General features: G+C 38.9%; 2 protein-coding genes, 2 long non-coding RNA genes and 1 pseudogene across 10 annotated transcripts; 3 read left to right on the top strand and 2 right to left on the bottom strand.

Annotated features, from left to right (window-relative positions):
• The first annotated feature begins 65,377 nt into the window (after nucleotides 1-65,377).
• LOC129619445 (uncharacterized) lies at nucleotides 65,378-80,865 on the top strand. Of its 2 annotated transcripts, none has more exons than XR_008697876.1 (3): nucleotides 65,378-65,556; nucleotides 73,479-73,620; nucleotides 80,643-80,865. It is a non-coding gene; the product is annotated as an uncharacterized LOC129619445 (long non-coding RNA). The 2 variants fall into 2 exon arrangements; XR_008697877.1 differs by lacking the exon at nucleotides 80,643-80,865 and adding an exon at nucleotides 75,450-75,992.
• A 16,335-nt stretch (nucleotides 80,866-97,200) lies between these two features.
• LOC129620041 (uncharacterized) lies at nucleotides 97,201-112,218 on the bottom strand. The gene is made up of 3 exons (XR_008698350.1): nucleotides 112,148-112,218; nucleotides 102,379-102,434; nucleotides 97,201-97,577 (listed from the first exon to the last, which is right to left on the bottom strand). It is a non-coding gene; the product is annotated as an uncharacterized LOC129620041 (long non-coding RNA).
• A 2-nt stretch (nucleotides 112,219-112,220) lies between these two features.
• On the top strand, nucleotides 112,221-199,418 carry HBS1L (HBS1 like translational GTPase). Of its 6 annotated transcripts, none has more exons than XM_055535689.1 (18): nucleotides 112,228-112,406; nucleotides 117,956-118,021; nucleotides 128,110-128,238; nucleotides 131,034-131,228; nucleotides 168,265-168,361; nucleotides 174,977-175,239; nucleotides 175,697-175,862; nucleotides 178,892-179,009; nucleotides 179,922-180,068; nucleotides 181,914-181,988; nucleotides 182,679-182,796; nucleotides 183,185-183,253; nucleotides 186,393-186,497; nucleotides 189,483-189,573; nucleotides 189,987-190,095; nucleotides 194,039-194,139; nucleotides 196,688-196,832; nucleotides 198,750-199,418. In XM_055535689.1, exons 1-18 carry the CDS (start codon nucleotides 112,364-112,366, stop codon nucleotides 198,759-198,761), a joined length of 2,049 nt encoding a protein of 682 aa, XP_055391664.1. In that variant the 5' UTR covers nucleotides 112,228-112,363; the 3' UTR covers nucleotides 198,762-199,418. The 6 variants fall into 6 exon arrangements, 5 of the variants coding, with proteins under 5 accessions (XP_055391667.1, XP_055391664.1, XP_055391663.1 ...); XM_055535688.1 differs by having other exon boundaries at nucleotides 168,253-168,361; XR_008698349.1 differs by lacking the exon at nucleotides 194,039-194,139 and having other exon boundaries at nucleotides 168,253-168,361.
• An 8,318-nt stretch (nucleotides 199,419-207,736) lies between these two features.
• On the top strand, nucleotides 207,737-233,643 carry ALDH8A1 (aldehyde dehydrogenase 8 family member A1). The gene is made up of 7 exons (XM_055534686.1): nucleotides 207,737-208,589; nucleotides 213,737-213,884; nucleotides 216,749-216,904; nucleotides 218,535-218,684; nucleotides 223,598-223,854; nucleotides 225,891-226,052; nucleotides 232,392-233,643. The coding sequence occupies exons 1-7, from the start codon at nucleotides 208,452-208,454 to the stop codon at nucleotides 232,842-232,844; spliced, it is 1,464 nt and encodes a 487-aa protein (XP_055390661.1). The 5' UTR covers nucleotides 207,737-208,451; the 3' UTR covers nucleotides 232,845-233,643.
• Nucleotides 233,644-272,106: 38,463 nt separating this feature from the next.
• On the bottom strand, nucleotides 272,107-273,249 carry LOC129619443 (spindlin-1-like; annotated as a pseudogene).
• Between the last annotated feature and the right edge of the window lie 15,109 nt (nucleotides 273,250-288,358).

Genomic DNA, 288,358 nt, shown 5'->3' with positions numbered 1-288,358 from the left:
TTAGATACTTATTAATAAACTATCTTCAAGCCTTTCATGCTCACCCTCATCATTGTTTAAAGGATCAGATTTGCAGAATTCTGAATGCTGAAAATAAGGAAAAATTTCCCAGTAGGTTCCTTTTAGATTATCTATTATTAGAATTTTACCTAAATAATTAACATTTTACTTTATTAAATGAATGCACAGGCTGACTGGGTCAGTGATAGAAGACAGGGTAGCATGACAGCAGAAATACATATCTGATTTAGAATCAGAGACCCTGAGTTGTCCTAGCACTCCCAAATAGACTGTGTAACTTTGGGCAAAATGCCTAACACTTAAGCCTGGATCTTCATTTATCTGATAGAGATGGTACCCATTATACAGAATCTAGGTGAGGATCAAGTGGATAATATGTCAATGTGTTTTACAAATTGTGAATAATATAAGAATACAAATATAATTTACAACTGTTAAATTAACTGTTGCTTTTGAGTCACTAAGTTGTGTCTGACTCTTGTGAGACCCCATGGAGTGTAGCCCACCAGATTCCTCTATCCGCGGAATTCTCCAGGCAAGAATACTGGAGTGGGTTGCCATTCTCTTTTCCATGGGATCTTCCCAACCCAGAGATTGAACTCTCATCTCCTGCATTGGCAGGCAGATTCTTTACCACTGAGCCACGGGGGAAGCTCAAGGTGCATAAAGTCCTGTGGGAAAGAGCTGAGGTTATCCATAATCATCCATCAACCAGAGAAGATGGTGAGGACTTGGCCTGTATTACCTATTCTAATGTGCTCTCAGTAGACTGTCCTGTCCATAGATACTGTCACTTATCTACCTGACAGTTAGTCACCCTAGGGTAATATCAGATTCCTGTTTAAAGGATTCAGTTCAGTTCAGTTCAGTTCAGTTGCTCAGTCGTGTCCGACTCTTTGGGACCCCATGAACTGCAGCATTCCAGGCCTCCCTGTCCATCACCAACTCCCAGAGTTCACTCAAACTCACGTCCATCGAGTCGGTGATGCCATCCAGCCATCTCATCCTCTGTCGTCCCCTTCTCCTCCTCCCCCCAATCCCTCCCAGCATCAGAGTCTTTTCCAATGAGTCAACTCTTCGCATGAGGTGTCCAAAGTACTGGAGTTTCAGTTTTAGCATCATTCCTTCCAAAGAACACCCAGGACTGATCTCCTTCAGAATGGACTGGTTGGATCTCCTTGCAGTCCAAGGGACTCTCAAGAGTCTTCTCCAACACAGTTCAAAAGCATCAATTCTTTGGAACTCAGCTTTCTTCACAGTCCAACTCTCACATCCATACATGACTACTGGAAAAACCATAGCCTTGACTAGATGGATTGCCTTGAATTAAATGACCACATGGATCCATTTATAATTAATTATTACCTCTAAGGTGCATTCCTTTTTGAGGGGGGGTTTGGTTGAGAACAGGCCCAGAATAGATAGTGGAGTAAAAAACCTTATTCAGTAGTAGAAAAAGCCTAATGAGAGTACTCTATTTGGTGGACTTGAGAAGAAGCCTAGGATTAACCTGGTTTTTTCAGTTTGGTCTAGTTCTTCCTCTGCCTGTAATTAATATAGTACCCCAATGGGCACATTCTATTAGCATGTTGTAAAATGTAAAATGTGGCAGCAGTGGCCACAGGACTGGAAAAGGTCCGTTTTCATTCCAATCCCAAAGAAAGGCAATGCCAAAGAATGCTCAAACTACCACACAATTGCACTCATCTCACACGCTAGAAAAGGAATACTCAAAATTCTCCAAGCCAGGCTTCAACAATATGTGAACCATGAACTTCCAGATGTTTAAGCTGGTTTTAGAAAAGGCAGAGGAACCAGAGATCAAATTGCCAACATCTGCTGGATCATCGAAATAGCAAGAGAGTTTTAGAAAAACATCTATTTCTGCTTTATTGACTATGCCAAATCCTTTGACTGTGTGGGTCACCACAAACTATGGAAAATTCTGAAAGAGATGGGAATGCCAGACCACCTGACCTGCCTCTTGAGAAACCTGTATGCAGGTAGGAAGCAACAGTTAGAACTGGACATGGAACAACATACTGGTTCCAAATAGGAAAAGGAGTACATCAAGGCTGTATATTGTCACCCTGCTTATTTAACTTCTATGCAGAGTACATCATGAGAAACGCTGGACTGGAGGAAGCACAAGCTGGAATCAAGATTGCCAGGAGAAATATCAATAACCTCAGATATGCAGATGACACCACCCTTATGGCAGAAAGTGAAGAAAAACTGAAGAGCCTCTTGATGAAAGTGAAAGAGAAGAGTGAAAAAGTTGGCTTAAAACTAACATTCAGAAAACTAAGATCATGGCGTCTGGTTCCATCTCTTTATGGCAAATAGATGGGGAAACAGTGGAAACAGTGGCAGACTTCATTTTGGGGGGCTCCAAAATCACTGAAGATGGTGACTGCAGCCATGAAATGAAAAGACCGATATTCCTTAGAAGAAAAGTTATGACCAACATAGACAGCAAATTAAAAAGCAGAGACATTACTTTGCCAACAAAAGTCCATCAGTCAAGGCTATGGTTTTCCCAGTAGTCATGTATGGATGTCAGAGGTGAACTATAAAGAAAGCCAAGTGCCAAAAAAATTGATGCTTTGAACTGTGTTGGAGAAGACTCTAGGGAGCCCCTTGCACTGCAAGAAGATCCAACCAGTCCGTCCTAAAGGAAATCAGTCCTGAATGTTCATTGAAGGACTGATGTTGAAGCTGAAACTCTAATACTTTGGCCACCTGATTCGAAGAGCTGACTCATTTGAAAAGATCCTGATGCTGGGAAAGATTGAAGTTTGGAGGAGAAGGGGATGATAGAGGATGAGGTGGTTGGATGGTATCACCGACTCAATGGACATAAGTTTTGAGTAAACTCCAGGAGTTGGTGATGGACAGGGAGGCCTGGCATGCTGCAATCCATGGCGTTGCAAAGAGTCTGACATGACTGAGCAACTGAACTGAACTAAAAATGTTAAAAAAAAAACAAAAACACAACAGTTTCTTCCAAGACATGTGCTTTTTTGCATATCATTTAAGTCTTTAACATTGCATACTAGATTTTTATTTTCCCTAATGTAAACAGTCATGTTGAGGCCACTGTATGAGAACAACTACTTACCTGAGGTGAGGTAATTCACTGATGGTGTCAGGGACTCCATTTGTCGTTCAGTAGCCTGGGATAAACTTTGTGGCCAGGCATGTGATCTTCAAGTCTTATTTACTGTGGCTGATCAAGAGATTAGCTCCTGCAATTGCTTGCCAGGAGGCATAAAACTTCAGGACAGTATGAAAAATACAGTTTTCACACTGGTTTTTCATCTCGTTATAGATCTAAACCTTGTTTTGGAAAGTTGCATTGCACAGCTTAACTGAGGGCTTTTGAGTAAGATCACAGCTTGACTGTCACCAAGTGGAAGAGAAGCAGCAGACAGTTTGCAGGGGACTCAAATCCCTTCTCTGAGGCCAGAGCAGTATCTCATGTCCAGATGCTCTGTTTACTGAGTTGCAACTTTGGGGATGATGGTCCTAGGGAGTCAGAAAATGGGAAAGATCGCTTCTATTTTGTTTTCTCCTCACAGCCTGTGCCCCAAATTTTACTAGGGTTTATTTGGAAAGGAATCTGTCTTCAGAGCTATGCTTTGCCTTGAGGAGACCAGATTGCTCTGAAGGGAGGTGAATCCTGACATGAAGACAGGAGTTTACAATCTGGGGCCAGTGGAGAGATGCTGGGACTGCCTTACTTGGCAGCGGGTGCGGGGGCATGGGAGGTAGGGGATGGGGGCAGATATGACAACACTGTAGGGTCAGAGAGACCATGTTACCTCAGGAATATGCTGGAAAACATAAAATATTCTGAACTTTATGAAAATTCATTGAAAGAAGGAAGGATGAGGGAGTGTTATAAGCCATATATGTAGTATTTATGTACTAAAGTTGGTTTGATTTCCTGACCAGTGTTTGCATTAAAATATTGCCAGTATTTTGTATTATACATTATTATCAACCATGATTTTCTTTCATTTTGGTTGAAAAAGAGACTTTTGGTTAATTTTTCACTTTCGTTCAGAGGTTCTAGTAGAGAACACTCACAATTCAAAAAATATTAAAAGCTCAAAGTGTATTTTGGGGGTTCTCAACCTGGTCTGTGAGTAGACTTTAAGAAACACTTTGAATTGCATGTCAGTGATAATCAATATGCCAGCAAATTCGGAAAACTCAGCAGAGGCCACAGGATTGGAAAAGGTCCGTTTTCATTCCAATCCCAAAGAAAGGCAATGCCAAAGAATGCTCAAACTACCACACAATTGCACTCATCTCACATGCTAGTAAAGTAATGCTCAAAATTCTCCAAGCCAGGCTTCCGCAATACGTGAACTGTGAACTTCCAGATGTTCAAGCTGGTTTTAGAAAAGGCAGAGGAACCAGAGATCAAATTGCCAACATCTGCTGGATCATGGAAAAAGCAAGAGAGTTCCAGAAAAACATCTATTTCTGCTTTATTGACCATGCCAAAGCCTTTGACTGTGTGGATCACAGTAAACTGTGGAAAATTCTGAAAGAGATGGGAATAGCAGACCACCTGACCTGCCTCTTGAGAAACCTGTATGCATGTCGGGAAGCAACAGTTAGAACTGGACACGGAACAACATACTGATTCCAAATAGGAAAAGGAGTATGTCAAGGCTGTATATTATCACCCTGCTTATTTAACTTACATGCAGAGTACAGCATGAGAAACGCTGGACTGGAAGAAGCACAAACTGGAATCAAGATTGCCGGGAGAAATATCAATAACCTCAGATATGCAGATGACACCACCCTTATGGCAGAAAGTGAAGAAGAACTGAAGAGCCTCTTGATGAAAGTGAAAGAAGAGAGTGAAAAAGTTGGCTTCAAGTTCAACATTCAGAAAACTAAAATCATGGCAGCCAGTCCCATCACTTCATGGCAGATAGATGGGGGAAGAGTGGAAACAGTGGCTGACTTTATTTTTCTGGGCTCCAAAATCACTGTAGATGGTGATTGCAGCCATGAAATTAAAAGACGCTTACTCCCTGGAAGGAAAGTTATGACCAACATAGACAGCAAATTAAAAAGCAGAGACATTACTTTGTCAACAAAGGTCCGTCTTGTCAAGGCTATGGTTTTTCCAGTGGTCATGTATGGATGTGAGAATTGGACTATAAAGAAAGCTGAGTGCGGAAGAATTGATGCTTTTGAACTACGGTGTTGGAGAAGACTCTTGAGAGTCCCTTGGACTGCAAGGAGATCCAACACGTCCATCCTAAAGGAAATCAGTCCTGAATGTTCACTGAAGGACTGATGTTGAAGCTGAAACTCCAATACTTTGACCACCTGATGCTAACAGCTGACTCATTGGAAAAGACTCTGATGCTGGGAAAGATTGAGGGCAAGAGGAGAAGGGGACGACAGAGGATGAGATGGTTGGATGGCATCACCGACTCGACGGACATGGGATTTTGTGGACTCCAGGAGTTGGTGATGGACAGGGAGGCCTGGTGTGCTGTGGTTCATGGTGCTGCAAAGAGTCGGACACGACTGAACAATTGAACTGAACTGATAATGAATGTATTCATTTCATTTTTAGAAGGGAGAATTTTGTCGTAATCATTAGATACATTAAGTCATTGGTGGACCCAAAAAGTGAGATATGTTATTATGTGTCATTTTGTGGAATGAATTTAATTTTGCCTCAGGAAATGAAGTTGAAAGAAGGCAGAAATTGTAATAACTCAAATCTAGTTTTTAAATATCTGTTCAGTCTATAAATGTCAATTTGATGGAAACTTAGTCAAGGACATTATCTGTTACATACAAAGATTAGAGACAAATGAAAGAATTATATTTTATAAATATTAAAGATAAAATCATGTGTTTTCTTCCAAAACTTAGCACTTTCTACTTCAAAGAATTAGAACTTTTAGAATGTAGATGTTGATTTCCAGAAAAGATGAAAACTTATGTAAGATTTGGTATAAGAACAAAGTTAACCTTTTCCTCTCCCCAGAAATAAACTTTAAACTAAAGAGAATCAGAATTCTAGTCATAAGCTTTTATTTTTTGCACTTGAAGAACTGAAAGCTTTCTCTGTTTGTTATTTTCTGAGGGAGGGGGTTTCCTGTGTGTCTTTCTGAAGCCCTGGGGATCCCCTCATCATTTTAGTCCCAGTTACCTTTTCCTATACAGCAAGCATCCTTTGAACCAATAAGGGCTTTTGTGGCCTTCACCTGCCATCCCCAGGCAGAGCTGTCTGCATTTTTTTTGCTTGACTGAATCAGGATATGATTTCCTGGTATGAGGCTTGAAGTACCTCCAAATGCAGGCTCTAGGGCCTGCCTCAGGGAAGTCAGAAGCTGTCTAATTTGAAAGGATAAGACACTGGATTCTCAGGCTTTCCAATCATACTCACAATACCTGAAATTCTATCTTTAGAAATGTAGTACTTTAAGAAGGATTGCTAATGTTAATATCCTTTAAAAGGCAGTCTTTCTGAGGAATCCTACTAATACTAATCTAATATTTTGGTTAGGGCCATTGGGATAGCTACACATAAATGCTAAGAAAAGAGGTTAATGGTAAGGTACAAGAGAATCCTGGAGGGAACAGTGGGGTCCCATCTGGCAAGGGGGACTGGTCTGGCGTGGGAGGCAGACATGTCCTCCTGGACGGGCCTTGGCTATGCCTCTACCAGGGGAAAATCTCAGGGCTCAGGCCATGCCCACTCCCACTGCAATTCTAGGAATGACCATAGGGAATCAGGCCCACTTGTCAACTTGCATTCTACCCTAGTTGGTAATAAAGGAAGTCTAAAACCTGTATCAGTTTTTCAAGTCATTATGGGTATGAAAGATAGAATTTTCTTTTATGCCTTGGATCTTAAACTTTAAAAATCACAAGTGGTGTTTTAAATGGATCATTAGTGCAGAGCACTTTATTGTAATTCAATAAAGAATTGTATGTCTCCATTACACAGACTAATGACACCTCCAGACATATTTACAGTAATTTTCCCAGCTGATATAGTTTAATTAATGATATAAGGACATAATTACATGTTTCAGTGATCTCTCACATATTTACAGGAACTGCTGTAACTAGCTTAATTAGAGTAATTATGTAAATAGCTGATAATGCACAACAAATTACAGAAAAAAAAAGTCTCCTAGAGTCTTGTATGCTCAGTTTCTAAGCAAGTTTATGAAAGGAAAACATTTACATCTGAGGATTAAAGTTAAGACTCTATGGCCTCTAAGTTTTGTTGTTCCTAAACCAGGCAGAACATAACTGTTGGAGGTTTAACAGTTAACTTTCTTCCTTTTGTAGATCTGCTGCAGACCTCATGTCCGTTGTTGTTCTATGAAATTGCTCATTCTGCTTTGCCACTGGCTCGAGTTTCACGATGAGTTTTCTGTCATGTTTGGTAGTCTATTGCACTCACTGAGAATTGGAGAGGGTGCTTCGGGAAACAAACCTCACACCTCTCTTTCATTTCCTTTCTTATCCTTTCTTTAATTGATGTGTAGTATGTTTCCATCACAAGTAGAAAGATGTTTCTTTGGATCAGGCTCCAAGTCCTCTTTCTGGAGTTTAAATACATATTTGTAGAGTCTATAATTGAAGTTCTACTGTGAAATTCTGACTCTGGTTTGCCCACCGCTCAGTTTCTTTTGATGTTGCCTGTCCTATTGCAGTGATCAGCCTCTGAGTCCCTAGGAGGAAGCAAGAGCCTCCTTTTAAAGTGAAATAATGCCAGGGACTTCCCTGTTGGTCCAGTGATTAAGACTCTGCACTTCCAATGCAGGGGACATGGGTTCCATCCCTGGTTGAGGAGCAAAGATCCCACCTGCCACACAGAAAAAAAAAGTGAAATAATGCCCCTCCTTAATCAGCTGGTATGTTTTCAGTGATTGATGTCAGGCACGCCCACTCTCTTCCTTTACTTTCAAAGACTGCTGGATCCATGTCATCATGTATCTTATGTAAGAAGACCTCAGGAAACTCAACAAAGCCCAGAGAAATATCAACCTTTAGTAGACTAGATGGTCAGATTTAAACTATATTTTGCTCAAATGAATGACTCTTGTAGGCTTTCCATCTTCCTCCTCTGCTGAGCTTTTGAGTCTTTGCCCCGCCCTGCCTTACTTCCCATGGTCCCATGGTAGGAAGCTCGTCTCTTGACTATCCTGTGAACACATTCCTGAACCTTTGTGTTCGTTTCCTTTATAGTCTCCTTTTCTACTGGATTTTACCCATTTTGACTCCCTTCTCCAGTTTACCTCCTGCCCCAAGGCTATTATTACAATTTTTTTTTTTCTCTTCCAGGACAGTCTCCATCAAGTGCGTGCCTGCGTGCTAAGTTGCTTCAGTCGTGTCTGACTCTTTTGCAACCCAAAGACCATAGCCCGCCAGGCTCCTCTGTCCATGAACTCCATCAAGTAAATCAATGAATTCTGTGCTGTCATGGACTGTGCTCTTGGAGGAAAGGGAACTGTGTCTGATACTTCCTTATTCTCCTCCAGCACCTGTCATCGTGTTGGTTCCACAGCAGGCATTCAGCAAATTCTCACTGTGGATTCAAGTGTATTTAATCAAGATTTCTGCAGGTAGCTATACATGCTGTATATGTACACCTCTAGGGGGTGCTATCTAAGATCAACTTTGCAATGCTGTTCACTGTTACAAGATGTCAGCCCCTTTCTTCTCAGTGCTACTTGCTACAGTCACTTCTGTCTTTAGCTCCAAGCCCTTACCAATTAGTCTCATTCTGCTGAAATCTGAAATTAGTCAGTTCACCTCTATAAGAAGATCCAGTGTCCTCCCTTAAGAAATTCACAGGCTAACAGAGAACACAGACATAGAAATACATAATTGCTAAGTCTTTTGATATATGTAATGACAAAAATATGCAGGAATTATAGAAGTGGTATAGGGGAGGAAGTAATATTTAATTGTAGAATTAACAAGACTAACAGATGTTGAGTTGAGAAAGAGGTCAATACAAAAGTTCAGGGTCACTCTTAGGTTTCTGGCTCTGGAGACTTCATAAATGATACATTTAAGGAGGAGAGGAGTTGAAAGAGAAAATAATGGTTTGGGATCTGTGGTTTTTGAGATGCCTATGAGAGATGGGAGATGCCCAGTGAGGTATTGTTTTTATTGGAGAAGCACCAAGAAATGAAAAAATGAGGAGCATCAACTTCATCAGCATATAGATGGTGGTTATGTAGGGTATTTGAGCTCCCAGAGAGAGTTAGGATGAGAAAGGGAATGGGCCAAGAACAGACCTCCCAGGAGTTCCTGGTGGGGAGGAAAAGTTAACGAGGAGCAGAATCAGGCAGAAAAGCTTAGGAACTCAAGGTGTCATAGGCCAGTTAGGATTAACTGAGGATCCTGCTTTAATAAATCTGCAGGAATGATTTCTAACCAGCACATCTCAAAGTCAATATTTTACATAATATTTTCTTTGTACATGAAGCAAATGGATAGGCATTTCCTTTCTAAACATTTTTTACAGTATTTATTTGTACAGTAAGTTCTTTAGTAAGCTATTTTCTATTTAATGGAAATTTTAAGTTATAATTAAACAATGAAGCAGGTGTCCCTCGAATGAATATGGAGAGTAGGTTAAGGTGTAAGAGCTGATGGTAAGATGAGATCATCAAGGCCCATTAATGGGCAAGGAGGAGGCAGAATTGCTCATCTTTGTTCACAGCCCTGCACCCATGGCCAATTTCCTGTTACAATGAGCTGTGCTCCACACCCATGACCTTGAAGCCCCTTGCAACAAACCATTGTAATCCATCCCCTTCCGTTTATGTGTCCTTTTTCTCTGCTCATCTATGGGTTCTCATCTTTGGACCCTTCCAAGTCTTTCCACTTTTCCATTTATAAAACTTGGAGATTATCCATCAAGAAATTTCATTGGCTCTACCTTTAAAAAATATACAGAATATGACCACATCTCAACACCTCCATTGCTACTACCCTGTGGTAGCTGCCTTTTTTGCTTACCTAAAAATGATATTGTTGTAACTGCCTCCAGTCTGTTTGCAGTGCAGTACCCAGACCCTTTTAAAAGATGAATTAGGCCATGTTTCTCTTTTGCTTGAAACCTGATGGTTTCCTAATTTAGAGTAAAAACCCAAGTCCAGATGATGACATATGTGTGATTCACCACCTCTTTGACTCCAGCACTGACTTTGTATTGATACTTCGTATTGGAGAAGGAAATGGCAACCCACTCCAGTGTTCTTGCCTGGAGAATCCCAGGGACAGGGGAACCTGGTGGGTTGCCGCCTATGGGGTCGCACAGAGTCGGACATGACTGAAGTGACTTAGCAGCAGCAGCAGCAGCATTGTCCTATTGCCCTCGGTCACGCCACTCCAGTCATCATGACCTCTTAGCTGATCCTGGAATATGACTGGTATGCGCCCACTTCAGGGCCTGCTTTTCTTCTGCCTGGATGGTCTTCTTGTCCAGATGGCAAATCTGTCCGCGTGATTTGCTTCCTCTCTTCCTTTAGGTCTTCATTCAACTTTCCCTTTTCAGAGAGATCTTCTTAGGTACTCTGTCTACTCTTTCTGCTTCCCACCTCTAAATTTCCAGTGCCCCCTTCCTTGCTGAATTTTTCTCTCTAGCACTTAACCACTTTCTGATGAACAGTGTATTTGGACTCACTTCTATAATCGTCTCTTCCGCCACTGGAATATAGGCTCAAGAAGGAAAGAGACCTTGTTTCTTCAAAGCTGTATCTCCTTTGCCTAGAAAAGTGCCTGACACACTTTGGCACTCAGTAAATATTTAATGAATGAATGAGGGGATTTTTAAAGAGAAGGCATCATTACTTTGGCACAGCCTGTCAATGAACCCCACTCTCTTCCCTACATTTCCTGGACTGAGTGAAGAATTCCTGAATTCTATCCAGGATAAAGGCCTGGATAGGGAATAACCAAAGACCATACTCCTCTTTTTCCTATCATCTCCATCATGTCATCAGTTTTATTGTCATCATCATTTATTACTCATGCTTTTATGTTCCGAGCTTCCCTGTGGCTCAGCTGGTAAAGAATCCTCCTGCAATGTGGGAGACCTGGGTTCAAATCCCTGGGTGAGGAAGATCCCCTGGAGAAGGAAATGACAACCATTCCAGTATTCTTGCCTGCAGAATTCCATGGAGGGAGGAGCCTGGCAGGTTACAGTCCATAGGGTCGCAAAGAGTTGGACACAATTGAGCAACTTCACTTTCACTTTTATGTTCCAGGGACTAGATCAACTTATTCCATTTCATCTTTACAACTACACTATCATTTAGGTATTGTCCTCCTTTTTCAGATGAGGAGACTGAATTAAAATTTCCCAAGATCACACAACTAGTAAGTGGCAAAGTCAAAAGGTGTCAGACTGCCACCAACCCTAATTTCTCTAAATCTATATTTGTATATTATATGAAGTGAAGTGAAGTTGCTCAGTCGTGTCTGACTTTTTGTAACCCCCCATGGACTGTAGCCTACCATGCTCCTCCATGCTCCTCCGTCCATGGGATGGAAAATGTATATTTTTAATATACATTTAAAAATGGGGCTTTTGCAAATGGCTTGGACTACGTGGTAACAGGCAATGTAATGACCCAAACATAAAATAAAGCTACTACAACAAAACTAAGCACTTTTTTAAAAAGCATGTACTGGACTTCTGTGGTTGTCCAGTGGTTGAAAATTCGCCTGCCAATGCAGGAGACATGGATTCCAGCCTCATCAAGGAAGATCCCATATGCCACAGAGCAGTGAGCGCATGAGCCACAACTATTGAGCCTGTGCTCTAGAGCCCAGAAACCATAGCTACCAAGCCCACACGCTGCAACTACTGAAGCCCACATGCCCTCGAGTCTGTGCTGCACAATAAGAGAAACCCTGCAATGAAGAAAAGCTCTTGCTTGCCGCAACTAGAGAAAACCTGTGTGCAGCAACGAAGACCCAAAGCAGACAATAAATAAATACTTTTTTTTTTAAAGCATATGCTCAGTTAAGTAAGTTGAATTATGGTAAGCTCTGCTGTGTTGGGGAGGTCATTTATGTCAATGTAAAATGATAGATAAGAGCTCATGCTGAGTGATTTAAAAAGAGATAATGAATTTTTTATTCTTAAAAGTCAAAAGTTAATTTCTTCTATGGTAAAGAATAGAAATAGAAGAAAATAATACTATAACTAGTATTATTTTGTCTTAAATATCTTGGTGAAATTTTAGTCAGTTTCCCAAAGGAGGCAATTTTAGCTTCCTAAGATCAATAAAACAGATTTAAGGAGCCAGTTTATAAAATATATGTATAGGCTGTGAAACCTACACATTTTGCTGTTCATTCAAGTAAAATAAAACATTTAATTCTAAAAACTGGTGACCATGATAACAGATGTTTCAGAATGATAATGTGGAGATATACTTTCTTCCTCTCAGAATAAGACATTTCAGTTCTTCTTCTTAACCTTTTAATCTCTTATTTACTTATAGAGCAAAGGTTTAAGGGACACGGACTGAGAATGAATGTTCTGATGCCAGGGGCCTTCTAACGGCATAAACTGAAGTCAGAGGTATTTAACACAGTGCTTAGAAAGGCTGTTATTTCATCATGAGTTTTGTAACTTCATAGAAGATACTTGAGGAAATTAGTATCTTATACTTCGATGTGTATGCTTTATTTCTTCAACAGGATTTTGTAAGAGAGAGGACACTTTTTTAAGAAAAATTAAGAGCATATCACTAACTTGATGTTATACCAGAAAAATATCAAGGTTCCTTGAAGTCACTGAAAATAACACTCCCACATAAACTTGTCACCTTAAAAACACTACGCTTCCTTTCTTTGATTTAAAAACTTGGCAACTAGTCTTTCTAGGTCACTTACTACATGTGTCTTCTTTTTAAGCAGCTAATGGAAAAGAAGTAGGAGTAGATTAATAGTAGGTAATAAGAAGGATAAAGCACCCATTTGTCAGAGTACTTCAGTTAGAATCTTTAAAGGAAGTGCTCTAAAATTATACAAGAAAACATATGTGTCCCTTAGACTGATACAGAAGAATCCATTATATAAACCAGACTATTGTTATGTATTAGCACATAGTATTAGTTTTGTTGTTATGATGTGTGTAACCATTTTTGGTTTTCATATATCTCATTCATAAACAACTGTTCAACTGTTTCCCCATACTTTTACTGCTTACTGGAATTAATTTAAGATGTAAGCATAAAAGATCTAAAGACCATGCAATGGTAATTGTTGGAAATATACAGCTGAACTCTGTTCTACCTACGAGTCAAACCTTAAGATGTTAATGAATTTTGGGACTTCCCTGACGGTCCAGTGGTTAAGGCACTGTACTTCCAATGCAGAGGATGTGGGTTCAACCTCTGGTCAGGGAACAAAGGTCTCACGTGACACATGGCATGCCAAAAAAGTAAAAATTTAAAAATATACAAAAAGATGTTAATGAATTTAGTAATTTCCTCCACTTCGCCTTCATTTTTTTAGTGAAAGTTTCAGGAAAATGAGAGCTATTTTTTTCTTTCTGTTTTTTTCTTCCACAACACACATTTTGGATGTTGGAACCTCTTACCTCTATAATGTAAAAGAATAGGTTTATAAACAACTTCAGAATTTGATCTTCCTTAATTGAAAGAATAATACAGTTACATTGAAAATGTTCTTAGCTAGAGATTATAAATACAAATACTTTTGTATCCATATGTTTTCTTCACAGTTTTCCTTGAGTGTACTTATTATTTACCTACCTGTATTTCCAGGATACATACAATTATATGTCCTGTTTTCTGAATTTCTTAAGTGAGAATTCTGCCTATGTTCTTAACTTTCTTACTACCCTACTTTTCTGCCCCACTTTCAACCACTGTTAACACATCCAGTGCCTGACTCAGAAATAACCTGCTCTTCCTTCAGTGTTGTGGGAATTGATTTACTCTTTTCTATATTACATCATGACTCGCTTGGAAACTTATCCATTCATTAGCATCTGTGCTAAATACTGGCAGAGATGAAGTAAATAGATCCAGATTCTTGAATTCGAGAGAACAGGTACTCAGGGAGCTAATGCTTATAATGAAATCTAACATATTATGGTCAATCCTATGATAAAAATATATGTAAAGGATTATAAATGAAAGAGACAAATGAAGGATTTCACAGTGAAGATGTTGACTTGGAACTGGTAGACGTCTACCAGAAAGACTCAGAAGAGCATTTCCAAAAGAGGAACAAGTATGAAGGAATAATATGGAAGTGAAAAGTGTATGGCCCTCTAGGGGACAGGCAGATAAAGAAAATGAATGTCTAAGCTAGGAATGGTACAACGGAAAGGGCTGGTGATTGTGGAGAGTTAGAGACTGCGTGCCACATCTGAAGTAGAAAGCCATTACTTAGCTTCAGCTGGTCGCTGCCATATAGGAATGTAGGCCTCATGTTGACAAATCTATTTTTTCACAAGAAGGTAGAAGTCCTGTGAAATGGCTTGACAAAAATCTTTTTAAACACTGTAAGACCCAAATAAAACATGTCTATAGGATGATTGGGTCTGCAGGCCTCAAGCTGGCAATCTTGGCCAACAACACACTCCAAAAATGGTTAGTTCTGTGTCAAGAACAGGGAATGCACTCTGGGGGGTGGGACAGAGGGTAGAGAGTGGAAAAGGATAAAGATGGAGAGATGGGTTGGAAAAGGTCTATCAAAGACCTTCTATTTCTTACCCTGGCAGTTTGGACTTCATTCTAGAGGTAATAGAGAACAATAAATAATTTTATGTAGAAAAAGGCCATGGTAATTGGATTTATTGTAACTTTCCCAAAATGTTCAAAATAATTTACGTTTAAAAATTTAAAACAAATTCTGAATGTAGATTTACATGGTCTGTTCACAGAGGTAGTGTGCATAGTAGTAGATTCAGTACTAGTCTGTAGTTCCAACTGGGATTAATCAAGTACTCAGGAATTAAATGAATCATAGGACAACTCTGTTAGCACCATCGCCACATAGGTTTGCATATGCAATTGCGGATAATGGTTACTCGACTAGAATTTCTCACACTCTTAAAAAGGATTGTCAACACCCTCCCATTCTGAACATTAAGTAGGACTCTGCTTTACTAAAAAAACATGACATGCACAGGTAAAATAAACAGGTAGACATTTACCTATTTGTATGCAAAGCTGGGCCAAGGTTCAAGTGACCTCATGCCAGAAGGATGTGGTTAAGCTGTACCACTGTTTACCTGCTCCCTTGGCCATGGCTACTGGTATTCCTTTAGCCACAGCTATCTACCCTAGGCCATCCCGATGACTCCCCTCTCTTTGCTCACCGAGGCCTGGTAATGAATGGGCTTGAAAGAAAGACATTCATATTTTCTAGCAGAGTTTTAGGACAAGATCAGTGCATTGCTACCCCTGAACACACTGCCAGATTGTAGGTCTAAAGTAAAGCTCAATACTTTATAAGGCATACTGAAATGGGTCTCTGATGGTATACAGTCACACACAGGGAGAAATCTGACTGTTACTGTGGTTTAGTGTTTTTGGCATCTAGTCCTGGGTTGGGTTATAAGCACTGTGGGAAAGAAGTGTTCTCATCACCCACCACCCCGCTCCCTCGCCACCACAGTTTCAAGTAGGGTCTCTGGGTTTACATGGGTCTAGAGTGAGTGTTGGGTCAAAAGATGAAACCAATGACTAAAGTTGGGCTCTGAGCTCTTAGTCATGATGGACCGTAGAACTAGGACACAAGTATCCTTAACAGTGAAAATGCAACCTCCAACTTCTATCAAACCCAGAGGTAATGAAGTGAGAAAAGTCATTTGACAGTAGAATTCTGGATTGGGAGTAATGAGATTAGCCTCATTTGGAGATCTTCATCAAATCACCTTTCCTCCATTTCTCAGCTAGTCCAACTGTAAAATTAGAAATAACAATCTGTTCTTTCCTACTTGACGGAAATGAGTATCCCTTAGTATGTATTGAGATCTGCAAAAATTCTTGAAAGAATATATTATTTTTCAGTTAAAAATTACACTTGTATAAAAAAAGACAATTCCCTTATATTCTACTCAGTTATGACAAATACTTCATATTGTAAGACTTACCATACATTGATAAAAGTTAGTCTTTAGACTTTTACTTTCATTAATTTCTGACAAGTGGAATCATTACTTCACGTCTCTGAAGAATAATATAAACAGCAAAAGTGAAAGTGAAAACAACTTTTTAAGAATAGATGAAGCAAGAGAAAATTCTTGGCCTTTTGGGCCCTTCCATATGGTACATATCGACATTCGGGGGAAAGGCAGACCAAGTTTCCTCACAGATGTTATACATATAAAACCCAATTCTTCCATTTTTACTTTCACTGAAAAAGGGGAAAAAAGATATCCAAGATTAAGGGGAACTTTTGGACTCACATTAATGGTTTGTCAACTTCCTTGTTCAAACTTTCACTACTTTCATTATCGGTTTCAAAGACATATAGTTTGGAATCACTTTTTGCTCATTTTCATTCCTAGTCGTTATTTGGTGACTTCTAACCTAATCTTCAATTATTTTAGGGAAAGCTCTGAGTTCTCATTTTCCCCATCACCTTTTTATCTTCTTACCCACCCGCTGCTGCTGCTGCACCCGCTACCTCAAGCTAATTTACAAGGACCTCTTTGGTTCTACCATTCAGTACCCAGTGCCGGTTCTTTGATCTTTCTGAGAGAAGTGAGCCATCTACCGTTGCCTTTTGGTATGACTTTTGAAACCGGAAAATTCCAGGGGCAGGGCTTGCTGCTGCTGCTGCCGCTAAGTCGCTTCAGTCGTGTCCGACTCTGTGAGACCCCATAGACGGTAGCCCACCAGGCTCCCCTGTCCCTGGGATTCTCCAGGCAAGAACACTGGAGTGGGTTGCCATTTCCTTCTTCAATGCATGAAAGTGAAAAGTGAAAATGAAGTCACTCAGTCGTGTCTGACTCTTCGCGACCCCATGGACTGCAGCCCACCAGGCTCCTCTGTCCATGGAATTTTCCAGGCAAGAGTACTTAGATAAGTTTATAAAATGAACAACAATTATAAGTAGTCATAGAAATTTACAAATTAGGCCTATTATCAAAAAAATTTTTTAAGCATCAATATTTTTTACTGTTAACCTAGTTATACAATGAACAGTTTTTTTCACCTTCATGTCGGGTGGAAAAGGTAGAGAAGGCAGAGGAGGGGCTTAGGTAGTATTTCAAAATCAGCAAGGCCTAGCCTCCATCCCTAAGAAATTCTGATTTAATTGGTCTGGGAGGGCCCCGAGTATTAGTAATTTTTTCACAGCTGCCCAGATAATTTGAATATATCAGAGTTGAAAAATACTGCTATGATTTTGCTGCTTCTTATTTCTTGGAGCTGGGTTTTTTTCCCAGTGAGCAAAGTGGCTGTGTGACAAAACTTCAGGCTTCTTACAAAGCAGAAGCTTCCTCATGGAATATATTTCTAAAAAGTTTCCAGAAAGAAACACATATTGACAAGGCCAAATGATCAAACCCCATGAATGGCCTGTGAGAACTTTCAACTGAAATTTTCCTTTTTAACATTTTGTATTTGTGTGTGTGTGTGCATGTACAGTGAACGAAATAGAATTTTGTTGAAAACTCTGCTCCATCTTTTGCTGAATGTGTCGACTTGAGCTAGTTACTTCACTTTACTAACTCTAAGATGAGAATAGTAATAGCAGGTAGATCACAGGGGTTTGTAAGGATTAAATGAAATAATGCATGGCCTACCCTAGCATTGAGCCTAGTGCTTGGCACATAGGAAGTTGTCAGTGAAAGTTAGGATTATTGGTACAGGGAATTGTACTAAATAGCAACTTGTAGGGAGCAATGTATCATTTTCTCTAAAAGTGTCTTTTAATTTTTGCTTAAGTCTAGCTTTAGACCTTAAAAGATTCTTTACAGAAAGTAATATTTAACTGCGTATAGATAACTCTAGACTTTTGATGCATAGCTAAGCAGTTTAACTAAATTTAACTATGATTGTACTGCCAAAATATGTTCCTACTATTATGACTAGGCTAGGGCATAGCTCATATGATTATAGAAGAATAGACTGGAGTCTACTTTTCCTCTTAGAATCCTTAGCAAGATGCCAATGACACTGTGTAGGTATGCCCCACAGGTCAAAAGATGCAAGCAGGATTTTTAGCCCTTTAAGAAAATGCTTTATAACAGTCTTAAATGAAATTTTAAAAGTAAAAAAGTCTACCTCTTACTCCATTCTCTTACCCTAACATGGTTATTTAAATTTCTTCTTGCCTTCTTCCAATTCTATTTGAATGTCTGCGCTCGTATTATGTCTTCGTTGACTAAAGGGTCACTATATCACTTTTGCACTTGATCTTTTCCCCATAGGCCGCAGAGTTCAGTCATTAACAGTGTGGGCTCCAGTGTTAGCGTCCTTACCTTCCCAGTTTCCTCCTCTGGCTGTATGACCTTGAGCACTTGAAGGTCTCTGTGCCTCAGAGAATTGCTGTGAGGTCAGCTACTGTATACATTTCAACTGTTAACTTAATAGTGTTTTGGTAAACCCTTTCAACTTGCTACATGATTTAAGTATTTCCATTAATTCAGTGCCAGTGCCAATGCAGGAAACAAGAGATGCGTGTTTGATCCCTGGGTGGGTAATAGCCCTTGGAGGAGGAAATAGCAACTTGCTCCAGTATTCTTGCCTGGAAAATTCCATAGACAGAGGAGCCTGGTGGGCTACAGTCCATGGGGTCACGAAGAGTCGGACATGACTGAGCGACTAAGTGTGCACGCATACACGGAATGTCATTTTTTACCAGTGAAACATTAATATTTTGAGAACTGGAAATTACATCTATCCTTAAAACATTCCAGTTTCTCATATTATTTTTTCCAGATTAATTGGATATAGCCAAGTATATTGAGCAGGTATGTGTAGATAGAAGAGAACAACAAAAAAATGTATGGTTATTTGATAAAGATTCTATCAGACAACCTCATAAGACATTGTTATTTAGCTCTGCTGCTGCTGCTAAGTCGCTTCAGTCGTGTCCAACTCTATGCGACCCCATGGACGGCAGCCCACCAGGCTCCCTTGTCCCTGGGATTCTCCAGGCAAGCACACTGGGGTGGGTTGCCATTTCCTTCTCCAATGCATGAAAGTGAAAAGTGAAAGTGAAGACGCTCAGTCCTGTCTGACTCTTAGCAACCCCATGGACTGCAGCCTACCAGGCTCCTCTGTCCATGGCATTTTCCAGGCAAGAGTACTGGAGTGGGGTGCCATTGCCTTCTCCTAGATTACACAAAATGATTTCTAAACCTCTGCTGGTTTGGTGTGTGTCTCCTCAGAGATGAAGAATTTATTGTAAATTCTCACACTCAAGTGAGTCTGATTGAGGGAGGGCTTCTTGGTTGGAAGCAACTTCAGGTGGGGTGCTGATAAGAAGAGAGATGAACTCTTTGTGCTCTAAGCTTTCCACCTTCAAATGAAAAGTGACCAGCTGAGGAATTCCAAAGACTAGGGGATGATCTGTGATGCTCAGTCATTCAACATATGGTTGTCACACACCTGTTACTTGCCAGGCCATGCAGTGTCAACCAAAGCAGATGAGGCCTGACCTCCTGGAGCTTACTGTCAAGAAGGGGAGACAAATACTAATCAAATCATGAATTGAATAAGTGTAAAATTATATCTGTCACATATTCTAGGCCAGGAAAGTGCCTGGTGTGATGAGAGTCTAGACTTAAGGTACTTGACCTGGTGGGGAGGTCAGGGAAAGTATGCCCTAGGAAGTCACAGTTGTGCAGAGAACAGATGGATGAGCCAATATTGATTAGGTGAAAAGGAAGGAAAGTGCATCCTAGGCAGAAGGAACAGAAAGCACAGAAGTCCCGAGGCAGGGGGAAGCAGAGCAAGTAAAGGGAATTGAAAGAAGGGCAGGTGGCTGGTCCTGTGACAGAGGGGAATGAATTGCTGTCACATGGATGGAGCGCTGGGTGTGCTGGAGCTGGTTTACCCCAGAAAATGAGAGCCCATTGCAGCCACTTCTTCATGTTCAGTGACGTAAAGGTGGTAGCTTGAAATTGGCCAAGGTGGGTGCTGCTGTTTAGTCACTAAGTCCTGTCTGACTGTAACCTCATGGACTGCAGCACATCAGGCTTCCTTGTCCTTCACTCTCTCACAGAGTTTCCTCAAACTCGTGTCCATTGTGTCAGTGATGCCATCCAACCATCTCATCCTCTGTCGTCCCCCTTCTCCTCTTGCCCTTGATCTTTCCCAGCATCAGGGTCTTTTCTAATGAGTTGGCTTTTTACATCAGGTGGCCAAAGTATTGGAGCTTCAGCTTCAACATCAGTCCTTCCAATGAATATTCAGGGTTGATTTCTTTTAGGATTGACTGGTTTGATCTCCTTGCAGTCAAGGGACTCTCAAGAGTCTTCTCCAACACCGCAGTTCAAAAGCATCAATTCTTCAGTGCTAATGGCACCCCACTCCAGTACTCTTGCCTGGAAAACCCCATGGACGGAGGAGCCTGGCAGGCTGCAGTCCATGGCATCCCTAAGGATCTGACATGACTGAGCGACTTCACTTTCACTTTTCACTTTCACGCATTGGAGAAGGAAATGGCAACTCACTCCAGTGTTCTTGCCTGGAGAATCCCATGGACAGGGGAGCCTGGTGGGCTGCTGTCTATGGGGTCGCACAAGAGTCGGACACGACTGAAGTGACTTAGCAGCACCACAAACCTTCTTTATGGACCAACTTTCACATCCATACATGACTACGGGAAAACCCATAGCTTTAACTATATAGACCTCTGTTGGCAAAGTGACATCTCTGCTTTTTAACACACTATCCAGGCTAGTCATAGCTTTCCTTCCAAGGAGCAAGCATCTTCAATTTCATGGCAGCAGTTACTGTCCTCAGTGATTTTGGAGGCCAAGAAGACAAAATTCGTCACTGCTTCTACTTTTCCCCCATCTATTTGCCAAGAAGTGATGGGACTGGAAGCCATGATCTTAGTTTTTTTAATGTTGAGTTTTAACCCAAGTTTTTCCACTCTCCTGTTTTACCCTCATCAAGAGACTCTTTAGTTCCTCTTGGCTTTCTGCCATTAGGGTGGTATCATCTGCATATCTGAAGTTGCTAATATTTCTTCCAGCAATCTTGATTCCAGATTGTGATCCATCCAGTCCAGCATTTTACATGATGTACACTGCATATAAGTTAAATAAGCAGGGTGACAATATACAGCCTTCATGTACTCCTTGCCAAATTTGAACCAGTCCATTGTTTCATGTCTGGTTCTAACTATTGCTTCTTGACCTGCATACAAGTTTCTCAGGAGATAGGTAAGGTGGTCTGGTATTTCCATCTCTTCAAGAATTTTTCACAGTTTGCTGTGATCCACACAAAGTTCTCTGATAGTCAGCTTCTCTGATAGCTCAGTTGGTAAAGAATCCTCCTGCAATGCAGGAGACCCTAGTTCGATTCCTGGTTTGGGAAGATTCCCTGGAGAAGGGAAAGGCTACCCACTCCAGTATTCTTGGGTTTCCCTTGTGGCTTCAGCTGGTAAAGAATCCACCTGCAATGCAAGAGACCCTGGTTCGATCCCTGGGTTGGGAAGATCCCCTGAAGGAGGGAAAAGCTACCCATTCTGGTATTCTGGCCCGGAGATTTCTATGGACTGTATAGACGATGGGGTCACAAAGAGTCGGACATGACTGAGAAGCTTTCACTTTCACACAGTCAAAGGTTTTACCTAGTCGACAAAGCAGAAGTAAGTGTTTTTCTGGAATTCCCTTGCTTTCTCTATGATCCAGCAGATGTTGGCAATTTGATCTCTGGTTCTTTTGCCTTTTCTAAATCCCATTTGTACCTCTGGAAGTCTCACTTCACATTCAGTTGAGGCCTAGCTTGAAGGATTTTGAGCATTACCTTGCTAGACAGTATATTAAAAAGCAGAGACATTAATTTGTCAACAAAGGCCTGCTAGTCAAGGCTATGGTTTTTCCAGTAGTCATGTATGGATGTGAGAGGTGGAGTATAAAGAAAGCTGAGCGCAGAATTGATGCTTTTGAACTATGGTGTTGGAGAAGACTCTTAAGAGTCCCTTCGACTGCAAGGAGATCCAACCAGTCCATCCTAAAGGAGATCAGTCCTGGGTCTTCATTGGAAGGACTGGTGTTGAAGCTGAAACTCCAATACTTTGGCCACCTGATGCGAAGAGCTGACTCATTGGAAAAGACCCTGATGCTGGGAGGGATTGGGGGCAGGAGGACAAGGGACCAACAGTGGATGAGATGGTTGGATGGCATCACCAACTCAATGGACATGAGTTTGGGTAAACTCCGGGAGTTGGTGATGGACAGGGAGGCCTGCTGTGCTGAAGTTCATGGGGTTGCAAAGATTCTGACATGACTGAGCGACTGAACTGAACTGAACTTGCTAGCATGTAAAATGAGCTGAGATGGATGGGTCATGAAGGAGAGTTCAAAAAAAATGTGGTCCACTGGAGAAGAAAATGGCAAAACACTCCAACATTCTTGCCTTGAGAACCCTAAGAACAGTATGAAAAGGTGCGGGTATCTGTACTGTAAAAACCATCAACTCTCTCTATCCAGACAGCTGGGTTGTCAGCACATCACTGGGTTGAACTACATGAAGCTATGTCCAGATTCAGAATTCAGCTATTCCATATGGCTCTTAATCTGAGCACTGAAGCAGGCAAGAGACATGTCTTGGGAAAGAGAGATTGTGACACCTTTTGCAGCAAGAGTAGTCTAAATGGTATGAAAAATGTCCTCTAACATTCTGGTTTTACCCTTTCTTTTCTTTTCTCTTCTGTTCTTTCTGCTTTTACAAATAAAATGGCTCAAACATTCATGCCAAGTACTGAGGAAGGCCTACTACACTCCCTGAGGTTCTTAAGGGTCCCAGATGCCTTCTTCCTCCCACCCACCTGTCACCTGAGCTCCTGCTGAGTTCCCTGTAAACTCTCTTCATCCTGTGGCCTCTGTCTGCTAGTGGCTGTTAACACTGCTTTACCTTCACAAAGTCATCGCTCATCACAAGGCCATCAAACATCTTCCTTCATTGCCCAAAGTAGCATCAACACAAGACGCAAAAAAGAAATCACCTTAATCTTCAGGATTCGGTCTTCCTGCCCTCAAGTGTCAGCCTTGAGTGGTCTCCTTCCATGGCTCCCAAAGCCCTACTTTCTCTTTCACCCCTCACTTCACCACTCCCCCTGCTTCCTTCTTATATTATTATTTGGAAAATTGGTCATTCACCTAGATCCAGATCTCCTGGAGTGTGAAGTCAAGTGGGCCTTAGAAAGCATTACTATGAACAAAGCTAGTGGAGATGATGGAATTCCAGCTGAGCTATTTCAAATCCTAAAAGATGATACTGTTAAAGCACTGCATTCAATATGTTAACAAATGTGTCACAAGTGGACACAATACTGGAAAATGTCAGTTTTCATTCCAATCCCAAAGAAAGACAATGCCAAAGAATGTTCAAACTACTGTATGCTTACGCTCATTTCACATGCTAGTAAGGTTATGCTCGAAATCCTTCAAGCTAGGCTTCAGCAGTGTATGCCTGAACGAAGAACTTCCAGATGTAAAAGCTGGATTTAAAAAAGGCAGAGGAACCAGCGATCAAATTGCAACATCCATTGGATCATAGAAAAAGCAAGGGAATTCCAGAAAAACATCTAAAATGCTTCACTGATTACTTGAAAGCCTTTGACTGTGTGGATCACAGCAAAATGGAAAATTCTTAAAGAAATGAGAATACTAGACTACTTTACCTGTCTCCTGAGAAACCTGTATGCAGATCAAGAAGCAACAGTTAGAACCAGATATGAAACAATGGAGTTGGTTGGTTCTAAATTGGTAAGGAGTACGTCAAGGCTGTGTATTGTCATTCTGCTTATTCAACTTATATGCAGTGCATGTCATGTGAAATGCCAGGCTGTTTGAATCACAATCTGGAATCAAGATTGCTGGGAGAAATATCTACAACCTCAGATATGCAGATGATACCACTCTAATGGCAGAAAGCAGAAAGGAACTAAAGAGCCTCTTGATGAGGGTTAAAGAGAAGAGTAGAAAACTTGGGTTAAAACTCTACATTCAAAAAACTAAGATCGTGATATCTGGTTCCATCACTTTATGGCAAATAGAAGGGGAAAAAGTGGAAACAGTGACAGAGTTTATCTTCTTGGCCTCCAGAATCACTGTAGACAATGACTACAGCCATGAAATTAAAAGATGCTTGCTCCGTGGAAGGAAAGTTATGACAAACGAAAACATTGTATTAAAAAACAGAGATATCACTTTGCCAACAACGGTCCATCTAGTCAAAGCTATGTTTTTTCCAGTGATCATGTATGGATATGACAGTTGAATCATGAAGAAGGCTGAGCACTGAAGAATTGATGCTTTCAAACTGTGGTGCTGGAGAAGACTCTTGAGAGTCCCTCGACTGCAAGGACTGCAATCCAGTCAATCCTAAAGGAAATCAACCTTGAATATTCATTGGAAGGACTGATGCTGAAGCTGAAACTCTAATACTTTGGCCACCTGGTGGGAAAAGTGGACTCATTGGAAAAGACTTTAATCCTGGGAGAGACTGCAGGCAAAAGGAGAAGGGGGTGACAGAGGATGAGATGATCAGATAGCATCACCAACTCAATGGACATGAATTGAGCAAACTCTGGGAGATAGTGAAGGACTGGGAAGGTTGGCCTGCTGCCATCCATGGGGTTGCAAAGAGATGGACATGACTTAGCTACTGAACAACAACAAATTCCAGATTAGGCTCAATGTGTATCTTTGCGTATCCAGAAACCTCATCATATTGTTTGCTAAATCAAAGAGCAATCAACAAGAGTCACCCTCAGGAGTAGACAGTGCTAATAATATGTGTGAAAAAAATTTTTTTCTTTACTTTTAAGCACAGTTCACTTTTTCAAAAATCAAGGGTCTTTGGTTTTTATTCCTTATTTTAAGAAAACATTAGTTTTCCTTCACCTTCAAAAATTTGTTAGAGCTGAAGAACCAGAAATACCATCTCCTCTTTAAATCTTAGTAACCCCAATTCACTTTAGATTGCAACAAACACTCTTCTTGTGTTACTGAGATTTGATTTGCTCTCTTGGTTCAGATCCTTTTGCGTGGCACACATTCATATTCCTCTTTCCTCAATCTGGAACCTGGACGCAAACTGCTGCTGCAGGTCCTCATGGCCAGTGACCTCAGCCAGCTTGCCTGCTCTCAGCACTGTCCTCCTGAGCACAGAAGCAAGAATGAAGCTCAGGATCTGTCTCCTCCACCTCCTCATCTTTTTACTCTCTTAATGCAAAATTCCTCTGTAGATTTTAAAGAAAATACTCTGTGTGCCATTTCTGCCCCAGAAGAAAGAAGCCACCACAGGAGAATAGAAGGGAACCTGCATTACTATTGAGAAAAGACCTGACTAGGTACAACTGAGCAAAGTTTGTCCCATCTCCTCAAAATTCTTTTAAGTTTTCCTCTCCAGGCCCTTCCCCATGCCCATGTGCTAAGTGCTAAGTCACTTCAGTCGTGTCCGACTCTGTGTGACCCCACAGACGGCAGCCCACCAGGCTCCCCCGTCCCTGGGATTCTCCAGGCAAGAACACTGGAGTGGGTTGCCATTTCCTTCTCCAATGCATGAAAGTGAAAAGTGAAAGTGAAGTCACTCAGTCGTGTCTGACTCTTTGCGACCCCATGGACCACAGCCTACCAGGGTCCCCCATCCATGCCCATAGAATCTGTCCAATCCTTCTACACTAAGGTAAAGATGACTGATAAGACTTGATACATTATTGCTTTTAGGTCTATTTGCATTTCATCAAGAGAAAAACCACTACAAGAAAGAGAAAATCATTTTGCAAAAGGGTACCTTTGTAAAATCTTCAGTTATTTGTCCCAGCTTAAGTGTTTCTCTTTGAGATCGGCATGGGGAGAAATGGAAGGCTTGTGTTTTTTGGATGGCGAGGTCCTGTTACAATCAACTCAACACCTCTATGTAAGGTTAGTCCTCTATTTTTTGGAATTAGATTGAATGGGCTTCTCTTTTTTGAGGCAAAAAGTCTTGGAGAGGTTGAGAGAAGGGAGTTAGTGGCTTCTATTCAATTTCTCATAAATGTGTGTTGCCTTTCAGCGCTGGCCTCAGTGAACTATAGAACAGGTCTAGAAAGGAAAGAAAACATTTGAAGCTTTTGTCAGTCTTCCTCTGAGAGGTGATCAAACCATCAGTCCTAAAGAAAATCAATCCTGAATATTCACTGAAAGGACTGATGCTGAAGTTGAAGCTCCAGTACTTTGGCTACCCGATGTGAAGAACTAACTCATTAGAAAAGATCCTGATGCTGGGAAAGATTGAAGGCAAGAGAAGGGAATGACAGAGGATGAGATGGTTGGATGGCATCACCGACTCAATGGACACGAATTTGAGCAAGCTGCGGGAGACAGTGAAAGACAGGGAAGCCTGGCATGCTGCAGTCCATGGGGTCGCAAAGAGTCGAACACTACTGAGTGACTGAACAACAACTGTTCTTCTAACTTTTGCCTTTCAACAGATCTAATTTAAACAATAAATATTATAAAAATGGAAGCACCTTTTCAACACCTAGTCCTTGTTCTCACTGGTAATTTACATTTTAAGGCTTTGACAGCACATTTAAGCAAAGTCAAGCGAGCGTCACGAGGTCATGACTGGGTTGGATTTTGCAATTTGATCTACTAATTCCAGAATTGAGGACTAGAGATCTGTGCAGATGGAAATGAAGGTCAATTAGACATGATTAACATGTAGATTCAAAAATAAGATAGCACAGCATTTTACTCTGAGTCTTTGCCAGTAGAGTTTAATAAATTAAAATGAAATGCAGTCAAGTTGAGACATCAGAAAACGAAGTTAGGCAATATGTAAACATCTCAAGACCTGGGTAATGGATCCTGGCACTCTGGGAAGATGAATTCCTTCAAGCTGACCAGTGGGTTCCTTTGTGGTTTTCATGCCTTATTCACTTTCTGAAGGAAAGGACCTGAACAACAAAATAGGATAGAAGACAGTATCTTTGGTTTAGAAAAATATTTAAACTGAGGATTTATTTAAAGTTTCAGAGTTGCCAAAACTTTTTAAAGTTACTAATATTTAGGAGTGTTTGTTTCCCTTCATTTTTGCATAGGGTCCTCTACTATAAGGTCTACTTGTAAGGGTACTGCTTAGCTGCTAGGAAGGGAAAATGAAAGAGTTAAATAAAAATGATATTTTGTGGATACAGAGAGGAGTGAATTAGAAAACAGATGTAAAGATCCTAATTCCTGGATTATTTTTTTAAGCACTGCCTTTGCTCCTCCTGAGATTTTGTTTTCATAAAGCTTTAGGCTCTTATAGTGCAAATTGCACCTTGCTTAAGGGCAGCAAGATTTACTTAATGACTATCTGCAAATCATTGTAGAATCTTAGAGGAGGAATGTTATTAGAGTTGAGAGCAGTAAATGCTCTCTGTGCAGGGAAGAGCTTCCCCAGCTCCTGGCCGCAGGCTTTGATCTCATTAGCCCCCGTAATGAATTTCTCCCTTCAGTTTTACAGGGACTTTTTTCTGAAGAGAGCAAAGCTCAGTGCAGACATTATCTAATTCTTCCTTGTAACATTCATGTAAGCTTGGGTAAGGTAGGTGTTATTACTACCTAACCCATCCCGCAGATGGAGAAATACAATAGAAAGTTACAACTTTCCCAAGGTGAAAGAGAAGCTGAACAAGAGCCAGGAGGCTTCCATTTAGGATTTCCCAATTGTCAGCCCAGAGCTTTCACCTTCTGACTCCGGGGTCACCAAGTAGTTGTGGGGAAAGTGATAGGTCATGAGGGCTATGATTCGAGTGTGGTGGATACAGATTCTGAGCCAGAGGCCCTGAGTTTGACCCTTTCTGCACTGACTGAGAGATATTAAACAAATTATCAGTCCTCCTGGAATTAGGTTTTATTCTCTAAAACAGCCTTATATTAGAAATGTGTTCCCTACAAGTCTGCCAGGTTAGGTGAAATAATACATTTTCAAGTTACAGCATGTGATGAAATTGTTCGATCACATTAACATCCTAAAGGATAAAGTCTATAACCATGAGGTTGAAATTCATAAATGGACCTTCTAAGGTTGATAAATCAATCCATTTTATTATCTAGATTCATTTCAAAATATTCAATCAAAAGACTCCATCATTTTCTGTTACTTTACTTTTCTAAGCCTCATTTTCCTCATGTGAATAAAAGGGGTGAGCACTGTATCCCACTCATGGGGTCTGTCTTGAGAATTAAATGAAATGATCATGAATAAAAATGCTCAGCAGGCAGCAGGGCCATGTAAATGTTATTATCAGAGTGATATTAGCTGAAAGTTGTATTTCCCAAGAAGGAGGTAGATGCTGAAGGTTGGTGCCCTCATGATGTTAATCCTTTTCCCATCCCTCTAAATCCTATGGAAGAAGATGATAAGATTAACTCATAGGGATATGGGACAGAATAAGTACCATGTCAATGACTTTTTAAAAAAATTGAAGTATAGTTGATTTACAGTGTGTTTAATTTCTGCTATAGAGCAAAGTGATTCACTTATGCATATCCTTACATTCTTTTTTGTATTCTTTCCCATTATGGTTTATCACAGGATATTGAATATGGTTACCTGTTCTATACAGTAGGAGCTTATTGTTCATTTATTCTGTATGTATATTAGTTGCATCTGCTAATCCAGACTGCCACTCCATCCCTCCCCCTTGGCAACCACCTGTCTATTCTCTATGTCTATGTCATATTTTATTTTATTAAACATTTTTTAAAATTAATTTATTTTTAATTGAAGGATAATTGCTTTACACAACTTATTTACTATAGATTTTATATGATTTTAATGCAGCTAATTTGTGTCTTTGATTCTTCCATCCATTATTTCATGACCCTCACTCAGACATTTCACCTGTGCTCCTAGAAAAACACATCCTACTGGTGACCGTAGATCTGTCACTTTCTTTCCAAGGTCTTCTCCTCACCCCCCTGTGTCTCCCATAACTCCCCAAGGTGCCCACAATACACCGTTGCTGCTAGACCCGGTCAGTGTACACGGGGCCTGGCCACCCCTGCAGCTGGTGCTCTGGGTTCCTCCTGAAGCCTGAGGGGCACTGAGTTCTGTGGAATTTTCAAACTACCACAGCCAACCTGTTCCCTGAGCAGAAGTGGGAGTCTCTGTCTTGACGGAGTTATACCTTTCCCCATGGGTATCCCTCCTGTGTCCTGATGTCAACAGATTTTTAGGATAACGAATTCCAGAAGAACACAGTCTTCGGGGTTTGGATCAGGAGAGAAAACTGAAGGACACTTACTGTTCTGTACTTCGAATCCCTTCTCCTCTGACTACTAAAGCTATATTTTAAAAAACAGGATCATAACTACCAAGCTTGCCTGAATCTTTCACTTTTTAAGGAAGAGTTTTCCATCTGGAGGCACCTCACAATTTCATGTAAATAATTTGTGGCAGACAGATAATCTAGAATAATAAATATCTTTAAATGGTAGGTTGAGCACAGACTTGATTCCCTGTTTTCCCATAAAGATATAACTGTGACATAAATACATACAAAGTCAAACTTAGTAGACATAATTTTCAAGTTAGTTGTTTATTCAGTATTTTTTTTTTTATAAATCCTATGAACTCCTGGGCTTAATTGACTTTATTTAGTATATGAATGATCTTCAAATTTATAGTAGCTAATTCTTAACCTTCAAACAGATGAGAATGAAAATAAAAGGAAATATTCATTGACTCCACATACATAAAGTTTCAGAGATTATAACATTTTTTTAGGCCAAATAATGTCCCTATTCACAGCTGAGAAGTCTGTGTTCCAATGATTTATGCAGTCATCTTTCTCTGAGGGGTGAAATTATCCTAAATATTTTGTTCTCTTTCTTTCTTCATCCACTCTATTTGTTGTATATCTAGTCTCACATCTGGAGATAAAAAGTAAAATTTATAGATTTAAAAATGAGATTAACTGACAATTTGTTGTTCTTATTTTTAGAGCATGAAGAAAATTTCCCCTGGCATTGAGGAAAGACTAATGACAGTTATCAAAACTGAATTGGTAAATTTCTGCCAGAAAGACTAATGACAGTTTTCAAAACTGAATTGGTAAATTTATGCCAGCTATTTAATATCTAAAAATTGATATCACTTCTTCTTTTGACTTGAAATATCTAGAGGATTTCCTACTTACTATATAAATAATATTGCTTGGCGGGTTTTGTTAAATGGTATCTAAGACTGAACATAGCAAAGCTTTCATGGCACTTGAATGCATAGAAGGAACACACATCACTGCCCTCGCCCTGTAAGTGGAAGCTTGGCTCGAATATAAATTCCAGAAGAACCTCCATGTCCAAAGCAGAGGAATGATGAAGAATTACACTTTATTATATATCTAGACTAGGCTTTTAAACACATTCCCATTAGAGTATTAAGATTTATGATGCTGTTTGCTCTGCAAGGAGATCCAACCAGTCCATCCTAAAGGAGATCAGTCCTGAGTGTTCATTGGAAGGACTGATGCTGAAGCTGAAACTCCAATACTTTGGCCACCTCATGCGAAGAGTTGACTCATTGCTGATGCTGGGAGGGATTGGGGACAGGAGGAGAAAGGGAAAACAGAGGATGAGATGGCTAGATGGCATCAGCGACTCGATGGACATGTGTTTGAGTGAACTCCGGGAGTTGGAGATGGACAGGGAGGCCTGGCGTGCTGTGATTCATGGGGTCACAAAGAGTCAGACACGACTGAGCAACTGAATTGAACTGAACTTGCTCTGTGTGTGTGTGTGTGAGTGTAACATTCTGTTTCAGTACATTAAAAGTACTGGAACAAAAACATTGAAATGTTGTCCCCCAGGATTTTTCGAGGATTATATTGATATGATTGGAGCAGGGAAAAAAATCTAAAAGTTTACAACTAAATCAATGCTTGTGAAATTTCCAATTTGTTCTTGGATGAATAATGTTAGATTAATGTTAAGAAAAGTTCTGACCAACCTAGATAGCATATTCAAAAGCAGAGACATTACTTTGCCAACAAAGGTCCGTCTAGTCAAGACTATGGTTTTTCCAGTGGTCATGTATGGATGTGAGAGTTGGACTGTGAAGAAAGCTGAGTGCCGAAGAATTGATGCTTTTGAACTGTAGTGTTGGAGAAGACTCTTGAGAGTCCCTTGGACTGCAAGGAGATCCAACCAGTCCATTCTGAAGGAGATCAGCCCTGGGATTTCTTTGGAAGGAATGATGCTAAAGCTGAAACTCCAGTACTTTGGCCACCTCATGCGAAGAGCTGACTCATTGTAAAAGACTCTGATGCTGGGAGGGATTGGGGGAAGGAGGAGAAGGGGATGACAGAGGATAAAATGGCTGGATGGCATCACTGACTCGATGGACGTGAGTCTGAGTGAACTCCGGGAGTTGGTGATGGACAGGGAGGCCTGGCAAGCTTTGATTCATGGGGTCGCAAAGAATCGGACATGACTGAGCGACTGAACTGAACTTGAAATGTTAGAATATCACATTGAATTCGAATTTGGAGGTTTTCTTGAGCCTAAAAAGTGTGTGTGTGTATGTATAAAATTGCATCCTGGCGATAACCTAAGGACATTGTTACACTGACCAAACTCCTAATTGAAGACATCATAGTTAAAGAGACGAAAGGCCATTTATTTTATTATTTTTGTGCTAGGTTTTGACTAGCAAAGCTTTATAATATGCACACACAGGAGCCATAATAGAAATCTTCCTGCTTAACTCGTTGTGAATGATCATTAGGAAGTATTTCCTCCCCAATAGGTATTTAACAAGAGAGGAAAGTTTATCTCTTTGGTGCATTCAAGACTTCTGTCAGTTACATACAGTATAAATAAAAGGGTTAAGAAAAGCCAAAGAACTTCCAGAATGACTGTAGGCTACAGGAGTGAGAAGACAGTACCAACAATGTGGCATATTTATAAAAATTGGCAAATCACAGACTGAGGCTGGGGATGGAAAGGAGAGTCACCTTGTCTCCGTTTGTCCCAGTGCAAAAGCAGTTAAATCAAGTTAGAGCCTGACCTGCTGGGAAAGTACGGTTAGCAGGCTCACAATTATCACTGTTGTTCAGTTGTAAAAGAAAGAAGGGGTTTTTGTTGTTGTTGCTATATTTTGTTTTGATTTGAAGGAGTGTTTCAGCAAGTTTCGGAAGAGGAAGTTAAATCCATGCCAAAGTACCTCTAATTTTTGTGGGTATTCCCTTCTTTCTCCTCCAGAGCTGGGAATTTCCCTCCCTTTCTCCATGCAAGACCCCCTCCCCCACCCCGCTCATCAGTGGAGCAGCTTGCAAATAAGCTTTTCCCTAGATCTGCCCCTTTTTAGGGAATCCACGCCTAAACAGAAAGTTTTTGATCTATTTGACTACAGTACAACAATTCAGGTAGAATGTTATCCTTCAAAGAATCTGTTTTTCCCACCCCAGGAGACAATTCTTCATAGGCACACAAGAACATTTTCTCACCTGATTATCTTAAAGTTAGCATATATAAAGGCATATAATTTTGTAATTTTCAATTAGGAATTCATAGTTTTGGAAATTTAAATTAGTTTTGAATTTGAAAGTTTAAATGATTGCATAATAACTTATCATTCATCACAATACAATAGAATAAAAAGATAAAGCTAATATATTAGTGCTTATAACCTATTTCAGTTTCCCCATTCACAGCACACTAATGAATAGTTTTTGAACATTGACGTTTTCCATCACCTATAATCATATTTTTATGTAACTCTAATACTTTAAAAATCTCCAACAAGAAAATAGTAATTTTTTTCCATTTTCAAAGATAGGAATAATTAAAAATAATTCTAATTCTGAACAATATTGTTTAATGACCCTAGGCTAGCTGTAGGCGAGTGCAATGCTGGTAACAGATTGTAATTGTTCATGTTATTTCTTGTATAGCACAATCAAATATGTGTATTGTTAGGTCTGTACACTGAAGTTATTTTAAGAGTCTTGATTCTACTCTGGGGTTGACTGTGACCCTGAGGGCCAAAGAAATGAGCATATGTACCTTGAATAATTTATTCTTCTCTACAGAACTGGACTGGGGAAAGGATCAGTATTACTTATTACGTCTTTTGCCTTGGGCTCCAATATAGCTTGGTAGGGCCCTAGTACTGATCTTGTTTTCACTTAAATTTTTGATATTTTTTTCATCCTGACATTGTTTACTTTAAGATTTTTAAAAATTATTGCATTAAAACATGATTTCACTAGGTTACTGAGTTTTGGGGGCTTCCTTAAATTGTGTGCTCAAGGCAAATGCCTTACCCCCCTTATTCTGGTCTGGGACTAGCTTCTCTGTTTTGGCTCTGTTTTCCCCAGTCTCTGGAATGAGTATCAAGGTCATCTCTGATAACTTGGGATACTTAGGACCTGAAACAATGCTCGCACAGAATAGATATTTGATAAGTGGTTAATGATATTGCTGATAAAGACTAGCTAATCCACCAAGCCTAATCTTTTCCAATAAGAGTCCAGTGATGTGGGCCTGGAGCATCAGTTTCTGAGAATAGTTCAGGAACGTCTCTACATGAGTCTTTGCAAACCCATCTCAGATGCAGCCCCTGCCCCTTGATTATGACTGGCATCTACAAGACAAGAGAACACAAGGGTTGTGGAGCCAGATCCCCTGGTTTACAGCTCAGCTGGCCCACTCAACAGCTTCATGACTCTAGGCAAGTTACATAATTTTTGTAATCAGTTTTTTTTTTTTTAATCTGTATCATGGGGATATTGATAATACCTGCCTCATGAGCTTTCTGTGAGGATTAAATAAATTAATATATGTATCTTAGACCACATCTTCTAAGAAACTTCCTGAGGCAAAAGCTTTGGGGTTAACTCTATTAGGGAGTGAAACTCTAGGAAAGAGGTACGAGAGGAAAAGTAATTTAATAAATAGCAGGAAAGAACGGGGGCTTCCCTTGTGGCTCTGGCAGTAAAGAATCCACCTGCAATGCAGGAGACCCGAGTTTGATCCCTGGGTTGGGAAAATCCCCTGGGGAAGGGAAAGGCTACCCACTCCAGTATTCTTGCCTGGGAAATCCCATGGACAGAGGAGCCTGACGGGCTACCATCCATGGGATCACAAAGTCAGACACGACTGAGCAACCAACTCATTTTAAGGCAAGAACAGAGGGGAAATATGAGAGGGTATGCTAGTGGGTGGGCCACAGTTTATAGGTTCCATGGTCTCACGGGACCTCTCCAAGAGCTGTAGGAAAATATCTAAAAACAGGATCTCAGAAAGGCAGACAAGCAAGTGATTTATTTTCTGGCTCTTTCCTACGTTATGTTTTTCATTGGTCAAAGTACAACCCATGGGGTTGTAACCCTACCTCATGTCTGAATTATATTAACTGACCCTCCAGGCAGCTCTTAGGAAAGCAAGAATCGCCATGGGCCCCTTCCCACCAGTGTGCTGGCCCAGTGGTATCTCTGTGACAGTCAGAAGCTAACAGAGTGGCTCTTTCATCTTTAGCGACCATGGTGGCTATCCCTAGTGGTCAGTGTTAAAGAACCCACCTGCAATGTGAAGATGCAGAAGATGCGGGTTCAATCCCTGGGTCAGGAAGATCCCCTAGAGGTGGGAATGGCAACCCCACTTCAGTATTCTTGCCTGGACAATCCCATGGACAGAAGAGCCTGGCAGGCTACAGTCCATAGGTTTGCAAAGTGTTGGATGTAACTGAGCATGGAACACATGGCTGTGGCTTTATAACCACAGGGACAATAAGAGCCATATTATTGGCAGCTAGAGTCTTCCCAATATCCCCAAACCTGGAAACTGCAGCTCTCTTCCAGCAAAATAATTTTTTGTATGATTGAGGCAAGAGCACTTGTTTTTTGCACTGGCTGGTCCCTCTGCCTCATAAATGGTTCTTGTGGTCTTCAAATATCAGGATTCTTTTGGTCATTTTAGAGCTCAATTCAAGTAAAATTAATACCTCCACAGAAAGGCCTTCCAATTACTAGCACAGCTTTCTTCATTCTCAGATAAACAGCTACATGAATATCCTTCTTCTCTTAGACTTTTATTTCTATTTGTAAAAGGATGTACTTTTGCCCACAAATGAAGGGCATTTTATGTCATCAAAGGAAAGGGCGTGAATCTGGGCCCTCAGCTTGCTCTCACACCCTGCAGCTTGGCAGTTCACACAGCCAAACCACAAATGGAACTAATGGCTCATTATTCGCTTCCCATCACGTCTGACCTACTATGAATCAACCCCCTTTCCCTATCAATATCAAATTTGGCTTGTTCAGGATGTGAAAAGAAGTCATGTCTTTTCCTGTTTCTCCTTCATCCTCTTTGTTGGTTTAGCCGCTCAGTTGTGTCTGACTCTTTTGCAACCCCATGGACTATAGCCTGCCAGGTTCCTCTGTCCGTGGGATTTCCCAGGTGAGACTACTGGAGTGGGTTGCTATTTCTTTCTCCATTCATTCTCTTTAGAACAATTAATTTTGATTTTGAACTCTTGGCTTGTAGTAAATTTCACGCTGGAAACTAAAATTTGGAAAGAAAAATCAGTGAAACACAAATATAAAAGATCCCTTTTACCTTGTTTCCTTCCCCCTCGTCGCTTCCCCTCCCCCATGGAACATGAGTCTAGTAGACCCTGGTGCCACATCCTCTTTCTTTAATCTAGATACTTGTATCACTCATGGTTTCTTACTCTCTTTGGTCAACATAATGTTAAATAGTCCTCAAGTCTTGAGAATTCATCTTGTGGTAAAGATAATGCATGATTAAAAAATTAGAATAAAAAGTCCTAACATTTCCCCTAAAGCTATAGTTTAATTTAAGGTCCTTCAAGGAAAAAGAGTTAACTGATCAGTTAATTTCCCTGTTTCAAAATTACCAGGGGTCAATTCTAGCCTTTGCTTTCTTATTTGTCCCACTGCCAAGTAACTTCTATATGAAGGATAATGATCAGAACTGGCATTTTTATTTAGCAAATCCAGAGTTAAACACTCTCATCAGCGGTTGAATCTCTCGGCTTCCATACAGACAACCATCTGTTTGTTGAATACTCATTTCTGTGACACCTTGGCCTTGGTCACTCAGGATCTGGTTGGGAACCACCAGTGATGGGAATGTACAATCGTATGAGACAAGTCTTTTCATTTCAGAGAAGCTCTAATCCTTAGGAAGGTCTTTTTGTTTGGTATATTGATCTGCAGTCTTCTCCTTGTGGTATTGACCCACTGATCCTCATTTAGCCTAAAGTCGTGATTCAGTAAGTGTGCTCTGTAGACCACCTGCATCAGTCACTGTGGTTCTTGTGGAAATGTGGGTCCTTCTCTCTCCTCCACATGGGGCCATTTGAATGGCAGCTGGTGGCTAAGAGCTCTGGTCTTTGCTTTCATAAACTCCCCTTGCATGTGTGTGCTTGAAGATCAGTGCTCTGAAGCTGAAGAAAATAGCAAGGTCAGTGTCTCTTATCAGGCTTGTCCTTCAGATAGTTGGAAAGAGGTATCACTATCACTGTTTCTCCATGCCATCTGTTCTCCAGACCAAGCCTCTGAGTTTTTTCCATTTTCTGTCATATAAAATGGCTTTAAGTCTCATTTTCTTTGAAGTGTGTTTCATTTTAATGAAGTTTGTCCTAAAATGTGATGCTCAAAACTGAGTATAGTCCTCCAGGTATGCCCTGACAGGAGTGGGAGGTAGAACAGAACGAAGGGTTCTGTGTTCCTTAGCACAGAAACTGTATTCTTATAAGATAAGCTATTAGTGAAATTACATGCATTTTCCTGTCTGAAGAATCCCATGGACAGAGGAGCCTGGTGGACTACAGTCCATAGGGTTGCAAAGAGTCAGACACAACTGAAGTGACATAGCATGCATGCATGCATTTGGTTCAAGAAGATCAGTTAGCCATTGAAATTTAAAAAATTTTTTGACATATGCATACTACTATTTTATTTATTTAATTATCTTTGGCTGCTTAGGGTCTTCATTGCTACCCGTGGGCCTTCTCTAGTTGGGGAGAGCGGGAGATACTCACTAGCTGTGGTGAACGGGTTTCTCACTGTGGTGGCTTCTCTTGTTGCAGTGCACAGGCTCCAGGTGCGAGGGCTTCAGTAGCTGCAGCACTCAGGCTCAGAAGTTGTGATTCCCACACTTAGTTGCTCCAGGGCATGTGGAATATTCCCGGACCAGGGATCAAACCTGTGTCCCTGCACTGGCAGGTGGATTCTTATCCACTCCACCACCAGGGAAGTAGTAACAATTAAAATTTTGATCTAAAAAGAAATAGCTTAAATAAACTGGATTTTCAAAAAGAAGAATGTTCTATTGTTTCCTTGAGCATTATGTATGGTAAAATCTCATTACTCTGGATTGCCAATTTAGAATTTTTGGTAGTCGCCATGGGGTTAAGATAAAGATGTCTTCAGCCTATTTATGCTAAATGGATTCAGTAAGCAAAAAATAGTCTAAAAGACTGCAAGGATATAATTAACCTACCTGAGAGAACACATTTTCAAGCATGTAGTCTGATACCATCTATTTAAGTAATCTTAATTTATATATTAATAAAGTAATTTTTCTTAGTTATGAAAGCAAGTCTATAAAAGTATCTACTTGCCAGTGCTCTTTTTGGCCTAATTGAATCTCATTGTATAGCTATGAAAGAGTCAAATTGCATTTATTTAAAAAATAAAATTCTCGGTTTTCATTAGACTGTTGTCCTCCCCAGCTTTTCTAAGTTGAAAAAAAGTCGACTGCTTGGCAAACCAGCTAAGGGTTGATCATGTTCTTGATATAATTAAAAATGTTTACATCTTTGTCCTTCATATTATAAGCCGGTGGTTATTTCTAAATAACTTGATGGAGCAGGTGCTTCTAAAAATAGAATAAATGCAGGACAATTTGTTAATCTTGTCCACAAAGTCATTTAATAGTTAATGACAGTAGACCACGGTTTTTCTGTTCCCTTTCTTACAAAATTTTTAGTTTCCTGTCCAGGGCTCCTCTTCCTCCCTCCCCCTCTCTGGAGTTGAGCTTTAAAGCTTTCTCTCTTCTGGAGTGTTCATTCACCCTCATGGCTTTTTCTCCAATTACCCTCTGCCAGTCACTTCCTGATCCCTATCTCTAGCTCCATCCTTTGGGGCAGTTATTGCTATTTGATTTCATAACAATGTTGGGTTACTCCTGTTCAAATACAGGGAGACTGGGGCTTAGAAAGCTAATTCAACATTACATGAAACTATCATTTTCATGCATACAACAAATATTAAATTTCTGGTTGAGATTTTCTAGGTCAGATGTACAAGTATAAACCACTGAAATTCTATAAGAATGCTTGCTAAAATGTCTTAATGAAAGTAATTGTGTCTTATGTTTTGAATTGCTGCAACAGTTAACTGTTTATGTCCTGATCTCCAGGAGCAATCTTTCTTTAACAGAGAAAAGTTTTGTAACTTAGTCACCATAGCTTTTTACCACCTTGTTGAATTACTGTTATTTTTGCTATCAATTTTTGCTATTTGGTGACTTGAATTTAAATAATTAATTCACTAATGATCAGTCTAGGATCATCATTTCACCAAAAAAGGGAAAATAATAATAAGTAAACTCTAGGAGATAGTGAAGGAAGAGGAAGAATGGTATGCTGCTGTCCCAGGGGTCTCAAAGGGTTGGACACAACTTAGCACCTGAACAACAACAACTTACAGGTGTTCTCAGAATTGACTTATTAGTTTGTAAAATGGTTAGAATGACTCCTGGTCTGTAGCAATATTCAGTAAATGTAAACTGTTACTATTATCATTGTTATCATTGGCAAAGATGTTAATAGACTTTAACAATAATCTTCTCAGGACAGTATTGCCTTTTAGATAGTGGCAACAAGAAGAAGGTTATCTATGTAGCCAATTACCTCTAATTACTCTTTTGGAATCTATCAACCCTTTAGTTCATTTCAGTCGCTCAGTTGTGTCCGACTCTTTGCAACCCCATGAATAGCAGCACGCAAAGCCTCCCTGTCCATCAAAACTCCCAGAGTCCACACAAACCCATGTCCGTTGAGTCAGTGATGCCATCCAATTGTCTCATCCTCTGTGGTTCCCTTCTCCTCCTGCCCTCAATCTTTCCCAGCATCAGGGTCTTTGCAAATGAGTCAGCTCTTCGCATCAGGTGGCCAAAGTATTGGAGCTTCAGCTTCAAATCAGTCCTTCCAATGAACATCCAGGACTGATCTCCTTTAGGATGGACTGGTTGGATTTCCTTGCATTCCAGGGGACTCTTAAGAGTCTTCTCATACACCATAGTTCAAAAACATCAATTCTTTGGCCCTCAGCTTTCTTTATAGTCCAACTCTCAATCCATAATGGCCACTGGAAAAACCATAGCCTTGACTAGACAGACCTTGTTGACAAAGTAATGTCTCTGCTCTTTAATATATTGTCTAGGTTGGTCACAACTTTCCTTCCAAGGAGTAAGTGTCTTTTAATTTCATGGCTGCAGTAACCATCTGGAGTGATTTTGGAGCCCAGAAAAATAAAGTCAGCCACTGTTTCCACTGTTTCCCTATTTATTTGCCATGAAATGATGGGACCAGATGCCATGATCTTCGTTTTCTGAATGTTGAGCTTTAAGCCAACTTTTTCACTCTCCTCTTTCACTTTCATCAAGAAGTTCTTAAGTTCTTCTTCACTTTCTGCCATAAGGGTGGTGTCATCTGCATATCTGAAGTTATTGATATTTCTCCCGGCAATCTTGATTCCAGCTTGTGGTTCATCCAGCCCAGCATTTCTCATGATGTACTCTTCATATAAGTTAAATAAGCAGGGTGACAATATACAGCCTTGACGTACTCCTTTTCCTATTTGGAACCAGTCTGTTGTTCCATGTCCAGTTCTAACTGTTGCTTCCTGACCTGAATATAGGTTTCTCAAGAGGCAGGTCAGGTGGTCTGGTATTCCCATCTCTTTCAGAATTCTCCACAGTTTATTGTGATCCACACAGTCAAAGGTTTTAGCATAGTCAATAAAGCAGAAATAGATATTTTTCTGGAACTCTCTTGCTTTTTTGATGATCCAAATGGATGTTGGAAATTTGATCTCTGGTTCCTTTGCCTTTTCTAAAACCAGCTTGAACATCTGGAAGTTCACGGTTCATGTATTGCTGAAACCTGGCTTGGAGAATTTTGTGCATTACTTTACTAGCGTGTGAGATGAGTGCAATTGTGCAGTAGTTTGAGCATTCTTTGGCATTGCCTTTCTTTGGGATTGGAATGAAAACTGACCTTTTCCAGTCCTGTGGCCACTGCTGAGTTTTCCAAATTTGCTGACATATTGAGTGCAGCACTTTCACAGCATCATCTTTCAGGATTTGGAATAGCTCAACTGGAATTCCATCACCTCCACTAGCGATGTTCGTAGTGATACTTCCTAAGGCCCACTTGACTTCACACTCCAGGATGTCTGGCTCTAGGTGAGTGATCACAGCATCATGGTTATCTGGGTGGTGAAGATCTTTTTTGTACAGTTCTTCTGTGTATTTTTGTCACCTCTTCTTAATATCTTCTGCTTCTGTTAGGCCCATAAAATTTCTATCCTTTATTCAGCCCATCTTTGCATGAAATGTTCCCTTGGTATCTCTAATTTTCTTGAAGAGATCTTTAGTCTTTCCCATTCTATTGTTTTCCTCTATTTCTTTGCACTGATCACTGAGGAAGGCTTTTTTATCTCTCCTTGCTATTCTTTGGAGCTCTGCATTCAAATGGGTATATCTTTCCTTTTCTCCTTTGCTTTTCACTTCTCTTCTTTTCACAGCTATTTGTAAGGCCTCCTCAGACAGCCATTTTGCCTTTTTGCATTTCTTTTTCTTGGGGATAGTCTTGATCACTGTCTCCTGTACAATGTCACGAACCTCTGTCCATAGTTCATCAGGCACTCTATCTATCAGATCTAGGCCCTTAAATCTATTTCTCACTTCCACTGTATAATCATAAGGATTTGATTTAGGTCATACCTGAATGGTCTAGTGGTTTTCCCCACTTTCTTCAATTTAAGTCTGAATTTGACAATAAGGTGTTCATGATCTGAGCCACAGTCAGCTCCTGGTCTTGTTTTTGCTGACTGTATAGAGCTTCTCCCTCTTTGGCTGAAAAGAATATAATCAATCTGATTTTCTTATTGACCATCTGGTGATGTCCATGTGTAGAGTCTTCTCTTGTGTTGTTGGAAGAGGGTATTTGCTCTGACCAGTGCATTCTCTTGACAAAACTCTATTAGCCTTTGCCTTGCTTCATTCTGTACTCCAAGGCCAAATTTGCCTGTTACCCTAAGTGTTTCTTGACTTCCTACTTTTGCATTCCAGTCCCCTATAATGAAAAGGACATCTTTTTTGAGTGTTAGTTCTAAAGGTCTTGTAGGTCTTCATAGAACCGTTCAACTTCAGCTTCTTCAGCATTACTGGTCGGGGCATAGACTTGGATTACTGTGATATTGAATGGTTTGCCCTGGAAATGAACAGAGATCATTCTGTCGTTTTTGAGATTGCATCCAAGTACTGCATTTCGGACTCTTTTGTTAACTATGATGGATACTCCATTTCTTCTAAGAAATTCCTGCCCACAGTAGTAGATATAATGGTCACCTGAGTTAAGTTCACCCATTCCAGTTCATTTTAGTTCACTGATTCCTAGAATGTTGACGTTCACTCTTGCCATTTCCTGTTTGACCACTTCAATTTGCCTTGATTCATGGGCCTAACATTCCAGGTTCCTATGCAATAATGCTCTTTACAGCATCAGACCTTGCTTCTATCACCAGTGACATCCACAACTGGGTGTTGTTTTTGCTTTGGCTCCATCTCTTCGTTCTTTCTGGAGTTATTTCTCCACTGATGTCCAGTAGCATATTGGGCACCTACTGACCTGGGGAGTTCCTCTTTCAGTATCCTATCATTTTGCCTTTTCATACTGTTCATGGTGTTCTCAAGGCAAGAATACTAACGTGGTTTGCCATTCCCTTCTCCAGTGGACCACATTCTGTCAGACCTGTCTGTCATGACCTGCCCATCTTGGGTGTCCCTACACGGCATGGCTTAGTTTCATTGAGTTAGACAAGGCTGTGGTTCATGTGATCTCATCCCTTATTTTCTCTTAAATCTTTGCTGAACATATATATTATTACATACCCCTGAAAGAGTTGATAATGTCCCTGATTTTACTCTCTATCATATAAATGTATTTTTTCCTCAAATGTATGTTTTGGGTGACGTCTGGAACCTCAGCACCCTAAGTTCAAGTGTAGAGCAAGTAAGAATCTAGCCGTAGTCTAAAAAGCATTTTATTGCTCCTGACTACCACTTAACAATTAATTAATTAGAGAAGAGAAAAATTTTAGTTGCCTTTATCAAATGTACTCTGTAGGATTGATGCCTCTCTGTTCAACTTTATTTTGTGGTGATGACTGCAACTACTTTTCCATTTGTCATGTCACTTGACATTAATATTGTTTAACAAATCAAGAAATAAAATATTCAAAACAAAGAAATCCGCAAGAAAACGATTTTGACTCATGAAAGGGGTACCCCTAACTTTCCTTGCTGGGTAGAATGAATCATTACTGGGTAATGACCTCAGGACCAACTTTTTCAAACAAAATGTAATGTTTTCATTTTCCTTTTTCTTTGAATTTCACTCTTACGGATCTGTGGTTATAATGAAACATCCCTCATATTTATTTAAGAGGTGTCTTCTGAGACTAGAGGCATTTCTATGCCAAAGTTACAGACTTCAGAGATGCCTGGCTGGGTACACTGGGAAGTTGGTGTGAAAAACTGAGCCAGTGGACTGCGGTATTCTCTAGGACCAGTGGAGCAATTCTCAAGATTCCTGCCAGTCCTTGGGAATGTCTTCTTATCACTCCCTCCCTTGTCTCTATCCTTCATTTCTATCTCCCTTGTCTATTTCCTTTTCCTTTCATATTGTCAGTTTCTTTCCTCTCCTCTTCTCGTATTAACTCTCCATTCTTCCCTTCCCTTCACTCTTCCATTCTGACTTTCCTCCATTCTTTATTTCCATGTAGGCAATTGGCAGCTTGTAAATCCAAAACGCAAACTGCTACTTAAAAGACTGAGGGAATAAGGCTAACATATTTGTTCAGGTAATCTTTCTGTTCTTGCTCACTTGCCCTGTTGTCATAAGGACTCAGCTACGGTGTGGCTTTTAGCTATTGGTTCACTCTTGCATTTACAATCCTGCTCCTAGCCTTCCCCATTTGTACTCTGCATCTGTATGTGGTCTCACTCTTTTTTGCTATTAGACTGCTGAGTTCTGCTCTGTATCATCTGTGTCATACATCAACTATATTCTATGAAAAGCCCTTCCCTGGGCCTGCCCAACCTACTTCGAGCTGGGCACAGCCATCTCCCAAGCTCATTCTTTCCTTAATATTTGCTGAGAAAGTTTATTCATTCATTCAATAAGTATTGAGCCCTAAACATAATAATAAAGTTAAAAGCAACAGGTGTTTTCCCTTTTCACATATTGAAGTTTTTTTTAGTATCCCACTGTAAATTCTATTGAATCTAAGAAAACAAATATTGCTATACATTTCACCTGACCCCCTTTTAAAAACACTGAATAATTAATTTCTATACAAAATGGAAACCAATACATTTTCAACAAACCACATGGCACAAAACACTTATTTATTGACTCTAAATATGATATCCTTATAAAGTTAAACAAAATCCCTGAATAATTGACAGAGTTCTTCATTTCTGATTCAGATATTTTGGTTTTTCTTAGAGCCTAAGCCTTAGATAGATGCAATAAGAATTCACTAATATGTACATTTCCCCCAATTATTATTTGGTGGTTGTGTGTGTTTATCAACATGGGAAAAAACTACATGGGAGATATTGAGAGGTCCACAAAGAATTTGCTTTATCTTAAAGAGCACACATTCACAGAAAAATAAGTTTTCCAAAGTTGTGTGTGATGAAGTTCATGGAAGAGAAATCACCCTGGCTGTAGTAAAATGAGCATTTCAGAACATGCATCCCAAATGAAAAAAAAAAAACCCAAAAACTGGATACTTTTTTGAGCCTGTTATCATTTGTGCTTCAATGCAAAAACACCACATTGCTGAGGACATTGAATGAGAAAGTTATATGAAAAGAGCTGAAAATAATGTCTTCTACTCAGTCCTCTAATTTCCCACTAAGCCATCCCAGTTTATGCCTAAGATTAAGATGCAGTATATTCTCTTAAGGAAACTCTTGATGGTAAAGAATTATGAGGCATGTTATTTCATTTATTCCTTTATCATTTTCAGGCAGATATTAATGTTTCCACTGCAGAGGTGAGGGAACCAGAACTCCAAAGGGGAAGATTGGTTGTTCAAGGTCACAGCAGCAGAGATGCTATTCAAACTTAGCTCTATTTGATTCCCAAAACCATGCTGTTTTCTGCTACACATTACTTTTTTCCCCTCTTGTTTGTGTTTAAGTTGATGGCATAAAGTCACCCTGTCATTCATAGTTGCTGCAAAGTGATGTTCACTGAGGGGCCTGAGGACAGCCTTACAAACTCCCCTCTTGCTGTTATTATTCAGTCGCTCAGTTGTGTCCGACTTTTTGTGACCCCATGGACTCCAGCAGGCCAGGCTTCCCTGTCCTTTGCCATCTTAGTCCAAAGAGCAAAGGGGGCCAGATTAGGAATAAGAAGTTTCCTGCACACACAGGAATGGTGGAAGGGGATATCAGAGACCAATTTACAACACTGTCGCAAAACAGGTGGTGTGGAAAGCCTGTTGAAAAATCCCATCAGGAAGCTTAAGAAAAGAAGAACGGATGAAGAACCAACGTGGGTGGAAGGCGGTGGGTAGGCTAAAGAAGGAGAACATGGCTTGAAGGTGAATAAAGGAAATGGTTAGAGAAAGGAGAATGAATAAGGATTATCAGGAAGACACAAGTAGGGCTTTGTGGTGAGAGGAGAGGGTGGAGGGCAAGGCAGAGATGAGAAGGGGAAGAAACTTTGCCTAGAGAACAAAGAAAAGAATAAACACAGTTTATCTCCATTAGAAAAAGTGGAAGTTTGTCTTCTGTGACAGGTTGTCCCAACCCATTGTGTTGTGCTGAGATACTGAATTATCTCAACTGCTTGCCATTAGAAAAATGTAGATTCCCGGGGTCACTTTATAGACAATGCCTAATATCGTGCCTAAGCTTGTGGTATTTACTGTACGCAGTGAGGAGATGGAAACAGTATATAATGGTAGCCCCCTAATATCTCATCAATGAGCCAGAATCTTTCCTATTTTAAAGAGTATGCAGAGATGAAAAATAGTAATTTTACAAAGCAGAAATAAATCATCTCTTGGGATCAATTATATGTGATTCATAGATTTCTTAGAGGTGAATTATAGTTTAAAATATAACATGTAGATTCTTCACCAGGTTTTAACAGTCCTGTGTAAGTTGTTGGAAACTTTGGTAAACTTCCTTAGATACCCAAGGTCATACTAGGTTCACAGCCCATTTTATGGAGGTTTGCAAATCTTTCAGCAATGATGAATTGGTTTTCAGTTGAATTGCATGCAGACTTGGGCCAAGTTTTAAAGGAACACTATGTAGTTCTTTCAGGTAGAAGTCAGGTGAAACTCAAGGGGTCCAAAGTGGGTTTTGCTTTGAGTTTCTTTCAGGTTCTGCTTGAACTTGACACTCAAAGTGAAACTCAGGAGATCTGAATGTCTTGCAAACTCAGGGTCAAAGGGAGGTTTTTGGAAGCAAACTTGCATGTTGAAAATGCTGAGCTAACAGTGCTAATTGGTGCTTCAGTTTGTTTTGCCCAACCCTCTGAATAGAGTTTCATCTGGAAAGAAAAAAGGGTTCTCTTAATGGTTCTAGAGTTTAGTAAAGCTCTGCAGAAGGACTTTGGTCTTGCTGATGGGTTATATGCATATGCAACAAGTAGAATGCATAAATTGCCATAATGCTAGATTTATAAGAGCAATTGACTGGCTCAAGCAAGTCCTGATATCACATCCCTGAGTTGAGATTAAAGGCCTTTGGGGGTGATTCAGTTTATCTGGGCAATTCAAGTGAAAACTGAGTGTATTACAAGCATTACCTAGATAGTTGCTACACTATAGATTTGACCACAGTGACATGAAAATATTCTCTTACTTATGAGAATGAATAACTGGAAAGAAAATTTTGCAACCCCCCCCGACACTAAACATATTCACTAAGACCAATCTATGACAGTGCTTTAAACGCACAATAAGCCTGAGCACGCACATCAAGCCTGTAGGTGAGCCAATCGCCACGACCTTTTATAAAACATGCTTCTAATCTAATTAGGGGTTGGTGCTAGAGCAGAGGGGATTTAATTTAGCTTTGGCAAATAAATCTAAATATTAAAATAAATTTAGAAATTAAGGGGCTTTTTGAGGAAGGAAACAGGTTGGCAGGATTTTGGCATATCAACAAAAGGAAAGCACACAAAGAAAAGGATTAGTCAAAATAAAGATCAAATAAAAATCAAAAATAATTTGGCTTCCATCCAGGAAACTTTCGTTGCATTTTAGAAGCATGTCTTTCCTTCCCAAGTGTGACGAACAGAGGAACCACCTGATCGTCCCCTAAAGGTCATCAAGTACACCACATGCCACAGCAGAGTCGCTCCTGAGGCCTTGAGAAAATGCAGTAGAGGTGCCGTATTGAAATTCACACCTCATAGTCATAAATCTATAAACAACTTGGAGGCAATGAATGGTGGTAAGCAGACTCTAAGGAACTGATGGACTAGTATTTACACTTCAGAAATATTCACACAGTGAGTGCTTTAAGAAAATGAATAAACAATATTTATCTTATCTATCTCTCTCTCCATCCATCTGTTTATCCTCTTTCTATGGAGGAGACATTCTGAAAGATATTGTACTTTTTTGGACTTCAAAAGGTCCTGTTTGATGCATTATTAAAACCAATACCTCATAATCTGCGGGGCTCAGTTCAAAATCAAAATACAGAAAGCTTGTTCAGAAATCACACAGAAATGCTGTTAAAGATGCTACAAAGCACCTTCTTTTCTTTTGGAGTCTGTTTCCTCTTATGGGTTTTTCTAATTTCCTACTTATCATTTCAAGTGAAGAAAAATTAAAGTCGAATTTATTAGCACAAATCTTACTGCTCATCTTTATTTTGCTCACACAAGGTCTTCAACACAAATTTAAGAGCATTGATTGTGTGTGCCTAATTACTGAAATTGCACAGCTCATGTTTTGCAGTTCATCTGTATGCTTTTCATTCTTACCAGAACAGTGGAAATGTTTCACAGAATTAACTCCTGTTTTTATTTCATTTCTTGATATGCACACATTCTACCAACACTCTCAACCTTCAGTTTACTGATGAGTAAGGAAGGCCTTAAAAAAAAAAAGAAAAAACAACTAGAAGATTTACAGAAGGCTTACTGAAGAAGGTGACAACCAAAGATAGTAGGAGTAAGCTACAGATGAGAAAGCTTCAGGATAATACCATTCTGGTAAAGAGGCAGGATTACTGTATGAGATTAAATATTCTTTAGCACACCTGATAATTTCATTTTTGGCTTATATTTTCCTGTTCTTGAGTCTTTTGGATTCCCTGTAATCAATTGACACATTTTGTAAATGAAGAGCTCATATTCATTCTGAAAATTTGATCACCTCCAGCAAATTTCAGTGTCATTCAAAAATTTCCATTGTTTGGCTATAGATTATAAACCTAATCTTGACTAAGCTATTCAGATAAACATTAAAGATGTGTTGGCAGTTCTAATACTTTTTCTAGAACCACATCTAGAAAGAAATTCGACACAGATCACTAAATCCTAGATTCAACAAAGGAGTTAAAAGTAGAAGCATTCTGGAAACATTATTTCAATCTGATAGGAAACTTTCAGTGAAATCAATTCTGAGGTCTTTGCAATAATATAATCCTTATACTTGAGTAAGAAACTAATTGAGGCTATCATTTTGTTTTTGTTCAGTCACTAAGTTCTGTCCAACTCTTTGCGACCCCATGGATTGCAGCATGACAGGCTACCCTGTCCTTCACTATTTCCTAGAGTTTTCTCAAACTCGTGTCTATGGAATTGACATTGCCATCCAACCATCTCATTCTCTACCACTCCCTTCTCCTCCTGTTCTTAATTTTTCCCAGCATCAGGGTCTTTTCCAGTGAATCAGCTCTTCATATCAGGTGACTCTTTGCATCCTATCATTTTAGGAAACCATTAGCTTGGATATTTCTCATATTTATCAACTTTTTTAGTTTTTTTTTTAGATTTTTTAGATAAGGAAATACAAATAAAATTTTAATATACTCTTAAAAAGTATTATATAAAAATTTCTCAGTTTGAAATACATTTATTCTTCAAGTTGTTTCACTATATTACAAATAAACATACTCAGAACCTAAATTGCTTACACATACATATATTCATCTTACAGGTATATGCAAGTAAATAGATATATCTACTTAAAGAACTATTATACAAGGATGGATATGTTAGATGAATGCAAAAAGGAAGGGAAAAGCATTCTCAGGGCACATATTGCACTATCTCTAATTTTGTAGCCTCAGACAGCTGGGCTATGTAGGTAGCTGATAAACTGGCCCTGCACGAAGTCATGAAGCTTGGAGCCATCCGTTGGGGAAAAGTCTGCACAGAATCTGAAGAACTAATGGCCTGTACATTTTTTGAAGATGTAAGTCCAAGAGCCAGTGTAGAAAACACAGTGTTTATTAACCACACTATTAGAATTGAATAGGTCATCATCATGTATGAAACGAGTTGCCAGTCCAGGTTCGATGCACTATACTGGATGCTTGGGGCTGGTGCACTGGGACGACCCAGAGGGATGGAATGGGGAGGGAGGAGGGCGGAGGGTTCAGGATGGGGAACACATGTATACCTGTGGCGGATTCTTTTTGATATTTGGCAAAACTAATACAGTTATGTGAAGTTTAAAAATAAAATAAAATTAAAAAAAAAAATAAAGTGATTGAAATAGTCAAAAAAAAAAAAAAGAAAGAAAGAAAAGAGGAAAATGGAGGCTGGGAAGCCAGTTGTATGAGAGAGTGTTTATAATGAGGTTTATAACAAGGACATAGATCCAGTCAGCTCTATGCACTCCATGGCCACATACATTCCCCTAAATCATAACCTCAGAACTATGCTTCATTAGTCATATGGAGAATCACAGAAGAAAATGTGGGTTGGTTTGCGCAAATAAAATGCTACCCAGGAAAAAAGCAGCTCAAAGTGTGTGCCCTGGAGACCAAGGTTCAGAAACGTTTTACACAAGGGAGAAACATAAACAGCAAGTGCCTTATGCTTTTGAATTGTTTTAATAGTAGAGGTGGCTTTCCAAACTCATTCAATTTCCCATGTGACCAAGCAAATGATCTCCAGCTACATACAGCAATGACCACAAACCCTGTATTTAGTAGATCTATATTTGTTAAACAGGAATAAATTATCCATTAAAATTTTTATTTAATATGACCTAGAATTTACCTCAGTTTTCTTTTATTATTACAAGTCTGAAGAGGAAAGAAGAGTTTAATATTGACAGATAATTTTGGACTTGACTTCTGGGAATATTTTTGTGATCCTCTTTGTGTGTGTGTGTGTAAGTTTCTTTGTGGAAAAGGACAGCCTTAAAAAGCAACTGGTCTGTTTTGTGGGCTGTTTCTGTGGTCTTGCCAGACAGTGTCTATTTATTTCTTCACAACCTGACTGAAATGCCATCGATCATGGCACAGGAATATGTGACAGAGCAAGAAAAATGCCAGCCAGATCGATCTGAATCTCAGTAAGTCCAAGGCTGCTTTTATTCTGGACATTTTCACTAATGTGTTTTTATAAATTTTAGAAAGTGGCAAAAATTGAGCAAATAGATGTTTCGTATTATCATGATTTTCATGATAAAACCACAAGGTTTGACCTTGTGGACCCTCAGAGGAACTTTGGGGTCCTCAGATACTTTGTGAATCATTTCTGTGTCAGTGATGATCGTCTTGATGATTAATAGCATTATGGATAACATATTATATACTTCATCTTCACCTTACTTGTTTTTCACTTAATGAACCATGAACCATGTGAAGTCACTCAGTTGTGTCCGACTCTTTGCTACCCCATGAACTGTAACCTACCGGGCTCCTTTGTCCATGGGATTTTACAGGCAAGAGTACTGGAGTGGGTTGCCATTTCCTTCTCTAGGGGATCTTCCCAACCCAGGGATCAAATTCGTCTCTCCTGCATTGCAGGCAGACAGTTTACCGTCTGAGCCATGAGGGAAGCCATTATGTTCTAAAGATCTATCCACATCAATAAAAGGAAAGCTTCTTCACTTGCTCTTGTAACAGCCTACTGTTTCATTGTCTGGATTTACCATAAAGTATTTTAATTGTTCTCCTTTGATAGACACTCTTTGCCCTATTTAAATTTTTTCCTATCATGAGCAACAGTGAATTACCTTCTAAATGACAGTTTTACATACAAGCAGGTATAACTGCAGGGGGAAACTGTAGAAACAAAATTCAAATTGCAATTTGTCAAATCTGGTCAAATTATCCTTAATGGAGTTTGTTCCATTTTGCATGCCTACCTAAGTTACATGAATAGGCTTTCTTCCCCAACTAGCTATTGAGAGCTTTGCTAATCTGGTAGATGAGCAGTATTATCTTAGAGTAGTTTAAATATGCATTTTTCTTGTGCTGAGTAAGGTTGAACATCTCTTCATATGTAAGGATCCTTTATATTTCCTTTTCTGTGAACTGTAGATTTTCTTTTAGGTTGTTGCTCTTTTTCTTCTCATTATCTAGGGTTTTTTTTTTAAGGATTAGAGAAAGTATACAGGAGCCTTTAAAGTACTGCTTCTGCTGTGCATTTCAGATGCTTGATCTCGACGTGTCATTTGATTTTAGATTTGCTCCTGCTGTCTTTTGCCTTCTAGAACTTTTCCATTTTTATGTAGTCTGTTTTATAAATCTTTTTCTTATCCTTGGTTTTTGCATTTTGAGACTTGGTTTAGAAAGGCTTTTTTTACCCAGAGTTGTAAGGGAACACATTGAAATTTTCTTTCTGTACCTTTACCTTCTTATATAATGGTTTACATTTAATCATTGGCACATTTGTAATGTACCTTTGTGTATAGTATAAAAGATTAACCCAGTTTAATATTTTTCTATATCCTATCCACTTTTCATAACACCATATACTGACAAAGCCCATCTTTTCCACACTGAATTAAATAATCTTTATCATGTAATAAATTCTTGAATAGATTTGGTTCCAGTAGTATATGAAAAAAATAAAAATCTCACAAGGCAATAAAATGTGTTCTAGCAATGCAAGAATCACTTAATGTTAGATGATATAGTTATGTAACTTATTAGATTAAAAGATCTTTTACCCACTATGTTGATAAATGTCAATAGTAGGATCCAATGGACTGAGGAACCAGACCAAGACACCTCCTGATAAATCAAGAAAATTTTGTTATCTGGAACCTACAGAAGGAAATTATTGCAATCATGATATACAGCAAAGAGGCCAACAGCATTCTCCAATAACAGACAGAAGACACTGGCAGATGTACAACTGCAGATAGTAAGTCCAAAGAGTTAGAGCCCTGTGAGAACTCCTAGAAGTTCAACTGACACCCTCCATGCCCAGTCTTACATTCCTGCGCCTATGGCTTTTTCCTGTGGACCACAGTGGATATTTGTGAGGGACCATGTCATCAATGTTAGGTATACCATCAATCTTGGTGGAACCCAATGCATATTAGTCTCCCTGACACAGTATATGTGTGGTATATTTCATATATTTATCCCCTTTAGTCTCTTCAAGATACACATCCTATTTCAATTATTTTTCTAAACTTAGAGCTGTGGAAAAAGAAAAAGCATCAGTTATAAACTTCTTTGGTAGTAATGTGAACAACTGCTTAGCTGTAAGAACCCAACCTATAAGAAGAAAACACATATAATTTCTCAACAGATGTTAAAAACAATTTCCTGCTAAAGAAAGACCCAAAAAAATAGAAATAGTACTAAACTAGGACTTCACCAAGGACGTATAGCCAACATTCTAATAATGAGATATTGGAAGAATTCTTACGAAGACATGAATTTTTGCGAAACTATTACTATTTATTATGTAGTGAAGGCCCTGAAAAATATACTCAGGAAAAGAAATTTAAAATATAAATATTAAAAGAGAAAAGGCAAAATCAACACTTATAGGAAATATAATAGCCATACAGGAAAGTAAAAACAAATCAATAGATACACTATAAGATACAAAAATAGTATTCTATATAAAAGCAATAACTGATAACAATGTACAAGGAAAAAAGCCTATTCACAATAGCAACAATAATAAAAACTATTAGATAGTGATAATAATAATACTTGTGTGAGATCCATATGAAGAATACAATCAAACTTTTTTTTAAGGTTGTCCAAAGAGACTTGAATAAAATGGAAAAATCAGCCATGTTCTTAGATGGGAAAACAATATTATTTTAAAAAACCCTTTAATTCTAACCCAATTAATTTATAAGTTTAATGAAATCCTAAATGCAATATTACCAGAATTTTAAATTAAGTTTAATTTTAAAAATTCTCTGAAAGATAATCTTAAAATTTAAAGAGAAAATTATGCAAAAATGTCCATAAAAGAATAGGGGAAAATCATAGTCACTGGAGCTTGCATTACTATATATGACAACCTAAAGTTTTACTAATGAAAATTGTATAATGTTGATGGTAAAGTGGACACAAAGATCAATAGACCAGGACAATCCAGAAGTCAACCATATTTGTATACAGATATATGGTAATTTAAACCAAAGGGGAAAGTTAATGAACATTACTAGAAAATTTAGCAAATGATTTGGAAAAAGAAGAGTTGACTCATTGGAAAAGACTCTGATGCTGGGAGGGATTGGGGGCAGGAGGAGAAGGGGACATCAGAGGATGAGATGGCTGAATGGCGTCACTGACTCGATGGACGTGAGTCTGAGTGAACTCCGGGAGTTGGTGATGGACAGGGAGGCCTGGAATGCTGCGATTCATGGAGTCGCAAAGAGCCGGACACGACTGAGCGACTGAACTGAACTGAACTGAAGGCTAGATATCCTACTCAATTCATACAGGTAGACATAGTCAAATTTCAGGTGGATAAGGAGCTGCTGCTACTGCTGCTGAGTCACTTCAGTCGTTTCCGACTCTGTGCGACCCCATGGACGGAAGCCCACCAGGCTCCCCCATCTCTGGGATTCTCCAGGCAAGAACACTGGAGTGGGTTGCCATTTCCTTCTCCAATGCATGAAAGTGAAAAGTGAAAGTGAAGTCGCTCAGTCGTGTCCGACTCTTAGTGACCCCATGGTTTGCAGCTTTCCAGGCTCCTCCGTCCATGGGATTTTCCAGGCAAGAGTACTGGAGTGGGGTGCCATTGCCTTCTCCGGGATAAGGAGCTATTCATAAACAAAAGTGAACTGCAAAGTAGAGGTTAGATGATTTCCAACTTGCCTAATTAATGAATTGAAATGGGATGTGTTACAAACTGGATACATAATAGACCCTTAATAAATAAAGACTCTTCATTTTCTCCTTCTTGCAATGCCCAACATGAGGTCATATTGTCCATATAAATATATTCAGAGAAGGTGATAACCTCTTGCTCATCATTTAAGTCATCTTTTACTGTCTCTAGCCTTGCGTCTAACCTGGAGCATCTCCTTATGGTAGGTTCCAATATATTGCTTATACTGTAAAATAGAGTAATTGCCTAGAGTCACAGCACATCATGGATGAAGAATCGTCCTTTAGGATTGGATTCCTAGGATTTAATATGATTTTTTTTGTGCATTCTCACATAGTTAGAGTGCCCATGGCTAGCACACAAATTGTCTGGTCATTTTCCAAACAGCCTGAATGCTTTCTGAGAAACAGAGATGAGTAAATGTTTGTTATAGTTAAACTAATATTAAGTCCCAGACTGCTCTCCTACTGGGACATTAAAACATACAGAATGATCCTAAAGAGTGTGTCTTCTTCAGAGTAAAGATAAAATGGACTAACCACTGAGTGAAAATAGCTGCAGTAAAAGTAAAGCATTCATTTGACTAAATGTTGCAGACTCTTTCTCCATAGGCCCACATAATTTTAGCAGTTCTGTGTCATATTTCATGAGTACATTTGTTGATCATGAAGTTTCAATGAAAAGCACTTTCAGTGACCAAATCTTGGAAAATTTTCACAACAGTCCATTTATACCAACTTCCATAAACTAGTATATGTTCTATATTGGTGTGTGCTTATTTATTACATATTTGCTTATTGTTGCTTGCAAATCTAGTAGGCATTTACTGAGGACATAAGAGGGATTTTCCTTTCATTTTTTGGTCTCTCACTCCAAAGCAAGAAATGTTGCCTAAGGATGCTGAAGTTGTCAAAATCCAGCATGTTCTGTATGGAATATGCCATTTTCTTAAATAGCTAACAATGTAAATCAAATACAATGCATATTGATTATGAAGTGAAATTGGAAATCTTACAACAAAGCCAATGAAATCAATGATGGAAAACTTCCAATTTATAGACGAATCTATAGACAAATGAGGACCTGGGAGAACTAGATCAATTAATAACCAAAGAATAAATAATTGACAAGAAGCATAACATAATAGGCATTTCAAAGAGATTTATTTGCCTATCAGTGTACTAAGAGAGCACTTTGGAAAATCAAAGCTCTCGAATAATTTTCAGTGACTCATGCTATGATCATTTTGCAAATGTCAGACAGGTAGCAAATTGTATACCTTGCTAGCCTGCATCTTTGTCAGAAAACTTATCTTAGAAAGAATCAACTCTTGATTCCAGTAATTACTGCGCAATGGCAATTTTAACTTGTATACCATTAGATATGAGATGGAATAGTTTTATAAGTTTTGATTTTATTTTTCGAAATAAGATAAATCTTTTATTTACTCTGTACAATGTGATTTTATTTCCTCTTTTATGTAGGTTTACTTTAGGTGAGCTTTTTCCAAGACAAATTATCTTGTGGTAATGAAGACTTGCTCTTCAGTAAACAATTAACTCTACGCTAGAAGAAATGACAAAGTATAAATTGAATAAGACAGGGTCACTGTGCTAAAGAAGCATACAGGTGAGTCAATATATATCACATTTCCTAGTTTTCTAATCTCTTTCAGGTCTTGCACACTATTTTGAGAGGAGACTCGATATTTCCCCCTAATTCCTTTTCTTTATTCCCAATAAAACTAGTAGTTTCAAGACAGTGAAGACAATGAGCACAGTGATTGCGAACTTGAGGTGAATGTTCAGGCCTTTATTAAACAAATACTGCTTATGTTTTCTTGTTTGCATTGTATAAAAATCTTATTTATTATTCTTTCTGTTTGATGGAAGGAAATGGTTTATTACTACCTGAGATCCTTTACAAATAGTGATAGAAACTCTGAGGGAAGTTGGCTTTTCTAAGAAAGTTTTATTATGTTTGAATATGAAGAGTGCACAACTTCCCAGGTGGCTCAGTGGTAAAGAATTCCCTGCCAAGCAAGAGACCTGAGTTCAGTCCCTGGGTCAGGAAGATCCCCTGGGGAAGGAAATGGCAACCTACTCCAGTATTCTTGTCTGGGAAATCTCATGGGCAGAGGAGCCTTGTGGGCTACAGTCCATGGGGTCGCAAAGAGTCAGACACAACTTAGCAACTAAACAACAAAAATATCATGAAGAATTGATTTGAAGGTTTTCCCCTCTGTATTTCTTTGTTGAAATTTTTTAGTTCTAGAACTTGTTAGGTGAAAGAAACAGAGGCTTTTTTAAAAGCATTAAAATAATTCAGCTTTTCATTCATATAAAAGAAAAAAATGTTTGAACATTTGTGTTATAAATGAATCACTATCTATACACACCACTTAGCCAGGGCAGTTCCAGAAATGATATTCCTATCTTAAATGATGATGATCAATGTCTTTTAAAATGTATTGCTAGACAGGATTTTATTGTTACTAGTAGAAATTCTACTCTCTACAATTTGTATTCAAGGCAATATTTATTTTATTTCTCACTCCATTTCTACCTCAATCTTAATATCTATGAAAAGAGAGATAGATAGCTGTGTAGGTAAAGAATATTTATAATCTCTCTGTGTTATAACTGCAATGTCTAAATAAGGAATTAAGCTTGCAGTCTAGCTCAAAGAATGATCTTCAGTTTGACCTTCAATTAGGATCACAAATTGAAGACTAGACATGCAAAACTGTTTCTGTAGAGCAAAGTTTGCTAAAGTTAGTGAAACCAGATAGATTACAACTCAGTAAAAATACACCAAGTTTGCAGTTTCTGAATGAGACGAAGAAAAATAAATTTAAAGAACAGAGAAGATTCTATTGATCAAAACTTTTTCATGACAGGGCTGTGTCTTTACACCTTTTAGTTAGTGGTGAAAGAAGATTCTGGTGACTAGCTGGGTCCTGGTTCTCTTTCCTGGCTTTCAAAGCTTGATATTTACTTGAAATGTGGCTTCTTAGTTATTCTGAGCAGAGAGTAATTTTTTCTAAAGCCACATTTTGCAAACTACTTGGAAGAGTGGTGGTGGTGTTTAGTAGCTCAATCATGTCCAACTTTGTGACCCATGGACTGTAGCCCACCAGGCTCCTCTGTCCATGGGATTTCCTAGGCAAGAATACTGGAGTGGGTTGCCAATTCCTTCTCCAGGGGATCTTCCCGATCCAGGGGCCAAACTTGTGTTTCCTGCATTGTAGACAGATTCTTTACCATATGAGCCACCAGGAAACTCACTTGAGAGAGTGCTGTCTCCCAAATATCTCGTTTTACCATCCTAAACAATCAGCAAGCAAGGCCTCTGTCTCTCTCACCGCTGTTGCACTGGTTTCTCAAGTGGCCACATTGCTCCCTTCCACCTAAGTCCTGGCAGGGCCACCTGAGGTCCTCCAGTCCTATTTTCTGCCGCAGGCATGGCAGCTGCCCAACATCACAGACAGCTCCACCATGAAGCTCTCTGGGGCTTTTCCTTTCTCCTTTGTCAAAAGCGCAACCCTCAAGGCCCAGCTTTACTCTGGACAAAACTGCCCTTTGTTATTGCCACAGTGGATGCTTCTCTACAGTGATGTAGACAGGACTCCTCTGCTTTTCTGCCTTTACTAGAATGATAAAGAACAGGAAAAAAAAAAAAAAAAAAAAAGAAATCTGTCTCATAGGCAGACACTTAAAACTTATCTGTTGTCTTATCACAGATAGAACAAAGGACTGGAGTCAGTATTTCTGTCTCTTCCTGGAAATCTGACCTTGCCAGGATATGGATCTTATAGCCTAAGTGTTTCTTATTCCTTCTCATCTGCTGCTTGTTCAATGGGAAGGAGCAACATGAGGAGCCCCAATTCTCTCTCCTGGTTCCCCACCACCATTTTCAATAATTACAACAGTCTAATCTTGTAGCAAAGGAGAAATAACTTACTCACCATGATGATCCTGGCCTCTGGTCTTAGCCTCCAGGGCACAAGCAAATTCCTTGTGTTATGTTTTTTTGGGCCAACTAATGCTTATGGCATCTGGTCCCATCACTTCATGGCAAATAGATGGGGAAACAGTGGAAACAGTGGCTGATTTTATTTTTCTGGGCTTCAAAATCACTGCAGATGGTGATTGCAAGCATGAAATTAAAAGACACTTACTCCTTGGAAAGGAAGTTATGACCAACCTAGACAGCATATTAAAAAGCAGAGGCATTACTTTGCCAACAAAGGTCCGTCTAGTCAAGGCTATGGTTTTTCCAGTGGTCATGTATGGATGTGAGAGTTGGACTGTGAAGAAAGCTGAGCACAGAAGAATTGATGCTTTTGAACTGTAGTGTTGGAGAAGACTGTTGAGAGTCCCTTGGACTGCAAGGAGATCCAACGAGTCCATCCTAAAGGAGATCAGTCCTGGGTGTTCATTGGAGGGACTGATGTTGGAGCTGAAACTCCAATACTTTGGCCACCTGATGCAAAGAGCTGACTCATTTGCAAAGACCCTGATGCAGGGAAAGATTGAGGGCAGGGGAAAAGGGGATGACAGAGGACGAGATGGTTGGATGGCATCACCGACTCAATGGACATGGGTTTGGGTGGACTCTGGGAGTTGGTGATGGACAGGGAAGCCTGGTGTGCTGCGGTTCATGGGGCTGCAAAGAGTTGGACACGACTGAGTGACTGAACTGAACTGAATTGACTGCTTATGCTAATGTGCATTTGACGTAATTACTGCTTTTTTATCCCATATATTTTAAAATTATTTATTTATTTATTTATTTTAGGCTCTGCTGGGTCTTCATTGATGCACGCAAGCTTTCTCTAGTTGCAATGAGCTGGGGCTATTCTCTAGTTGTGGTGCAGGGGCTTTTCATTGCAGTGGCTTCTCTTGTTGCAGCTCCCAGGCTCTAGAGCACAGGCTCAGTAGTTGTGGCACATGGGCTTAGTTGCCCAGGGCATGTTGGATGTTCCCAGACCAGAGATCAAACAGATGTTCCCTGCATTCCCTAGCAGGTGGATTTGTAACCACTGAACCACCAGGGAAGTCCTTTTCCCTCATATTGATGTAGATTTTTGTGATTCATCAACATTAAGCGACTACTGTGTGTGTGTTAAGGACTGTGGTGTGTTATATTGGCATGCTTTATGGTAGATTATTCAAAGAAAAGGAAAAGGAAAGAAAAGAGAAAGAGAGAAAAAAAAGAAAGGCAGTGGAGATGAAGTTAGACAACACCTTTGTCTTTGACATTTTGCCTTATGCCCCTTCACACGTGCTCTCTTCCAGCTGCCGCAAACCCCACAGCAGCTTGTCCCAGATGGCACTGGGGCCTAGGGAGTAGGAACTACTCAAGTCTGAAAGGTTTTCTCAATGTATGGATGAATGGATGGGTGACCATGTGTTTACTTTACTATTTTTAGTGTTTTCTGAAGTTAGATTATAGGTAGCATAAAAAAGCTGGGCAGGCTTGGCCTCCAGAGTTTGTTGCTCATTACTATATAGTCTGGAAAACAACAACAAAAAATATGACCATCGATTTTTATTGGTGACACTGCAGATCAATTCACATCTCTGTGTGAAAGGCTCTACTTTCTTTCCATCTCAACACAACATGAAGAAATAACAGGTCCTTACTGTGGTCTCCAAAGCCCTACATGATCACCCCTACTGACTATTCTGACTCTTCTAGCTGCCATACTGTTTCTTTCTCTCAAGAATCTAGTCGACATTGACTTTCTTGCTCTTTTCTGAACATGCTGTTATATACTTATCTCAGAATCTTTCCACTTACTCTTCCCTTTGCCTGGATCTCCCTGCACCTAGGCTTTCTTACAAAGATTGCTGCTCAGACATCGCTTTAAAGAAAGGCTTTCCCCAACCATCCTTTCTAAACCAGTTCCCCTTTCATATTCCCATAACCAGTTTTATTCTATTTTTATAGCACTTACCATCTTTTGTTATATGTTTGTTTATGGTCTGTCTCCCAGATTGGAATACAAACGTCTGAACTGAGATTTTGTTCCTGGTCCCTATTCCTAGCACTTACAACAATACTCAGGACAAACCAAAGAGTCACCATCATCAGTGGCCCTCCCTGGGAATGTACCATTTAAGTGTGCTTTTGCCAAATTCTGGCTTCTAACTTATGCATCTCCAAGCTTGAGGATGCTTTCTAGAAACTGTAGGCTATCTTGTCCACCTGTGCATCTGACTTGAGGATTGGTATCTCTCCCCAAACATCAAAGTGCTACTTTCAGTTGATGATTCTCCACATTTGCTGTATAAATACCACAGCTCTGTAGCCCTTGAATTGAGGGAGAAGGAGTACTTCTGAGACTGAAGTAGCTGTTTTAACCACACACCGTTTATTGGCTAGCATCCCTTCCCAGTGGACTTTCCTGGTGGCTCAGTGGTAAAGAATCCTCCTGCCAATGTAGGAGATGTGGGTTCAGTCCCTGGGTCAGGAAGATCCCCTGGAGAAGGAAATGGCAACCCACTCCAGTATTCTTGCTTGGAGAATCCCATGGATAGAGGAGCCTGGTCGACTACAGTCCGTGGGTCACAAAAGAGTCCGACACAACTTAGCGACTAAACAACGACCATCTCCTCTCAGTATCAGTTCTCCAGTCTCCTGCCAACTTGCACCCCTCAAGTAAACATTTTGCCTCAAACTCTCATCTCAGGATCTGTTTGGGGCCACCCAAACCAATCTAATCAAGATTTTGTTATTGTTGAATGAACTACTCAGTTCAGTGGATTCTAGATACATGTTTAGAAAAAAGGCTGAAGAGGAGACGGTGCAGCGTAGTTTCACAGAAACTATGTAGAAGGTGAAAAGTTTGCTCAGCAGCCAAGGGATGAGGCTAGCGCAACCTAGGGAGGAGATAAGATGGTTAGAATATGAAAAAAATGAAGATGAACTCTTGGCAACATCTGGAAATCAGTTTCTGCAACGGAATCTTCAGAAATCTATAAAGCTGAGAAAAAAAAAAAAAGAAATCTATAAAGCTGAATACAGAAACATGGACACTCAACACTAACTTCTCATGTGAAACCTGGGGAGTTGCACAGGGCCACACATTCAGAATGACCCTTGTTGTCATTCAGTCACTAAGTTGTGTCTGACTCTGTGAATGACCCTGACTTAGCTTAATGCTCTGCTGTTGCTGTCTTGAAATTCGTAATAATATATATATATATATTTTTTTTTTTTTAATCAAGGAGCCTTACATTTTCATTTTGTACTGAGTCCCACAAATAATCTAGCCAACCTTAGGCATGTCATATTTTCTCATTGCAGTTGAGGAAGATGCATAGAATATAAAGAATTTGGAACAAAAGAAATAGATACTTTAGTACTAGATGGTAGGTCACTAAAAATCACTAAGATTCTTCCTATAGTCTACTTGAAGAGTGCTTTTTCTTATTTCAGGTAATTATAGCTGTCTTAGAAGCAGAAATAAGTGATCCATTTTTGGATGGATGTGATATGTATTCTTAGTTTACAGTTTGATTTATTCAGAGAAAAAAATGCAATTGATACAAACTACTACAAAAATGCAATTGAAAAAACTATGATGGAACAGTTACAAAAAAGCCATATTTCTCACCTTCATTGACCTGTTATATTCTGTTTTTGCGGAATGTGCCTTATTTGCTGTAGTGACTTTTTAATTGATCATTCATCTGACATTCCAGTTTTGCCAAGAATTTTTGGTATTTCCAATCTGACAACTGGCATATAAGATGTTATTTTTTAAGATACACTATTTTGTTTGTTTCCAGCTAAAACACTGAAGATTTTAAATGGTACACTGAAATACTAAAAAAGATGTCTGTTGATATGTAAAAGAGAAACATGCTCGAGAAAAAAACAATGATCCCTTATAGGAAATTTGGTTTGTGGATTTTCAAGCAGCGTGGCAAGAGAGTAAAGTATTGTAGCATTTTCCACTAACTAAAAACAGATGTCATGTGATGATGGGTGTTACATTTGCAGCTGACACCCACTTCAAAGAACAGGTGCCTCTAGATGTTTAAAAAAGAAAAAGCAGCTCTTGTACCAGTCTGTAGCAGCTTCAGGAAGTGATGAGTGGGAGCAATGGGAAAACTAGCTCAGCAGCAGCTCTGGGTCACTATGCCAGGAAGGTACATCAGGGCACTTAGGTTCTCATTGTACTTACTCCTGAGTGAGCCTTCAGAGTCAGAAGCTATATTGCTGGATGTTAGCATTTATTAAAAAGTAATGACTATACATGCAAAAGAATGATGTTGGAGTCTTACCTTACGTTGCATACAACAACTAGCTAAACATAGATGACAGGTCTAAACGTGAGAGATAAAACATAAAACTCCTAGAAGAAAATAAGGAAAAACTTCATGACGCTGCCTTGCCAATGATTTCTTAGATAAGACACCAAAAACATAGGCTACAAAGGAAAAAAAATAGATAAATTAGATATCAAAATTGCAAAGTTTTATCCATCGAAGGACACAACAGAGTGAAAAGGCAGCCCACAGGTTAGAGAAAACATTTGCAATCCATATAGAGATTAATATCCAGAATATATAGAGAATTCCTCCAACACAACAGCAATGAATAAACAAACTCAAATTAAAAATGGGCAAAGGACTTGAACAGATAGTTCTCCAAAGATGTGTAAATGGCCAACAAACACATGAAAAAACATTCAACATAATAGTCATTAGGGAAATGGAGATCAAATGAGATCTCCACAATGAGATCTTTTTACCCATTAGGATGGCTATTTAAAAAAAAAAGCAAGCTTTGTCAAGGAAGTGGACAATTTGGAATTGTTGTGTATTACTGGTGGGAATGCAAAATGGTATAGCCAACTGTGGAAAACATTATGGCAGTTCCTGAAAAAATTAAGCAAAATTATCATATAATCCAGCATTTCTACTTCTGAGTATATGCTCACAAAAATTGAAAACAGGCACTTTAACAAGTATTTGTGTGCCAAAGTTCACGGTTACATTATTCACAATTTCCAAAAGGTGAAAACTATCCAAATGTCCATGAACAGAAAAATGGATAAATGAAATGTAATACATATATTATATTATACATATATGTGTATATATATGCACGCACATGTATACAATGGAATATGATTTGACATTAAAAAGGAATGAAGTTGACATATGCTACAACATGGATGAACTTTGAAAACATTATGCTAAGTGAAATAAGCCTGATATAAAAGGACAAATACTATATGATTCCCCTTAAAAGAGGGACCTAGAATAGGCAAATTCATAGAGACAGAAAGGAAAATAGTGGTTACTATGGGCAGGAGGAGTGCAGAATAGGGAGTTAATTGTTTAATGTGCTCAAAGTTTCCATTTGGAATGATGAAAAATTCTGGGTATGGGTGATATTTATGGTTGCATAACATTGTGAATGTAATTAATACCACAAAGCTGTACACTTAGGCATGGTTGAAACAATGGATTTTGTTTTATGTATATTTTAACACAAACACAGAAAGAAAAAAAATCATTTAATCAGAAAAAGGTAGTGACTTTACTGCTGCTGATGCTAAGTCACTTCAGTCGTGTCCGACTCTGTGCGACCCCATAGATGGCTGCCCACCAGGCCCCTCCATCCATGGGACTCTCCAGGCAAGAACACTGGAGTGGATTGCCATTTCCTTCTCCAAAAGGAACTATAGAAAGAAAGAAAGTGAAGTCGCTCAGTTGTGTCCGACTCCTTGTGACCCCCATGGACTGAAAATATAATGCAAGAAAAAAATGAAAATGAACTGAAGAAATTACTGAAATTAAGAGAAATGTTTCATTTTATCTCAAGACGATTGGTTAAGAAAAGAGGATGGAATTTTATTTTTAAGCTACATGTTTCAATTTTAGACAATGTATGGATTGACTCCATGCAATGAAAGAAAGGTGATTAGTACTCCTACACTCTCACCTCTTTCACTCCAGTCTTGCAATTTTTGTTCCTTATACTATTTTCACTTTGTTAGAATTTATAGTATTTATATTCTATTCTGAAAATACAGTCTCCCAAATTTTTTAGTCTTAATTTATGTATTTAAACAGATTTAATGACCATCATCAGTCTTTTCCCCTACAGTCTCTTTTGCTGAAACTTTAGTTTTGAGTCCCGTCCAAGTTGGTTAGCTTTCATTGTTAAAAGTGTTTTTTTAAGAAGAGTTCTTTTCCCTGAATGCTTTCACACTGAAGAATGCATGCACCTGTGCACCTGAATGTCTACTTGGCAGGGAACAATATTCTTGAGTCATATTTTCTCTCCTTTCAGTTCAGTTCATTTCAGTCACTCAGTTGTGTCCGACTCTTTGTGACCCCATGAACCGCAGCACCCCAGGCCTCCCTGTCTATCACCAGCTCCTGGAGTTCACCCAAACCCATGTCCATTGAGTCAGTGATGCCATCCAACCATCTCATCCTCTGTCGTCCCCTTCTCCTACTGCCCTCAATCTTTCCCAGCATCAGGGTCTTTTCCAATGAGTCAGCTCTTCACATCAGGTGGGCAAAGTATTGGAGTTTCAGCTTCAACATCAGTCCCTCCAATAAATACCCAGGACTGATCTCCTTTAGGATGAACTGGTTGGATCTCCTTGGAGTCCAAGGGACTCTCAAGAGTCTTCTCCAACACCACAGTTCAAAAGCATCAATTCTTCGGCGCTCAGCTTTCTTCACAGTCCAACTCTCACATCCATACATGACCACTGGAAAAACCATAGCCTTGACTAGACAGACCTTTATTTGCAAAGTAATGTCTCTAGAGCATCGTAAGCATTGCTCTGCTGTCTTACAGCATTGAATATTGCTATGAAGACATTAGAAAAGACCCTGATGCTGGCAAAAAGTGAAGGCAGGAGGAGAAGGGGACAACAGAGGATGAGATGGTTGGATGGCATCACTGACTCAATGGACATGAGTTTGAGCAAGCTCCGGGAGATGGTAAAGGACAGGGAAGCCTGGCATGCTACAGTCTAAGGGGTTGCAAAGAGTCAGACGTGACTGAGCGGCTGAACAACAACAACAATGAGGCCTCACTGATACTTACCCACCCTCTCACCTGTAGATAACTTCACTTTTCTGTCTGCCTGGATTTCGAAGAATTCTCTCTTTGACGTTGAGACTCAATAACTTGACCATATATGCCCAATGTTGGCAATCAATATCAATCTTTCCTAGTAAACAATGTGTCCATTTGACCCGTTAAATCGGTTTTTCCTCATTTCAGAGAAAAATTTGCTGAATCATACCTTTATTTCTTTCTCTTCCTTCCTTCTTCTAGTGTATTTGTCTACTTGCTGTGACATTCCTTTTGTCCAGATTTACTTAGAAGGCTTAGTTCAAACACTCTGTCTTCTATAATGAAGTGTGGGTGTGTTCTCCCTAATTCTCTTCCCACTTATCTCTGGGGCCTAATTGTTCTTCCCCTCTGGGCTAATGTATCACAGCAGTTTTATTCTTTCAATTTGCTTTCTCTGTAATGTAACAGCAGAGATGAAAGAAGGGACAGAAAGTGAGCTTAACCTGGACTCCTGGCCTGGTACAGTCCATGCTGCAAAATCTTGTTCTGCAGAGTCTTCCTGGGGTGTTTCACGTCCTGTCTCATGGCCCACTCCAGTTAGCCAGAGGTATATCTCATCCATGGGCTTTGGCATACTACCCCAAGATAGCACAGCACCTGTAAGATGGTAAGTACTACTGGCCCTCTGCCTAAGACAAACTTCTGAGTTAATTTTAGATGCTTCTACTCTTGAAGAATTTCTCTTGACTTTTCCCATAGCTAACAAGAGGCTCCTTAAGCGTGCTCTGTAAAAATGTTTAGCTCATCTTTTTTCTCCTCACGGATTATATCTGGGGAAGAGTTGGAAGCTATAATTGTCATACTGCTGCTGCTGCTGCTAAGTCGCTTCAGTTGTGTCCGACTCTGTGCGACCCCAGAGACGGCAGCCCACCAGGCTCCCCTGTCCCTGGGACTCTCCAGGCAAAAACACTGGAGTGGGTTGCCATTTCCTTCTCCAATGCATGAAAGTGAATTGTCATACTATGCCCCGTCAAAAAATTTTCCCTCCTATTCACCCCTTTTCAAATTCTGTAGTCCAGGTTTATTCACTTTTCTTGAGGAGCTTGGAAGATTCTGTGATCCTGCTTTATTCTACAATATTTTCCTAGAACTCTTAAAAAAAACCCTGCAAAATGAAAATTCCTATGTGATGTACACCAACACAATGCTAATCAGTGCTGATTAATTCTGAAAGCCATGTTATTTTTAATCAAACAAGTGTTATAACTTTTAAGTACTAGTGCAAAATTGTAATAAAATTATGACTACTATTAAACAGATGGCATAATTTGGGGAAAAAAAAAAAAAAAACAACATGGAATCACAGGACTGAAAGTGACCCTAGACGAACGCATCTTGACTGTGCTCTGTCTCCGTGGCATGGAGCTGATAGCATATTTGCAATCTGCTGTGGAGAGGCTGGATCCATACAAGACACAAATGGAAACAAGAGTGTAGCATGTGAACAAAGTGGCATTTCAGATTAATAAGGAAAAGCAAAATTATTCAATAAATGATGTTGTAACAAATAGCTAATCATTTAAGGCAGAAAATACGAAATATATATTATACCTGTCCTTTGATGCAGGAGTCTCTATGTAAATGTGTATTTCTAACTTAAGTAATGTCCAAAAACAGATGCCAGAGATATTGTGTTCCTAAATGTTAAAATCAAAACCTTTCAATGCCAGAGAATAACTGCTAATATTCTTACAATCTCTGTATAGAGTGAAAATTTCCAAGTTTAATGCCAAAGGTAACAGATTAAATTACGTAAGAGTGAAAACTTTGAGGTTTTTTGGTAAAAACATCAAAGATTCAAAATCAAAAGAGACTGATGAACCTATTGCTGCATCAATAACAAAGGATTACTGCATAAAGAGTTCACAGAGATAAATAATAAAAATATCCAATACGAAAGTGACAAAGAACATGAACAGGCATTTCACAAAAGAAGAATATAAAAGACAGACAAATATACTTTAAAAATTGGATATTAGGAGTAACCAAAAAAATACAAGGGTTTAAAAACCCAGCAAACTTATCATTTAAAGAAAAACAACAACAGTCAGACAAAGATTGTTTTTAGTGATGTTTTTTGTTTGGGGAAAGGTTTATTCATTGATGGAAGTACTTTGGTGAGAATTCAAAGTATTTAAAACTTTGACCAGGTGACTCCACTTCCAGAATTTTATCCTAATAATGGAACTGTATCTGTGCACAGGAATTTTTATAGCAACAGTACATATAATAGTGAATAAATTGTAAGCAATCATATCTTCAGTTAAGTAAATTACTGTGTATCAATGGAATAGAATTCCACATAGCCTTTTAAGGTGATGTTGTACAAGACTATTTAATGACATGAAGAATATCTATCGTAGAAGTAACATGCAAATTATATAAATATTGCATGTACTCTGCCCCAATAGGCCTGTGCTTTTCTCAGTGATGACATTTCTGAAAATTTTTATTTTATTCTTTTTTTTTAATTTGTACTTTCTAAATTGTCTACCATTAACTCTTGTAAGGAGAAAAATGTTAAATTTTTTGATAGTAAATGTCAGAAGTTTTTGCCAGTAAGTGTCTTCTGAGGGAACCGCCCTGATAACATTTTGTGGTTTTGATATAGTAACATCTGCTTTCTAGGGTGAATTTAATCCTGATGTAGTGTCAGTCGAGCTCCTTAATCAGAAAGACCAAATTGCTTTGTTCTCCTGCAATGTCACAAAATTATTTTCCCCATCGGGCTTGAAAAAGAACTTAAAAATGGTGTACCCTGAAAACATGATGGTGGAGTTAGGTGAATGTGAAAATGAATTAATTTGTCCCTAATAACTACAAAGATGAAGAATAACAATGAGTGTCTGGGCAAGCTAGATTAAAAATCTGAAGATCCAGCTTCTAGTTCCATTTGGTTCTTCAGCTAGAATGTGCTTTGGAACTAATGAGAAAAATAACAATAATTATAGGCATTATTATTAACCTCTTTATAACTGTATATTAGTTTCCACAGCACTTTATTATCTAATTTTTACAACTTCTTTCTCAGGATATTAAGTATTCTTATTTTTACTGTTGAAGAGACTCAGGTTCAGAAAGCCAGCTATTAGCCAACTTCCTAGCTGCAGAAAAAGATGTGACATTATTTCCAGCTTGTTTCATTCACTAAAGCCCTGATTGCCCCAATAAAAACCTATTAAAGGCGTTAACTTTGGTTTACTTTAGAGGCGGTGACTTACAAAGAAAGACCCAATAAATTCCCCTGACCAAAACACTCTCACTACTGCCATAATTCTATTCAGCAAATACTTACTAAATACTTCTAAATACAATCTACTACATTCTTTAAGGCAGAAGCACATGATTGTTGAAAATGATCCTTCCTCTGTAGAAATTTAAAACCCAGAGTGCTGGGTTTAGATCCCAGGTCCTTCACTTGCTATCTGTGTGGACCCTGGACTTCACTGTGTCCCAGCTTTTTTTTAATCCATAAAATGAGAACCATGATAATACCTACCTGAAATTTATTTAGGAGGATTAAGAGAGTTATATGTAATGTGCTTAGAATAGTGTTTGGTACTTGCTAAAGTACTAATTTGTATTTTATTGTGGCTAATCATATAATGTTGTTAGTATTCACTAATAGAGCTACTGGTTTACTTCTTCGAATTTATAATTCCTTTAAGCCACATTCACAATTCTGAGCAATGGCCCTGTATGTATATATGCATACATTGAACTGAACTATGCTTTTCTACTACCTGCTCCTCTGCTTGAGTATCGTATCTGAAAAATAAGATCAGGAATAACACTAAATTCAGCAGTTTATTGGCTAGATTAAATACAAGAAATTTGAAAAAAAAATTATACTCAAAATGTGTACTTATTATTACTATGGATCAGTCAGTTGTCTTCTCAGTCGCTTTCTTTAAATACAGAGGTTTAAGAGAAGATAAAAATCTGACTAAAAATCATAATTAGGGTCAAATCTAGAAAGAACACTCACAACACCGTAGTTCCTAAGTGTTTGAGGTACTGCTTCTTTTAAATATGTTCCAGACATGCCAGACATTGGTTATAGATGTTTTTCTAAAATTTCACAGAATTCTGTGAGTAGGTATCAGGTGTAAGTCCTGTTTTAGTATTTCAATAGGCTTGAACACTAGCCTTTTAATGAGTTTGTGATTTCATACAAAATTCTGAATATGTATCCTTGCCTATTGGCAAGTATATATATAATATATATTATATATATATACATTGAATGTATTCAATATATAATTGAATATTCAAGAATATATTATTTATATATTATATATATTATTTATATATTATATTCAAGAATATAATATTCATACATTGATAAAGTCAGAAAAGATAGTCTAACTTCATAAATAATAGAAGAGTTATTTAAACAAACATGAAGAAACAGAGGAGTAAGTGACTTGGTTAATTTAAGCACGCAATGTAAATTAACATCAGTACTAATTAATTAAATAAACTCTTGGCAAGAACAGTTTTCTGCTAAGACAGCTGAGATTGTTAAACTGCATACGCAGAAATGCATACTTCCTTTCTTAGTTTGGTTTATTTTTCTATGACTTCATTGCAATTCAAAGAATAACAAAGAACAAGGACTGACCATATTTAGTAGATGAGCTGGTCTTTGGAAGATATGCTTTTGATATTCTTAGAGTATTTCAGGTTATTTCTTTATTCATAAATTATCAGACATTAAAAAGATAAACTCAATCACTTAATTGAGAGTTCAGTTGCATCCAGTCTACCTATCAGATGAATTCACTCATTAACGAACAAATGCAGTAGTGAGAATATATGAAGTGGTTAGTATCTTGGAAAATTCTCAGCCTCAGGCCAGGCTATTTTCACTTAAACTATAACCATAATCATGCACATGTCAAAACTCATTTACTATTAAGTGATATAGGTTTTGAAATAGGTTAATACTTGTCTAAGTATAGCCAGTGAAATATACCATAGACATTTCCCTACCTCTGTTTCTGTCTTCCTTTGCTTATCTTGAAATGCTCACTGTTTGAGTGAACATTTCACTATTTGAAATACATTAAAATAGCATTTTATATTATAGCTTTAAAGCTTCTACTTTATAGCTAACTTGCAATTAGAAAAAATCTTTTATTCTTTAAAAAAATGATCTAGAATAGAAACTCAGAATAATCCTATATTACAAAAGTATGACCAATTCTTATGTAGACTTAAAAGACTCAGAGTATTTAATCGTATTTACATTAAACAATGGGATAAAAATCCAACAAAGCCTCAAGGGTTTAAAAAATTGTTTTTGGAAATAAGAAAAGCTTAATTTAAGCAGTAAAGATAATTATCACCCTTAAAAAAAATAAGTAGCAGTGAATCACCAAGGACCATTTTACTATGAGTCATAATGATATGTGATCAGAGTCTTTAGTAGGTAGACTTTTTTTTTTTTAAGAATACCCTTTGGTGGTTTTCTCCTGCCTCCGGATTTTTCATAATTTGACATTGCTTTCTGGGGTTGAGACTTTTCATCTCTAGAAGATTCACTACACTATAAATACAGTTCTTGTGGTTCACATGGTACAACAGAGTTGATTATACAGATGAGTCCCCTTCAGTATCACCTACTCAGCTTCTTTCCTCACCCCATCCTGTCTCATGTGCAGATACGTAAAATGTTCAGTTGATAAACAGGATGGTTTAAGGTGAAAGGTGAGAAGGAAAAAAAAGATAATGTGAAGTTTTTTGAGGGTGGATATATTACTTCTTTGTGTCCTCTCCTTGTGATTATAGCAGTTATCCTGTCCATAATAGGACATCAGTAAATATTTGTTGACAAAGAGAATGAATGGATAAATGAGTAATCATTGAGGATGGTTTGGAGCCTCTTTAAATTAAAAAAAAGTTTTTTTAATTTTATTTAAGTATAGTTGATTTAATTTCCACTCTACAGCAAAGGGACTCAGTTATACATATATTTATATTCTTTTTCGTATTCTTTCCTATTATGATGTATCACAGGGCATTGAATATAGTTCCCTGTGCTCTACAATAGGACCTTGTTGTTTTTTCATCCTGTATATAATAGTTTGCATCTTGTAACTTCTTTTACTGGACTTGGGAAAGCAATTTGAATAAAAGAAAATTATCAATAAAGACATTGGAATAATAATGTATGTTAATAATACTTTATAGAACATGTAAAACAGTTTCACATATTTATCTCATTTGAACCTTGTAAAACTCTTGTAAAAAAGACAAGTGTTATTATAGGTGGAAAATATAAGGTTCAGGATCAAAAGATGACAGTGTTTTTCATCAATATCTCACTAACAAAGCCCCGACCTCTTGGAGTGTCTATCCTCTTGATAGCATATCATTAGTTGTGGTCATTGTGGTGAGCAACAAACCATCCCAAAGATTAGACTTACACCGGTTTAGGGATGAAATACTTAGTCTAATGAGTAGCTTTATGTATATGTGGACAGCATGGCGGGGAATGGAGTAGGATAGAAGCCTATAAACCAACATTATGCAAACAATAAACATTTAATGAGGACTTACTATGTGTCAGACACTTTGATAGGTCCCTTCTCATACATTTTCTCCAGTTTACAAATGAGGCTTTTAGAGACTGAATGACTTTTGCAAGGTCACACTGCAAATAAGAGGCAAGGATGGAATTTTAATATCCAAAAAGTGTGATAAAAGTTTCTGTCTTAAAGAGCATAAAATTTGGTTGGAAGAAAAACCATGAGTTACATGCATCAACTGGATAAGTAGAGACACAGCACAGAACAAACTCAGTTGTACAAATAGTGTGTATGGCATGAGCTAGAGCAGTAAAGTTCTTAGGAGAGGTGGAAATTTTGAGTTGGCCCTTAATACGTGGGCAGGATTTAGTTACCTGTAAGGGAAAGTTGTTTCAGACAAAGTGAAATACATCAGTAAATTGCCAATACAGGGGTAAACATAACAAAGTCAAGGGACAATAAAAACCTGGAGGATTTTCATGACCATTAACATCTGCCATCTTACATGATTTAGGGCATGGTGCTGGATATGTCAGAAAATTCAGAGGCATCTGACACATGATATGAAGGATCAGAGAGAGCAGTCAAGGCCCTGGGTTGGCTAATAAAATTTCACGACAGAGCTGTATCTTCAGCTCAATTCTCGTAAAATCTTAGAACCTAGATATACATAGAGGAGGAAAGAAGGGCCAGAAAAACACTCTCAATAGAGACATGGGTATATGATGTGTTTTGATGGAAAGCATTATTTCTATGCACCCTGGAGGTTGGGCTAAAGGGTTTGTGCTCATGGAAAGCTTGGAATTGCCTTCAAGAAAAACAGAGATAAAGACTTCGTTTTTGTAAAACTGACTAAAAAAAAAAGAAATAGCAGCTTGAGTTAGAACAATTAGGAGGCTATTAAAATAATTAAACATTAGCATGTGGAATGGTCAGTGAAAAAGGAAAAGATAGATGGAAAGATCTGAGGGCCTATTGGACACGAATTGAGAAGACAAAGGAAAAGAGGGTGTGAAGGGATCTGGCCTGGTGACAAGTAGACAGAACATCTTGGTCTTCTGCACGCTATTCCGTAATGTCCACAGCTCTCCACATTTATAATGTCATTTCACCCTTCACCCTTACGATGAACCTATGGAATGGATATCATTTTTCCTGTCTACAAAAGCGGAAATTGAGAGGTTAAGCCAGGGTCTCCAGGCCCCAGGCAAGTAGTGCCTGTGAGCCTAGGGAGTTGGTGGTGGGAGTAGTGGGGCTATGAAGACCTGGAAAGCATAATCCCTAGCTTCCACATTGTATAGATTCTGTTAGTCCTTATCAATGAGGTGGCAGTTGTAATGTAGTTATTCTTGCCTGAGCACGCATGAACTTGTCATAGCCGCTTATGCTATGGTCAATTCAGTTTAATTACATGCATGTTGATACTACTGTACTGAGTTTAATTGTCATAAAAGATGTCTTTTAAAAGAGTATACAATTATTTGCCATTGAAAGTGAAGGTAACTGTACAAAATAAGGCATGTAAACAAAGCAGTGGGGCATACCTTTGATATTTGCTATATTAATTTTCTGGGCTTTCCTGATAGCTCAGTTGGTAAAGAATCCACCTGCAATGCAAGAGACCCTGGTTTGATTCCTGGGTCAGGAAGATTCACTGGAGAAAGGATAGGCTACCTACTCCAGTATTCTTGGGCTTCCCTTGTGGCTCAGCTGGTAAAGAATCTGCCTGCAATGTGGGAGATCAGGGTTCAGTCCCTGGATTGGGAAGATCCTCTGGAGAAGGGAAAGGCTACTCACTCCAGAATGCTGGCCTAGAGAATTCCAAGGACTATATAGTCCATGTGGTCGCAAAGAGTTGGACACGGCTGAGTGACTTTCACTTCCACTTTTCACTTTTCATATTATCTTTCTATTACTTGTATAACAAATTTACATAAATTTTGTAGCTTAAAACAATAGATGTTTATTATCTTATGATTCTGTATGTCTGACACAGGTTTCACCAGGCTGAAATGAAGATGTTGGTTGGGCTGCATTCCTTTCTGGAAACTCTAAGCGAGAATCTGTTTCCAGGTCCCCTGGACTGCTTGCTTTCCTTGGCTCCTGGATCTCCTCCTCCATCTTCAACGCCAGCAACAGTAGGTTAACTCCTCAAATCACACCTCTCTAACACTTCTTCTATATTCACATCTCCCTCTGAGACTGACCTTAGCTGGGAAATCTCCGCTTTTAAAGACTCATGTGATTCAGTCAGAATTGCCTAGATGATCCAGGATAATCTCCCCATCTCAAGGTCCTTACCCTTAATCTTTACATTTTTACTTCTTAATCTTACATCTGTGAAGTCCCCTTTGTTCCCATGTAATCTAATATACTCACAGCTTCCAGGAATTAGGACTTGGATGTCCATGAGGGTCATTATTCTGCTTATCACATTGGGTAAAGCAATAATTTGTCTTTTGAGAAATGACCGATCTTCATATTTTCTCACAAAGCAACAACCAGTATTTTACAGGACCCCAAATAGGAAATTATCACAAGGAATATGCAGCCATATTACGCTTTATTATTGAGATATGTCCAGGAGATTTTATCACAAGTCAAGCAATGTAACTAGGTGAAAGGGAAATTGTCTAATCCATCAGAATGGATATAAAATAATGCAATGCCAGGAGATGGTCCTTGTAGAGATTTAGAATATCAGAAGAATAATGATTTTCTAGATTGTGTAAAGTCTAAGCCATGTAAATTCTCACTGTTTTAGGGTCTGAATTAGTTCAGCATTTCTTGCCCTGTTAAGTTCCAAATGTATATCAAACAGGCTTTGTTAGAACTGAAAGTTGTCCTCTCTTTGCTTCTTGCCTGCTTTCTATCTAAGAGTGAAAGAACAAGACAAGCTTTATCAGTCAGAATATGTGTTATTCCTGGGCAAGAGTACGTTAGTGACAATTTCCAGTGTGGGTGGATTTGAGCTTCTGAAGGATGAATATTTTCCAGTTTGACTTTCTATCAACATCAAAGACTCTATTGTCATATCGCCCCCTTTACTGCTTCAATGTTGTGCCTGTTATAAAATATATTCTCAACCTTAAGATCTTTTACAGAGGTCTTGTTTCATATATTTAGGTTTATAGTTAATTAAATGGAAGATTTAATTAACACAGTAATGGCATAGTACCTACCTGTGCCAAAACTGTGCTAGAGGCTTCAACATGTGTCAGCATATCACATCTAATCCTGAGTTTGTCCAGGAGGCATATATTCCCTTACTGCAAGCTAGGCTTTATTTGTTCCTAGCAGTCTGGACTTAGCTCTACATGATATTGACTACAGCAATCAATCCTCCTCCAGTCCTGCTAATGTGGAGGCTATTGAAAGCTCCAATGGCTCTGGTAGATTTTAGAAATATCATGATACATAGGCAAGGCAACTGCTTTTAAGAAAGCAATAGTTATATAGATAATTGGCTCCTGGACTTTTATTTAGCAAAAATCAACGTCAATTTTCAGTCATATTTGTGTGAGGGCTGCAAGTAACTAAAATAAACCATAATTTAGATCTAAATCCTTATAGATTTTCTCAATACATGTGATTGCTCAATAAATGTTAGCATAAATATGTGACTGAAAATTAAAATATTAGATGCTGCCAAAACCTAAGGAGAATTAGCTGGTTCAACTGTGCATAAATAAATAAGGAGTGTGAAAAAGAGAATCCATTTATGTAAATTTCCAATTTCTCTTTCAATACTTCTGCTCCCATTTATTGGGGCCCTAACAAAGCCTGTTTATAGAGGAAACATTACTTTGCTTGTATTAGATTAGTAACATTCTAAACAAAGAATCTGTGTTCCCAAGTCACCTTCTAAACAAAGAATCCGTGTTCCCAAGTCACCATGTCTACAGAGTTTAAATGTGAATCCATATCCATCACAAAGGATCCTAACTATAATTTTAATCCCATGCAGATTAAAAAATTAGCATTCTAATTACCCAGCCATTAAGAAGAATGAAATAGGACTTCATTGGGGACTCAGTGATAAAGAATCTGCCTGCCAATTCAGAAGACACAGGTTTGATCCCTGATCCAGGAAGATACCTCTTGCTGTGGAGCAACTAAATCCATGTGCTACAACTATTGAAACTGCTCTAGAGCCTGGGACCTGCACCTACTGAGCCCATGTGCCCTGGAGCCCATGCTCCGAAACAAAAGAAGCCACGACAATGAGAAGCCTGTGCACTGCAACTAGAGCGGCCCCTTCTTGCTGCAACTAGAGAAAAGCCCATAAAGCAACAAAGACCCAGCACAGCCAAAAATAAATACATAAAATTGTATAAAAAAGAGTGAAATAATGCCATTTGCAACAGCACTGAGTATGAATGTCATACTGAGTGAAGTCAGTCAGATAGGGAAGGAGAAATTGTGTATGACATCCCTTGTATGAGGAATCTAAAAAGAAATGATACAAATGAACTTACTTACAAAACAGAGACTCATAGACTTAGAAAATTAATTTATGGTTACTGGGGATGGGGGGAAGAGGTAGTTAGGAAGTTTGGGATAGTTATGTACACATTGCTATATTTAAAATGGATAAAGGACAAGGACCTATTGTATAGCTCATTGAACTCTGCTTGATGTTAATGTGGCAGCCTGGATGGGAGAGGGGTTTGGGGGAGAATGAATACAGGTGTATGTATGGCTGAGTCCCTCCACTGTTCACCTGAAACTATCACAACACTGTTAATTGGCTATACCCCAATACAAAATAAAAAGTTCAAAAGAAAAAAAATTAACATTTCGTTCCCAATGGTGTTGACTTTTCTTGGTGAATCATTTGCATGTGACTATTTCATAAGCTCTCTAATTGCATGCTACCAGAGGACAAAGGATTGTAGGTTGCTCTTTTGTCTATAGATGTAACAAACCAAAGCAACAGTGCAATATTTAAGAATATCAAGAACGTCCTTGTGTGTGAGGCAGAAGTAGACCGGGACCAGTTCAAACTGGCTCATGAGAACTGCTTGTGTTCTTTTCTTCCCTACTCAACTTCTATGACTTCATTTTGGTAACCTGAAACTGGATATGGTGGGATTCTTTATATTGTGGAAATTGGCAAACAATGCAAATCAGGTTTGTTTGTTTATTTACTAATTTGGAGTTGGCTCATCAGCTCACCACTGGTGTGGGTGATTTCTGTCTCCCAAAGGAAGAAACACAGAGTTTCTCAATTTTTACTTGCGTTATCCCAACTGACCCTACGCCGGGTCAACTGAGCTATTCCCTTAAGCGTGTGCAAGACTACAGGCAACAGAAAGATCTGCAATTGTTAACAAATTTATATTGAGTGCCTGTTACACACTGTGGAGGTGACTCAAGTAAGGGACAGTCCCTTGCTCTCATGGTTTTTACAACTGTTGGAAGAAATTGATGTTAACCCAAGAGAATGTAAATGTAAAATTCAGCTGTGGTAAGAGCTGTGAAGGTGAGATAAATAGTATTTCCAGCATGTATCAAAGGAGGATTTGACCTCTTCATGGAAAGAAGAAAAGTCCTTACTAAATGATGATTCACTAAGATTGAAAGAAACAGTGGGATTTAAATAAACAAACATGGAAAGGTGCACAGTTCACAGGAGGAGCTCAATAAAGGTAAATGGTGGATAAATTGCCTGTTTGCGTACTGGAATTTCTGTTCAAACTTGATACCAATTTCCTGGGAAACCTGGATTTCTTTTGATTTTAAAAGTGTGTCACTCTGGGACAACAGCTGGAGGTCTTTCTGTCCCTTCTTTGGTCTCTTTTAAAAACTGGCTTTCAGGGACCGTTGGCACCTGTTTGCTGGAAGCACCCCAGCTCTGTGTGAGATCATATGATAGGAGAGGCATGGCCTTTAGGTACACACCAACCACACAAGTAGCTGTGGTTTGCCTAGTTAAAAAAAAAAATTTATTCTACTTTAGAAGTCCAAAAACTGCCAGCTTCTTGAGTTGTTGTGACGCCGTCTGTCTTCATGTCTGGCTGCTTGTTTCCATGAGCACGGTGACTCATGTTCTGTCTTGTCCCTTTGCAACATGGCTTATGGAGGTAAAATTCCCTTAAGGAAAAACAGTCACACACACACACACACACACACACACACACAGCCACATAATCATTATTATATTAAAGCAGTGGAACTTAAGTGTGGAATGCAATTGTATGTGGAATGTCAGAACTTTTTGCTGAAAGAAATAAAATATAATTATAATATATAATGTATTATATATCTATATTATATATAGATATACTTACCTAGGGTTTCATGTCTATGTGTGGCTGTAAAGCCTACGCTCTTTCTACTATGTTCAAACTATTTTTATTTCTTTTTTTCCCCCTACTCTAGTCTTTATGCATGAGAATTTTGAATAAATTATGTAGTGCTGTCTCCAAATATCAGACTAATTTTTTTCTAGTCTTAGCACTGAAGTAACCATAATATTCAAGTGATAGGATTCATATTAAACTTCCTATCTTCTTTCAAATGCTGCTGAAATTAAGTAAAAATAGATGACATTAAAAAAAAGACATCTTTTAAATATAAAGATCTTTAAGGATTTCTGAGAGTCTAGGATGTTCAAGTGAAAGTTACCTGTTCTGAGTGCCTGCTGATGAAATATTTTAAACAGAGCCACTGATATTGACTTACTGTAATTATCTTTGAGACATTCAAGTCCAGAGCGTACAACCACAACAGTAGCAACAGACACAAGGTTTGTAATATAGAAACACAAAGTTCAGAAACTTTACCAAAATCAAAATATATTTAGAACCCAGCCAACCCAGAGGAAATTGTTGCATAACAAAAAGAGAAAATGCCTTAAGAGAACCACCTCTGCGGAAGTAAAGTGAAAGCAGCTGAAGTTGTCTTCCTACCATATGATTGCAGACACAGGACACATTAAGGCATCAGCCTGAATTAGGTGACTTTGATCAGGCCGTCCTTAGAGTCAGTGCGCAGCAGCACTTCGGTCTGTCTGTCTGTAGTTATGGGTAATTTTGGCAAGAGGTGAGCCAGGGATGTCAAATCACCCCAGACACCCTCCTCTGGGTATGTGCTAAACTCCCCTGAAGGTCCCAAGGAAGGATAAATCAGATCTACTGAAATTAAGCCCCAGGCCTAAGCCAAGAGCTTAACTGGAAGTAATTTTAAAGCCTGGCTTAATCTGTTTGTGAAAAATATATACCAATGTCACAGTTTTAAAAAATGGATTGTAAACATCATGCTCCACCTCTTATTTATCCTGGACAATTTTTGCTTTGACAACCCAAAGTCTATCACATAGATTCTTATTCTTTTGTAGAGTTTTCTTGGCAAAATATTTCCTTCATAGAGATTTTATCACTGTTCACCTGAAACTATCACAACATTGTTAATTGGCTGTACCACACTACAAAATAAAAGGGTCACAAAAAAGGCATTAGATAGCTTACTGTCTCGTGTTTTGTTTATATGTGGCTCATTATATTTTGAGTTATAATAAGTGAAAGTGAAAGTTGCTCAGTTGTGTCTGACTCTTTGCGACCACATGGACTGTACAGTCCATGGAATTCTCCAGGCCAGAATAATGGAGTGGGTAGCCTTTCCCTTCTCCAGGGGATCTTCCCAACCCAGGGATCAAACCCAGGTCTCCAGCATTGAAGACAAATTCTTTACCAGCTGAGCCACAGGGAGCCCAGAGTTATAAGGCAAAAGATTAAAAAATAAATACATTTTAGTAAAAGGCATATTTGAGTTAGGGGCTTCCCTGATACCTTAGTTGGTAAAGAATCTGCCTGCAATGCAGAAGATTCCGGTTTGATTCCTGGGTTGGGAAGATCCTCTGGAAAAGGGATAGGCTATCCACTCCAGTATTCTTGGGTTTCCCTTGTGGCTCAGCTGCCAAAGAATCCGTCTGCAACACAGGAGACTTGGGTTCGATCTCTGGGTTGGGAAGATCTCCTGGAAAAAGGAAAGGCTACCCACTCCAGTATTCTGGACTAGAGAACTCCATGGACTGTATAGTCCATGTAGCCACAAAGTCAGACATGACTGAGTGACTTTTGTTTCACTTGAGTTAAGGTGATTTTACTTCTACTTATTTTGATGATTGCATTATCTCCACTAAGTTTGCAAGAGTTTCATTAATTTTGGTCTTGTTTTTGGAGACCATGCTTTAAATTTACAACAAGCACTCTACTCTCAGAAGGCTGGTTAGAGTGAAGACTGAATTTTAGACACTGCTGTCTATCTATTCATCCACTTATTCATTCACTTATTTTTACCACTCTTCATCAAACTGTAGTTTCCTAATTTGACTAATACTGTAAATACTTCTTCTAATTAGGATGTTTTCATGGTTGTTACATTATAGATAAAATGTATTGATTTTCAGTAAATATTTATTTAGGGTCCTCCCTCTGAATAAATGAAAGGTTGAACAGCTATAAATAAAATCTGCAAAATATTAAAGGAAATATTCATTCTTAGCCATTATATTTATTGAAATTAGTTGGCTATACTAATCTAAAGATAGAAAGCACTCGATAAAACTATTACTGTATATGTCCTTCATAGCAGGAACCAAGCTGATATTTTTGGCTTAGGCTGCGTTTCCTTGACTATTAGCCACACAGATAGTTCTAACAATTTTGAGCTCTTATAAGAGTATGTTGGAGTCTGGAATTTCTAACCACATTATTTATCTCTAAAAAATGTACTTAGCATTAATTTTCAGTTTATTCTTATATGAATTCTTTAGTTTGTGGCAAAAGATGAGGACGTATAATATTTCTGAGAGCTGAGTTTAACTGGAGAAATTCAGGATACTATAGTAGAATAAGGACATTTCAGGCAATGGGATATTAGGTAAAGAAAAAAGCAAAAGGGATTTTATTAAAATTATAGATCTTTAAAACACAAAAAAAGAAATAGTCAGCCTGTTTTCCCCAATCCATTCTGTGTGACCCTATCTCAGCCCCTCTTTGAAACATTTGCCACTGATTCTGGCTTCCTCCCTTCATTGGATGTTTCAAATAATTTCTTCCTAAGAGCACACACCATATTCTCTGCAGTTAATGACTTTGCAAAAATGGCTTATTTTTGAGTTTCTTCATGTCTTTTATTTTATTTTCTCTGCTAGGTTGTCCAGATAGTAGTTGTTCCAAGAACCTGCTGTAAATCAGTCGCTCATATGTCAAGCCTTGGAAGATAACCATGTTCTGCTGTTGATGACCTTGCAGAAGACCTGACCATAACACCTCTTAACTTCACTTCTTTTACTTTTATTTGAAAAGTATTTGTTTATTTCTTCAAAAGGCAATAAAGTCTACGGAGCAATAAAAACTGGCATTTAATATGATACACAGTGATATGATGAATGAATTCAGATTGCATGGGAACACTAAAAGTGTGCATAAAAGAATGCGGTACAAGGAGGTATGTGGAAATCATGGTCATATGATCTAACAGAATCAAATTTTCTTTGCTTTGTTTCCTTTTTAAGTAATTAATGATGGAGGAGTGATCAATACAAGTTTTTTTTTTTTTTTAAGTTAACAACAGGTCAAAACATATTCCTGTATTTGAGTAAGTTCTACTGAATAAGTTTATGGGAATATTCACTGGCAATTGAATAAAAAAATTACATGTCCATTATGCTAACTCAAAAGAAATAAATACCTGTGAATATATCTTCTCACAGCAAGGCAAGATTTCAGAAAGAATAAAAAAGATTTCACTGAATAGTAACAGATCTTTAAAAATTTTCAGTAAATACATAACTGGATGTGGAAATGAAATAATACTGGAGTATTTTGCAGTCCTTTGATGAAATAGGTTTTCCCCATTCGTCTGAGAAACTCATTTAAGCTAGCTTAAAATTTTTAAGAAAGGGGTGGATATACCACCACTTAACCACTCACCTATTGGTTATATCTACTTAATTTCTTATCACTATAAATGAGAGCTGCAATCAACATCTTTTTTACGTATCTTTGTATATCTTTGAGATTGCTGAGCTAAAAATATGTGTATATTTTATTTTAAATTTTAATAGATGCTATCAAAATGCTTTCCAAAAAGACGTCTATAATTTGCTTCTTCAAATACCATTTTTCTACTGGATACATCCTATCAGTAGCAAGCATTAATATTTTAAAATTTTAGCCTAGTATGACAGGGTAAAATGAATCTATTAAAAACTACCAGAACAAGTAAGTGAATTTATCATGGTTGTAGAATAAAAAGGTCAATATACAAAAATCAATTCTATACCTTTATATTAGCAGTAAACAAGTTAAAAACAGCAGATTACAATAGCAGTCTTACTTAGGGGTGAGTTTAGCTGTATCTATTGCAAGACCTATATAATGAAAACTTAGAAAAGTATTTTCTCAAACTGATCTATAACCAGTACAACCCAAAGCAAAATAATTATTTGGTGGTAGTAGCCATATTTAAATCACTAAAAGTAATTTATCATAACCAGATGTCTAGAATGTTAAAATAGAGTCAATTTGCCTTATAAGTTAGTAATCAAACATGAATATCAAATGATGTTTGATACAGGACAATTAAACTGATTGCTTAAAATGCATAAGCATTTCTCTTAAAAGTAGAAAGGGTGATCTTACTTACTAGTTAGCCAGAGACAGTTCCTATTTGTGCCTTTTGTCCTTAGATAATTATTAAAAATATCCTCTGTCACTCTTAAAGCTATTTTGATTTCAATGATGAACTTTATGGTCATCTTGATAAATAAGAACTCAGTGGTTTAATTTTTCCACATTAAACAAAAATGTTGAATGGAATTTAATAATAATCATCTGCTTTTATGTTAAATTGGTAGAGATTTATGTAAGATTTTAGTTTTCTATTGTGAGTGTACACATATATACTATATATAGTATAAAAAGTGAAGTGGAAGTGTTATGTTCTCAGTTTTGTCTGACTCTTTGCGACCCCATGATCTATAGCCCATCAGGCTCCTCTGTCCATGGAATTCTCTGGTCAAGAATACTGGTGTGGGTAGCCATTCCCTTCTCTAGGGGATCTTCTCAACCCAGGGATTGAACCTGGGTCTCCTATATGCATATATAATATTTGTATTTTCTTAGTGGTTTTCTTGGGATTATTATTAGCATGTAAGTTTTAAAACCATCTATTTGTATTAAGAGTAACAATTTCAATAGTATGCAAAAATTTTGCTCCAATATTGCTCTGTTTCCTCCCTCTCCGTTGTGTTACTATTGTCATACAAATTACATCTTTAGAGATTATAAGCTCATCAATACATTTATATGATTGCTGTTTATACAGTTACTTTTAAAATCAAATAGGAGAAAAAAAGAATCACAAAAAAATGCATGTATATAATCTTCTTTATTGAACCATGTATTTTTCATTACTGGTACTTTTACTTCCTCATGTGGATTCAATTATTGTCTCAGTTCAGTTCAGTTCAGTCGCTCAATCTTGTCCGACTCTTTGTGACCCCATGAATCGCAGCACGCCAGGCCTCCCTGTCCATCACCAACTCCCGGAGTTCACTCAGACTCACGTCCATCGAGTCGGTGATGCCATCCAGCCATCTCATCCTCTGTCGTCCCCTTCTCGTCCTGCCCCCAATCCCTCCCAGCATCAGAGTCTTTTCCAATGAGTCAACTCTTCACATGAGGTGGCCAAAGTACTGGAGTTTCAGCTTTAGCATCATTCCTTCCAAAGAAATCCCAGGGCTGATTTCCCTCAGAATGGACTGGTTGGATCTCCTTGCAGTCCAAGAGACTCTCAAGAGTCTTCTCCAACACCACAGTTCAAAAGCATCAATTCTTTGGCGCTCAGCCTTCTTCACAGTCCAACTCTCACATCCATACATGACCACAGGAAAAACCATAGCCTTGACTAGCCAGACCTTTGTTGGCGAAGTAATGTCTCTGCTTTTGAATATGCTATCTAGGTTGGATATAACTTTCCTTCCAAGGAGTAAACGTCTTTTAATTTCATGGCTTCAGTCACCATCTTGCAGTGATGTGGGAGCCCCAAAAAATAAAGTCTGACACTGTTTCCACTGTTTGCCCATCTATTTCCCATGAAGTGATGGGACCAGATGCCATGATCTTTGTTTTCTGAATGTTGAGCTTTAAGCCAACTTTTTCACTCTCCACTTTCACTTTCATCAAGAGGCTTTTTAGTTCCTCTTCATTTTCTGCCGTAAGGGTGGTGTCATCTGCATATCTGAGGTTATTGATATTTCTCCCGGCAATCTTGATTCCAGCTTGTGATTCTTCCAGTCCAGTGTTTGCCTAGTGTTCTTTAATTTCAGCTTGAAGGTCTACCTTTAATATTTTTTGGACTTTGTGTATTTTGTAATGTCTTCATTTTCTCTTCATTTTAGAAGTATAGTTTAACTGGATGTAAAATTCTTGGTTGAATGTCTTTTTCTTACAACACTTTGAAAATATTCTCATACTGCCTTTTGGACTTATTAGCTTCCAATTAGTGGTCAGAATGTAATAGTTATTGAGTATGTTTTGTAAATGTTGAGTCACATTTCTCTTGTTTTTCTTTTTTCAAAATTCTTTATTTTTGTTTTTCTACAGTTTGACAATGATTTGTCTAGACTTTGATATCTTTGAGTTTATCATATTTGGGATTTACTGAGTTTTTTGAATGTGCAGATTGTTTTACATCAAATTTGGAAAGTTTTTAACAATCATTTGCTCAAATATTCCTCCTGCTTCTTTCTCTGTCTCCTTTCCTTCTGGGGCTGCCATTGTATTTATCTTGGTAAAATTGATGTCGTCATACAGGTCTCTGAGGTTCTGTTTATTTTTATTTTTTTCATTTTCTCATCCTTTCTGTTCTTTAGGCTGGATAATCTCAATCTATTTATCTTCAAGTCCATTGATTCTTCTCTGATTCTTTTTCTTTTTCTTCTGTCAGTTCAAATTTGACATTGAGCCTTTCTGGTGGAATTTTCATTAGTTATTGTATTTTCAATTCCAGAATAAGCCTTTGGTTTATTTTTTATAATTTCTACTTCTTTATTAATATTATCTATTTGAGAAAACATCTTTCTCATACTTTTCTGTAATCCCTTAGTATTAGTCCTTTAGTTCTTTAAAGATACACACAATAGCTGATTTAAGTCTTTGTCTAGGCAATTCCATGCCTGTGTTTCCTCAGTGACAGTTTTTATTTACCACTTTTTTCCTGTGTATGAGCCATACTTTCCTGTTTCTTTGTGTGTATTATAATCTTGATGTTGAAAATGGACATTTAAGATAATATAATAAGGCAACTGTGGAAATCTAGAAATCCAAGGATTTATTGTTGTTGCTACTGCTGTCTGTTTGTTGAATGACTTTCCAAACTAATTCTACAAGGTTTATATATTTTACTGTATGTAGCTACCAAAGTCTCTGGGTAGCTTAGTGATAAGTTGGAAATTAGTCAGTGATTTCCTTTACTGACTTCAACTAGTTAATATTCTACCCTTTACTGAGGGTCTGTGTGTGTGTGTGTGTGTGTGTGTATACACATGTGTGTATGCATGTGGGTTGAGGTATACTTTCAACCTTAGTCAGGGAGTTTTTATTATGTAAAAAAATGAATTACTTTTTATGCCGTATACCTTCTGTGTCTTAAGTTGAAAGCAGTGTACAAATTCTTAAGATGTTTTTAAACAGCAAAAATAAACACTGCTTCTTTTTAGTCTATACATGATCTTTGTGTTCTAATTCTTTAAAAATGCCTGTCTTACTATACTTAGACGTCTCAAGGACCATGTGGCAATGCTTACAAACACCTTCTTTCTGTAGCAAAATACTTGCTGTTCACAGCAAGTAAATGTGTCATGTTTACATTAGACTCAGAGAGTAAGCAATTGGGTCAGCAGAAGTCTTGAACAGATTGTCTGCTTATATATCATTGTTAGTATAAAAAGTGCTATAGTGAAACACGCCCCCAACAATTCATTGTAATTCTGTAATTTGCCTTTCAGCATATGGAGTGGTGATGTTTCATAATGTTTTAAAATGTTCCATTGCATTTGATGTCTTTTTGTGTATACCCCAAAGCATAATTTAATGTTTAATATTCTTCAAATTAACAAAAATTCTGAAGAGACTATGAAAAGCATCTATAAAGGCTTACTTCATCTAATCTAAGATTAAAGGGTTCTAAAGGAAACTCATTATTAGAATTTGTGGCACAGCTTTCATGTTTTTTTCAAACATTTTAGCATCCTACTTTTCATAGCAAAACACATATTTAATGCATGGAAGCTACTGACTCTTGGGGTTCTTTATATGAGACTCTAAGAGAGAGACTGCCCTCCTCAAAATAAAACATACAAGCATGGTACTAAATTAGCATTAATATTTGTGATTTGTGTCTCTAATTTGCATAATTAGTAATGTCTAATTTAATTGGCACACTTGAACTGAAATCAAAATTTCACACCAGCTATATATATTATCAATAGGATTCTACAAAGGTTTCTGAACCTCATACAAGAGTTTGTGCTTTAAGCTGAAAAAGCCAATAGCCATCTAAAGAATGTCTCTCTGAGAAATAAAAATGTTACTTCAAAATCTCTTTGTATTGTAGAGAATAATGAGGGAAGAATCTAACATTTGTGGAAGAACTTCCCTTCTGAGCTGTCTTTAACTTTGACCCCTGCATTTTCTGATTTTCTGCATTGCAGTGACACCACTGTGTGCTGATCTTCACCATATGCAATTTAGCTCTTATCACACCACTGTGGCTCTGTGCTTTTGCCAGAAATTGGGGGGCAAAGAACTCCTTGCCTGCAGTTTGTGATACACTCTGCCATGGGGAAATCTAAGAGGTATCCCTAGTGCCTTGCATTTTACAAGGACTTCATGAATATGATCTCTTAATCCTGTTTACAGTTTCTCTCTCTCTCTTTACAGGATTCCATATTTGTCAAAGAGACCAAGCTGAGAATTGAATGCATACATATTCTTTATTTTTCAGTCTTTCTCACTGGCCACTTGATCATTAGAACCTATTTCCTCTTCCTTGAGCCAAAACAAAGAAATAGACAAAAAAAAAAAAAAAGGCAAACAAATAAATATATCAACTGAAATAATTTCTCTTAGGCCAATCTCAAAAGCTCAGTAAAGATGCCTAGACACTTTTGAATCACAATAGTGGACACAGTCTAGGCTCAAACTGAGGTATTTTTCTCTATATATTCTGCCAACCAGATAGCCCAACTTTCACGGCCAACTCCCAGTTCCATGAACCCCTTCCTCTGAACCCCTTCCTCTGGATTTCAGCTCCAACCAGGCAAGACTCTCCGCAGAGGCTCTGCAGGGTCCTTCCTCTACGCATTTAGGTTCTGATAACTACCAGTTCTTTCTTTTAGCCTTTGGGTGGCAACTACTTCCTGGGAGTGCTTATCTGTTTTATCTCAGTGTCTCCTTTCTGCTTTTTCAATCTTCTAGGTTGGATGGCATCACCAATTCAATGGACATAGTTTTGGCAAACTCTGAGAGATAGTGAGGGACAGGGAGGCCTGGTGTGCTGCAGTCCATGGGGTTGCAGAGTCAGACATCACTTAGTGACTGAAAAACAACAAGTATATATTCAATCTTTCATTTCATTAATTTGGTGTTATTTCTGTTTTCCTGACTGGCCCCTGGCTGTACCAATGTGGGGACACCTTGAGGCTGACGAGACATGAATCATTGCCTCTGCCAATATGAGAGACTTCTTATGAGACAAGACCAATGAAACAGGAAGCAAACAGGACGGAGCAAGCCCTTTTTTCAGCCTCAACCTTGCTGCCTTCCTCTAACGTCTATTGGCTGAGCCCAGCAGGGAGCCAGATGGCCAGGGAGAAATGTGCTTTGCAGAGTCTCGGCCCAGTATCACAAAACAGAGCAGAAAGGGTGGATTTAGAGCTGAAAGATAATTGCTTTATAATTGGTACACATAGTTTTGACAATTGCTTTTAAATATTAGTGACCTCACCTGGATTTCTGACAGTATTAGGAAATCAATGTACTATGTTACTCACTAGGACAAGAGGCATTCCACGGTATAAAAAATAAAAAACTATTTTTTTTTATCTTGAGTAAATATACAGAAATGTACATTATTATTTCATTACTAACTTTCATTTAGCAAAAATTATATGTGAACATATACTTTTCAAGATAATTTGACAGTTCTATAATCTAAAACTAAGAATTAGAAAGTAGTAAAAATGGAGTTGTAGAACTTAGCTGTAACATATTGTGTAAAGACTTGAAAGTGCATATGAACTCTGAACAGCACAGTTATAGCACTGAGGTCATAATACTATCATGTTTTAATCTTTGCTTTAAAAATATTTTTTATTTTACTCAACCAATTTGTTAAATTAACACTTTTTTCTTTATGAGTGTTGAATTGCATCTTTTCACTCATTTGTTCACACAAAAAGTATTTATTGTGTACATATGAGCCTGAAAAAGTGCAGGGTGTTAAGGATATAATAGCAAGAGAAAAAAAAAATCAGATGTTTCCTGTGTTAAGCATCTAAAGATAGACCTTAAGCAAGTAATATAATAAAACTGCTGAGTTTTATTTTTTTATAATTTTTATTTTATCTTATCTATTTTTGACTGAACTGGGTCTTCGTTGCTGTGCCAAGATGGACTTTCTCTAGTTGCAGTGAGTATGGTCTACTATTTGTTGCGGTACTTAGATATCTCACTGTTGTGGCTTCTCTTGTTGCGAAGCATAGGCTCTAGGTGCCTGAGGGCTTCAGGAGTTGTGGCTCACAGGCTCTAGAACATGGGTTCACTAGTTGTGGCTGCATGGGCTCAGCACATGCTGTGGCTGCTCCTCAGCACGTGGAATCTTCCAAGACCAGGGATTGAAACCTGTATCCCCTCCATTGGCAGGCAGATTCTCAATCAGTGGACCACCAGGGAAGTTCCGAGGTTAGCAATATATTAACCTGCAGCTTGCACCAAAGTTTGCCTTAGGAAAAAGACTCTTCGCCTTTGGAAAAATAATCTGAGGACAAAGTTCACCTCCACTTATCCTCAGCCACAATCATTATGGACCTCCATGAAGGCCAAAACCAAGATTCAAGGGAAAAGGGCGGAAATGAACTGCTGCAGAGACATCTTCTGGGAAGAGGGGGTGGCCTAAGGGTGTCCAGAGTAACCTGGATTGGGAGCTAGTGACCAAAACTAAGCATATATTTCAGATGAAATAACTCTGAGCACTCCTAGGCTGATATTCATCTGCTCATGTTGGAGGGTCTCCTGTGGAGGCATGGGGTGGCAAGGGCTCTCACCACAGGGATGGGGGCACTGGCAGCAGCAGTCTGGGAAAGTCCCTGTTGGCACAAGGCCTGAGTTTTATTATAAGGAAAAATTGTGAGTTTATAGCCCACATATCTATGTGTATGGAGTTGGAGGAAGTCTTCCTCATCTCCAAGGAGCAAGGTTTAAGTTGAAACCTGAAGGAGGAATAGGTATTGGTATTGAAAAAGAGATGGAAAGTGGGATGAAATGAAGGAGGAATGTGGGGCGTTGTGCGCGAAGTGAGGAGTCGAGGGAACGGGGACTGGAGAAGAGGATTCCAGGTTGAGAATAGTTCATATTCAATGACAATATTATTTTCTCTAGATTGACCTCTCCTACAGTTTTATATTATTTTTCCTAACTCATTTTGTATCTCTGGTTTCTAATGAAAGGCTTATCAAGTGGTAAGTGTTCAATAAATGAATGAAAAATATATGAGTGAATGTGTTTTTTCTTTTCCCAAAATACTGAACCTCACTGATTTTTCTGGTGACCATGATTCCAATAATTAGATACTTAAACCTTAAGGTTTAGGCATCTGGTTTTAGAAAGCCCAGTTTAAAATCTTAATGTCTCATGCCCTAAAAAGAAATAATATCTTGACTCATATTCATTCAATAAAAAAAAAATTGAGATAATACTAGCATTTTAGGGTTCATGAAAGAAATTTAGAGGTTTAGTATCTCAAAGGGGAAATCAGATGTTTTGGCTTTACCTAAAAAACTTAAATATAAAATATAAATATTATTTGCTCAGTTCTCTAAAATACAGTTTAAAAAACATTGCATCTAATTCATTGAATATTTTTTATGTTTGCACTTTATATGAACATAGAAATAGCTGTATTATTCTGTATGTGAACTTTTCTAATAAAATTCTTAAAAATATTAGAGTGAGATGTTACTCTATAAATATAATAAGAAGAACATGAATTTTCCCCAGATCTATATAATCAAATTTCTAATTAGACTAAAGAAATAAGCACAAGCACTTAATAACCAACAAAACAAAAATATTAAAAAGCAAAAAAATAAAGTGCTTTAGTTAAACTCCCAAGTTCTTAACTAGAGTAAGTAATAAGAAAGAAGAAAGTAAAGAAGGAAGGAATGAAGGAAGGCAAGGAAGAAAAGATAACTTATATTCCTGACACCTAGTATCATAGTAAAATGGTAAAATGAAGTCAAATAGATGTGAAAAAGTCAGATGATGAGCAATTAATTGGCCATTCACAAAGTAAAAATAGAGATCATAATTTTCTGTAGTTAAATATTTTTAAAAAATTTCTGGGAATAAAAGAGAACCCTGATGAATACATCAAATAATAATAGCCTTATTTGACTATGCATGCACAGATATGATTTCTGAGGTTGAGGGGGGATTGAAATTATTAGGAAAATGTGGCTTTTTAGGGCTGGACTTTGTGAAATTTTAAAAATGTTTCTAGCTTAAACTTGCTTAATTAAATTTTAAAGGAACAGTTTCTCATGTGAAATTGTACATAGTTAAAATAAAGTGCCCTATTAAATTATTAATGACTATATAGAAAACAATCTTTATCTTCAATTATAGGCTATTGGACTTGGCCAATGGCTTCTACAAATAAAATTATAATAAATTTACAAATAAATAAATAAAGATTCAGGGACAAGAAAATAGGGGAAACTGGGAAATGGTGGGGAGACTGAGAATATTTTCTGAGAGAGTTTTCCCTCTTACTAGAATTCAAAACTGACTGTAATGTTTGAAGCAAAGAAGAATTTTACTCCTAGTTTCAAACATATCATTTAAGAATGAGTCAGGACAATATGTTTAACCTCAATTTTAAAATAAAGATAATGGTCAAAGTAAATATAACCTTTCTAAAGATTTTTAATTTTTCAGGCAAACTGAGAGTTTGTCTCTTTGTGCTCATGTAATAAAGTCTAAAAAACCTTCTTAGACAATTTTTTTTTGCCTGGAACTTAAATGTTTCTTCTTTTCATCTTGTGGCTAATGTTTTCCTATTATCAAGACTTTGCATGCTTTTAACACCCACCCAACCCCATCACATAATTTTTTCTGGGGGTGAGTTCTAAGTGACAAGTACATTGATACAACTGAATCATCCTTCTGCAGGCATGTCTTTGTTATCAGATTGGTTTTCAAGTAGATTTATGCATTTTAAAAGTGCATCCGTTGAACAAGATTAGTCTTTTCAAGATATGACATTTATCCTAGCAATGGGTGATAGAATTTTACACTTCAGACATGTGACACAAACTAGATAGTAAGCTGTCATATTGTTAAGTAGTTCCTTTATTTCTGGTTATCAGATTAATCCACCAAAACGAAGCTGAAAGAGTGTTATCATGAAAGTATATTGAATTTGGGCCAAGTTTCCACCCTCCTCTAATGCTAGGATTTTCCAATAACCAAACCAAGTTAGGTCTTGCCTTAATATGAAAGAGAATTCAGAAAAGCTGACAACTAAGAGGTAAAGTGAAGAAGCAAGCAGAAGTTGATGCTTTCTTGCATTTCTATGGCAAGTATAAAAAACCTTCCAAAGAAAACCATGAAAAAAGACAAGAAAAGTTGAAAGTTGCTTTTTATCATGTAATATTAGGAAATATGCCATCTTGCTATATGAAAATAATCATATTAAATTAAATTCCTAACCATGATGTTCCATAGGCATATACTGTTGTTCAGTTGCTAAGTCGTGTCCGACTCTTTGCGACCCCATGGACTGCAGCACACCAGATTTCCCTGACCGTCGTTATATCCTGGAGTTTGCTCAAACTCATGTCCAGTGAGTCAATGATGCCATCCAACCATCTCATCCCCTGTCAGCATCAGTCCTTCAAAACATATATTACTAACATAATAAAGACATATGTAACTAAATAAAGATCCAAAATGTTATTGCTGGGAAAAAATGTTGACAACCTAAATCTAATGAGTGTTTCTAAGGGATATAAAGAATTTATGGACTTCTAGAAATCTAAGGGTCACATTCTACCTTATAGTATAATGGTGTGAAAAACTCCAGACATGTTTTATGAGTTTTTAAGGAAGTGAAGTATGACTTCCCTCAAGTAAGCAGCAGAGGGTTCAGATAAAGAAAATGAAATGATTTGATGTGGAGTTTGACCAGGATGTGGAGATGTGAGCACACCTTCCTCTTTAAGTGGTATGTAATCTTTGGCAAATAAAAATGTGTAGGTGGCTTAGATTTTACTTATTTTTCAGAAAATAACTCTCTTTTGCTTGGTGGAAAAATAAAACCATTATGTATATCTGTGGTCCTTTGCAAAGTACTCTCTCTCACCCCCACACAAATTCTTCACATCTCCTTTTCTATCCATTTCTTCCAACTTCCCACCTCCCACTACGCCCTCCCACGTGACCCTTGGGTATGTATTGCAATGTTATGCAAAAATATATGGTCAAGAATTGAGCCCGTTTAGAATTTTCCCACTAAATTGTTATATTTTCAAAGTTATTGAGTGCCTGAAGTACCTTTAGCACTGGGTCTTAACAGCCCTCCTCTAAAGCATCACATCGACTTTCTGATTCTTCCCCTTTCTCTTCTGGTTAATCTGTCAACTTCCGGTTGCATTTCTGGTTCAAGGTCCCAAACATCTTCCTGAAGGTCAAAATGCTTTATTATGTCTGGCTAAATTTCTTTACTGATTCTGTTTTTTCTTATTCTGTAGTTTCTCTTCTATTTAATTCCCCATTTACATCTCTATTACTTTCTTTCAATCTCTATTATTCGCTAAAATATTTCTTACTTTAGCTTGCTGTTTGATTAAAAATTGAATCACAAACCAGAGTTGCAAGAGCTTTTGAAAAGACAACTAGTGAAATCTCTTCCAATATGAAGAAATATGTTATAATTTTTCCAATAAGATATTCTCTATAATAGGAAATTCACTATCTCTTAAGGCCTTTCATTCTATTCCTGAAATACTGTTTAAATTGTCCTCATCAGATACATGTATATGTATGGCTAGGTCACTTTGCTGTGCACCTTAAACTATTACAGCATTGTTGATTGGCTATACTCCAATACAAAATTAAAAATTAGAAAAGAGAATCCAAAAAAATTGTCTTTGCATTCAACTGAAACTTTCCCCCTTGTGAAGTCTACCCTTCTAGGGCAACCCCAAATAAATTGATTCCATTACCCATAGGGAAGTTCTTAATATATTTTATAATAGCATTTATATCTTCCTTTTGTCTTCTCTTCTCTAGGCTAATCAATTCCAAGCTATTTAATCATTTTTCCCCCTGTGGTGTGGTATTCATTCTCTTACATTATCTTGGTCCATAACTCTGTGTGTGTGTGTCTGTCTGTCTCTCTCTCTTTCTCTCTCAGTCTTTATGTCCTCCAGGCAAAGTCATCCTATTCCCATGGTTCCCTTTCACTGACTTCTGAGAAAGCATTTATTTCAATATTTACAGTTATTTGATTATTTGGCATAATTTTACTATTCTGTCTAATGTCCAGACTGGTATACATTGCTTATAAGCAATTTTAAAACAGAGACTATGTTGTTTCTTACATCGCATTTGTATAACACATATTAAAAGGCAGAGAGAAATGGGCAAATTTTTTAATTCTAAAATCATTATCAGGGAATTCCCTGGGGGCCTGTTGGTTAGGATTCTGAACTTTTTTTTTTTTTAATTTTAATTGGAGGCTAATTACTTTACAATATTGTGGTGGTTTTGGCCATACATTGACATGAATCAGCCATGGGTGTACATGTGTTCCCCATCCTGACCCTCCCTCCCACCTCTCTCCCCATCCCATCCCTCAGGGTCATCCCAGTGCACCAGCCCTGAGCACCCTGTCTCATGCATCGAACTTGGACAGGTGATCTATTTTACGTATGATAATGTACATGTTTCAGTGCTATTCTCTCGGATCATCCCACCCTTGCTTTCTCCCACAGAGTCCAAAAGTCTGTTCTTTACATTTGTGTCTCTTTTGCTGTCTCGCATATAGGGTCATCGTTACCATCTTTCTAAATTCCATATATATGCGTTAATATACTGTATTGGTGTTTTTCTTTCTGACTGACTTACTCTGTATAGTAGGCTCCAGTTTTATCCACCTCATTAGAACTGATTCAAATGCATTCTTTTTAATGGCCGAGTAATACTCCATTGTGTAAATGTACCACAGCTTTCTTATCCATTCATCTGCTGATGGACATCTAGGTTGCTTCCATGTCCTGGCTATTGTAAACAGTGTTGCGATGAACATTGGGGTACACATGTCTCTTTCAATTCTGGTTTCCTCAGTGTGTATGCCCAGCAGTGGGATTGCTGGGTCATAAGGCAGTTCTATTTCCAGTTTTTTAAGGAATCTCCACACTGTTCTCCATAGTGGCTGTACTAGTTTGCATTCCCACCAACAGGGTGAGAGGGTACCTTTTTCTCCACACCCTCTCCAGCATTTATTATTTGTAGACATTTGGATAGCAGCCATTCTGACCGGTGTGAGATGGTACCTCATTGTGGTTTTGATTTGCATTTCTCTGATAATGAGTGATGTTGAGCATCTTTTCATGTGTTTGTTAGCCATCTGTATGCCTTCTTTGGAGAAATGTCTGTTTACTTCTTTGGCCCATTTTTTGATTGGGTCACTTATTTTTCTGGAGTTGAGCTGCAGAAGTTGCTTGTATATTTTTGAGATTAATTCTTTGTCAGTTGCTTCATTTGCTATTATTTTCTCCCATTCTGAAGGCTGTCTTTTCACCTTGCTTATAGTTTCCTTCATTGTGCAAAAGCTTTTAAGTTTAATTAGGTCCAATTTATTTTTGCTTTTATTTCCATTACTCTGGGAGGTGGGTCATAGAGGATCCTGCTATGATTTACGTCAGAGAGTGTTTTGCGTATGTTTTCCTCTAGGAGTTTTATAGTTTCCTGTCTTACATTTAGATCTTTAATCCATTTTGAGTTTATTTTTGTGTATGTTTTTAGAAAGTGTTCTAGTTTCATTCTTTTACAAGTGGTTGACCAGTTTTCCCAGCGCCACTTGTTAAAGAGATTGTTTTTTCTCCATTGTATATTTTTGCCTCCTTTGTCAAAGATAAGGTGTCCATATGTGCATGGATTTATCTCTGGGCTTTCTATTTCGTTCTATTGATCTATGTTTCTGTCTTTGTGCCAGTACCGTACTGTCTTGATGACTGTTACTTTGTAGTAGAACCTGAAGTCAGGCAGGTTGATTCCTCCAGTTCCATTCTTCTTTCTCAAGGTTGCTTTGGCTATTAGAGGTTTTTTTTTGTATTTCCATACAAACTGTGAAATTATTTGTTCTAATTCTCTAAAGAAGGATTCTGAACTTTCACTGCCCTGGCCCAGATTGAATCCCTGGTCAGGGAACTGAGATCCTGCAAGTCACATGTTGAGGTCATAAAAATGAAATAATCATCAAGCTAGATGTCAGGATGAGACGTTTCAAACAGCTTCCTACACATGGAAGTCAGCATCTATAACATAGTTATAATATGCTATAATCTATAAGGAGTTCCTTAAGGAGGGAACAGATCATATCAGCATTAAAGCTAGAATCTTGCTCTTATTGTCAAATCTAGTGAAGAACACTGTATATGTACTTTCTTCTTTTACATTCAAAGATGGCAGAATGACAGATGCTGGGAATTCTGTGGTGGTCCAGTGGTTAGGACTTTCACTGCCAGGGCCTGGGTTTGATCCCTGGTCAGGGAACTAAGATCCTGCAAGCCATGCAGTGTGGCCAAAAGAAAATAGACAGATTCTGGTATTGTTAATCAAAAATCACGGAAATGTAAAACTGGAAGGAAACTTAGAGGTCATGTAGTAAATGTTTAAAACAAATAAGGGTAAAGTGAGTTAGCATAAGACTCACAGTTACTCTTGATTAGTGAGCTGGACAAGACCCAGAGCTCCTTCCTACGTGACAGTTATTTTTTCTCTTGCAGTACTTTGCAAAGGAGTCTTTCCATGCATTTCTCCTTCACAAAGTTTTCTCTAGTCACGGCTTCTATAGATAAATGAACCACTATACTTAGTTTCTCTGATACACAAGTTAAATGCTATAAGTTTGCTGTGACATGAAGGACTCCAGAATTCAGTCCGACCATAGCTCATAACAATCTAGATTCTTTCAACATTCCCCACTTACACCTTTCTAGGATGCCTATTGTAAAGTGCAAAAAACTGCTTTTAAATATCTCTCCCCCGGGACTACTCCCTCCTTGAACATTAGTACACTCTCAAAAGGTTCTTTACCTGAAGTAGAAAGAGCCAGCCAGAAGGCGAAGTCTCTTTATGCACAAGCAGTTCAGAATCCATCAAGTTAAACCCTTGGATTCAGGGCTGAGAAGAAGAAAGAGGGGCCAATATAAAGCTCAGTCTATGTTTGGCTCTTCCTGTTGGCCTTGCCAGCCAAATTGCAGTTTTTAAAAATTACAATTTCCAATATCATTTTCCTCTTAAGTTTTTTATTGTTTTTTTTTGTTTATACCATCAATGGCTATGACTTACCTATACTTTCCAGTACATTAAAACAGATATGTGTACACTAATATGTTCTGAGTATGAGAAAAACATTGCCTAACATTTTGTCTGGTCTAAAACACCTGGAGGGGAACAACTCATTCTTGAAGATTTTACTAAAATTTTAAACTTCTTTTAGAGAATGTTGTGTGTTATTGAAACTAAGACTACTTTAGTGACATGGAGAGTGGCACCTTGCTTAATTCCTTGCCCTCTTTTTCTTTTGCTACTCAGAAAATGACTTAACGAATAAAAAGTCTTTAAGTTAAGCCTGAATCAATTATCAGCATAGTTAAAATGTAATAACATAATAATATTTTTTAAAAAATCATAAATGACTCACATTAAATTACTTGGGAAGGGGACATTTCATCAAACATTTCTTTGTTGAGTTGTGTTTTTTTTTAAACACACATACACCAATGAATAAAACATTTGTTCCTTAATACCTTTCAGGCAATTAATGTGTTGGGTAACACATTAAAGAGTGGAGACTACAGAATTTCATCATATATATTTTTAAATTAGAAAACTGAGACCTTGTTACACTAGCCTTCCTGGGTAATTTTAGTATAAAATATCAATGAAATAGAATAAAGAGATCTTTTGTAATTATTCATAGAATACCTAGGAAGCAGTTTTCAGAATTGTGGCTAGTGACCAAGAAAAAAAGAAGAAAAATCAACCCAAAGCACCTTATTTAAAAGGTGATTATTAAACCCAAACCTTATTTAAAATAGACCGTCAAAACTTTTATTCTTTGTCATAAAAATTATCACAATTGATAGTGTTGAACATTAATTTTATCATTAACATTTTTATGAATTTTCAGTCTGTAGGTACATGGAAGTCTTTCTTAAAACATTGAAGCATTTATTGTTATCTCCCAGTGAAATATTTTTAGGTTGATAATTATTCTGGTTATCTGTTGCTACATATCAAATCATTTCAAAATTTATTGGCTCAAAACAAAGGTATCATTTATTTTTGTTCAGAAATCTGCCATATGAATAGGATTGGTGAGGACAGGTTTTCTCTATCCCACTCGGCATCAGCTTGGGCATCTGGAAGGCTGGGGACCAGGATCACCTGGAGCCTCATGGTTGTGGATGCTGGCTGTCATCTGAGACTTCAGCTAAGGCTGATGCTGGAACTCAGACACATGGTCTTTCCATGTGGCTATTTGACGTCTTTACAATAAGGAACGAGAGAGCCTGTTGATGAAGGTGAAAAAAGAGTAAAAAGCTGATTTAAAACTCAACAATCAAAAAACTAAGTTCATGGCATCCGGTCCCATCACTTCATGGCAAATAGATAGGGAAGCAATGGAAACAGTGACAGCCTTTATTTTCTTGGACTCCAAAATCGCTGCAGATGGTGACTGCAGCCATTAAATTAAAATGCACTTGCTCCTTGGAAAAAAAGTTATGACAAATCTAGACAGCATATTAAAAAGCAGAGACATTACTTTGCCAACAAAGGGTCCGTATAGCTAAAGCTACGGTTTTTCCAGTGGTCATGTATGGATGTGAGAGTTAGGCCATAAAGAAGGCTGAGTGCCAAAGAATTGAGGCTTTTGAACTGTGGTGTTGGAGAAGACTCTTGAGAGTCCCTTGGACTGCAGAGAGATCAAACCAGTCAATCCTAAAGGAAATGAATCCTGAATATTCATTGGATGGACTGAAGCTGAAGCTGAAGCTCCAATACTTTGGTGAACTGATGTGAAGTGTGGACTCATTAGAAAAGACCCTGTTGCTGGGAAAGACTGAAGGCAGGAGGAGAAGGGGACGACAGAGGATGAGATGGTTGGATGGCATCATTGACTCAATCGACATGAGTTTGAGCAAGCTCCGGGAGATGGTGAAGAACAGGGAAGCCTGGCCTGCTGCAGTCCATGGGATTGAAAAGAGTCAGACACAACTGAGCGACTGAACAACAGCAATACAGTAAGTGGCTAAGGTCCAAGAATGAGCATCCCAAGAGGATAAGGTGGAAGCTGTGTCAACTCTTATGGCAGGGGAGAAAAGACATGTAATGTTGCTTCCACTGTAGTCACAGGTCTACCTAGTTTTAAGTGGGTTATTTAACCCCCTATCTCTCAGTGGAGGAGTGCCAGCATTCCATGGTAAGGAAAGTAGTTGGATGGAATATACTGGTGTAGACGTTTTAGGAAAGTATAATCTACCATAGTGGTGATGGGAAACCATTAGGGCTAATTGTTGCTCAGAGTTCTACTTGAAAAGAATTAATGCCTATTCAATTATTTATCTAAACACAAACATGGCTATAAACGCAGTCATATCAGTGTAATTATATGCATTTCAACCAGAGTCAAAGTAACTCTTGCTTATTTAAATTATACCCTAGAAACAAAAATTAGTATATAAGGAAAAAAAAGGAGAAAATGACTAATCACATTGCAACCTTTCCTGGTTCAAGTAAAAATTAGGAGCTAAAAATCTCCTAAATTATCTTTGGTCAAATTACATAAAAAGTTAATCAGTACAAGTGACTTTTCAGTGTAATTGTTTCAAAACTGCTAACAGATTTTTATGGGATAGTGTGCAAAATCAGTGGCCCAATATAAAGGCAACACTGCTGTTTGACTGTCCCATAGCCCAGTTTTCCAAGATGATAATTACCTACAGGCTTACACACATATTGAGATGAGGGGAAAAAATGTTTTCTAACTTGCCCCTCCTAAGAATAAGGATCCCAAATGGCTTAAATGGTTTTTATTTAGATTATTTTACTTTTGTCTTCTCAGAGTTTTTCCAGATTTAGGTTCCATAACAACCCACTGACACCATACCTCACCTTCTGCTTTTTCAAAGAAAACAGAGCATGACAAGGCAAGGATGGGGAAATTCCTAAAACAGTTCACTGTTATAAATGACTTCTAATGAGAGCCCATTTTACCTTTTCAGACCCTACCGTTTATGTTTATGCTTTTTACGCCTTTAAATTTGATTTGCAAAGTTTCTTTGCTCTGAATTTTCCCTTGGGATTTAAAAATATTTTGCCCTTTGATTTGTTATTAATATTCTGTTGGTGCCTTAGAGCATTTTGTATTGTGGATACACACCTTTCCCATGGCTAAGGAACTGTTCAGTTCAGTTCAGTCACTCAGTCGTGTCCGAATCTTTGTGTCCCCATGGATTGCAGCATGCCAGGCCTCCCTGTCCATCACCAGCTCCCGGAGTTTACTCAAACTCATGTCTATTGAGTCGGTGATGCCATCTAACCATCTCATCCTCTGTCGTCCCCTTCTCCTCCTGCCTTCAATCTTTCCCAGCATCAGGGTCTTTTCCAATGAGTCAGTTCTTCGCATCAGGTGGCCAAAGTATTGGAGTTTCAGCTTCACAATCAGTCTCTCCAATGAACACCCAGGACTGATCTCCTTTAGGATGGACTGGTTGGATCTCCTTGCAGTCCAAGGGACTCTCAACAGTCTTCTCCAACAACACAGTTCAAAAGTATCAATTCTTCAGTGTTTAGCTTTCTTTACAGTCCAACTCTCACATCCATACATGACTACTGGAAAAACCATAGCCTTGACTAGATGGACCTTTGTTGGCAAAGTAATGTCTCGGCTTTTTAACATGCTGTCTAGGTAGTCATAACTTTTCTTCTAAGGAGTAAGCGTCTTTTTATTTCATGGCTGCAGTCACCATCTGCAGTGATTTTGGAGCCCAAGAAAATAAAGTCTGACACTGTTTTCCACTGTTTCTCCATCTATTTGCCACGAAGTGATGGGACTGGATGCCATGATCTTAGTTTTCTGAATGTTGAGCTTTAAGCCAACTTTTTCACTGTCCTCTTTCACTTTCATCAAGAGGCTCTTCCGTTCTTCACTTTCTGCCATAAGGGTGGTGTCATCTGCATATCTGAGGTTATTGATATTTCTCCCAGCAACAAGACCTTCTAGAACTAACACCCCAAAAAGATGTCTTTTTCATTAGAGGGGACTGGAATGCAAATGCAGGAAGTCAAGAAACACCTGGAGTAACAGGCAAATTTGGCCTTGAGGTACAGAGTGAAGCAGGGCAAAGCTAATAGAGTTCTGCCAAGAGAATGCACTGGTAATGGCAAATACCCTCTTCCAACAATGCAATAGAAGACTACACATGGACATCACCAGATGGTCAACACTGAAATCAGATTGATTATATTCTTTGCAGCCAAAGATGGTGAAGCTCTATACAGTCAGCAAAAACAAGACCAGGAGCTGACTGTGGCTCAGATCATGAACTCCTTATTGCCAAATTCAGACTTAAATTGAAGAAAGTAGGGAAAACCACTAGACCATTCAGGTATGACCTAAATCAAATTCTTTATGATTATTCAGTGGAAGTGAGAAATAGATTTAAGGGACTAGATCAGAGTGCCTGATGAACTATGGACAGAAGGAACTGTATATGTCCTTAAACTAAATGTACATAGGCAGCATTCAAGATGATACATGGAAGTGGACAGGCTGTAGATCCAAGAAGTTATGTGTGCACTAACAATGTAAGTCCAGAAAGCCTCAATTGAGACAAGAATGGACAGATAAGTATTTCATCTTCTCAGTGAAGTATTTTCAACCAACTATCTTTCTTATCCAACTTTTCTCAGATTTCTAATCAGAACTAATACATTCACCTTGGTCATGATTTTTCAGACAATGCAACAATCAAACCACCTGATCGTTCTTTACTTATTTGGTTATCTTCCCCATGGCTCTACTTATTCCTTATCTAAGAGCATCCACTGGATCATCGAAAAAGCAAGAGAGTTCCAGAAAAACATCTGTTTCTGCTTTATTGACTATGCCAAAGCCCTGGACTGTGTGGATCACAATAAACTGGAAAATTCTGAAAGAGATGGGAATACCAGACCACCTTGACTTGCATCTTGAGAAACCTATATGCAGGTCAGGAAGCAACAGTTCGAACTGGACATGGAACAACAGACTGGTTCCAAATAGGAAAAGGAGTACGTCAAGGCTGTATATTGTCACCCTGCTTATTTAACTTATATGCAGAGTACATCATGAGAAACGTTGGGCTGGAAGAAGCACAAGCTGGAATCAAGATTGCAGGGAGAAATATCAGTAACCTCAGATATGCAGATGACACCACCCTTATAAGAAAGTGAAGAGGAACTTAAAAGCCTCTTGATGAAAGTGAAAGTGGAGAGTGAAAAAGTTGGCTTAAAGCTCAACATTCAGAAAACGAAGATCATGGCATCTGGTCCCATCACTTCATGGGAATTAGATGGGGAAACAGTGGAAACAGTGTCAGACTTTATTTTTTTGGGCTCCCAAATCACTGCAGATGGTGATTGCAGCCATGAAATTAAAAGACGCTTACTCCTTGGAAGGAAAGTTATGACCAACCTAGATAGCATACTGAAAAGCAGAGACATTACTTTGCCAACAAAGGTCCGTCTAGTCAAGGCTATGGTTTTTCCAGGAGTCATGTATGGATGTGAGTTGGACTGTGAAGAAAGCTGAGTGCCAAAGAATTGGTGCTTTTGAACTGTGGTGTTGGAGAAGACTCTTGAGAGTCCTTTGGACTGCAAGGAGATCCAACCAGTCCATTCTAAAGGAGATCAGTCCTGGGTGTTCATTAGAGAGACTGATTGTGAAGCTGAAACTCCAATACTTGGGTCACTTCATGTGAAGAGTTAACTCATTGGAAAAGACCCTGATGCTGGGAGGGATTGGGGGCAGGAGGAGAAGGGGACGACAGAGGATGAGATGGCTGGATGGCATCATGGACTCGATGAACATGAGTTTCGATGAACATGAGTTTTGGTGAACTCCGGGAATTCGAGATGGACAGGGAGGCCTGGGGCCTGGTGTGATGCAATTCATGGGGTCGCAAAGAGTTGGACAGGAATGAGCAACTGAACTGAACTGAAGAATCTATAGACTTTTAAGCTGCAATTGTTAATCACTGCTTGAAAAAGAGGCATAAAATGGAGGAAATTAGCATATTAATCAGCTTATCTAGCCTTGACTTTGCTTACCAAAGTAGACTCAAGTTTGGTGGGGTCTGTAGCTTATTCAGTTTTGGAGTTCTTTTCTAGGAAAAGAAATAAGAAATGATTTAAAAATTATTTTGAAAAGTAAGTATGTATTTATATTAAAAAAATAATCTCAGAAGATGACAAATGCATTTAAAAAGCTGACAAGTAGCACAATTTTATTATGATAAAATCTATAAAAATAACATAGTACATCTATGAACTGCCTATCTCGCTTCCATCTTACTTTTTCCTACATTTTTACCTGCCTGCAGTTTGATCACCTCTTCCCATTCCTATAATATAATTCAATCTTTCTATCATATAAATTTTCAACAAATATTTTAAAATTCTAGTATGTGCCTGGCATCATGGTATACAAATTTGAATCATTTTTATAGTTTGGTGAGTTCAGATTTCTTGAAAACCTACTTTAAATTATGATTTTTTGGCATTTTCCACCTTTGTTCAATGTACATCTTTCAAATGCACTTATGCTTTGCTGTAGAATTCTACAGGTCTAATTAAAAGCATCACCTCTGTCATAACGCAATGAAGTACACATATTAACCACCAAATATGTGTTACTACTGCTGCTGCTGCTGCTAAGTCGCTTCAGTCGTGTCCGACTCTGTGCGACCCCAGAGACAGCAGCCCACCAGGCTCCCCCATCCCTGGGATTCTCCAGGCAAGAACACTGGAGTGGGTTGCCATTTCCTTCTCCAATGCATGAAAGTGAAAAGTGAAAGTGAAGTCACTCAGTCATGTCCGACTCTGTGCAACCCCATGGACTGCAGCCTACCAGGCTCCTCTGTCCATGGGATTTTCCAGGCAAGAGTACTGGAGTGGGGTGCCATTGTGTTACTACAGGTCTAATTAAAAGCATCACGTCTGTCATAAGGCAATGAAGTACACATATTAACCATTGAATATGTGTAACTACAAAATAGTTTCACATAAAATTTGTTTAAATGCTAAGGGATTGATCACTGTGGAATAAAGATATGTCTAAACATTTTTTTTAATGTGGACCATTTTTAAAGGCTATTGAATTTGTTACAAGATTATGTCTATTCTATGTCTTGATTTTTTGGCTAAGAGGCATGTGGGATCTCAGCTCCCCGACAAAGGATCGAACCTGCATCCCCTCCATTGAGAGGTGAAATCTTAATGCCTTGACCACCAGAGAACTCCCTAAAAAAAATCCTGAAGTTGTCTTGCTACAGCACAGAGCTGAGAAAACATTTGAGAATCATCAGCCCTGCCAAAGGGCAATAAGGTACTAAATGTTCTGATGGACCAAGACACCTGGAAGTAAAGATGCAAAAGCCTCATGGGGACAATATCATTGGAGACAGTGGAAAAGTTCAAGGGTGTCAGTGTGATGGATGGCAGCACCAAGGCACGAAACCAGACCAATCCCGTCTCAATGGGGATCAACATAACATTCAAGGATCAAATGTGCTCCATCCACTGCAATGGAAGTCAGTGGGGGCCTTAGAATAATTTTTCAGATGCTTTCTATGTGTCAGGGGCTATTTCAGATGTTTTCTTGAATTAGGACGTTTAAATCCTTACTGTCCTTTTAAGTTGTTCAAGTTTTATTTACCATCTTACAGCATAGTTAATATGGCATCAGAGGACAAGCAATTGACCCAAGATTGCATAGTTGATAAATGGAAGAATAAGGCTTTTCACGCAGGAAGCTCTTAACCACTGTAGTAATTGCCACCGTGCTAAATATTTTCTCTTTCTCTGCTGAGAAGTTGCAGAAACTTTTTACTGCGCCCATGTTTCTCAACAGGATGAAATTCTCATCTTCAAATTGACTAAATATGTGAAAGAGATTGGATTTCACTGAAAGAGACTCTGCAAAGAAACTAGCTTTATTGATATAAAATTAACATATCATACATTTTATTTATTTAAAGTGTACAATTTTTACAGTGGTTTTTGGTGTATTTTCAGAGATGTGTAACCATCACCACAATCAATTCTAGAACATTTCCATCACTTCCAATGAACCCACTGCCCATTAGCAGTCACTCCCCATTTGCCCCCAATATTTCTAGCCCTATGCAGTCCTTAACCTACTTTCTGCCTCTAGATTTGCTTTGTTGGACATTTCATAAAAATGGAGTCATGCAATATTTGATTTGCTACTGACTTCTTTAGTTTAATGTTTCTAAGATTCATTCATGTGGTAGCGTATCATCAGTATTTATTCTTTTTATTGTCAAATAATATTCTATTTTATAAATTTACCACTTAAAAAAAATCATTCCACAGTTAATGAACATTTGAGTTGATCCTGACTTGTGATTATCATGAATAATGCTGCTGTGAACATCTGTGTACAACTTTTTCTGTGAACAAATGTTTTGTTTTTTTGGAGGTATACAAAAACAGATATTTGTAATGTAGAAATTTCTATTCACAGCCTATATTTCCATATTACCCACTCTCTCTTTCTCACCTTGCCAACAGTTTCTTTTTCCAGAATCCTATTGATAGTGATGTCTCTAAAGTTATGAAATTCTTCTACCTTACAAATATATTTTACATGTTACAAATTCATTCAACAAAATGTATATTATTTATTCGAGTTTTGTATTAGCTACTATATTGGATGCTGGAGATACAAAATAAGCTAAAAGATGTTCTGCTGTTAAGGAATTTATATATAGAACATAAACAATTAGAATATCATTAACATATATTATAGCAGAAACAACCAAAGGGTACTCTGAATGTCCAGAGTAGGGGTGCTTATTCCGTCAGAGTCAGGGAAGGCATCACAGAATGTGTGATGCTACTGTGACTCTCTTGAGTAAGAAAAGGGGACATGAAGATTGAAGGGAATTCTAGCAGAAAGGATAGCATGTGCAAATGTCCTGGGACAGGAAGAGTTTGAAACACTAAAAGTAGGAACTGTGGCATACATTGCCTCAGGCAGGGTGGTGGAGTGGTATTTGGTGAGGCGTGAAATCAACCAGCAGTGAAATTACAAAGGACGCTGCTGTCTTTCCAAGGATTCAAACTTATTTTGTAAGCAATGTGGCTCCGTTGAAAGACTTTAAACTGGAGGATTAGTTACTTCTAGAACACTTAGAATAACATGAACTTTGAAAAAGTGAGCCTTATAAAGAATTCCTGAACCATATTTATAATCGTATTTCATGACAAAGTGCTTGACAGCCCAGGATTGGTGGTTGAAAGAATATATCTGTGTAGGAAGAAGGTTTTGCCCAGGCATTATTACTTTTCTGGTATTCCCTATCAAGTGTAGTTCACATCTAAATATAGAACACTTTGACTTTTAGTTTGTTCTTGTAGAGTCATTCTGCCTTATGAAGTTCATGACCCTACCATTGACTTTTCAAAGTTTTTATATGTTCTGCATTAAGCTCTATAATACCACACAGAAATCTAAAAAGCACCTACCGAATTCCTTTGAAGATCTGTTTCAGCTTCCCTGAGTACGTTCTTGTTTGTTTAGTTATGCTGTCAGTGCTTCTGTGGAATATGGAACGCCTGGACAGCCTCAAGCCCTCTGGGGGCAAAACTCTATCTTGATTAAGGACCTATTCATTGGATCTTGCCAGTTTTCACTCAGCTAAATGATTTTTTAAAAAGAGAGAGAGAGAGATGGACAGACAGACAGAAAGAAAGAAAGGAATTATACATGAAGGTAGTCCGAGGAAATTCCAAAGAGCAGTGTAAGAATTTTATTAGGTCAGACAGAGGGTTATAGAACTAATTTAGAAGTTCAGGAAGAAAATTAAGTCATTTGTCTATGGCATTACATATATTTAGAAATGATAAAGATCACTATACATGTACATTATTAATGTATAATCATAATCACAGAACTGCAAAGGACCCCCCAAATAGAACCTCTACCTACATATCTCATTATATTCTTTGGAGTACAGGCATTTAACTAGAAAACTCTAGAACTTTTCTTGTATGCTGTGTCGACTGTCAGAATTACAATGATTCTCCTCTTTTCCAGCTGTTTCTTTCTTAATGATTAAGATCATTTCCTTTATTTCATTTTAAGAATTATGAGGAATTCTCTGGGTGTCCAGTGGTTAGGACTCTACACTTTCCACTGCAAGAGAAATGGGTTTGATCTGTGTGGAGGAACTAAAATCATGCAAACCGCTTCAAGATGTAGACCAAAAAACAAACAAACAAACAAAAAACCCAAAAAAGAATTATAGCGTACAGAAGTCATCATAATGTATTTTCCAAAATTCCTTTTAAGTATTTCAGTAGCTGTCAAGAGCAGTTTTGTTTCAGAAACATGAGAAAATTTTAAATTTAAGTTTAAAATGATCAGTTTAGAATAGATAACAGAAAACAAAATGCGCTCCAGGAAATACTGATGTATTGCCAAATGAATCCTAAGAAACGGCAAGCTGCAAAGTGAAGCCAAAAAAAAAAAAAAAAAAAAAAGCAGCTTATTTTTTGTTAATGACTCTTCAATAAAGGTTCTAAAAACTTTATCATGTAATTATGCTACTTTCACTTTTAATTTTTTAAAAAATTGATATTAAAATAAATCATTTGTATAGTTTGTGGTATTTGTTAAATTTCTCATAGCTATAAATTATTATATAAATAATAATTTATATAGTTATATTTACATAGCTATTTTATATAATTTATATAGCTATATTTATTATATAAATATAATAAAAAGATATTATATTTGTCTTTTAAAATTCTTTTTTTTTCTTAATTCATTTATACATTTATTAACCTCCACTTGCTCTAAATCAGAAGCCATACTAAGAACTGGGGGATCCCAACCAAGAATAAAACAAAGTATTGCAGCTCTCAGTGTTGAGTTTTATTTGCAAAAATGTAATATTTTAAGCCATCATTAAAAAAGTTGAAGTAGGCACTTATTCCTGCTGCTGCTGCTGCTGCTGCTGCTAAGTCGCTTCAGTTGTGTCTGACTCTGTGCGACCCCAGACACGGCAGCCCACCAGGCTCCCCCGTCCCTGGGATTCTCCAGGCAAGAACACTGAAGTGGGTTGCCATTTCCTTCTCCAATGCATGAAAGTGAAAAGTGAAGTCGCTCAGTCATGTCTGACACTTAGCAACCCCATGGACTGCAGCCCATCAGGCTCCTCCATGGAATCTTCCAGGCAAGAGTACTGGAATGGGGTGCCATTGCCTTCTCCAAAATTCATTACTTTATTTGGCAAACATTCAAAGTGCCAGACATTAGGATGTTGAAGAAGCAGATATAAAGCATTCCAATTAGTGGTGTAAAGAACTAGCATTTACTGTCTACCAAAGGAGTTCAGAGCATGTCACCCAAAAATATTCTTTGGTATATTGATTATTTTGAGTTGAAGTAACTTGAGAAACTCCAAGAAAAGCTCTCAGACTTTTTCCTTTCCACTTAAAAGCACATCATAAAATTTGCTTATGAAGAAAGAGTCCTTCCCATACCAGGAGTTGATGCTGAAATGGGTTTTCTAAACTTTTATAAACTGAAACATCAGAGAGGAGCTACTCCAGGTTCAAGGTCAGGAGGGGTGGCTGTGAGGAGATATCCCTCGTCCAAGGTAAGGAGCAGCAGCTGTGCTTTGCTGGAGCAGCCGTGAAGAGATACCCCAGGTCCAAGGTAAGAGAAACCCAAGTAAGACGGCAGGTGTTGCGAGAGGCATCAGAGGGCAGGCAAACAAACCATAATCACAGAAAACTTGTCAATCTAATCACGCGGACCACAGCCTTGTCTAACTCAATGAAACTAAGCCATGCCGTGTGGGGACACCCAAGATGGGCAGGTCATGGTGGAGAGGTCTGACAGAATGTGGTCTACTGGAGAAGGGAAAGGCAAACCACTTCAGTATTGTTGCTTTGAGAACCTCATGAACAATATGAAAAGGCAAAATGATAGGATACTGAAAGAGGAACTCCCCTGGTCGGTAGGTGCCCGATATGCTACTGGAGATCAGTGGACAAATAACTCCAGAAAGAATGAAGGGATGGAACCAAAGCAAAAACAATACCCAGTTGTGGATGTGACTGGTAATAGAAGCAAGGTCCGATGCTGTGAAGAGCAATATTGCATAGGAACCTGGAATGTTAGGTCCATGAATCAAGGCAAATTGGAAGCAGTCAAACAGGAGATGGCAAGAGTAAACGTCAACATTCTAGGAATCAGCGAACTAAAATGGACTGGAATGGGTGAATTTAACTCAGAGACCATTATCTCTACTACTGTGGGCAGGAATCTCTTAGAAGAAATGGAGTAGCCATCATGGTTAACAAAAGAGTCTGAAATGCAGTACTTGGATGCAATCTCAAAAATGACAGAATGATCTCTGTTCATTTCTAGGGCAAACCACTCAATATCACAGTAATCCAAGTCTATGCCCAAACCAGTAATGCTGAAGAAGCTGAACTTGAATGGTTCTCTGAAGACCTATCAGACCTTTTAGAACTAATACCCAAAAAAGATGTCCTTTTCATTATAGGGGACTGGAATGCAAAAGTAGGAAGTCAAGAAACACCTGGGGTAACAGGCAAATTTGGCCTTGGAGTACAGAATGAAGCAGGGCAAAGGCTAATAGAGTTTTGTCAAGAGAACGCACTGGTCATAGCAAACACCCTCTTCCAATAACACAAGAGAAGACTCTACACATCGACATCATCAGATGGTCAATAGTGAAATCAGATTGATTATATTCTTTGCAGCCAAACATGGAGAAGCTCTATACAGTCAGCAAAAACAAGACCAGGAGCTGACTGTGGCTCAGATCATGAACTCCTTATTGCCAAATTCAGACTTAAATTGAAGAAAGTAAGGAAAAACCACTGGACCATTCAGGTATGACCTAAATCAAATCCCTTCTGATTATACAGTGGAAGTGAGAAATAGATTTAAGGGCCTAGATCTGATAGATAGAGTGACTGATGAACTATGGATGGAAGTTCGTGACATTGTGCAGGAGACAGGGATCAAGAACATCCCCATGGAAAAGAAATGCAAAAAAGCAAAATGGCTGTCTGGGGAGGCCTTACAAATAGCTGTGAAAAGAAGAGAAGTGAAAAGCAAAGGAGAAAAGGAAAGATACAAGCATCTGAATGCAGAGTTCCAAAGAATAGCAAGAAGAGATAAGAAAGCCTTCCTCAGCGATCAGTGCAAAGAAATAGAGGAAAACAGCAGAATGGGAAAGACTAGAGATCTCTTCAAGAAAATTAGAGATACCAAGGGAACATTTCATGCAAAGATGGGCTCAATAAAGGACAGAAATGGTATGGACCTCACAGAAGCAGAAGATATTAAGAAGAGATGGCAAGAATACACAGAAGAACTGTACAAAAAAGATCTTCATGACCCAGATAATTACGATGGTGTGATCACTCACCTAGAGCCAGACATCCTGGAATGTGAAGTCACGTGGGCCTTAGAAAGCATCACTATGAACAAAGCTAGTGGAGGTGATGGAATTCCAGTTGAGCGATTTCAAATCCTGGAAGATGATGGTGTGTAAGTGCTGCACTCAATATGCCAGCAAAGTTGGAAAACTCAGCAGTGGCCACAGGATTGGAAAAGGTCAGTTTTCATTCCAATCCCAAAGAAAGGCAATGCCAAAGAATGCTCAAACTACCACACAATTGCACTCATCTCACACGCTAGTAAAGTAAGGCTCAAAATTCTCCAAGTTAGGCTTCAGCAATGCGTGAACCGTCAACTTCTAAATGTTCAAGCTGGTTTTAGAAAAGGCAGAGGAACCAGAGATCAAATTGCCAACATCTGCTGGATCATTGAAAAACAAGAGAGTTCCAGAAAAACATCTATTTCTGCTTTATTAACTATGTCAAAGCCTTTGACTGTGTGGATCACAATAAACTGTGGAAAATTCTTCAAGAGATGGGAATACCAGACCACCTGACCTGCCTCTTGAGAAATCTGTATGCAGGTCAGGAAGCAACAGTTAGAACTGGAAATGGAATAACAGACTGGTTCCAAATTGGGAAAGGAGTACGTCAAGGCTGTATATTGTCACCCTGCTTATTTAACTTATATGCAGAGTACATCATGAGAAACACTGGGCCTGAGGAAGCACAAGCTGGAATCAAGATAGCTGGGAGAAATATCAATAGCTTCAGATATGCAGATGACACTACCCTTATGGCAGAAAGTGGAGAAGAACTAAAGAGCCTCTTGATGAAAGTGAAAGAGGAGAGTGAAAAAGTTGGCTTAAAGCTCAACATTCAGAAAACTAAGATCATGGCATCCGGTCCCATCACTTCTGGGAATTAGTTGGGGAAACAGTGGAAACAGTGTCAGACTTTATTTTTTTGGGCTCCCAAATCACTGCAGATGGTGACTGCAGCCATGAAATTAAAAGACGCTTACTCCTTGGAAGGAAAGTTATGACCAACCTAGATAGCATATTAAAAAGCAGAGACATTACTCTGCCAACAAAGGTCTGTCTAGTCAAGGTAATGGTTTTTCCAGTGGTCATGTATGGATGTGAGAGTTGGACTGTGAAGAAAGCTGAGTGCCAAAGAATTGATGCTTTTGAACTGTGGTGTTGGAGAAGACTCTTGAGAGCCCCTTGGACTGCAAGGAGATCCAACCAGTCCATTCTAAAGGAGATCAGTCCTGGGTGTTCTTTGGAAGGACTGATGCTAAAGATGAAACTCCAATACTATGGCCACCTCTTGTGAAGAGTTGAGTCATTGGAAAGGACTGTGATGCTGGGAGGGATTGGGGGCAGGAGGAGAAGGGGATGACAGAGAATGAGATGGTTGGATGGCATCACCAACTCAATGGACATGAGTTTGGGTGAACTCTGGGAGTTGGTGATGGACAGGGTGGCCTGGCATGCTGGGATTCGTGAGGTCGCAAAGAGTCGGACACGACTGAGCGACTGAACTGAACTGAAAGATTTGATAGACACTGTCAAACCCATGTAAAAATTACCATTCAAGCCACTTTCAAATATGAACTGAATTTGTATCATTCTTTTCTCTTTCAGTTATGGATAATAAAAAGCTGAAAGTAAGCTTTTTATTTCTATAATTTAATGTAAAGTATCACCAGTTCAAAAACTAAGTGTAGTTCTTCAGTATAATAAAAAGGTTGGTTTTTTACATAGCATCGTTCACTTTGTGATCTAAGAAATGACATTTAATAATAGGTTATAGATTTGTTCATTAGTAACATTCATCACCATTTAAGATCAGTGCCGTGTCTTAAAGCTATACTGAATACTCAGCATGTAACTGTGTTCAATGAACGGTCAATAAATCCTTTATGACGCTGATGATAATCCTTTCCATCCAAAGCTAAAGACAGATAGCTGTTCATCAGAAGTATTAATGCAGACTGGGGCATATACATGAAAACACGAATTACATATACAAATGCATGGTGACCTATCATAGCTAGGTTATCAATGAAAATACAGCCGTTTAATAAGAGTCTTTTTCGTCTTTAAAGTTTTAACTAATTCTTATACCAAACCTAAAGTTTGTTAACTCCTATCAGAGCCTAAATAGGCCCCAAAGATGAAAGTTGGATAAGACAAGGTTTCTGCTCTTATTGAGCACACAGTCATCTTTTACTAGATTATCAGAAGCCAAATTTGGAAAATAACTGGGAACGCTGGTGTAGGTGAAAGAATCCCGGGCGAAATACACGGTTCAAAACAACAAACTATTCTTGGTGGACTGCTTCTCTTTCGAAAGTCCCGTCAATCAAGCTATCTGTGGGCGGGGCCACGCCGAAACCTACCCCTCCCTTGAGTTCCAGTAGTACGCACGCGTCCTCCGGGAGGTGGCTGACCCTGAGAGGTTGCCGTACTCAGATAAGACGCCGCGCATGCGCAGGGGCTGTGGCCTGCGGGAAGCCAAGATGGCGTATAGGTGTGTTTGGGCCCGCAGTTGGCGTGTTACCAGTATCTGAGCCGGTAGTTTGTAAGGGGCTGTGGCAAACGCCCTCTCCGCTGTCATGGCCCGGCATCGGAATGTCCGAGGTTATAACTACGATGAAGGTAAGTGGCAGGATCATGCCAGGACGTTATCTTCACCGTTCCGGCCGGGCTCGCAGACGGTTGGCACCACCTTCCATATGTTAGCTTCTCGTCAGTGGTGCCAGGCTGGAGTTCAGAGGAGGCTTATTTGGGGAAAGTTACAGGACGTCTGAGTGCTAGCGAATGGCGTTGTTACATGGCGTTCTTTTAAGTCGTGATTTTTGTCCTTTGGGATTGATTTTATTTGCGGCAGGGGAGGTGCTGCTGGGCCTCATTTCGGAAGGACATTTGAAGAGGCTGGGATTCGGTGATACTAACACACGTAAGCATTATCACCACCCCCATTGTTTCCTCCCAGGTCGGTTACATGGCTTTATGTAGCTCCTCTCGACCCTTCTTTCAGAAGTGCCCATGAGACTGTTATTTGTAGAACCCGGATTGACTTAATGCTTATATTCAGCTGTTCTGCTGTAACTGTCAGATTTACTTGGTAAATCTTGTGTATGTGTTCATATACACTTAGTGCAGAATCTGGCTTGAGTTAGCTAACTTATTTTTTATGCTTTTCAAATTAAATTGAAAACTTAGGAGATGGTAGAAGAAAATACGTATTAAAAAGGCCCAGAGAGTAAGTTGATCAGATTTTGACGCATGTATTTAATTCTTGGTTGGTCATGCTCAATATAAATATACTTTAGAGAGGAAAAAGTAGCATTAGAAGAAAGGGGGTTTTGGAAAGTACTTGCTGATTTTAAAAGTGAAGTAAAGGGGAAAAAATGTGAAAGTTGTCCAGGAGTTTAAAAAGATAGGGACAAACATTTCTAGGCAGTGGATAGTTACCAGCATCACCTAGCATCATAAAAGCTAAAATTATAAATATGAAGGAATGCAAACGAATAAAGAGCAATCACTTTGCTGAGTACAGAGTGTGAAGCATGCTTAGTATATTGGCAGTCGTTATTAGCATTCCCAGCAAATTATTTTAGAACATCACTATGCTAATCATAGTGGAGGGAGGCTAATACCCTGTGCTACATTTCCAGACAGTGATCCAGTCAACCTGGCACATGTGAGGTTCCTGGGGATCACTTAAGAAGTCGTTTTAAATATTGCAGTGGATGTTAAGTGTTGCCTGTGGAGCACTGTTACCTGAGAAATGACTTTAGCCTGGGAGATATTTTTGCAAATACATTGTAAAAGACATGAATAGGCCTCATTACTACTTCTTCATTTCTTTTTACAATTTTTTTTAATTGGTGAAAAATTGCTTTACAGTGTTGTGTTGGTTTCTATCATACAACAATGCCGATCAGTCATTATATATAAGAGATCAGTCCTGGGTGTTCATTGGAAGGACTGATGTTGAAGCTGAAACTCCAATACTTTGGCCACCTGATGTGAAGAGCTGATTCATTTGAAAAGACCCTGATGCTGGGAAAGATTGAGGGCAGGAGGAGAAGGGGAGGACAGAGGATGAGATGGTTGGATGGCATCACCGACTCAATGGACATGGGTTTGGGTGGACTCCAGGAGTTGATGATGGACGGGGAGGCCTGGGATGCTGCAGTTCATGGGGTCGCAAAGAGTCGGACACGACTGAGCGACTGAACTGAACTGTTGTGTGGGTTTCTATTGTTCAACAATGCCAATCAGTCATTAGATATATTCCCTCCCTCTTGAGCCTCTCTCCCTTCCCCCCATTCCACCCCTCTAGGTCATCACAGTTGTTCATTTCTTTAATAGATATTGTGTCCTCAATCAACATTAACTGAGTGCTTAGAAAACTGTTAAAGAGTTTTGGGGACCAACAGTAAGACGTTTGAGAGAGTCTAAAGTGGAAAATACATAAGTAGTAGATGATTATGAAATGCTTCGGAGTGTGCTTATGAAGTGCTGTGGGAGCTACTTAAGTGATTACACTGTTGAGAATGAATGGGAGGAGTTCAGCAGAACTTCTGTGTGAAGGAAGGCATCCTGAAGGAGAGGTGCTTGACTGGAGGGAGTGAGTGCCAAGTATCTTCTCACCTTAGAGATCCCAGATCAGGTGGTTGGTTGTCAGATTATTTGGAACAGTTGTTGACATCATAACCAAGCTGTTCCTATAGCATCAGAGGTTCATCCCCTTTTTTGTTTGTAAAAGTTCTACTTACTTTAAGTGTCTGGTTTATTTCTCATCTTCCATGTTAAGCTTTCTCTTCTCTCAGATAATAATTTAAGAATTCTCAAAAGTACTGTAACTTCGTTACAGAGATTTTGTGCTCCCAAACTTATAGATTCCTCTACTTAACTTTGATTTTGTTCTTCTCTGTTATATGGGTAGTACTTTACATGACTGCCTCAGTCAGTCAGTTCAGTCGTTCAGTCGTGTCCAGCTCTTTGCGACCTCATGGACTGCAGCACGCCAGGCTTCCCTGTCCATTGCCAACCACTGGAGCTTGCTCAGACTCATGTCCATCGAGTTGGTGATGCCATCCAACCATCTCATCCTATGTCATTTCCTTCTCCTCCTGCCTTCAGTCTTTCCCAGCATCAGGGACTTTTACAGTGAATTAGTTCTTTGAATCAGGTGGCTAAAGTGTTGGAGTTTCAGGACTGATTTCTTTAGGATGGACTGGTTTGATCTCTTTGCAGGCCAAGGGACTCTCAAGAGTCTTCTCCAACACCACAGTTCAAAAGCATCAATTCTTCTGTGCTCAGCTTTCTTCACAGTCCAACTCTCACATCCATACATGGCTACTGGAAAAACCATAGCTTTGACTAGATGGACTTTTGTTGGCAAAGTAATGTCTCTACTTTTTAATATGCTGTCTAGGTTGGTCATAGCTTTTCTTACAAGGAGCAAGCAAGTCTTTTAATTTCATGGCTGCAGTCACCATCTGCAGTGATTTTGGAGCCGAAGAAAATAAAGTCTTTCATTGTTTCCATTGTTTTCCCATCTGTTTGCCACGAAGTGATGGGACCGGATGCCCTGATCTTAGTTTTTTGAATGTTGAGTTTTAAGCCAGCTTTTTCACTCTCCTCTTTCACTTTCATCAAGAGGCCCTTTAGTTCCTCTTCACTTTCTGCCATAAGGGTGGTGTCATCTGCATATCTGAGGTTATTGGTATTTCTCCCGGCAATCTGGATTCCAGTTCGTGCTATATCCAGCCCAGCATTTCGCATGATGTACCCTGCGTATAAGTTAAATAAGCAGGGTGATGATATACAGCCTTGACGTACTCCTTTCCCAGTTTGAAACCAGTCTGTTGTTCCATGTCCAGTTCTAACTGTTGCTTTTTGACTTGCATACAGATTTCTCAGGAGGCAGGTCAGTTGGTCTGGTATTCTCATCGCTTTGAGAATTTTCCACAGTTTGTTGTGATATACACCATCAAATGTTTTGGAATAGTGAATAAAGCAGAAATAGATGTTTTTCTGGAATTCTCTTGCTTTTTCTATGATCCAGTGTATGTTGGCAATTTGATCTCTGGTTCCTCTGCCTTTTCTCAATCCAGCATGAACATCTGGAAGTTCACTGTTCACCTACTCTTGAAGCCTGACTTGGAGAATCTTGAGCATTACTTTGCTAGCGTGTGAGATGAGTGCAATTGTGCAGTAGTTTGAACATTCTTTGGCATTGCCCTTCTTTGGGATTGCAATGAAAACTGACCTTTTCCAGTTCTATGGCCACTGCTGAGTTTTCCAAATTTGTTGGCATACTGAGTGCAGCACTTTAACACCATCATCTGAGGATTTGAAATAGCTCAACTGGAATTCCATCACCTCCTCTTTGTTCCTAGTGATGCTTTCTAAGGCCCACTTGACTTCATTCCAGGATGTCTGGCTCTAGGTGAGTGATCACACCATTGTGATTATCTGGGTCATGAAGATCTTTTTTGTGTGGTTCTGTGTATTCTTGCTACCTCTTCTTAATATCTTCTGCTTCTGTTAGGTCCATACCATTTCTGTCCTTAATTGTGCCGACCTTTGCATGAAATGTTCCCTTGGTATCTCTAATTTTCTTGAAGAGATCTCTGGTCTCACCCATTAATTAATAAAAATCCCAGGAAGGCAAAGCCTATATTTTATAATTTACTCCGGTAGCCAGCACAGTGCTTTTTATGCAGTAAATACTCCAGAATATTGTTGAGGAAAAGAACCACTTTACAGAGATCATAGGAAAGGATTCTCTTTATCTTTTGATAATTGTAACAATTTCAGGGTCCATTTCAGTGTTAAAAAAACTGACCCAATATAAAAAGAAATTGTTTTCTTTAATATCCAAGTTTTTTGTGACTGACTTCTCATTTATTTGGTAATAATTTTTATTAATTCAGGATGGTGATTATTGTTTAATAATTTAATAAATTATTAATGTTATTGGATGTTACATGTTTTAATTGAATAATAACATTTATGTAATTTTTATTTGTCATATGTATTTGGTCTCAGCCTTTGACCATGCAGTTCTTGCTGCTGCTACATGAGTACCCTCAGAAATTAGCTAACTTTCCTTCCGAATTGGTTCACAGCATGATATTCCTGGGGATCTTTCCCTAGCCACCCTGCTCCCACTTCTGTTTTTGTTGTTCTTATGTGTGTTTCAGAGTCATTCTTTATCATGTGTCAAACACTTTGTTATACAGTTTTGTAATCATCTGGTTTCTTGTCTGTCTTCCTCTTACATTTTAGGTTTGTAGAGATCTGAGAATGTACTTGTCACTCAGTCTTGCACCCCAGATGTCTCTAATAGCCCCTGTCACAGTGTTAGTATTTGTCAAGTGACTAAATACACTTACGTAAACATATTTATGTTCCTTATGGACTTTTAGTTAATATATTGTTTGATTCATTAATTTATAATAAAGCAAGTAGTAATTTATGTCAGATATTAATTTATGTCAGACCTGTGTCATGTAGTTGTCTAGAGAGTCTTGCCCTCAAGGAGCTTAGAGTCTCATGGAGTGAACCAGGTATGGTGCTTTGAAGACATTCAATTAGAGGAGAGTGCTAGAGAATAAAAACAGTAGGGGAGAGGCTTGCTGCTTTACCCAGAGTGGTCAGGGAAGACTTCTACAAATATATGATGTTTGAACTGGAACCTGAAGTGGGAGAAGGAAACAGCCTTAGGAAAATCTAGGCAAGGACCATATTATAATCAGTAGGAAAAAAGACCAATCAGCTAGAGCAGAGAGGAGTTTAGGATAAGCTGGGTTTTGTACATTGCCTTGCTTTACATGAAGAGAAACTGCCTTTGTGGTCTGATTGTATACCCTGCGTTAGTCAGTTGTATGAAAAATAAATGCTTTGCTTAGAGCAGGAACTTGGTGAGAAAAATGGATGGTTGGCTTATTTCAGATTTTTGTCAATTAAAAATCTAAAAACAAGTATGTCTTTTAAATATGTAAAGTCATTTAATACCTACTTTTGGTACAATTTTTGGAATTGTTTTGAGAAAAGTAGACATTGTAAGTTCCTTTAATTTAGGTAAACAGTATTTATTTTGGAGAGAATTCAGATGCTTCCTCATTAATAACTAAGAATAGAAAACAAACTTGTAAATACTTTTATCTCTTATATTTTTATTTTAGATTTTGAAGATGATGACCTCTATGGCCAGTCTGTAGAGGATGATTATTGTATTTCGCCATCAACAGGTGAGTTTTTAAAAAAAATTTGATTTTTATTATTTGAGTATTTAAAGATATTAAGTAAGTATTATTGTCATTCTAGAACTAGTGTGTTCCAGAAGACTATAATATGTACCATTTAGAAAGATAATTGTTTGTTAACGTTCAGTTCAGTTTAGTTCAGTTGCTCAGTCGTGTCGGACTCCTTGTGACCCCATGAATCGCAGCACACCAGGCCTCCCTGTCCATCACCAACTCCTGGAGTTTACTCAAACTCACATCCATCGAGTCACTGATGCCATCCAGCCATCTCATCCTCTGTCGTCCCCTTCTCCTCCTGCCCTCAACCCTCCCAGCATCAGGGTTTTTTCCAGTGAGTCAACTCTTCACATGAGGTGGCCAAAGTATTAGAATTTCAGCTTTAGCATCAGTCCTTCCAATGAACACCCAGAACTGATTTCCTTTAGAATGGACTGGTTGGATCTCCTTGCAGTCCAAGAGACTCGCAAGAGTCTTTTCCAACACCACAGTTCAAAAGCATCAATTCTTTGGCACTCAGCTTTCTTCACAGTCCAACTCTCACATCCATACATGATCACTGGAAAAACCATAGCCTTGACTAGACGGACCTTTGTTGGCAGAGTAATGTCTCTGCTTTTTAATATGCTATCTAAGTTGGTCATAACTTTCCTTCTGAGGAGTAAGCATCTTTTAATTTCATGGAATACAGAATGAAGCAGGGCAAAGGCTAATAGAGTTTTGCCAAGAGAACGCACTGGTCATAGCAAACACCCTCTTCCAAAAACACAGGAGAAGACTCTACACATGGACATCACCAGATGGTCAACACCGAAATCAGATTGATTATATTCTTTTCAGCCAAACATGGAGAAGCTCTATACAGTCAGCAAAAACAAGACCAGGAGCTGACTGTGGCTCAGATCATGAACTCCTTATTGCCAAATTCAGACTTAAATTGAAGAACGTAGGGAAGACCACTAGACCATTCAGGTATGACCTAAATCAAATTCTTTATGATTATTCAGTGGAAGTGAGAAATATATTTAAGGGCCTAGATCTGATAGATAGAGTGCCTGATGAATTATGGACGGAATTTCGTGACGTTGTATAGGAGACAGGGATCAAGAGCATCCCCGTGGAAAAGAAATGCAAAAAAGCAAAATGGCTGTCTGGGGAAGCCTTACAAATAGCTGTGAAAAGAAGAGAAGTGAAAAAAAAAAAAAAAGAAGAGAAGTGAAAAGCAAAGGAGAAAAGGAAAGATACAAGCATCTGAATGCAGAGTTCCAAAGAATAGCAAGGAGAGATAAGAAAGCCTTCCTCAGCGATCAATGCAAAGAAAGAGAGGAAAACGACAGAATGGGAAAGACTAGAGATCTCTTCAAGAAAATTAGAGATACCAAGGGAACATTTCATGCAAAGATGGGCTCAATAAAGGACAGAAATGGTATGGACCTCACAGAAGCAGAAGATATTAAGAAGAGATGGCAAGAATACACAGAAGAACTGTACAAAAAAGATCTTCATGACCCAGATAATCATGATGGTGTGATCACTGACCTAGAGCCAGACATCCTGGAATGTGAAGTCAAGTGGGCCTTAGAAAGCATCACTACGAACAAAGCGAGTGGAGGTGATGGAATTCCAGTTGAGCAATTTCAAATCCTGGAAGATGATGGTGTGAAAGTGCTGCACTCAGTATGCCAGCAAATTTGGAAAACTCAGCAGTGGCCACAGGACTGGAAAAGGTCAGTTTTCATTCCAATCCCAAAGAAAGGCAATGCCAAAGAATGCTCAAACTACCACACAATTGCACTCATCTCACACGCTAGTAAAGTAAGGCTCAAAATTCTCAAACCAGGCTTCAGCAATACATGAACCGTGAACTTCCAGATGTTCAGGCTGGTTTTAGAAAAGGCAGAGGAACCAGAGATCAAATTGCCATCATCCACTGGATCATGGAAAAAGCAAGAGAGTTCCAGAAAAACATCTATTTCTGCTTTATTGACTATGCCAAAGCCTTTGACTGTGTGGATCACAATAAACTGTGGAAAATTCTGAAAGAGATGGGAATACCAGACCACCTGATCTGCCTCTTGAGAAATCTGTATGTAGGTCAGGAAGCAACAGTTAGAACCGGACATGGAACAACAGACTGGTTCCAAATAGGAAAAGGAGTACGTCAAGGCTGTATATTGTCACCGTGCTTATTTAATTTATATGCAGAGTACATCATGAGAAACGCTGGGCTGGAAGAAGCACAAGGTGGAATCAAGATTGCCGGGAGAAATATCAATAACCTCAGATATGCAGATGACACTACCGTTATGGCAGAAAGTGAAGAGGAACTAAAGAGCCTCTTGATGAAAGTGAAAGAGGAGAGTGAAAAAGTTGGCTTAAAACTCAACATTCAGAAAACTAAGATCATGGCATCTGATCCTATCACTTCATGGGAAATAGATGTGCAAACAGTGTCAGACTTTTATATTTTTGGGCTCCAAAATCACTGCAGATGGTGAATGCAGCCATGAAATTAAAAGACACTTACTCCTTGGAAGAAAAGTTATGACCAACCTAAATAGCATATTGTTAACTTTAAAAGCAAATAAAATAATTTCATTACTTATGAATAGAATTTAAAGTTTTGATTCCTTCATTAGGCTTTATACAATTTGAAGAAAACTCTCAAAACTATGGTTTTCAAGTATTCTTTGCAGTATGCAATTAATCTAAATTGACTAAAATGATAATTTAGTCAGTAATGAAAATCTAAACTTCTAAAGACAGAGAGCAGTTAGTTTTATATCCAGGAAAATCTTGAATATTAAAACACAAGTTATGCATAGACTTCCCTTCATATAGTATTTTATCTACTGTAAATAAACCCAGTACATAGTTTAAACTTCTGATGGAGCTGCAAAATGATTTAGAGTCAGATTCCTGTAGGATTCTACATCAGAGCTACACCTTTTGTCTCTTGCTGAAAAACTTCTTTGCAATCATATAATGAAAGCATTTCCTGTGTTGGCGGCAGAGACAGTGTCTTTGATCCAGACCTTTTTCTTACTAATCCTTCTAACAGTGCATTTATCTTCAAATTTTATCCTACTCTATAAACAACTGGTTAAAATGCTCTGCTGAATTTTACTATGTCATAAAAGTGGGTCCAATTAAATATAGTTAGGAACAGCATAAATAAACTCATAGAACTCATTTTCCACAAATTGAAGGTTTAATATAGTAATTTAAATTTCTATCAGTCTGCCTTGTCTTTAATACCTTATAGTCTGTTGAACTGTCTTATAAACCTTTCTCTGCTTTAAGCCTCTTCATAGTTTCTGAAGACTAAATATGTCCCTTCTGACTTTTTAGAATTTCTTCTTTTTTACAAAGGCATAGGGGCCTTGGAAGTTGTCTTAGCACCCCTACTCTGCCTTACATCTTTTGTCCTATTACTTATTACTCTAATGCATCTAGCTCTTTATGGGTACTTTGCTCTTTTAGGCTGACTAATCAGAGCCCTTCCTCTCTTTCTTCAATGTTATACCGTTATCAGTCACGATTTTGTTAGGAAATAGAAATTGCACTGGTTATTTTGCCAGAGAGATTTTAGTATAAAAAGTTAACTAGGTATTAGAGAACACAAAATGCAAACCAAAAGATCAAGGACGTAGTAACGTCAGGAAGCATTTATCATTTTTAGTTCCTAGGGGAATCGGCAGACAGGGTTGGAACCAACCTTTTAGAACCTTTTGGGGGGCTCCTTGGAGCTAGGACCTAGGGGTGTGACAGGAAGATTCTGCCTTGTTGCTTTGCCATTGAAGTTAAGAGAAGGGACTGTGGAGCCGGGGCTCAGACCTGAGAAGGGGAATGTTGTGTGGTTGGTATAGAGATACTCTGTAGGGACACTGGGAAGCTGAGGTTCAGCCTTTTAAAGAGGCATTCTATCCAGCAGTCTGGTCATCGTTGTAATTGGTTCTGGGAGTTTTGGAAAAACTGATATTGATTACGATTACTGGAACAAATGATTTTGGCAAGATGAAATGTTGCTGGGGTGATGGTAACTAGAGAAGAAGCAAAAAGGAAAGGAACATTTGTGTTCCTCTTCTGGCCTAGTCTCCTTTTATTATCTCCCTGTTGGCTGATCCTAAAAGGGAACCAGCTGTCTGAAGAAATGTGCTTTGCAGAGACTTCAGCCTCAGCATCACAAAGCAAAGAAGACTGGCTTAGAAGTGGAGAGGTGGCTTAATTAGTGTGTTCTCTAATACCTAGGTAACTTTTTATATTAAAATCTCTCTGGCAAAATAACCAGTGCAATTTCTATCTCCTAACAAAATCGTGACTGATAATGGTGTAACACTGAAGAAAGAGAGGAAGGGCTCTGATTAGTCAGCCTTATTATTCAGTGATTCAAAAATGCCATATTTTGTTGAGATTAGGGATGAAAGAAATTTCAGTTTTTCTGAGGAATCTCACAAGCACTTGTCATTTGCAGTGGGTTAAAAAAAAAAACAACTCTGTGGGTTAACCTTTTGGGGTGCCTACAGTTCATCATAATCAGTTGACTAGGTGATGAAGTAGTGTCTGGTAGCACTAGTTAGTACTATGAATGAAGTAAAGATCATGGCATGTTCATGAGACTGATGATAATATGGGTGTGGTGATTAGATTTGAGTTTTTTTTTTTTTTAATATATGCTGTAGAGACTGGATTAAAGGTGGTACCTAAGTGGGTGTACTTAGAATAGTTAGTTAGGAGACTATTATACTAATCTAGAAGAAATATCTCAGGACAGTGTTCTCAAAATGTGGTCCATGTGCCATTTGCACCACTTGAGAATTTGTTAGAAAAGTAGTTCTTGGCCCCATCTCATATTCAGTGGGGCACAGGTACTGCTTTGAAAACTATTTGTTTAGGATAGAGGTGATAGCAGTGGATTTGGAAATAGATTCAAGAGATAATTACAGGAGCTAAAGACTACTGGACTTGGAAGTTGGTTGACTATGACTTGCACAGGAAAGCTTCATGGAGGGAGAGACTACTGAAAAACATCTTCATATTGCAGATTAATGCATTCATCTATCTAGGATTGTTTAACTAAATCATGCTTAATCTTGAGTAATGAGCCATCAGTACACAAGGATCAGGCATTCTGAAGGTGTTTTTCTGAGGTTTGCTTTTGTGACCTACCTTTCTTGAGGTCATAGTTTATCCCTTATCTCTCACAGCTCTTGATATGTGTATTGTGTATGGTTCATATTCAGGACAGTCTGACTATTTGAGAGTTACCTTTGTATGCTCCAGGAAGTGAAATTGGCTTTATTAGAGCAGGAGATAGTTAAATAGTTTTGACTTTCTTCTGTGACAAACTGGTATTTTTAACAAAAGTGCATGGTTTAGGTTTTTAAAATTTTCTAAATTTTACTAAATTAAATCAGTAATATCAGATCAGACAATTAATATTCCTCTTTAGTGGTGTATTCTTCCCAGGAATTTTCAATTAAAAAGGAATAGTTTTTAGAAGGATACTTGCTGTTCTTAAAGAAGCAGCTAATGTCATTCATTGAAGAAATGATTGTATTCATGGTCTAATGAATTCTGGTAATTGAATGACTTTATCAATTAATAGGAATTTCTCTAAAATTTATCATATATTTTAAAAAATTCTACTAAATACAATTTTCTTGATGGTAAGATGATTTCTAAATGTTACAACTTTTTTTTTCTTTAGAAAGATTGGCTGAATATTGCTTTGATGCTGAATATTTAACTTATGTTAGGGAGCTGCAAAAAGATAGCAAAAAAGGGATAGCAAAAAGAGCCTATAAATAGAACTTTACAATTATTAATCTTGTTTCAACTAATATAATTAGAAGTGTTAAAAGATAAACTGAGGCATACTGACATTTTTTTTTCAGAGTTTATTTGAGCAAACATCAATTTGAATCAGCTCCAAATGGGAAGTGGTTGGGAGCACTTCATCAACAGAAGTTGGGGCAGGGTTTTTATAGAGAAGACATGAAACAAAGCAAGAAGATTATTTGATTGGCTTACTGCTTAAAACACATTATTTGTGAGAGAATAATTGGCTTTTTGTGATTGGATGTTCTTAATCCTGAGGCCTTTACAGGAATTAACTCTGGATTGGTTTTCCCTTTGCAGCTAAGGCATTAGAGCCACTTCAGTCTCATGACCTCCTTGTGTGATTACTTTAACGGTAGATATCCTTATTCAGTCCATTCCAACTCAGAACCTTTATTGAGCATCAGTTAACTTGTAAAGATGGAGAAGGAAATGGCAAACCCACTCCAGTATTCTTGCCTGGAGAATCTCATGGATGGAGGAGCCTGGTGGCTACAGTCCACGGGGTCGCAAAGAGTCGGACACGATTGAGCGACTTCACTTTCACTTTCACTTGTAAAGAAGCTTGTTAAAAATTCCCTTCAAATGATAATATGGTGGGTAAAGAGATAGTCCTGCCTGAAGAAGGCGGGAAAGGTTTCTGGAAGGAGATGGAATTGGAACTGGTGAATTTGGGAGGAAGAGTGGCATCCTAGAGAAAGGAAAAGCAGTGCTTGAGCAGCGGTCTCTTAGTGAGGTGAGTTTGGGAAGACACATGGTGAATGCAGTTGGAGCACAAAGCGGGCTTGGAAAGGAAATAGCCAGATTGTGGAAGGCACTTTTTAATTTTAGCTGTGTAATGTCAGTTTATTGAAGGTTTTTGAGTTAAGGGGTCATGTTTTAGGAAATTAACTGATGACGGTAAGCAAAGTGGACTACATTTGGATGAAAGGGGAGACTTGTAGGCTGTTTCCTACCTTCTCTGATGATACCAATCAGCTGAGTAATTGTATTATAAAACTACAGATTCCCTACCCTGTTCTAGCACCACTTAACCAGAATCTCCAGGGGAAGAAGCCTAGAAAGCTGTATCTTTAATGAGTGCCTCACATGATTTTTATTTTATATTTAGGAAACAGTGTTAGGCAGTTACAGGAAAACTAACTTTTTCAGTTACAGTTCAAAACTGTACAGTTCAAAAACTGTAAAGGTTTTGAATTCTTTCAATTTTTATGTTTATCAGAATACTTGAAAAATTTGCAAGTCATTATGGTGTTTAATTTTTCAGAAAGCGTTTCTGTCAAAGTTTGTGATTTAAATTTTTCTAATAGAAGAGCATCTTATATTTATCCTTTTCTCTCTATTGCTTTTATCTCACTTTTTTTTTTTGCCTTTTGACTCTCATTTCAATTTCAGAGGTCTGGATGCTTCTCTTTTCCTGGTAGCTATTGTCCCTGGGGAATTTTCCTGCCCACTCTCTTTCCCCACTCTTCAACAAATCCAGCCATCATTTACTTCTAAAACAGTGGCCACAGTATAGATTTCTGAGTTGGATTTATGTTTGGGAGAGTGTAGGAAAACCTTCCAGGAAGAATAGCTCCTTGGAGGTAGAGTGGAAGCCTGGATTTTGACAACTTCCATTTTCTTTGTCAATATTTTCTAAGTGAAAATTGTTGATGGAAGTATCTGATTTCTTCTCTCACTTAATTTTTGATTTGTGTTAGGTTTTTCCTTACAGTTCAGAGCTATGAGAGGAAGTTGAGGAAAGTATATTTGTTACCTTTAGGCTAAACTGAATACAGTTTACAGCCAGGAGAGTAATTTGAAAATCATCGAGCACAAAATGGCCTGGTTTACATTTTTTAATACTACCACATTTTATTGTATCTAAAATGCCATGGATTATAAGACATACTGTTATTTTGCATACCACTTAAAAAATCAGCTGTCAATCTAAGTATTACATAATACCAAGATACCACTTGATTATAAGACATATCCCTCATTCTGAGATATTTTTATGTGAAACAGTGATCATCTTAGAAAATCTGTGAAATAGGATATTTTTCCTACCATTTAACCATGCTGACTTTATAATGGCAGTATTGTGTTTTACTTGTGCAGGATGGGGGAAATGGTGATATATATACAGCATAATATGTGCATTCTTGAAAAACTGTGGTCCTCAAATTTGTATACTAAAAGATAACAAAGCCTGTGGGAAAGAACAGGGTCATGACAGATCACTCAGCCCATAAAGTACTAATAAAACCAAAAATCATCTCATAAAAATACTTGCATATTTAGAAAGGTATGTTAATTTCCAAATAAAGTTACATTCAAGGAAATGTTTTTGTTAAATGTTTAAATTTAACAAAATGTATTTTTTTACATTTAACAAAATATTTTTGATAAATGTTTACTTTTTGTTTCATGTTTGCAAGGTGAAAGCTTGATAAACTTGTAGGAAGAGTTGAAACTAATGAATAATGTTGCAAAGGCAAAATGCTGACAGGTCTTAGAGAGCCAAGCAGGAAGCAAGCACAGAAAGGGACAGGGCCAAACTGAGCCAAGAGGACAAGTGTGGGGCTATCTAACTTTACAGCACAATTCCAATGACAGTATAATGCTCTGCGGTTGAACTTTGTATTTGCCTTACAAAGTGTTGCAGGTGGGGAGAATCTCATGAACCAAAGCATCTTGAATGTTATACCTTCATCATTCCTCTGAGGAGCCTGGTGGGCTGCAGTCCAATGGGTCGCTAAGAGTCAGACATGACTGGGCAACTTCACTTTCACTTTCATGCATTGGAGAAGGAAATGGCAACCCACTCCAGTGTTCTTGCCTGGAGAATCCCAGGGACGCAGGAGCCTGGTGGGCTGCTGTCTATGGGGTCGCACGGAATCGGACACGACTGAAGCGGCTCAGCAGCAGCAGCAGTATATGTTAAGGAAACATGCATTACAGCAGAATAGATTAAATTCTCTCAGCTGCTCTGTATTTTTCTTATTCTGTTCTTGCCTTCTTTATTGTAAGTGCTCCAGTCTTCAATGATCAGTTAATCTTTTGTGCTTCTGTCACACTTGTCATCTGTACTACTTATATGGCTTTTTAAAATATGTCACTGCCTTTTCTTTTTTTGCCTTTCCTGCTATCTGTAAGACCATTGTTGATTTATACTATGAATAAATAGCACTTACACCATAGTTTTCTGAGTGTAGGTGTTACACTAAGCTGTAGTATTTTCTATTGTCTATATATGCATTATCTATAACTTTTGAATGTAGTTAGATTCCCTTACATTTATGGGCATGCCCAGAAGTCAAATGTGGGAATGCTGAGCAATAGAAATGCATGTTATGTGCTTTTCCAGAAAGCTAAATAATATAAAAGCTCTGATGACACCTTGCCGTAGAATACTATATTGATGTTTTTATCCTTCTTAAACTTAATACTTTAATTTTATTCCTTCACAACTGTGAACACACACTTGAAGAATTGAATTCAGTGGGCATCCAGTTGATGTAAAAGAGTGAACACTTTGGGCATGCTTGATGCTTTTCTCCTTTGGTCACTTGTATTTTTGTATATGATATTCAAACATATGTTATCACTTTGATATTTTGTTTTTCTGCCTCTTAATGAAATATATGATGTGCAGTTATGCGTTGAGTGATTACACTGCCAGTCTGCAGAGTCGCACAGACTTCTGTCTGAAAGTTAAGTATGTGGCACTAATACAGTGTCAGTGTATGATTGAAGTGTAAATTGTTTAAAAGTTAAGGCCTATGATTTTGGTCAGCTCTTGGGTTCAAGCAAAATTAGTAGTTCCTGGAAAATGAAAATTGAACTAGTCTGTTTTTAGTATTCTTAATTATGCAAATAAGCAAATTTGATATGAGTTTAAAATGTTTGTACCATAGAAAAGAAAATTTCAGGGAAGCTAGAGTAGTAGGCAAGCATGAGATATTAGGAAAGATAATTTTTGAGAACTGTGGAGAAAGTAAGCTCAGTGTTTATGAGATAGGAGAGAAGAATGAAGACCATTAGAAGAGATTAGCAAATGGTTAGAAGGACATTTGGGGTATGATATATTTTGTCTTAGTTTTTTTCTCTTTTCATCCAATATTATGACTGTGGGCAAATGACTTTAGGTAGGAGGTCAGAATCTTTAATTTTTACTTTGTATTGTTAAAAAAAAAAGTTAATGGGAAATTGATTATAGCACAGCATTCTTCCATCGTTTTATATTCTAGCTGCTCAGTTTATTTACTCACGACGTGACAAACCTTCAGCTGTTGAACCCGTAGAAGAATATGATTATGAAGATTTGAAAGAATTCTCCAGTTCTCTTGTGAATCATCAGCTAAGTGGAATTGATCAAGGTATAGTAAGAATTAGTCTGTTTCTTATCTGAAAATGATTAATAATTTACTGAAATTTACCAATGTTATTAGTTTTATTGTTCATAATATTAATCATGGGTAGTAATGGTACGAACTACCATTATATCTTGTATCTTCAAGGAAAATTTACATTTTGTTAATTATGTTTTGTGAAGACTATATGGTTAACTATATGGTTGAAAAATTGATTGTGTGGCTGTTATTCAGTAACTGGAATTTGTGATTGAAATCTCCTTAGGAGAGAAACTTCCGTGATTCGTTTTCTTTTATCAGTATTTATTGTTTTATAAGCTGTATGTAGAGCTTATGGTTAGATTACAGAAGCTCATTTCCTTGGAAAATGTTAGGTTCCAAAAGACTGGTTTTTATTAAAAATAATAATAAGTTCAGAGTAACACTATACAAATGTCCTGATTGGTCACAGTCATATAAATTAAATTTCAAGATAGAACTTGTAAACGGTAATGGCTTTGGTTCTGAGTTTGCTGCTTTTTAGTTCTCTTAAACATTTTAACAAAGATATTTTATATTTTGGCTTTCATCTTTTATAAATAAATTTCAAATGTGACAGTTTCAGACATACTGCTCCAGTCATAGGTTGATGAATAGTGTTGTAGAACCAAAATCATCAGGTATAAAAGTAGTGCTATCTGTTGGTGCTGAGCCGGGCTCAGCTTGTTTGCTCCTTCTCTGGAGTGTACTCTTTCTCTGGCTTTGTTCTATGAATATTTTTAAATTGAAAATTTATAACAATTTGAAAACAGGAAGGAGGGAAGTATATAAATCTTTGAGTTGATCTTTGCATAAATTGGTACAATATATGTCAGCTGCTACCCAAACCAAGAAAAATAGAGAGAAAGCACAGACAGACAAAATTAGAAAGCAGAAAGGGAAACAACAGAGAATTTAAAAATTTCTATATCAACTTTGCAGATACATTTGACAAGTGGGATAAAAGTTCATAGACGAACTGCTGTATAAATTCTTCCATAGTTTTGATTATATTTTCAAAGAGTGTGTACAGTTGTCATTGTAGGGGGGGAGAAGGTAGGAATAAAGTAGAAGTCTTATACTTTTTCTGCTGTGCCTCAGAATGATTAAGGAGGTATGAAATTCAGAGTTATGTTTGAGAATAAAAGTCAATCATTCCCACCTGACATATGTAAGTATTAATAATTGCATGAAAAAAATTGCATGGTAACAATAGTAGTGATTGTAACTAGCCTCTACTAATTGCTTTCTGGGTCCTATTCTAAGTGCTGTTCATGTATTAGCATATTTAGTCTTCATGACAGCCTTATGAGATAGGCCAGCTATTGTCCTCATTTTATACGGGAGGAAAATGAGACACCAAGTCACTTGGGGGTAGTTGTACTGCTTAGTAAGTGGCATTTGGATATGAACCAACATAGCCTGACTTCATATCTCTACCCTTTGTGTATGTGTGGACAACAGTTGCTATAATTAATTAGAATAGACCATGATGCTAGCTATATACTAAGTATTCTGTTCCAGTTTTAGTAATTCATGTTTTTATGAAATAGGTATAATTTTTCAAGTTTAGCTTATTAGCCTAAAATTAATTTTGGACTAAAGCAAAGCAGAATTACCCAAATAGTTGGAGAATTTACTTTTAATAATTAAAAAAGAGCAGCGGAGAAAGTATTATATACTTGGGGGAAAAAAGGATATTGCCAGTAGATTCCTTGTTCAGTATGTAAGCATGTAAAATGTAATGTAAAATGCATTCTGTGGACTGATTTCATGGATTAGGGAATCTGAAAACTTGAGTTTTATTTTGATTACTGCTAAACTAAGTAGTGCCATGATTTTCAGTCCTCTTTATGACTTGTAGTTTGATAGATCTTAAGTCATAGAGTTACTGTGAGGATTACAGAAGATATGTGTACGTGTATAAAGTATTTTAAAAATTGTCACCTACTATGCAAATATAAGTTAATATGTTGATGCATTTTTATTCAGTAGTCTCACATACTATTTTAAGATCTAGGGATATAAAGCCTTTGCTCTCATGGAACTTCCATTATTAATGAATATTATTAGTAATTACTTTTTATAAAATAGTCATCAGAAAATTAACATCCTTAAAGATTTTAGTCACCCAGATTTAAATGTTTGTGTTTAAAATGAATGTTCATTTTCCTCATTAATCTACTGGATTTCCTAATTTTTATGGCATTTTTGTACCAAGTTATCTTGTCCATTCACTAGTAAGTTAGAAATATTTTCAAAATTAACCCTTTCTACACATGTAAAAAATCATCAGTATGGACCTCATCATCCTCATTGACTGAAATAGACTTTGTACGTGTGTGGGTACATGCTCAGTTGCTTCTGTCATGTTTGACTCTGCTACCTATGGACTGTAGCCTGCCATGCTTCTCTGTCCATGGGGTTTTCCAGGCAAGAATACTGGAGTGAGTTGCCATGCACTCCTCCAGGGGGTCTTCCTGACCCAGGGATCGAATCTGCGTCTCCTGCATTGCAGGCAGATTCACAATTGACACTTTTTTCAAGCGTTAATCAGTATTACTTTGGAGACATTTATTATAGTGGTTATTGAAATTGTTCCTCTAATCAGGGAAGCTAGGTATACTGTGGATAAAAATATAGTCATTGTCATTTTTGCCAAGGCAGATTACAAGAAATGAACATCCTACTGTAATTTCAAATCCTTTGTTTCAGTTTCGAAGATTCAGGAATCTTTCATGACACCACTGAGTATAGCTTTTAATTATTGTTGTCTGTTCTAGCTCGTCTTTATTCATGCCTTGATCACATGAGAGAGGTACTTGGAGATGCTGTGCCAGATGACATATTGATTGAAGCAGTTCTGAAGAACAAGTTTGATGTGCAGAAGGCTTTGTCAGTGGTTCTGGAGCAAGATAAAGTGCAGAATTTGAAAGTCAGGAGTGAGGGAGCAATATCTACAGGAAAGATAGCAAAAGGTATGCTTTTACTTGTTCTCTTTTAGTTTTACAGTTAATGCTTTAAAAGAGGCTTTGATTTTGATCAAACTGTTAGGAAAAATGGATAGAAAGTTTTACATGTTACAGTAATTCTTGATTGTTATCAATTGATTTTGCAGTTTGTGAATTTTTAAGCTGATTGGCTGTGTTCTCTTCAATCTGTTAAAGCCTATTTTTTGATCATTTTCCTGCTTATTTTTGCAACTGACAGAATATAAGGGAAATAAAATTAGATAAAAGCAAGGCAAAACACTTTTTGCTTTTTGTTAGTGTCTTGAAGATCTTTTTAATTATTGGTGGTTTTTTTTTTTTTAACTAAAGGGTTGGGAGATGGAAATTAATAGCCAGACAATGTCAAAAAAATCGCTTCTATGCTTATAGTATTTTATGAATATAATTTAGTTTTACTTAAATATCCTAAGTATTATAATTCTACTACTCTTTCATTTCATAGCCAGATCTTTAATTTTAAATGTTTAGAATTTGAGGTTAAATTTATAACTTAGGCCACATGAGAAAGGAACTAATTATCTTAAGTGGTATAATATCTGTCAGTAGAAGCATGGTGATTTGTTAACTGGTTTGATATTTCTTATAACCTGGAGTCTAGATTTTTGCCACAGTGAAATTGTGTGCAGCCTGTTACTATGAAATAAGGGTTGTTCTTTGTAAATTAAAATTTTTTTTCATTTTGGGGGGGGCACCGGGATTCTCTTTTAACTGACCTGTAGTATAAGTCTATAATGTGACAACTGTATTAATAGGTTACCCAGATCACAGTAGAGGTTACATGGTATTATTTACCTGTTTTTAATACATTAAAAATATAGATGAACCTAGTTCTTTCCATTGATATTTTAGATGTTTTGAATTTGAGAAATTCTGATTATGAATAACTTAAAACCTCACATAAATTTGTAAATATTAGCACATTTACTAACTTGGTAATTACCTTTGTATATATCAGTGAACAAAGTATGAAGGTCACTTAAGATGGTTAAAGGAAGGTAAAATCCTTTATTTTTTTTTTAGAATGTTCACTTTTTATTAAATAATGATCAAGTATCACTTTATTCATGTCATAATCAAAAAGAAACATTTAGTAATTAAATGCCTCATTTCATGTTTCCTTTTGGTTGCTGTGACTGTCTTCTGCATATGTCAACCTATTCATCTGAAAATTAATGGCTCTTGTAAGGTAAGGAGTCTTATTATCTTCCTCTGAAGTTTCAGCTGATAATGTTCACAGCTCTTGTCCTCAGTCTGCAAACCATTTGGATTGCAGCAGCAAGTCCTTTGATTTTTCTGGCCCAGTAGCAAAATATGGATTATATCATAATTCCTCTGTTATACCAAGTCACTATTTACTCCATAAAAAAAAGAAACTTGACAGACCTAAAAGTGAAAAGAAACTAGAATCATGTAAGTTAACAAAAGAGCTGTCCCTAGCTGACCTAATCAATGATATGCCAAGAGATTCTTATAAAAGTCAGCCATCAGTCAGATTACCACCCACAGATAGTGTGGAGAGTCTACCTTCAAAGAGTCTAGATGGTGATTTGTTAAGACCTCATGTGTCTGAGTGTATTTCCAAAGATGATTCTGCCTTCAAAGGCATACCAGATTTAAAATCCTTAATGATAAAAAACACAGCACCTAATAACTCATCAACTGTTCAGAATGATTCAGTACCTGATTTGCAAAACATTCCAGTACAGAACAGTTTAGGAAGTTTAAATAATCCTTCATTGGAAAATATGGCTCTTGATAATTTAAATGCTAGTAAAACGACTGAAGTTGGAATTGTTTCTTCAGTTGAACAAAGTAATAAGAATTGCATATTAAAGAGTGACAACTTGCAGTTTTCTCAGTGTGAAAGTCCATCCCTAGCTGAACTGTTTGAGGAACACAAGAAAAACAATCCAAGCCAGTGCTTTACTTTACCTGATTTTTGTCACCAACCATCTTCCAGTTTCACAGATCTCAGTTTGGGATCTTTTCCCTTGTCACAACTAGCAAATCGGTATCCGTCTTCAACTGGAATATCAGAGTTAACAGGATCTCTATCATCTTTGGCATTTTGTAAAGCTTCTCCGACAAGAGATCTTGAGAATTTGTCACTTTCTGATTTGATTGCAGAAACGATTGATATAGACAGCCCTCAGATTAGGAAAGATTCCTGTATGCTCAGTTTATCTGAAATGAGGTCACCTGGAATAGACTCAAATATTGATCTTAGTGTCCTCATAAAAGCCCCAGATTTTGTTCCCAAACCTGTAGTAGACCAATCAGTTGCTCCAATACCAGAAACTAAAGTTCTAAGTTCAAAATTAGGGAAAAATTCCAATTCTGCTAAGGATAATAAGAAAAACAGTAAAAGCTCTCTTCCTAGGAAACCGCCTTTTTCTCTCTCTTGGACCAAGGCCCTTGCTGCCAGACCTTCAGCTTTCGCTTCAACCCTGTGTCTTCGTTACCCATTGAAAAGCTGCAAGCGACGTACCTTTGATCTCTATAAGGCTTTTCTTTATAGTAGACAAGTCCAAGACGTAAAAGACAAAGAAATAAGTCCTCTTATAGCAATAACACCGTTTGACTTCAAATCAGCATCTCCTGATGACATTGTGAAAGCTAATCAAAAGAAAGCTTTTACTAGAGAATAGTAACAAAAGGAAAACTTGCTAACTGTTGTAGAGCTTTTTCTTTTAAATTAATTTAATTTTAAGCTTTTATAGGGTTACTTTATATTATGGGATTTAAGTTGTGAAATTTATATTAAAATTGTCTTAAGTCAGTTGATAAATTTAGTGGATACATGCTTTTGCACTGAAATTTCTTTTTACTATATCTTTTAGTGATAACTGGCTTTAAGTTGATAGCCTGTAATAGGTGTATGTTTACAAAGTGCTTATGGTAACTTGATATTGTGAAATCAAACCTCAGCTATTTTTGTTTAAAGCATTCAGCTTTGAAAATTTTTATGATGAGACATTTTCTTTTATAAAATATTTTTGTGCTTTGTTCTTAAATGAAAATGCCACCACTTGGGATTAGTATAGTTTAGTGATAAAGATTTTTCTTGTGATATATGGCATAGCATAGCCAAGACAGTATTATATTTTGAAATATTAATGAAATCATTCCAAGTTTCATTATTTTTCTGCCAGTGAATGCTAAAACTTTTCTATTAGAAAATCTTAAAATTCCTAACTTTTAAGAATACTGTTAGGTTGTTGAAATAACGTTTTTCATGATAATAAAATATAAATCCTTTTAAGGGACCATGTACATATTGAAGATGGATTAATACATAATTTATTTTTATACATTTTCAAAACCATTTGTCCTAAATGAACACTTTAAAATAAATATGTAGAAGGTCTTTTCAAGTATGGTTGCATGTTCCTTGAGTAATCTACCAGATCTCTTTCATGTTTTTTTTTTTTTTTTCTTTTTACTGTAAGTAATGAAGTGTGGACTTTAACTCTTTGCTACTGACAGCTCTGTGTACTATAATGACAAAGTTTCAGCAGTAGTTGACCTAGTAAGATCTCTTCTAGTGAGTAGAGCAAGTAGGTAATTCATCTCTTAAAGCAGTCGTCCTCAACTCCAGTCAGAATCACTGGGGAAATTATTTTCAAAATGTAGCTATTGTGACTTCACTCCAGACATGGCGAGTCATTTCTGAGGGATGACATTTGGAAATGTGTATTTTCAGGATGGTCCCCAGTTAATTCTGATGGGTTACTTCTACTTGAGAATCGCTCCCTTAAAGAAATCAGTAGAATGAAAGGAATTACTAATGCTAGGAATAACACCTGGCCAACTTGAATTTTTAATTTGTATTTTCTAGTAATTAGGAATACCAAGGAATATTGCAGATTAGGAATTAGCACCTTTTTTGTTAGAAGATAATGTTATTAGTTATTTCTTGCAGGAAAAAAGTAGTCTATAAAATGTTGTTTCTTAATGAGAACAAAATAGCTATATTTTCCCAGTAAAAAATATTTTCTCTGACTACTACTTTAATCTGTGTTTGATAATTTTTTAAAATATTTCTTGTTTCTGTTTATTTTCAGAATGACATTCCAATAACCCAATATTTTTAGTTGTATATGATGTTTTTATATCCAGTGTTTTGGTGGGAAAGCTTAAGCCAGCCTTATGTCCTTGTTGTTCTTGACTAAACACTTTGTGATATCTTCACTTTTTGTTTCTAACTGCAGATTTCAGTGGGTATCCTACTGATGCTTAGATCATATGAATTACAAGTTATATTTTGTGATCAGTTTTGAAGTTTGAATTACCCCAACTGCTGATTTTGTTTTTCTAGTCTTGAACTTTAATTGGATATTTTAGTAATTTTGAACTATTAGTCTATGACTCATCAACTAGATTTATATACTGTAGGCAGTCTCCAGTTTAGAAGTGAATTGTATTCCAAGTGTTTGTTTAGAACTGACAATAATTCTTGATAGATTAAATGCTGCCCAAGTGGTCCCTTTGCACATAAATCCACAAATACATATTTAATCCATATTGAAATCCATATTGAAATAATCCAATTGAAATCCATATTGAAATCCAAATGAAATTGTAATCCAGCATTACTTTTATATTATCTTTTATAACAAACTAATTTTCAAGTGGAAATACAATACTTTAAAGCCATATAGTAGATCTTGTAGCGTGAACTAGATCTCCCTTTGTTGGATGATCAGGATTGTGACTTCTATTTATGATGTTATGATTTTAGGGGAAAAATATTCTATATTACAAGGTGATAGGGAGGGTAACAATTTTTAAATAGGTCTCTGTATTTCTGTTGTGCTGGCTACTGGTCCGTCAGGCACATACCTGACAGGCACTTGCCCCATTGACTGAGGAAGTGTCACAATCTCTGAGATTCAGAGAGTGGAACCAAGAAGACCCACTGTCCCTTCTGTCTTTGGCCATTAGCCTTTGGTAAAGAGACCCCATGGACTGTACCCTATCAGACTTCTCCGTCCATGGGATTTTCCAGCAAGAATACTGGAGTGGGTTGCCATTTCCTTCTCCAGGTGGTAAAGAGACTAGTGCCTGCTTATTCATGGATATTTTCCTAGTGAGGACAGTTGCTTGCACTAAGTGCATCTTCTGCACCAGCTGCTGTTTACTGATTGACTGCTGTCTTGGTAGCTCAGGTATGCTAAGTGTTTTTGGTCCGTTTTCCAAGTGCAGAGCCATTTTTATTTGTGTTATGCTCAAATATTAATAGTATACTTTAAGAATAGAAATAATGATGTAATTATATTCTAAATGATACAAAATACAAGATGTTTGAAATGACCATTTTTCCTCTTCACTTTTTTTGATTTTTTATAAGAGCTGTTCACAGATGTTTTTCTGTCTTGCATTTGGTTGGTCTTTTTGGTTATGCTTCTTCCCATTAATTGCAAAGAACAAGGTATCACTTCTGTACAGAACACTTCGCTTATCATTTCTTTGTTAGTTGTTCTATCTTTTTCCTATTTCCTAGTTACTGAACTGTTATTCTAACCTCTTCCCACCCCCACCCCCACTTTAGCTTTGAATCTTTCTTTCTTGAACTTTTCTTTCAGCCTTTTTCCCCCTCATATAAATAGTAATAACTGTTCCCAGTGTACTATATTTAATTTCTTGTGGTCAGTGGGAGATCATACAATTAATTGCCATACCAAGAGTAAAACTAGTCCAGTGCTTTTAAATATGTGGACCATTGCAAATTAGCAAGCACACAGTTATACATTGAGGAATAACTGTGTATCAAGTTTCTGTTTGGTGTTCATACAAGTGTATATTTACTTGTAAAATCAGTTTAGTAGTAGCCTAGAAATTGTTTTCTATTTTATAAATGAAGGTAATGCTGACTAGATAGGGATTGATACAAATCCTTTATTAATTTTCTTTTGTAATTATATAAAGCTCAGTGTATGCAGTTGTATATTGTAATTTTAATTTCTAGGCTGCAAAAGATTTGTCACATTTTCAATGTATGTATACATTTTTGTAAAAGCCACATTGGAATAAATTATAATTCTGGGGTTTTCTAAAATCAGGTGTGAGAACATCACAATTTATCCATTAGGATTTTTTATATAAGCTTAATATTTCAGAGTGATATTTTAATAATTTATGATAAAGGTTTCTGTAAACAAGTTGAAAAATGCACTACCTGGTTGTGCAGACTTTCTTTGAAGATATTTGTCATTTAGAATTCTTATTTTCCAAAAGGTAGAATTTGTATTTTTACTTTTGAGGACTCACATAGAAACATTCTTAAAGTATAGATAATGGTGAATATGGATAATATAATTGCAAAGATGGCAGTGGAAAATAAAACATTTGATAAAGTACACATTTCTGATGTTGACATGCCTGGTTTATATGACTTAAAGGAAAGCATCCTTCTAGTTATAGGACATAACTGGAGATGATCAAAGATGTGATTCTCAAATGGGATGGGAAAATGGGTACTTAAACACATAGTTTTATTTATTGCAGTGTGTATGGGATGCATGACATTACACTCTCCGAAGCTGACATCTTTGTCTTCCTTATCCAAGCTGCGACCTCCTCCTGTTTCCTCTCTTTATTAGCAATATCAGCATCTTCCCAGTTGCTCAAGCCAGAAACCTAGGTAGCATCATCGTTGATTTTGCTCCCTCATTTACTTCTTATAATTGATTGTTGTTTAGTTGCTAAATCGTGTCCAACTCTTTTGTGACCCCATGGACTATATAGCCTGCCAGGCTCTTCTGTCCATGGGATATTCCAGGCAAGAATACAGGAGTGGGTTGCCATTTCCTTTTCTGGGGGATTTTCCTGACCCAGAGATCAAATCAAAGTCTCCTGCCTTAGCAGGCAGATTCTTTACCACTGAGGCCCCTGGGAAGCCCTGTAATTAATTCCAGTCCTATTGTTTCTTCTTTACTAATAAATAATTATATGTGTGTACATATACAGTTGATTGTTCTTGTTTGTGGTAGTTATATTTTATAAAGTCATAAATGAGTGAACACTGAATGAAAGGCAGACACTGACTTAGCAAAAACTGAACCATTGCTCCCATAAGAAATACAAGGTTAGGTTCCTGTGATCCTCTGGTCACAACATTTTTGTCAAACAATCAATACATGACCTTGTTTTATATATGTTTAAAAACACTTTATTTAATATATATTATTCATATATTATTGATTCATTGAAATTGAACTCATAGCCAGTAGCACTATAACTTCATGCCTAACACTAACATTATCTGTATGCATCTGTTTAATTTGTAAGGTGCATCACAGCTGCTTTGTGCTTAACCCTAGACAGTGCTTCAGACTACTCTTGGGGACCATTTTAAACATAAAATCACCAACTGATATCACATGGTGAAAAATGTGGCATTTAAGAGGTCATGAAAAAGGATACTGCTTTATGAGAGTTGAAACAGGAAGGCAGAATGCATATTATTTGACCTCAGTTGGGAACATGCATGTTGGGCTAGTAAAATTTTTTACTGTTCTACACTGTCCACAAAAGACTGCAAAAGTGCTGAAAGTCATGGGTTTTAGTGATAGCTGAATCCATGAGTATGGAATCCTCAAGTACGGATTGATTGTCCATTTTTTGATCCATATTCTTTGCTCTTATTACTGCTTTTTCTCTTAAAGACTATTAGCTTTGGGCAGAATTCCTAAAATATTTAACTGGCTTCTTTACTTCTCAGTTAATTTTCTCTCAGACACTTTCTACAATATAGGTAGAGTGAATTTTCCAAAATGTAGTTCTAATTTTCTGTTGCCCTGTTTAAACCCTTTATTTTATTTTAAGACCTTTTGTCATCTGGTTTCTCTTTGTGTTACCCACTACCCAAATCCACCCAAGAACACCTACCTGAGTTTCCTCTGCTTCTATAGTGCTTTGCCCTTTCCCCTCCTGGCAATTAGATCTTGAGGCTGTAGTTTATATATCACTTTACTCCTAATCCTGGGATAGGGGAACCATCTTGTGTACCCATTATTCACCGTATTCCTTTTTATTTCCACCTCATGCAAAATTATAACCTCTGCCCCTTTCTCTGGTAACCCTGCTTTATTGTTCCTCACAACCCTTATGTCATCTGTCATTGTGTGTGCACACAGTTTTATTTCCCTCTTCTTTGTAATCCCCCTAGCCCCCTACCACAGTGCAACTTCTATGAATGTAAGATCTTTATTGCTATATTCCCAGCTTAGAATATATCTGGCACATACATGTAGGAAAGAATTTAAAGTAAAAAGTGAGTTTCACTTTTAAATACTGTCCCACATCTTATTCCCGAGAGGAAGCTGTAAAGCAAATCTGTAAAAAAATATTTTATATTTCTCTGGAACTATTTGTGTGTTAGACATATCAAATTTGTATACATATCATTATACAAATGGGAGGATACTGTAACACTTCAATATCTGTATCACTTAGCATGCTAAGTATATTGCAGGTTTTTCCTTACCAGCATATAGACATCAATCTCATTCTTTTTAAAAGCTGTGTAGAATTCCATATGTTTATGCATTAAATAGTCCCTGTTAACATTTTCTTGCTATCACTACTGACTCCTGAATGAACATCCTATGTTTCTACTGATTGATTCTCTAGGCCCATAAGTATGTACTTTAAAATTTTTGATAGATATTGTCTAATTGTCCTTAATAGAACCTGTGCTAATTTCCTTTCCACAAGTTTATGAGTGCATTTTGTTCAAATTCTCACAGATAGGATTATTGCTCTTTTGGGTGTTATGCCAACCTGATAATTGGAAAGTATTCTTATCATTTGTTTATATGTCTTAAATGAGTGAAACTGACTACTTTGTCACACATTTGAATCTGTTTGTATTTCTTAGAACTACCTATTCCTAATCTTTGACGATTTTTCTGCGGGCTCTCCTTCATAATGACTTCTAGGAATATATGTGTGTGTGTATTTAATATATTTGATTTTTATATTTAAATTCTAAGAAAATTAATCCTTTTGTTATGTGCATGGTAAATATTTTTTCTTTGTCATCTTTTAGATCATTTATAAGACAAATTGTTGATTTTATATATAAATATTAAAATTTTATATTAAAAGTTTCTAATTCATATTAAAATTTATAACAAATTAAACTATTAAATAATAATTTGATATTCATAATATATAATGTTTAATATTAATAATAAAGTATATTAAAAAGTAAACTTAAAGTATATTAAAGTTTACTAATCTTTTATGGGTTTTTGTTTGAAAGTTCTACTTTACTACAAGATAATTTAAAAAAATTGCTTCTTTGTGTTTAGCAGGTTCTCTCTCTTTTTTAAAAAAAACATTTGAGTGTTTGATTTAGCTGCTACAGTGGGTAAGGAAGAAACATAGTTTCCAACATTTTTTCTTCTTCAGTAGCTCAATTTTTCACAGTTACTTTTTGTTGTATTACATGTCCTTTTTCTTTTTTAACCTGATTTGAAATGCCATCTTTGATGTATGCTAAATTTTCCTCTCTCCATCTCTCTTGCATGTTTTGAGACTCTGTGCTGTTCTATTTCTTTGTCTTGTTCTGTGCCAGTATCAAATTTTCAATTACTGTAGCTTTATATTACTGTTAATTTTTAAATATAGCCTGTCTTGTTTTTTAGTCTTCTTTTTCATTTAGTGTTGTTCATTTGCTAAGTCGTGCCCCACTCTTTGTCACCCCATGGACTGCAGCATGCCAGGCTTCCCTGTCCATCACCATCTCCCAGAGTTTGCTTAAACTTATGTCCATTGAATCAGTGATGCCATCCAACCATCTCATCCTCTGTCATCCCCTTCTTGTCCTGCCTTCAGTCTTTCCCAGCATCAGGGTCTTTTCCAGTGAATTGGCTCTTCACGTCGTGTAGCCAAAGTATTGGAGATTCAACTTCAACATCAGTCCTTCCAATAAATATTCAGGGTTGATTTCTTTTAGGATTGGCTAGTTTAGTTTCCTTGCTGTCCAAGGAACTCTTGAGAGTCTTCCAGCACCACAGTTCGAAGACATCAATTCTTGGGCGCTCAGCCTTCTTCGTGGTCCAACTTTCATATCGGTACATGACTCCTGGAGAGACCATACCTTTTACCATATGGACCTCTATTGGCAAAGTGAAGTCTCTGCTTTTTAATACATTGTCCTAGTTTGTTATAGCTTTTCTTCCAAGGAGCAAGTGTCTTTTAATTTCATGGCCACAGTCACCATCCACAGTGATTTTGGAGCCCAAGAAAATAAAGTCTGTCCCAGTTTCCATTTTTTCCCCATCTATTTGCCAAGAAGTGATTGGAATAGGTGCTGTGATATTCCTTTTTTCAATGTTGACTTATAAAAGCCAGCTTTTTCACTCTTCCTTTTTCACCTTCATCAAGAGGCTCTTTAGTTCCTCTTTGCTTTCTGCCATAGGGTGGTATTATCTGCATATCTGAGGTTGCTGAAATTTCTCCCAGCAATCTTGATTCCAGCTTGTGATTCATCCAGCCTGGCATTCCTACATGATGTACTCTGCATAGGAGTTAAATAAGGGTGACAATATAGAGCCTTGACATACTCCTTTCCCAATTTTGAACCAGTCCATTTCATGTCCAGTTCCAACCGTTGCCCCTTGACCTGCATACAGGAGGCAGGTAAGGTGGTCTGGTGTTCCCATCTCTTTCAGAATTTTCCACAGTTTATTGTGATCCACACAGTCAAAGGTGAGAAAAAAATAAACTGTCTTCATTAGGCACTAAACATTACATTATTAAATGGAGTTTCTAGTATTGGCCTAGTCTTGTAATGCTGGAACATTCCTAATTGGTTGTGGTAATTTTTTTTTTTAATGGAATGTATTTTATTTGAAAATATTTTATTTAAAATTGTTTTGTATGTTCATAAAATTATACAATTGTGCGTATGTGTTGTTTGTCATGTTTTGGTTTCTCTTGTGATAGTTTTTTTAGAGAATTTAGAATTTTCTTTATTCTTATAATTTGAAGGGCAGTGAAATTATTTGTTTTATGATAGGAATTATCTTTCTCAATATTCTAAGGTCAGCTTGGGAAGTTTTAATTTTCTGAGTAAATGATCTATTTCATCTGGTTGACAGATGATTTTGTTTTGCACTGTAGCAAACATTGTCTACTAGTAGTCATTTATGAAATGTCAAACACAGAGAATAATGTATCAAGTACTTATGAACTTGCCATTTAGATTCAACAGAAGGTAGCATTTTGCATTACACATTTCTGGTATTTGTTTGTCTTTGTTCTAAGAAATATATTGTTAGATTGAAATCCGAGTCCTGCACTTTTCTTGTTTCTCCCTACTCCCTTGAAGTTGATATGCATTGATTCCATTCTCTCTTTCTTAACTTTTGTCTCTGTAGCTACTGTTTTTCTTATGAAAACTGTATTTGCTATAACGTGGATTCTTTTAGTTACTATTTTCTGTGTTCTTTTAGAGCTATTGTTATTTTCTGGATAATTCCCATTTTAATTTTGATTTTCTTTTTAAGCCAAGAATTGAAGTGTTCTTTTTTTCTTAAATCCCAGTGGGATTTTTATTTGCCATTTTTGTTATAATTTTTGATTTCATTGTGCTGTCATCAGAGAATGTGGTTGGTACATTTTACTTTTTGAAGTTTATTCAGTTTTTCTTTGTTGTCCAATGTAGTTTTATCGTTATTTCATAGGTTAATGTCAGTAATATAAATTCTGTCTGACTAATCCAAAATATATTTCTGTTACTTTTCAAATTTTACAGAATAATAACGTTACCATTTAAAAAAAAATTTGTCAACTTTAAACAGTATGTATGTGCTGCTCTCTCATGAAAGATGGAGAAATTGACACACATACTTCACCTCCTCTTATAATTTTTATTAATATTTTAAGTTTTTAGGGGAAGTATTTATACCTCTTTTTTAAACCTTATTAACTGAATTACTAACTTTAATCAGTTCTTTGATGAGTCCCTACTTTAAAAGTTGAGCTCATCAGAGTTATACTTTTTCATACTTGACCTCTTCTCTCCCTTTATCTCCTGATGATTTTAGTCATATTATTTAATGTAGTGCCAAAAATTTTAACACTTTCCTTAGATTTTGTACTCAAATTTTCCTTAGTTTTTAACCAACTGTAGTTACATTAAGCTTGATTGGTTTCTCGTGGTTAGGCCTCTATTTATCACTTATTTGACATCTTTTCCATCTCTCACTTCCCCTCTTCCCAAAATATTCATTTGAAATTTTCCCCAAGTTGTTGAATATATTAAAATGATTCTGTGACCTATATCTGCATTAGAAGTAATAGTCCTTGGTTTGTCTTTCTTTTCTGGAGGGTCTTGCAGACATTGCTCTACAGTTTTCTATCATATATACTTCTAGCATGGCTTTTTAAATTTCTGAAAGTAGTTTTTTTTTTGTTTTGATTTTTTTCAATCTGTATTTCTTGTAAGCTCTGCTGGCTTATTTTTTACTTTTTTCTTCTGTTTGTTTTTTATCATCTTTTCTTTTATTGTGTGTGTTTGTGTGTGTGTGTGTGTGTGTGTGTAGGGAGGGTATGTTTTTTGAGGGGAAAAGTGAGAGAAACAGCTTTACTTTGTCTTTTTAACTGGATATATCTTTCCAGCAAACCCACTCCAGTACTCTTGCCTGGGAAATCCCATAGACAGAGGAGCCTGGTGGGCTACAGTCCATGGGGTCTCAGAAGAGTCAGACTTAGCAACTAAATAACAACAGTCTTCCCAGCAACACTTGATTAGATTAAATGCCCCAAACAGCTGTGAAGCTAGATAACCTGAGAAGTTTGTGAATAATTTCTTTTCGGGTATCTGATAGGACAGACCTTGTTCCAAAAGCTTAGATGCTTAGGTATAATAATTCCCCTGACCATAGCATCCTGTCTTTGTGGTGACATACCACTGAAGTCTAGGAGAAAGCTTTTTTTTATTACGCTTATTTGGGAGTATGTATACACACACATATGTTTTGGCTGCACTGGGCCCTCTGAGGTGTGCGTGCGCTTTGTTGCGGCACACCGGGCCTTCTCTAGCTGTAGCACTTGAGCTCTAGCGTGCTTGGGCTCAGTGGTTGTAGCATTGAGAATGATGGGCTTAGTTGCCCAATCAGGGATCAAACCCATATCCCTTGCATTGGAAGGTGGATTCTTAACCAGTCTACTAACAGGGAAATCCCTCAGTATATTTGTATTCTTAGAATTTTGGAATGAGAACTTAATGTCTATGTGAAAATTAACCTTTTATCCTGTAATAAGTTAGAACTCTTCAATTTCTAAGGTGATGTATTAAATATTTATGTGTCTCCTTAACTTAGATAACATTTGAGTTCATTTTATAAGCATATGTAATATTGAACCATTATAGCAAGTATAAATAACCTTAGACTAGGTTATCATGTAATTTTGCTATACATTTGTATGGGTGAACTGCTAAAGGAGTATATATTTAGGGATTAAAATCATGGGACAATCTGTTTTCTGTTGATAGTTTTTTGTCACTTTAAACCTACCAGGAGGGGAGGGATTCACTACCAAAACTATGAAACTAAGTAGCATTTTTTTTCCACAAAGAAATCCAGAAATTGAAATGCACATATTATTATTGTTTGAAAGGAAAATTCTGGGCAGAAGAATCTTACTATTTATGCTCTAAAATTTTATAATTAGTCAACCAACTTAGAAGAGAAAGTTTTCGACACAATGAATGCTTCTTTGTAAAATTAAGCATTTTAACTCTTTTGATTGCTATTGAGGCTTTTTCTAACACTGGGTTTATTTAGATTATTTTAGAAAAATACTTGATCTAAAAAAAAGTAAACATTAAAGAAAAAGTAGTTGGTCCACAAATACGGAGGAAGGAATCACGCATAATTTAAATTTAACGTTTTAGGTACTTCCCTGGCCAAGCAGTGGTTAAGACTCCACATTTCCACTGCAGGGGCACAGGTTTGATTCCTGGTCACAGATGTAAGAGCCTACATGCCATGTGGTGTGGCCAAAAAAATACATTTAGCATTTATATGGTTCTTAGAATTGGTATGTCCATTGCATTAATCATAGCTTTAAGAAAAGTCATTGTTTACAAGTGTTGGAGGGTTTGGAGAAATATATTTGATTTCCTTATTTGGAGAAATATACTTGAATACTAAAATTTGTCTTGAGTAGAATTGGTTTGCTCATACTGTTTAGAAACCTCTTATATATCATTTTCCTTTCCCTTTTGAATTTATTCTGGTTTTACCTTTCAAGTGAAGTTTTCATTTACAAAATAGAGCCTAATTTTACATGAGGATATAGTTAATTTGCAGGCATTGTTTTGCTAGTTTTGTAGTATTAATAGTCTCTTAAACAAATGTCATATAGTGGATATCTACTATAGTGTATATTACTATTTGAATATCTATAAAGTATTATTTGTAACTGTATTTACATAATGATTATCATAGTCTAGCCTTGCTTCTCAGTGGCAAATTGTTCCCTAGAGAAGATTGCAAGAAATTAAAGATAAAGCAGAGCTGTAGACCCTTGCAATAAAGGCCTTTTTTTTTTTTTAAACTTACTGCGCTTTATTTGTTTCTTTCTTCAGCATAACCTAAGTAACTAAATAGACATAATAGTGATATTAAATTTTTAGGAGGCTATGTAACCTCTTTTTCTCCCTTGTCAGGTCAAATATATTATGAGATTTTAATCCTTGAAGTAAAGACTATGATTAACTTGAAAAAGTGTACCTTACAAAGAAAAATTACTAATACAGCATGTTATGAACAGTTCTGAATCTATATGAACTTTTCACGAATGTACTTAAATATATATTTTATTTTGCTTTAATCTCTTTATAGGGAGTTATATTTAGCTGGAATTCTTTGATTTCCTCTTTTAAGTATATTTTTCTTTGAAAAGTCTTCTCATTAATTTTTCACTGAGTAATTTTATTGAAGCAGTTAGAAGAATTTTATACTTGCACAGAAAGCTTCAGAACTAATTGGCTTTCTGCTTTAAAATTATGTGGGCTTCTAAAGGAAGTGGTTTATTTCAGTTAAAAAGTTAAGTAGTTCAGAATGTTCTCAGATATGTCTTAAGATTCTCTTTGTGTATACACCTACACTGGAAAAACTGAAGCACTAATTGCTTAATTTAAAAATAATTTGCTTTAGACTCTCAAAACAGCCTGTCTTCTTTGTATAGCCAGTACCATGTAAGAATTGCATGAATGTTAAATAGAGTTTTCTTTTCATCCTAATTACCTTGTTTTTTTTAAACCATAGAATTATAATCAGATTACATATATTTGTATATACTTTCTTGTTTCATTCCAAGGCAGTTATAAATCCTTTTAAATATTTTTTTTGGGTGAAAGAATTGCTAAGTATTTAGCTAGGGATTAGGATGGATTAGAATGGGAACTGATAAATACAGTTCAATTTAGCTAGCATTTATTGCATGTTCACTTTTTGTCAGAAAAATATGGTAGCCACTGGGGACATAGATTTATACCCTAGACTTTTCCCTAGAATTTTATAGTAGCCCCTAAGGAGCTAAGTCTGATTTAATAGAAGCACCAGATATAGCCAAGGTGTTTTCCCTTGGCTGTGTTTAAACGTGTTCTGTTCTGGAAGCTGCCACTTCTCAAGGGGAGATAGGGAAGTGAATTAATGCATTGAAGGTAAACTTTGTGTCAGGCTTTGTATATATTTTATTTGGTTTTTATAAGAATCTGTGAGGTAGGTGGAAGAAACTGAGGCTTATATGAAATAAATAATTTGCCATACTTCACAGCTATTAAGAGCAAATTGTAACTCAAATTGAGTTCTTTCGGACTTGGACATCCTTTAAAAATTTTTTTTATTTTGATTTATTTAAAATTGAAGTATAGTTAATTTACAGTGTTGTGTTAGTTGAACACACTTTTCATTGTTATATATTACTTGCAACAAGTTTTTATATTGTAAACTTAATCTTGTTTTGTGGTTCTTTGTGTAACTTAAGAATAAAATTAAATCTCTTGTTGGGGGAATCAGCTTTATCATTAGTGAGGTACTTCAAAATTATTTTCAACTATTTTTCTACTATATTACTTAGAGGTTTTGGCATAGCTATATAGAGAATTGATAACAGTTTCTAAATCCTTGTAAATTAGTGGTCATATAATATGAAGTCCTTTTGTAGTTCATTAAATTTTAAGTCACTGTGTTGTCTTTGATTCCTTAAGCAAACCAACAATTCTGTTTGATTTAAAAATCCTGAAGAATTTTATTTTTTAAATAGTTGTTAGCTTGGTGCCATCTTTAAGCACATGCTTAAATAATACATGATAGTGTTTATTGAGTAAAACTAGAAAGTCCAAATGAGCCAGTGGATACTTAATCCCTTTATTCAGAATTCAGAACTATTCGTATTTTGATGCATTTACACAGTAATGGTAGGCAATATTGATGAACATTTCAGTTCAATTCAGTCGCTCAGTTGTGTCCGACTCTTTGTAACCCTATGAACCGCAACATGCCAGGCCCCCTGTCCATCACCAACTCCTGGAGTCTACCCAAAGCCATGTCCATCGAGTCGATGATGCCATCCAGCCATCTCATTCTCTGTCGTCCCCTTCTCCTTCTGCCCTCAATCCCTCCCAGCATCAGGGTCTTTTCCAGTGAGTCAGCTCTTCACATCAGGTGGCCAAAGTATTGGAGTTTCAGCTTCAACATCAGTCCTTCCAATGAACACCCAGGACTGGTCTCCTTTAGGATGGACTGGTTGGATCTCCTTGCAGTCCAAGGGACTCTCAAGAGTCTTCTCCAAAACCACAGTTCAAAAGCATCAATTCTGCGCTCAGCTTTCTTTATAGTCCAACTCTCACATCTATACATGACCACTGAAAAACACTTAATACACACCAAATATTGTACTGAACTCTTTATACTGATTCATTTATCACATTTAATATACTCAGTTTTTAATAAATCATGTCGAGTAGGGGTGTTCTTTTTTTTTTAATCCTAGTGTCACCAGGAGGCTCTGAGGCTGAAAATGGCTAAACACCGTACCCAGGGCCATAAAACTAGTGAATGGTGGAGCCAAAATTCAGAATAAAATGCTTCTAATATACTAAAGTCCTCTTTTATAGTTTGTGTATGTTTTTCTTCATATAGGACATATTAGTTCTTTTTTAAAAAAAATGGGGCCACTTCATTTTTTAACCCATTTAACTTAATCATGTACTACAGACTTAAAAATTTTCTTTACTTTGGTAAATTCTGTTTTCAATTGTGGTAAAATACAGATAGCATGAAATTTATTCACTGTTTTTAAGCATATAGTTCAGTAGTATTAAGTATATTCACATTGTTATGCCACCAGTCTCCAGAACTTTTCCGTCTTATAAACTGAAACTCAGTACTCATTTTAACAACTCTACATTTTCCCCTTCTCAAGTCCCTAGCAACTACTCAGACCTTTGTTGGTATGCCAATAAATTTAGGCTGCATAATATTATTATTTTATCTAACTAAACACCTATTGTAGGACTTAAGTTTTTCAATGTAATTTTACCAAAAATACTTCAGTAAACATTTTTGTGCATTTTTTTTCAATTATTTTATAAAAGGTTTTTTAAGAGTAATATTGCTGGATAAAAAGGTATAGACAGTTTCGATGCTTTAGTACATAGTGTGAAGTTACTTTCAGGAAGATTATACTAATTTATTTATTTCATTTAATTGTTAATCATAATAGCATTGATAGCATTATTGTATAAAGGAAGGATTTTATATTCTTATTGATGTTTTCATTCATTAATAGAGTAGATAAGAGAGAGAGATTATTCCTTTGGTGGGAGGGGGGAGTTGTGATGAGAGTCATTTTTGTGTCCCTAAAAATTGTATCCATGGTGCATGTGTCTAAAATGTCATTTATTCCCTGTTGGCTCAGATGGTAAAGGATCTGCCTGCAATGCAGGAGAGCCGGGTTTGATCCCTGAGTCAGGATCATCCCCTGGAGAAGGAACTTCAGTATTCTTGTCTGGAGAATTCCAGAGGAGCCTGGCAGGCTACAGTCCATGGGGTCACAAAGAGTCGGACACGACTGAGTGACTACCACTTGCACTTCACTTTCACTCATAAGAAGACAGTACCTAACTTTAGAAGTTCAGATGGTGCCAGTGGTAGAGAATCTGCTTGCCAGTGGAGGAGATGCAAGAGACAGAGTTACAATCCTTGGTTCGGGAAGATCCCCTGGAGTAGGAAATGGCACTCCACTCCAATATTCTTGCCTGGAAAGTTCCACAGGCAGAGGAGCCTGGCGGGTCACAGTGCATTGGGCCGCAAAGAGTCAGACATGACTGAGCGAGCACACACTCATAAGTAAAATAACCCATGTAATAACATTGGCACAGTGTCTGGCACATAAAGAATGCTCAACAAGTGATAATTGAACTTGGTTCAAAGAAATAAAGTGTTTTCTTACTACTATCTAAGGAACAAGTGCCTTAAAAAGTGATTATATATTAAAGTCTAATTCATTAGGGACTTATATTTACTTCCGCTGAGTTTTTTGGTTTTTTAAAGTCATTCATGACTTTATGTAAAGCCCTTACTTTTTATGTAAGCCCTTTTTGGGAGATGACTTATCTTCTCTCTTAGCCATTTTTAACAGCCTGATATAAATTCTTCCATGTATTTCTTTATTTTCACATAATCATATATAAAAATAAACACATACATAGAGGGATTTTTCATTACTATTATAAAAAAGAAAAGAAGTACTATACTTTTCATTTTCCTTGTCATGCACTGTGTTAACTGGAGTCTTTCCAATGTAGTCTTTTGTTGTTGTTGTTGTTTAGTCGCCAAGTCATGTCAGACTCTCTTGTGACTCCATAGACTGTAGCCCTTCAAGCTTGCTTGTTCTTGGGATTTCCCAGGCAATAATACGAGAGTGAGTTGACATTTCCTTCTCCAGGGTTTCTTCCCTACTCAGGGATCAAACCTGGGTCTCCTGCACCGGCCTGTGGATTCTTTACCACTAAGCCACCAGGGAAGCCCATTCTTTTTGGTAATTACGTCATATTCTCTGGGATTGCTATGCTATCATTTAGTCAGTATATTGCATACTGAAGGGTATTAATTTTATGTCCAGTTTTTGTTTCTGTGAACTATTCTGTTTATGGAACATCTGTGTACTTATCCTTAGAAACTGGGGCTCTTGATTCTGTGAGAGATCCCTGTGGTGGAATTGCTGGGTTTAAAGGTATACTGCTTGCTTTCCAATAGATACAGCCTTTGCTAAATGAGTGGTGGTATGGTTCATCCCTCCCCTCAGCAGTTAGTGTCATTATTTATCTTGATTTTGGACAGTCTGACAGGTAAGAAATTAATGTCTCATTGCTTTGTTAATGAAGTTGAATATGTTTTCATATATTCACTTGCCGTTAAACTTGTTCTATGAATTGCTAGTTTTGTATATTTTACCCATTTTTAATTAGGTCGTCTTTTTCTTGTTAAAATATTTTTATGTTACAGATATTAATCTTTTATTAGCATATACATTGTAAATGTTTCCAGTCTTTTCATTTTCTTTATTTATGGTCTCTTTCTACAGAAAAATTTAAAACTTCATATGGTTCTGTTTAAACAGGTTGCAGTCTTGGATTAAAAAAAAAAAATCAAGCCTAAGTTGTATATATTCTGTTTTCTTTCGGGAAAATTATATGAGTTTAAGACTTAATTCCTCTAAAATTTGTCTTTATGTGAAGTGTAAAAAAATAGTCGAACTTGTATTTTCTTTCAGATTTTCATTAGAATTGAAAAGATTCATCAGATTGTATGCTCTGACTGGTAGCATGGGATATAGCAGAAAAGGATGATAGCACTTGAATTAAATTAATACTGTTTTGTAACCTAGGTCTTTCATTTGGTATCTGCATGACCTTAGTAAAATTACTGGATTTCTCTGAGACTTGAATTTTTCTTTGAAATGGTAAAAATATTCTCTGTCTTGAAGTATTAAGATGATTCATCTTTAACCCAGCTTGTTCCATGTAGCAGTCTCTTAAAACATTAGTTTCCCTTTCCTTTCCTTTGCTAATTGCTTGAAAGTTCATTACATTCATTATTATGGAGTCATTTCTGGATATTGGATAATACTGGATTTTACCAAGTTTTCTTATTTAGGAATGACTGCTCCACTTTTGGATTCACGATGATGTTTGGAGATGGTTATGACTCATTGCGTATCTTTTTAAAAAAAAAAATTACAGTTAATTTACAATGTTGCATTGGTTTCAGGTGTACAGCGAAGCAATTCTGTTATATATATATGTGTATATATATATATTCATTTTCAGATTATTTTTCCTTGTAGATTATTACAAGATACTGAGTATAGTTCCCTGTACTGTACAGTGATGTTCTAGGCAAGAATACTGGAGTGGGTTGCCATTTTCTCTTCTAGGGGGTAGAACTTATTGCTCCTAATATAATTTAAATTAATTGCATATATTAGATTATAAAATTTTGTGAATACTACTTCAAAGCATATAATCCAGCCTAATATAAAGTTGAAATCTATTCATCAAAAGTTTTTAATTTTTAAGATTACTGGCTCAATGATACTTATAGAAAATTGAAAGCTGATCCCAATGAATATTTTTTAGGATAAAACATTTTTTTCTTTATCATAGGAGATGGATACAGAGTGATGGATTTGATGAGGCAGGTTATGCTATATGAAGGATATCTTAAAATGAAAAAATAATTTATACTGAACAAATCACAGTGTGGTTGTAATATTGAAGAAAGTGATTTATTCTCTGTAGCTTAGTTGTGCTTTCTAAATGTATATCTAGTAACTAGAATTTATATGTGTACTCAGATTCAGTGAAATGATTTTCTATTTGAAGTAATTTTTCATTGAAAATTTAACACTCTTTCTTTGAAAATCTTTTTTTTTGCATGTGTTTCTGTATTGAAACACTTAGAGGAACTATAATGATTCATGGCAAAAAATGTATTTACCTGGAAAACCTCAGTTTAAAAAAAAAACTAAAATATATATATTTTAAAACTCTAGATGTTTTGATTTGAATGATTTTAAATTGTAAATTTCTGTCTTAATCATATAAATATGAAAAATAATTTCTTCCTTTTTAAGTTTCTCGAATCTCCACTAACTTATTTTCCTAAATATTTAATGTAGTAAAAGGGGAAAAAGTCACTTACGATTTTCTTATCCAAAGACAAAATCTTGTGTTTTGCCACATCCTTTTAGGATTTTCCTTACGCATTTTTATTCTTTATGTTAGTAAGGTTTGTACATACAAGTTTACATACAATTTTGTTTGCTGTGTTTTCCCTCTCTTCATTTCCTATCTACTTGCACACATCTTTAAAAGTGGAGTCAATTTTTAATCCCAGTTTGATTCAGAGAATACTTTAAAAATGTTTATTAAAAATTATAAAATTTAAAACAAATTAATGTTACAGTGTTTTCACATCTTTATAGGTCCTGTTTAAATTTGAAATTACTTAACACAATCAGCAGATAAATAAGCCTATTAAAATGTCCCTGGTAATACCTCTCATGTTTAGTTATAGATTTTATATGAAACAAACAAACCTTGGTTGTTTTTAATTGAATTTAAGAATATTACTTCCTAGAGAACAGATTTTCATTACCTAGTATCCTATTTGATGTGGTTAATAGTATTAAAATGTTCAGACATTTTAGAGGTTTAATGATATATGTATGTGGGGAAGTGGAGAAGGCAATGGCACCCCACTCCAGTACTCTTGCCTGGAAAATCCCATGGACGGAGGAGCCTGGTAGGCTGCAGTCCATGGGGTCCCTAAGAGTCGGACACGACTGAGTGACTTCACTTGCACTTTTCACTTTCTTGCATTGGAGAAGGAAATGGCAACCCACTCCAGTGTTCTTGCCTGGAGAATCCCAGGGACGGGGGAGCCTGGTGGGCTGTCATCTCTGGGGTCGCACAGAGTTGGACACGACTGAAGCTACTTAGCAGCAGCAGCATATGTGGGGAAGAGATTCTCACTGAGCAGGCTAAGTAGTTATTTTTAAAAATTGTATGAGGGCAACAGTAAAAGGTCATCTGAACTAATTTCCTGACTTGAGACATCTTCAGACATTTTTAGTTATGAACCTGAAACCAGTCAACAAAAGGTAGATTGATATAATCTGCAAAGAATGTTAACCAGGGTTGGACAAATTATGAACCTCACTTCTTCATCTATAAAATTAGTTTTACACTAGACAAGTCATTCACAGTAATTTTTTTTTTTTTTTGCCCCAGGACACCTGAGATGTACCACTTTCTTGTCAGGATCGGTACCTGTCAGTGACAATGCTTTTCAAAGGGGAAGAGGGCAAGGATGTGCTTGCACCTACCTTCTCCTCGCAAGCTGAGAATCACTGAGTCAGGGAACCTATTACTTCTTTCCATATATAAGATTATGTAATCTTAGTGAATATTCGAGTGCTTAGTATATATTAGGCCACTGGACTTGCTCTTGTGGAAAAGAAATTTAAAAATATCCTTCTGGAGCTCAGAGGTTAGTTGCAGAGGTAAGGCACATACTTATACTGATAGACTGATGAGAAATGATACATGCTACATGAAGATTTACAATAAAGGTTTTTTATTTCAAGTCATATCACTTTGGTCTGGAATTATCATTTTTAAGAATTTGGGATTATTGTGTGTGACCTAAATTTGATAGCATTATGCTATAATGTATGTTTTAGACCCTAAATATCCCATTCCCCACCTAAAATGAGCATAAGCAAAAGGTTAAGAAGACTGTATCCAGATGTTTGTTATTAGAGGCAGACTAGCGTACCCTTCTAGTTTCCCACTGAAAATTAAAATTCTACTAATTGGAAACGTCTATGTTAAGCTGAGAATGATTTAAATTCTAGGCTCTATATTAGCAGATTTTGAAACAGCAAATATTTAGTGAAATCAGAATTACTAATTTAACATGATCAGAAGTATCTAAGTAGATAACTAAAATTGTAAACTACCGCACAATTGCACTCATCTCACATGCTAGTAAAGTAATGCTCAAAATTCTCCAAGCCAGGCTTCAGCAATATGTGAACCGTGAACTTCCAGATGTTCAAGCTGGTTTTAGAAAAGGCAAAGGAACCAGAGACCAAATTGCCAACATCCGCTGGATCATCAAAAAAGCAAGAGAATTCCAGAAAAACATCTATTTCTGCTTTATTGACTATGCCAAAGCCTTTGACTGTGTGAATCACAATAAACTGTGGGAAATTCTGAAAGAGATGGGAATACCAGACCACCTGACCTGCCTCTTGAGAAATTTGTATGCAGGTCAGGAAGCAACAGTTAGAACTGGACATGGAACAACAGACTGGTTCCAAATAGGAAAAGGAGTATGTCAAGGCTGTATATTTTCACCCTGCTTATTTAACTTATATGCAGTGTACATCATGAGAAACGCTGGACTGGAAGAAGCACAAGCTGGAACCAAGATTGCCAGGAGAAATATCAATAACCTCATATATGCAGATGACATCACCCTTATGGCAGAAAGTGAAGAGGAACTAAAAAGCCTCTTGATGAAAGTGAAAGAGGAGAGTGAAAAAGTTGGCTTAAAGCTCAGCATTCAGAAAACGAAGATCATGGCATCTGGTCCCATCACTTCATGGGAAATAGATGGGGAAACAGTGGAAACAGTGTCAGATTTTGGGCTCCAAAATCACTGCAGATGGTGACTGTAGCCATGAAATTAAAAGACGCTTACTCCTTGGAAGAAAAGTTATGACCAACCTAGACAGCATATTGAAAAGCAGAGACATTACTTTGCCAACAAAGGTCCGTCTAGTCAAGGCTATGGTTTTTCCTGTGGTCATGTATGGATGTGAGAGTTGGACTGTGAAGAAAGCTGAGCACCGAAGAATTGATGCTTTTGAACTGTGGTGTTGGAGAAGACTCTTGAGAGTCCCTTGGACTGCAAGGAGATCCAACCAGTCCATTCTGAAGGAGATCAGCCCTGGGATTTCTTTGGAAGGAATGATGCTAAAGCTGAAACTCCAGTACTTTGGCCACCTCATGCGAAGAGTTGACTCATTGGAAAAGACTCTGATGCTGGGAGGGATTGGAGGCAGGAGGAGAAGGGGATGACAGAGGATTAGATGGCTGGATGGCATCACTGACTCGATGGATGTGAGTCTGAGTGAACTCCGGGAGTTTGTGATGGACAGGGAGGCCTGGCGTGCTACGATTCATGGGGTTGCAAAGAGTCGGACACGACTGAGCGACTGAACTGAACTGAGACAGAGCTTTAAGATTTTATAGAGGTGCTTGACTTAGCAAGTTTTGTATATTTATTAACTTCAAAACAGATCTGATTTGGTTACCTTGGAAAATGTACTTCCATGAAGTTCTGAGGATGTGCAGTCAGAAACAGGGTGGAAAGGAGAGGGTGCCTGTGAAATATCCTGGAGAAAAATTCATTTATCAGGCATATGATCTTTCGAAATCCACTTAAGTTTTCACCTATAAAATGATGGACAGACCAAATGATCTCTAATAATACAACCAGCAAATTTGCATGATTGTATGAACCTTAGTTCATGTAAGGACTGTACAAGGAATGTGAGTGCTTCTTTTCTCCCTTTATTAGTGTACATTCATTGGGCCTTCACTACCTTCTCATTTCACTTTCTGTAAGTTATTTCATCCATTCCCAGATCTCAAGTTACTTGTGTTTTAATAGCGCTCTCATTCGGCTTTGCAAACTTGATTATCGAGCTTTCTATCCAATTTCTATTTGTCTTGAAAGAAAATATCAGATCCAGTGTATTCTATATTCATATCTAATTTAGAGTCATAGGGATTAACATCTGTATTTTCTGCCTCCCTAACATTTAATTCATCACTATATTTTGTTAATGTATTATCTTTCATGCTTGTCCCCTCTTATTTCATGTGCTCTGGTACTCAGCTATAGTCATAGCACTTGTGATCACCTGCAGTATTCTCTTTTCTTTGTTTATATTTTCTGTCAGCCTTGTCATTTTACAGGTCCATCACATCTAGAATGAAAGCTACCTGAAAACAGAGACTGTTAATCATCTTTGTGTCTCCAGTGCCACGTACATGATACAATTAACTTGGAAAAACTCTAAAGACCTGAGATGGTGTCTAAGCAGTTTTTAAAAAAAAACATGAAATAGGCAATCTCTCTATTTAGGAGGTAGTCCATTTAGAATGGACTGCTCTTAATTTTGCACTTGAATAAGGGACCATCCAAGAGAAGCAAGATCCTGACTAGTAGACTTCTTTTAGTTCTCTGTCATATATTTATTTGGTAATAGCAATCTACTTTTCCTTGCTAGAAAATTTGGCGGCTGTTCTTTCTCTTACTTTCTTACATACATTCAGGCAGCAAATGTCCCTAATTTTATCTTGTAATAGCTTTTAAATAACCCTTTCTCCATCTCCATCATTCTTAGGTCAGTTAATAGAATTTCTTACGCATGTCAGTACAACAGTTTTCTAACTGCTCTTCCTCAGTCTTTCCTCCACAATTCATTTTAATTCACAATATGATATGTCTTACCAATGTTGAAATTCTTTTAGTGGCTCTTATATTTCAAAATCAAGTTAAATACCTAAATGTTACATGTGGTCTTAATGAGTTGCCAATTTTTCTGTCCTTCTCACCCAGTTAATCTCTTATTTCCCAACCATGCTGATCTGCTGTCAGTCGTATGCATTGTGTCAGGTTCTGAGTCCCTATTATTATTTTTCCCTCCAAGATTCACTAGGAATCTTTTGAAGGAAACTTGTCTAATTCTTCCAATATAGTGGGTTAGGACCTTTCCTATGCATTGTCTTTGTGTCTGTTTTATAGCAGTTCATATTGTAATAATGTTTGTGTGGTATCTCTGTTACACATAAAGTTTCTTGAGGCTATGCATGTGTGCATGCTAAGTCACTTCAGTCGTGTCCGACTTTTTGCGACCCTGTGGACCCAGTGAAGTGGGCTGCCATGCCCTCCCCAGGGGATCTTCCCAACATGAGGATCATACTCACCTCTCTTACATGTGCCTGCATTAACAGGCAGGTTCTTGACACTAGCGCCACCTAAGTATCATGTCTTTGATCTCTCTATTCTAGTACCTAGTAGAGAGAGTCACCCAACATTTCCCTCCTTTCTGTCATGAATTAATACATGATTGTTAGAGATTAATTTGTGTCTATAGATTCAGTGTGGTATGAATCATTGAGTACTTAATATATGCCAGGTATTGCTCTAAACCCTTTACATGTGTTAACTAAATTCTCAATCTATTAGGTAGGTTTTAATATTGTTACCACTTTATAGACAAGGAAACAAGGCACAGAGAGAAGTGAAGTGATTCACTTGAAATCAGTCAGTAAAGTTTCAGGGCCTGGATTCAACCCAGGCTACCCGGCAGCAGGTAGACTTCCTCCTTTACTATACTCTCAAGTGAGAGTCGACTGGAGGATTTTGACATGGGATGGTTATTGGCTGTATCATAAGTATTTAATTCCTTTGCTAATAACTCTTTAGAGCAGTACTCAACCAGAGGTGATTTTGCCCCACAGCAGACATTTGGCTCTGTAGACATTTGGGGGATGCTGTTAAGCATCCTGTAATACACCGCTTCACCTTCAACAAAAAAATATCCTGTCCAAAATGTCAGTAGTTCAGAGTGAGAAATCCTGCTTTAGAAAATTTAAGAGTGTAGCATAGATTTTACCATGATTTTTTTTTCACCAATAAAAGATTCCATGTTCAAAGATGTCCCATTTATAATTCCCTTTAGTTTTCACCTTCATTCCTTTTAGGAATTTACTAGGAAATGATTTTGTTTGTTCAGTTCAGCATTCAGCAAACATGTATAAGTGATATGCATTGTATCAAATACTTCAGTTGTAGAAATAGAAAAATTCAAAAGATTCAGTCCTTGCTGTCAGGAAGCCTTGGAACCTAACAAGGGGTTACTTAACACGAAAAGACAAAACTCTTTAGAATGTTACTTTCAACCTTACTGGAGCATTCTGAATATAAAGTAATCATTGGATGATTGATTGGGTGAACTTTGTACCTTTGTTTCAAAACATGAAATAAAAATCAAGAGCATCTCTGAAGAATAGTATAGAAATGAATTTTTAATGTTTTGAATGTTTTGATATGTATGGTTTTCACTTAAACATTTTTAATTATAAAAGGTATATGTAGTCATTGTAGCATAGATGTATATAAATTTTGAGATGAAAAGTCCTTCCTCTTTCCTAATATTGTCTTTCGAAGTAATCACTTTAAAAGTTCATTTACATTCTTGTAGACATTTTAATGCCATAGCACAATGGTATAGCGTCTTTGCTGTATAATATTACAATTGCTTTTCCCTTTGTACGGAAAGCCTCATGGTTTTCTTTCCGTACATGTAGGTTTACTATTTTTTCTGAGGCAAATTTTTTCTTTGTTTGGATGCATCATAATTTGTTAACCATTTCCTCATTGAGGTACATCTACAATCATTTTGCCATTACAAACAGCACCACAGTAAATAATCTTGTTTATATATTGTTTGCACAGTAGCGTTCGTATTTTTGTAGGACACATTTCCAGAAATACAATGTATATAGTAAACTTTTTTATTTTTATCAGATAACCCTGCCAAAGGTTGTACTCTTGCCAATGGTGTCAGATAGTGCTCTTTTCCCATTTTCCTTTGCAATGCTGGATGCTAATAAAAAAAGTAGAAATCCTACTTATTCCTCTGCTCCCTTTAACCCTATGCCCCACTTCTTTTACCATCTCCTCTTTTCAGTCCTCCTCTCCCTTCTGCTCATCCCTCCCTACTCCATTTCCTCTGCCACACCTTTCTTTGAGTTGTATATTTTGAACTGGTCTATTGGTTTGTCTGGTGGGTCAGACAGTAAAGTGTCTTGCTTACAATGCGGGAGACCTGGGTTCAATCCCTGGGTTGGGAAGATCCTCTGGAGAAGGAAATGGCAACCCACTCCAGTACTCTTGCCTGGAAAATCCCATGGACAGAGGAGCGTGGTGGGCTGCAGTCCACGGGGTCGCAAAGAGTCGGACACGACTTCACTTTTACTTTCATTTATTGGTTTCTAGGAGCTCTTTATGTATATTAACCCCTCCTGTGTATTTCCTCACATACACTATGTTTGCTTGTGGTATCTTTTGGAAACATTTAAAAATTTTTATGTAAAATTTGTCAGTCTTCCTTACCTGAAAATTAAATATATTTTTATATTTTCTTTATGTTCATATCTTTAGTCATTAAGGAATTTATATATGATACACTCTAAACCTATGATAGGGTCTTTTTCCCAAATGGATAGCCAGTATTCCTAATACAATATTGGATATAACCCATTCTTTTCCTGATGATTTGAAACATTTCTTTGCATATGTTAAATTCCTACTTTTTTAGAGGACTGTGTATAACCTGTATTTTTGTTATTGAGTCACGTAAGTCATGTCCGACTTGTGACCCCATGGACTATAGTCTACCAGTCTCCACTATCCATGGGATTTTTCAAGGCAGAAATGCTGGAGCATGTTTCCATTTCCTTCTCCAAGGGATCTTACTGACCTAGGGATCGAACCTGTGTCTCCTGCATTGGCAACTGGATTCTCTACTGCTGAGCCATGAGGGAAGCCCCTTGTAACCTATATATTCCTATGTATTTTTCCATACATTTAATTCTTATTTTTATGTATCTCGAACATAAATATATTCCTATTGGTTCATTTGCAGGTGCTTTATTCTAATTCATCAGGCTGTTTTTGTGCCATTACCACATTTTAATTATTTCAGCTTTATGATTGATATCTGGTAGTTCCAGTCAACTATAATTATCTTTAATTTAAAAAATTTTATTGGTCATTCTCTCACATTACTCTTTCAGGTGAACATTAGCTTAGCATGTTTTCCCGCACAGTAGTCCCATTGGATTTTGTAATACCATGTCTTTTTTTTTTAATGTACTCTTTAGACTGACTTGTATGTGTTATGTGCTAAGTCACTTCAGTTGTTTCTGACTCTTTGCAGTCCTATGGACTGTAGCCATTCAGGCTTCTCTGTCCATGGGGTTCTCTAGGCAAGAATACTGGAATCAGTTGCCATGCAATCCTCCAGGGTATCGTGCTGACCCCAGGGATCGAACCCAGGTCTCTTATGTCTCCTGCATTGGCAGATGGGTTCTTTACCAATGGCACCACCTGGGAAGACAATTAAGCAAATTAAAAAAAAAAAACAAAACACTAGGTTCAAGCCAAGTTGAGGTATAATTTTTGTGTTCCTGTTTATGACGAGGTACATGTTTATTCCAGCACTTTCTGACCTTATAATTGACTAAAATCACTTAAAAAAATAAAAGAGGTTAATGGGTACAGCAGTATCCAGTGAAACTAAAGATACTTGACAGTAAATATGTATTGACCACGAATTTCAGCAGTTTTTTTTGATGTAGAAATTTTCTGGCAAGGATGTTCTATGAACGATGATGACATAATTCCAAAGAATAAGATCTGACAATTTTCTGTAGTTGACAGTATTTTAAAATAGTTGGTAGGCTTTTACAAATACAGTATTTATTACAAAATTGTTGTCAGGTAGGGGGTTTAGGTGGGAGAAGGTAATGGCAACCCACTCCAGTACTCTTGCCTGGAAAATCCCATGGACGGAGGAACCTGGTAGGCTGCAGTCCATGGGGTCGCGAAGAGTCGGAACAGGACTGAGTGACTTCACTTTCCCTTTTCACTTTCATGCATTGGAGAAGGAAATGGCAACCCACTCCAGTGTTCTTGCCTGGAGAATCCCAGGGATGGGGGAGCCTGGTGGGCTACTGTCTATGGGGTCGCACAGAATCGGACACGACTGAAACAACTTAGTAGCAGCAGCAGCAGAGGGTTTAGGTAGTGATATCCTTATTTTGCCCATGGGATAAACTCAGTCTTTGGAGTATTTGATGACTCAGTCTAGGCTCAAGTTCATGAATTTTCTGGTGGCAGAGCCTTAGATTTCTAGCCATGCTAGACTTACTAGAATTGATTACTCCGAGGTGGAAGATACCTATAGAGTTTAAAGTGTCCTAGGAATGAAGAAGAGGATGCCTTATTAATGGCTAGAGGAAAGTTAAGGAATTATAAACAGATGAGACATGGCAGCATATTTTATGGAGAAATCATTATTACATATGTTTTTATGGTTTTTGTTTTACCTCTTAATTTAGCTTTTCCCATTTTAAACAGTAATTATCCTCCCTAATTTAATATATTTAATATTATTTGTTTTACTCTCTACTTATTGCATGAGAAAATAGCCCTTGAAAATAAATCTATGAAAGATCTTTTTTTTTAAAGAACTCTTTCCTTCAAAACTTCAGCGTTATATAGTCTTTAAAAATGTCTTTTGTCACTGCCCATTCTTTTTCAGAACTTTTGCCCCATTAACACTTAACAATGACTTTTCTTGTGTTGTTTTCCAGGTTCAGTCAAATTGCATTTCATTTGTTAAGTTGTTCCTAATTACTCAGATGCATACTTAGAATTCTGTTGCTTATTGTTTCTACAACTTAATCTCCACAGCTTTTATAATTGTCTCAGAATAGTGTATAAGCTCTTTAATCACCATGTGATACATATCTTTTTTTTTTAATCTAGCTGTGTCACTGCCCAAGGTTCTATAATTTTGACAAAGCAACTGTTTTTGTTTTTTTTTTTAAAGCAACTGTTTTGAACCTTAGTTTCTCTAAAGTAGGAATAATTATACTCACTTTGCATGGTTGTTGTGAAGGTAAAAGAGCATATACAACCCCTGGCAGAAGAGCCTACATGAGCACACATAGCAAGAGTCAGAATGGCTTCTAGAGCCCAGATCTCTAAGCATTAGGAGGTGGCTGGTGTTAAGTGCAAGAGGTAGGTAGAAAGTAAACTGAGGTTATTGCCTGAAGAAGAGAACTAAGATCACTTGCAAAAGCAATAGGGAGGAACTCATGGTTTGAAATTTTAAACCCTCAAGGGTTTATCATTAAACTCTTTTTCTTGAATGCTGGTTGTGAGCAGAGCACTGTGTCATGTGCTGGGTACTATGTGGACAGGTGTATAAGGCCGTTCCTACCCTCAAAGAGGTGTAGTATTCTAATACTGATTGTGTTTTAAAGACCAAAAGAATGAATCAGAAGAGGGTAAATCTTGTGGATATGTAAATGGCAAGTTTCATTAAGTTTAGCAGGTCTTACAGTTGCGTAGAGCTAGGGAGATTTAGCTTTGAATCCTTTACAAAAGGAATATACATTGAAAAAAGTCTTCAGTCGAGAGACCTGGGTAATTGCATGTTCAAGAGACAGATCTAAATAGTTCTGCTACTTAGATTTTAGTAGCTTAAAATCTACTAGGAAGGAAGGAAGTGGAAGCAGTCGAGTTCTGGAGGAAGCAGCCCAGCAAGGGGTAACCACTAGGAACAGAAGAAGGCTTTGCTTTAGAGATAGAGTTGAACTGGACAAGTAGATGGGCTGACTAAGAAGTACAGACCCTGCCACTAAGGTGGTAACTTCTTTGTTCCTTGTTTTTGTTTTGGGGACTTTTTTTTTTTTTTTTTTTGGTCTATGTAACAAGCAGGTTGGACTTGATTAACCGGATAGCTGTTATTTTCATTGAAAAAAAAAAATCTAAAAGGTGGTCAGTTCTTCATCCTGCTAGAGACCAAACACTAATCACTAATATATGAATCTTCAGAATATGTTTCTTTTTGGTGAGCATGATTTGGTGCATGGGTTTTACATGACTTGGGGGAGGACTTTGACAATTTTTCTTTGGAGTGGTACATTTTTCTTTACCTCCTAAGGAGCTGTTTGATTTAAGGGATATCTTAATGGTTTGGGAATAATAGACGCATTCACAGAACTAGAAACCTTTTAATTTACTTCATTGTGTAGATGGGAAGACTAAAGCTGGTGGAATTAAACAGACTGTTTAAGCTGTAAGGTAGACAACACTTAATTCGTGGCAGAGCAGTACAGAATCCAAGCTCCTTTTTTCCATCCAGGACTCGTTCCATGCTCCCAGTATTTTGGGACTTTGAAAATGTAATGCTCAATTTCTTGAGGTTGTTATACAGAAAATGAATTTCTAGTTGGTTGGGGAAGATGAGGGAATACAGTAAACATTTTACATTTATATGTGATGGATATATGTATCTCTTCTTGATCCATGACTGGTTATTTTAGTTATTAGTTCATTTCTGACCTGTGTCAGTAAATTTTACTTGTCATCAGCTTGATGCTAGTTATGAAGGGAACTGTGTAATGTGGTTGGATAAATGAAACCACATCACTGCTGTTAATAACAGCTTAATAGAAAATGTATTGAGCATATGCTTTTATCGGTTACGGATAACATCAAATTGAATTAGCGTATTTCCAAAATAGGCGGAAGCAAGGTTCTCTCTCAAGGGGAGAGTTCTAGGGTTGGAATTACTGAACCCGCTGAAATAGCATGCAGAATTTTCTGTGCTGTGTATTTTTCTGTCAAAAGTGTCCCATTCTCATTAGCTTTTTCAAAGGGTATCTGACCAAAATAAAAAGGTTTATGAACCATTGCTTTAATGGTTGATATTCAGATTCATGTTTTTTTTTTTTTCCTAAATAAGACTTTCATTTACATAACCAAATTTTTGAAATACTGCATCTTTGGTTTGAGGTTTGATATCCTGTAGATAGAAATCCCCAGAAATGAAAAATATTTACTGCATTCTTAGAAATAGTCTTGGTAGCTCAGATGGTAAAGAATCTATGTGCAATGCAGGAGACCTGGATTTGATCCCTGGGTTGGGAAGATCCCCTGGAGGAGGGAATGGAAACCCACTCCAGTATTCTTACCTGGAGAATCCCTATGGATAGAAGAGTCTGGCAGGCTACAGTCCATGGGGTCGCAAAGAGTTGGACATGACTGAGTGACTAAGCACAGCCAGAAATAGTATGAGTTCATATTGTGACTTTTCTTTATGCTTAAAGACCTTTTGTTTTATGAGCCAACTAATTTTTATAAAAGTCACCATTAAAGTATTTTAATGTACTAAATGTGTGAGTGAGTCAAGGGATTTTTTTATACACAAAATAGAAGGTATTAAAATTAGTTTTAATTATCTTAAGTTTTATATTCACTGTATTCCCTAAAGTATACCTTAATAAGTATTTTATAATCAGGGGAAAAAAAAAGGCAGAAGTGGGAATTAACCTTGTCTTACTTGGATTGAGACATTTTTATGTATTCTGAGTCTTTTCCTCTATTTTGACAGAGTCCAAAATCTGCTGTTCCTGTTTATCCAGTGTTCTCCCCACCTACACACACCACTCCCTCATCCCCCCTCCCCCCCCTCCCCCATCATCATCATCATCATGCTCTCAGTTTCCTCCCTTTTAATTCACTCACCCCTTTCTAAGTTTGCTAGAATTTTGAAACTGCTTTTATCATGGAAATCAAACCCCTCCAGAATTCTCAACCTGTTTTCCTGTGTTCATGTATATCCTCTCAAACTCCAAGGTCTAGAAAGTCAACTTTCTTTTCTTTTCTGCCATTTCCAACCATATTCCTTCACTCTCTTTCCCCCCTTAAATCCCGGCTCCTTTGAAGCTTCTGTCTTTTGCCCTAACCAGCCTTCATTGATGTCATCTCCTGAACGATGTCATAGTTACTGTTCCTTGATCACTAAGACTTTGGCAGCTGATTTACAGTTTTCTTTTATGCCCTGAGCTCTTCATGATCATAGCTTGTGCATCCACGTGGGAAAACAAGTCCAGTGCTCTGAACTTGGCAATTCCTTGACCAGCTCATTTCCAGTGACCTTCACCTTCCATCAGAAATTCACTGATGAATTCCCTCCCTTCAACTTCATCTCCCCTCAAATCATGAAATCACGTGTCCCATTCTGACCACAACCACTTCGTTGTATTTCTTGTCATGAACTTGTCTTGACCTTTGGACCCCAACTTTCAGTGCATCAGCACTCTTGCTTTATCATGTTGTTTAATCCAGTTTAGAGTTCGTGATTTATAATTTCAGTAACTCCCCCCTTTTGTTGCCATTCAACCACCTTTTTTTCTTTGCTTGTTTTTTGTATCTGTTGAGTAGAAACCTACCTCTGAATGACGCAGTCAGTATCTTCTTTGTGCCTCTTCCTGAATGACTGAACATTGCTAGAAAAAGTCATATGGACAGGCAGATTGATTCCACTGTATATTCATTATTGCAAATCTTAAATGGGCAAATCTCAATTTTAAATACTGTAAATCTCAGTACTGTCCAACAGTTCCCCTATTTTGGTGTGTGTTCAACTCATTCTTTGTGCAAAAATTATTGAAAGCCTTATTCGCTTCACTAGTCTTTTAACTTTTCTCAGTCACCCTCAGTCTCACCAGATAACTAGTTGCTATGTTATGGAGAAAATAGGAACTATTAGGAGTTTTCATCTTCTAGCTTCTCAACATACCAGTCTGGTTTCTATTGTAGTAAGAGTGCCTTTCTCCTATTTTAGTTCCGTTTCTACCTGTGCTTTATGACCCATCCCTTTCTGCATTGTCAGAAATTCTAAAACACCTGACATGATCTTTTTTCTTCTTGATACTTTGAACCAGGCCTTCTCAGTTTTGCTTTCTCCATCAGATGATCCCATATAACATTTTTGCTACCATTCTACCACATTCCTCCTGTTTCCAGTCAGATTTTTTTTAAGAGTCATTGGTCCATATATATACACAATTGCTTATCTAAGCCCTTGGGACCAGATTTGACTCAGAAATCAGAAGTTTTTGGATTTCAGAAAGCATTAACACCTGTGGTGTGATACCCCGATGGGATTTGGGGCAGCACCCTATGATCATCACATTGTTATTTCTGCACTGGAATGTGTGGCTTTTCACTTTAAGTGGAGTAAGTAAGGGCTGCAAAAAGCTTCACTTCAGTCCAGGTCAGGTTTTACTTCCAAACGAGTTTAAAAAAAAAAACACACAAAAAAAAACACTTGATTTTTTTTTTTTTTTTTTAGAGCTTTTGGACTTTGGAATCATGCGTGAGAGACAGTGGACATGCACTTGCAGCTACTTCTGTTTTCTTACCTTCATTTTCTTTTTAACTCATTCTAACATTTCCTCCCCTCATGTCTCTCAAATGATTCTTGCTAACTCTACTAATGACCTTTATCTAAAGGGCTTGCGTCACTAGTGAATGTTTTCATTCGTCTCACTTGATTGAACAGCAGCCTCAGACTCTGGTGATGCCAAATCCCCTTAGCTTTGGGCACCATTCTCCCCCAGCCTTCCTCTGTCATCTTTTTGCAGGCCTTGTCCTTCCTCTTTCTTACTGTCCTCTGTTTCAATGATTAAAAGTTGCATTTCTTCCACGGCTTTGTCCTCAGACCACTTGTTTTCTTCCTCAGTATTCTCTGCTGTGGTAATCTCACTTATGTCAGTGCCTTCAGCAACTAATTATGTGCTGATGAGTCACAAATATATACTCCAGCCCAGACTTCTTCTTTGAGAGCGACCATTTATCTTTTCCTCTATTTCCCTTCCCCCTCACGTTCTTACATCATTTTCTGGGCTTCCAGTTGTGTTAGAACGAACATTGGGATCTTTGCTGTGACTTAAAGGCCCTGCATTGCCTGACCATTGCCTCCTTCTTCAGCTTCATTTTACTCTGCTCCCTCTCCCCTCTACTCTCACTCTCTGAAGGCCATGGTGCCTCCTACAGTAGGGCCTTTATATATAAGCTGCTCTCTCTGTTTGAAATGCTCTTCTTTGTAGTTTATTCCTATACATTTTTTTTTGCATCTTAACTCTTGTTTTCATGTGCCTTGTCACGAAATCATATATGGATTATAACACTAGTGACAGTTTTAATTTTACTTATATTTTTGTGATCAGTTGGTACATTTTCTCCACTAGACTATAAGCTTTCTCAGTATAAGGATTGTGTCTGCTTTTGTTCAACATTATATTTCTAGCATAATGCTTGGCATACAGTAGGTAGATAACAAATGTTTTGAATGAATTATATACATTAATTTACCTTTTCCAACTTTTAAACATAATTTATGTATATACACTTACCGTGCAGCAGTGCAGTTTCTATAGTTTTATGTGGACAAAGTCCTGACGGTCCTCTTACTGAAAATAACAAAAGTTCATTCTAAAGAATTCCATGAATTAAATATATATATATATTTAAAGGTTCAGATGCATAAAAGTCTTACTTTGACCTAGCTCATAATTTTATCTTCCTTCATGTTCTTAATTTTTCAATTTTGACCTCTTCCCCCATATTCTATATAGATATCAAGTATCTGTACTTGCGTGCTGCAGTCCATGGGGTCGCAAAGAGTCAGACACGACTGAGTGACTGAACAACAAATCAAGTATCTTACTAAGTCTAGTATTATGACCAAGTAAAATATATGCAGTGTCTAGTACAATTCAGCAGACTCTCAACTTGCTCATCAGTTTGTAGGTATCATGATTAAAAATAGTTTAACCATCTGCTAACTGACTGAACAATTTTAGTATTGTGAAAGGGCGTGGTAGGAGAGAGAAAGAGATGGTCTAGGTATAATGTCAGAACGAGGCTCGGTGCAGAAACCACCTTGTGACCTCTTAATATTGAAACTTAAGAGTCAGTTCAAAATTAGGAAGAGATTTGGTGGAGGGTTAAGCGTAGAAGAGTCCTGACAAGAGGGGATTTCCCAGAACAGGGTGACAGAAGAATTTCTTTCAGTATTTTAATATTTCACTGAATTTTTTTAGAGGGAAAAAAATATGTTTAAAGATGTGATTCTGTGAAAATTGTCATAATACGTATTTAATATACAATAAATGTTTCTAGGAATCAACTTGAATTAATGAGCTTTTTATATTTTACTCTTTAATTAGGAAAATCAATAGATTCCCAGTCATCTCAAAGTGAATCTGAAATTGTGCCAAAAGTTACTAAGATGACTGTATCTGGAAAGAAGCAAACTATGGGATTTGAAGTGCCCAGGTAACGTTTTTAACCCTTCCTCCTTTTTTTTGAAATAAGTATTGTCTCCTTGTTAGACTATAAGAATCTATTTCAATTTTGCATAATATAATCATTGAAGTACAATAGGTCCTCAGTATGGCATAATGCAAAGAAAAGGGGATGAGAAATTAGGCTTGATTGTGAACTCATCTATGTATGTTAATCTACCTCATTGTCAATTTCCTCATACAAATTATAGCTGCTTTAATGTAAAAAGCCTATGATTTTGTGAAATCTAGCACTGTGAGGTAGGGCATCCTTATGCCACTAGATGGCATAAACAAGCAGTGTTTGGGAATTAAATGTAGCTGGTGAATCATGCAATCATTAATTAAAATTTTTTACTATTATCGTTAAACTCTTTTAGACTTTGATACTGAATAACATGGATCGGTATAACAAAGACAAAATATAAAATAAAGCATTCCTAGACTCGCAGATATCTAATGAGAAACAATAATAAGTCATATGTAGGTATTACTCATTTATTCTTTCTTTTCACAATCTTTAGAATTCTGTCAAGAGTTTCTATAGATGAGGAAAGTGGGTTACTTGAGACATAACAGCAGAGTCATAACTTTAATTATATATATTTTGTCTACTAGTTAGACAAGAAGCACTTATCAAATATAAACAATATATATTTTTTTCAATTTCAGGAAATACAAACTCAGCACCCATTATTTTCTCCTTTATAGCATTTCTTTATGTAAATTAATAGAAATATTCATGAGTGTTGGGACGAATGTTAATGATTATTTTGTTCATTTTATTTATTTTTATTTTTTATTTTATAAATAAAATATTTGGGTTGTCAGAATCATAAATACCTTTTTATTCTCCTGTCTTAAGTACCATTTAATCCTATTATGGAATTATTTCCATTGAGCAAGGAAAAAATAAATAGAATATGCAGTTCCTTGTTCTAAGGATTTTAAAATCTTATGCAAAAGGTTTTAGAGGCTTAGAAAGCAACATGCAAATGAGCCTAGTACAAAGAAAAGAGAATGAGAAAATGGGCTTGATTCTAGACTTGTCTATGTATATTTGTCTATATATTACAGCCCATGGGGTACTATATATTAGAAGTAAATACATAGTTATGTTTGTGAGTATTTATAACAGTAATACTCAATAATTAGTTAAAATTATTAAATTATTGTTAATTGAAATTATTAATATAGTAATTAATGATCAAGAAAAAATGCTTAATTCAAGTAGTAATTCTTAGAATACTACCTTTATGCTTTATAAGTATAATGCTTTTCAGAATTTATAAGACTATATGCTTCATGAGGACAGGGACCATTAATGTTAATCATTATTTTCTTTTCATAGAATAGTTGTTTAAATATTTATTGGTCAGAGTCCTTGGGAAAATACATTAAAAAAAAAAAAAAAAACACCTGTAAATAGTAAAAAGCAGACCTGTGAGCCGGTATTTTGATGTGGCTCTGTAGGAGAAGTCATCAGAAAGTGAAAGGCCTACAGGTACAGATGGAAAGTACTCAGAAATGCATAAATACTGCTCAGGTACCAAGCTATATTTACATCAAATACTTTTTTTAGGGTTTTGGGGAAATTTATAATAAGGATAATACTTAGGCTGTTGTTTTTGTCTCAAGAAAGCACAGAGAAATAAAATTAAGTAAAAATCATTAGAACATTGCGTAGAGAACAAATAACTCTGTGGTTAACCTCTTCAATCTAAATTATTAACTTTCCAGTATCATTTAAAGAACTTGCAAAGAAACATGAAGCCTCTCAATACATGTGGAAATATTCCCAATTTTGGAAAGATGGTTTAAAAAAGCAGACCAGTCATTTTATAGTAATAGATACGGTTGCACAATTATATGATAAAGCACCTGAAAAAATATTCACAAACTTATTCTTCCATATTTTCTTTCTTTCAGTCAGTAATTATAGCTCTGAACTTGTAAAGTTACTTTACCTCATCTTAAGAGATTTTTCAAAATCTTAATACATTAACTTTTACTTTATAATATGCAGAAGTTTTTACTAAGGACCGACTTACCTAGAATGCTTTTCTAACTACTTTGGCCCTTTCCTCTAACACTGCACGGGTTAGTGAATTAAAATGCAGTTTTTCTAAAATTTACTTGAAGAGAATGTTGTGAAAGTTAGAGAAAAGCAAATCTTCCATGTTACTGAACTGTAAATGAAATAATCAAGACAGACCGTGTTTTGTGTTGCTCTTCCTATCCTGAATAGGGCTGCCTAATTTGTGGGTGAGCCCAACTTCAGCCCTCAGCCCACTGTGTCAGTCATAGCTGTTGTGCTTTTGTCTGTTTTCTGTGTTGAAGTTACCATGAGTTTTCCTTTGAAGAAAAGCCTCACTAAAAACAGAAAGATCTGAAGCCAGAGATTGTGATTTTTTCCCAGGTCTGATCAGAACTAGAGTCTATGACTAGTTATTCTGTTATTCTGTTTGAATACTTTGACTGTAATTTGTAGGGTTTGTTGTTTTTCTTTACTCCTCTAAATACAGAGTTGTCATGTTTTTGTTTTTGAGAACTAATTGTGGACATTCAAATAAATGTTTGAAAATTTCAGTTTAAATTCGATTTACTTAGCTTGGTTTGTTGGACTCTTTTAAGAGTGGAAACGGTTTCCACATACTTAAATTTTTTCCCTGTAGTTTGAAATGAAGCCAATCTGTCTAAGCAGTGAGTGCTCAAGGTGGTTAGTGGAGATTTGCTAAAGCAAAATAAAACAGGAATGGATAAGAGGCTTATAATAAAGTTGAAAATATAACTAATGTGATTCTTTCCTGAGGCGAAGGATGAGAGTCAGTGTTGAGCATTTAAAAAATACCAAGAGAGAGAACAGTGAATCTGTTTTTGTTACTCTGGGCAGGAAGAAAAGAGATTTACTGTTCATACACATCTTCATCACACTACAATCCTTAAGTGATGTTTGTAAACTTCTTTCTATATGTAATTCTTTTCTGCCACCTCCACATTAAGATGGGTATAATTGGTTTCATTCTGACTCTTTGCGACCCCATGGACTGTAGCCTACCAGGCTCCTCTGTCCATGGGATTTTCCAGGCAATAGTACTGGAGTGGATTGCCATTTCCTTCTCCAGGGGATTTTCCCAACCCAGGGATCGAACCCGGGTCTCCTGCATTGTAGACAGACGCTTTACCATCTGAGTCACCAGGAAAGTCCATTCTAATAACTTGCAATAACCTGTTCTTTGTCCTAAGTCTGTTTATTTGTGTCATTGAAGGAAAGGTAAGGCACATCATAGTCTGTTTGATTACATTACATCTTTCATAGCTATCCACAGGATAGCACTGGTATGATTTCCATGGAGCACAGTCAAAGAGCTAATGAAGAACTAAGTAAGATCAGTGTTTACTTTTGGAGGCACTGTCATTGTCAAGGAGGAAAAAAGCCAGATGGTCTTATTTCTGTTTTACATATCTGAGTTCCTCACTAGATTGTAAACTTTTGGGATCAATTGATAACTTTTTCATTTCTATATCTTTTCTTCTCAGCAGCAGTGACTAGTGTATGTTACAGTTTTTAGTGAATCAAGTATTTATTGAATTAATGAATTAAAACTCCTTTGCCAAAAGTAATAAAAATGTAGACATTTAGAGATTCTTCCTTTAAGGACAGTGTTTGAGCAAAAAAAGATTGTGTCTCTGTGCTGTTGGAAGAATGAGTTAGGGATTAAAAACTGATAAAGCTATTGTTTTTTTTTATGAATTTATCTGCTGGAACACATTTGGTACCAATTTTTACAAAATATCTCCTTTATGCCACCTGTTTTGATAGGACTGTATGGCTAAGCTATGGGTTTAGACATTGAGTTTCAGTTACTTTATGGGATATTTTCTTCTTATCTTAGTTTTTAGCAGTCTGTTTTTCTCCTGGAATCTTCTAAGTCTGTATTTGTGTGGTTTGGGCCTAACTGCTTATCATTTCCACCTTAACAGACTCTAGCCACTTAGCAGAGATCATTTTTTGGTCTGCAGATGTAAGAATGTAAAGAGATGTCTCTGCCCTTCTGACATTACAGGATGTCAGTCAAATTGGTTTAAATATTCTTTTTTTTAAATTTATTTTTTTACTGAAGGATAATTGCTTTACAGAATTTTGTTGTTTTCTGTCAAACCTCAACATGAATCAGTCATAGGTATACATATATAGATCCCCTCGCTTTTGAACCTCCCTCCCATCTCCCTCCCCGTCCTACCCCTCTAGGTTGAAGCAGCCCCCGTTTGAGTTTTCTGAGCCATACAGCAAATTCCCGTTGGCTCTCTATTTCACATATGGTAATGTAAGTTTCCATGTTACTATTTACATACATCTCACCCTCTGCTCCCCTCTCCCCATGTCCATAAGTCTGTTCTCTATGTCTGTTTCTCCATTGCTGCCCTGTAAATAAATTCTTGAGTACCATTTTTCTAGATTCCATATATGTGCATTAGAATATGATATTTATCTTTCTTTCTGACTCACTTCACTCTGTATAACAGGTTCTAGGGTCATCCACCTCATCAGAACTGACTCAAATGTGTTCTTTTTTTATGGCTGAGTAATATTACATTGTGTACCACAACTTCTTTATCCATTCATCTGTCAGTAGACATCTGGATTGCTTCCATCTTCTAACTATTGTAAATAGTGCTGCAATGAACATTGGGATACATGTGTCTTTTTCAACCCTGGTTTCCTCAGGGTATGTGCCTAGGAGTGGGATTGCTGGGTCATACGGTGGTTTTATTTCTAGTTTTTTAAGGAATCTCCACACCACCTTCCATAGTGGCTGTATCAGTTTACATTCTCAACAGTGCAAGAGCATTCCCTTTTCTCTACACCCTCCCCAGCACTGATTGTTTGTAGACTTTTTGATGATGGCCATTCTGACCAGTGTGAGGTGATATCTCATTGTGGTTTTGATTTACATTTTTCTAATAATGAGCGATGTTGAGTATCTTTTCATGTGTTTGTTAGCCATTTGTATGTCTTCTTTGGAGAAATGTCTGTTTAGGTCTTTTTCCCACTTTTTGATTGGGTTGTTTGTTTTTCTGGCATTGAGTTATATGAGCTACTTGTATATTTTGGAAATGAATCCTTTGTCAGTTGTTTCATTTGCTATTTTCTCCCATTCCGAGGGTTGTCTTTTCACCTTGCTTATAGTTTCCTTTGCTGTGCAAAAGCTTTTAAGTTTAATCAGGTCCCACTTGTTTACTTTTGTTTTTATTTCCGTTACTCTAGGAGGTGGGTCATAGAGGATCTTACTTTGATTTGTGTCATCGAGTGTTCTGCTTATGTTTTTCTCTTAAGAGTTTTATAGTTTCTGGTCTTACATGTAGGTCTTTCATCCATTTTGAGTTTATCTTTGTGTATGGTGTTAGGAAGTGTTCTAATTTCATTCTTTTACATGTTGCTGTCCAGTTTTCCCAGCACCATTTATTGAAGAGGCTGTCTTTGCCCCAAAAATAAGGTACCCATAGGTGCCTGGGTTTATTTCTGTGCTTTCTATCTTGTTTCATTGGTCAATATTTCTGTTTTTGTGCCAGTAGCATGCTGTCTTGATGACTGTAGCTTCGTAGGATAATCTGAAGTCAGGAAGGTTGGTTTCTCCAGCTCCATTCTTCTTTCTCAAGACTGCTTTGGCTGTTTGGAGTCTTTTGTATTTTCATATGAATTGTGAAGTTTTTAGTTCTAGTTCTGTGAAAAATGCCACTGGTAATTTGACAGGGATTGCATTGAATCTGTAGATTGCATTTGGTAGTATAGTCATTTTCACAATATTGATTATTCCTACCCAGGAACATGGAATATCTCTCCATTTGATTATGTCATCTTTGATTTCTTTCATCAGTGTCTTATAATTTTCTGTATACAGTTCTTTTGTCTCCTTAGGTAAGTTTATTCCTAGATATTTAATTATTTTTGTTGCAGTGATTAATGGGATTGATTCCTTAGTTTCTCTTTCTGAATTTTCATTGTTAGTATATAGAAATGCAAGTGATTTCTGTGTATTGATTTTGTATCCTGCAACTTTGCTAAATTCACTGATTAGCTCTAGTAATTTTCTGATACTATCTTTAGGGTTTTCCATGTACAGTATCATGTCATCTGCAAACAGTGAGAGCTTTACTTCTTATTTTTCAACCTGGATTCCTTTTATTTCTTTTTCTTCTCTGATTGCTATAGCTAGGACTTTCAGAACTATGTTGAATAATAGTGGCAAAAGTGGACACCTTTGTCTTGTTCCTGATCTTAGGGGGAATGATTTCAAGGTGCTACTGATGGTTGGGGGATGCCAGGTCTTGTATTCAAGTGGTTTCCTTTTTGTGAGTTCTCACTATTTGATACTCCTTAGGGTTAGTTCTCTGGTAGTCTAGGGTCTTGGAATCAGTGCTCGCACTCCAAAGGCTCAGGGCTTGATCTCGGATTATTCTCTATGTTGGCGTGTGACTTCACTACTTAGATTCTCTGCCAGCACTCCCAAGAAATATCCTAGCACCTCTGGGAAAGCAGCAGCTCTTCAGGGTGGTTGCCAGACTTGGTTTAAATATTTTTTATTCCTGTCTCTGCCTTCTGTAGAGTAACTGCTGAAGAAAATGGTCATAGTTTCCATACACCTCAAAAAGGACATTCTAGTGAAGATACCAGCCTTGTTTCTTCTGATGTACTTGAGAGTGCTTCTAAATCAGCTCTTCCATCCCACACCACTCAAGCATCAGAAGAGCAGAGTTCAACACCAACACCAGTGAAAAAGTCTGGCAAGCTGAGGCAACAAATAGATATCAAAGCGGAACTGGAGAAGCGGCAAGGAGGAAAGCAGCTCCTCAACCTAGTGGTCATTGGTAATGCCTTTTGTTCTTCTGGATTGTCAGTCAGCCCAATAATTGTCTCATGGCAGCGTGGGAATACACTCCACTCTGAATTTCTGTGTAGGTGTAAATAGACATGAAGCAAGAGGGCATTGTACCATAACGTTGAGTTGTCAGGGTCACTTGGGGTGAAATAATGCCAAGTTGCCAAAGAGGTCTTTAGACTTTGTTGTGGCCTTTTCATTTTGTGAATATTGGAAAATGGCATGTCTTGTTGATCATTTTGATTTCCAGAAATCAAGGAAACTTTCTCCCTTCTAAAGAGATATGCTCTTTTTTCCATTTTAACAACTTACTTGGCAAACTATTATTTAATAAAAATTGGTGTTTATTGCTCTAAACTATTGAATTACAAATTCATGCTATGCCTCAATGTGAACAACATCTGGAAAATGTACCTAGTATTAAATCTTGAATCAATTTTCCTTAGGTCATGTTGATGCCGGGAAAAGTACTCTGATGGGACATTTGCTTTATCTTCTGGGTGACGTAAACAAAAGAACTATGCATAAGTATGAACAAGAGTCTAAAAAGGCTGGCAAAGCTTCGTTTGCATATGCATGGGTCTTGGATGAGACCGGCGAAGAAAGGGAAAGGTAGTCATTATATATAAAATTTTCATTCTGAAATTGTATATAGTCTTTAAATAATTGTGTAATATGTGTTGAATATGCATGAAACAAATCATGAAATATTTTAGACACTATTTTTAGAAAACTTTCAGTTATCAGGGAAATATTTTTATTGTAGTTTTGGTTGTAATCTACATACAATGTTTTACTCCTTTAAATTCTATGGAAATAGTTTAAAAGTATGTTTATTAAAAGAAACTGAAAGGAAAACATATATACACAGCAAAAGGCAGTAAAATCTCTTAGTTAATTATTCTGTGGGAGAAGTTTTGCTTGTTACTTCCCTGAGTATATGTCAATTGTCTTGATTTTGAATTAACATTATGAGAAAGACTCTTAATTTAAAATTAGTATATATAGTGTTTTATATATATATATATTCTTTATATATATGTAGAGTTATTACTGCAGAAGGCAATGGCACCCCACACCAGTACTGTTGCTTGGAAAATCCCATGGACGGAGGAGCCTGGTAGGCTGAAGTCCATGGGGTCGCTAGGAGTTGGACACGACTGAGCGACTTCATTTGACTTTTCACTTTCATGCATTGGAGAAGGAAATGGCAACTCACTCCAGTGTTCTTGCCTGGAGAACCCCAGGGATGGGGGAGCCTGGTGGGCTGCCGTCTCTGGGGTCACACAGAGTTGGACATGACTGAAGTGACTTAGTAGCAGCAGCAGCAGCAGAGTTATTATAAAATCAGTTTATAAAGGAAAAGTAAATTTTTGTAGAATACTATCTTCTGTCTGAAATCAAAATGACTAGTAAATTCAATTACAAGATTTAATTCATCTTTATACTTTCTTACTATGTTTTTATGAGACACAGTCAACAAACAATTAGTTAAACCTATCGCCTGCTATGCACATCTAATCCAGTGGATTGCTCCTGAATGTGTAACTGTGTTTAATGCTAACTTTGGGAAGATTCTAGGAGAATATGGCCACTCATATCCCTCTGATCAAAGTATTTCTTTTGAAGTCTTTTTAGAGTGGTAATATATTTCATGTTAGAACTGTTAAGGATGAGGGACCCAGTGGCACCTTTGTCTGGAAAGAAAGAGGATACCTTATAATTAAGTGAAATGGCAATTATACCTACCATCTCACACTAATATTCTACAGCCTTCTGAAAGTCATAAATCAACTAAGAAATTACTCCGTGTCCTGTGATGTCTTCATTTTGAATATGATTAGAAAGTATTAAAAATATGTGTGTTTATTTTCTTGGAGTATTGGGTAATCTACATTATAATATATAAGATACTTTTCAATAAAGCTGGTCACAATATTCCTTACCTCTTCTGATAAGTAGAATTTTACATCATAGTGGTTTGAATTTTGTTTTGTTTTTTCTTGTTGTCTTTTTTATTCTTGAGGTATGACAAGCTTGTTTTTCAACTTAGAAAAAGTAGTTGGACAGTTATAGATTTTTGGAAAATGAATATTGGAAAAGAGTGGAATTTTGTATGATATCTGCATTAGGAGACTAAATAATTTTTACCTGTCAGCATATCAAGTATATTATTGAAGTATATAGATAGCTTTTTAGTTTTCTTTATACCGTCTATCAACTAGGTAGAGAAATTGAGAATTGTATCATTTAAGTGAGAAGTGGCTTGTTTTAATTTATTTCATATGTGAGTTGAGCAGACAATTGAGGTAATAATTTTTCTCTTTCTTAGAATAATTAATAATTTTAATGTTTTTAAATAATAAACCTGCTGGCTGGCTGTTATACTTTTGCTACTGGTAGTTCTCTGTTGCTCAGCATGCTAAAATATTTAGAACATTCCTTCCTCCTGTAGATCGTAGAAGCTTCCATATACATAATGGGAGTTTTAACTTACCACTATATTCCTTAGTAACATTTTGAAAATGCAGTGAATTGCATATCCCACCATGTTAAATGCTTGTAAATCCTCTGTTCTGCTCATGTGTTGAACAGAAATTAGTAGCCTGAGTGACATTTTCATATTTTTTTGGTTACAAATGCAGAGTAAAGATAGGTCCAAAGCGTATGGTCAAACCGATCCAAGGAGGAGCTTAGGCTCAGTCTTGGTTCATCACTATTCTCAGATAATTATTTGGGGATTATTAAAGAGAATTAAGTATCGTTTTTACAAGCTTAAATGGCCCATGGTTTCAGATTAAACTAGAATAATGTGACTGAGGAGACCCACAGTTACCTTACTGCTAAGATGAACATGTAATTTACCACCATAATTGTTGGGATACTGGTAGTAAAAGAGTGCTCATTCCTTATTTTGGAATGTTCAGGGCAAACCAGGATGAGTAATTACCTAATTTATTGCCCACTTGATTTCACTTTCTAAACTCCTAAAGTTTAGAAAGACTTGCTGCTTTTGTAGACACTCCTGGACTTTCTTATAGTCTAACTCTGTTTTTGTGGCTAAGAAGAGTACTGCGTTGGACTCCCAAGAAGATTACATGGGATGCAAAACCTCTGCTCTTCGTCTCTCAATTTTTAAGAAATTGTGCATCTCCTTTGTTATGTCTCATTTGATATATGTGTAACATGCTCACCAGCCTTGCAAATGAAAGTTTCACAAGTTTATTTCTATAATTAATGAAACATAAATGTAAGAAGATAAGGAAAAGTTCCTCTTGATAGTACCTCATTCTTCATTTTTATCTTTTTTCCTGTGCAGTATTTGTTTCCCAGTCCAGAGATGTCCCTGTATTTCTTTCTTCCTTTGCAATTTATACTGCTTCTTACTGAAAAAAAAGAAGAAAGAAAATGGGAAACATCAATCATTTTGATTAAGCTTTTGTTGTTCCACAACCTTGTTTTGAAGCCATACCAGCAGAAATTCCAGATAGCCTAATTATTCAAAATAACAGACTGTATGATAGAATTCTCATTATTACTTAAGAATTTAGACTGTTATTTTTCCTATATTATTAAATAACTTAATCTCTAAAACTTGATTATTTCTATAGTTGTTCTAACCATTTTATGTTTTCTTTAAGGGGGGTAACAATGGATGTTGGTATGACAAAGTTTGAGACCAAAACCAAAGTTATTACATTAATGGATGCTCCAGGCCATAAGGATTTCATTCCAAATATGATTACAGGAGCAGCCCAGGTACCAGATATTTCCTTAACCAAAGTACAGTGAATGTAAATAAAATTTCCTGATGCTGAGGTTATAATTCTAGGATTATAACTTAAAATACTAAAGTTCTAGCCTTGTAAAAAATTTAAAAAAATAGAGAAATACTATATTTTTCATTGTCTATTTATTGGTACTTTATAAAACCTTAGAATTCTAATTTATTACAAAGTAGCAAATGTATAAAAGCCACGAGTTTCTTTAGTAAAAATAATGGTAGGGGCTTGATAAGGCATAGCTTTGTATTTCATTTATTAATAAATTGGAGTGAATATTTCAACATAAGCATTTTTGTTACATTTATATTCGTATTCGAGTCCTGTATCTTTTTAAAGAGCTTATTTATACAGAAATAGGGAACCTTGGGAGTTTTCCCCCTGTCGTCTTAATGGGATTAAAAAAACAATTGTAGTTTGTAAATGTACATGATTCTTAATAAGGATACTGAAAAAAAAATTCAAAGATAATAACTTTAATTAAAACAATGAAAATAGCATTAGACATATGGAACATTGATTTCTTCTATAATAGATGATGATTAGAAAATATGGAGAGTTCATAACACAATTATTTGTCCCTGTTTACTTAGGTTTTAACTTTATGTTTTTCTTCCTTTGCCCAGTTATCATAATTGTTATGTAATCAAATACGGGAAGGTTTTGTTCTTTATGTCATTATTTTTTTGACCACATGCTAGTACTTTCTTCTATTTAAAATTTTAATCCATCCGTGTGACTCCTTTGATTTGCTTGTGTTTGGTGTCAAGTTAGAGTCTTCCTTTAAAATCTGACCTACATAATTACTTCAGTAGTCTGTCCTTTGAATTAAAATGCTGTGACATTGTTTCTAGCTTAGATTTTTTTTTTTTTTTTTTTCATTTTTTAGGCAGATGTAGCTGTTTTAGTTGTAGATGCCAGCAGGGGAGAGTTTGAAGCTGGATTTGAGACTGGGGGACAAACACGAGAGCATGGACTCTTGGTTCGTTCTCTTGGAGTGACCCAACTCGCAGTTGCAGTCAATAAAATGGATCAGGTATTTAAAAGCTATTTGAGTATTCATTTTAGATGCTGATTAAGATGATGTTCTGCCATATTGATGACCTCAGATGTGACTAGTATACATTTTCTTAGCCCAGTTGTCATATTTTAAAGAATAAATACATGATGCTGATATTAAATGAGGTATTAGTAGTATTAAGCAAGAAGATAAATTTTTACTTTCAGAATTAACTTATAAATCTTAAAATCATTTTTAGTTATAAAAATTCTTATTTATTCTGGTATGAGGAAAACTTGAAATAAACTATATTTCCAGCCTCCCCCTCCTGCAGATTTTTAACTTTTCATTTTGTACTTCCATTCAGTTTATTTTTGCACATAAAAATCTTTTTCTTTATAACATTGGGTTCTCATCTGCTTCATTATTTACTTTTTTCAAAAAATTGGCAATATTCTTGTTTTTATTTCTAAGTAACTAATAATTTTTATGTAAAGAGGTTTTTACAGCTTTATTCTAGTATATTTTGAAGATATACTTTATTCAACAGCCCCCTACTTTTGAATATTTTCAGTTTTGTGCGGGTATTTAGAAATAGTTTATTCTGTGGAAATTTCTGGGCCTAAGGATATATATGTTTTTTAAGTCTTGCTGTACATGATCAGAAGGGGTTCCCAGGTGGCACTAGTACTAAAGAACCCGCCTGTCCATGCAGGAGACATAGGAGATGTGAGTTTGATCCCTGGGTCTGGAAGATCCCCTGGAAGAGGGCATGGCAGCCCACTCCAGTTTTCTTTCCTGGGGAATCCCATGGACAGAGGAGCGTGGCAGGCTACAATCCTCATGGTTGCAAAAAGTTGGATATGACTGAAGTGACTTAGCACACACACATGAACGCACATTCTTTGTGTATTTATATATCACTTGTATTTTTTTGAATTTATATAATTTGATTTTTTTAAGTTTTAAAACAGTAATTTGTAAGCAAAATAAAGACATCATTTCCTTTTAACTTCTTTCTTTATGCTTAGGTATTTTCTTATCCTGGGATCAAATACATATTCACCTAAATTTTCTACATGGTTCTTTTATGGTATCATGATTACATATACCTTTTATTTTCCCCCCAACATTTTAGTATGAAAATATTCAGACATAAAGCAAAGATGGAAGAATTTTACAATAGACACCCAAATTATACCTCCTACATAGTATTCTTCCCCTTGCTTGATCTCATTGTTGTCTGTCTACCCCTGTATCTATCCATTAATCCATCTTATTTTGACATGACTTTCTATGTAACTTACAAGTTACAGTCATTTTTACATTTACCCCTGAATACTGTAGCATGGGAATAGTTATCTAGAATTCATATCACATATGAACATTACATATACTAAGAAGTCTAGTTGACTTGAGTAGGTGTCAGTAATTTTATCTTATTTCAGTTGGTCCAAGCACAAATTTAATAAGTATCTCACTTTTTCTCCTCACTTTTGAATTTACTTTTAGAGGCAGCCCACTCCAGTATTCTTGCCTAGAATATCTCATGGACATAGGAGCCTGTTGGGCTCCAGTCCATAGGTTACAGAGTTGGACATGACTTAGCAACTGAAAAACAAAAACAAAATTAGCATACACAAAAAATTCTATGTTTTGGTGTTTGTTTCCAGGCTTTCTGTTGTAGGAAAAGCTACTTTTAGATCATTTTAATAGTGAGATCTGACATTCTGAGCTTTAATTTTAAATAGATTTCATATTTTCATAGATTTTATAATTATATTTCATAGTCTTAATTTATATTTTATTTCAGAAATTAAAATTTTTTATATATAGCATGGTCTTAAGCACAGTTTTAAAAATAAATTGGATCTTTGTCAGGTTAATTGGCAACAAGAAAGGTTTCAAGAGATTACTGGAAAACTTGGGCACTTTCTTAAGCAAGCAGGTTTTAAGGTAAGATCGTTTTAAATTTATTTGGTTACTTTTCTTAAGTCTCATCTTACTGATATGAGAGAAAAAGCTACTTTGGTATTCTTGTCTTGTTCAGTATGTTTAATTCTTTTTGTTTTTATTTCTTCCTGGTCTTAAATGTATCTTATGTTCTTTGGATTACTTTGTTTTAGAAAATTGCATAAATTGGCTTGGATTTAGTATAAGTAGAAGACTTTTTCTCCACTTACTAAATGTATAGATTTAGGGAGATTACCAAGGAGTATAAAAACTAGTAGAGAGAAATTTCTCCAGCAAAAGTATGAAATATACCTATGTTACTAGGTAAAAATGCTTGAGTGTTTTGGAACAGACTTGTAAGTTTCCCACAAAATAAAAAAGGTTGGAAAATGTTGGAACAGATAACATCAGGGCAGTAGTTCTATGATTTAAGTTACTTTTTGAAAAGTACATTGTTACTTTTGCATACTTGGTACAGTTATGGTGATGGTGAACCTTTTAGCTTTTTAAAAATAATGTTGTATTGGGAATTCTCTGGCTGTCTGGTGGTTAGAACTCCTTGCTTCCAGTGCAGGGGACATGGGTTCAATCCTTGGTTGTGAAACTAAGATCCCACATGCCTGTGCACAGCCAAACAAAAAAAAGAGAAACAGTGTTGTGTTGAGTTTCATGTGTTCAATCCTTTTTTTATAGGAAAGTGATGTAGCTTTTATCCCTACAAGTGGTCTCAGTGGTGAAAATCTAATCACAAGATCTCAATCAAGTGAATTAACAAAATGGTATAAAGGACTATGTTTATTAGAACAAATTGGTAAGACTACTATCATATTAATTTTAATACATTATAAACTTGATAGTAATTATTATTTAGAGTTCTTTATAGAGGACAGTGATTTATGTGAAAATGGATAGCGTTTACACTCAGGAGTGAGATTACCAGTTTTAGAATTATATGAATATTCAAATTGGTGCCAAATTTTTCTTGTTTAATTAATGCCTACTCCACTTACCTCACAGACTGCTGTGACATTAAATAAGAAACATGTGAAAACATTTCATAAACTACAAAGTGTTATATGAATCACAGTCAATTTGCTATTAGTATTTTCTAGGAGACATAGGAGTATAGTGGACTCATTGGACATGAATCAAAAATTACTTTTAAATTAAACCTTTCTATTTTTACCATTTTTTCCCAGATTCCTTCAAGCCTCCTCAAAGATCTATAGATAAGCCTTTTAGACTATGTGTATCTGATGTTTTCAAAGGTAAGTGCTACCTCTATTGGCCTTCTTTAGTATGGCCCCTGCCTTTTCGTTTTCTCTTGACCTCTGTTGTTGGACAAAATTATTATGTTGCCTTCAGATTCTCCCTTCTTTATGCTAGTGGTACATAATTCTAGTTACTTAATGCCCCCGCCCAGAAAAATCTTCAATTTACTTACCATTGCCTCATATCTTACTCAGGCTTCCCTTGTGGCTCAGCTGGTAAAGAATCTGCCCGCAATGCAGGAGACTTGGGTTTGGTCTCCGGTTTGGGAAGATCCCCTGGAGAAGGGAAAGGCTGCCCACTCCAGTATTCTGGCCTGGATAATTCCATGGACTGTATAAATCCATGGGGTTGCAAAGAGTCAGACACGACTGAGTGACTTTCACTTTCACTTTTATATTTTACTCATCTTCCAAGTGTAAAAAAAACCTAGTCTTTTATCTTTCTAGCCTTGTAGTTTTGTTTTTTCTCCCATTAGATTCCTTTAGTTTCTGTATCCTTCAGCCAAACTGGATCATTCAGTGTTTATTAATCATACAGGGTTTTCATTGCCACTGTATCTACCTATCTTGTGTTCTTCTCTCTCTTCACTTGTTCATTTCCTACCCATATGTAGCAGTTTCGGTCAGGAAATAGATATGACAAATAGGTAAAATAGGAAGTTTAATATAGAGAGTTATTAATATGATAAAAAAGAGTGACTATAAGATACCAGGGATTGTATGGCACCCTAGGACTGATGAAGTGAACCCAAGGAAGGACAAACTTAGAAGAGGTGTTAGAGGATATATTGTATTAAATATCTAAGAATACATCTAATTTAATGTTTACAAGGCCTTACATAAAAAAATATAACATGGAGATGAAATAAAAGGTCTTAATAAATAAAAGAATATAATGTACTTAATATGTTCGAATAATCAGTATGGTAAAGATGTCAGCTGTTGCCCAAATTTTCATTACCACAGAGTGGGCAGTAAAGTGTAGACCATCTGAGCCAACAGGGAAGTCCCAGCAATAAATTGATAATCTGGAGGTGATAAGTGAGGTCATCCACACACATACCCTAAGGTGTTCCTCCATGGTCTCTCTATGTGCTCTCGTTGCATTTTTCATGCAGTGTTATACCTGTCTATGCTGTTTATTTCCTTTAGATTGTGAACTCCTCGAGAGCAAGTAGTGTCACTTGTATTTCAATATTTGCAGGACCTAGCTCAGTGGTTGGCACATAACACATACTTAATAAATGTTTAATAAATGAATAAATGAAGGTGCTTCACAAAAATCATTCAATGAAATTTATTATTATCATCTTCCAGCATTCTAGTAGAAGAGAAATGATGGTAATGCTTTTCAAAATGCTACTATTATCTATTTTAAAAATAAGATGTGCTTAATTCTTTTTTTGACTAACAGCATTTGCTGACTCTACTTTTTTACCTCCTCTTCTTTCTTCAGGCTGCTTCCTGGCTTCTGCCTGCATTGCTCTCCTCAGTGTTCCCACTGAGATTATCAAATGACTTCTTTGTTGCCAATGTCAGTATGCATTTTTCAGTTCTGTCTTACTCCCATCTCCCTGAAGTTGGCGTTTCTTCTGAGGTTGCTAGCCACAACCACCCTGAAACCTTTCCCCCTCGGTCTCTGCGACCCGCTGTCTCCTGCTCCGCTGTCTCACCCCTCTCCATCTCCTCGGGCCTCCTCTTCCTCTGTCCTTTCACTTGGGTTCCGTCGCTTCACTTCTCTTACTCTACACGCTTCTTTTTGACCAACAGCCATGATTTCTTCTATCTCCTACATCTTGATGCACCCCAGATTTTCAACCCAAACCTGTTCTCACCCTGAAGATACATCTGCTAACTGCTGCTGGGCATCTCCACAGGGAGTGTGCTCCCAGGGTTCCATTCTCATGGATTTGGTATGATTGGGGCCCCCTTGAACGCATCTTCTTCACCTGTCTGCCTTGCAGACACTTCAAATTCACCAAGGCTAAAATGAATCTTGTTCTTTAATTTTCTATCTCATGGTTAATACACATCATCTCAGATTTCTCTTATTTTTGCCATTATTCCCCACTTACCTTATCACCTTAAATCTGTCATACCTTATTCTCAGATTCTTGAGTTTCTTCTCTTTTTGCAGTCAACATATGCATTTCCATCAGCCTCTCCACTCTGACACAGAAATACCATCATGTCACTTCTCCATTTCATAATTCTTTACTAGTTTCCAGTTACTTAACTGAGGATGAAATTCAAACCATAAGCATGATTTATGAGGCACCAATATTATTTGTTCTGTGTCTGCATCCTTTGCTTCCTCTCTTGGCTTTCCCTCATTATTCCATATGGTCCCTTAGAAATTCCATATAAATGACACATGGGTCTTAGCACAGCCCACATTCGTTTATGACTATGCCTTTGCACTCGCATACAGGCTGCCTGGTAAACTCCAGATTCTTCTTCTTCTAAGTGCCTGGCGTAAGTGTAGTCATTGCCCATTATCATGGATTCTTTGATGTGCCTTGTTTTGTTTCTGTTGCACATTATAAATAACTTTGTCTTGGGGCAGTGTAATTGTTTTTGCTTTCTCTTCACTGGTGTAAACTCCTTCTAGGTAGAGGCTTGTATTTTCATCTCTTTATTCCCAGAGTTTAGCACAATGTCTGGTATTTAGTAAGCATTAATAAATATTTGAAGAAGGAATTCCTACTTTTTCTAATATAAAGATTTTTATTTATAAGAAAATAGAATGTGGTGTATATTTTGTAGATACATTAAAAATTCTGAAATGATCATTGCTTAATGTTCATTGAACTACTGCTTTCATATAACTAGTAGGAAATGGTGGCACTAGTGGTAAAGAATCCACTTGCCAATGCAGGAGATGGAAAAGAGGCGGATTCAACCCTTGTGTCAGGAAGATCCCCCGGAGGAGGGCATGGCAACCCACTCCAGTATGCTTGCCTGGAGAATCCCATGGACTGAGGAGCCTGATGGGCTACAGTTCATAGGTCACAAAGAAGCAGACACAACTGAAGTGACTTAGCACAGCATACAGGGAACTAAATATAGCTAGCAGTGTTAAGCATCAGATGATACTGTTAAGTAAACCATAACAAAATTTTGGCATGTTTTGCAGATCAAGGATCTGGATTTTGTGTAACTGGTAAAATTGAAGCTGGTTATATCCAAACTGGTGACCGACTCCTAGCAATGCCTCCTAATGAAACTTGTACTGCAAAAGGTATTCCTCTGCAAAATTCTTTTGTTAAACAACCCTATATTGAGACAGCAGATTTTTAAAAGTAGTTTAGTTATTAACTCCAGAGTAAATAACCTCTTACTGAAATTGTAACTGACTGTCAGAATGATACTAACTGTTGAAGATAAAAATGTGAAAACATTAAACGATTTTTTTCAGTTGTGACTATGTGTGTATAAATGTACATATAACATTCTTACTGTGGTAGCATTTTTCTTTTTTCTTGACATTGATTTGAGAAGCCTGGATAGGACTGAACCCAGATGTATAGACACCTGTCAGATGCATTTAAAATAGTATTCAGTAGCAGAAATTAAGTCTGAGCCCATCCTGGCACTGAACAGTCAGTGGCAAAGCAGACTGCTACAGTCTGTTGTTTTGAAATGTGTATTTCAGAATTACTATGTTATCAACCTATATCATGTTTATACCCCCCAAATTTTTTTACAGGAAGACCTAAGTAAGAAAATAAGATGCAAATACGGAGAATCCTGATGTTGTAAAGAGAAATTGAGCTAGTTTTAAATGCTGTAATTATTGCTTTTGCACACATGACCTTTCATGATAGCTAGTAACTGTTTCTTTCTTCTAATCATTTGACCATATGTACATATTCTTCTTTTTTGAATTCTGCTTTTAAGTTTATAATTCTGTTCTTACCTTAATCTAGCTTCCAACTAAATCTCTGACTTCAACATTAAACTGAAGATCTTTATACTGTAAATATTTGTAACAATTTTAAGCTAATTATAACCTACTGGTAATGTTAAAATTTTAAAAAAATTTTCTACTTTTCCTTCTGTTTGTTGTTGTTCAGTTGCTCATGTCCTTCTGTTACTCTTATTTATAGTTTATAACCAGAGTTGTACTTAACTAGCTTATGAATTCAAATGTATATTTTTTGAATTGCTCTGTTTACTTTAAAAACTGCTTCCTTAAGGATTAGAAGAAATTAATGAATATCTGCTAGGTAACAGAGTTTAATCTAAATTTAAAGATGAATAAGAGAATGAAAGCCAAAGTTATTTTACACTTTTTAAAAAGGAATCATTTTTCATAATCCTGTTATTTGCAAGTTTAAATCTCTGCTTTTGTCTCTTAAAGTGATCAAGAGCTGAAATACTTTTGAAATACTGATTTCTTTATATGTTAAGGAGCTTTTTAAGAATGGGAAATTTTTTTGTATAATCATTTAGACATGAATTCAAACCATGATCATAAACCATGGTCATGGACCTTACAGATTGGCTCCTTTGTGAACTCCAAAATTATAATTTGATCACTTCTGAGAGTTCCATGTTCTTTGGTTCTTTCCATCCTGTTTCTACCCCACCAGAAAACTTCCAACCACTTATCTTTAATCCAGTGGTTCTTAAAGGGAAGCCATGTCAGAAGCACCACTTCACTTTGTGAAAATCACACTTCTCACCCAGTTTCTCACTCTAATGCTTTTGCTTGATTTACTTGATTGTTTAATGCACCTTCTATCTGAACACTTTAGGTACAGCTGTGGCTCACTAACCAGTAATATCCTAAAAAAGAGAACTGACTGAATCTGCTACTAACAAATGGAAATTCTAAATTACATTTTCACTTAGAGAGTTAAAAAAGAACTATGAAGACTGTTCTTAAGAAAGTAAATATCACGGTATAGGACAGTATAACATGTTTGGGGTAAGGAAATCAGATTATATATTATCTTGAGAAAATTTTATAATTGAACTTCTAGTATGAAAACTCTTAAATCTTAAGCTGAAGGCAATCTTTAGTCTATGTGAGTAGCTCCTGATTTCAATTCCACATTTCAAACCAAAAATCACATATGGTCATTTTAAATTTACATGAAAAAAACTAAATTTAATTAGTTTAAATTGTAACCAACATTTAAAAATATCATAATTGTTAACATTTTTGGAGTCAGGAACCTCTTTGATACCTTGATGAAAGTTATGGCCCCTTTTCTCAGATTAATGCAGATGTACACCTACATGAAATTTTGAATAAAGCTTTAGGTTGTCTCAGAGCCCTTAAAGTTCTCCTTGAACTCCCAGAGAGTCTCAAAAAAAACTCATTTAAGAGGATGCTACATGGGAAAAGTTAAGTACTTTGAGGAATAGATGGGTGAATTGTAATTTACTAAAAACATGTCAATCAAGAACCATTCCCCAGTGGTTGGCCTACATACTTTTTCTGCAGAAGACTCAAGTTAGAATGGAAAGGAATTTACCCCACAGAATCAGAAAATATGAACAACTTTTTAAAAGCCTTTATTTAAATACCTGAGTATTATTGCCCTTTACATTTGTACTCCAGGATTTTTCCTAGGTAATAAAGGCATATAGCAACAACTGGGATCATTAAAAATTTTTTTTACACTATGAATCTTCTTTTCGTATAACTGTTTATTGCTGTGGATCTCTCTCTGAGAAGCAGTTCTCTTGAGCTGGGAATAGTGAGGGGGCATGCTAAGGGTACCATCTGACTGAGTGCTGGCGCCCTGTAGGTTACTCAGAGAACACAGGAGATTGTTGACGTGGTTGTCCAAAGCAGTGTTCAAGAGAATAAAATACTATTAAGCATCTCCCCCAGTCTCATCTTTTATGTTATTAAAAATAATTGGAACTGTACTTTTATGCCTGTATCCATTAACGTATTGCAGTGGGGCCTGTGTAATGAGTATACTAGTTGTGTAAATGAGTTTTAAAATTTTTGGTTAAATAAGTAGAAATCAGCCTTTTATGGACAAATGCAAGTCACTCTATGTTTAGGGTGGTGGTCCAGAAGAGTCAAGTCTGGAGGAAGTGTGTTTTCCTCAACGCTCACAGTTAACACTTCTCACTCTCAATCCATTCATATTGAAAATGATGAGTAGTGACTGATGAGGTACAGATCAGCCAGACTCCTTTGGTTGTTATGGTTTGATATTGAGGTGTTTCACTGTATGCTTTAGTTTTTACTCATTTCCAGGAATCACTTTGCACGATGAACCTGTCGACTGGGCGGCAGCAGGAGATCATGTTAGTCTTACGTTGGTTGGAATGGATATCATCAAAATCAAGTGAGTGACAAAATGAGTTTAAGCAGCCATTGTTTTGGATATAGAACCTCAAAACACGTAAAGTTTGCAGTTCATCAGCTCAAATGAAAGAATGAGTGTTAATTCTGAATCTTCTTTGGCCAAAAACAGGCACTTGCGGAGGTATAAGAATAAGTAAAATTTACTAAAATTTAAATTAATACAAATCAGCATGTATACCTGACATGTCCTTTGAGGGAAAACTGTAGTGTGTGAAAATGATAAAAGGTTAATAATGGTGTAAAGCCACGCTTTAACCTAGAAGAGAATATTTAAAAGTCCCTAATTTACTTGATTGTTTTACTTTGTAAATGGTTTTAGAGGTATTTGCTATGTATTTAATTATTCCTCTAACTACCTACTCTCCTTTTTTGGTTTTGTTTTGTTGTTATTAGTGTTGGCTGCATATTTTGTGTCCCCAAAGAACCCATTAAGGTTTGCACTCGTTTCAGAGCCCGAATCCTCATCTTTAATATTGAAATTCCTATCACTAAAGGATTTCCCGTAAGTTTCAAAATGTTTGTTACTGTTTTTATAAATTCACTGTAACTTTGTCCTAAGAAGTGGTAACTGTCTTTATAACTGATGATGCTATTGTTATTTCCAGCTACCATTGTATTACTCTAATCCAGAAAAACATGAAATTAGAATTTGAAAATCATGTCTTGCTTTTTATTTTGATCCATAAGTCTGGCATTTATTTTCAAAGAGGCAGTGAGAAGAAATTTAATAATCAATAGGATACAAACTGATGATAGTAAAAAAAATTCATTTAAGGAAATTAGTAGATACTTTTTTGCTGAGTTCTAAAGATTACTTCTTAGATTGAGTCTTTGTTTTTTTGAAATTTTGGAAAACACAAAAATAAAAACAATAACATTCTATAATTGCATAACCTATAAATATCTACTCTCTACATTTCAGAGTATTTTTTTTTTGTGTACATTGGTATCTGGTATATTCTGGGGATACTTGACATAAGGTAAACTTTGTGCTGAAGCTGTGAGGTTGGTTTGCAGGGTCATCATTGACGAGCACCATTTGGACATACACGTTTATGGGAAGAGGGATGGTGGTGGTGGTGTAGTCGCTAAGTTGTGTCCAACTCTGCGACCCCATAGACTGTAGCCTGTCAGGCTCCTCTGTCCATGGGATTCTCCAGGCAAGAATACTGGAGTAGGTTGCCATTTCTTTCTCCAAAATCGGATCTTACTATGGATTTATATATTATATTGATGGATCCATAAATTATGTATATATGGATCTGTATATGTATAGGTGGATCTATATATGTGTGTGTATGTATATATAGGGTTTCCATGGGGTCGCAAAGAGTCAGACATGACTGAGTGACTTTCACTCACTCACTCATGTGTGTGTGTGTATAAACCATGGATCAATATACTATATTGTTACTTATCCAGGAAAGGTCTTTGTTTTATGTGTAATTTTTTTTTTTTCAGATATTTGGGACCATGCTCTGTTTATAGTTTGGTACCTTGCTTTTGCTGTTTAACAAATGGACATTTTTCCCACTAGACTTTCCTTTCTTTTCTTGATCAGCTTATATAGTACAGGTTCTCCACGACAATAAAAAGTGTTTCTCGGTGGAATTAAATGGCTTGCCTTTGAAAATGTAGACAGATCATTTTCTCCATTTGATGCATCTCTGAAATCAAAGTAAGGCAGTAATAGTAATTGACCTTTAAACTTTATTTAAATTAGTGATAGTATTTTAAAGATTGGGAATAAATTTATTTAGCTCATTTAAATCTATTTTATACCTCTGCACCTTTATTTGAGATAAATATATGCTTTGCTATAATTCTTTATAATGATTTTTTTGTAAATTTGATCTTATGAAAGAATATTTGCAAGGTATCATTTAAGCATTTTACTTTTATAATCATATTTCATTTCTCCATGCTAAAAAAAAAAAAACATAGGCAAAAGTTTCCTTCCAAATACTTGATTTTTAAATATTCAGAATTCACGTGTTGATAGGAAAGAAATTGCTATGAGTGACTTGCACTCATTCTTAGAAAGCAGCATGCCCAGTGAGGAGAAGCTGGAGAGGCTGGTTACTGTGTTTTTACTCATGCAGCAATAGTCTTTGCCAATGGAGAGGTAGAGCGCTCAGGAAGTCAGTAATTACTCTGAATAGTAATATTGTCTTCCTGTGTGCTGTAGTTTTTTTTATGAATTAAACGTTTTTCAGTGCCGCTTTATGAGATTCCACTCACATATGTTGATTCACGAATACCAGGATGAAATTTGTCTCACAAAACAATGGTCACGTTTTGTCATATAATCCATTCTCGGTGGGAAGAAACTCACAATTTTTAAAAGTTTAACTAAGAAAAGGCTTCCTGAGCAATTAAAATACCACTGTTTAGGGACTAGTTCTTTAATACATATTTTTTGTTCCTCTTGTTTATATGGTAAACTCTATATATTTAAGAAGGAAAAAACATACGAATGGATTAGACTTTATATCTTAATGTTTTTATTTTTATTTTTTTATTGTGATAAAATATTTATAATGGAAAGCTTGTCATTTTAACCGTTGTTAATACAGTCCAGTGTCATTAGAGTACACTCACCTTGTTGTGTAACCATCGACATCATCCACCCCCAGAACTTCTTCCTTATCCCAAACTCTGGACCCATTAAACAGTCACTCCTGCTATTATACTCTCTCCCATCCTCTGGAAACCACAGTTCTATTTTGTTTCTCTGTGAATTTGCCTGTTCTACATCCCTCGTGTAAGTGGAATTATACAATATTTGTCCTTTTGTGTCTGACTTGTTTCACTTAACATAATGCTTTTGAGGTTCATCCATGCTGTAGCATGTATCAGAGTTTTGTTTCTTTTTAAGACTGAATAATATTTCATTGTAAGTATATACCACTTTTTGTTTATCCATTCATCTGTTGATGGATATTTGGTCTGTTTCCATCTTTTGACAGATGTAAATGATGCTTCTATGAACATCGGCATACAAGTATCTGTTTGAGCTCCTGCTTTCAATTCTTTTGGGTATAAATCTAGGAGTGGAATTGCTTGATCATGTGGAAATTCTGTGTTTAACTCATGAGGAGCCACTAAACTTTTCCACAGCAGCTGTACCAATTTTGCATTCCTACCCAGCAGTACACAGGGGTTCTAATTTCTCCTCTGCCTCGTCAACATTTATTTTCCTTTCTTGTGCGTGGGGGGACGACTTTTTGTTTGTTGTTTATAACAGGTAAACTAATGATTTTGAAGGGTTGTATCATTGTGGTGTTTGATTTGTCTTTCCCTGATGGCTATTGATGTTGAGCATCTTTTCATTTTTTAAAAATATATTTTAGGTTTTAATTCCATATCAGTGTATCATTTGCAGATACCCTCTTCCATTCTGTGGGTTTACTTTTTACTCTTCTATCCTTTGATTCACAAAAACCCTAAACTTTGCTGATGTCCAGTTTATTAACACTCTCTTTTTCTTTTTTTGCTTTACTTTTGGTGTCATATCCAAAAAGTCATTGCCAGATTCAACACTAAGAAGATTTCCCCTTCTGTTTTCTTCTAAGAGTCTCATAGTTCTAGTCCTTTTATTTAGATCTGTGCACCATTTTGAGTTAATTTTTGTATATGGTATAAAGCTTCATCTTCATTCTGTTGGATCTCGATGTCCCATTTTCCCAGCACTATTTGTTGGAAAGACTGTTCTTTTCTGTTAGTGGTTTTGGCACCATTATTGCTGCTTAACCTATTTGATACTAATTTCCTTACATGTGAAACATGAGAAATAATAGCTAATATATAAGGTCATCAGTTAATTTCAGCTTTACCGTGTATTGGGCACCACTTTGAAATAACATTGTCTGGTTTTCCTCACTTCGTGACAAGGGACCTGAGGCTGGGGATATTGGGGGTAGAAGGGTGGGAAGGGTTACTACAGGACTTGTCCCAGCTCACATGCCTAGAAAGCATGGAGTAAGGATTCAAATTCATGTCTGCCTGACTTCAAAGCCTGTCTAAACATCCATTTAATACTTTAGTCTCATTATCCAACAATGAATAATATTACTGCTGAATGTTACACAGTTTCCCTTCCCTCGTTTTTATGATGAAATAGTTCACATTTGCTGAACATCCACTGTACCAGGCACTGTCTCTGATATTATTTCATTCTCATCATAACCATGTAAGGAAGGTTATGTAATTTACCCAGTTTCCACCATAGTGGTGGAGGAGCAATTGGAACCGCTTCCCATGACCTTACCCCTCGTGAGTTAAGGGACAGCCTGATGAGAGTGATAGGGCTTCAGGGAAGCAGCTGGAGATCCCGTGACTCCTGGCAATAGTTCCGAGGCTGATGTGATGCACTGTGAGTGCTAGAGTAGAAGGCCAGAGATGCTGCAGCCAACAACTTTTTTGTGTTACAATTCTTTTTTTAGGTGCTGTTACACTACCAAACCGTCAGTGAACCCGCTGTTATTAAAAGATTGATTAGTGTCTTAAACAAAAGCACTGGTGAAGTCACAAAGAAAAAGCCTAAGTAAGTGTTTTAATGTGTAAATAACAAACACAATATAAGTACATTTCTTACAGATGAATTCATTTGTATAATATTTCTCTTTGTGATAAGTGAATTCTCTTTATGAGAAGTCTATTTTAACTTGTTCCAGAAATCATTTTTTTAAAGGACTGGATGAAAACACAAAAACAAATAGTTAAGCTCCTATTTTAGGTAGGAATGCTTGATATAATTTCTGTTACATATGGTAGTGATGGGTGTGAATTATAAATAAAAATGTAAATATAAGTTTTTAACTATCAAGCCTGAGATACCGATGATGTAAAAATGAAGGCATTTAAAAAAATCAGTCTTACATTTTTGAAGATGAGTTTGATTTATGCCTAGCCACTTGTCCCAAATTCCAACTTGATTGTTCTTCTATACTATCTTGGTACCCCCTCGTGAGAATCATGCCCTGTGCTAAGAATACCTCAAGGAGAGAGTGACCTACACACTGTTTTTTTCCCACCTGGGAAGTGTCCTTTTTTCCTCCTTAAATTCGCCTGGTGCCTTGGGCTGAGGTGATCACAAGTCGGTCCCCTCTGATTACCGTTAGTATCTGTGTCTACGTGTGGACAATTCCCCTTTGGCTGGGATAGGCTTGGGATTTTTCAGAAGACGTGCTTCCTGAGAACCTTGAGTTTCTTACTCTAATTCAACTAAAGACTGACCACAGTTTGGCTTGGCTGGTTCAGCATTGGGGTTTTCCTTACTTCAGCCCTATGGGGAATCCCACCGAAAATCCCCTTTTTTAAGTCCTGGGGTATTCCTCCTCATTTGCACCTGTGTAAGAGGCCAAGGTGGTTAGAGGGTTAATTTAGGGTTGGTTGCAAGTAGAAGATAGAACTTCACACTACTCTAACACCCATGTTTGTTCTCCATTAGTTAGAAAAAGGAGGCTACTTACCGCCTCTTTTAAAGATAGTTCTTTATTTTTAACCTGAGTCTCTAGCTTCTAGCGTGAGCGCCTGCCATAACGTACTGAGAATTGTCATAAAACTAATCATGACTGATGTTTCTTGAGGACCACTTTTTTCTTGGTTCTGTCATAAGTGCTTTTGTGTGGTTTACATTCTCAGCTACAGTGTGAATAATTATTACTATGTTTCCCATTTTTCAGGTAAGGAAACTGAGGCTTAGATTGTATAACGTGTTCAAGATCATAAAGCTAGCAAGTGGCAGGCTCAAGATTCTAATCCAGTCAGTTTGTTCACATAAATTATATTTTTTGGCAGGAACTAGGCTGTTGGACTGAGATATAAGTGATTTGGAAAGTTCTCAATCTGATACTGACTCATCAGATCTAATCCTGAATTTTCCTCTCCCTGCTCCTGCTGCAGAGTCCTAGCTCAGTGATGCTGGCACTAGGTCTTAATATATTATCATGCTAGTTTTTCCAATCACCATATCTGTAGCTTTGTCCTTTTACTTTGCACCAACATCATTTAGGCTTTCTGCTTTTCTTCCACTTCAGGCATGTTGTAGACTCAGTTGACTTATATGGGATGGAGTCGGACTTTCTAGAACCAAGTCTAACTGCAAATTATGAATATGTTAAATGTTCACCATCCTAACAAATGGGACCTTAAGCTGAAATTGCCCAAAACCAGTATTTAGAATTTTTGGCATTCTTTTTTGGAAACCTTGGTTTATTCTATCTTTCTGTCCCTAAAGCAGTCTTTCAGAAGGGGAGTTTTTGATTGCTGTCCTCTAGCCTTCAAGAATACATCAAAATTGAATTAGAGAATGTTTCAAAATGTCCCCTTTGGGTTCTACTTCTTTTAGTAAGCTGGTGGGGCCCATGCACAAGGATTTTTATTTGTTTGCTTATTTGTGTGGAGCTGTTTATGGTCAGGCCCATGCCTCATCTGCCTTCATTTCCTACAAACAGCATGTTGTGGGAAAATCTTATGTGTTTTTATCTTGAACCTCTGTTAAAGAACCACTCTTCCCAGGTGAGAAAAGAGAGAATAGGGAAGGAGAGAGAACGCTCAGGTAGTGTGTTGGCACTAGGAAAGTGTCCTCTTTAAAGATAACTTTTTAACACATAATCTACCAATTAGGACTTTACTGGGGAAGACATAGGACATTGCATTCCACTTTTAAAATGCAAATGCATCATTTTCTTTAATTTCATGAGGAAATGAAAGAGAAGGCTTTTGTGCAGAGGTCCTGAGCATTTTAGAGTATAGGATCCTTGAAGGGGTAGAGAGTTGTATTTGGAGGATTGTTTATAAAAAATATGTGTATATGTATGTATGTGTGTATATATATGTGCATACACATGTATGAACTAGCTAATAATTCTTAAATCTAGAACTACTCTTCTCATTTTTTTCAACTAACCACCCCAAATTTAAAAGCATATATTTTCATTTAAAGAAAATCCCTTTTTTCTTTTTAAGTTTTTTAAAAAACTAAGTTGATTTATAGATGGAATGTGAAATGTTTATTTTGCAGGTTTGAATTACATTTTTTACCTCTATTAGATACCCATTGGTTTCTTTTATTTTATTTTTCATGATAGATTGTTGACCAAAGGCCAGAATGCATTAGTGGAGCTACAGACACAAAGACCAGTGGCTCTTGAGCTGTACAAAGACTTTAAAGAGCTGGGGAGATTTATGCTGCGCTACAGCGGTTCTACCATAGCTGCTGGTGTAGTGACTGAGGTATTTTAAAGTGACTGATTATGTGTCCATGGTTATTATGTCTTTTCTTTTTCTACTTTTTAAGAATGATTCCTGAGATTTTATGGCCTAAGGGGAACAGTTATGATATATTAGAACAGCATTTTAAAAATTATATTAAAAATTAAAAGAATGATGAGAAGAAAATATTTGGTCTTAGATCTTCTCATAATAAGACTTCCAGATTGTCTTCTCCACCAGTAAAATTATTGCTCAATATTAAAGGAAATCCATTGAAAAATAGATCTGTAAGTATGCAATACAAATCATGAAAATATAGACTTTAAGAGTCAGTTAATTGGGGGTAGTGGTTTTGTTTAACAGAAGCACCCTCCTTACTTTTTTCTTTAAATAACTAGCTCTTAATGCATTCATTCAGGAAGTTCAGTTAACATACCAGTAGTGTTTCTGAAACATACCTAATCTGTAAGGATAAGGTAAGGTACAGCTGAGTTTTGGAGAAGATAGCCAGAAATGAACCAGAATTTCATTAACTTTAATTTTCTTCCACAGTATGATATGTTAATATAGATCTTATGAAGATGAGCGTGCCTCATTTTATTACACTTTGAAGATATTGCATTCTTTTAGAAATAAAGGTTTATGGCAACTTTGCCTCAAGCAAGTCTATAGGCACAATTTTCCCAACAGCATTTGCTCACTTCATGTCTCTGTTTCACATTTTGGTAATTCTTGAGATGTTTCAGACTTTTGCATTATTTGTTATCTTTGTTGAGCTTCCCTGGTGGCTCAGATGGTTAAGAATCTGCCTTAATGCAGGAGACCTGAATTCAATCCCTGGGTTGGGAAGATCCTCTGGAGAAGGAAATGGCCACCCACTCCAATATTCTTGCCTGGAGAATTCCATGGACAGACAAGCCTGGTGGGCTGCAGTCCATGGAATCACAAAGAGTTGGACACAACAGTGACTTCAACACTCACTTGCATTATATTTGTTATGGGTACCTGTGATCAGTAATCTTTGATGTTGCTGTTACAAAAAAAAAATATGACTCACCCAAGGCTCGGTTGATGATTAGCAATTTTTAGCAATGAAGTGTTTTTAAGTTAAGGTATGTAGATTTTTTTTTTTAACATAATGCTATTACACTCTTAATAGACTATAACATAGTATAAATGTAACTTTTCTATGCAGTGGGAAACCAAAAAAAATTCCCATGACTCACTTTATTGTGATTCTCACTTTATTGAAGTGGTCTGAGATCAAACCCACAATATCTCTGAGGTACGCATGTATTTTTAAAAGGGGCTTCATTACTTCATATGATTGTTTTCTGCATAAAAATTACTCACCTCATTTAACTGGATGGATACTTTTGACATGGGATTCATGTTGCATCAAAATTCAGTTATACATACCTGTGTCAGATAGAAGGCTCTGGAGTTAAACATAAGCCCAAGTTGAGTTATTGCTGTACTAATTCCTAGCTGCAGAAGCATAGCATTTCTCCTGTCATTGATTCATCTATGAAAACAGGGTAATAGAATCTACTTTCTGGAGTTGTGAAATGAAATGATCTGTATAAAGCACTTGGCACAGTGATTGGCATTTAGAAAGAATTCAGTAAATGTTACCTAATATCGTTGTCATTTAATTTGTCAAAACATTCTTTATAAAAGAGCATTCTAAAAATAAGGTGGAGTTTCTTGTAAAAAATAATGGAGAGATAGAAAATCTCAAATAACATGACTAGGAAAGGAGAAAAGTTGCAGGAAAAACAAAAGTTCTATCTGTAATAATAGAATAATAGTAATAGTATAATAATAATAGTAATAATGATTACTCCACTGCCATTTTCCTTTTGTTTTGTTGTTGGTGGTTCCTTTTGTGTAATGTGATTGGTTAAATTATAGCAAATACTTTTTTTTCTTTTACAGATAAAAGATTGATGGGTCAGAATTTCTACCATGTTTCTAAATGTAATGAGATAGTTAACCTCTGTTTTGAAAGAATCCAGTTACTCAGTTAAAGCAACAATGTGCAATTGATATTTTTTTTAAAGTGAGAGAGAAAATTAAAGCTATGATCAACCACAAAGAAGTATTCATCAGCCCTACAAAAATTTCAAGTTGCCAACTGACAAAGAAAGGCTAATACTGCACTTTGATTTTAAAAACTAGCTTTTTCCTTTGAAATATTAGTAATGGATTTACCTTACTGAGATTTATGGAAGCCATCAGAAGTATGTTAGAAGACATTGAATCATCATGAAGTGAACTCTACTTTCAGCCAAACTACAAATGTTTACAGTTTTCTCTTCTGATTTCAACTCTACAAGACATGTTTTTAAGGACAAATAGCTAAAATGGATTATTGAGGTAGTTAATATTTGAACTGAATAGTTTTTTAGTTAACTCTAAGAAAAGATTTGTTGAAGGTTATAATTAAGGTATTTGGTGTTGAGCATAAGAGTATTCTTCCTTCAGCAAGCAACCATTTGAAAGCTTAGTTTGGAATTAGTGGAAATTGTTCCTTTGGTAACAGAAATAATATTTAAGTTGTAAAGCTAGCTAATAAAATGTCTTAGTTTAAGCATAACAACAAAACGTGTTCTGGTTTCATTGATGTTTATGAGATTTCCAAGTAGGGCTTGGGTTTCATGGGGATCTTTTTTGCCTATGAGTTTCCCGACTCTTTCATGTGAATTCTTGCTTTTTATCCTAACAGAGCAAATTTAATCTCATCCATTTCTAACCATAACTTTATTTTTCCCATTCTCACTTCCATAATTCCATGTATAATGACTTCATCTTGTATACATTATAGATCATAAGTCCCCTATGAGTAAGAGTCATGTTTTTCTTTAAAGTTTGAGCAGACTCCAAGATATATTTAGTGAGCAAGTATTCATTGAGCTCCCTCCTGGGTACAATTGCTTTGGAGTACATTTTGTCCTCAGCTGAGCCTGGGACCCTGATCTGATGGACCATATGATAGAATTTTTTTTTTTACTGGGAAATGATGTAATTTGTATATCGATGGCTTACCATATTCAATAGCATTTCTTCTTAATTGAAGAGTAAGTCTGGTAAGATGTACAGACCATAAATGTGCTGCTTGTGGACCATCATAAGATGGGCACATTTTTTTACTGAAAAATATATGTGTAGCTGTGACGAGAGTAAACTTAACTAAGGCAAGAAAGTGTTTTGTTTATACACTATGTTAATCAGAAATTTAACAGATACATCTGACAGAATGGCTCAGCAGGTAAAGCATCTGCCTGCAATGTAGGAGACACCAGAGACATGGGTTTGATCCCTGGGTTGGAAAGATCCCCTAGAGAAGGAAATTTCTATCCACTCCAGTATTCTTGCCTGAAAAATCCCATGACAGAGAAACGTAGCAAGCTACAGTCCAAAGGGTCGCAAAGAGTCAGACAACTGAGTGACTAAGCACACTATGGATAATCTGATGGAAACCTGACTTTAAGTGAATCAAGCAAAAAAGAAAGACTAGCAGAGCCCTGGTTTTTCAGCAGTAGCCCTGGCTTTCAGCCCTAGCCTTGCTTGAGTCACAGAGTCATACAAAAACTTATATGTACTCTCCCTTTTCCAGTGTGGGTTTTACCCACAGACTCCATACGGAACCCCTGTAGTTCCACATTTAGATCCTCAGACCCTCCATCAAGCACACAGACAGGCTAAAACATGTCTTTTCCAGAAGGCCTAAAAACATCTTACCATTGACTGTAATTATGTTTAATTTCTTTCCTTGGAGCATCCTTTGGATATGATGTAAATCTCATCCAAAGCACATAGCTGAAGATTGTGGAAGGGATGGAAGGAAATTCAGGATGCTATGAGGAAGGGGAAATGGATTGGGGAGCGGGGGGAGGGGTGGGATGCAAAAACAGACATCCGCTCTGTATCATAGATAAGGGCACGATAGTATAGCATTAAGATTTTTAAGTAAAAGTTTAGCATAAAACAATCGTAACAGTAGTAGAAATGAGTTTATTTCTTCATTCAGTTGTGATAGAGTGATCCTTTTATTTACATTATGTTTATATGAATTGTTGAGGGGGTGGTGATATTAAGAGGACCCACTGTGGCAGGTTAGTGACAGGGTGTCCAGCAAGCATGCTCAAGCTTGGTTTGGTCTGAAATCCTTCCCCTGAGATTTACCCATACAAAATAGTATGTTCATTTTGGGTCATTTTGCTTCAGGTACTTCTTGTCTCTGCTTCTCCTTCCTATTTATGGTCACTCTTTCTTCACATAAGTGGCTTTATCCTCTTAACTCTTCATGGGTCTCCACTGGATCAGTTGCCTGTTTGGTAACTGGGCTTGAAAAGATTTTGGATCCACAGTTTGACTTGATAGTGTTTTTCCACATGTTCATTCTTGAATTTTAGAAACTCGAATATTGGTTTAGAAAACAACTTATGGACATAGTCCTTTTTTTCTCCCGTGAATACACAAACTAGTAATTTTAACCATTGCTAAAATGTAATCATTCACTCTGGAAAATTTGGAAAATAAAGAAAAGTAGAAGGAAGAATAAAATTGACTCATAGTTGCTACTGCTACTGCTAAGTCGCTTCAGTTGTGTCCGACTCTGTGCGACCCCATAGATGGCAGCCCACCAGGCTCTGCTGTCCCTGGGATTCTCCAGGCAAGAACACTGGAGAGGGTTGCCATTTCCTTCTCCAGTGCATGAAAGTGAAAAGTGAAAGTGAAGTCGCTCAGTCGTGTCTGACTCTTCGAGACCCCATGGACTGCAGCCTACCAGGCTCCTCCTTCCATGGGATTTTCCAGGCAAGAGTACTGGAGTGGGGTGCCATTGCCTTCTCCATAAGTATTGCCTAAATATTACTGCTGCTAAAGTTTTGATGTATTTCTTTTCTGTCTCTCATGCATACTTTTTTTGGAGTTGTGATCATTAGTCAGGCTCTTTTCATTTTATAACGTAATCAGGATATTTTTTTTGATAGAAATATAACTTTAAAAATTATTTAAAAATATAAAATTACAAACATCAATGTATAGGAGTTAGTCAAGATTATGGTCTTGTTCAGTTACTAAGTCGTGTCTGATTCTTTGCAACCTCATAGACTGTAGCATGCCAGGCTCCTCTGTTCTCCACTATCTCCCAGAGTTTGCTCAAATTCATGTGCGTTCAGTTGCTAAGGCTATCTAACTATCTCATCCTCTGCCACCCCCTTCACTCAATCTTTCCCAACATCAGGGTCTTTTCCAATGAGGAAGCTCTTCACATCAGGTGGCCAAAGTATTGGAGCTTCAGCAACAGTCAAGAGTTATAAAAAGCTTCTAGATAAGAATACTCAATAAAAATTACTGGGTCACTGTTTTCCAACTTCCCTCTAAAACATCCAGAAAAATCTGTAAATACAAAAACATTCCTTCTTTCCTCCCTGGTGTGAGTTTGCCTTATTCCAGGCACAGAAGAGAGCTCTGCAGCTTAGGTCTTTGTGGGGCTGACAGTTCAGCCAGGGGGTCTTGGTACTACAAACTGCAAGTGAGAATTAATGTATGAAGGCATTTAGGAGGAATGCACCCTAAGGACAATGCAGGAGGGACTAGGTGAAGAGGGGAGTCCGTTAACATTGAAGTAAGATTGTACTTAACATAAGAGAGCCTCTTGTGTTAAAGTAATCCAACCTGTAAATCACAATCTATGACCAGTTCAGAATTAGTGGAGGGAAACAGGTCATGTTTTGCATTGGCAAAATCATCCAAGAATGCAGCTTTTAGACACACAGCAGCAACTTAGGATCCCACCAACACTGAAAACCATCCTTTAGAACCCACCCACCTCCAGGAACAAGAGCCACGCCAGTGAGAATCTTAACAGTGGGGCCACAGCCGGCACAAGTCAGCAGAACCACCCTGATGTGATGGACGGTCCAAGTGGCAAGACGAGGAGGCCGGCAATGACCCTCGTTGAAGATACTTAAAGCCCTTCTTAGAGGGCCCAGGATCTTACTGGCAGAGCAAAAGTAGAATGGATCAAGTAATTTACAGCCGGGTTCTTTGAAAATTCCAAAGGTATTCAGAACTTTTAAAAGGAAAAATATATAGACTCACTAGGGATGAGATGAACCATGTAACCATATATAATAATAATTAATCAGAGCACTGTGGAACATTAGGTCCTGATCCTGTGTTCCAGCTCATCGCCCCTTTCTCAGGGAGCCCCTGGCCTCTGACTAGTGTAAGGAAGATGGGCTACTATTAATATGTGCTTCCATGGGACCTGTCTCTCAGGATACTTTCAGGGTTCAATTGTATATTGGTTTGTATGATTAGTTATTGTCTTCTCCTTCCACTGAAAGGTAAGTTCCAAGAGGAAAGAGACCTGTTTTCCTTCTGATTCTGTTTCAGCAACTAGTGTGGTGCTGCTTATGTGCAATTGTTAAATGAATTAAAAGAATTTATCCTGGTGGTAATGTTGTCAGTGATTCTCATTTCTTTGCATCTGTATTGTCAGAGGATTACAAGCTTTTATTTCTATTATAATGCTGTGTATGAAGGGGCTATTTTTATATAGTGAAGGAAAAAGAAAATCTGTTAGAAGCAAACTTTAAAGCTGCTCTTGTCTGCCATCTTGCCTGGTGAACCACAGCCCAAATTTGATGTCTTTCCTAAACTGGGGTGACCCTCTTGAGCCTGGAAGATTCTAATGTGCTTGCATTTCAGAAAGGTAATAATGAGCAATCAACTGGCTGCTAAGGATTCTCCTAGCTCTCAGGTGGACTGTGAGATGGGGTGGGTAACTGACACATTAGTACTTTTAAATTCTGGGCTTGGGTATATTTCTATTTAAAGATGGTTCAAAAATCATGCTTAATATGTAACAGACCTGCAGTTAAAATCTGTAGTAACTGAGCACATGCAGACAAAAACCTTTCAGGTGGATTGCAGGACCCAAAAGTTTTCTTTCAATAACTGGTACACGGTGTCTATAAGATGTAAGGAGATATTGATGAGTTGAGAAAAGGATCAGGACAGGTTAGAAGAGACTACATGGAGCCTAAATCATAATAGTAAAATTTAAATATTCAACGAAGGCTGTAAAATAGATAACAGTTGCAGGAAAATTGACAGTACAGAAGTTGTCCTTGAAAACCACTCCTAGAATGCAGATAGTGAAAATAATGAACAGGGAAACCCAAGATTGCACCATATTTTATGTAAAACATCACAAAAGAATTACAACCAGATTAAACAAGCCTTGGGAACAATACAAAATTCTCCCAAAATTCATCTTCAAAGAAACAAAAAATTAGCCTTAGATTTTCCTACAATACTAAATTCCAAAATAAAGAAGGACACAGAAGCTGAATACATAAAACTAAAGGGACTGTAACCCCCACATTGATTATTCAGCTATGACATTATTTATAGGTTCAGGTAAGAATCTCAAAAGATGTCCTGGGAGAGGGGTGAGGGATTGGGGAGGCAGGATTTAAAATGCTGAGATCATAAAGAAGTACCTCACAACTTAGATTGGGGATATTATGGTAGACAATTCCTTAGCAAGCATATGTTGATGCCCATCATTTATGGATGTCATCAAAGGCCACAGGACACAACTATACTCAAAATTATTTTAATGACACTTGTCACAGAGACCACACGCTATGGAGTCTAGGTACTTCACAATAAGAAGGTGTAAAGAACTGAGCACATGTAGGTAATTAGGAGGGAGGGCTCAAGTGAACAATGGTTTCTTCTGGGTTGGGCACTGTCAGAAAGTGGAGAGGAATTCTGTAGTTGATCAACTTGCATCAAGGAGTAGAAGAAAGGAACAAGGTAAAGCAGCAGCAGTCATCCACGTTAGCCACAAGAGGGCGTTAATCTACTCAGGCGTGGCTGCTGCAGCTGCTGCTGCTGCGGCTGCGTCGCTTCAGTCGTGTCCGACTCTGTGCGACCTCATAGACGGCAGCCCCCCAGGCTCCCCCGTCCCTGGGATTCTCCAGGCAAGAACACTGGAGTGGGTTGCCATTTCCTTCTCCAATGCAGGAAAGTGAAAAGTGAAAGTGAAGTCGCTCAGTCGTGTCCGACTCTTAGCGACCCCATGGACTGCAGCCCACCAGCAGGCGTGTCTAGTGTTGGTTAACTCACTTCATCAGGAGCGCAGAATAACCTTGTCTGATGTCAGAGATTTAAGAATTAGCAGTGTCCAATAGGAGAACACCATGGCCCAGCTGTGAGTGCCAGGTCAGCTTTTAGCTTTCAGAAGATCCCACTTCTCTTATATTGAAACCACTTAAATTAATAGTGAAATAAATGAAATAAATATAACACTGTTTACAAAAGCCAAGACATGGAAACAACCTAAATGCCCATCGAGTAATAAATGAATAAAGATGTGGTATGCACACATGATGGAATATCACTCCACCATAGAAAAGAGTGAAATAATGCCCTTTGCAGCAATACGGATGGACCTAGAAATGAGTGAAGTATTAAATAAGACAGCAAAAGACAAATACCATATAATATCACTCATGTGAAATCTAAAAAAGTGATACAAATGAATTTATTTACAAACAGATCCACAAAACAAACTTAAGGGAAGGGGGGGGAGGGATGAATTGGAAATTAACAGATACACATTTCAGTTCAGTCGCTCAGTTGTGCCCGACTCTTTGTGACCCCATGGACTGCAGCACGCCAGGCCTCCATGTCCATCACTAACTCCCAGAGTTCACCCAAACTCATGTCCATTGAGTCAGTGATGCCATCCAACCATCTCATCCTCTATTGTCCCCTTCTCCTGCCTTCAATCTTTCCCAGCATCAGGGTCTTTTCCAATGAGTCAGCTCTTCAAATCAGGTGGCCAAAGTACTGGAGCTTCAGCTTCAACATCAGTCCTTCCAGTGAATATTCAGGACTGATTTCCTTTAGGATGGACTGGTTGGATCTCCTTGCAGTCCAAGGGACTCTCAAGAGTCTTCAACACCACATTTCAAAAGCATCAATTCTTCGGCGCTCAGCTTTCTTTATAGTCCAACTCTCAGTAGTTATCCATACATAACTACTGGAAAAACCATAGCCTTGACTAGCCAGACCTTTGTTGGCAAAGTACTGTCTCTGCTTTCTAATATGCTGTCTAGGTTGGTCATAACTTTCCTTCCAAGGAGTAAGCACTTTTTAATTTCATGGCTGCAGTCACAATTTGCAATGATTTTGGAGCCCCCCAAAATAAAGTCTGTCACTGGTTCCACTGTTTCTCCATCTATTTGCCATGAAGTGATGGGACCGGATGCCCTGATCTTAGTTTTCTGAATGTTGAGCTTTAAGCCAACTTTTTCACTCTCCTCTTTCACTTTAATCAAGAGGTTCTTGAGTTCTTCTTCACTTTCTGCCATAATGGTTGTATCTGAGGTTATTGATATTTCTCCCAGCAATCTTGATTCCAGCTTGTGCTTCTTCCAGCCCAGCGTTTCTCATGATGTACTCTGCATATAAGTTAAATAAGCAGGGTGACAATATACAGCCTTGACATACTCCGTTTCCTGTTTGGAACCAGTCTGTTGTTCCATGTCCAGTTCTAACTGTTGCTTCCTGACCTGCATACAGATTTCTCAAGAGTCAGGTCAGGTGGTCTGGTATTCCCATCTCTTTCAGAATTTTCCAGAGATGGTTGTGATCAAAGGCTTTGGCATAGTCAATAAAGCAGAAATAGATGTTTTTCTGGAACTCTCTTGCTTTTTCGATGATCCAGTGGATGTTGGCAATTTGATCATAATGGGCTTCCCACATGGCGCTAGTGGTAAAGAACCTGCCTGCCAATGCAGGAGATGCAAGAGACTTGAGAGACACAGGTTCCATCCCTGGGTTGGGAAGATCCCCTGGAGGAGGGCATGGCAACCCATTCTAGTGTTCTTGCCTGGAGAATCCCATATACAAGAGGGGTGGTCCATGGTCCATAGGGTCGCAAAGAGTCAGAAACAACTGAAGCTACTTAGCAGCAAATATAAAATAGATAAGCAGCAAGGTCATGCTGTGTAGCCCAGAGAACTCTATTCAGTATGTTATAATAATCTATAAGGGAAAATAATCTTAAAAAGAGTATACATCTGAAACTACCACAACGTCGTAAAGCAACTCTACTTCAACATAAAAAGAAACTGTTTGGGGGCTTCCCTGGCACTACAATGAATAAGAATCTGCCTGCCAATGCAGGGGACATGGGCTTGATCCCTGGTTGCGGAAGATCCCACATGCCGTGGGGAACTAAGGCTGAGAGCTGCAACTGCTGTAGCACGTGTGCCTAGAGCCTGTGCTCCATGATGGGAGAAGCCACTGATGCCAGAAGCCAATGCACTGCAACGAGAGAAAGCCTGCATGCAGCAACCAAGACCCAGCAACCAAAAATCAAATAAATAAAATAAGTAAGAAAAATGTCATATTAGAAAAATAAAAAAAACTCTTCTCCAGGCGGCTTGGCAACATAGCTCCTCTTAGTCTCTCACATTCCCTGCTCAACAGTGACATGTAGCATCTTTTCACACCCTCATTAGCCTGCTCTGTTCCCTTTGCTGTGAATTGCTTTTTCCTTTCCTTTGCTTGGGGCTTCTCTGGTGGCTCAGAAGGTAAAGGATCTGCCTGAAATGCAGGAGACCTGGGTTTGATCCCTGGGTCAGGAAGATCCCCCGGGGAAGGAAATGGCAACCCACTCAGTGTTCTTGCCTGGAGAATCCCAGGGACGGGAAGCCTGGTGGGCTGCTGTCTATGGGTCGCACAGAGTTGGACACAACTGAAGCGACTTAGCAGCAGTAGCAGCAGCCGCAGAGAGACTAACACTTTCACACTATCCTTTGCTTATCTTTTCTATGAGGTTATTCATTTCTCTTACCTATTTGCAGAAATTCTTACATCATGGACATGAATCCTGGTTGTGTTATACACATCATACATCGTTTTGGCTGATGTCATCATCTTCGTAGCACCTCTGGGAAGATGTCGCTGCAGCGACCACCCTGGTTTCAGGATGGACAGTGTAGTGACAAGACAGTCAAGGTAGAAGATGGTGGGTGGTGGAAAGAGAGAGTCTGCCCTCAACCACCTCTGATGGTGAAGGCAGTGACGGATGCACTGAGGAAAAAGCAGGCAACTTGGAGACGAAATGACTGTTTACCCTTACCAACTATGCCATTTGGGACTTCACTTCTCTGAAGCTGGCTTTTCTACAAAAGAGGGGAAATTTGCTTTCTATAGGTTTTTGTGTGGAACAAATGAGTAAATTCGTGTAAACGACCTGCCTCAGGGCCTGGCACTATCGGTCTGGCACCCAATAACATGATACAGACAGATGCCTTTTGGCCATTTTGAAGGATCATGAACCCATAGCTGATGCTACTTTAATATATTTTTATTATCCATTTGTCATAATGTCCTGGTCAGCTATGACATATTCGGAAACTCTTCATTCAAAGCTTGGAGACTGAAATACTCTCAGACTGTAAGGTCGCCGCCCACTTTCAGTGATTGGCAGATGAGGCACTGGGGCCGGAAGTGAGGAGGAGACTAAGTCAGGAGTCAGGGAGTGGGGGGCGGTAACCTCACCCAGCAAAGCCAAGGGGAAGGGCCGGCGAATCCTTTACTATGGCTGGAAGAGGAGGTCTTTTGATGCTGGAAAACTTCATAGGTGGAAAATTTTTACCTTGTAGCTCATACCTAGATTCCTATGATCCCTCCACAGGGGAAGTGTACTGCCATGTGCCAAACAGTGGGAAAGAAGAGGTGAGTACATTCAGTTGGAGGAGACTGAAATCTGCTTAGCCTGGCAGTGACTTATGGTACTTAATTTTCGAGGAGCAAAGGGGATGGCTAAATATTAGCCGAAGGAAGATTTTTAGTTCTCAGAAGGTTTATTTTGTAGCTGGGTGTATATGATGTATGGAACAAATCTCAGGTGATCATATGCAGAAGTGACTAATAATCTAGATAACCTCACAGAGAGCCACAACTCTCAGACATTCCTCAGTGGCTGCTAGTAAAACGTAGTGTTTGTAATCATTATCATATTACTAAGTGTTCCCTTTCTCGATCAAGTTTGCCTGAATTTGCCACTATATTCATGGATTTCCAGAAAACCTGTTACTTCACTAAACAAAAATTTTAAACCCAGGAATTATTTATCCTCTAATAATTCTTCATGTCTTCAAATTATCTAATAAAGTAAAAACCGATCATTTGAATGATGAAATGCAAAATCAAATTCCTACATATTTTTGGATTTAAATTTAACATTACTTTTTCTTACTCAAAGGAAACACACACGTTAAAACTTTTTTTCAGTGATGTAGAGTTAATATTATTCAAGAGTTTTGTAAGATATTTAAGATATATTTGATTAGTATCTTATTGCACTGAGAAAAATATATTCGAGGTGATAAATGTGGCTGATGAATGTATACTCATCTAAAGCCTAATAGATTTTAATTTATTTTGTAAAGCACAAAGAACTAGATTATTTAAAAGATGTGTAGTCTATATATATATATTAACAAATAAGTAGTATATGCAAGGTGTTTTTTTAAAAAAGGGTTAAGATTTTTTTCTCTATTGTTAATAATATTGTAAATCTGTTTTGTATTAAAAAAAAAAAACCTTTAGACTTCTGGATTAAAGTTTGCAAATATTGACTAGTTTGTTGGTTAAACTGTAACCCACAGTTTTATCTGTTTCAAATGACCTGGGATTACATGGGGAAAATCCAGCTTTGTGTTTTCCAGTTCTGCTTGTCTCAGTCCTTTCTGAAATAAAGTTAAAAATGACAAGTACATCAAATTCAGGTGAAATCTTTTCTGCAGCTAATGACTCAGCCTTTTCAGATGAGAGAGAGGGATCAGTACACCTGCTGGTAGAGGAATGTATATTTTGGATTTCCCAGTAATCTAGCTTGCAGACATTGCATCTGATCCCACAAATCTCATGTTTTTCTGGCTTGAAGAATATGGTTGTCATGCAGGTTACAAGCCCAGTGTCCCCCAAAAGTCACAAAAAGTGCTGCGATGCTGCCGACGGGGCTTGTGGTCTTTCAGCATCTGCCTTGTGCTGTGCATTCACTAAGCCATGGAGCAAAAATTGTCCCAAATCAGCATTGTAACACCTGTAAACGAGACTCTATCATCATCCTTATTTTACTGACGACAACATGCTTATATCAGTGATCACACGAACACACACGCAGGCACACACTTTCGTAGCTTTTGCACTGTAGTGTTGCAGTCATAAGCACAGATTGGGGTTCGACTGCCTGGCTTCAAAGATCGGCAGCACCACTTACTATGTATGGTCTGAACTTAGAGCTGAACCTCCCTGTGCCTCAGTCTCTTTATCTATAAAATGGGATAATAATAACATCTTCAGTGTTGTTCTGAAGATTAAACAGACTGACATATGTAGAGCCTTTTGTGTCTAGGATGGGTAAAAGCTTTCCAAGTAGTTTTTGCTGTTATTATTGTATATAGTGGATTAATACGTGCTCTATATTAAATAGCATAGGACGTGTGACCGAAGACAACTTAGAAAATATGACTGGACTTGAATTTTCTGCTTTTCAAAAAGATCAGAGTTTTACATGGACAATTGGAGGAAGACCAGATTTGACACTGACTCTCCTCTTGTTGGCTGGCAGTAGGGTGTCCCCAAGGCTACAGCTCCTGATGGAGATTTGAGATTTGGTTTTTGAGGTGAAACCACCCAATTCCCAGAAATTTATAATTAAGATGAGAATCATTTTTTATACCTTTAGCTTATCTGAAAGTGACCTTGTTTACGTAAAGAAAACAGGAAGGCATGTAGATGAGATTTGGAGTGAGAGGGCAACTGAATTGTCACATCATGTGATGCAAGAACGGCTTCCCTGGTGGCTCAGTGGTAAAGAAGGGGCCTTCCAACGCAAGAGATGTGGGTTTGATCCTTGTGTCGGAAAGATACCCTGGAGAAGGAAATGGCAAGAAAGATGCTGTGATGGCTGGATGACTGTGGGAAAAGATTCTGAGATTGAGATGGGTCCCCTGGTGGAAGAAAAGGTGAGTGATTATAAGTGCCATGCAGGTGAGAGAGGAGGAGTGAGACACAGCCTCTGGATTTGCCATCTTTGGACAGGGCATGGCTCAGATATTGCCTAACACATTATTGCCCGGGGATTTTTACAGAACCTAACGCCTATGGCTGTGGGCTTCCCAGGCGACTCAGTGGTAAAGAATCCACCTGGCAATGCAGAAAAGGCAAGAGATACAGGTTCAAACCCCAAGTCGGGAAGATCCCCTGGAGTAGGACATGGCAACGCACTCCAGTATTCTTGCTGGAACACCCCATGGACAGAGGAGCCTGGTGGGATATAGTCCACAGGGTTGCAAAGAGTCGGACACAACTGAGCACACACACACAGTGCCTGTGGCTGGTGATTTGTTAGGTGAGTGAATGTTGGATCACAGGGATATTTGTCTTTTTCTTGGCCTGATATTTACATCGTCTGAATCAGAACTATATTCTGAAGAACTGTCATCTTCTGAGACACAGTCAAACAAAGTATCTGTATTCAGTTCAGTTCAGTCGCTCAGTCGTATCCGACTCTTTGCAACCCCATGAATCGCAGCACGCCAGGCCTCCCTGTCCATCACCAACTCCCAAAGTTCACTCAAACTCATGTCTATCGAGTCAGTGATGCCATCCAGCCATCTCATCCTCTGTCGTCCCCTTCTCCTTTTGCCCCCAATCCCTCCCAGCATCAGGGTCTTTTCCAATGAGTCAACTCTTCACATGAGGTGGCCAAAGTATTGGAGTTTCAGCTTTAGCATCATTCCTTCCAAAGAACATCCAGGACTGATCTCCTTTAGAATGGACTGGTTGGATCTCCTTGCAGTCCAAGGGGCTTTCAAAAGTCTTCTCCAGCACCACAGTTCAAAAGCAGCAATTCTTCGGCACTCAGCTTTCTTCAAAGTCCAACTCTCACATCCATACATGACCACTGGAAAAACCATAGCCTTGACTAGATGGACCTTTGTTGGCAAAGTAATATCTCTGCTTTTCAATATACTATCTAGGTTGGTCATAACTTTCCTTCCAAGGAGTAAGCGTCTTTTAATTTCATGGCTGCAATCACCATCTGCAGTGCTTTTGGAGTCCAAAAAAATAAAGTCTGACACTGTATAAAATTCACTAAAAATTTTTTCTTCACTCAGAATTTCATGATGCATCATTTTTGGAAAATTTTAAATTTTGAAAATTTATAACATACACAGGATTGGAACAAAAACCCGGGGAAGCAAAATGTGAATGATAACAACAGTCACAAGTTGTATAATGACCCCTCAGTCAGTTTTAAGGGAGGAGAAAGGCAGCAGTAGTTTAGTTGCTTAGTTGTGTCCAACTTGTGTGACTCCATGGACTGTAGCCCTCCAGGCTCCTCTGTCTATCGAATTCTCCAGGCAAGAATACTGGAGTGGGTTGCCATTTCTTTCTCCAGGGAATCTTCCAGACCCAGGGATCGAACTCAGATCTTTTGCATCACAAGTGGTCTCCTGCATTGCAGATGGACTTTTTACTGACTGAGCCACCAGGGAAGCCCTGAAGGGGCAGAAGATGCCCTGATAATTCATTCCGCCTGCATGAACTGGCCTTGCTCATATCTTCCCATGCATTGTTTGCTTTGGACTTAACTCTAAAACCTGGTCCCCAAGCCATCTGTTCAAATTCTTCTCCAACAGAGGACCCTTCCACTGGGTGGAGCCAGGCAGAGGCAGGGACTGTGGCCATAGCAGGCCAGCTGTGGTCTTGGGAACTACAAAGACCTGGGTTTACATCCTGATTCTGCCACTTATTAGCTGTGTGACCTCTGGCAAGTTACTTGAGCTCTCTGTGCTTCAGTTTGTTCATCTGTATAATGGGCTTAACAATACTCATGTTACAGAACTTTAAAGGGGGTTTAATGAAATAATTTGTGCAAAGCATTTAGCACCTTCCTTTATGTATAAAAAATAGTCAATACATAACTAATATGATAAGTCATTCCAAGTCAGAATGATAGTCTGGGATGTGATTTCAAACTTTTAGACTTTATCAAGTATGTCAAAACTTCTTTAAGAGTTTAGGGATTCAGTACACCCTTAAGTTTCCTCTCTCGTATGATATTCAAAAACTTCGGTATTTTGAAATTACTGAAAATGTATACCAGCTATTGAAATAGCTTCTTTCGATTACCACCACATTCTGGATAACTTGATTGAAATGGAGAATTTGGGGTTTTTTTTGTGGTGCCCTGTTTTGCTGGTTAAGTAAACAACACTTCATGGGCAACTCAGCACTGAAGAGTGTCAAATATTTGGAAGTAGGCAGAAAAAAAGTGAGATAAATACAGACCTGGGTTCTGGACTCATCCAACCCTCGAGTGGTTGTTCAGTTGCTCAGTCGTGTGTGACTCTTTGTGACCCCATGAACTGCACCATGCCAGGCTTCCCTGTCCTTCACTATCTCCTAGAGCTTGCTCAAACTCATGTCCATTGAGTCAGTAATGCCATCCAACCATCTCCTTCTCTGTCATCCCCTTCTCCTCCGGCCCTCAATCTTTCCCAGTATCAGGATTTTTTCCAGTGAATCAGCTCTTCACATCAGGTGGCCAAAGTATTGGAGCTTCAACATCAGCCCTTCCAGTGAATATTCAGGGTTGATTTCCTTTAGGATTGACTGGTTTGATCTCCTTGCTGTCCAGGGGGCTCTTAAGAGTCTTCTCCAGCACCACAATTTGAAAGCATTAATTCTTTGGCACTCAGCCTTCTTTAGGATCCAACTCTCACATCTGTACGTGACTACTAGAAGCTCTTAGCTTCTGCTCCTCAAGCGATGGGGTAAGGTGACCCTCTTCTGTTTGCTCCTGCAAGGTCGAAGCTGCGGTGGAGGCTGCCAGAGCAGCTTTTCCAGGCTGGTCCTCCCGGAGCCCCCAGGAGCGCTCACAGGTGCTGCAGCGGCTGGCGGACTTGCTGGAACAGTCCCTGGAGGAGCTGGCCCAGGCTGAGTCCAAGGACCAAGGTGAGAGGGGTCTGTGCCATCCTCTTCCCTCTTTCTCCTGCCCGCTCTCTAGTGGAGCCAAGTTTAGTGCCCTGTCCTGTATGGAAATGTGCTTACTCAGATGCTGGCCATTCACACCCTCCTTCCAAGTTGTCAGTTGATCTCTTGCCTGTTAATCATATGAATAGAACTCCAGACTCTTTCATCACGTGACCCCTTGTGGGCCCATCAGGCCCGCCCACCCAGTGCTTCTCATGGCAGCGGTAAAGCTTGGAAAGCCCGACCAGCCAAGGCCTCTGAAGGCTGAGGCTGGCAACTGGCCCACTTCTGCCTCATTCTGATGGTCAGAGCAAGTCAAGGCTGAACCCAAGTTCAAGAGGCAGGGAAATAAACACACTGTTGGTAGAAGGAATTACAAAGATGTTATAGCAAAGGGCATGGATTTGGTGAAGAGGTAGAACAAGAAGGCTGAGAGTGCAGCCCTCCAGCAGTTCTAAGTAGAGAGTTTCAAACCAAAAAAAATTTTTGTTTCTTCCTCTTTTTTTTTTAACTGCATTATTCATTTTTTATTATATTTTTTAATGGAAGTATAGTTGCACTGCTTCATTTAAAATGGATAACCAACAAGGACCTACTGTATAGCACAAGGAACTCTGCTCAATGTTATGTTGCAGCCTGGATGACAGGGGAGTTTGGAGGAGAATGGATACATGTGTATGTATGGTCTGAATTGCTCTGCTGTGCACCTGAAACTGTCACAACATCATCAATCGGCTTTACTCCAATGTAAAATAAAAAGTTAAAAGCAAACAAAACAAACAAAAATTGAAGTATAGTTGATTTAAAATTTTGTGTTGGTTCCAGGTGTACAGCACAGTGATTCAGTTATATACATCTATATACACATTCATATAAATGTGTGACTGCTCTTCAAATTGTCTTGTGTGTGTGTGTGTGTGTGTGTGTGTGTGTTGGTTGCTCAGTCATGTCTGACTCTTTGCAACCCCATGGACTGTAGCCTGCCATGCTCCTCTGTCCATGAAATTCTTCAGGCAAGAATACTGGAATAGGTTGCCATGCCCTTCTCCCGAACCAGAGGATCTTCCTGAACTAGGGATGGAACCCATTGCAGGCAGACTTCTACCTTCTGAGCCACCAGGAAAGCCTATATATATATGTGTGTGGTGTGTGTGTGTGTGTGTATTAGTTGTTCAGCTGCTCAGTCATGTCTGATTCCTTGCGACCCCATGAACTGCAGCATACCAGACTTCCCTGTCCTTCACCATCTTCCGGAGCTTGCTCAAAACTCATGTCCATTGAGTTGGTGATGCCATCCAACCATCTCCTTCTCTGTGATCCTCTTCTCCTCCTGTATTTAATCTTTCCCAGCATCAGGGTCTTTTCTAAAGAGTCAACTCTTTGCATCAGGTAGCAAAAGTACTGGAGCTTCAGCCTCAGCATCCGTCCTTCCAGTGAATATTCAGGACTGATTTCCTTTTGGATTGACTGGTTTGATCTCCTTGCAGTCCAAGGGACTCTCAAGAGTCTGTGTGTGTGTGTGTGTGTATATATATATATATATATATATATATATATATATTCTTTTTCAGATTCTTTCCCTTTATAAGTTATTACAAGATATTGAGTATAGTTCCCTGTGCTCTACAGTAGGTCTTTGTTGGTGATCTATTTTATATACAGTAGTGTGTATATGTTATCCAACCTCCTAATTTATCTCTTTCCCTTCCTTTTCCCTTTGGTAACCCAAGTTTGTTTCCTAAAAGCAAAGATAATTTGAAGGGGACATAGTCAAGTAATGTAGAAAGATTTCCAATATGTCAGTCACTGTTCCACTCCCAACACAATGTCCCAATTTTTAAAACTGCTTCCCAGAAGTCATCATAATGGAGTAAATGTCTGCAAATCTCTGTAAAGATGGTTAGGATATACATGTATGTATATATATGTATATGTATGCTGCTGCTGCTAAATTGCTTCAGTTGTGTTCGACTCTGCAACCCTATAGACCATAGCCCACCAGACTCCTCCGTCCGTGGGATTCTCCATGCATGAATACTGGAGTAGGTTGCCATGCCCTCCTCCAGGGGATCTTCCCAACCCAGGGATCGAACGTGCGTCTCTTAAAGTCTCAATCATTGGCAAGCAGGTTCTTTACCACTAGTGCCACCTGAGAAGCCCTGTATGTATGTATGTATGTATGTATATGTGGCTATAAAGTGGCCTAAAGTTAGAAAGCATCTTGACCCCAAACCCTTAAGTATAAAATGCTTCCTGATGTGGCAGCGTCTCCCAGCATCACTAAAGATAACTAAGGGACAGTTCAGGTAAGTGTGTGTCTAGGAAGTGCAGGGGGCCCGTGACGGTGAGCAAGGGCCACACAGCATCCTCTGCTGGTTCCCATCATCGTTCTGCCACATGCTCATCTTAATGGCTCCACTGTGTGCTGAGGAGTTAATTAATATCATCACATGTTTTTTGGTGATGTGCAAACACAGCTGTCTTAACACCCATTATTCCATCCCCTCTGCAGCATGTCCAAAGCTTGGTGATTCTGAATTGAAAGCGCTGGTTCGGGTGAAGCGGTAGCATCTGGAATGATCATAGCTATGAATCGTTCATTCTAATAAGCAAAGATTATTTGACTCAATTCTAACCACTTCTACTTCATCTTATAATCTCACATTTAATTATTTCCTGGTCTTATTAAACCATGATCAACACTCTCTGTAATCAAGCAATGCCCATCCCAGGCTGGAAGGAGCAGAAGCTGCTTCAGAGGGAGCTGGGATATGTGTGCGGTAGGGTCTCCTCCAAGTTCGAGGTGAAGTACGCTGACGGTGCCTTCTGCTGTTGACTTCTTACAGGGAAAACCATAACCCTGGCGAGAACCATGGACATTCCCCGGGCTGTGCACAACTTCCGGTTCTTCGCCTCCTCCATCCTGCACCACACGTCTGAATGCACACAGATGGACCACTTGGGCTGTCTGCACTACACAGTGCGGGCCCCCGTGGGCATCGGTAGGTGCCGCGCAATGACGGCTGGGCCACAGTAGCACGTGGAGATGCTTGGTCCGCCCCGTAGAAGTGATCTAAGGGGACAGACTTTAAAAAAAGAAACTTCTGCTCTATCTGAAATTGAATTGACCTTAAAAATCTAAATCTAGTTTATTTTGTTTGTGTCAAATTCCCACTTATCCCTACATTGTTCTTGAGGAATCACAGGGAAAGGAATGACACTGAGAATAAATTCATAAATCAGGACGTTTTGTTCCTTGTAATGAAAAAAAAAAAAACAAAAAAACCTTTCAGGAAAGTAGTGCGGTTAAGATCACAGTGGGGTAAACGTCACTTTTGTGTGCTTCAGTATTGTTATCTGGAAATTGGGAGAATAGTTTAATTTTGTCTATATATGTTGTATGTGAATTATATAAATTAACAGATTTAGAGCACTTAGAACAGTGGCTGGTACTGTGATAAATAAGCCTTGACTGTATTATCTATTGATACTCATTTCTGTGGTTCCTGCATTTCAGAAATATATGCAATGACTAAAGATGTCCACTAGATGTCATTGTTTCCTCTGAGAAAAAACCATCAACTGTTTCACGAGTTCCATTTTACTAGTTCCATTTTATGATAGGATAAAAGAAGATGTTAAAGAAAAGAAAATGGACATTTTGCCACTTTTATTATCTGAACCCTTCAGAAATAACATTTTCAAGGCAGTATAACAAAACTTTAGTCTCCAAGAAGTATACTAACACACTATGCTGCAAAAATATTCTCTTACTCCCTGAAGAGCAGATTTTTCAGTGGGAAATTTAATAATATATAAAGCATATTTACTTTCATAGCTCAGGTTTGAGGGTAGAGTATAAAATAAAGTGACTCCATTTACTTATTCATAACATGGGTTTTATTTTTATGCATTTTGTGGTCGGAAGTCTGGATGGCTTCTTACATGAAGACACATTCTAAATGTTATAGATGTTACTTAGCCAGCAAACCTATCTGGTTAGGATACAGGTGAGAACCTAGAGATAATTTATTTATTACAAAATTCCCTGGGTTAGCTAAAATGGATTTCACATCTCAGAACCTATTTGCTCTTATTTATTACAAATAATTGTGAACAAATTAAGATCTTATGTCTCAATCCACAACTAATTAGAAAAACAGGTGGAAAAATTTAGAAGAAATAATGCCTAGACCATTTAAAGATAAAAAAGATTGTTGAGACAGTGCAAAGATCAGTTTACAAACCTCAAAACTGATCATATTCTGAGACTGTTTAGGGCGAGGTGACAGACAGCATTTTAGCCCTGGTACTTCTATTGTTCTTGTTCATAAATATAATTGAAAGTCATCAAGAAAAGAGTAAGCGGTATTGATTATAGTTTTAAAGGTATGGCAGTTTGTAATATATTTTAGACTTATTTCTCTGAAATTCTACAGAAATTCTACAAAAGACTGGAGATTCTTTTGTGGAATTTTTTGAAGCATTGAAATTCCACAAACGATTGGGATTTTGGAAGAGCAAGCTGACATTTGGTGTAGCACGAAGGAGTTTTCATTAGTAAAGCATGTCTGGCCCATCTGCTTTGAAGGGTATGTCATTGCTGGCGATGCTTCTGTTCTCCTCTGTTAGCTGCTCTGATCAGTCCCTGGAATCTGCCCCTCTATCTGCTGACCTGGAAGATTGCTCCAGCGGTCGCTGCTGGCAACACAGTGATAGCTAAGCCCAGCGAGCTGACTTCCGTGACCGCATGGATGATGTGCAGACTCCTGGAGAAAGCAGGTAATCAGTGTTAGGGTGTCAGAGGAGAGGCACATGACTGGCTTTGGAGATGTATGTTTTGTAGGCTTTAGCCACTGTAGGGTCACTGACATTTGTAAAATAATGAAAAAAAAATTTTATTGGAGTATAGTTGCTTTACAATGTTATGTTCATTTCTACTGTACAGAAAAGTGCATCAGATGTGCACATACATACATCTCTTTTTTAGAGTTGCTTCCCATTTAGGTAACCACAGAGCATTGAGTAGAGCTCCTTGTGCTGAGGTTTTCATTAGTTATCTGTTTTATACATAGTAGTGTATATATTGGAGAAGGAAATGGCAACACTTTCCAGTTTTTGTACCTGGAGAATCCCCATGGACCGATGAGCCTGGCAGGCTTCAGTCCATAGGGTCACAAAGAGTCAGACGTGACTGAGTGTATATATGTCAATCCCAATCTCATAATTTATCCCACCCTCCCTTTCCTCTCTTGGTGTCCATACATTTGTTCTCTAAGTCTGGGGCCACTGACATCTGAAAAGTTATTTTGAATAGAAATATGCTCGGCAGATCCCAGGGACATCTTTGGTTATTTGTCTTCTTTAACCTTTTCTGAGAAGTACACTCTTCTGAGCGGATCCATGGGCTTCGCTCCCACTGCTTTCTTTATCCTTGCCCGGAACGCACTGCTGTGGGACAGTCCTCCCTGCGGGGTTCCACGGACAGCAGCCAGAGCAAAGGACAGCGGCACAGCGGCTGGCTACAAGAGCCTGACCAAATCCGACACTAGCCTTCCCCAGACAGTGTCTCCAATCATCAATTTAAATCCTGCATTGGCACCACTAGTGGATCTTGATGAAAAGAAAATATTGCTAGATACCACTCTGATTTGCATAGGAACAGAATGCCTGAGACAAACAGCCCATTTTCAAGACAATTGAATAGACACCCCTTAGTTTTCCCTGCACTGGAACCCACTACCGTGCAGATGATGATGCACTGTGGCTCCTTGTCTTTCTCTTGCTGATGGTTTAATGGCCACGTGTGTTCCTGGCTTCATTCCAGAGTGTTGAGCCAACACCATGCTGGGGTTGGAAGGTCACAGGCAGGAGGCTCTAGCTTGTAACCCACGAGGAAGCCCCTCACTGTGAGGCCCTGAGCTCATATCTCTGGGTTGGAATGACCCGCAGGTGGGCTGGGGGAACAGGCTGTCTTTCGGGCCCTGTCAGTCCCTGCTGCGCTCGCTTACTTCTAGCCCCCAGAGAAGGTGCTTCCCTGCTCACTTATGACCATAGAGGGGGCAGTTGCTGAAAGCCTGTCTCTGTTCTCCTAAACACCTTTTCTCTCAAAGCAAAAACATACATGTTGGCTTCCAGCATAGCTAAGCCAGTTCCTTACTCCAGGGTATAGATGACAAGTTAAGTGGTGCTTGTTTAGGGAAGCACATGGGGCCTTGTGACCCTGGTTTATTTCCCTCCTATCCTATGGAGGAAAGAGGTTACCCAGGCTAGGTCTCTGGGTTGACGTCAATGGCTGCTCTGGACCTTTGGAAACATCCTTACCAAACTGGTAAGGATAAAGTGGACATCCTTACCTTCTTTGCATCCCAGAATGTGTCATCCTTTCCTTACAAAGGTGACCGTGTTCTATCCCTTTCTTTGCAAAACTGACTCTAGTATCTGCAAAGGTCCAAGGGATTTCTTCCCTGTCTCTTGCCCACTGGTTCTTTGGTGTGAGACAAAAGGCGGGCCTCTGCTCTGCTTCATCCTGTGTTGGGAGGATGCATGAGGAGGTGGGGAGGGACCACAGAGCCACATCCTAGACACCTCCCTGTCCTAAAATCAGCTACTTCTTGATCTATGAGGATTGCTCTTGTCTAACCACCCTCCCCTTTCAAATAACCCAGAACCCAGTCTGCATGAGAGTTTAATGTTTCCATTTATTTGCACAGCACTGCACTCTTATTCCTATGGGTGAATAAACCTGTTATACCAAGATGGTCCTTCCCTCCCTCCCACTCTGGGCTGGTTTTGCCAAACTCTCCTCCTCCAACAAACACTGAGAGTGTGATGATCCAATCACACCTGATATGAGCCCTCAGTTTCTCCACTGGGATAGGGGTGTCAATCTCATCTATTTAATTCTGTTTAGAGCACTCTAAGAGAAACTTCCAACTGTGTAAGAAAGCTAAAACCACCTGCTAATGCAGTCTGGATATTGCAAGATCTAGCTCCGCTAGTCCTGAGTGTTCAAACAGACTTGGAAGATGAACTTCCTTTGAAATAAAAAATCATTTAAGATGTTTTGAAGTACCCCATGAATACCTCTTTGCAAATCTTAGAATATTTGTTTTTATCTTGGGTGCACCAAATGTTTGCCCTTATTCTTGAAGTGGCCACTGCTGGTAGATTTCTGGCCCTTCCTATTAATTTTTGTTCTGCTCTATTTAAGCTTAAAATTTTCCTTATCACCATCCAGCCATATCCTGGCACTGGCAAGCCTCCCTTCGCTTCGCTGTCTCTTAGCCACCTACATTGAGTTTTAGTGAATTGTTATTTGCCAATTAAACTGTCTTTCCTCTCTTATAACCAGAATCTCTTAAGGGTAAAGGGTGAATGTCTCTAGAAAAATTTCATTAATGTCTGGATCAAATGGCAAAATGGTTTTGAGAAATACAAGCCACTAGATACATAACTCAATTTATTAACATTGGAGTTCAAGGAAATGTAATCAAAATGTAAATTCCATTGTGTAGAAGGCACTCTGCCTGCTGAAATGAGCTCATTTTCCTGTAATGATAAATATGTGGTATTTCTGTTTTTTCTCACCCTTTAAAAAAATGCTAAAATAAGCATTCGAAGTGATTTGAGCCATTTTTTTGCCTTCAGGATTCACGAAGTCCAACAGTCCACATTCTCTGGCTCTCAACTCTCCATCTGAATACCGGGCAAATATCCACAAGCTCGCTAGTGATGGAGATGCAGGACTCATGAGAATGTGAATGATGGGAAACTTTGTCCTTGTTTTCCCCTATCATCAGCTGGCAGGACCTCTCCCTCAAACCTCCTCTTTGGTCCAACCCATGGCCTAGCTGCTCTCATATGGTGTCTGTGAGCCAGGATGCACTTGAGCTGGATTTCAAACAAGTATGCAGGCTGAATGCAGAGGTGGGGCCATTAGAGGGAGACTCTGCCAGACCCCTGTCTCCTTAGGGGCTCACCTGGATAGGGCCTCAAGGTGATATGGTGAAGGCTGTGTTCTGTGGGAAGGGGTTCTTGATGGTCACGGATCATCAGTGAGAACTTATCATGTATACCTTAAGAGCATGTTCTTCAAGAGATGATTTTAATCCAAGAGAGTATGTGTAAGTCGGAGCAAGGGAACAATGATAGGAGCAAGAGAGTAGTTACCTTACAAAAGAGCATCTCTGCATCTCCTGTTGTTCAAACCTGCAAACACAGGGAATATACTCAGCTACCTCCAGGCAAACCCTAAGAGTTTCCTGGACGCAATCGATTGCACATAGATTTTTTTTTTCTGAACACTTAAATCTTCCCAAAGTCAAGAACCTTTTCTGAATCGGATACTGTACACATTCATGCATTCATTGACTTAATAGTTACTTACTAACCAACACCTAGTTTTGCCTTCTATTGGTTGTTATTTAACCCTGGGATTAAACCTGAGTCTCTTACGTCTCCTGCATTGGCAGGTGGGTTCTTTACCACTAGCACCGCTTGGGAAGCTCTTATTTAACCTCACTTTGCCTCAATATTCTCATGAGTGATGTGAGGATATTAATATGATGTATCTCATGGAGCTATTGGGAGATCTAAAGGGTGTAACCCACTTATAGTTACAGTTGATTCACAGTGAGCACCCAATAAATGTGAGCATTTACTGGCATTATCTCTTTACATTTTTATTTTTATTATTAGTAAAATTATTTTAAGAACATAAATACGTAGCATTATATCTTCTTTTCTCATTGATCTGTTTTAAATGTGATGCATTAAAAATATTTTTCTAGGGATTTCCCTGGCGGTCTGGTGGTTAAGACCCTGCATTTCAAATGTAGTGGGTGCCAAGTTTGATCTCTGTTTGGGGAGCTAAGGTCCCATATACCGACAGCATGGCCAAAAAAAGATGTTTTTTAAATTGAGTATTCATTCTATCTGGCAAAGTAGGCCGTGGCACAAGGGATACAACAGAGGGCAAAACACAAACCCCTGTCTGCCCTTGGCTGGTGCCCCTTCTAGTGGTGGATGTGTAATGAACAGGTAAATCCATAAAACACAATGAATACGTGCAGATATAGGGCAGTAAGTTTTGTAATAGAAAAGCCTGGAGCACCTACGTGGGGGTGTTCTTGGACACTCAGTCTTAGAGGGTGATGGTGCATCCAGATCGTGGGGAACAGGACCTTCATCTCAAAAGTCACCTTCCCCAGGGGACCCTCCCTCTTTCTCCTAGGGAGGTAGCCGCTCTCTTCTCTGGCTTCTGCAGTGTGGATGCTCCCTGAACTTAACCTTTGCTGTCCTCTCTCACAGGGCCTGACCTGCCTGAGGGTATCTCTGCATCCTCAGCCCCTGAGGCTTACTCAATACTCTGGAATGAATTACGTAGGGCGTTTAACCCTGCATTTTCTAGGGCAAAGCACCCAGAGAAATTCCACGTGGGGCATAATACAGGCAGAGATGATGCTGTTGTCTCTGTTTTGCTATTGACTAGAGACAATCATTAACATCCCGTCTCACCCCATTCAAGCTACAGAAACGAACACAACATTGACAGCAATCATTTTGCCAAAAAAACCCAAAAACACCACCCCCAAAACAAACAAACAAAACACTGTGAAGGAGAATCTTTGTGTAACCTGAAGCCCTTGACTCGCTGAGAAGAATGGCTGTAACCGGTACTGCTTCCCATCCAGGTGTTCCCCCAGGTGTGGTAAATATTGTGTTTGGAACGGGGCCCAGGGTAGGCGAGGCCCTGGTGTCCCACCCAGAGGTGCCCCTCATCTCCTTCACTGGGAGCCAGCCCACCGCTGAGCGCATCACACAGCTGAGTGCCCCCCACTGCAAGAAGCTCTCGCTGGAGCTGGGGGGCAAGAATCCTGCCATCATCTTTGAAGATGCCAACCTGGCCGAGTGCATTCCGACAACTGTCAGGTCCAGCTTTGCCAACCAGGTATGTCCTCTGTTTTTTTTCTCCCCTTTTGTTTTTTTGCTTGTTTTTTAACTCAGCAGCCTTGTCAAACAGCATCTGTTGCATCACAGTGAAAACCAGGGTGAGTAGGTCAATGCAGGGCTATTTCAGTGAAAGGAGAATGGTTATATTGTGTTACTCTTTCGACTATCTCTTCAATCTTAATGTCGCTTGGTGGCATTGTGGCATCACAGCTCCTGTTTAGTGAGCTCTTCTTCTCCAGTTGTTGTTCAGTTGCTCAGTCAGGTCCCACTCTTTGTGACCCCATGGACTTCCCTGTCCTTCACTATCTCCTGAAGTTTGCTCAAACTCATGTCCATTGAGTCGATGATGCCATCCAGGCTTCCCTGTCTTTCACTATTTCCTGTAGTTTGCTCAAACTCACATCCATTGAGTAGGTGATGCCCTCCAACCTTCTCATCCTCTGTCACCCTCTTCTCCTCTTGCCCTCAGAACTTTTATGGGGGACCAGCCATGGGCCAAATGATTGCTTTCTAGCTTCTCCATTCCTCTATTTATACTTTTCCCAGTCTTTTCTTGCTGTCCAAGAGTCCTATCTCTTGGAAAGCTTATTCTCTGCCCTCACCCAAAAGCACCTCAAATGCATTCACACACTTAGAAATAAATATTTGAATCAGTCTCAAGCGGGTTTCTTACCTTAAAATCATGGAGGAGCCTCAAGCAACTTTGTATTTCCTGATCATTGGAAGAATTGTGAAGGTCCAGTATCAATGTGATGAAAATATGTGTTTATGTGTACAGGTGCAATCATACACACACAATGCTGACAAGTCCAGAATGTAGTTTGTAAACTATTACATGTTATGCTCAAATAATAGTAAGGATGGCTTTTCACTCAGAAACCTGTTAGTGCCTCTCCCGGGAACACCCAGTGTCTCTGTTTGGATGTCCAGTATCATCTGAAACTTCGCCTGAACAAAGCAGAACTTCTGATTTCCCTCCTTTCCCTGCGCCATCTCTGCTCTCCCTGCCTCGTGTTTTCCTTTCTGAAGAAAAGACTATCATCCACTGTGTGCTTGGGCCAAAAATCTGGCACTCATCCTTGTTCTAACCTGCTCTTTTCCTTCCACTTCACTTATCCACCAATAGGTCCAATTGGTTCTATCTTTAAGGTATATCCGCAATCTTCTTGGGAGCACCTTTGCCAGTTTCTTTACCCTTTTGGAGTCCCCTTGCCCCTTTAAGAATCTGTTGACCTCAGTGGATTCCTTTCACGTCTCTCATCTCTGTTGATTCCACCTGGTCCAAGGTACCCTCCCTTACCCGAGTGTCTGAAAAGCTCTCCTAACCCACTCTCATTCTCTCCAATTCTATTCTCCACACAGCTGCCAGAATGATCATTTAAAAATGTAAATCCTGACCACATCTTCTTGCTGCTTGAAGCTGTCCATGATCCTTTCATGATACTGAGGATAAAATGCAAGCTCCTTGTGAGCCTGTGAACCTATAAGATTCTGCATGATGTTGCCTCGCTCCTCACCTCCTGCCTTTATCTCTATGTTGCTCTGACCCCCATTCCTGCCTCCACTCCCCCACCCCCTTCAGCCCCATTCACCTTCCTCGCTTTCCTCACACACTCCAAGCTCGTTTCTCACTTACTGCTGAGAATTCTGTACCTCTCTCCATCTGGCTCCTTCACATCAGTCAAGGGTCAATTCAAACATTCCCTGTTCACTAGCGTCATCCAGGACTCCCTTTAATAAAAGGGAGTAAAACTTCTCTCTCCCCACTAGTTTCTACTCTTATCCTCAGCTTAGTTTTCTTGTATTGTTTTGGTCATGGCCTGAAGTTGTGTTATTTATTAAGCATTATTGTGTTATTGCCTGTCTTCCCCACAAGACAATGTATTCCAGACGGTGGGACTGTCTTGTTGACTGCTGTTCCCGATTGTCTAGACCAGTGCTGGATATGTGACAGGCTCTCAGAAGTGCGGGGCGATCTGTCCATGCCGTGGAGCCCCCTGTCTTGTCCTTGTCTTCATGAGTCATTCTTGGCAGGGTGAAATCTGCCTGTGTACCAGCAGAATCTTTGTCCAGAAGAGCATCTATAGTGAATTTTTAAAGAGGTTTGTAGAGGCGACCAGAATGTGGAAAGTTGGTATTCCTTCTGATCCATCGGCTGACATGGGCGCTCTGATCAGTAAAGCTCATCTGGAGAAAGTAAGTAAAACCCTCTGTGTAAGTTTCAGAAAGAATTCTTAAAAAAAATTTTTTTTCAAAAATTTTGTATTGGGGTGTAGTCAATTGACAATGTCGTGACAGTTTCAGGTGAACCGCAAAGTGACTCAGCCATACATATGCATGTATCATTCTCCCCCAGACTCATTCCCATCCAGGCTGCCATATGACATTGAGCAGAGTTCCCTGTGCTATACAGAAGGGCCTTGTTAGTTTTCCATTTTAAATATAGCTACGTTCCATGTACTATGCGGGGTTTCCCTGGTGGTTCAGATGGTAAGGAATCTGCCTGCAATGCGGGAAACCCAGGTTTGATCCCTGGGTCAGGAAGATCCCCTGGAGGAGAAAATGGCAACCCGTTACAGTATTCTTGCCTGGAAAATCCCATGGACAGAGAAGCCTGGCAAGCTACAGTTGCTGGGGTAGCCACAAAGAGTTGGCCATCTATAAAGCAGGTCCTTGTTGATTATTCATTTTAAATACAGCAGAGTGTACATGCCCATCCCAAACTCCCTAGCTATCCCTTTCCCTGGTCCTTCCCTTGGCAACCGTAAATTTGTCCTCTTAAATCTGTGAGTCCAGAAAGAATTCTTATGGGGAGAGAAACTCAGTGCCAAGGCATAGCACCATCTTTGAAATACTGTTAAATTACTACCCTATTCTTTTGTTAAAAATTATGATCTGTGGGAAATTGTCTCTGGGTCCCAAGCCTGAAAATGTTAAAGATAGATACACAAATGTAATCAAGTTAAAGCAGCACCTACATGACATAAATAAACTTGGGAAGTCAGCATGGAGTCTGGCTTCCTTAGAGCCAGTCAGAGTGAGGAAAGCAAATTTCAAAGCATAAAGGTCAGCTGACGAGAGTGTTGTGGGCTGAGGGTGGCAGGGATTTCCACAGGTAAATGTTCCCAGTCAGTTCTCAGGCCGTGAGGTTCTGCCTCTGGGTGATAGCAAACAGGGGTTCTGGAAGTATGCATCCAGTCTGAACAATGTGGACTTTAGCTGGTGGGGTGATTGTGGGGTCTTTGTGGGAAAAGCCATTGAAGAAGGTGTTCTCGGGTGCTTTGTGGAATTTGGGTCTTTAAGATCATTTTCATTTCCTGATAAAACTCCCACAATAAGTCATAGAATTTTGGAGTTAAAAGATCTCATTTTGAGCTATGGTAACTAAGACCAAGCAAGGGTAATGGTAGTACGCCCCCAGGGGTTAACCAGTGAGGGACAGAACCTTTACATAGATTCAGCAGGCTTGCTACATTTGAACTTTGACTTTCACTATACTGTGAAGCACAGATTCCCACAGGTAGGAACATGTAGCATCAGTCTTCCCAGTCTCTTCTTATTTCTTTTCTTTTCTCAGTAAAATAGGAAGCAAAGTGAGGAGGGGAGATGGTGTTGAAGGTTTCAAGGAGGAGGGAGAGTTCTGAGATAGTCTTCAGGGAGATCAGGAGAGAGAGAAATGGATTTGAAGTGACAGTATTGTCAGCGGGGCAGCTCCAAGGGCTACCCCCGGAGCTGTGATCACTTGTGGTCACACTAACAAAGCATATGGTCATTGATTTAAAGTGAGGCCAGCCAGCATGGCTGTGTCTTCCTCCAGTCAGATTCACCTGCACAATTGCAGGCACAGAGGTAGCAGTCCCCAGAGTGCCGCTGGGGGACCCACAGCTGTGGATGTTCCCATCTTGTGAAGCAAGGTGTCTCCTGGTGTAAGAGGCTCCCTGGTTCTCTCTCATCTGACTGTTCTGAACTCAGGGATCCATGCTGTAAACCCACACATGCAAATAAGTGGTGAAAAATAACTTTTGCCTCTTTCCAAATGATTCCTATGGAGAAAAGTTACCTTTCCAGGAGCATCTTTCATTAAGCTCAGGCCAAGTGAAATTAAAAGACGCTTGCTCCTTGGAAAAGAAGTTATGACCACCTCAACAGCATATTAAAAAGCAGAGACATTACTTTGCCAACAAAGGTCCGTCTAGTCAAAGCTTTGGTTTTTTCAGTAGTCATGTATGGATGTGAGAGTTGGACTATAAAGAAAGCTGAGCACTGAAGAATTGATGCTTTTGAACTGTGGTGTTGGAGGAGACTCTTGAGAGTCCCTTGGACTGCAAGGAGATCCAACCAGTTCATCCTAAAGGAAGTCAGCCCTGAATATTCATTGGAAGGACTGATGTTGAAGCTGAAATTCCAATACTTTGGCCATCTGCTGTGAAGAACTGACTCATTTGAAAAGATCCTGATTCTGGGAATGATTGAAGGTGGGAGGAGAAGGGGATGACAGAGGATAAGATGGCTGGATGGCATCACTGACTCAATGGACATGAGTTTGAGTAAGCTCTGGGAGTTGGTGATGGACAGGGAGGCCTGGCGTGCTGCAATTCATGGGGTCGCAAAGGGTTGGACACAACTGAGTGACTGAACTGAACTGAACTGATGTGCTGTCTGTGCTTAGTCGCTCAGTCGTGTCTGAATCTTTGCACCTCCATGGACCACCAGGAGGTAGCCACCAGGTTCCTCTGTCCATGGGATTCTCCAGGCAGGTATACTGGAGTGGGTTGCCATGCCCTCCTCCAGGGGATCTTCCCAACCTGGAGATCGAACCTAGGTCTTCCACATTGCAGGTGGATTCTTTACTGTCTGAGCCACCAGGGAAGCTCAGGCCATGGCACCATCTAAGGTCCCCTGTGCAGTTCACCAACTCGCTGGAGACTCAAAGCTCTCTTCATCAACGCAGCAGAGAAACTGTTCTGTCCTAGGCACTGTCATAATCATTAAGTTCTCCAATGAGGGGAGGTACGTCAGTGAAGCAAATCAAAGTATTTGACTTTCCTGTAGCAGTTGAATCATGTGTAGCCCCTCTATGTGTGTGCACGTGCACGCATGCATGCACACACACACAAACTGTCTTTTGTGTGTGAGAGAAACCGACACCATTCACAGACTCCTATTGGTTGTTACGACTTTTCTTGGTCATATTCTGATTATTTCTCCCTTTTGCCCTATATCGTGAACTTGGACCAAATACAGACTTGCTGGGTTTCCCCGTATTGTAGGTCCTGTGAGCATTAATGCAATATTTGTGATGCTCAGCGTATTCCTGCTGGCTCAAAGGGGCCCGCCCTCTCTTTAGCCCCCCACCCCCCTGCACCCTCCTGAACTCCACCACAGGCTCTCCTCTGCTCTCCAACAACAAGCAGCCTCAGGCTGTGTGAGCTACTCTACCCCACGTGGGCAACAGGACCTTTGTCTACTGAGCCCTGGTTCCATTCAGAGGAGAAGAGTAAACAAAGCAGCTTCTGACCCTGTTGTTGTGCTGTTCAGTCACTCAGTCATGTGTCCGACTCTTTGCGACCTCATGGACTGCAGCACGCCAGGCTTCCCTGTCCTCCACCATCTCCTGGAGTTTGCTCAAACTCATGTCCATTGAGTCAGTGATGCCATCCAACCATCTCATCCCATTTCCCCCTTCTCCTGCCCTCAGTTTTTCCCAGCTTCAGAGTCTGGACCCTGTGGTGCCCTTTAGATGATGCCTCATGATGACAAGACAGTCAAGAGGAGGCCACTTAAAGTCTGGTTGTGCTAAGCTCAAACACACTTCCCTTTTAAGACATCCATCTTGAAAAGAGGGTACCTCATGGGGTTGCAAAGAATCGGACATGACTGAGTGACTGCACACACACACACACACACACACACACCTCAAAAAGTTCTGAGGTTCTACTAGAAGATGTTACAGTGTTAAAAAATTTTTTTCGCAGTTAAGAACTTAAAAATAGTATTTATCATCAGCCATTTATTTTTGTATTTTAGGGAAGAACATACAGATGGTATTTCCATTATTCTAATGCACACAGAAGTGCAGGTAGCTGTGGGGTTCCCCTTGTTTTGTGGTTCCACACGCAGATCTCTCAGCTTGGCTTGTAGTCACCCCAACACACACTCAAAGTCTCAGAACCATCCTGCTGAGGTTCAGAGGGTCCCTGGACACCTGCCATCCTCACTACTCTGCCCAGAACATGTGTGCCTGGATGCCAGGAGCCGCAGCTTTGCCCTCTGGGTCTCTCACCCCATGAGCCCCTGGACGGGGGCTTTGCCAGCTCAGGTCTTGTGAGTGGACTCTGTGTGTCTCTGCCCATTGAGAGGGAGCCAGTGGAAGCAGCTCGGGAAGCATATATGTGTCTTTTTCAGGCTGCGATTCTTCTCAGTTCAGTCTGCCAAACCTTAGTCTGGGATCAAGGAGGCAGCAGACACGCTCCACTGGTGGTCGTGTTTCCTCACCTTTCACCAGGAAGCTGTGGGGCTGCAAGTCAAGGAGAGGCAGGCTGCCATCTTGGCGTTCCAACCCTCCTCTTCTGCAGTGGGTCTCTGACATCTCCAAACCAACTTAGCCAGGGGGGTCTTTGTGTCCATCCTACTTCTGTGGGATTGTCACAACAGATGGAGATGCGGTGACAGAAGAACCCGACTGGAGCATGTGACGGATGCTCTGTAACAGCAAAGGGCTCCTAGGTGCAGGCGTGGCATCCCAGGTTCCCAGTGATGGCAGGGGAGGCACGGGAAACGGCAGGTGATATTATCCTCAGGGGATGCAGAAATGTCTCCCTTGTCTCTTTCACAGGGTTGCCTTTTGTTTTTGTTTTTTTTTTTCCTCTCTGGAATCCTCACCTACATGACTGTCTGGAGAATCTGGCTCTAGGCCAGCCTCCCAAAGATGCAAGTAACTGGAGAGAGAGAATGCTGGATGTTGACAGTGAGTCTGGAGGAAGCACAGAGGAAGTTCATGGGTTTATCCCCCAGTAAGGCCAAGCTTTGGGTCTAACTAAGGTCTACTCTTTTATTATTTTTTTTAAACCAAAAACATTTTATATTGAGGTATAGCCAATTAGCAACGTTGTGACAGTTTCAGGTGAACAGTGAAGGGACTCAGTCATACATACACATCATTCTCCCCCAAACCCAGCTTCCTGTCCTCCTTTGTCAGTTAAGAAAACTGGCATACAGAGTAGAGACATCCTTGAAGTCTCACAGCTTGCGAATGTCCGATTATGCATTATACTGCCATCATCACCATCAACACGAGCAGCAGCATCTGACCCTCAGAAGTTTTACTATGTGTCAGGTGTCACGCTAAGGACTTTACATATATTATCTTATTTAGTCTTTGCAAGAACCTATGAAAGAGGTGGCACAGTCAATCCCATTTTTCTGACGAGGAAACTGAGGCCTAGAGCATTTGAATCCCTCAGCTGGTAAGGACCTGAGATCGGAGCTCTACTGGACTCCTAAGCCCGCTCTTCCAACCTCCAGGCTTTGACTTTTATGTCCAAAATTACCAAGTGCTGACGATTCTCTGCTCTCTCCGCTCAAGGAAAGGTCTTAGAGGAATAGTTCATTCCATTTTGTATCACCTTTATCAGTCACAAGGTTGTTAGGAGTGTAGATATCATTGTGTCATCTGGGGATATTTTCTCTAGGAAAGTTCAGTTTCGTGTGAGTCACCTTATATGCTAACTTAGATGAATTCACAATTTGAAAACCGACACTTCCCTTCACATTTTATTATCCTAAAAGCTTCGAAGAGAGAATTGGGTAATTTTGCTTAGACACGATCATCTGAAGGCAGAGTGCTCCTTGCACTGTTTGAATGGCTGCTGAAAGTCCTGGCTCTGCATCCAGCCGGGCCTCTGGAGACTCACCTGCACACACCCTGTTCACACAGAACGCTGCCTCTTGGCATCTTTTAATTAATGTGAGTGTGCTGCTTCAATAGGGGCAAGAGAACAGGAGAAAGAGAATTCTATCTTTATTGTTTATCAGCCGTATGAACTATGTACCCTTTCGGAGATTCACTTATGTCATCAGCAAATAGAGAACAGTAATATGTAGCTAATAGAGTTTTGAGAGAATTATGTGAGAATGTGTTAAAAGCACTTATCCACATGCCTGGCTCTTAGACCTTAAATAAACAACTGTCCTTTTCTTACCTGTGAGGGCTGACTGGCCAGATGATGGTTAGAGCATGTCTGCCCTCAGGCTTAGCAGCTGAGTGAAAATACAATCAACCTTAGATATTATGGGGGGAATAACCTTATATGTCTTTCCTGTGTGTGCATGTTCAGTTGTGTCCGACTCTTTGCTCCCCCATGGACTGTAGCCTGCCAGGCTCCTTCATCCATGGGATTCTCCAACAAGAATACTGGAGTGGGTTGCCATTTCCTACTCCAATATGTCTTTCCTAGGTGCTTGAAAAATATTGAATTTTCTCTGTGCTATGTGAAGACAAATGATAAGTTGTTACTATGTTTTTTATCTGCCCAGGTCAGAAGTTACATCAAGAAAGCTCGCATGGAAGGGGCCCAAATTCTGTGTGGTGAGGGAGTGGATAAGTTGAACCTTCCCCCCAGAAATCAGGCAGGGTACTTCATGCTTCCCACGGTGATAACAGATGTTAAGGATGAGTCCTGCTGCATGAAGGAAGAGATATTTGGTCCAGTGACGTGTGTCGTCCCCTTTGATAGTGAAGAGGAAGTGATTCAAAGAGCCAACAATGTTAAATATGGACTGGCTGCTACCGTGTGGTCAGGCAATGTGGGGCGTGTCCACCGGGTGGCCAAGAAGTTACAGTCAGGCTTGGTCTGGACCAACTGCTGGCTTATTAGAGAGCTGAACCTACCTTTTGGGGGGATGAAGACTTCTGGGGTGGGCAGAGAAGGAGCCAAAGATTCTTATGAATTCTTCACTGAAGTCAAAACCATCACTGTTAAACACTGACCTTGGCCAGTGCAGAAGCTGATGCCTGGCTGCAGAGAATCTGTCGTCTAGTGTGGTGAAAAGAAATCCCTGCATAAATTTCAGCCAAGTCTTGACTCAGCAGAAGATTCTCTCTATAGCTTATTCTCTGTACTCAGTATTTTTACCAACTGGTGAAAAGATGTTTGCTCTTTTCAGTAAGGAGTCAAAGAAGAGAAGATCCCTGAGTAGGAAGGCATACAAAGGAAGCCACAGAAACATTGGGCTCCTCCTAGGCTGTGTTTTTATTGTATTTTTTCATCGTTTTGATTCAATTCTTGAAAATTCACAGATAATTAGTTTCTTTTTTTCATTTGCAAGTATATGCTAAAAAAATCTACAAAGCCAAAGAGAAACACATCACCATAATCGCTAACTTCGGGGAGATTGCGGAAATGGTCTCTCCATCCATCAGCCACTGGCATGGCTCATTAGTAATTGACTGTACCTCATTATGCAAGGGATGCTTTGCATGTTGATGATATAATTTATGTGGGATTTGTCAGAGTAACCGTATATGGTAGGTCCTACTAAATATATCTTTATGAGGACAAAGAATAATGAAATAATGACTACTTTTGGAAGAAACTCAGAACAAGGAGTTCGATATTTTCCTACTATGGAGTCTAATCAATTCCAATTCAAAGTGTATGTATCTCAGGAGACTTAAAATTTTTGAATACTGTATGGCTGAGTCTCTTTGCTTGTCTACCTATAGCTATCACAGAATTGTTAACTATATTCTAGTATAAAATAAAAAGTTTAAAAACTTTACTAATCTTAAAGGAAACAATAAATGTTAATTTTAGCAAGCAGTCACCTTCTTCATGAATTGTCCTTTATTCTTATCTTCATCCTCTTAGGAGCGTAGACTTTTTACCAAGTATTAGTGGTATTCTTAGCTCTTTTTTCCTGAATCTCACAATGTTCAGAGGAGAAATCTGAGATTTACAGACATTAAGTAGCACATTTGGGGTCCCACAAATGATGTGGGGAAAGGAAGAACTTGAATCCAGGGCTCTCAGACGCCATACCCTATGATCTCTGGCCATTTCATGCTTGCCTTGGATATTTCAGAAAAATGAAGTCCTTAGAGCTTCCCTGGTGGCTCAGATGGTAAAGAATCTGCCTGTAATGCAGGAAATTTGGGTTTGATCCCTGGGTTGGGAGACCCCCAAAGAAGCAAATGGCAACCCACTCCAGTATTCTTGCCTGGGAAATTGCATGGACAGAGAAGCCTGGTGGGCTACAGTTCATGGGGTCACAAGGGCTTGAACACAACTGAGCAACTAACACTTCACACTTCAGTGGTTTGTAGAACACATCATGTTGGGTATCCCCTCTGTGTCTCCCTCCTGCTTTGCCTCTCCCTCCTCTCTCCTGCCTTACTCCACTCAGCCATGCAACCCAATCTATGCAGCCAGCCCTTTCCCAAGTTCTGGTATGGTTCTTCCCACACTGACCAAGACTATCTGTTCACCTGTCTCTCTTCCTGATGGGACGGGAGTAGCCACAGGTCACGGCAGACATTCCTCCCCTCTGAAGTCTCAGAGTCACAGTCCAGTGCCTGGCTGTGCACAGAGGGTGCCCAGAATGAGTCACAAGATGGAACGAGGTCTTCCTGGGGCCCTAGTGTATTGGTTGCATGATGTATGGGGAATTGGGGCAGGTGTACAGAATAATCTTTGTCATTTTGTGTAGGATTTAGCATATGTTGGCTTGTTTACAAATGCTGAAAATTATAAGTCCCTTTGAGGTCATGTGATTATATCTACTACTGCTGGCAGGAATCCCTCAGAAGAAATGGAGTGGCCATCATGGTCAACAAAAGAGTCCGAAATGCAATACTTGGATGCAATCTCAAAAACGACAGAATGATCTCTGTTCGTTTCCAAGGCAAACCATTCAATATCACAGTAATCCAAGTCTATGCCCCAACCAGTAACACTGAAGAAGCTGAAGTTGAACGGTTCTATGAAGACCTACAAGACCTTTTAGAACTAACACCCAAAAAAGATGTCCTTTTCATTATAGGGGACTGGAATGCAAAAGTAGGAAGTCAAGAAACACCTGGAGTAACAGGCAAATTTGGCCTTGGAATATGGAATGAAGCAGGGCAAAGACTAATAGAGTTTTGCCAAGAAAATGCACTGGTCATAACAAACACCCTCTTCCAACAACACAAGAGAAGACTCTATACATGGACATCACCAGATGGTCAACACTGAATTCAGATTGATTATATTCTTTGCAGCCAAAGATGGAGAAGCTCTATACAGTCAGCAAAAACAAGACCAGGAGCTGACTGTGGCTCAGATCATGAACTCCTTATTGCCAAATTCAGACTTATATTGAAGAAAGTAGGGAAAACCACTAGACCATTCAGGTATGACCTAAATCAAATCCCTTCTGATTATACAGTGGAAGTGAGAAATAGATTTAAGGGCCTAGATCTGATAGATAGAGTGTCTGATGAACTATGGAATGAGGTTCGTGACATTGTACAGGAGACAGGGATCAAGACCATTCCCATAGAAAAGAAATGCAAAAAAGCAAAATGGCTGTCTGGGGAGGCCTTACAAATAGCTGTGAAAAGAAGAGAAGCAAAAAGCAAAGGAGAAAAGGAAAGCTATAAACATCTGAATGCAGAGTTCCAAAGAATAGCAAGAAGAGATAAGAAAGCCTTCTTCAGCGATCAATGCAAAGAAATAGAGGAAAACAACAGAATGGGAAAGACTAGGGATCTCTTCAAGAAAATCAGAGATACCAAAGGAACATTTCATGCAAAGATGAGCTCGATAAAGGACAGAAATGGTAGGGACCTCACAGAAGCAGAAGATATTAAGAAGAGATGGCAAGAATACACAGAAGAACTGTACAAAAAAGATCTTCATGACCCAGATAATCACGATGGTGTGATCACTGACCTAGAGCCAGATATCCTGGAATGTGAAGTCAAGTGGGCCTTAGAAAGCATCACTATGAACAAAGCTAGTGGAGGTGATGGAATTCCAGTTGAGCTGTTTCAAATCCTGAAAGATGATGCTGTGAAAGAGCTGCACTCAATATGCCAGCAAATTTGGAAAACTCAGCAGTGGCCACAGGACTGGAAAAGGTCAGTTTTCATTCTAATCCCAAAGAAAGGCAATGCCAAAGAATGCTCAAACTACCGCACAGTTGCACTCATCTCACACGCTAGTAAAGTAATGCTCAAAATTCTCCAAGCCAGGCTTCAGCACTATGTGAACCGTGAACTTCCTGATGTTCAAGCTGGTTTTAGAAAAGGCAGAGGAACCAGAGATCAAATTGCCAACATCCACTGGATCATGGAAAAAGCAAGAGAGTTCCAGAAAAACATCTATTTCTGCTTTATTGACTATGCCAAAGCCTTTGACTGTGTGGATCACAATAAACTGTGGAAAATTCTGAAAGAGATGGGAATACCAGACCACCTGATCTGCCTCTTGAGAAATTTGTATGCAGGTCAGGAAGCAACAGTTAGAACTGGACATGGAACAACAGACTGGTTCCAAATAGGAAAAGGAGTTCGTCAAGGCTGTATATTTTCACCCTGCTTATTTAACTTATATGCAGAGTACATCATGAGAAACGCTGGACTGGAAGAAACACAAACTGGAATCAAGATTGCCGGGAGAAATATCAATAACCTCAGATATGCAGATGACACCACCCTTATGACAGAAAGTGAAGAGGAACTCAAAAGCCTCTTGATGAAAGTGAAAGTGGAGAGTGAAAAAGTTGGCTTAAAGCTCCACATTCAGAAAACGAAGATCATGGCATCTGGTCCCACCACTTCATGGGAAATAGATGGGGAAACAGTGGAAACAGTGTCAGACTTTATTTTGGGGGGCTCCAAAATCACTCCAGATGGTGACTGCAGCCATGAAATTAAAAGACGCTTACTCCTTGGAAGGAAAGTTATGACCAACCTAGATAGCATGTTCAAGAGCAGAGACATTACTTTGCCAACAAAGGCTCGTCTAGTCAAGGCTATGGTTTTTCCTGTGGTCATGTATGGATGTGAGAGTTGGACTGTGAAGAAGGCTGAGCGCCGAAGAATTGATGCTTTTGAACTGTGGTCTTGGAGAAGACTCTTGAGAGTCCCTTGGACTGCAAGGAGATCCCACCAGTCCATTCTGAGGGAGATCGGCCCTGGGATTTCTTTGGAAGGAATGATGCTAAAGCTGAAGCTCCAGTATTTTGGCCACCTCATGCGAAGAGTTGACTCATTGGAAAAGACCCTGATGCTGGGAGGGATTGGGGGCAGGAGGAGAAGGGGACGACAGAGGATGAGATGACTGGATGGCATCACTGACTCGATGGACGTGAGTCTGAGTGAACTCCGGGAGTTGGTGATGGACAGGGAGGCCTGGCGTGCTGCGATTCATGGGGTCGCAAAGAGTCGGACACGACTGAGCGACTGATCTGATCTGGTAGTGTCAGATTATACCTGGTTCTTAGCTTCTACCTTCTACCCCCTCTCCTTTCCTCGCTTTCCCTCTTCCCTGGCTAAGCTCCCTTGACCTCGATCACGTAAGTTTAGGACCAATTCTGAGTGTCGGCAGGAAGAAATTCAGTAGCTCCAGTGTCTAAGAATCTACATCTTCACTCTTGTAGTTGATCTGGCCCAAGCTTCATCCTTATTTCTAATACCTAAGCCCTATCTTCAGTCCAAATTCTGACAACTGAAGCTCTTAGCTCCTGGTGCCTGAATACCCATCTCCCAACATGCTGGTTTTCTGTCCAGGAATCTGTCCTCTCTGGAATTTGGAGTCAGCCCTGTCCAGGATCTGGATCCTGCCTTGTGGAGGTGCCTGCTTCCTGCTGGCAGACATCCTGGGGGCCTTTTGCTGCTTCTGTGTCTCTTGTGGTCCCTAGAAGCTCCCCTGGTCTCACATGTCAGTCTCATGGATGCAGATTTGACCAAAGGCCATTCTCCCTCAACTCACCAATGCCTTGGTTCTCAGTCCTTCAAACCATTAGATACAATGTCTTAGCACCCCTGTTAGACCTTTCCTCATCAGATCTGTCCCAAGTGGGTGAGTTTAGTTCTAAGACCTTATCCTTCTCCAGCCATCTCATACCCGCTAAGGGTACCATTTGTGTCTGTGCCCACCCCACTACAGAGTTCCACCTGAGCGGAGTGCTGCCTTTGTGTGTGTGTGTGTGTGGGGTGGGGTGGGGGTGGGGTGTGGGCGGTGGGGTGGGTTTGCTTAAAACCGAAATAAAAAATCAAGGGAGATGTTGGCATAGAGCCTGAGATAACTTGGGCCCTTTGCTTGCAACTCAGAGGAGGCGGAAGGAAAGGCAACCCCACCTAGCAGTGAAATCCACCAAAGAATTTCACTTCCCACGGTGAAGTCCTCCTCACTTTTATAGTTATGAGGATACAAGCTGGACTGTCCACATACCCTAAAAAGAAGCCTGTTTCTGATCCCCTCACACACAGACGTGTAAAGTTAGTCCCCCATTCAGTGATGAGTTTCATGGGTAAACTGTCCTTCCAAACTGCAAAGAATAACTTTGCCAATCACCTATAATAATCAGCCAGAATGCTTTTTTATTAAAAAATATTACTGACCAATCAGGGATCATCAAATATTTGGTAAAAGAGAAATATCAAGATGTGTGAAAAGTGACAGACCACAGGAGGAACACAAAAGGAAGACGACCAAAAAAAAATTGAATTAGCATCTTCAGAGAGGTCTGAGACAACAGTGGATTCACACAAAAGAATAGGCTGCTATGAAAAAAGAGCAGGCAGAAAACAGGAAAGAAGCCACGACAAATTAAACATTCCCCAAATACATTTTAAAAATCAGTAGAATTGAATCACTGGTTTGACTGAAAACTAAATTAGTATCTGGAAGATGAAGTTGAGAAAATAGCTCAGAATGTACAGAATGACTGAAAAGGAAAATGTCCAAAAGCTGAAATGGCAGATAGATCTAGAAACTTATTAATATGTAAATAATCCACACTCAGAGAACAAAAATGAGTAATGAAATAAATTAGAAAAGATAATTTCCCTGAACTAAAAAAAAGATTTTCAGATGGAAAATATTCACCAAGTGCAAAGAACTAGTCTGTTGAAAATCTGAAATTCCTAATATAAAGCTTGTGGAGAGAATTACAAAGATACCTACCAAAAAAAAAAAAAAAAGCCACACAAAGTAAAAAATACAAAGAAAAGCCCTAGAAGACTGTCATCATACTTTACATTAATATTATTGATGCTAGAAGACAGTGGAGCAAGACTTCAAAGTTCTCAGGGAAAATTGTTTGAGCCTCATTTAATAGCCAGCAAACTGTTACTTCAGAATTAAGGCAAAGTAAGTTATCCAATGTCTCAGAAATTTTCTCCTATGTCCTCCTCCTGGAATGACTTGGGGATATAGAAAAATAAAACTGAATGCAATGAGCAGAACTGTCTGAGGAATAAAATGGAAAGACATTATCAGCTGTTAATCAAGCCTAGAAAGCAGTTGGCCCAAATTAGAACAGGGAAGACTGGAGATAGTGACTGGATAACATTGATTAAAAATATGTTTAATAATCTGGACGATCTTAGACATGTAAAAAAGTACATGTAGGCTATTCTATCCATTAGAATAAAAGAAACAAAAAGCTATTTAGATAGCATGATAAGACAAGGCAAACTTAAATGTGACATGACTTGGAAAAATTGAAGGGGTAAGTGTAAAAAGAATCCATTTATCCATCTTTTTTTGGACGGAAATTTTCGGTAACATAAAAATCACATTTCTATCTTTATGGGCCTTACACACTACTTAATACTAAAATTAATATTTGTATATTTTGAATATATAAGAAAGACTAAAGGCAAAAGGAGAAGAGAGTGGCAGAGGATGAGATGGTTAGACAGCATCACTGACTCAGTGGACATGCTGCTGCTGCTGCTAAGTCGCTTCAGTAGTGTCCGACTCTGTGTGACCCTGTAGACAGCAGCCCACCAGGCTCCCCCATCCCTGGGATTCTCCAGGCAAGAACACTGGAGTGGGTTGCCATTTCCTCCTCCAATGCATGAAAGTGGAAAGTGAAAGTGAATTTGCTCAGTCGTGTCCGACTCTTAGCAACCCCATGGACTGCAGCCCACCAGGCTCCTCAGTCCATGGGATTTTCCAGGCAAGAGTACTGGAGTGGGGTGCCATTGCCTTTTGAGTAAACTCCAGGAGATAGTGAAGACGGGGAAGAAAGACTGGCCTGCTACAGTCCATGGGGTTGTAGAGTCGGACATGACTTAGCCACTGAATAACAACATTTTGAATATCTCAATATCTGTTACTGGTTTTCAATTTTTAAAGTCAAACTATTTTGGAAACTTAACTAAATTAAGCTTGGAAGTTGTCCTCCAGTGCCCCAAGTGCTGCCTGTCTGCCCAGCACGAGGTTCTAGAGAGGCCGACCTAGGAGAACCCTCTTTCCATCTCCCCCGTCCCTTCCCTCCTACAAACACGAGGAGGACGAGAGGCCCTTCTGGCCCTCCGTAGTGAATGTTCCCCTAAGCCAGAGCCCAGACTCTTAAAAGAAATCTCCGAAGCTTGTGGTCCTTTCTTTTGGACTTGCTTAGCTCCTGGCAATTTGCTTAATCCTTTTCTTGGAGGTGTCTGCAGCTTCCTGGGACCCTCATTAACAGTGGGTGGATCCACCCCAGAATGTCTCATTGATGAGCCCCTCGTAGCAGGCTTTGCGGATGACCTGTTTCAGGGTGTGCTTTGAGGAAGACGTTATGTTCATGTGTGTCTAAAGCAAGCCCCTGGAACGTGCCCCGTGTTCATTCGTCTAACGGCCCCAGCATCTACACTGTCAGTTTCTGTTGCCACGCTTGTCAGTGCCACCATCAGTTCTGACTCACTCAGGGGCCTTGTGCAAACCACTGGCATCAATATTCTGAGGCTGCTGCCAAACAAACGCTAGGTAGCTCTTCTGGGAAGAGTCGTATTTCTGACTGCAGCTGCCCATTCATCAAGCGTCTGGAATTGGCCCTAATCTTGTCTGTTGGCCCCGGATATGCCATCTCCCTGCTCTGATTAAGCTTTCCCATCCCACACCTCATTGCCTCCTCATCCACATTCCTCGGCCCAATCTTTATTTCAGGAGATATCATTGTTCTCCAATCTCATATAATTACCATTCCAGTGTGACTCAACCATATCCAACGAAGCACTGAAAAATACTCCTTGAAACAGTAAGGACTGGGGGAGTCATTGAATCATAACAAGGTAGAGTTGCCAGGGACCTTGAGCTCACTGTGTCCAGCTCCCCTCTCCTCCCACATGGACAACTGAGGCACGGGGGGATTACCTGACTTGCCAAAGATCTTAACAGCAAACAAAGCCTCTCAGTGGAATTGGACATACAGAGATACAAGTATGGGAGAGGGAGAGGTATTCTGAGGACAATGGAAATAATTGCAAGTTCTGATAAGTATTTTGTACTTCCTCCAACAGATAGTAAGCAGCTGGCCTCTGTCTCCACTGAGGATAAGATATGGGGATGGTGGGGCGGGGGGAAGTTCTTAATAACAGTTTGAGTTTTTATGTAAAAGAAGTACTTCATTTCAATGTTTCTTTTTCAGAAATAAGGAACGGTGGAGGATGGGGGGGGGACTCCTTTCTGGGCTCTAAGCAAGGGTGGTGCCCCTGTCAGGGGCAGATGAGCGGCAGGGGTGAGGTGGGGGAGCCCTGGACGATATTGCACAATGTCTGATGGCAAGGGCAGCACCCTGTGCACCAGGTGCCCGCTGCCTGTGTGGCTGAGCGGGCCCTGAGTGCCCTCCCCACAACCTCTCAAGGGGTCCACTTATCTGATTACAAGGTCTGCCGCTGGGAAATGAACAGCAGGGACGGGTGAGTCTCTAAACAGAAGAAATCTGATTTTCCTGCAACATCCCTGTGAAATCAAAGTGTGCAAGAATCATCAAGACAGGTAAAAACTTGATGATCATCTTATTTATCTCTTGGGTTGGGGGTGGAGTGGGGTTGGATTTTTAAACCATTTCTCTGATGTTTCAAGTTCAGCAAAATACATGCTTCTGGAGTTCACTTTTGCATTCAGTTCAGGTATCTTCGGGGAAATACACTCTCGCACTCAGTAGTAATAAATCACCAGGAAGCAGTTCTAAGGGGTTATTTATAACTCCTCGGGATCCCATGGCCCCTGGCCGGCACTTGGGCTGAGTTAGCGGTCTGCGGTCAGACTGCGGTTCCATCATCAGGATGGACATGCCCTGTTCCCGGTGGAAGCAACATAAAGCGCTGATGAAGCACTTGCCCTGAGCTGTGACCACACTCGCTCCGCCCTCTGCCCTTCCTCTAATGGCCTAAATAAAGCCAGAGAGTTCACATCTCCTGGACAGTGGTTGCAGGGAATGTACTGCACCCTTTCCTCAGGATGTTCTTAGTGCATCCTAATCTTGAATAAGACTAACTCCATGAACTTTAAGGTTAGAAACAATTAGACAAGAAAATCCCTTCCTTAGATTTCTTGTAACTGTCAGAATGAGATGAGTAGTGAAAACATTGCCCCATGCCAGACTTCTCACTCTTGTGAACCTTTGAACCATATTGTTTATTAAAAAAAATACGACAGTCCCCTGGCGTGATAAGGTGAGCCATTACTATTTCTGCCTTTTGACTGTTCTTTATGCTTTGTTATCCATCACAAGTAGCCACATAGCCCTAGAAACCTAAATAAATGCTGTGATTACTCCAGACTGTTCGGCACACTGACCCTGTCATTCACCTCTCCTCCGTTACAGGAAAATCCTGCTTCTGTCTTCATCAATCCATTTTGGAAAAATGACTTAAATCTTGGCAACTATAGCTTTGTATATCCTATGTGGATTGCTTTAGAGGTCAAGCATACAGAAGGCAGCATTTAATTTTCAAGTTCTGTAGGATCCGAAGGTAGCCCAGTCCTGTTTCCTCCCTGCCCCTTTTTTTCATCATTTATGTATTTTGAAACATATGTAAGGGTCCTCTGTGTGTTTTCCAGGCAGTGCTCTGAAGATGAGTTTCAACATTGTTTCATTCTCTGCGGAGTGTAAACTCCTGGAAGGCAGAGATCGTATTTTATGTTAGATGAATGCCAGGATTTTTCTTTATTCCTGCAGATCCTAGATCAGTGCCTTTGACAGCGTGGAAACTGAATACAAGTTTACTGTACTTAGACTGAATTTAATAAAAATAAGGATCATTATATGACTATATCAACTGTCTTTTGTTCTGGAGAAATAATGCATGGTTTACAGTGAGGCTAAGACTGATTTGTAATAGTTAGGCTAATCTTGACTGATTTCTGGGTAGGCCCGTCCATCCCACAAACACAAGTACAGAAACCAGTTGTCCTGGCCCATCAGACAACGTAAAATCTGAAGCCAGGCTGCTTGTTTCTTGGCAGAGTGTTGTGGCCCAAGTGGTGGGTAATGGAGTCAGGCCCTCAGACCACTCAGAGGTGTGGCCCGGCCCAGGTCTTGTTCCGGTGCAGAGTATTCAGAGAGTTCATTAAATGTGACCTCTAGACCACCGCTCAGGAAGGGCATAGGCTTCACTGGGTGGCTGAAAGGCAATGGTCAAACCACCATTGCCTTAGGTCCCCTAGAATGACTCATCGAATTTCTGTAATGCTCTCCAAAATGTGTGTCTGGGATCTGAAGGAGGAAGAAACACTTTGTACTTGAAGACATAAGAGAGAGTGTAGGTACTGATAAGTCAATCTAATGACAAAATATTAAATTGGCAGCATGAGCTACGGTTTTGTGGGAATTTAAAATCAGATATGTATTGACTCAAGTGTTTTGGGTTAAACTCACTAAAGCAATAATTTGTACCTTACCAAATGAAGCCTTTTGGTGGGGTGATCTGGCCATTCAATGAAGAGGTGACATCATGGACCAGAAAAGTCCCTGGGGCCAGAGTTTGGACATGTCATTCACAACTTCTACTTTCATCTCCTGAAAACCCTAAAGCCATTATTTTCCTTCCTTCAACCCTTTCTTCCTATGATGGTTCCTTTATTGTGACAAATGCAAAATTCTGAATTCCATCCATGGATGAGAAATAAAATTTTTCACCTTATTTCCGTAGCGTAGGAAAAAAAAAACACTTTTCCTCTCTATTCTTAGGTTTATACCTGGGGCCTGTATATTGAACTGACAAAAGATTAACAAGAGCAAAGGCATCACAATTTGAATTTTATGAGTATGAGGGCTCCAGAGAAAAGAAATGAAGCCCTCTAAACAGCAGTTATACTTGGGGGGAAGGGCTTATATGCCATCTTAACAAAGGTGATAAATTGTGGAGAAAGGACTGAGCGAAGAAGGAAAGAGAGTCAGGGCTTCTGGGAATGGCGAGTTGTGGGGAGGGAAATACATGGGGGGAAGCTAACAGTGTGTGCGTGCTCAGTCGCTCATTCGTGTCTGACTCTTTGAGACCTCATGGACCATAGCCCCCCAGGCTCCTCTGTCCTTGACATTTTCCAGGCAAGAATACTGGAGCGGGTTGCCATTTCCTCCTCCAGAAGTGAACGGTGAATGAGGGTTATTTCGTAAGGTTGTTCAGGCAGACTCATCTAGTCTCTGTCTCTGTGATGGAGGTTTTTCTCTTTCTGGTTTGGAAGAGGGCAGGAGACACCTTCACACAGGAATTTATGCCGGTTTTTTTTTTTTTGTAAATATTTTGTTTGCAGTTCAAAATAATCCCTATACCAAAGCAGTGTACTTTAGCGTGGCATATACCGTGCTTAGTCGCTTAGTCACGTCCGACTCTTTGCGACTCCATGGACTGTAGCCTGCCAGGCTCCTCAGTCCATGGAACCAGGCAAGAACACTGGAGTGGGTTGCCGTTCCCTACTCCAGGGGATCTTCCTGACCCAGGGATTGAACACTGGTCTCCTGCGTTGCAGGCAGATACTTTATCATCTGAGCCACCAGGGAAGCCTGGCATATATTGATCACCTTTGTTTTACTTATTTATTTATTTATTGGGCTGCACACAGGATCTTTGTGTCATGCAGGCTCAGTAGTCGTAGTGTGCAGGCTTTCTAGTTGTGGAGCAGCATGTAGGTTATTAGTTTCCTGACCACGGAAGGAACCCTGGTCCTCTGCATTGCAAGGCAGATTTTTAACCACTGGACCACCAGAGAAGTCCCTCCCCTTTATTTTGTATATTTCCCATCACTTAAAGAAAAATATGCCCATTACAGCTAAGTGAAGAAATATTTGGATTTATGCTTGGATGAGAACATTCTGGGAGAAAAACATACCCAGTTGGAGGGCAAGTGATGTAGATACTGTGAATAATTGGGGTTTTTAAATTGGGTTTTCAAGGCCCCGTGTCCTCAGAGAGTGGCATCTGAACAAAAAAATGCAAAGGCTAGTACAGATTCTGCACTTCTGGGTTCCAGGCTTGTTCAAGAACAGAAATGAAAAAAGTAGGTTCTAGTGGGTAGAATCATGATTTTAAGAAGATCTATGAAAAAAGGAGTTGAATTTACCCACAGGGATTGACCAAGTCAAAATTTTATTAGTAAAATAAAAGTGGTAAGGAAGTCCAGGTCCTGAGTATGAAATGGAAGTGGACATTTTTTCATAGTTTTCTCAAGACTTTGTATCTGAAAGGAATCTTTTCAGTAATAACTTAGAACAGTGATTTCATCAAGGATTTAATGCTTAGTGTGTTATATTTTCAATATTTAATGGGAATATTTTGAACGCCCTTGCTATTTGTAGGGTCATACAATGGAACTCAAAAAGAACATGTTCTGAGTCTTTCATTTCACAGAGGTTTTAAGTGAAGGAGAATGAAAAAAGATGACTAAACAACAGAAACAAAATTAAGTAACACAAACTCATGTAGATAAATACAGTACAAAGCAAGGTGGATATTATCACAAGGCGGTATTCTCCTCAAGGGAAACCATCAAGAAGATCTGGAAAATCACAGGTTTTTGTTGAGGGGTGGGACACTGAAATGCTAGAAAAGGAAATGTATTTCCGAGCATGGAGACAGTTTAGTAAAGCATTGCTGTTACCCATTTCCTTAGGATGATTCCATTCCTCAGGAATTGGTGAGTTTAGAAGATGCTTCTAAACAGACGTCTCTCTTATCCCTTTTCTTAGCCTGAGGTAACTGTGAGTGGACTGTGTTCACTGTGAGTTTCTTTAAAAGAAGCCAGGTCCTTGGGGGCGGGCTAACTGAAGCAATGCATCCTGGTCCTGGGAATCTCTGTTTAATTTGGGGACACTTGCTGTCTTCCAGGGAGCTGTTTGGTTCATGATGACTTTCACATCCTCATCTCCTTTCCTCTAGGAATTTCTGGTTTTCCATTAATCTTCACTTGGTCTGTTAGATACTTTTATGGTGTGGAGTTTTCCCATTTGGATATTTATTCTTGACCTCATGTTTTTCACTGAATGGAGATTTCCTGAATTAAATAATTGCATCCCTGAAAGTGCACGTTTCATAAGAAAAACTTCCTTTCTTTTAACAACTTGGTAAGTCCTTTGTAGCCTAAGTTCGTAGACTGTTCCATTTCTCTAGCAGGGTTTACCTCAAAGATGTTAGGGTGGGATTTTAAGATGCAAATATTTCTGTACCCACCGCCCTCTGTTGGAGCTGTGAAATGCTGTATATACTGCAACTGGCCAGATTTACGGACTCACCGTGCCTCAGTACTACTTGGCCTTACTCAGTCCTTGAGTCCCACTTGGCTCTCTCTGCTACTTGATGGATGGAAAATACTGACGCTGAGGTGGTGCCCGGGAGCCCTGTGGCTGGCTCGCAGGGGATTTGTTTATCTGGGTTTGGGATGTACTGAAACAATAAGCAGGTGGCTTTAAGGCAGGGGTCCCCAACCTCTGAGATCTAACGTGGCTTGAATTATCCCCAAATCACCCGCCCCCTCCTCCATCTGTGGAAAAATTGTCTTCCACAAAACTGGTCCCTGGTGCCAAAAAGGTTGGGGACCACTGCTTTAAGGACATGGGGAAATAGAATCCAGAGTTGACCTAGTTATCCCCAACCCCAAATCCTCTTCAGCAGGAATGATATTAGTGAATTGTACTTTACAACTGTGGTAGGGGGCAGGGCGGGGATGGGGGCTCTGGGACCACATCCTGCTCACCTTCGTTTGCCTTCAGAGTTTAATTTTGTTGGGAGATAATTGTTTGGGAGTTCCCTGGTGGCCTAGTGGTTAGGATTCTGAGCTTTCACTGCCATAGTCTGGCTTCAGTTCCCGGGAAACTGAGATCCTGCGGGCTGCATGACCACCACCATCAACAACAAAATAATAATTATTTGTATTCCCGGCCTGGTGGTGTCTGCTCACCAGAGACGAGGACGTAGGGGTGGCTCCTGTTACAAGCAGTATGAAGCCGTCTCTATAGAACCAGACAGAGGGCCTGCAGTGGGAACTGCATTCATGCGCGTGATGCCACTGGGAGCCCCTCATCCAGGACTGGGGATGTAGAACACCTCATTCTTTTCATTTTTTATTTTTGGTGTGTTTTATAGAGTAATTTTGTATGTGTGCCAGTCTCTGGATTTTTTTTTTTTTAGATCTGCATCATCATGCAGTTTCCCCTCCATCCACCTCCCCCATCCTTAGGTATTTCTCAGATAGGATCGGAACAACCTGTGCTCAGAGCTCACATCACGGGCTCCCCTGTGATCTGTACATGCATATCTGTCACTGAGTATTGCTAAGTCAGATGAAATGTGAAGATTATGGGGACTCATATTAGGTTACAGATCCTTGAGACAGCATGTGAGGTGGCGTGACAACTAATGTTCCCTGGTGTGGTTTCTGAACTTGGCCTTTCTGCAGGCTGTGCAGTTTTCAAGGAAATGGCTGAGCGGTTTTGTTCTGGTTGCTGGCAGGGGATGGGGACGGATGAGGAGAAACTCACTGTACCTTCAAGTTGTGCTCAAGGGCAGGAACAGAAAAAAAAAAAGAAAAGGAAAGTCCAACCTGGCTGGTTGTCCTTGGCATTGACCTGGCCAATGAGCTGATGTCCACTGAATGCCTTCCCGGTGCAGTGACCGAAGGTGTCTGGGGAAATATGCACTCCTTTGGGGCTGGCTGTTTCTCTGCACAGGGCTGCTCTGTATCAGGAATACAGGAAGAGATGATGCCTTTCATTTCTCTGCTGGCTTGAGGGTCCTGGTGGGAGAGTTGGGTGGGCATTGCAGCTCCAGGTAGCCTGTCCTCACAGGAATCCTGGTGGGCCTCAGGGAGGGGAAGTGAGTGAGATCTGGCCACTCGGTTTATGGCTCCTGGTCTCTGTCAGTCTGTGGACAGTGTGACTTTCATCAGGCTGAAGATGGCTTCATTATGAATGTTTCTTGACCAGCTGAGGAAATATACACTGAGAACAAAAGTGCTTCTCAAGTAACGAAAGGAAAATTCCTCTCTAATCATAAATTATTTTTTACATCTAAATTGGAGTTCACAAATCCTAGTTAACATGTGCACATGCGTGTGTGTGTGCTCAGTCATGTTCAGCTCTCTGTGACCCCACCCTTGAGGCTCCTCTGTTCATGGGATTTTCTTGGCACATAGCTAACTTTATTTACTACGTATAGGGACTTGAGAAGAGCTTGGACCAGGCGGTAAGGAGAGGTGGTTTTGCTGTATAGTTCAGCCAGGATCAGGTATGGTTGAGGCATGGCCTGGTTAATTGTCAAAATTTAGAAAGAGTAGGACCCTGCACTGGCTGTCCCCAAAAGAGTGGGGCAGGCATTAAAGGGCCAGATGCTTCGCAGAGCTGGGGTAGGAAGTGAGAGCACCATTGTGGCAATGGCCACGAGGGGGCGGCAGTGCAAACAGCTGAAAGTAGTAGGGTGCCTCTCCTACCAGGGCAACTTAAACAGATTAATAAATAAAATGTGGTCTATACATAGGATGGAATACTATCCAGCCTTAAAAAAAGATGGAAGTTCTGATCATTGCTACTGTATAGATGAAACTGAAAACATGATGCAAAGTGAAATAAGCCAGATGCAAAAGGACAGACAGTGTATGATTTTACATGAGGTACCTGCTCCTGCTGCTGCTGCTAAATGCTTCAGTCGTGTCCGACCCTGTGCGACCCCATAGACGGCAGCCCATCAGGCTCCCCCGTCCCTGGGATTGTCCAGGCAAGAACACTGGAGTGGGTTGCCATTTCCTTCTCCAATGCATGAAAGTGGAAAGTGAAAGGGTAGTCGCTCAGTCGTGTCCGACTCTTAGCGACCCCACGGACTGCAGCCTACCAGGCTCCTCCGTCCATGGGATTTTCCAGGCAAGAGTACTGGAGTGGGGTGCCATTGCCTTCTCCTGGAATCATCAAATTCACAGAGATGGAAAGTAGAGCAGTGGTTACCAGGGATTGTGAGATGAGGCAATGGAGGATTATTGTTTAATGGGTACAGGATTTCAGTTTGGGATGAGAAAAATGTTCTGGAGGTGGATGGTACTGTTGGTTGAACAATAGTGGAAATGTACTTAATATTACTTCACTGCACATTTAAAACTGGTTAAAATATGCTGTGTATATTTTACTACAATAAAAAACAAGTGTGGGATAGCTAAAGTTAACGTATCAAGAGAAGGATAGTAGAAGGTCATGGTCATTGGAAGCAAAAGCCATCTGGGCACCTGGTGTAGTGAATCAGAAACCTGGACCCAAGCCCAGCTCTTGGTGAACAAGTCACCAAGCCTCCTTGTCCTCTTCTTCTCATTTGTGGTTAGAAACCAGGACCCCATGTTCTACCTCAGAGGAACTGGCTTATCTTGTGAAAGTATGTAAGTAGTGAACTCATAAAATTCTACCACAAAGGCATTCTACCACGAATTCTACCGTGAAGGCATTACTACCTGAGGGGATGGAAAAGCCTATTGTAAATTCATATTTCACTGACCTGGATGATCTGGATTCACAGATATACTGCAAAATCACCATGTGCCCGAGTCATCCTACCATGCTGCTGCTCTGTTAAGTCTCCGTGGGCAGCTCGGACACATTTACAACCTCAGTGAAGCTGCCTCTTTCCAGCTGAGTGTCTCTGAATGGCTTGCCACCAAAGAAGCTCTTAATTAACATCCATAAAACCCAGTAAGGGGTGCCTGTTGGATACACATGACCTGTGTCTGGTACAGGGTTTGGGCAAATGAAAGAGTGATTGATCCCAGGTGATATTCTAAGGCTATGGCTCTAGACATCCATGCGCCTTTCTCTAACTGCTTATTTGCTGACTGCTGTATGTTGCTGTGCTGTGCTCAGTTGCGACTCTGTGACCTTATGTACTATAGCCCACCAGGCCCCTCTGTCCATGGGATTTTCCATACTGGAGTGGGTAACCATTTCCTCCTCCAGGGGATCTTCCCAACCCAGGGATGGAACCCACATTTCCTGCATCTCTTTACTACTGAACCACCTGGGAAGCCCATGCAACGTAAAGTACAGAAGTAAAGCAGGTTTCATTGCAAGATTCTTCTGGTTCTGTCATCTGCATAGGTTAAAACTTTCAGAGAGGGCCCATTATTAGAGTTACGGATTGATCAGCCTTAAAAGTGATTGGAAGAAATACTAGCAGCTTTATCACTTTGGGGTAGAATTTTCTGGTCACTCATCAGGGCTGGCACTTGGCTTTTTTACTCTTGGCTTTATGCAAAGAACCCAGTTCTAGCCACCTTTTGAATAAGGGCTTGGGGCTAAAACTCTAGAGCAACAGTTCTGAGATACATAAATCCTCCCAAGCATCTGAGGATTACCTGAGTCAAACATCTTTCCATAGCTATGTCCTTAGAGGTCTTGTTCTCAAGATTTTATTTCTTTCTTTTGAATCTGGTTGTATTATACAGCATATACATATGTTATATAGCAAATTATATATATGTATGTATATATATATATGAAGGGAATGTCAACCCCCTCCAGTATTTTTGCCTGGGAAATCCCATGGTCAGAGGAATCTGGCAGGCTACAGTCCATGGGGTCACAAAGAGCTGGACACAACTTAGTTACTAAACAAAAACAACAATAGATGTATTTTTTTAATCCAGTATTTCTACCTATTCTATGTGTTGGAAGGGGTAGTTCCTGTATATGTCTAGTTTACCATCTCAATTAAGAATGGAGCATGGAATCCATATTAGTAACTTCTGAAGATTTTGATGCTTGGCCATCCAGGCAACCAGGGAACCGAGATGGTGCTCTTTCTAGAGGTTGGTGTGTCCTCCTAGTGCTGGTGGTCCCTGATCCCTTGGTGGCTCTGTTCATGATCACTTGGAGTCATTAGAGCCTTTTAGGAGGGAAGAACAGGTCTCACTTATTACCATAAAGCTAGTCTTTTGAAGACATTGACATTATTGAGTTATACTGATTGAAAGCAACTTCATTTCTATGCATCCAGTAATAGACCAGAGTTGGAGTAGAGAATGGGCTTCCCAGATGGTGTAGTGGTAAAGGATCTACCTGGCAATGCAGGGGATACAAGAGACATGGGTTTGATCCCTGGGTTGGGAAGATCCCCTGGAGGAGGGCATGGCAACCCACTCCAGTATTCTTGTCTGGAAAATTCCATGGACAGCTCCTGGCAGGCTATAGGAGTCTGTCGACTTGCGAAGAGTCAGACACGACTGAGCGCCTGAGCGTGATGTTGGAGTAGAAGACTGGCAGAAGAGGCATGGCAAAGGGGGAAAAGAAAGGGAAAGAGGGGCAGAGAAGGAAGAATAAGAATGAGACAAAGGAAAAGGATGGAGGGGAAATTTAGGTGACCCCAGACAGAGAAAAGAGTAAGAGAGGAAATGAGATGGGATCAGGGAGGGACATATTGCCTTCCTGTCTCCTGTTCTCTGGAAGCTTCACTGTTGGCTCTATAGCTGGCAGCTTCCAGCCACAGCCGAGTCTGGGTCTGTGATTGCATCTGCAGGCGGTAGCTGGCAGGTGAGAGCCTCTCAGCCTGGTCCTCTCAAGACCCCACCCTTCATCTCTCTGATTCACTCCAAGTCCAGCTCCGGAAGCCTGGCTTGGTGTGACCTGAGGGAAGCTCCTTTCCAGTGAATATATCAGCCAGAGGAGTCATCAGTTGCTATTTTTCACCATTTCTAGACAATGGCTTTATCTATCTATAAATGTGTTATATTACCACAGTTGTTTTTCCTTTTTGAGCTGGGGACATCTTGGGGAATTTTTTTTTTTTTTACCATCCCCGTTGCTGTGTCCCAGAGAAGATCATTGAAAATCTCACATGTGTGAAAGAGCTCTTGAATGTTCTGGAAGATCTGAAAACACAGTCTATCTGACTGACCAGCATTCAAATGATCTGTCATTTGAGTTTTGCTCCAATGCACAAAATTAATGTGAGGCGTCTGAATTGTGAGATTGATGAATTCCAATTAGTTCTCTCTTTTAAATAGCAGTGTTTGGTGTGTGGTGCTATTTAGAAACTTCTAGCACCCCCATTCTATTTATAAACTGCCTTTATAAAGCATAGGTTTTAAAGGCTGAAAGAAACCTTAGAAATGCTGTAATGAAAAGAATGCTTTCCAGCTTCAGCTTGGAAACCTGATTGTTGGTGACCTTGAATAAACCACTGAACTTCTCTGTGTTTTTTTCCTCCTCTGTAAAAAAAAAAAAAACCTGCTTTTACCCACTGTGAGGTGATTTCAGTTCTCACTCTCCTTTATCTGTTGGCCCACTGTGGTTTCTCATTGTGAAACGGGGCTCTGAGAGATAGGCATCCCGGTCAGGGCCGCCCCCGTGGTCAGGGACAGGTCCCCCCGCTCCCCACCTCCCACTCTTCTTGCAGTGAGTCCCACACAGTCTGGGCCACTGGGCTGCCTGTGTCACGCGGAGGCAGACAGAGCCCATGCAGACCTACATCAGCTCTAGAGTTATCAGCTCAAAGTAGGGACCCTTGTTGGGTGGGAAATAAAGCTAGTTCCCAGAACTCACCAGATCAGTTCTGGGTATAAATCTGCCAAGAAATTTGTGTCTCTACCCCAAAGCAAAGTCTGTCAATTTAATTGAACAAAGGCTTTCCAGTTTGAACATGGACACTTTTCAAATGAATTTGACAGTTCCCATTATTACGTCTACTTCTAGGCTCATTGTGATCAATTTAGCTTCTCCTTCTGAACATAGCCTGGGCATATCTAAATAGGTGGACCATGGGGCTATGACTTAAACCATGTCAGACACCAAACTCATTGCTCACGCCCTGCCACTCTCCTTGTATATCTTCTATATCCATTACTACAGTTCAGGGTACTGTGAGGAAATCTGGGTTCACTTCTTGGAGGATATTAAGCCAAAAGACAGCCAAGCCAGAGATCAATTAGGAGAAGGAAGGCAAGAAGAACACTGGAGATCTTTCCCAAAGTGGTGTCCTCCCAAACAGCAAAATTGGAGAAAGTTTTGAGCTAAGAGTAGATGCCCATTCATGAAGGGGAGTGTGTGGTGTATGCTTATTTGTGATGAGGAATGAGCAGAGGGGCATAGAGTTGGGGCAAAGGCCGACAGGGTACACAGCTGTAGTTGATTGATGTCACTGAGGGTCAGGAATGGTCAGCATCATCATCCCTTAGGTTCCAGTTGATCTTTAACATTGAAACAGAACTGGGGGTCTTTAAAGACTTTGATTAACATAGCAAAAATATCTTTGCTATTGTTACTTCTCTTGCCTGAAAACAATGGTTTGTTCTTGCATTCTTTCATTCTATTAGGATGGTTAATTACTGAGACCTGTTAAAGGACAAGTGTTACAGTGAGGCTTACATCACAAAGAGGCTTACGCCAAAAAATGGCTTCTCTTAAGTCAAGAAAGCCCTGCCTGATTCTCTTTCTGGGACCCCCTACCCTATCTGCTTATAGTACTAGCTTCTATCCAGTAGTAGCCTCTAGCCTCTATACCTGGTCCAAGCCAGGCATATCTAGGTCACTTTTGATCCCTCTGTTGCCTTCTTATTCTTTTTTTTTAAATAGTGCAATTTGGTAATGCATTTGATGTCCTTTGGGACTTCCCTGGTTGACTCACAGTAAAGAATGCAGGAGACCCAGTTTCAATCCCTGGGTTGGGAAGATCCTGTGGAGAAGGAAATGGCAACCCACTCCAGTATTCTTGCCTGGAAAGTCCACTGGACAGAGGAGCCTGGTGGGCTATAGTCCATGGGGTTGCAAAGAGTCAGAGAGTGACTAACACTTTGATGTCTTTTTAATTTTTAAAATTTATTTGGCCACACCCTATAGCATGTGGGATCTTAGTACCCTGAGCAGGGTTCAAACTTGTGCCCCCCGTGTCAGAAGCATGTAGTCTTAACCGCTGAACCACCAGGGACGTCCCTCTTCTCCTTCTTGACCCACACATCAATTGGCCTCTGTGTTAGTGTTCCAAGCCTGCTCTTGGAAAGTACCACAAACGAGGTGGCTTAAAGCAACAGAGATTTATTAGAAGTCTAAAATCAAGGTGTCATCAGGGCCATGCTCTCTGTGAAGGTCTAGCGGAGACTCTATTCGCACCTTTCTCTTAGTTTCCGGTCATCTCGGCATCCTTGACTGGCAGATGAATCACTCTACTCTCTGCCTCTGTTATGATGTGGTGTTCTCTTGTGGGGGAGGGCAAACTTCCCCTCTTTCCCTTCTTTGTTCTTTTGCTGGCGTTAAAAATGACACAAGGCAGATTAATAGGAAAAAAATCAAATTTATTATGTATGCATGAGGAATTTGCATAACGGTGAAGAATTTTGATGACAGCAAGGTAAGGCAAAGAATACTTTTCTGGACTAAGGAGTGTTACTGAGTCCAAGCTTGCTCTGCTTGCCACACGACAGGCCGATTAATCTGAGAGATGAGGTGTGAAGGCAAGGAAGAGACTTTAATCGGGGAGCCAGCAGACCGAGAAGATGGCAGAATAGTGCCTCAAAATAACCATCTTATTGGGGTCTGGATGCCAGATTCTTTTATAGATTAGAGAGAAAGTAGCAAATAGGGACTAAAGTCAAAAGGCAGAATAGAGGCGGAGATGCAGTGGGGAAGTAAAGTGAAAGGGTCTTCAGTCTTGCAAAACATCTCCAAGGGAATGTCCAGCCTTCAGAAGGGGTGTGTTAATCTCTTCTATTCACAGGTGACCAGGACAAACTCTCTCTCCATGAGCTGAACAAAGGCACTTCAGTTTACAGTCAGCAGAGGACAGGGTCCTCCAGGCAGCCATGGAGTATAATTATAATAAAGAAAGCAAGTCAAAGAAACAGTTTCCAACATGGAATCAGAATTGCTTCCTCCCTGCAACAGAAGTAGATCCCCTGGAGAAGGGAATGGCTACCCACTCCAGTATTCTTGCTTGGAAAATTTCATGGACAGGGAGCCTGGCAGGTTACAGATCGTAAAGAGTTGGACATGACTGAGGAACTAACAGTGAAAGACTTTACTGTTTGGGGACTCCAAAATCACTGCAGATGGTGGCTGCAGCCATGAAATTAAAAGACGTTTGCTCCTTGGAAGAAAAGCTATGACCAACCTAGACATCATATTAAAAAGTAGAGATTTACCAACAAAGATCCATCTAGTCAAAGCTATGGTTTTTCCAGTAGTCATGTATGGATGTGAGAGTTGAACTATAAAGAAAGCTGAGTGCCAAAGAATTGATGCTTTTGAACTATGGTGTTGGAGAAGACTCTTGAGAGTCCCTTGGACTGCAAGAAGATAGTCAATCCTAAAGGAAATCAGTGCTGAATATTCGTTGGAAGGACTGATACTGAGGCTGAAACTCCAATACTTTGGCCACCTGATGCTAAGAACTGACTCTGGAAAGAGTCACAAGAACTGACTTTGGAAAAGACCCTGATGCTAGGAAAGATTGAAGACAGGAGGAGAAGGGGACAACAGAGGATGAGATGGTTGGATGGCATCACCGACTCAATGGACATGAGTTTGAGTAAGCTCTGGGAGCTGATGATGGACAGGGAAGCCTGGCGTGCTGCAGTCCATGGGGACACAAGGAGTCAGACACGACTGAGCTGCTGAACTGGACTGAACTGAGCAACTAACACTTTCACTTTCACAAAGTTATTCACAGGAAGATAAAAAGAGTTAATGTAAACGAATGTTTGTAGGCCCTTCAAAGACAATGAGGCACGGAGAGGACTTGGATCAAACGGGCTTCACTAGGTTCCTCCCTGTCCCCCACACCTGACATTAATACTTTACTGTAGTTGTCTATGGGGACTTCCCTGATGGCTCAGTGGATAAAGAATCTGTCTGTGATGTAAGAGACTCAGGAGATGCGGGTTCAATCCCTGAGTCGGGAAGATCCCCTGGAGGAGGAAATGGCAACCCTATTCCAGTATTCTTGCCTGGAGAATCCCATGGACAGGGGAGCCTGGTGGACTACAATCCACAGGGTCTCAAAGCTCCTCCTGGCACAGGCCTCCTGTCTTACATTCTTCAAGGCAGTTAGGATTCCTCCAAAGGAGGAGAAACTCCGAAGGTTTTCCCTGAGTCTTCTGGATCGCTGTCATTTTCAGCTTGAAATGTGCATGCTAGAGCAGCATACCGTGGGGCGGCCAGCCCTGAACCCATTACTTCCCTGTGCTTGTGTCTTTTCTCCTCTTTTCATAAGAACTCCAGTCGTATTGGGTTAAGATCCCACGCTAACTGGATATGATCTTATTCACTACCTGGATGACTCCCTGTGTCCTTCCCTGAGCCTGCCTTCCATTTCTGGAGAATGGATGTGGGGCTGAGGGTCAGGGCTCTTTTCGGCCAACCTTTTAGAAGGCTGAAGGGAGTCCGGGCAGCTCCTCAGCAGCTGTGTTTACAATGTGCGTCTTTGGAACTTTAGCCATTCAAGACTAAGGGAGAGAATTCAGGCAGCATTCTGTTACATAAACGTCACAAATGTGCGGGGGACATGGAAACATGTCTCCAAGGGCATGTTCACACTGTTCCTCTGGGAGGTGAAACATTTTGGCTTCTTTCCTATGCCCCATGCACATGCATGGACCACTTATTACACAGCTTTATACTGCTTAACTTTTGAAAACAACCTTTTCTACTTTTATATATACAAAAATTTAAACATGAATAACTCTCTTCTGGGAAGCTCCCTTTTACTAAACTGTGGAAAGCAAGTGTATCAAAACAGCTAAAGACTTCCTTTCAAACCTCCTCCCCACCCAACTTAAAAATTATTTCCTGAATGTGTGTTCTATGGTTACCTTTGGAATAGAATATATTATCTAACTTTCTTTGTTTTGAAATTCCAAAGACCTTGTACCTGTTCCCAAATAGGACATGCTAAAGGCAGGAAGGCAGGAAGACAGAAAGGAAGGGAGGAAAGAAGAAAGGAAGGAGGGAGGGAGGGGGTGGGAAGGAAGGGAAGGTAGGAGGGAGGGGGCACGGGGAAGGAAGAAAAGAAGGAAAGCACGATAGGAATTAATTTAATGACAATGGGACCCTCAGGACTGAGCAGAAGGGAGCTGGGCTCTCATTCTCCGCTTTAACTTTACTCTAAAGAGTTTATTGTTATTTAAATTTATTTTGCAAAGAGTCTGTTGCAAGCCAGATTCTTAGCTCAATAAGGAAGCACCTGTCTGATTAAAGCCTCCAAGACCTCTGAGCTTGTCTGTCTCCTCAGCGGTAGCACAGAGAACTCTTTGAGGTTTTATTATGAAATTATGAACAAGGGCTATCTGTATCCAAACCGTCTATTATGCTTCAAGAGCTGGTCAAGAGTTTGAGAGTGGCAGAGAGTGATCCAGAACTGCAGACTTCTGGCCTGGAATCCAGTCCTGGACTCTGTTTTGCTGGCTGGTCTTGGGTTCATACTCTCCTTTGAGCCTGAGCTCCAGGAAAGCTGCTGTTCTAAGGCTTTCTTCTCAAAGAATTTAACTAAACTGTGAATTTAAAAACCAAGAGCTAATGAGCACAGAACAACCTAGCAACATACATGTCTAATAAAAATAGAAAAATTATGCAACTGCACGAGTATCCACAGATTTGCAAATTAAACAAGTAATACAACTTGCCACCTATAAGCCTAATGGATATTAAAAAAAAAAAAAGAACAAAATCCGATGACTAAGGGATCAAGCCTTCTTATATACTACTGCTATGGTTTAATTGGGACAAAACTTTTAGAGTGTAATTTTTCAACCTGTATACACGTGTGCATAAGTTTGAATCAGCCGTAACACTTTTAGGAGTTTATTTCAGAAAATGCTTTAAATATGCACAATGATTTAGCTACATGCTGCTTCCTACAGCCTTATTTAGAAGAATGAAAACCTGCACGTAAGCTATCAGTTCAGTTCAGTCGCTCATTCGTGTCGGACTATTTGTGACCCCATGGACTGCAGCATGCCAGGCTTCCCTGTCCATCACAACCTCCCGGAGCTTCCTCAAACTCATATCCTTCGATCGGTGATGCCATCCAACCATCTCATCCTCTGTCATCCCCTTCTCCTCCCGCCTTCAATATTTCCCAGCATCAGGGTCTTTTCCAATGAGTCAGTTCTTCGCATCAGGTGGCCAAAGTACTAGAGTTTCAGTCTCAGCATCAGTCCTTCCAATGTATATTCAGGACTGATTTCCTTTAGGGTTGACTGGTTTGATCTCCTTGCAGTCCAAGGGACTCTCAAGGGTCTTCTCCAACATCACAGTTCAAAAGCATCAATATTTTGGCACTCAGCTTTCTTTATAGTGCAACTTGCACATCCATACATGACTGCTGGAAAAACCATAGCTTTGATTAGACGGACCTTTGTTGGCAAAGTAATGTCTTTGCTTTTTAATATGGTGTCTAGGTTGGTCATAGCTTTTCTTTCAAAGAGCAAGTGTCTTTTAATTTCATAGCTGCAGTCACCATCTCCAGTGATTTTGGAGCCCAAAAAGATAAAGTCTGTCACTGTTGCCATTGTTTCCCCATCTATTTGCCATGAAGTGATGGGACCGGATGCCATGATCTTCATTTTTTGAATGTTGAGCCATAGTTTATAAAATGCAACTCAACCATTAAAATGAATGTTGTGATTACTGCCCTTCCAATGCTGCTCTGTATGGCCCAGGGAGTCTAATGCTATGGTCTTATGAAGGATGAGGGTAGGGGGTTCCTAGCCTGTCACATCCTTTTCCAACCAGAAAAGCTAGATGTGAGAGCTACTGCTAGAACAAAAGATGAGTTTTAATACAGCAAAAGATGTTTGTGGTATAATATGAAAACAAAAAGGCAATGCAGCAGTGTGAACACTGTTAAAGAGAAAACCACATTAATACTTGCCCTTATTGCAGCTTCCATCTTCTCCAGAAACGTCATCTTAATCAACCAATCTGGAATGTTCTGGTCAGCACTAATGAGGTGATCCGTCATGCAAGTCTTCTCCATTAACCTCCCCACCTCCACTCTGAGGAAGAAGAGGCAACTGGCAGGCAATTAGCATGCTGCAGTCTATGGGGTTTCAGAGAGTCAATTTACCTGTGTATCCATACAGTGGAATAGAATTTAACAGAAAAAAAAAAGAGTAAAATATGTGTACTGTGACATAGATGAATAGCAAAAACATTATGCTCAATGGAAAAAAAAAAGCCAGATACAAAAGATGACATGTTATGTGATTCTATTTATATGAAATATCCAGAAAAGGCAAAGCTCTAAGAACAAAAAGTAGATTAGTGGTGGGCAGGGTGGCGGGGAGAGGACACAGTGGGCAAAGCAGATTAACAGTAAATGTGTTACAAGGATGGAAAAGTTCTAAAATACTCCCTGGGTGTACTCCCTTTCTCACCACAGACCTTCCCGTGAGCACACCAACTGGATTCTGTCCCAGATTTGCTAGTTAATGGTGTGGCTTCTGAGAAATAAGAGACACAGTCCTGACTAATTTTGACTGAAAGAAAGTGCAACAGCCACAAACAGATAGCCCCCAAAAGACACAAAAGACAGCCCCCAAAAGAATAAAAACAGATCTTTCCTCTGTCCAATGTGATTACTTCTGAGCAGAACTCTTACTTGCTATTTGTTAATCAGTTAGTAAGTTAAAACCCTTGCCATTTTCTTCTCCCTGCAAAAAAGTCCTGGCCCACAAATAATCCTTTCTTTTTCTAATAGTTCCCTGTCCTATCCTTCTCTCTCTACAAATGTTCCAGTTTGTACAGCTTCTCAGAGAGCTCTTCCAGTTGCTCAATGGGATACTGCCTCATTCATGAATTGTTGAATTAAGCCAATTTCATTTTCAATTTTACTTGGTTGCATTTTGTTTTTAACAATACCGTAAATCTACATTTTTGGTGGCCTGATGGTTTGGGGGTTTTCCTCTCCAGTTTTCCCTTCCTAAAGCATTTCTCTCTCCCAAGAGAGGCAGGGCACATACAAAGCATAACAGAAGAGAGTTCTTATAATGGAACTCAAAGTGGGAAAAGAGAGGAAATGAGAATGATAGAGACAGAGGGAAAGAGAGAGAATGAGGGGGTGGGGCTTTCAAGCACACTATTCTATTTCATATAAATAGAATCACATAACATATTGTCTGTTGTATCTGGCTTTTTTTTTTTAATTGAGCACAATGGTTTTGCTGTTCATCCATACCACAGTACATATATTTTACTCTTTTTTTTTTTTCTGTTAATTTCTATTCCACTGTATGGATACACAGGTAAATTGACTCTCTGTGACCCCATAGACTCCAGCATGCTGGCTTCCCTGTTTTTCACTATCTCCCAGAGTTTGCTCAAACTCAGTTCCATTGAGTGGTGGTGGTTTAGTCGCTAAGTTGTGTCCAACGCTTGTGATTCCATGGACTGGAATTGTGATTCCAGGCTCCTCTGTCTATGGAATTCTCCAGGCAAGAATACTGGAGTGGGTTACCATTTCATTCTCCAGGGGATCTTCCCAACCCAGGAAACGAACCTGAGTTTCCTGTATTGCAGGAAGATTCTTTATTGACTGAGCTACGAGGGAAGCCCACTGAGCAGATGATGCCATCTGATCATCTAATCCTCTGCCGCCCCTTTCTCCCTTTGCCTTCAGTGTTTTCCAGTATCAGCATCTTTTCCAGTGAATCAGCTCTTCACATTAGGTGGCCAAAGTATTGGAGCTTCAGCTTCAGCAACATATTAAACAATTAATCAATCAGTTAACCCATTTATTATTTATGGATTGTCTACATCGTGGAACCATGTCTAATGGATTCGTTTCTCAATTCTTGTTAATCTAGATGTCTCTGGGGCCTTAACACTGTTATTGCCTCCCTCAGGCTTTGGGTCAGGATCACTTTCTTTCCCCTGAAGTACCTTCTTTTTGGTGAGGATGGGGTGTATATCCTTTTCTTTTTTTAAATTTTAAGCTTTCCTGTATTGTGGGCCTCTCTTGGTTTAATATTGAGAGTTATTTTAAGTTATTATATATGCCTTGATTCAGAAAAGTGTTGCAGAGTCAGATTCCTCTTCGGCTTTTGTGTATACATTTGTGATCTTGAAAACCCTTCTTTTTTACTTATGTGTCTTTTGTACATTCAGGACATCTATTCACATCTTAGTGTCATTTCGTCCTGTGTCTGATTGCCAGGTGAGTCATCTTAAAACCCAGTTCTTATCATTTTATTTTCCTTCCCAGAAATCTTCAATGCTTTTCAATGGCTTACAGGAACAAGCTCAAACTCCTTATTCTTGCATTTATGAAATCATTTAATCATGTCTCAACTTCCCTTTCCTGCCTTATCTCACTCTATTCTCCTAAAAAGTCTTACTCAGGTTAAGTTGATCTTCCTGTTGTTTATTAGCACATTGCATTTCATTTTCCTTAAAAATAAAGAATTTTAACATGTTTTCTGCCTCTATTTTTTATGTTTGCTCCATTTATCCCCATCATCCTTGAATGTTATCTGAATTCTAGCAATTTTTCCAGATGTAACTCCAGAAATCTTTTTTCCATAAAACCTTCTCTGGTCCCCTGCCTGCAGCCCTGGTTCTCAAAGCAATCAGGTCCTTTTCACTCTGGGGCCTACGTTGTTTGCTGATTAGCCTGATTTTTTTTATTTTTTATAGTTGCCATTTATGTTTGTATGTTTTCATGCCAATTCTCCACAATGAGAGATCAGGAATGTATATTACACTGTGCATGTCTGTGTGGTCAGTCGCTTCAGTCATGTCTGACTCTTTGCTACCCCATGGACTACAGCCTGCTGGACTCCTCTGTTCATAGGATTCTCAGGCAAGAATACTGGAGTGGGTTGCCATGCCCTCCTCCAGGGGATTGTCCCATCCCAGGGATTAAACCTGTGATTTCTGCATTGCAGGTGCATTCCTCACACACTGAGCCCCCTGGGAAGCCTGTCTTACACTGTATATACCCCTCAGTATTGAAAATGCCTTGTGTGAAATTGCACTCATCAGACACAGGGTTTTCTCCATGTGGTAGAATTCTAGAGCTGGATGGAGATTTGGAGACCTGACAAGCTGGTTGATCGATTAATGGAGTCTGAACTAAAGAACACTTAAAACTTTTGAACCTAGCTATATACTCAAAATAATCAATTTTGATTAAGTGGTTTTATTAATATGTATTATTGAGGTTGATTTATAAAGAAAGACGTATAGCATGCATGAACAGTTTGATACAGAAGTATATCTAAGTGAAGTGAAGTGAAGTGAAAGTCGCTCAGTTGTATCTGACTCTGCGATCCCATGGACTAGCCCGCCAGGCTCCTCTGTCCATGGGATTTCCCAGGCAAGAATACTGGAGTGGGTTGCTATTTCCTCCTCCAGGGAAGTATATCTAAGACATGGCTAAAATTAACCTGTGGAGCAATCTTTCCACAGTCTGATGGTCTTGTCAAAGTTTAAAGGTTCAGCTTCTGATTAAGACTAATGCTCCGGATTTTGTATTCAGTGAAACCTCAGACGCCACCATTCCTCATGATTTGTGTTATCACATGCAGCACCATAATATCCCAGCAGGTGGCGCTGCTTCTCTGCAGAAGTTTTTTTTGATGGGTTCATCAGCCTTCCTCTCACACAACATTGCTACTGCAGAGGCCAGACCCTAAGAAACAATTTGAATATTTTACCTTAGTGGAGGGGCTTTCCTGGTGGCTCAGCAGTAGAGAATCTGCCTGCCAAAGCAGGTGACACGGGTTTGATCCCTGGGTCGGGAAGATCCTCTGGAGAAGGAAATGGCAACCCACTCCAATATTGTTGACTGGGAAATCCCATGGACAGGAGTTTTGCGGGCTACAGTCTGTTGGTTTGCAGAGAGTCAAACATAACTCAGTGACCAAACAACAACAACCTTAGGGGAAATAGGAATTGCTTCCATTTCTTATATAATCCCTGATAAACAAGGATATCAAAAAGTCAGGTTTTAAAAAATGATTTTCATTTGAACATTTCTGACCTTGAAAGACCAGTTTCCTCATTATTATCCTCAAACACTTCAGGTCTTTTGGATCTTGTAACCAGTTGAGGAGACCGAGAGGACTTGAGAAGACCGTCTAGGATCTTACGGCCCAGATTCCTGGGCCAGATTGGAAGCAAAGGCAGAGCCAGGAGGCAAACCCAGGTCTCCCGTCAGTCGCCTTCGCGGTCCCATCCTGTCCGGGCTGTGGGTGTGCATCAGCTACGCCTTGCCACCAAGTGAAATGTGACAACGCCAGTATCCACTTCATGCTCAGGAGTTACCAGGGGCGTCCCCAAATAGGAGTGTGCGTGTCTCTGTATGTATGTGTGTGTGTATGTGTGTGTGTGTGAGAGAGAGAGAGAGAGAGAGCGGGAAAAGGATTCTGTGTAATAATTTTATTACTCTCTTTGCAGCACCTTACTTGGGGTAAGCCCTCCCTTTTTTTTGAATGAATGAAGGATGGAAGGAAATGAAGAAAGAAAGGAAGGAAAGCTACAGGAGAGGGAAGGGAGGAAAGGAAGAAAAGAACAGAAAGAAGTAAGGGAAAGGGAACAGAAAAGGAGAAGGAGGGGGCTGGAGACGGGGAGCTCAGAGACTTGTAGCATCGCTAACCACCCACCGCGTCTGATAGATGTGGAGATGATTCACGCTCCTTTAGAGCACTCTGAAGAAATAGGATGGAAAACATTTTCTGGCCAACTGGGTTATTTTATTAGCTCTTATTTCATTCTGTTTTGCTGCGGGCAATAAATTAAAAGGTGAATTCAGCGGTGTGTAGATCTCAAGGAGGATAAATCTCCACCGGCCGCTGTGTCACATCCAGCAGCCGCAGCAGCCATTAGGCCGCTTCCTGAGTCCCGTCTGCAGACATTACGGAAACTGCCCATTCATGACAGCAGATGGGACATGGAAGTTTTGGGGAACAAGTCCATATTCAAAGTCAGAAAAATTCCAGGAAACCCAAACACATGGTTTTATTAAATTCACGTCTCAAAGGAGAATTATCGCTCTATATGGAAGCAGAGCGTAAGAGCTGTGGCCCAAGACAGGAAACACAGCCTCTCCTGTTTCTGACTCAAGCACGAAGTATTCGCTTTTCTTTCTTGTGATTTATCTCATTCTAGAGGCAAAGCCCAAATGTCTCGGATTTTATTTCTGTGATTTTTTCCTTTAGACCCAGCCCCTCCTTAGGGATTTTATGTTTTATGATATATATCTCACTTGACCTGGTCAGCCATCAAAACTCATCTATTCTGTATTCCATTCTTAATCTTGCTAGCTGACTAAACAAATTAATCTGAAGTGATAATTCTTATCTTAGAGGACACATGTCATTTAAAAAACCATTTTTATTGAAATATAGGTGGTTTACAATATTATGTTAGTTTTGGGAACACACCAAAGTGATTTAAACTGGGACTTACCTGGTGGCTCAGATGGTAAAGCGTCTGCCTACAATGCGGGAGACCCAGGTTCAATCCCTGGATCGGGAAGATCTCCTGGAGAAGGAAATGGCAACCCACTCCAGTACTCTTGCCTGGAAAATTCCATGGACGGAGGAGCCTGGTAGCCTACACTCCACGGGGTCGCAAAGAGTCAGACACGACTGAGTGACTTCAATGTCAATGTCAAATATAAACTGAATCAATTATGTATAATCAATTATAAGTGAATCAGTTAATATTATTTTTCAGATTCTTTTCCATTATAGGTTATTACAAGATAATTGAATGTAGTTCCCTGTGCTATACAGTAGGTCTTTGTTATCTACTCTACATAAAATAGTTTGTATATTTTAATACCAAACTCCTAATTTATCCCTCCTTCTTGTTTCCCCTATGGTAACCATAAGTTTGTTTTCTATGTTTCTAAGTCTGTTTTGTCACTAAATTCATTTGTATCATTTTTTAAGTTTCCACATATAAACAATATCATATGATATTTGTCTTTCTCCGTTGGACTTACTTCACCTAATATAATAATGTGACTTGCCAGGTGCTATATTGTCATGGACTAAGTCACAAAGACCATGGGAAGGTGTGATTTGCCAGGCAGTATGATGTCATGGAGACCAACCTAGGCAGCATATTAAAAAACAAAGACATTACTTTGCCAACAAAAGTCCATCTAGTCAAAGCTATGGTGTTTCCTGTGGTCATGTGTGGATGTGAGAGTAGGGCTATAAAGAAAGCTCAGCGCTGAAGAATTGATGCTTTTGAACTGTGGTGTTGGAGAAGACTCTTGGGAGTCCCTTGGACTGTAAGGAGATCAAACCAGTCCATCCTAAAGGATATGGGTACTGACTATTCATTGGAAGGACTGATGCTGAAGCTGAAACGCCAGTACTTTGGCCACCTGATGCGAAGAACTGACTCACTGGAAAAGACTCTGATGCTGGGAAAGATTGAAGGCAAGAGGAGAGGGGGACGACAGAGGATGAGATGGTTGGATGGCATCACCAACTTGATGGACATGAATTTGAGCAGGCTCCGTAAGTTGGTGATGGACAGCGAAGCTGGTGTGCTGCTGTCCATGGGGTCACAAAGAGTCAGACATGACTGAGCGACTGAAGTGCACTGAGCTGATGTTGTCATGGGCCAAGTCACAAGGCCATGGGAAGGTGTGTCTGTGTCTTTACAGAAGACACAGGCAAGAGGTCTGTGTCTCTGCCTCTGCCTGATGACGTGCAAAGGACTGAGTGCTGCAGGAGATCTGTGGGAGGCAGCAGGGGAGAGGGTGGTGTTCAGGGTTGGTAAAAAGATAGACTGCAGCCAGTGGCAGCTGCCCAGGCTGAGCGACAGAGAAGGGAAGGAATCAAAAGTGGCTTCTAGTTTTATTTTAGAAACTCAGTAGGTAGAATGAAGTGTACAAGGGAGTGTAGTCACAGGGGAGCCACGGTTATGCAAAAATGTGTGTATAAGAAAATCTGAATGTGTTGAGGAATGAGGATGGTATATTTTCAGTGTAGGGGATGAAGGGCTTTGAGCCTAAAGACAGGCAAGCTTCAGGTGACCTCACTGTTACCAAGGAATACAATACATGCTACAACTTTTATTTGTTTTTCTGGCACACGTAAGGTTTATTTTAAACATCTTAAGGACAGAGTTTCACCATAATTATAAAAATGACATACAGAATCAACAGATTTATATCACTTATACTTCTAAATGCAGAGACCAAGGAACCATTTACACATTGTCTAAAATTAAAATAAAATTAAAAATGAATTCAAGCTTGAAAGATGAGGTCATTTACCTAATCTTAAAATGCAGGCATGAAGACCTCTTGAGCTATACACATTCATTCAAACTGTACTCATGATAGAAAACATAAACAAGGCAACATTTCCCAAAAAATCACAAGCATATTGGCTATAATTATTTTGTTATAATCATTGTTCCTATATTTTTGAGAATTTTTATGTTTTAAAAGACTAGTAACAATGTTTTCAGTTCAGTTCATTTCAGTCGCTCAGTCGTGTCCGACTCTTTGCGACCCCATGAATTGCAGCACGCCAGGCCTCCCTGTCCAGCACCAACCCGCAGAGTTCACCCAGACTCATGTTCATCGAGTCAGTGATACCATCCAGCCATCTCATCCTCTGTCGTCCCCTTCTTCTCCGGCCCCCAATCCCTCCCAGCATCAGAGTCTTTTCCAATGAGTCAACTCTTCGCATGAGGTGGCCAAAGTACTGGAGTTTCAGCTTTAGCATCATTCCTTCCAAAGAATACCCAGGACTGATCTCCTTTAGGATGGACTGGTTGGATCTCCTTGCAGTCCAAGGGACTCTCAAGAGTCTTCTCCAACACCACAGTTCAAAGGCATCAATTCTTCAGTGCTCAGCTTTCTTCACAGTCCAACTCTCACATCCATACATGACCACTGGAAAAACCGTAGCCTTGACTAGACGGACCTTTGTTGGCAAAGTAATGTCTCTGCTTTTGAATATGCTATCTAGGTTGGTCATAATTTTCCTTCCAAGGAGTGTCTTTTAATTTCATGGCACCATCTGAAGTGATTTTGGAGTCCAAAAAAATAAAGTCTGACACTGTTTCCACTGTTTCCCCATCTATTTCCCATGAAGTGATGGGACCAGATGCCATGATCTTCGTTTTCTGAATGTTGAGCTTTAAGCCAACTTTTTCACTCTCCTCTTTCACTTTCATCAAGAGGCTTTTGAGTTCCTCTTCACTTTCTGCCATAAGGGTGGTGTCATCTGCATATCTGAGGTTATTGATATTTCTCCCGGCAATCTTGATTCCACCTTGTGCTTCTTCCAGCCCAGCGTTTCTCATGATGTACTCTGCAGAGAAGTTAAATAAGCAGGGTGACAATATACAGCCTTGACGTACTCCTTTTCCTATTTGGAACCAGTCTGTTGTCCCATGTCCAGTTCTAACTGTTGCTTCCTGACCTGCATATAGGTTTCTCAAGAGGCAGGTCAGGTCATCTGGTATTTCCATCTCTTGAAGAATTCCCCACAGTTTATTGTGATCCACACAGTCAAAGGCTTTGGCATAGTCAATAAAGCAGAAATAGATGTTTTTCTGGAACTCTCTTCCTTTTTCCATGATCCAGTGGATGTTGGCAATTTGATCTCTGGTTCCTCTGCCTTTTCTAAAACCAGCTCGAACATCTGGAAGTTCACAGTTCATGTATTGCTGAAGCCTGGCTTGGAGAATTTTGAGCATTACTTTGCTAACATGTGAGATGAGTGCAATTGTGCGGTAGTTTGAGCATTCCTTGGCATTGCCTTTCTTTGGGATTGGAATGAAAATTGACCTTTTCCAGTCCTGTGGCCACTGCTGAGTTTCCCAAATTTGCTGACATATTGAGTGCAACACTTTCACAGCATCATCTTCCAGGATTTGAAATAGCTCAACTGAAATTCCATCACCTCCAATAGCTTTGTTTGTAGTGCTGCTTTCTAAGGCCCACTTGACTTCACATTCCAGGATGTCTGGCTCTAGATGAGTGATCACACCATCATGATTATCTTGGTCATGAAGAATGTTTTCAGGCACTACAATTTATGACCATCAAGATAGTCTTCTAATGGGTCGACAGCATTCAGAGATTCAAGCTCAAGACACTTTGGGGTTTGGCATGTAAAACAGTCAGTCAGTTCAGTCACTCAGTTGTGTCTGACTCTTTGTGACCACATGGTCTGCAGCACTCCAGGCTTCCTTGTGCATTACCAACTCCCAGAGCGTGCTCAAACTCATGTCCATCCAGTCAGTGATGCCATCCAACCATCTCATTTTCCGTCATCCCCTTCTCCTCCTGCCTTCAATCTTTCCCAGCATCAGGGTCTTTTCCAGTGAGTCAGTTCTTTACATTAGGTGGCCAAAGTATTGGAGTTTCAGTCTCAGCAACAGTCCTTCCAACGAATATTCAGGACAGATTTCCTTTAGAGTTGATTGGTTTTATCTCCTTGCAGTCCAAGGGACTCTCAAGAGTCTTCTCCAACACCACAGTTCAAAAGCATCAATTCTTCAGCGCTCAGCTTTCTTTATAGTCCAACTCTCACATCTATGTAAGACCACTGGAAAAACCATAGCTTTGACTACATAGACCTTTGTTGGTAAAGTAATGTCTCTGCTTTTTAATATGGTTTCTAGGTTGGTCACAGCTTTTCTTCCAAGGAACAAGTGTTTTTTAATTTCATGGCTGCAGTCACCATCTGCAGTGATTTTGGAGCCCCCCCAAAATAAAGTCAGCCACTGTTTTCGTTGTATCTCCACCTATAGTCATGAAGTGATGGGACCGGATGCCATGATCTTAACTTTCTGAATGTTGAGCTTTAAGCCAACCTTTTCTCTCCTCTGTCACTTTCATCAAAAGGCTCTTTAGTTCTTCTTCACTTTCTGCTATAAGGGTGGTGTCATCTGCGTATCTCAGGTTATTGATCTTTCTCCCAGCAGTCTTGATTCCAGCTTGTGCTTCATCCAGCCTGGCATTTTACAATTACTGTAAAACAGTAATAGGATTGAAACCTGGTTGAGAAGTAACTGTGATTGTTCTCAGAATTTGCAGTCCCTTCAAATACTGCATGGAACATACAACTGGAAAACCACCTCTGTTGGTACTGTTTGCTTCAATAGTGCATTTTATTTTACAACCACTAAAACTGCATGGTAGGCAAATAGACAGAAAACTGAAAACAAAGAAAAACAAAGAACGCAAGATAAAAAACCCTAAATGTCTTTAACATGTAATTTTAGCTAGTTACATTGAACATTCTACTTGGAATAGCATGCAAAAAAGGATGGTCTGCTTTTAAGGTTTTCCTTTGAAGCTTTATGAGCACCCAGACATCACAGACAGGCGTGCACACACACCACACAATACAACAATACTCTAGCAGGTCAGTGAGAAAGGCCGATAAATTTTTTACAGAGATTCTTCTATGCAGAGATGTCTTTTGTTAAGTCCCACAATGATAATGTTGGAAATTCACATTGGATTCCAAGAACAAGAAACCAATTTTTAGATATCAGGAAAAGGCAAGCCATGCATGGAGATCTGAAACACAAGCCTAAATGAAGCCTGAAATACTCTGCTGTGGAGCAGAGTTAGTCATGGAGTCAGGAAGTGTGGTTTAATCCACCAAAAGAATAAAAGATGGGGAAAAAAATGGAAAAGGAACACCCTCTTTCCCCTTCCTTTACCCTAAAGGCAAGAAAAGGAACAATGATTAAAATAATAATAATAATCACATGTCACATTTGAGAGACTGGCCAATTACAAGGTATTAAATTTGCTAAAGGTCCTTGCAGAAAAACCACACACAGTTCAAGTCACTCAGTGATGACAGAGATGTTCTAACTGACACAACTTTCTGTGTGCTTCCAAAGAACTTGATTTTTCATCCTGAAGTCACCCTATGGTGTTTGTGTAGTGAACGCAGGACACTCACTCTCTGGGTCACATGTCTACTTGGGCTCCGGGAGCCAGTTCAGCCTTGAGATTCTCATGGAGGGGTTATTACAAGGGCCACCAGGAAAGCAGATGACATACATGCAGCATGACCTTGTTCAAGCAGGGAGGAGCATCTCAGACCTAGGTTGGGTTCTCCCTGCGTGGAGAAGCTCTCCCCTGGCTGAAACCCAGGAGGCACTGGGCACACTGCAGAAAATGGGGTGCTGTATTTACGGGGTGCAAGGGGTTACCAGCCAAAAGCTCAAGACACAGCTTTCCTGCAGGCAGAAATGTGCATCATGCGAACCACTCACAGCCAGGCCTTGAAATTACAGAATCTCTAACACCAAGAGCAGCCACCGTGGATGTTGTAGGGACCTCTGATATTTGATTGACAGCCTACGTAGGCATTTCATCTTCCAACCAAATCTCAGGTCGGATTTCTAATTTCCCCAGGAGACTGGTTCCACATAATGCCTTTCTCTTAGCTTTCAAAATGCCAGGGCTCCTCCGAAACAAAGTGACAGATGGCCATTTCGCTGTGAGACCAACCACTTTTGAGATTCTATTTTGATTAAAACAACCTTGCAGAATAAGCCACACAAGGAGCCTGCGGCTGGAGGCTGGTGTCAGTTACATCTATGAGCCAGCGCAGGTGACTGACCCTGACAGGGCAGGGTCCACTCTGTGGAATGGATCCACATCAGCCGCATAGAGGCAGCAAGAAGACGCAGTGCCACTAAGATAGCAGAGGGTTTCTGCTGTTACTTTCCCAGACACTCTTCGTTAGGACAAGCCCAGGAGAAAAAGCCTTCTGACCATAATCATACCATCAGTAAAATAGGAATAAAAATAAAAAAGTGTCCCAGAAGATGTGTTAAAAAGCAACAAAACTATTCTTAAAGTTACATTTCTAATATTTGTGTTCTCCCAGGAACTTACCACATACACACAAACCACTGATGTACTACTGAATTTTAAATCATGTACTAAAATTCAAATTACTGATTTGTACAAATAATGGATGAAAAGTACTGACCAAAATACACCTGCATTTCACTGTGTGGACCAAATTAAAATACCTGGGCTTTGACCCCCAATCCCCCAATAAAGTAAAATATATTAAAAAAATGTAACCAAAAATGTAAATAAACATTTTGCAAAGCTTAGAATCAAAGTCAACATTTTACCCAGATTTCTAATGGTTAAATTCTAATGTGGGTCATTAATGGGTCACAATTTATTCTTGTTTGGACTTCCAGACTGAAAAGGTGCTTTGCAGTTATGACTTTCAAACCAAGCTGAATGTCCCGATGTGCTTTCTGTGCCCAAATTTAGTTTTAAACAAGCAGCAGTCATGTAACAAATATGACTGACTTCCTTCAAAAATTCCTGTTGAACTGGAGAAAATTATTTAACCCCCACTCCAATCCATAAAATCTTCCCTGGTGGCTCAGAGGTTAAAGCGTCTGCCTCTAATGCGGGAGACACAGGTTCGATCCCTGGGTCGGGAAGATCCTCTGGAGAAGGAAATGGTAACCCACTCCAGGATTCTTGCCTGGAGAATCCTATGGACAGAGAAGCCTGGTAGGCTACATTCCACAGGGTCGCAAAGAGTCAGACACAACTGAGCGACTTCACTCACTCACTCACTCCAGTCCATAAAGTACTGCCAATGAAGTGTGTGTCTGTGTGTGTGTACAGATCTGTGCGTGCATATATATATGTATCACACAGAGATAGAGAGGTATCTGTGTATATACTGTGTATACACAGTATATCTGTGTAGAGATATAGAGAGGCAAAAACACCAAACTGTGCTTGCATTGTGACAGCACAATAAGAGGATGTTAAGAGTGAAGGGGAAAGCAGATAAAATCTTTTAGTTTTATGTAACTGTGATCCTAGCTCAACTGTTTACCAAACTTGTCTATAACTCCCCTCCAAACAGACAGACTTCTTTTAAGCGGAAAGAGTTCTTTACAAAAAACACTTTGTTTTCACATACATCTATACTATTCAAAACAAAATCAAACCTGCTGGCAAATTGTGGGTTCCCAGGGACATTTAAGCTCTCATTAAAATGGAAAGCAATCAAACCTTTACATCTACAGATTACACATTTAATAGTTTCACAAATCTGACAAAATTCATGAAGACATCTAGAATGCTTTCACCAAATCGTAGACATAAATATAGAAATCATCATCAAATTTGATGAAGCAGATGGACAGTTTGACCTTTACTTGATGGATGATCATGCCATTCCTTTCAGAGACATCTTGTTTGGTGTATTCCACTTGTTTACCCACCAAGAAGTCTACCACTTCTCCTCGTTCCCTTTGTACTGGAAGTGAATCAATAGAATAAGGCATAACGCGAAGGTCACCTTCTTTATAATCATCTAAGAGCTGGTACATATACAAGACAGGATCTTCTTCATAGGTGATGTAAAAACCCGTGTTCATTACAGGGACGCGTGCTAGGGTCATTCCCCTCCACTCATCTTTAGAGCCATCCTCCGTTTCAAACAGGTGCTTCACTGCTTTGCTACTCATCATGTCCGCTAGGTGTGCATCACAGGTTTAAGAGGTTGCAACTCTATCAGGGAGGACTTCAAGTGCAGAAATTCTTTCATCTTTATTAAGTTCTAGTTCATAGACACAGTCAAATCCATCGTATTTTATAAGATACAAAGAAGGATTTACAGGCACCTGGTCCAGAATGGTTCCTTTCCACTGGGTGACAGGGCTGTTACCTTCTTTCCACCCATGGCGAATCCTGCAGCCTATGATACTCTGTTCTGGCTGAGAAACAAGTGAGCTGGATCCCACACTGCTCCAATGTTTTGCGTGAGTCGTCCTTTTCTTCATTATGCTAGCAGATACACCAGTGATATCTGCATCAGCTCTGGACCACTGGTCAGCTATCTTCCTTAATGAAGTCTTCATCTGAAATTACGTGAAAAGTGGAACTGCTGGATGAGGATGAAAGTTCAAGATTCTCCAACTTGAAACCTTCCACGGAATTTCAGTGTTCTTATTAATCCATTACCCAAGTACTTCTTTTACAAGTTCAGCAAAAGCTTGAAATAGTTAAGTACTTTGCGGGGCCGCAGGTGCCAATGTCCGAAGCCCGCGGTCCTGCTGCTCGCTCCCAGCACTGGCAACCCAGGAAAAGACACAGCCCGGCCATGCCCCCGCCCCAGCCACGCCCAGCCACGCCCAATCCCTAAGCACAGCCCCGCCCCAGCCTTGCCCCCAGCCTTTCGGCGCCTGTGCGCTGAGGGTGCCTGCGCACTGAGGCCCCCTGACTGTGCCTGCCTTTGTTGACTGGATGCCAAAATCTTTATTTATCGTTGCAAAATTTCAGTTATTAAAAGGGTGTGCTTGATTTTCTTTCGATCCTATAAGAGGTCAAGTATGCACAGTTCTTGCATTTCAAGCTCTTATGATTAAGGAAAACTGTACAGACGGAGATCATGGATCACGCGGAGCTGCATCACTGAGTAACAGGATATGTGAGTTGCCTATCAGGATCCTTCCTCTGTCCTTGGCATCATCCATCCCTGGGCCCTGGGCTCACAAACAGGCTGTGCTGCTGCTTGCATACATAATTCACCCGCGCTTGTCAGTGGCTACAAAATGATGTCACCAGCTTTGTTCTCCACAAGAAAACTCTTAGTTCAGTTCAGTTCAGTCACTTCTTGCGTCCAACTCTTTGCGACCCCATGGACTGCAGCACGCCAGGCTTCCCTGTCCATCATCAACTCCCAGAGCTTGCTCAAATTCATGTCCATCAAGTCGGTGATGCCATCCAACCATCTCATCCTCTGTCATCCCCTTCTCCTCCTGCCTTCAATCTTTGCCAGCATCAGGGTCTTTTCCAGTCAGTGACTTCATTGCATCAGGTGGCCAAAGTATTGGAGTTTCAGCTTCAACATCAGTCCTTCCAATGAATATTCAGGACTGATTTCCTTTAGGGTTGACTGGTTTGATCTCCTTGCAGTCCAAGGGACTTTCAAGAGTCTTATCTAACACCACAGTTCAAAACCATCAATTGCTCAGTGCTCAGCTTTCAGTTGGACTATAAAAGTCCAACTCTCACATCCATACATGTCTACTGGAAAAACCATAGCTTTGACTATACAGAACTTTGTTGGCAAAGTAATGTCTTTGCTTTTTAATATGGTGTTTAGGTTGGTCATAGCTTTTCTTCCAAGGAGCAAGTGTCTTTTAATTTCATGGTTGCAGTCACCATCTGCAGTGATTTTGGAGCCCAAGAAAATAAAGTCTGTCACTGTTTCCACTGTTTCCCTATCTATTTCCCATGAGGTGATGGGACCAGATGCCATGATCTTCGTTTTCTGAATGTTGAGCTTTAAGCCAACTTTTTCACTCTCCACTTTCACTTTCATCAAGAGGCTTTTTAGTTCTTCTTCACTTTCTGCCATAAGGGTGGTGTCATCTGCATATCTGACATTATTGATACTTCTCCCAGCAATATTGATTTCAGCTTACACTTCATCCAGCCTGGTATTATAGCACGATGTGTTCTGCATATAAGTTAAATAAGCAGGGTGACAATATACATCCATGACGTACTCCTTTCCTGATTTGGAACCAGTCTGTTGTTCCATGTCCGGTTCTAACTATTGCTTCTTGAATTTCTAAGGAGGCAGGCAAAGTGGTCTGGTATTACCATCTCTTGAAGAGTTTTCCACAATTTTTTGTGATCCACACAGTCAAAGGCTTTGGCCCTTACAGTCATTTGGGAGCTGAGAGAACTGTATTTGAAGGTGTTTGCAGAACCGTCAAAACTTCTGGCTTGATTTGACCTTCTCTGTGCCGTGTATGTAGAAGCCATGAACTTAATACTCTGTTAGTATTATGACTCAAAAAAATAAAAAAGAACAAGAAAATTAAGTATTCAGTGTGCCCCAGATGGCTTTCTACTTGACTTTGGACACCAGAGATGGGAGAATTTTTAGCTGTTCTGTAAAACTCGTGATATGAAGTTCATTAAACACGAGCCAGAGTGATGGGAATCTTCAAGTATCTCTACCGAAACTTATTCTGAGACTTCTTAATGATGGTAAAGAAGTCAAAGTAACATGCCCAGGGTCATGCTCCTTTTTCAAAGAGTCCATAACTTTGAAGAAAGAATAATATATTATTTGGAAGGAATGTAGAATAACCATTAGTGTTTATAGTTGAATCATGTTTAGGAGTAGCCTGTGCCTTTGAAACTACTCCATGAAAGAGTTCTGTGATTTCATCAATTTAGGAGACCACTCTCAATACTTTCTTTTCCTTACAGGGTGTCACTGATATCTGATGAGTTCTGAGAACTTCTGCAGTAAAGAACCCCTGGAAAACTTCAGATTAAACAAACAAGCACAACAAACAAACAGATATCTAATGGTGAGTGTTTCAGTTATCTGCTTTGTGAGTGTGTATTACCATTTTTATCTTCTATCTCCTCTACAAAACCCTTACTAAAACTCTGAGGTGAAAAAGGTGAGTTCATGTTTTGAGTGAATGTGAAGAAGTGGTTGGGTGTATGGCAAAAGGAAAGACTGGCTTTGGGTGATAGCCGACCTATGGGTTCCATAGACAATGCAGAGTAACAAGGTGGGTAAAGCTCAACATTCAGAAAACTAAGATCATGGCATCTGGTCCCATCACTTCATGGCAAATAGATGGGAAAACAGTGGAAACAGTGGGTGACTTTATTTTTATGGGCTCCAAAATCACTGCATGTGGTGATCAGAGCCATGAAATTAAAAGACGCTTATTCCTTGGAAGGAAAGTTATGACCAACCTAGACAGCATATTAAAAAGCAGAGACATTACTTTGTTAACAAAGGTCTGTCTAGTCAAGGCTATGGTTTTTCCAGTGCTCATGTATGGATCTGAGAGTTGGACTCTAAAGAAAGCTGAGTGCTGAAGAATTGATGCTTTTGAACTGTGGTGTTGGAGAAGACTCTTAAGAGTCCCTTGGACTGCAAGGAGACCCACCTAGTCCATCCTAAAGGAGATCAGTCCTGGGTGTTCCTTGGTAGGATTGATATTGAAGCTGAAACTCCAATACTTTGGCCACCTGATGCGAAGAGCTGACTCATTGGAAAAGACCCTGATGCTGGGAAAGATTGAGGGCAGGAGGAGAAGGGGATGACAGAGGATGAGATGGTTGGATGGCATCACCGACTCAATGAACATGGGTTTGGGTGAACTCCGGGAGTTGGTGATGGACAGGAAGGCCTGGCGTGCTACGATTCATGGGGTTGCAAAGAATCAGACATGACTGAGCGAATTAACTGAACTGAACTGACATATGGGTTCCATGGACAGTGCAGAGTAACAAGGTGGGTAAATAGAGATACTGTGGGATTTTGGAGGAGGGACATGCAACGCAGATAGGAGGAGGTCAGAGAAGGCTTCCTATACTGTGAAAGCTGAGTTGAAACTTGAAGGGTGAATGGGAATGATCCAAGACGCTTACTTCTTGGAAGGAAAGTTATGACCAACCTACATAGCATATTAAAAAGCAGAGATATTACTTTACCAACAAAGGTCCGTCTAGTCAAGGGTATGGTTTTTCCAGTAGTCATGTATGGATGTGAGAGTTGGACTGTGAAGAAAGCTGAGCACCGAAGAATTGATGCTTTTGAACTGTGGTTTTGGAGAATACTCTTGAGAGGCCCATGGACTGTGGAGATCCAACCAGTCCATTCTAAAGGAGATCAGTCCTTGGTGTTCTTTGGAAGGAATGATGGTAAAGCTGAAACTCCAATACTTTGGCCACCTCGTGCAAAGAGTTGACTCATTGGAAAAGACTCTGATGCTTGGAGGGATTGAGGGCAGGAGGAAAAGGGGACAACAGAGGATGAGATGGCTGGATGGCATCACCAACTTGATGGACATGAGTTTGGGTGAACAGGGAGTTGTGATGGACAGGGAGGCTGGCGTGCTGCAATTCATGGGGTGGCAAAGAGTCGGACATGACTGAGCGACTGAACTAATTGAACTGAAGCGTTCCATTATCATTACTATGTAACAAATTACCTCAAAACTTAGTCTTAAAACAACCATTTCATTTTGCTCACAATTGGGAAATCAGCAGGGACTTTTTTTTTAAACTCTAAATTTTATTTTTTTGGCCACACTACATGGCATGCGAAGTCTTCCCACACCGGGGATCAAACTTCTGCCCCTTGCACTGGGAGTGTGGCATCTTAACCACTGGACCAGGGGAGGGTCTTGGTTGGGCATTTCTTACTTGGAGGTTCCCCTGTGTTTGCAGCCAGATAGCAACTGGGCTGCAGTCACCTGAAGGCTGCTGCCTTAGTTTTCCAGGGTTTCTGTAACAATGTATCACAAACTAGGTGCTTTAAAGGACAGAGATTTATGGCTCACCAATTTGGAGCTAGAAGTCCAAAATCAAGGTGTCAGCAGGGTCACACTCTGCTTGAAGACTCTAAAAATGGATCATTCCTTGATTCTTCCTAGCTTCCTGTGGTGGTTTAGTTGCTAAGTCCTATCCGACTCCATTGTAATACCATGGGCTGTGGCCCGCCAGGCTCCTCTCCATGGGATTTCCCAGGCAAGAATCTGTAGTGGGTTGCCATTATCTTCTCCAGGGGATCTTCCTAATTCAGGGATCGAAACCCGGTCTCCTGCATTGCAGGCAGTCTCTTGCATGGCAGGCAGATTCTTCACCGATTCCTCCAGTGGTTGCCGGTAGTCTTTGCCTCATAGATGAATCCCGTCCGTCGCTGCCTTTCTTGTCAGGTGACCTTCTCCCTGTCTGTCTCTTCACAGGGTAGGCTTCTCCTTCTGTTTGTCACTGTGTCCGTATTTCCCTCTTCTAGTGAAGACACCAGTTATTAGATTAGGAACCCCTCTGGTCTACAGCCACACCACCCTGAACATGCCCAATCTCGTCTGATTTCAGAAGTTAAGCAGGGTCAGGTCTGGTTAGTACTTAGATGGGAGGAACCATTCTGGTTCAGTATGACTTCACCTTAACTTGGCTATGTCTGCAAAGACCATCTTTCCAAGTATGGTTACATTCACAAGTTCCAGAGGTTAGGACTTGACATTCCTTTTGGAGGGACACTATTAACCTCATAATAGCTGGTTGAGGCTGAATGTCTATGATGTCTCATTCACATTCTGGCTGTTGAGGCTGGTTGTCAGATAGGATACTCAGCCGGACTGTTGACCAAAGCACCTGAGCATGGTGGTCTGGGAGAAGCTGAACTTCTTACTTGGTGGTTGATACCCCTACTCCCACCCCCTCCCTCAGCAGACATCCTGAGGACTGGGAGGAAGCTTCATGGCCTTTTCTGGCCTTGCCTCAGAAATCATATAGCATCACTTGTGTCATACTCAATTGGTTGAAGCAGTCACAGACTGTGACTCCCAGTGGAGGAGTGTGAAAGAATTTGAGAGTATGGGATTATTTGTTCTCTGAAATGGAATGTTCAGTGTTTTTATAAATGAAAAGGAATTAACAAAACAGTTAAAAGTCTTCAAAAGCCTATGACTGTTCTATTACCCACACCCCACTGATAAAAAGAGCACCAGGAAAAGAGCAGAAGAAGACAAGATAAACTAGGAGTGGAGCCCACCCCTCCACAAACAGCTTTCTTTTTTAAATTTATTTTTAATTGGAGGATAATTGCTTTACAATGTTGTGTTGGTTTCTGCTGTACAATAATGTGAATCAGCTATAAATATACATATATCCCTTTCGAGCAAATAGCTTTTTCATTGCATTGTTCTCAGGTAAGCATTTAAGTATGCCAGCGCTAAGACCCTGGCTGATACAGACTCATGGATCAGAGCACATTTGCTTTCTTATATTAGATGTTTAAAACAGTATCATGTATTCTGATGAACTGTGGCATACTCTTTCCTTCAGCATACCGTATTGAGAGGGGATGGACACCTTCATTGATCTCTAAGTGAATGCTTGTTCCTTTTTAGTCATTCATGTATATGCATGCATTTTTGGAGTCTCCCAGGTGGCTCTAGTAGTAAAGAACCCACTTGTCAAAGTAGGAGACATAAGAGACTTGGGTTCAATCCCTGGGTGGGAAGATCCCCTGGAGGTGGAAATGCAGACTAGAAGGAAAGAGGACAAAGTTACCTCTGTGAAGTAATAACAGTTAGTTGTGCTGGGAAATGTTTAAAAACCAGCTCTCTTGTTGGGGGTAGTCCAGACTTGTGGCATTTGCCATTTTCTGTGGTGTAAATGTTTCTGCCAGGGCCAGTTTCAAAACACCAGTGTGACAATGTTGAATAAAAATTGGGAGGAGATGCCATCTCAGTAAGGTTTCCCAGGTGGCGCTAGTGGTAAAGAACCTGCCTGAGAATGCAGGAAACTTAAGAAATCTGTGCATGGGGAAGGTCCCCTGGAGAAGGACATGCACGGCAACCCAGTATTCCTGCCTGGAGAATCCCTTGGACAGAGGAGCCTGACGGGCTACAGTCCATGAGGTCGCAAAGAGTCAGACACACTGAAGGAACTTAGCATGCATGCATGCCATCTAAATATCATCTCTAGCAAGCTGGCAGAAGCCAGCTCCAGCACCCCACTGTTTCTATCCAGCCATAGGCAGATTGGGATGAACACATTTATATGACAGCAGGAATTTAATAGATTAAAACACTATAGTGAAGTAGTTTTTCGGGAAAGTTATTGTAAGTCAAAAAGGGAGTGTTAATTAGCTAGCAGGTGAATATAAATAGGAAGCACAGGTGTGTTTGTGTACCCTCTCAATGGAGGGTACAGTGCCATTCAAGCATTCCAGGTTTCAAATGCAGATGAAGGCAGCCTCATGGTTCCAGGATCCTGGTACATTGTCATGGTTTCTAAACTATTGAATGTGTTGGCTTACTATTGCAAATCAAGCTTCTGTTATAGCTGGAGAGTTTAGTTGTCTTCTTTCTTAAACCAGTTTTATGTTTAATTTTTAATTAGCAACATGAGGTGGGAGGGTGAAAAATTATCTGAAGATAATAGAACAACCAGCATGGTTTCATTTGAAGTTCTCTGAACGTATGCTGGAAATGTGACCAAAATTATATAACTGAATCTTGGAATCCAGAACCCAGGTGACAGCCTTTAAAGCTTAAAAGAATAACTTTAAAGAGAACAATACATAGAAGTAGTAAATAGCAAGTATTAAAGTGACAGTATGTATAAACCCCTAACATGGACCATGATAAAAATATAAATAGGTTTCAAAAATGTTCAGAAAAATCCTGGTATGAAGGGAGTACCAAAGTTATTATGGAAAACTAGCTGTATTTTCAAGTTAAGACCAAAAATCTTGAAGTGAAATAGGTGCCAGCCTCGATCTCCTGCATGTTGTATCATTACATGAAATTGTCAAAAATCCAAAGGAAGAATGGATAGGACATTGGGAATTTATTTTGATATTTTAAAACTTGTGTGCAAATTGGGTTTCTGCAATTACATGCTATTTTAGATGCTTTATTAGAAGTCAGTAGTGTCCTGATGATGGGTCGCTAGGAATAGACAGCCCTCTGTGTAGCAGTACAGAAGTGCATTATCTATAGAGAATTTAAAAACAGTAATTAAAATGACTACTGGTTAATTTGCTTTTCATCACAATCATGTGCTAGTAATTCTAAGCAATGTCAATGATGAATCTTAAAAAAAAGTTGTTGATTTAAGTTCTAAATTTTTATAGTTACAACCAAGTGTTAATTACATATTAGCTGCAAATTTGCTTATATTATTATTACTTGTCCTTTAATAGACATTGTATTTTACAAAGAAATCAATGTAGAGAATTCTCAGTTATTTTCCTGGCTCTAATGCATGTGGATTTAGCTACAAATGCTTGTTTCTATAGTAAGTTCATAATGGTTTGGAGTTCTAGCTGGTTTCTGACAAAGTTCACATCTTCTTCTGCTTCGTTCTACAGGGCTTATCAGTACAGGTGAACTTTTAGTGCCTCTCTGAGAGAATTAAGGAGCATAAATGAGGGGAAATAGAAAAATAGAATATGTATGTTTTTGATGTAATAAATCTTCATTGAGCACACAATGTCAGAAGATTGCTGTCTATCATATATCATTGTTATCCGAAGAACTTGTGGAATGTTTGTGGTGTTTGGGGGCTGTTACCATACAATAATGTTAGCGTATAAAAGATGATAAGCTTAAAACTCTCTTTTTCATTTTTTTTGCCACTGTTTTCCACACATATAAATAGAATATAGATTGGCATTGTCCAGTGGAGTTTTCCTCATTGATGGAAGTGTTCTATATCTATACTGTCCAGTTTAGTAACCACTAGTCACATGTCACTATTAAGCACTTGAAATGTGGCTTGTGAGACTGAATTTTTAATTTAGTTTGATTTAATTTTTATCGCCACCGGTGGCTAGTGTCTACAACAGTTGGACAGTGCAGGTCTAAACTCAATTTATTTCCTTCTAAAACTATGTAGAAAATAACTCATGAAATATCCACAACAGGAATAAAATCTGAATAGCTTTTATATAACATGCACTATCTCCATCACTCAGTTAGCACTGGCTTTCTCCTGGCTTTCAGTTCAGTTCAGTTCAGTCACTCAGTCGTGTCCGACTCTTTGCGACCCCATGAATCGCAGCACGCCAGGCTTCCCCGTCCATCACCAACTCCTGGAGTTCACTCAGACTCATGTCCATCGAGTCAGTGATGCCATCCAGCCATCTCATCCTCTGTCGTCCCCTTCTCCTCCTGCCCCCAATCCCTTCCAGCATCAGAGTCTTTTCCAAAGAGTCAACTCTTCGCATGAGGTGGCCAAAGTACTGGAGTTTCAGCTTTAGCATCATTCCTTCCAAAGAAATCCCAGGGCCGATCTCGTTTAGAATGGGCTGGTTGGATCTCCTGGCTTTAGTGGTTATCATTTTATATGCAAATTATCTGATTTCCCAATAATCTATGGATTCCTTTGAGGGAAGCTATTGTTAATTTATTGGAGAAGGCAAAGGCACTCCACTCCAGTACTCTTGCCTGGAAAATCCCATGGACGGAGGAGCCTGGTAGGCGGCAGTCCATGGGGTCGCTAAGAGTGGAATACGACTGAGTGACTTCACTTTCACTTTTCACTTTCATGCATTGGAGAAGGAAATGGCAACCCACTCCAGTGTTCTTGCCTGGAGAATCCCAGGGACAGAGGAGCCTGGTGGGCTGCCGTCTATTTTTTTGCATTCTTTAAGCATCTACCACAGTGTATGTATGTGTATGTGTAGCCAATAGTAGGCATCAATAAATATTGACTGAATCATAACCTGTAAAGTAGTGACATTGATACACACACATATGCACACACGTACACACTATATATTTAATCATTATTTGAAGATTCTCTATATTTATGAATTTACCCACTCACTAAAATTTGTTTGTAATCCCCAGATCAACACTCCCAGTGCTTCCGTTGTCATTTATGGACTGCAGAGCATGGTGACAAATTTAAGATTGCCCATCATGCACATTGAGAGGGATCATGCACATTGAGAGGGAACAAGCCTGAATTCTGCCTTCTGGCTTCAGCTCTCATGCTATATACAGGGCCCTTTGCCTGGTCTATTTAATGCTATATTTTTCATGTTTTTGTTGGTGATTTCACTGTTTAAAAGAGTGAAATATTAGTGCTAAAACATTTAGTGTTTTAAGGTGCAAGAAGGCTAATGTGCCTTACAGAGTAGATACATGAGTCAGATAAGCTTCATGCAATTGGTGCTGTTGGCTGTGGGTTCAATGTTAATGAGTCAACAGTTAATATTAAATAAGGCATCTTTAAATAAATACACCATAAAACAAGGTTCTATGTTGATCAGTCAATGAAAATGTAACCTGAGGCTTGCGGGAACCCAACCCTGTAAACTCTGTATTTCTCCTCAGGAGCAGTGCTTCAGTATTCACTAATTCATTGCTCACTATGACTTTATAGACTATAACTATCATGAATAATGGGAATCAACTGCATATGCTTGCACATATGTGTAGAATATATATATGCATGAATGTGTATGTAAAATCTGTGAATGTGTGTATACAAAATCTGTGTGGTGTATGAGCAAGTTCTTCACTTTACAAGTCCACCATGCCTGCTATCTGAGGCAGGGGAAGGGCTGATTTTAGTAGGCGATGTGTAGTGACACTGAAGCGAGGGGAGATTCTAGTGGAAGTTAAGTCACCTTTTCTACTGGCCGGTGGTCACTGCTGTAAATTTCATTTGTATATGTCTTCTCTCCTTTCAGGCTTCTGGGGCTCTAGCTCTGAGCACTACTTCTTTTCTCTTACATTCCCTGATAGTGTACACTTCGAAAGTATGCCTGAGAGTGCTTACTAAATACAGAAGCACGGCAGGCCATCTGTGATTCAGGTTGATCCCAGTGAGATTTATTTGTTTTTAAATTATGCCTCTGATGCGTCTTCATCGTGGCTTGTGGGCTCCTCTAGTTGTGGCATTCCGGCTCAGTAGTTGTGGCGCGTGGGCTTAGTTGCCCCAAGGCCTGTGGGATCTTGGTTCCCAGACTAGGGATCAAACCTGTGTCAACTGCATTGGAAAGTGGATTCTTACTGGACCACCAGGAAAGTTCCCCAGTGAGATTTATAACAAAGCTAAACACATCGCTCCTCAACGGTATTACCTTTTCCAGCAGAGTGCTGCCGTTTTTTACATTCTCTGGGGAGAAGGTAGGACTTGCCTGCTCTTCTTTCAGTAATTGTGGTTGTGCTAGTTGGGAGCAGATGAGCCGAGGACCCGGTGGTCTTGGGTTCCGTGAATTAGCTCAGCAGCCAGGATAGGGGAGCCAGGTCCCTGGGAATAAGCCAGGCTGTCATTTCTATCTGTCTCAGAGTACCTCATCTTTGAGAGGAATCAAGTCAAGAATCAAGACTGGGTTTGGCAGCTGTGAATTTTTTATTCACACAGTAAGAGTCTGAAGACTGAAATAAAGAAATGGAATCTGTAATCATATAATCTGTATGACTGTAGCAGAGGTCAAAATAGCTGTTTCCCCTTCACACTAAGTAACCTGTGTTGTTAGAGATTTGGATGGAAGCTTGCTGCTTCTTGAAGAAGTATTGTCAATTTTCACCAAAATTAACTCCCAGTGTAAAACTGTCTTTCATTTGTATAAACACGAAATTTATTAGCCCTGCAGATGTTCCAGAAAACCAACCCATTCTCTTCATTGCAAGCTTTATAAACAAAAAAGCTAGCATTCTCTCCCTACGCAGCTTGCATCTATCAACGCTCCGCCAGCATGAATGGTTATGCTTGCTTGAGCAACTCTGAAGTGAGCCAATCTGAGTGCCCTTGTCTCAGATTTGAGATGCACTCACTCCGTGTACCCTCAGCATTCAATTGACTGCAGACTGACCCAGTGCCAAGATTGTAAGCAGCTGCTATTTCATTTGTATCTACTGACCATATTTTATTTACTGGGGGATTTTTTTCTTTGTAAAATGCTTGCATCTTTTTTACTTCTGACTTGTTTTTATTTTAGGAGGGCATCTGCTAATTCGAATCTGGAAATAATTTCAAAAGTTAGCTGTCAAATTTGTCAGCAGCCCTCATTCTCCCTTCTGTTTGTATTTTTCTTTTCCTGTCTCAACACTTTTAAAGTTGGGTGAGCACTGAACCAGAACCTTCAGATAGACAGTGATTCTGGATCATTTAGCTGAGTTTTCTGCTGCAGATTTGGGTTTTGTTCAGTCGCTAAGTCATGTTCAACTCTTTGCGACCCCATGGACTGCAGCATGCCTGGCTTCCCTGTCCTTCACTGTCTTCTGGAGTTTGCTCAAACTCATGTCCATTGAGTCAGTGATGCCATCCAACCATCTCATCCTCTGTCATTTCCTTCTCTTCTTGCCTTCAATCTTTCCCAGCTTGAGTCTTTCCCAATGAGTCAGCTCTTTTCATCAGGTGGCCAGAGTTTTGGAGCTTCAGCTTCAGCATCAGTCCTTCCAATGAATATTCAGGGTTGATTTCCTTTAGGATTGACTGGTTTGATTTCCTTGCTGACCAAGGGACTCCCAAGAGTCTTCTCCAGCACCACAGTTCAAAAGCATCAATCTTTAGTGCTCAGCCTTCTTTATGGTCCAACTCTCACATCTCTATAAGACTACTGGAAAAATTACCGAGAAGTAAATGAAGCTTAAGCTTTAGGGTCCAATCTTCCCAATGTTGTTAGAAGTTCACATGTTCTCCTGAATTTATATATTTCTGAATTTTTCTAATTTCATATTCTTTTTCTTAAAAAGCATCCTTTCCTCCCTCTTTTCCAAAACACACCATGATCTAAAATTCAAGTCCCACAAACCCTGAGTCTGTCTCTGCCCCTGTGGCTATGTGGGTGACCCTGGACCTGTGTGTCATTTTTCCTTCCATAATACTGCCAGCTTCCCTTGACCTAGGAAGCTGAAACCTGTTGTGCATTGTTAGTCTTGCTCCTTTCTTGGGAGCTGGGTTAGGCTGACAGACCTTTCATGCTCAGATAGGGCCCTGTGATAATTGTTAACAGTTCTGTAGTTTTCTCTGTGTATTACTCAGTGTTCTTCAGAGAAACTGACCAATAGGAAATTGGTTGATTATAAGGAATTATCTCATGTCATTTTGGAGGCTAGCAGGTCCTAAATCTGCAAAGCTGATATCTCCATTTAAAGACCATCAGGCAGGAGAATTCTCTCTTATTTGGAGGTAGGTCTGATTTTGTTTCATTCAGGCCTTCACCTGATTGGATGAGACCCACCCACACTCTGGAGGGCATTTGGCTTTACTCAGTATACCAGTTTAAATAGTAATTTCATCCCAAAACATCCTCCCAGAATTCCCTAGAATAATATTCAGCCAAATAGCTGAGTATCCTTCGACTTAGTCAAGTTGGCATGTAAAATTAAGCACATTTTGTTAGCTGTGTGTGCTTAGATACTCTGTCTGTGTCTGCCTCCTCACAACCCCACAGACTATAGCCTCCCAGGCTCCTTTGTCCATGGGGATTCTCCAGACAAGAATACTGGAGTGGGTTTCCATGTCCCCCTCCAGGGGATCTTCCAACCCAGGGATCGAATCCAGGTCTCCCACATTACAGGTGGATTCTTACCATCTGAGCCACCAGGGTAGCCCAAGAATACTGTGGTGGGTAGCCTACCCTTCTCCAGGGGAACTTCCCAACCCAGGAATCAAACCAGGGTCTCCTACATTGCAGGCGGATTCTTTACCAGCTGAGCTGTTTTACCAGTGAACTGTTATTTCCATGACTGGCCTATTTATATCCGGGTTCTTAATAGTTTTTTCCTTTTTTAAACTATATATGCAGTTCCATTTTAGGACACATTTTTGAAAATCTGTTTTATGTCCTATGGAAAAAAGATAGGGAATAGAGAAAAGGAGGAAATAGGGTCTTGTCTTTGAAGAATTTGTCCTTTAGGAGTAACCCTGTGATTAACTTACTCATTGAAAGAACTCATTCACCAGATTGGAGAGTTCAAAGGCCAAGCAACGACTGAACTCAAATGCAGATATTCCAAGGAGTCTTAAAGAGAGGCAGAGCTCTTTCTAGAAACAAACACTTAGGAGAGGCTTCAGGTGAATTCTGAAGCTAAATTAAAACAACAACAACAGCAACACTTGTTAAGTTGATGTTAACAAAGCAGTTAACTTGATGGAGATCAGGAAGTGGGGCTTCTGTTAGACAGGAACATCTGTAAGGATGTCCAAAGCGTGGTGGCTGGATTGTTTAAAGAGGTGGGACCAATTTGAGGCCGGAGAAGTTGCAGAAATACAGGTCAGTGGATTGTGGAATGGCAGAATATGAATTCAGCTTAATTCAGCTCAAAACCTCGTGACGTTTTGAATTGAGGGACACCTTCTCATGGCAGAGAACTGGTGTTTAATGAAGACTTTTAACTGAATATGTGAACCAAGAGCTTTGTACAATAAACAGAATTTTCACTGCAGTACTTTTTGCTCTTATAAGAACTTGAGAGAATTGCTCTTCCTTTATAACATTAATTATGCCTGTCTTTGGAAACTACACATTTTTTTTGAGGCTGATTGAAAATTTACTACATATAAAGGCAGTTCATAACCTTAAAATGCTTATGAAACTTACATATGTAATTATGCCTCACGTTGTCCATAATAACTAAGAACTGACAAGTTTAATTTCCTTCCCTAGGTCAGTTTGGAGCTTCAGGAATAGCTCCAGAGGGAGAGAAAGGGAGGTGTCTTGTTTCATGAATTGAGTTTCTGCCTAAAAATTGTTGGAAGAAAGAGGTTCCCTGATTTTTTTTTTTTAATAAAGAAAATTACTGTCTTAGGTTAAAATGACTAGTCAGAGAGAAAATCCAAATTAGATTAAGAAAGCTCAGAATGTGTGTGTGCGCTTGTGTTTTGGGGGTGGGGGAAGAAGGAAGGAGAGAGAGGTGATATAAAAAGATCATTTGATTTGCCAACATACCTGCTTACAGAATCTTATCTACTATAAATCTGTAATTCACAAAATGAAACATAGTTGTATAAATTGTATAGATTCTCAGAAAGTCATAAACTAGCCATCAACTTGTTGGGCTTAAAGCAGAAACCTCAGAAATTAATGCTTTAATTTTTCTCATTTCTATCAGCAATATGATCTAGAACACCAGAGCAAAAGTTGCACCAGCTTGACTATTTAGTTTATAATTTAGTTTTAATTATTATTTACTTGATTCTTTAGTCTAGAAAACACTATATCTTCTAAAGAGTAAGTACAATTTATTTCACTCTTTTGGATAAGTCAGTTGCTTCCTCAGGAGCTTGCCAAACAAGACTGAGGTATGTTAACAGAGGCTTCAGGTTGGAAACTCCTAGCTTTCTATACAAACTTCAGTATCCTTTTGTTTGTATAATTTAGAATGTCATTTTGATTGCTAGAAATCCATTTTAGATCCTTTAGCAGGCAACTCCAGTACTCTTGCCTGGAAAATCCCATGGACGGAGGAGCCTTGTAGGCTGCAGTCCATGGTGTCGTTAAGAGTCGGACACGACTGAGCGACTTCACTTTCACTTTTCACTTTCCTGCATTGGAGAAGGAAATGGCAACCCACTCCAGTGCTCTTGCCTGGAGAATCCCAGGGACGGG

Source organism: Bubalus kerabau, chromosome 9, assembly GCF_029407905.1.
Source record: "Bubalus kerabau isolate K-KA32 ecotype Philippines breed swamp buffalo chromosome 9, PCC_UOA_SB_1v2, whole genome shotgun sequence".
Taxonomy (NCBI): domain Eukaryota; kingdom Metazoa; phylum Chordata; class Mammalia; order Artiodactyla; family Bovidae; genus Bubalus; species Bubalus kerabau.
This window is presented reverse-complemented; position numbering and strand designations above follow the sequence as displayed.

What these genes read in the sequence shown, in the direction of transcription:
- ALDH8A1 (XM_055534686.1), top strand. Translation starts at nt 208,452, where the DNA reads ATGGCTGGAAGAGGAGGTCTTTTGATGCTGGAAAACTTCATAGGTGGA. An exon ending in GGTCCAGCTTTGCCAACCAG is followed by an intron (nt 223,855 to 225,890) that starts GTATGTCCTCTG and finishes CATTCTTGGCAG; the next exon opens with GGTGAAATCTGCCTGTGTAC. An exon ending in GTAAAGCTCATCTGGAGAAA is followed by an intron (nt 226,053 to 232,391) that starts GTAAGTAAAACC and finishes TTATCTGCCCAG; the next exon opens with GTCAGAAGTTACATCAAGAA.
- HBS1L (XM_055535688.1), top strand. Translation starts at nt 112,364, where the DNA reads ATGGCCCGGCATCGGAATGTCCGAGGTTATAACTACGATGAAG. An exon ending in CAGTCAATAAAATGGATCAG is followed by an intron (nt 180,069 to 181,913) that starts GTATTTAAAAGC and finishes GATCTTTGTCAG; the next exon opens with GTTAATTGGCAACAAGAAAG. An exon ending in ATGTTTATTAGAACAAATTG is followed by an intron (nt 182,797 to 183,184) that starts GTAAGACTACTA and finishes ATTTTTTCCCAG; the next exon opens with ATTCCTTCAAGCCTCCTCAA.